The sequence below is a fragment of the Cupressus sempervirens genome, chromosome 1, assembly GCF_028749045.1.
Source record: "Cupressus sempervirens isolate cs-2001-9-10 chromosome 1, ASM2874904v1, whole genome shotgun sequence".
In the NCBI taxonomy this organism is placed as follows: Eukaryota; Viridiplantae; Streptophyta; class Pinopsida; order Cupressales; family Cupressaceae; genus Cupressus; species Cupressus sempervirens.
In genome coordinates this window covers 37,401,163-37,689,520 of record NC_143118.1, presented here as the reverse complement: position 1 = coordinate 37,689,520, position 288,358 = coordinate 37,401,163, and the positions used below count along the sequence as shown (strand labels likewise).

At 36.3% G+C, this 288,358-nt stretch overlaps 1 protein-coding gene across 5 annotated transcripts; it reads right to left on the bottom strand.

The window, feature by feature from the left end:
* Positions 1–73,065: 73,065 nt before the first annotated feature.
* On the bottom strand, positions 73,066–268,587 carry SPO11-2 (sporulation 11-2). Of its 5 annotated transcripts, none has more exons than XM_089816177.1 (11): positions 268,247–268,587; positions 189,448–189,531; positions 138,173–138,302; positions 137,901–138,038; positions 137,720–137,808; positions 137,463–137,591; positions 137,248–137,342; positions 73,962–74,024; positions 73,807–73,883; positions 73,584–73,690; positions 73,066–73,472 (listed from the first exon to the last, which is right to left on the bottom strand). In XM_089816177.1, exons 1-11 carry the CDS (start codon positions 268,319–268,321, stop codon positions 73,332–73,334), a joined length of 1,128 nt encoding a protein of 375 aa, XP_089672303.1. In that variant the 5' UTR covers positions 268,322–268,587; the 3' UTR covers positions 73,066–73,331. The 5 variants fall into 5 exon arrangements, with proteins under 5 accessions (XP_089672303.1, XP_089672302.1, XP_089672304.1 ...); XM_089816176.1 differs by having other exon boundaries at positions 73,584–73,711; positions 268,247–268,504; XM_089816178.1 differs by lacking the exon at positions 73,962–74,024 and having other exon boundaries at positions 73,584–73,711; positions 268,247–268,446.
* Between the last annotated feature and the right edge of the window lie 19,771 nt (positions 268,588–288,358).

Here is a 288,358-nt window from a genome sequence, read left to right as displayed (position 1 = left end):
GTAGTCTAGGTTGTGATCTATCAACTAGAGGAGTAGAAAGAGATCTAGTAGGTGTGTGTGCTACTTCTGAACTCATAACTAGTGATACAGAGAATCTATTTCACTTTATTCTAGCATTTGAAAATGAAAGATCATGAAACTAAAAAATATCTCTAGAAGATGCCCTCATTTGAACCTTGGGCATGAATTATAGAAATTCTGGTCTAGAAACCAAGATGTAGAGATGGAGTCACCAAGTCCTTGAATGTGAGCCTTCTAAAGGCTGAAATACTAAGAGCAACACTATTTTCTCAACATAGAAGTTGAAGTCCTTTCTTGACACCAGAAAACCAGTAGAATTCTTAGTAAGCTTGAATTTTGTCCCATTAGGCATGCCAAAAACTATTGTCACAAAAGTTTGCACCCTTGCCTGAACTTTGACCTAAAGGAAACCTTGTGAAATATGTAAACAATCTCCAAGTTGTGGGACTTGAACAATGATATTGAGTCTCCAGAGAAGGTCAAATTACTCACTATCAAGATGAACCTAACAACTTCTTTGAAGAAAAAGGGAGAATGAAATGCATGAAATCAAACTACCTAGTCTAATCTAGAGGGGGTGATACACCAAATAGTATGTTTAGTCTTATCTCTGCCTAGAACTGCACAATTCATCAATATAATCCCAAAGTATGCAAATTAAGTATTTTCTTTAACTCAACAATCACATACAGATCAAAAATCAATGGAATGTTATAAAGAAGGAACTTCACTCTATACCATTCAAAGGAAAAATAGATATAGCATACAACTTGAAGAATGAAAGCAATACATTAATAGAAGGCAAGAAGGTTTTGCACATGTATTAATGGAAGAAAGAGGTACAAAAAAGAAAGATATTCACTCAAAGGAAAAGGGAATTACAGTAGTAGAGTATATAATACAACTTCTGTAGAATCAAAGAAGAGACTGACCCTTTGAAAGAGTTACAAAATCTTTCTTTATAGCTTAGGAATTGTAAGGAAACTCAGGTGCAAAAACAGCTTCCTACAATAATCTCATAAGGAAAGTATGATGCAAATCCTATTAAAATCTTCTGCACTTATAGATTCAATATCATGTAAACAACAATATTGCAGCCAAACATGTATACAGAAAATAGACAGAGAAAGGAACACATAACACAAGGATTTGCTGGTGGGGAAAAACCTTTCGATAAAACAACCCCACCCCTTTAGAACTTGCACAATGTATTATCTTCAACACGAGGTTACAATACACTTGTAATGCAAGTTCAACATCAACAACAGAAAACTCTAGTAGCTACTCGCAGTACCAACAATACACCTTTTTCGCATCACATCTCTTCGCAACCCTAAAAAATGCTTATAACATGCGCTTCACTTTAGGGCTACTCCCAAAGGTAAATCGTATTAGGGTTTTACCATTCTTCGAGAAAATAGGAACCCCAAAAATTTTTCCTAGCATAGCTCTTATGTGTCATAGGAATCTGTCATAACCGTTTTAATCATGATCTCCTTACACACAATTCAAGATATTGACACATAACCATTATTTGCAAGAAATACATTTTACAAAACAAATAATAAGAATAGGAATTATACAAGGTTGAGACACCTTATTCCTAAAATTCTCCCACTTGTCGAACACCTTGTGAGAGCAACAGGTACATAACAAGAACTAACCGCTATAGGCTGAAAGGCCCATAGACTCCGAACACCATCTGAACTTTTTAGTGCCCACTAGTTTCGTTAATGCATCTGCAACATTCTTCACAGTATCTACCTTCTCCAAATTTACCTTTCCATCTTCCACCATATCTCTCACAAAGTGATACTGCACATCAATGTGCTTCGTTCTGGCATGGAAAGTTGGATTCTTTGCAAGGCAAATAGCACTCTGACTGTCACACCAAATAGTAATCTGTTCTGCATCAACACCAACATCAGAACACAATCTCTTAAGCCAAATGGCTTCCTTACAAGCATGAGTAGCAGCCATGTACTCAGCTTCTATAGTGGACAAAGCAACCACAGGTTGTTGCTTGCTCATCCAACTGATGGCACCACCAAACATAGTGAACACATAAGCACTGGTGGATCTCCTACAGTCAATATCACCTGCCCAATCTAAATCCACAAACCCATGAATACAAACTGAATGTGGAGATCCAGAAGAGTTACCATGATAACATATGGAGTAATCTGATGTACCCCTCAAATATCTAAATACTCGCTTAATTGCATCCCAATGTATCCGTCCAGGATTAGCCATAAATCAACTCAGGACTCCCACTGCTTGGGCAATGTCTGGTCTAGTACAGACCATAGCATACATAAGACTGCCAACTGCACTACCATAAGGTACTCTACTCATGTCCTCCACCTCACTAGGAGATTTTGGACAATCATCTACAGATAACTGTGTTCCCACAAGAATAGGAACACATAGTGGTCTACAATTTGGCATGCTGAACCTGTCCAACATAGACTTCACATACTTACTTTGACTCAACCAAAGTTTTTTGTTAGACCTGTCTCTACTGATTTCCATACCCAAGATGTACCTAGCTGCCCCAAGATCTTTCATCTCAAACTATGCTAACAACTAAGATTTAAAATCAAAAACCATACCCTTACCCTTCCCAAACAACAACATATCATCAACATATAATGCAACAATAAGAAGGTGATCATTTTCAATTATGAAATAAACACAATGATCTGATTTTGATCTTGCAAATCCAATTGACAACACAAAGGCATCAAACTTAAGGTACCACATCCTAGGAGATTGCTTCAAACCATATAGAGATTTCTTTAATCTGCAAACTAAGGATTCTTTACCTTTAACAATGTAGTGCTTAGGCTATGACATATAAATCTCTTCCTCCAAATCACCATGAAGGAAAGTTGTCTTCACATCCATCTGTTCTATCTCTAAATCATATGATACAACAAGAGATAATAGAAATCTAATGGATGTCAACTTTGCAACAGGAGAGAATATTTCACCATAATCTATTCCCTCTACCTGTGAATACCCCTTTGCAACCAATCTAGCTTTGTACCTTTCAACACTGCCATTTGCACAAAATTTCTTCTTGAACACCCATTTACAGCCAACAAATTTTCTCCCTTTAGGAAAAGGTACAAGGTCCCAAGTTTTTTTTTTCTCTAAAGAAGCCATCTCATCATCCATAGCCTCAACCCAGGAACCTGCATCTTCCATGCCCAAAGCCTCTTTCATAGATCTAGGCTCATCAGTGTTAGTAATCAAAGCAAAAGCACAACTAGAATCTAACATAGAATAACCAAACCTTTCTGGTTGCTTTCTTTCTCTCGTGGATCTCCTCAAGGGCTGAGGTTGAGGTTGTTCTTCCTCTTCTTCTGAACTATCAGAGTTGCAAGAGCTCTCCTCATCATTAGACCCAACATGGTCTCTCTGTTCAGTCTTCTCAGGGGTAGGAGGCAACTGAACAACATCTTTTTCCTTTTCTTTTTCATTTGGTTGTAGCACAATAGGAGAAGATGTTAGCTCTCTAAAAATAACATTTCTACTATACAACACCTTACTAGTCACAGGATCCCAAAGCTTGTATCCTTTCACACTAGCATTGTACCCGATGAAAATACATTTAACAGCTTTGTTTTCCAACTTAGATCTTTTCTCCATTGGAACATGTGCATAAGCTTCACAACCAAGAACACAAATATGTCTAATTGAAGGCTTCTTACCAGACCACACCTCCATGGGTGTCTTACCAACAAGGGCTGATGTAGGAGATCTGTTAACCAGATAGCAAGCAGTGGCCATAGCTTCGGCCCAAAACCTTTGTTCTAAACTAACTCCACTAAGCATACTCCTAGCCTTCTCCATCAGTGTCCTGTTCATTCTCTCTACAACTCCATTTTGCTGTGGGGTATATGGAATTGTCTTATGCCTCTCGATACCTTGTTCTTTACAGAACTATTAAACTCTACTGAGCAAAACTCACCACCATTGTCAGTTCTCACACACTTAATCTTCTTACTAGTCTGATTCTCTACAAGGGCTTTAAATTCCTTGAATCGACTAAAGACTTGTGTCTTACTTTTAAGGAAATAAATCCATGTCCTTCTACTATAATCATTTATGAAAGATACAAAAAATATAGACTTGGAGATTGAAGGAACTTTTACAGGACCAAATACATCAGAATGAATATGATCATAAACATCAAAAAATTTGTGAGAACTAGAGTAAAACTTTTTTACCATATACACAGTGTTCACAGAAGTCAAACTCGAGATTGCAATCATTTAACTCCTCAACAAGATTTTTATTTTTTAGGGTTCTGAGACCCTTCTCACCAATGTGGCCAAATCTCATATGCCACAACATTATCTTTTCTGCAAGAAGCTTTCCTTCCAAAGTGTTTGCACCCTTAGGTACACTTGTTGCACTACCATCAAAACCACTAACCATAAACTTCTTTACTGCTCGTTCAGATGGTGGGGATGAAGTGATAACTGCTCTCTTCTTTGAAATAGAAGAACTATTACACTGAGAAATGTGTGCATCAAGTTGAAACAAAGTACCTCTCCTAGTACCCTTAGCAAGCACCATAGCTCCTCTCATCATCTTACATCCATCTTTAGAAAAAACAACTTGCACACCTGCATTATTCAACATACTTATAGATAATAGGTTTCGTGCCAAACTTGGAATGTGCATAACTCCATTGATTCCCTTTACTCGTCCATTAGGAAATTTGATAGTGACCCTTACATGTCCAACTATCTTTAGGTGAGAATCATCACCCAAGTACACCTTTCCACCATCGAACTCTTCATATTTTGAGAACCAGTTTCGATGAGAGGTCATGTGAAAAGATGTACCTGAGTCAACCAACCACACATCATTAGATGCATGGGCTTCCAAAGCTATGATGAATGCATTGCCATCTTCTTGAGATTTTTTAGAACCAGAATCTAAGGCTTTCTTCTTCTTCTTAGGCTCTTTACAATCTTTACGGAAGTACCCAATCTTATCACAGTTCCAACATTTTACCTTGGACTTATTGGAAGTCTTTGACTTCCCACGGGATTTGGATCTACCCTTATTGTCATTTTTCTTTCCTCTTTCCGTGGATCTCCCACGAACAACAAGGGCTTCTTTTTTTGAAATGGAAGCCTTTCTCCGCATCTCCTCTGATAGCAGTGAAGACACCACATCATCCATTTTGAAGGTGACTAATGTGCTTCCGAGAACCATCACAAGATGGTCCCATGAATTCGATAAAGAATACAAAAGTGTGTAGCAACAATCCTCCTCCTCTAACTTGACACCAGCTGATGTCAACTGTGCAGCCAGTAGATTACATGCATTTAAATGATCCGTTAAGGATCCACCTTCCTCCATTCACAGAGAATACAACTTCTTCCTTAGGAACAACTTGTTCACCAAAGATTTGGCCTGATACATGGCCCCAAGTCTCTCCCACAAACTATACGTGGTTTTCTCATCTAGAACATTCAGAAGGACTGCATCGGTTAAACAGAGTCTTATGAGACCCTTAGCTTTATGATCTTTGATATCCCAATATGCTTGAGCTATAGTTGCTGGTCTTGTAGCGCTTGTAGTCACTTCCCATAGGTCACAATCTTCCAACATGTCTTCCATCTTGAGTTTCCACAACTCAAAATTAGTGCCATTAAATTTCTCCACCTCCATTCTTCCATATGATGAACTCGCCATCTCAATCTGCAAATAAGATTCAGGATGCTCTACACAAGACTCCCACTCAACTTGAGATTAGCTCAAAAAGCCCTACCCAACAACTAGGATCAAAAGTTGATCAAGCTCTGATACCACTTGTAAGGAAACTCAGGTGCGGAAATAGCTTTCTACACTAATCTCATAAGGAAAGTATGATGCAATCCTATTAAAATCTTCTACACTTACATATTCAATATCACGTAAACAACAATATTGCAGCCAAACATGCATACAAAAAATAGACAGAGAAAGGAACACATAACACAAGGATTTGCTGGTGCGGATAAACCTTTCGGTAAAACAACCCCACCCCTTCAGAACCTGCACAATGTATTATCTTCAACACGAGGTTACAATACACTTGCAATGCAAGTTCAACATCAACAACAGAAGACTCCAGTAGCTACTCGCAGTACCAACAATACACCTTTTTCGCATCACATCTCTTCGTAACCCTAAAAAATGCTTATAACATGCGCTTCACTTTAGGGCTACTCCCAAAGGTAAATCATATTAGGGTTTTACCATTCTCTGAGAAAATAGGAACCCCAAATTTTTTTCCTAACATAGCTCTTACATGTCATAGGAATCCGTCATAACCATTTTAGTCATGATCTCCTTACACACAATTCAAGATGTTGACACATCAACATTATTTTCAAGAAATACATTTTACAAAACAAATAATAAGAATAGGAATTATACAAGGTTGAGACACCTTATTCCTAACAGGCATAACTGAGAAGACTTCAATTGAAACCCTAAAACTCAATCACTATCTTCAAGTTGTAGAGAACAATAACTACTGATCTGAGGAAGATTTGATTGGATGCACATCCATATGTAGGAAATCTAATCTTTATGTGAAAACTTGAGCCTTGAAGAGACATAAACGACAACCATAACTACTTTGATCAGTAGATGGATAGCCATGGTAGTGAAGGAATGCAATTTATAGTTATCGAGCATTGAGAACACCAAAAGGTGGTTGCAAATGATCAAAGGATTTGTTATCCATCAATGAGTCACCTGATAGTGTTCACAATAGTGCTAGGTCAGCTATTTCATCATTCAAAAATCAACCTCACCACATGGCTTTATATCTTTGAAGCGTTCTACTAGATCATCTCATTTTTCTAACTGCCATGTTAACTCTACGATGATGCCAAAACTTGCAGCGTTCCTCAGTAAATTGGTGTAACAATGCATCTCTTCCAACCGTTCATCATGGAATCAATTTGACTATCCTATTAAATATGGATGGGTGGGTGAACCCTAGTGACACCCTTTTTTTGATCATGGTGTCTCTACAACATTCACATTTACCATGCACTGAAGTGTCCCTAAGGTACACCAAGCACATTTTAGCTGCCATCTTCTAAGGATTATAACTTAGAGCTTGTGAGGGTATCAAAAAACTATCATATGGTACAAGACCATGTTGTCAAACCCTACATTAACCTATCTCATTTTTGGGAGATTCTAAATGGATTTGATTGGCACACCATTCATACTTGATGCCAAAACTTGTATTGTTCCTCAATGAATTAGTGCAATAGTGTATATCTTTCCAACCATTCATCATGGCATTGCTTTGACTATTTTTTTAGCTCCATAATAGTGGTGAACCCTAGTGACACCCTTTTTTTAATCATGAAGTCTCTAGAACATTCACGAACGCCATGCACCAAAGTGTCCCCAAGGTGTACTAAGCACATTTCAACTACCATCTTCTATGGATCATAATTTGAAGCTCATGAGGGGTATCAAAAAATTGGAAGATGGTACATGATCGTGTTGTCAAACCCTACAATAAGCTATCTCAAGTTTGGGAGATTCCTAATAGATTTGATTTGCTACATCATTCTTTCTTGATTAAAAAACTTGTAGCATTCTTTAGTGAATTGGTGCAATAATGCATATCTTTCCAACTGTTCATTGTGGAATCAATTCAATTATTTCGTTATCTCTAGATGGATGGGTGAACCCACGTGACACTGATGTTTCAGCCATGGAGTCTCTAGAACATTCATGACCACCATGCACCAAAGTGTCCCCAAGGTGCATTGAGCATGTTTCAACTACAATCTTCTAAGGGTCATAACTTGGATCTCATAAGGGGTATTGACAAACTATCAAATGGTACATAACCATTTTTTTGAACCCTATAGTAACTAATCTCATCTCTAAGATATTCCAAATGGATTTTAATCTGGCACAACATTCTCAGTTGATGCCAAAACTAGTAGTGTTCATTGATCTTTGATCTTTCCATCAGACATCAACAAAAGAATGGTAGAACATACAACAACATTTATAGAAACCTGACACTAATGAAAAAACTACATAATCCATTAACATGAAAACTCATAACTACATACTTAAACGCAAATACTTATACATACATTTGTTACAAAAGAAATAAGCTCATGTATAAGTGACAAAAAAATTATGCAAAATTTGGCATCTTTATAGGAACATGTTACATTTTTGCAACTTTTCCATACAAAATTTGGCATCTCAATATGCACATGTTACATTTTTACAACTTTTTCATACAAAATTTGGCATCTAAATATGCACGTGTTACATTTTTACAACTTTTCTACATAAAATTGGGCATCAAAATACACATGTTACATTTCTTCTCAGTTTCTATATACAAAATTTGGCATTTGAATATACACATGATAGAAAAGTTACAATATTTCAAATAAGATATATATAAAATTTTCAAAATTCTTCCACTGCATAATGTAGAATCATTCTTCTTGATGACCCAAAATCAATCAAGACAACCTTCTAGATCAACTCTAACCCTATTTTGTTAAGTATTGCATCATGATCAGATTCATGAACTTTCCACAAAATATTGTTAAGATTTCTACAATGATATTTCATCAAATGAATACTTGTTGCAACAACAAGGTTAAAGTAATGGAGAATATGTCTATGTGTCTCAAAATCCTCAAATAGCTAGGCATCATAATTCTTGATAGGGTACCTTATTTTAATTAAAAATATATAAGTTAATGCCAATATTAATATATGTAGTGTCATAAAATCACTTTTAGCTCAATGTTAATGAAACTAGACACAATACTAGTACTTTCTAAGACAAGCGCATGTAACTAACAAATCCTATTGGGTGCTTGATACCCTCACCATTGGTGACTGCAGTTGCCAATTTCTTTTTGGCCTCAAGACAATGATGCAAAAAGTAATAAATCCCTTCTTCATTATTCTCATCTACAATAACTACATTCAATGTACAAGGATATGTTAACACCAAAAATAATAGTGGAATTTTAGAGAAGTATTAAATTGACAAATTACCTGGCTCAACTAAGTTAGATACATGGTAAAACTTTGTTGATGCCTCAATATGGTTCAATTGTAGTGCTTTAGGGATTTCATATGAATCAAGAGGTTGTAACACTCTATAAGACCAATTGTCAACTCATTGTCTTGATTCACATTCATCCCATACAAAATGCATACATGGGGAGCAACAACACAGAAGTTGTCTAGTATAAATTGCTAGTAATGTTGCATTTGAACTTCCAAACGAATGCATTTCACTTGATCCTTTAAGGGTACAAGAATCTTGCAATTTTTCAGTGTCATGTTCATGTATCAACCAAAACTATCTAGAAATCAAAGGCTTACCTACATTACTTGGTCCCATAGTAGAGTTACACCATTGCACTATTGACTTTGAATCTTCTATCATTGTGCCACCTTCATACTTCTTCCTCTCTGTTAAGTTCTCTTTTAACTCATGCTCCCACACCAACGTGCTTTTCCTTTCCATGCCCTACCTCAATGAAATTCCAAAATTTTTGGAAACCACTTGTCACGTGCATCCTAGTCAACTAGTAGAACATCATTGCATTCTTGAATTATGTCGTGCAATTGTCTGATCAAATTATGTTATTATTGTAGCTAACATCTCTTTCTCTTAAATTTTCATAGAATTTTCTAAAATAACCTTGTAGAAACTCTAATGGATGATTTTGTGCTACTATCTATAACTATTGTTGTCTATTAGTGTCAAACACTTAGTCATATACTAGGCAGAGTTAGTAGGCCATCATTGCGACCAAGCTACTCTATTTAGGCTGAGTCATATAAAGACTTGTAAAAAAAATGCATATAACAAACTTATAGGAGTTGAGAAAGTATTTAGTCACCGATTATTTTCAGTATAAGCCAAGTCTACTATTTATCAAGAAGTTTGAGCATATTGATGTCAAGTTACATAGAAGGTTTCAAACACAGTAGAGACCGAGCATTAGAAGCGTGTATATTGAATGTCAAGTATCAGAGACAATAAGTGTCGAGTAATGCAAAATTAAAATTCAAGTTAGGAATGATACAAACTTTGAGGTAAACTATTTGAAGCTTACATTCACAAGATATTTAATACTTGTAGAGGTTCTTACAGAGGTTATTACATGTTTTATGTCATAGATTAGAGATCTCTATATGTTGTGATTAATCAATTAGATGAAGAGGCAACATAAGGAAGCATTTAGAAAACTCTTTATGAGATCTTTAAATAGAGAAGATCTAAATCTAGTTTATGGTATGGTGATGTGATCAGAAGGAGCGAACAAGCTATTCATGTGATCACAAAGCTTAACAAGTGTGAAAGTGAAAACATTGCAAAGAAGGAAAAAGAGTTAAGTTATGTTATTGCAGAAAAGACCAAGCAACCTTGTCAAAGAAGTGAAGGATAGTAAAGCTATATCAGGCTAGATATCATATCAGATTGAAGAAAGGAGATCCAAAACTAGCTTATTAGAGAAGACTAAGGATCAAGTACTAAATCATTTTTAATAGATTGAGTCAGGGATAATATCTTAACAGAATGGTCTTAACATATCTTTGTAAATCTCTTAACCAAGTCCTTATTTTGTTGTAAGTGTAAAATCCTCTCACAAGGTAAGACCTAACCGTATTAACAACCTTTAATAGGGTAGAACCCAATGGTCAAATATTGTATCCCTAACAGGTTAACTGAATTACTGTAGTAGTGAAGATTTGTGGGTGTCATCCCCACCCTAGTTTTACCTTCACCTTGGAAGTTTTGTAGGTAATCAAATCTTTGTATTATGCGTTTACATTTCATGCATGTGATTGATAGATTAGATCTATATGTTACAACAATTTGATTTTACAAGTTATGTTATGTATACATTGGGCATAAGATGGTAAATGTGGTGAATGTGCTAAATAATTGTTAAAAGCTTTAAGTGTTATAGATCCTGATTCACCCCCATCTTAGTATCTTAGTTTCCCAATTAAGACTTCCAATATTTTCATCATTGCTAATGTATAAGTGATACTCTCTCATAACCTTTCTATCCTCCTTTGTGTAATCATGTTTGTGAATGAATGTTATGTGTACAAAAATTAAGACTTGTGTAGAGTGGTAATATATTTTTGTACTTCATTTTGAGGCTTAAGTGTATAATTTTTCAAAAAAATTAACAAGGGAGATAGCTGTGCCCAAGGAAAAAATGTGTCCTTACACATATTAAATTTCTCATCTAACCATATAGCTCTATGTGTATGACCTATGTACTCATATACTAGTTTCTCTTGAAATTTTTTCATATAAGCAGCTACGAATATATCCTTTTTCACTGACTTGCACCTCTTTAATTTTTTCCATATTTAACACCATACATAACCAACTTGTACTTTCCAAGAGAAACTATTTTCTGACCAATCTCAGGTCTACTATCTACATGTGTACATGTTTGCAAATTTTTTAAACCATCACATTTATCACAAGAACTCTTCAAACACATAGCCTTATAATGAATTATGCCATCATCTTGTGTGCATAAAATACTTGTAATAAATTCTTTCAATGACTTTAGAGGTTCTTTTAGACCACTGCATCATCTTAAAATGGAAGCACTTCTATGTTAAGAGTGTTGATCCCTCCAAGTAAGTGGTATGGGGTCATGTCAAGCACATTGAATAGGTCTTTGCATGGATCTAGCTATTTTCCCCCTATTTTGCTTCTCTCCCTCTATTTCCAGCTTGTTTCTGACAACTTTCTCTATGAAACTGAGAACTTTAACTTTTTGGGTCAAGGATGACTTGAAGGGTCAAGGTCAACCTAAGTCAGGGTCAACCTCATCCCTGATCCAAGGTCCAATTTTCAATTTTAGGAGGTTTCAAGATATTGGGGTTCAAAAAGTTTCATTTCCCACTTCTCGATCGATTATTTTAGGTTTCAAAATGGTACACTCTAAAATTGCATTTGATCTAGGTCCATTTCTAAGGTTTAAAGTTAATTGGGATTTAATTCTCCAATGTCAGCCTTCTTTAGAAGTTTTTGCTCTAGATCTCTATATAAGGAAACCTTCTTCCCTCATTTTGACATCTATCTACTATCCATAAGAACACATGAGAAGATAATATATCAAACAATCTATTATTTCAAGCAAGATCAAGCAAGAATTTCCATCAAGTATTTTCAAGGAAGCATCCAAGTCATTGTCTCCATTCAAGTTTTCCATTGAAGATCAAGGATTCAAGAATTCAATCCTTTGAAGGGATTTGGTTCATGTATTCAAGATTCATTATTCAAGACCATAGATCTAACCATCATGGTGGTGTGGTCTTCCTTCAAGATCCTTTATTCATCTTCTAGATCTATTCATTCTTCTCTCAAAGCAGATTCCAAGCATATAATCATGGAGATGTTGATTTACATTTGTTAGTGTTATTTTCAAGCTTTCATATAAATATACTTGTTTACATTTCAAATACAATTGCATATCTATTGAATATCATAGCTTCATTGTTAGATTTACTTCTACTACTTGCTAACATTCATTATTTCAATTCCACTATTAAGGTTGATTCCAAACCAGGGTTTGACCAAGGAAAACCCCTCATCCAAACAACAATACCATTTTTCTTGTAGGTATAGGTATAGGACATTGAATTAAAATGTAGTTTTGGATACCCTTTTCGTCAAACTTATAGGATCCAAAAACAAACATTTCATCATAGTAGTGAAGTTCAAGGTTGACTTTTTGGGGCACAATTGTGACCCAGGATGAGATTGTGGCCTGCTATCTAGGTCAAGGTTGACCTACCTTCAAAAGGACAAAATTTTATGAGTTTTCTCCATTTTGACATTTCCAGTCCATAACAGGTTACAAAATTTCTCAAAACTGTACATAGACATCAGAAATCAGCATTTTCCAAATTTACCCTTCTTTGAGGTTAGTATTTTTCTTTTATTCATTCAAGGTTTCAAGTACTTACTTTCTATAGTGGATTATATGATTTCTTCCTTTTTTCATATTCTCCATTGTTTGATTCATTTGTGCATTGATCACTTTTTTGTGATTGATCAATTTGGATCATTCCTTTTGAGAATTTGGGTTAAGGATAGACCCTATATTCCCTTCACATCACATTTCTTTCTATCATTCATATTTTCCTCTATTCATTTAGGTGAAAACTTTTTCACCTTATTCATTTTGGTAATGTGTTTGCCAAATGTTGTTAGATTCTTTTATATGACCGTTGTTGCTTTATTGGTGTAAGGTGATAAAAGAATCGAACCTATTGTATTATTCCTCTATATGTATCTCTATTATTCCATATGTTGTTTCATGTTATGTTGTACCTGTGCTATTGTTCATACATGTTTCCTTGTGTAATCTACTTGGATCTGCGACTTGGAAGCACTAATTGTTTTTGGTCTCTAGGTCACGGTTCAAAAAGATTCTTCTTTGTATCTCTTATTTGATCTTTCCTCCTTTGTGATTGTAGTTCTACTTTCTTTGGGGAATGGTGTCAATTCATTTGCAATTATATATATATATATATATATATATATCTTATGATCATACTAACCCCACAATAGGTAGATCCCTTTTGTGTTCTTTGTATGTTTATGTGGTATTTCCCTTGATTTGTCTTAGTCTGGGGGCATCTCGTAGTGGAAATATAATCAATGGATTTTTTTATGATTTTGTTCAAGTCATTGCTCCTGTTGAAGTGTAGCAAAAAATTTAATGTGGGGACATACGCTCTGCTCACTTATTGCACACACACACTTTTTGATATTATATGTATTTTTTCAAGATACTTTTTCTCCCTTTTTGGATTATTGACTAATCCTTAAAACATGGATTTATATTTTAGGATCTCTTGATACCTCCAGTTTCAAATATTTTTTATCCCTTAAGGTCGAAGGTGTCCTTAAGATTGGATCTATTTTGGTTTTTGGTTTTACTCTTATAGAATAGAACATTCTTAAGAGTGGATCCTTGATGGGTTGACTAGCGAGTAGCCACATTCACTAGGCAGTTCAATTCTATCTTTCCAATTGCACAATTTCCATGTGTGGTTCACAATGAGACATAAGTTTTCATTAGGCGAGATAATCACACTCTTTTTTTCTCTTTTTCTAGAGATGTCTCTCTTATTGTGATCTTGGAGTTGACAAAGACTTGAGTCTCTGGGGGCTTGAGGATCCCTTTGTCCCTTTGATTTTAATAAGATTATCTTTTCATTATGATCTACTTTACCAAGAGTTTGCATCAAGTCCATACTCTTGCTAAAGTGGGGGCTTAATGTATCATCTTAAAATGAAAGCACTTCCATGTTAAGAGTGTTTATCCCTCAAAGTAAGTGGTCTAGGGCCATGTCAAGCACCTTGAATAGGTCTTTGCATGGATCTGGTTGTTTATCCTCTATTCTATTTCTCTCTCTTTATTTCCATCTTGTTTCTAACAACTTTCTCTGTGAAACTGATTACTTTGAATTTTGGGTTCAAGGATGATTTGAAGGGTCTAGGTTGACCTTGACCTTGACCTAGGGTAAGGTCAGCCTCATCCCTAACCCCAAGTCCAATTTTCAATTTTTGGAGGTTTTGGGATATTAGGCTTCAAAAATTTTCATTTTCTTGCTTTCGGGTTGGCTGTTTCAGGTTTTGAAATGATACACTCTTAAATTTCATTTAATCTAGGTCCATTTCTAGGGGTTAAGGCTAATTGGGATTTAATATGAAATTTCCAGTCTAGAACAGGTTGCAAAATTTCTCGAAACCATACACAGATATCAGAAATCAACATTTTCTAGATTTACCCTACTTGGAGGATAGTATTTGTCTTTTATCCATTCAAGATTTCAAGTACTTACTTTCTATAGTAGATTATAGGATTTCTTCCTTTCTTCATATTCTCCATCATTTGATTCATTTATGCATCGATCACTTCTTTGTGATTGATCAATTTGGATCATTCCTTTTGAGAATTAGGTTAAGGGTAGATCCTATATTCCCTTTACATCACATTTCTTTCTATCATTCATATTTTCCTCCATTCATTTAGGTGAACACTTTTTCACCTTATTCAATCACATTCCTGCAAAACATTATTAGTGTGCAAGGTACATGAACATATAGAACAATAAATATTATAATACCTTGAAAATTCAACATGGACCCTACAACAACACATAGTGTGTGAATGATTAATCTTATCATTTTCTTCATCTCAAAAAACCTTTGGCTAATTTTAATTTTAGGAAAACTTTGAAGTAAAATTTCATAAAATTGTGTTTGAATCTAAAAAGTGTTTTCGATGTGGGTCACGATTTGTACTCCCAATTCGCCTTTTGACAACATCTTTTTGGTTTGGTGAAATCCTTTTGTTGTCAAGCCAAAACTTTTCAATTAATGTTCTTAGTCCATAAACAACCTTGTCCTTATGTGGGAGTCTACCCAAGAATGACCAAAGATGATAATTACTATTAGGATCCTCAATTTTATCTCGCTTCTCTAAGGCTTTGAGTAATGTTGTTCTACTTATCTTTAATGACTTTCTTTTTTTTCTTAATATGCAAGATTTTTTCATTTCCTTTCCCATTATGGTTGATGTGAGGATGCGTTAGATAACCTTAGCATCTTTAGTGCATTATTTTTAACCATTGACTTGATATGCATCAAAATAGTTTCCCATAGTGGTTCTTTCACTACTATTTTTAGATGTTCTTAACCCCAAAATTTTCACAATCTCTCTAAATTTCAAATTTTTAATAATTTCAACAACTACTTGACATCTTCCACTTACATTCAATTTTTTAAAATAGTTGTTCCATATATTTTTAAAAATTATTCTATAATTTCTTTCAGACATTTTGTCATGCATTGGCCTCAAAATATTTTCACCAATGTCAATTAGAAACTTAGGCTTTCTATACATTATTGTATGAGGTGTAGACAATGTTTCATTGTGTATATTAGGTGCATTGTGAGCACTAGGTGAATTAAGTACACTAGGTGAATTAGGTGCATTATGTGATTATGGTGCATTAGGTGAAATAGGTGTGTGCTCATGAATTTTAATTGGTATGTGCTCTTGAATTACATTTTCTACATGTCATACATTAGGTGAAATAGTTGTTTATTAATTTCAATTGGTGTACAATCTTCAATTTATTCTTCTATATCAGGTGCATTCATCTCTTCAACATCAATTGGTCCATTGTCATCACTCACATTTTGTGTGTTTAATGCTCTAGCTTGACATAATCTCTCATATGCTCCCTTTGTTTTTCCTTCGTTGCCTCTTGTCCCTCAATGATCTTCTCTTATTATTTCACATTGTTGATAATTTACAAAATAACAACAAAATTAAAACATTTTGTTTTGATTAAGTAAAAATAGGTTTTGAAAGGATCTGAAACCTTGTATGCAAAGTAAAGCATAGTATCAATAAAAGTCCAAGAGGAATTGTGCAACAACACCAAAAAAGATAAAAAAGCCAATACATAAAGCCCTAAAATAGAAGGTCGATAAAAAGACAGCAAAAAGATAGAAGAAAGACAACAATGTGATGGCTATAATGTCTTCAGCAAGTCAGCAGCCTGATCAACCAAAATGTTCATGTTCATAGTAGAAGCCCTCAACTCATTGATCTCTTTATCATCTATGACTTCTGTCTTCTTCGAGTTTTCCCTTGTGCATTTACTGGGGCCATGAGCATCCTTCATCTCCTTTGTACCCTAGTTCTTTCTCCCTTTCTCCAACTTATCTAGCAAAATCTTGATATTATCAACAATAGCTTTCAAAATGGAACAACTCTGATTAGCAATATTTTTCAAAACATTCTCAATGCCCTCAACTCTACTATCCAAAATATCAATCTTCTTTTGCATATCCTTCACCATTTGATCAACAACTCTAGTTTTAACTTCAAGAGGTAGGACTCTCTTCATCATATTAGTGACTTGTTCAACATTCCCAATCACATTAGAAAGCCTATCTAAATGCTGACCTAAAGTCTTCTCGCCCCTATTAGTTTTTCTTAGATGCTCGAATTCCGTTTAGAGATCTTGCATTTGCTTCTTTATACTATCAATGTCCCTCCTCATTACATTGAGGTTTACAAAGACATCCTTCATATACTTATGATCTTCTAGGATAGAGCTCTGATTTAGATTATCCTCATCCATGTCTAGATTGTCTTTCTAGGCATCAACATTATAATTATATTTGTCCTTAGCCTCTCCTTGAGGCATATTCTTCTTACCTCTCAAATCCTTCTCATTCAAGGGATCATCATCTGAGGGGTTGTTCATACATCTCTCATTTTTCTTCATTTTATTTATGGTTTTCATTTTGCTACTAATTGTTCCTGTGATAATATTTTTTCCCTTACTCTTCTTCCCTTTTTCCTCCGCAGTCTCCTCCTCGGTGCCAATCTTCGTCTCATAGTCTATCTCTTCCTCGGTGCAAAATTGAAACATTTTATTGTAATTCAAGCTGAAATATATATAATAACATGAACATAAACTAACAAAAACAATTCAATTCAATAATTTCTAAAAATGTGAAGTTGCAATGATTATAAAAATATGAAAAAAAAACCCAAAAACATGAAATTTTAATCGTTTCAAAGAAAGAAGACATAAAAAATGTATACACGTAGCAGAACACCCTATGACATAGTGTTGGGGTTGCAACAAATTGCAATGGTTGTTTAAGGCCATTAGGAAGTTAACATATGCATAATGGACAAAATGTGATCACATTAGGGACACCTAGTTACATAATGTTCTAATTTTCTCTTAACCCAATTGTGTTTTCATTTCATCTAGTTCTATCAAATGTGACCACATTATGAATAACTAAAAGCATTACATATAGTTCTCCATAACCCCATTGGGTTATGCAAAACTAGAAGAAATGAGAGAGATGTTGAGAGTGTGAGAGAGTGATAGAGAGTAAGAGAGATCTAAATGGATAAATGAGAGTGATGGAGAGAAGGGTTTAGGAAGAGAGAGGGGATAGGATGGAGAGATAGAGGGAGGGAGGGAGTGAGGGAGAGAGAGTGATTTAGATAACTTGGGGATAGGAAGAGAGAGGAAATGGGATGGGAGAGAGTGGATAGGATGTAGAAAGATAAGATTAGTGGATAGGATGGAGAGAGATGGGATATGATGGAGAGAGAGATGGATCGAGTGAGAGAGAGTGATGGAGAGAATGGGATAAAATGGATACACACACAGACACACACACAGACACACACACACACAGAGAGAGAGAGAGAGAGAGAGAGAGAGAGAGAGAGAGAGAGAGAGAGAGAGAGAGAGAGAGAGAGAGCATGGAATAGGAGTAAGGGTAGAGGTGTAAAGGATAGGGGAGAGAGATGGTGAGAGGGAGTGATGGAAAGGAGGGAGGGAGGGAGAGAGAGATAACAAAGGGTAGGAGTGAGGGGAAAAGAGTATAGTACAAGGAGAGGGAGTAACAGAGAGAAGGGTATCGAAAGAGAGAAGGAATATGATGGAGAGGTGGAGGAAGGGAGTAATAGAGATAAGCTAATAGGAAGAGAGATAGGTGATAGGATGGGGAGAGGTGTGTGTGTGTGTGTGTGTGTGTGTGTGTGTGTGTGTGTGTGTGTGTGTGTGTGTGTGTGTGTGTGTGTGTGTGTGAGAGAGAGAGAGAGAGAGAGAGAGAGAGAGTAGGGGATAGAAAGAGGGGGAATAGTATATATAGAGAGCTTGTGATGGAGACAAAGAGAGAAAGGGATAGGATGGGGAGAAAGAGTGATGGAGAGCAGGGTATAGGAAGAGAGGGGGGATATGATGGAGAGACATAGGGATTGAGTGAGAGGGACTAATGGGGAGAGAGAGAGAGAGAGAGAGAGAGAGAGAGAGAGAGAGAGAGATATGAATGATTAGGGTAAGGAAGGAGAGAGGGAGAATACATATAGATGATATAAACATATTTTAAGATGTATATATAAATATGTGTATATATCTAGAGGTCCATATTACATATATATTTATATAAGTATATTGATATATATTTATTGATAAACACTATGTATATAGTGTTAATGGGAAGTTATAATTGACTTTAGTTTTACATAGATATAACATGATCTCATTACGACCAAGTGATGACAATTGAGTTTTACTATAAATAATGTGGTCACATTTTTTAAGCATAAAAGTGTGATCATGTTTAGGATTGGTAATAGGCTTGTTAAATTACCCAAAGGCTTGGGTTGATGTTTTCTCTATATTTTGTTGCTTTAGACATTTCTTTCATAGTCTAAGATCAATTCTCGTATTTGACTTCATGAGGTTTGCAAATGGTGACGCAAATATCTCTAAAATTACTGCCATAATATCACACATATTTTTACCTTTCTAACCATATAAATTCTTAATTTTTGGAAAAGATTAGCATTGTGAAGTCAATTTTCTATATTCGTGTCTTGATAGTCTTTTCAAACATGCATCTGCCATTTTTTTAATAACTTTTGATCTATTTAACAAAATGGAAAATAAAGTACATTTTTTTTTTACACTTGATTCTATACACTTTTAAACAAATATTGATTTTAGATTATTTTGATGCAAGTTATGCCCAACGCATGAAGAGGTATCAAAATTTCAAGATGGTGTCACTTCAAAAAATTATAGAAAAAAAAATTTGTTGTCAAAAAATTATGAAAAAATACACAACTTCTAGGTCTCACTCATACTTGTCATCCTAATTGTTTTCAAAATACTAAATATAACTATGTATTTTTTGGAGCGCATAGAAACAACCATGTTATGTTTTTTTAGCAAAAAATAGGAACGATTTTTCATACACATGTGGTTTGTCCCTCTTAATCTTATCTATTTTTTAAAAACCTTAGAAGTTTAGAAACTAGCTTGAGAGTACTGCAAGTTTTTTGTTTGACACATTTTCTCATTTTGAGTGCATTACCCTCAAATGACTCATCCAAAATCAGGTTAACCTAATTTTAAGAAAATGTATCCACTTATACTTTTCGCACACCATCTTGGTGCACTTACCCTTCTAGTTTAATCCATTAGAGACTTCTAGATTATGCATTGATTACTTGTTCAACTACCTAGACAAGGATGTAGATTAGATGTTATTGGGTGATGTTACATGGGACTAATCCCTTTATTCATCCTTTTTGTATAATTGTTTTCTTTAACTTCACAATTTAAAAGTTGTTTTGATATTTATTCTATTGCAGAAATATTGTCAAGTCAATGAAACATCTAAGGAGCTCAGAGTCTACCATTAATGGCGAGTGCACACATTGCAGTGTTTCCGTTTCCACAAGCACGCCCCACAAATCCCATGTTGCAATTCTCAAAGCATATTGGCCTCCCAAGGCGTGCTCATCACTTTCGTTAGTTTCGCCTTCGACCACCACGTAATTCTAAAGGCGGATAAAACGTTGCAAAGTCGGGGCATACGTCTTTGGTTCGAGTCCACTCCTGACCACCTTCCGCCCATAATGGATGTCATTCAGATGTTCTTTACATTTGTAGCAAGGAGAGAGCAAAGCTTGGACAGAATGCAGCCTAGTTTATTAAGGAGGTGGCAAAGTGATGAGAATCATAAACAACTTTTGATTCAAGAGTAACGTCCAACTCTTTCAATGTAAAATGTAACAAAACAGAGGAATACTCATTACACATACCAGAGGAAGACTCATTACACATAACTGGCAATCAAAATTTAATAACTCATAAATGTTAATGTGGGCATAATGGCCTCTTATCTATTAAAAAATATATCAAAATATGATGTATAGTTGCATAGTTGCAGTTGAATGATATTTTTGTGTTGTGTATCTCTATTTATATTTACATTATCAATTTAAAATATAAGAACATTAGATAGAATGTTTCAATTGAATGTGACTTAATTAAGAATAGTTAGTGTTTTAAAGATGTCAAAAGTTTGAAGGGTCAAATATGTTTATTTTCAAATAAATGTTATTATTAAGTACAAAAAAATTATTTAGAAAATCTTTGTCCAAAACAATTTTCAATATGACTAAAGTTTTTAAAAGCATATAGATATCATTAAAATATCATTGCTTTTCAAAATGTATGTGTATCCTAATTTAATTCTCATATGAAAGTATAAATTAGTTTTCACACCTAAAGTAAGTGTAATGGTTACACCAATAGTTACAAATATTACAAAACAAGAAATTTTAAATAGATTAAAAAAAGTACATTTTTTTGGAGTTGTGAAGTATCCAACATGCTTGTTTGAAATTGTGAAGTATTTAATTTTTATTTATTATTATTACCAAATGCCTACTTTAATCTAGTAGACATTCTCTTCACTATAATAAAAATAATTAATTTTAATAAAATTAAACCTTTTCAATACAATTTAACATGCCTAGATCTACATCAAGGAACTTTTTCAAAATGTCCTCTAAGAAAGTTCCTTTTGCTCGCTTAATGGCTCCTTCTAGCTATGTGGTTATTGGTGGTAATGGGATGTTACATGTTGAGTATGGCGTGACATAAGTGGTGTCATGCATGTATGATTAGGTTGTTGGCCTCTCCTACATTTGTGTTGGCATGCAATCTAGTTTATCACATAATGGTTCTTCCTTAAGTGATGTGGGGGTTCCTACTCCCCATAATGCGGTGTTAGGTGTTTCCCTTCACTTAGGGATATTTGGTGGGTAGAAAATGGCCATGATGACCAATAGTGATATTCCTTGCACTAGAAGTGAAGGAGTCTCTAACTTTGGGGCTTTGAAGGACAGGGTTCCCCATCCCTCCAAAATATTCTATTGTTGATGGACAAAGTTATGTCTGAGTTGCCAAATCTACTACCTCTATTCTCATGGAAAAAGGGGAAAGACCACACTATCACCTTTGCCAAGGCCTCCCCTACTATAGTGTGTAATAGATAATTTATATTTCTACCTATTTTAAGGGTTGGTCTATATATTTTCTAGACTTTGGCCTTCTCTTCCAAATTTGCACTACTAGGTAACTAACTCTTGGTAATCCATTATTTCTTGAAACATTGAGCTTTTCCCTCATGTAAGAGGATTCTTTATTGCTTCAATTTATTCCTTTGAAGATTATGATTTGATGTTGAGAAAGTGGTGCTCATGGTTGAGAAAATCCTTGGAAGCAAGTAGTAGATGATGAGGGCTTTCAATTTTGATGTCGATGGTGCTTTTCTATTGGGTATATGACCATTGACTGTTCACTTTTGCATCATAAAGGTGCTCCTACTTAGGAGAAGGATGTAAATGGGGCTTATTTTTGTTGATTACCAAATGCCCTCTTTAAAGATAAGAAGAACCTTTTAACTAAGTGGAAGTTATATGACTCTTCTTATTCATATACTCCTTCAAAAGTGCAAGCTCCTCTTGAATCAAATTATTTCCTCCATGTGGGAAGGAATATGTAGATTTATTCTACGCACTATCATGATTCTATGAGCGAGAACATAAATGTGTCTTTCAAAATTTTCATCACAACATATACCTATGAATGCAATGTAATGTTAGAAAAGGTTTAAGGGCATTCATATTTTTAAATTGACACAATTCATAAAATCAAGCATAAATTATTGCCATGTGTTCAAATATACAAGATTAGACACAGATTATTATATTTTCACACAAGCTTGAGTACATAAGCTAATAAAAAGGTAGAAAATAAGGAATCATAGTTCTTTACAATTGGTTGTGCAAACATTGAGTACAATGAATACATAATGTACATAGATGATGAAAATTCTAATAGGAATTCTCAACATCCATATCCCTTGAGCACATAAAAAACAAGAACAACATTAGAGTGCTTATCCACCCAAGTGCACAATATTTATACTCCTCCATCATGCTTGTTGGTATGAAAAATATTTAAATGATGACAATGATGCCCAGTGATTGTAAATGGGTAGGTGTAACAGAATATATGGGTGACCGCAAGAAGTTGGGTCACAATTCCGCAGAAGTTAGATCCGCAAAATTGTACTTCTCAGCAATGGGTACCCGATTTTTAAAAACTCGGGTACCCATTTCTAAAATTAAGCTTTAGGCACCCAAGCCAAAATTCAAAAATCGAGTACCCGATATTCAAAAGTAGATCAGGTGCCCGAGGTGCTCAAATATCGAGTGCTCGATTGCTTTTAAATATCGGGTACCCGATTTCTCAAAAATTGGGTACCCGATTTGGAAGACTTTATTAAACCCCTTTTTTTGGCATTTTTGAAGTCATTTTCATGACCTCAAAAATGGGAGCCCAATTAGAGACACATACAGGAGCCTGATTTTCAGCCCTACCGACCACCCCCCTACTGCTAGTTTTTGATATACTAGGTATTTTAATATGTTTTGTACTATTTTACTTTATTTTTTTCAATTTTGAATTTTATATGTATGTTAATTTATTATTATTTTTAGTTTTAATATACATAAAATTGTAGATTTACATTGTTAATGAGCAGATGTTTAAATTTTTGTATTTGTTAATTAAAATATAGTTTCGTAAATGTTTATTTAAAAATTAATTATTTTAGATGTTTTGAAATCTATTTAATTTATGTATTTATTACAATTTTGAATGATTAGATTAGATGTAAATTCATTGTTTAAACATGTAATTTTACAAATAAATATAACCTTAACCTAGAACTATATAACCTCGACCTTGTTTAAACTATAACCTCAACCTAAATTCATTGTTTAAACTATAATCTCGACCTAACCATATAGTTAAGTACAATAAAACCCTAAACATATATAACTAAGTACTTAATCACATAATAGCCCGCCAAGGGATCCAAACAAAAAACTTAGTATTTAAAATGATTTTACTTTAATTGTATTCTACTTTGTTTCATGGATTGAAAATAGATGATGTAAACTATTTTATAAATGTATATTCTTTCAGCCTTTCATACCCTGTGACATGTACAGTGTATGATTGTGCATTCCGAATTAATTTGCCAAGTGGCATTCAGAACAAATGTATATATTATTTAAATGGATTGAACTGAAGTAGTTAATATTCTTTCATGTGGATGTGTTATTTATTTTACTTTTAGTACTTATAATTATTTAAAAATGAAATGTAAATGTAGTCATTAAGGAATGCAATCTCTTATTTTTTTTATAAATGTAAATTATTGTATGTATGTTATTGCTTGCTTTGTAAAACTTTTGATTAGTTCTTTGGATCCCTTTGCTAGGTGTCATTTAGGATTAATTATAATGTCAATTTGTATTGAATTTAACTCTAATCATAACCCTTACTATCATCTTAACCTTAATCTTAATTTGCTAAAACCTACACCAAGTAATATATAAATAATTAAATAACTTTCTTATCTTACCTTGAGTACTAATTTTATAAATGTCAAACCCTAAAATTGTAACCTTATTTATGATAAACTAAATTATCCTAGAGGAGCATCATGTCTACATCTACATGTCATGTACATGTGAATCTAAAAACATTTTTACATATCTAATTACATCATTTATTGCATAGGAAGGAATTTAAAATTTTATTATATATATTATCCATGCATATTATATCAAAAGAATCATACAGAGATATTTCATTTACGACATGTCCATCATAGATAATCAAGAAGGGTACTTAGGTAAATTTATATATATATAACACTATATATTATAAGAAAAGAAAAACACCATATATAGGAGCATCTCATGTACATAAACTAAAAAAATTACCATGACACATGTAATGAGATCAAATAATATTTGTAAGATTCATCGCATATAAGTTATCAATGTATAGGGGTGATATAATCAAAATATCAAAAAATGAGTGATATCAAAGCATTATATCTTAATATTTAACACTAAAATAAACTAACCCCTAGGTAACCCTAAACCAAATTGAATATATCAAACTAGATTGAAAGGTAACCTTGGCCCTTAACTAATTAATATTATGCTTATAAACGAAATTGAATTAAACCATGATCATAAACCTAATTATATATCCCAAATTAACAATAGAAACCTTGAATTTAACCTTGAATCCTTTTCCCAACCATTAACCAAATTGAACTGTTACCCTAAGATTGAACCAAGTTAAACATTGACCTTAAGACTAAACCAAATCACCCTAAACTAGAACTCAATAATATATTCAACACTTTAAAACAAAATTCAAACCTAACTTTTTTGAATTCATGTTGGTTTTTAATCTAAAAGCTCTAACTATAATTCTATATCTAAAACCAAATTTAGCACTTTAAAACTTAATTCAATTTATTAACTCTTGTCCTAATTGAAACCTAAGCATGTAAACCTAATCAAATAGTACAAACCAAATTGAACCCTAATCCTAAAACTAATTAAACATTGATATCAAGGTCTCAAAATGATACATCATAAAAAAATTAGAAGAGACTTGAATGAATCAGGCATCTAATTAAGTAACCCTCCCTCACCATCAAGAGGTGGAGGTGTCCACATCAATGTGAGTAGGAGCCCGAACTACACCCTTGGATGCCTAAGAATATATCTAAAGAAGTGAATAACTTGTCTTTCCACTGGATGCCTAATTTTTTTGGTTAGAAGAAAATGATAGTTCAAAATGATTTAGAAGATAGGGATAAAATGATAACCATCATTCCTAGAATGAAGATGCATTGTTTTTTGATAAACCCATTTCTATCATAAATCAGCTCCTCTATCCAAAAAATTAGTAATGAGAAATTCCTACGTCAAGTAACCAATGGAGGGCTCATAAAATCCCTAGGTCAAGTAATCAATGGAGGGCTCATAAAATTGATCCCCAAGGGGAGATAAGAATCTCATTAAAAATTAGAGATAGGACACTCCTAAATACATATCATACAAAATTCTTGCCAAGGTCTTAGCCTCTAGACTAGAAGATATCCTACCGAAGATCATTAACCCTACACAAAAGTGTTTTGTTAAGGATATTTATACATATTGGAGAACTTGATAACCTAGTGGAAGACTTTGGACTGGGAAACATTTCCAGGATAGAGTGTAGGCATGCTCAAGTAATTGATTATGAAAATGTCTACAAAAGGGTGGAATGGAGTTTCACTATGATGAAGTTGTAAGCCTAGGATTCCATCCAATATTATGTCAAATGGTGTCCTCTCTTATGATTGGTGTCACGGTTTTAGTAAAGAAATTAATGGGGTTAGATCATAATTTTTAGGACTCTCTAGATCAATTATGAAAGGGTGTCCTCTTGCATTCTCTTTATTCTTTATTGTTGTTGACTCATTACATTATCTCCTTAGAGATAATCAGTTGTCTCTAAAAGTTAGAGGATCTACTCCCCAAATAATTAATAAGTATCTAACCTATAGTTTTTTTATAATATTTTTATTCTTTTTAAGCTAGAAGAGTGCAACACGAGTCATTTAATGATCAAATTGGACCTCTTTTCTTTGTATCGGGTAGTAAGATTTATGTCTCTACATCTATCTTATTGGGGCTAAATATTGAGTCCCCTACCTTGTGTAGTAAATATGGTATTGGATGGAGATGTCATAATTAAGTTGTTAGGTACCTAGGGATTCCATTTGTAGTAAACCCTAACACATAAATGAAATGTGTCTTTATATCAACAAGAAATCTTTGGAAAACTCAACAACTAGAACTCTAATTATCTCACTTTGGTTGGTAGAATTCAAGTATGTTAAAAGATTCTCTCCTCATATTGAGTGTACTTCTCTTCTTCCTACTTATTTTATTTAAATCAGTTTGGTCTTCTAGATAAATCTATTAGGAACATTTTTTGGTCACATGGAAAAGGAAATATGAAGAATCATGCTACCAAGAGTAGTTCACATAAAGAAAGGAGATTAGTAAGTTGGAATGAAAACTTTAAGAAAGTTCAAGGCATTACTTTGGCAATAAAATGGATAGCCAAAGCTTCATAAGGTAATGAATTATGGATTATGATTAGAATTAGGATTATTATATGGTTAGGGATAGGGTTCACATGTATTAGTTCATTACCTGACATGATCTACACTTATAGTTTGCATTAAAAAGTGGATAATATTTAGGATTCAAACTACAATCATAAATAATTTTTAATCAAATCATAATTCTATCTCTAAGCTTTCATTCTAATTGTAACCTTAACTCTCATCCTAATGCCATCTATTATATATCCTATAAACAATATGACCATAATAAATATCCAAAACCTAAATATAATTCTAACTAAAACCATAATCCTAGGTAAGTTTCCTAACATTAAAGGACCATAATAATTATAATAATCTTAAGCTTAGCCATCATGAAAGCCGTTAACATAATAAATTGTAAACCATAACCTTGTCATAATCTTAACTTTGTTTCATCCTGAGATGAACATATAATCCATAATGAGTTCATATAATCCCCCAATGTCACAAAATAAGTGTACATGAAAGCGAAATTAGCTTGGTGGCTCCTGTTTTAAGAAAAGAAACCTTGAACTAACCTAGATATAGTTTTTTGGAGTATTATTTTATGATTAGACTTAAAATTTTGGTATTTAATGTTTAATTTGATTTAAGTGTTTAACTTTATTTATTTAATTGATATGATTTTAATAAAGATATGTGCATTTATATAGATCTAGTTGATAAATTTTAGATTTAAATTTTATTAAATAGTAATTTTGTCATGTTTTATGTTGTGATGTATTTTTGTCATGTTTTATGTTTTATGTTGTTTAAACATATATATGCATATTATATTTGATGGACCCACCACCACACCCTACCCCTCCCATACCCCCGCCTCCACCCCCTCCATCTCCACCTCCACCTCCACCTCCACCTCCACCTCCACCCACACCTCCACCACCCACCGCAGATGAGTTGTGCAAGCCATGAAGCGTAACCTCACTGACCTCATGCATGATATAGAGGCTATCCGACGTGAGAGGCACCACCCCCCTCGTCACCTACTACATCTTGCAAATAGCATGCAAGGCATGATTGACTCCATCCATCATTTTGATTCAAACATTGATTGATTTAGATCGTGGAGGGAAAGCATGTGTGCCTTCTACTCTAATGGCTTATCATACGAAGAGGTTTATAACCCATATAGGTAAAGGGAATTTTAAACATTATTTTGTAAACCCTAAGATGGGTGAAGAAATTAATGATAAGAAACCTCACATTTTTATTAGGTGGTGTACACATCCACGTATAGCAACGCATTTTTGGGAGTGGTGGTGGATGGTATTTGACCATCCACCACATGCTAACCATGAGGTGCCCATGTACTTCCTTAGGAATTTATGGGCTGAGTTTGAGTTGGGTTTGAAACCCAACTATTTTGATATGAAATAATTTCAAGGGGTTGGTAGAGGGATGCCTTGGGATAGGCCTGGGGCAAAGCTGAGCGATAGAACGAGAAATCGCAGGCAAGCTGAGTCCCTTGTACCTCTTCCTATGCCTATTGTGCCTACTCCTCACCATCGTCGAGTAGTTTCATCTGATTTTACCAATTTGAGTGCCCTTTTGGGAAATTTAGTACAATAGTGGATGCAGGCGGTACATGCTCCTCCACTTGGACATGTTTGTAATAGCTGTGGAGGCATATGCACAGGCCCCCAGAGTGATCTTGATGTAGCACACGATGGCCATTATGCTGAGGGTGCAGATTTTGATGATGATGTATAAGATGCTCATGGTGATGGTAGTGACAAGATAGACGTGTCATCATTTGTTGACCTCATGCAGCAGGGAGAGCTTGGAGAGAGTCAAGAGTAGCAAGTAAAATTCTAATTTGAATATAAATATAAAGTATACGTAATTATTTACTTTCTACATACATGTGTAATTTTATTAACTATAATAATTTGTACTTTTGAAATAATAGAGGATGGATGATACTATTCCTCCTAGGAGGCAATATAGTCTTTTTCTGAGACCTACAGATGTTGGCATCCCTTATACGGTATGCACTTTGAATTACACTATACAAATGTACATTCAAACTCGAATTTAATAACATATTCTCATATGTTCTTTTTATCTGATTTTGTAGGGATTGTCCGCATCTACACAGATTGATGTTAGTACAAATCCTACTCCAATTACCACTGAGGCACAACCTCAAATACATGCGATATGAAATTTTGACTGAAGAAAAATAATTTGTATTATTTTTATGTATGTACATTATTATTAACTTATAATCTGAACAATTTTGACTCACATGTATATATATTTTATGTGTTTTGATTTTACGAATAGGAGCCATATCGTACTCATCCATACAGGCCTCGGTATAGTCTATTTTCAACTCCATCTTATGATTATCGTGCTAGCATACCATGTAGACACATCTGTGACTTTGTAATTATTCATGTATATTTAATTTTGACTAAAAATTTATATATCCATAATTTTAGGACTACATTACCACGAGTGTTGTTGAGAGCACATGACTTAGCCAAATGGAGGTACCTACATCATCATTTGAGGTTAGTATTGTGATTTATGTACATAATGTATAGTTCATTATGCTCTAAAATCAAATTTAAAAAGTGTATGTATTGTAAATTATAGGACCTCACCACTACTGCATTTGGTAGTTTTGACAATGTGCCTCCTCCTGTTACTGAGGGACACCCATCTCATGCGGTATTTATTTTATTATGTAGTGAATATTTAATTTATTTGCAAGCTAGATTTTGAGACCCATTTCAATTAAGCATGTACATGATGAGATTTGCCTCATGTTACACAAGGTGATCCATCTACCTCACAGGGTGTCTTACATGACGAGACGACTCATAATACACATGATGATCCATCTGAGTCCTCTTCGCATGGAGTAAAGAGGACATTCAATTAGATAGATTAGGTCTTGTTGGCACCTGTAGATTGTGTTTTTATGATGTATATTATTTATGATGTATACACTTTGTGTTAGGAAAGTTAAAATTGTATGTTAGACCGTGTATTTTTTCACTTCATAGATCATGTTATGATGTATGTTAGACCATGTACTATTTTTTTATGACTTCTTATCATGCTTGTGTATATAGTATATATTATAATGTTTCACCATGTTTTAAGTATATATTCAAACCATTTTTTTTATTTTGACATATTTTATTCATGAACATATGACACATTTTGTAAGTATATATGCTAGATGAACAATAATTTTAACTATCTATAGAGCATTATTGGATAAATATCACATCAAATTTATGCATTGAGATTCATACAAATAAAATTGACCTACTAGATTAAAAAATGTATTTATAACGTATCTAACAATGTATCATAAGTGATCTTAATGTGTTGTTTGCTAATGTAAGACTCATTATCACCTAATAAGACCTATTATGTGGTAGTAAACATATGAATACTTATCATAACCTATAACAGACATAATGACCTATTAGGACTCCTATGTCCCCTTAAGACACTCATGTATGGATAACATACCTAACAATGTATCATAAGTGATCTTAATGTGTTGTTTGGTAATGTAAGACTCATTATCACCTAATAAGACCTATTATGTGGTAGTAAACATATGAATACCTATCATAACCTATAACAAAAATAATGACCTGTTAGGACTCCTATGTCCCCTTAAGACACATATGTATGGATAAGGTACCTAACAATGTATCATAAGTGATCTTAATGTGTTGTTTCGTAATGTAAGACTCATTATCACCTAATAATACCTATTATGTGCTAGTAAACATATTAAGACTTATTAAAATGTATAAAAATTATTATGACCTATTAGGACTCCTATGTCTCCTTAAGACACTCATGTATGGATAACGTACCTAACAATGTATCATAAGTGATCTTAATGTGTTATTTGGTAATGTAAGTCATTATTACCTAATAAGACCTATTATGTGGTAGTAAACATATGCATAACTATCATAACTTATAAAAGACATAATGACCTATTAGGACTCTTATGTCCCCTTAAGACACACATGTATGGATAACGTACCTAACAATGTATCATAAGTGATCTTAATGTGCTGTTTGGTAATGTAAGACTCATTATCACCTAATAATACCTATTATGTGCTAGTAAACATATTAAGACTTATTAAAATGTATAGAAATTATTATGACCTATTAGGACTCCCATGTGCCCTTAAGACACACATGTATGGATAACGTACCTAACAATGTATCATAAGTGATATTAATGTGTTGTTTGGTAGTGTAAGAGTCATTATTACCTAATAAGACCTATTATGTGGTAGTAAACATATGAATACCTATCATAACCTATAATAGACATAATGACCTATTAGGACTCCTATGTCCCCTTAAGACACACATGTATGGATAACGTACCTAACAATGTATCATAAGTGATCTTAATGTGTTGTTTGGTAATGTAAGACTCATTATCACCTAATAATACCTATAATGTGCTAGTAAACATATTAAGACTTATTAAAATGTATAGAAATTATTATGACCTATTAGGACTCCCATGTCCCCTTAAGACACACATGTATGGATAACGTACCTAACAATGTATCATAAGTGATCTTAATGTGTTGTTTGGTAATGTAAGATATAATCAATACAATGAATACAATGAGTAATGATCTTTAAATTATCATGTACAAGTGACTTGTTTTTAATATTACAATCAATAGTAATTTGAAACTTCAAACAAACATTAATTTAAACATGCTTGAATGTAAAATTAATAGAACAAAATAGGAGGTCATTACTTAAATTGACAATTAATTTATAATTTATCAAGTGCATACCTTTAACTTTCAAATAGAAGTAAACTCTCATTTTTGAATTAGTTTGTACAATATATTTCACAATATATGTAAGACAATGTCAATGATATATTTATAATTCAGTGAACTCAAAACATAAAATTGGTTCAACACATCTCTTCAAATGAGGTCCTGTAAAATAAAATTGTAAAACAAAAACACATGTTAATAAACACATAAATTAATATTCAAGGTATCTTAACTATGTAAATATATGTGTAATTTGTATGTACTTACTATGTGAAATTGCACAAGATGTTGATGTTTGATCCACTTTAACATTTAAATTTACATAAATTGTAATTGAGACCTGAATAAGAGGTATATAAGTTCTCTAAATTGGTATTGACAACACAAACATACATGTAATTAAATTATATAAGTACATATATATAAAAATAATATAATAATGAAAAAACTTACATGTGTTTGATTTAAATGTAGTCATCCCATTGTACCATCTTCATCCTCTCTCTTTTGCAATGCATCTATGATTGTCTCATGCTCGTCCATTGAAATTGTCCATAATACCTTATTGGCGAGTCTCCCCTTGTATCTTTCTAATTTGATATTTGTTGCCACAACCAAATGAGAATAGTGTAAAATCTTCTTTTCGGTTTGATAGTCTTCAAATGTTGGCAAACCATTTCTTCTTGTTAGGTATCTACGTAGCCAGGTGCCAGCTACAATGATAGACCCAATTGGATACTCAAAACCATCATCGTCTACTTGATGACATGTCAATTTTTTCTTAGGTTCCACACGTCTAGCTAGCCAATACTCAGTCTATTCATCATTATCACTAGGTGCAATAACATCATAAACATGTCCTACAAGATAAGATAAATTATAGAAACACTTTAATCACATGAGTGTACATATGAAAATTATATAAATTGAAGCATGAGATCACAAAAAAATCTAATTAAATTGTGCATACCAGGTTCTATGAGGTCTGAAATACGATCATAGTCTTCTAATGCAAAAGTAACATTCTGGCCTTCATTTACTATATCATCTTCAACATGCATGTCAGTAGGTGCTAATGATCTTTGTTGCCAATCTTCAACCCATTATGTATTCTCACATTCTTCTCATTCATCTGCAAGACAAAATTGACAAAAACGAGCAAGCTCCCTAATCCATATAGTCCAAGTGTTAGAATTTGAACTCCTAAATGAATGCCATTTAGCTAACCCACTAATTGTATCATAGTCATATCTTGAAGGGATACTATTTTCTTCAACTAGGTAGAAGAAACATTTGATTGTAGAGTTCTAACTTGATCTTGTGTATAAATATTTGTTACACCATTCGACAATCTCACATGTGTATTTTTGAATTTAGCTTTTTCCTCAAATTTTAATTGCTCTCTACTAAGGGCTCTCTTCACGCATGCACCAACACCATCATGTTCTCTTTTACCATATCCAGCCTCAAAAAAACTCCACACATGTTGGATGTTAGTTTGTATGTGTCCTACTCAACCAATAGAAAATTCTAGCATTCTTGAATTGTCCTGTACAATTATTTGACCATATCCAATGTTGTATCACTTGAATTTGTGTCTCTTTTAAATTATCATAAAAAACCTTGAAACAATATTGGACAAACTCAGATGAATGGAGTTTATTATCACTTATATAAAAATGGTACTCTCTCAATATTTTCGATCCTCCTCTATACTATCAAGTGCATGCCTATAAACTATATAAACATAAATTATTACTTGCACTGAATTGTAATATTGTGGTTGTACCTCTTCTTGCAGTGCAAATGTGTAGTTCTCTGCAAAGTCAACAACTAAAAGTATAGTACCAATTGGAAATGTATTCTTACATATGCGAAATTGTCCATCAAGCCATCTAGAATATTGAGAGTTTTTAGCATATTCTGGTATGATCACACTCTTAAACTCATCCATAAATGCATGACAACTAAATTTATTTGTAACTAGATCAAACCTTCTTCCAATATTCCCATCCTTCAATGGATATTCAATAGTTTTGAATCTTTTTACCTCAACTAATTGTTGTCCAAAAGTAGTCAAAGCATTTTTATGCAAACATTCATCTAACAAAGAAAGATTGTTGTACATATCACATGTACTAGAAAGACATGCATTGAAAAGAAAGTATTGATCATTGGGTGGCTTACAAAACAAACCTGATATGAAATCTTTTATAGTTTGAGGTGGTATTTTTATACCACATTCTTGCAACATTTCTTTACTATGCATGGTACCATGTATAGATCGAAATACATCATAATGGTAACGAAATTGAATATGAGTTTTACAACAATATGTGATTCTTTCCTTGTTAATCCTTACATACCATGGTTTAAACTTTTCAAAAGATCTTTGACTAATGGTAATATTTAATACCTTACCATCTACAAAATTTTTAAACAATTCAGTTTGAGTCATGTTCAAAAGGTGTTTAGGATGTGGATCATGTATTTTTGACCCAATTCTCAATTAAAGAACATCTCTTGAATTAGGTGATACTCTTGTATTATCATGCCAAAAAAATTTAATCAAACCTTTGACTTCACTAGTTAGTTTCATATCACATCTCGGGAGTCTACCATTAGAAGTCCATAAAATATTTGCTGGATCACATTCAAAGTTAACCCTTCTCTTTATAGCTCTTTCTAAAGTCTTATGATTCACATTAAGATATCCACTTATGTTGCTAATCAATCTTTTGTTAGATGTTGATTTGTTAACTAAAGCTGTTGTTATTGCTCGTCGTGCTGCATTCTTATCTTTAGATTGACTTCTCTTTCTGATAACATCAAAGGCACTAGCGATAGTGGATACAACTTGTTTTAAAGACTCATTTTTATTCTTGGGTTTTCCATACATTCGCAACCTTCTCATTACTTTTCGCATTTTAGACATTTTAATTAGTTGCAACATTAGCTGACATTGAAACCCAAATTTCTTATTATAAAAAAAATGCCTATACAATCTATTAGCATGTGTCCTAATTTGTCTCCATGAAACCAATCCCTCAAGATTATCTAACACATCATTACGAATATGAAAATTATGTTTAGACCCTTTACTATCATCCTAACATGTTTGTTCAGTAGTTGGTGTTTCTATGTCTACATTCATGCAATTTTTATTTTCAGACACTTTATTATTTTCACTGTTATTTGGGATTTGAATATCATTTTTGAATTTTCTTGGTATTTCTTTTGGGGCATGTATTTCAATTGGAGTGTTTTGTGCATGATCGTTTGATAATTGCTTCTCATGAAAAAAATCTAAATCGTTTAAATCGTAACCTACTAAAAAATCACCAATTTCATCATGAGAGAAAATTTGAGGGTTTGGAGACACACCTGTATTGAATGCATGATTAGAATGTGCACCTGAATTTTCTTGTATTGGGTTCTCTTCTTTGACCTCTTCATCCATCATGGTATCCTCAATGTCTTTCTCCTTTGAAACATTGTTCAAGTCTCTAATTCTCTATCTTCTCTCTCGTTGACATTGTGCTTCATTATCTTTATTTGTTGCAATCTCCTCATCTGTCAAAAATTTTGCTTTCTTCTTTCTTCATTTTTTTGATCCCATGTTTGCACCAATTTTGAATTTGAATTAGTAGCTTACAAATTGTATAAGAGGACAAGAAAATAGAATAAGCATGACAGAATTCATTGTTGCAGATCGAAACTATTATTCAATCATTTCAATCATTGAAACTCGGTCTGTGGGCCAGCTTTTGGGGCCCAACAGGTACATTAAAATTGGGTACTCGATTTCAAAAAGAATTGGGTACCTAATTTTTAAACAATTGGGTACAATGGTTGAAAGCAATCGGGCACCCGATTTTTGAATTACAAATTGGGTGCCCAATTCTTGAGACACGAGCAGGAATTTGGTATGGCTCTCAACTTTTGCATGAGGTTTTACCTTGGGGAAAGGCATGGCATAGGCTTGGTCCCACCAAGCCATGCCTTTATGATCCTTTTTTTTTCTAAGGCATTTAATCGACAATTTCTGGTATAGTTGTAATTTTTTATAGTCATTCCCATTGAATTTTTTGATGAGACAAAAACCCATTATAGGTCTTACTATTCTGATTCCAAAAATGTAAATTTTATAGTGTTATTAGTTTATTTTCTATTTTTCCATTATTTATTAATCAAAACTATCTCCTAAACGTTAAAAAGTGACATTCATTAAAACTTTAATAACTTTTTTTATTTTATATTTTTTCTTAAATTAATTTATATGTCATCAATCTACATACAATTCTTTTGATGTTAAAAAAAAAATTGAAAAAAGTGAGATTTTGATCAAATTTTGTGGTTCGTACACAAGAGGTTTTAAAATTTACCTTTATAGCCAATTAATAATTAATAATAAAAAATTATTCAATAAAAAATTAAGAAAAAATATTGTCATCAATCTTAAGTGTATTAGGTAACTCCCTTTAGAAGGATTTGTGAAAATTCATTTATTTGTGTCAAATTATAGTGTTCGTACATGAGCGTGGTATGGTCCTAAAATAGGCATTTTGAAAAGTGGTTTTTAAAGATCCATACCAAAAAAATAATCTATCATATGGGTACACAAATAAATTACATATTCAAAAACTATATTTTGAACACTAAAAATTTTATTTCTAGAGTTTTTTTATATTCAATTTCTAAATACCTCAAATTTTGACATCAATTGACAAAAAATTTCAAAAATAGGAAAAAAACTTCCACTTTTTGGCCAAAAGTGAGACCCAACTTCTTGCACTGACCCATATGCAACATGATATTGTTAGAAAGTGAAGTCCATGAACACAACTGGTGGGTTTGGGGGGTGAATTAGTTGTGTGCCAATTATACAATGTAAATCCAAATTATTAAATCCAACTTCAATAACAAAAAAAGTGAGCAATTCCAAGAGATAGACATACACAATGATACAATTATTTGTTAAGTAGGGAAACCCTTGACAAGAGGAAAAATTCTAGTGGGGATGGTACCCACAAAATGATGTACTAGTACAAAAGTTCATTTTGAAAGAATCTGAACCTATTAGGAGTCAGTTACAATACAATCAGTACATTAGGCCATGTTAGGAGAATTTGAACCCTTGTTAGAAGGTTTTAGCCCTGTTAGGAGCATGAAGGAAGATACTTGAACATGTCGTCCAAATTGCTTCAACTATTGTTATACAAACATATCTTTAGGATAACAAATCAAAGTAGTATATTGACCAAGACTGTAACTCAATTTCTAATATAATTGCTTTAAAGTTCCCAAACCATCATCAACTCAATATTCTTCTTTTCTTTGATCAAACTCACATCCACTAACCATGCGATTAGATATCATCACAATTGCACACTTATTAACCAAGGAAAAATTATTTCCTTTATACCTTGTCCTATCAACTAACTAGGTCAGCATTTTGATCTTCCCCAATGTAAAATTATTACATTGTACCTCATTAAGATATTATAATATGTTTCAACGCACTACAATACAATTTACAACTTCCAAAATAATGCCCAATACAAGAGTTAGATGCTAGTGAACATATCACATGTTACACTTTAGCAACCTTCCCAAAATGATTTTCAAGATGTGCTACCATGAACATATCTTTAGCCATGATCTAAGCTCACTCACCTTGATTTCATCTTGCTCATAAGACATAGCCAATTATCTATAATCTATTTTATTACATGCTAGTCACTATTAGTTCACAAAATTATCTGTAACTTATCCAATTCTCCATATAAACATACACACACTCAAATGAAATATTTAAAAATATTATTGAACATGAGTCTAATCTCATATAGCTTAACTTGTCATATCCCAACTTCATTGAACAATCCAACCTCTGCGATATGCAAAATCTCTATTACACTTCAGCAACCTTCCCAAAACGATCTTCAAGATGTGCTATCATGAACATATCTTTAGCCACGATCTAAGCTCACTCACCTTGATTTCATCTCGCTCATAAGACATAGCTAATTATCTATAATCTATTTTATTACATGCTAGTCTACTATCAGTTCACAAAATTATTTGTAACTTATCCAATTCTCCATATAAACATACACACACTCAAATGTAATATTTAAAAATATTATTGAACATGAGTCTAATCTCATATAGCTTAACTTGTCATATCCCAACTTCATTGAACAATCCAACCTCTACGATATGCATAATCTTTGTCTATCATGAACATAAACATATATATGTTGACATGAATGACAAATTGTCACAAATACAACACATAACCAACATATCCTAGTGCCAACCACTTTTGTAATCATAAAAATCTCCCCCTTTGTCATTGATGGTAACATATGATGAAACACCATGAATGCCACCTCTTTTAACTTATGGATTTATGGTTCAATATAGTTCCCTAACAATCTCCCCAAGAATAAACTGATTTGAATATCTTCAACATATTCTCCCCCATAGGCATTACATACTCTCCTTCATATCTTTTCTCTAAGTTACTCACCCCCATTACATATATGTTTTTCATGTGTTACTCTCCCCCATTGGCATCAATGACAAAGGTGTCAATATGCCAATCTAAGAATCTAAAGTGCTCTCATTATTATACCTACATTGGATCTACCCAATCTAAAAGAAGCGCCAAAAAGATGATGGTGTAGGTAAGTTTTGGATTTTTTTTCGAGTTTGGTACCTATTGAACCATCGAAGTAAGATGATGCTTTTTATCTTATAGGGGGCATAACTTGCTCATTTTAGCTATGTTTTTCGATCTAAAAGAAGTGATAGAAATCTCTTCTTGAGCCCTATCCATATTTATTTTCATTAGTATTTCTCAAAGGTACATGTGATAATCAATTGAAGACTTTTTTCTATCTTCTTGTTTATGCATTCCTTCTAGCAACTAGGGTTCAGTTTTTCATATTGTGGGGGATGTTTTGTATTATTGTTTATGTTATTTACATCAGTAAACAATAAAATTTTCAACAACAATTCAACACCTAAAATAATGGCCGAGACCTCTTCTTATCTAGAACTTCTGACCCCTCATAACTATCACACATGGAAGACCTTGATGACACGACTTCTCTAGTCAAAAGGGTTGTGGTCTTGTTTAGATGTAGATTAGCCAGTTTTAAAAAGGCCTTTTGAGGTCATGTGAGATAGGAACAAGATGGATGAGGCTATAGGATTGATTACTTTACAGCTATCCAATAGTCCACAATTTCATCTTGATGGGTGTAATACCCCTCTAGCTATGTCGACCAAGCTTGAAGGCTTGTTTTTTATAGTGAATGAGTTCAGGGCACTTTAGATTGAGGCAAAGCTTACCTCTCTTGTACTAGATTCTTTTTCTTCCATTGAGGACATCTTGATGAAGTTCAATCAACATAGATCTTTATTGCAGGGTTGTAGGAAGACCAAGACTAACACTGAGCACATTTATCTTATTCTTTCTAAGCTTCATGGAAAGTTTCAAAATTTTGCTTCTACTTCTATTCCACCAAAGTAGCTTGACCATCTTTAGGGATGAAGGAGAAGACATAGAAATCTCATTCTACAGAGTCTCAGATTGATTCTAGCACTCATAGTTCATCAAGGCCACCTCGTCCTAAGGGGGGTAAACCAAATCTAGAAAGACCAAAATGTTCTTATTGTAATAAGCCTAATCATTATGAGTCACATTGTTATGAGAAGAAGTTAGATGGGTATGCCAAATAGGTTTTAGATTTGACAACTCTCCCTCAGAAGAGAAACATTGATATTCCTTCTACTTCTCGCAGATCTTCTTCGTCATCATCATTTTAGTCAAACGGTAAAGATATAGGAAAGGATCATGCACTATGTACAACTACTATTCCTCATTCTTCTAGATGGTTACTGGGTTCAAGTGCTTCACACCATATGACATCTTCTTAGGATTTGTTATCTTCTTTTGAAGCTTCTCCTACTCCACACATTTTCATGGGGAACAACATTGTTATGACTGTATGTGGGAAAGGTTCTATTGACATTGATGATGGTACATTTCATGATGTATTTTGTGTTCCATCTTTATCCTCTAACCTTCTCTCTATTTATCAAATTACACATAGTGGGACAGGGAAGACAATTGACTTTACATAAGATTTAGTGCACATCAGAGATAGTGAGACAAATTATTGCTATAGGGATTGTTGATCATGCTTCCCACCTATATTCCTTCTCACATTTTGGTCCACCATCTCCACTATCAAAGACTCATTCTACTTTTTCACAAGATTCTACTGAGGTGAAGTTAGGTTGCTTGAACTTATGTGTTGTTCTTGCGACCAGTGTTGTGACTTCTACATCTCCACCTCTTGTTCAGATTCCATCTCTTGCACATGATTACTCTTCAGCATTGCCTACTATTGTAGCTCCAGTCATCAAGCCACCTACTGCAGTTGTTGAGGATATATTAGAGGACACATATCTCCTCTTAGATGATAGATTTAGCAAACCTGTTATCCCATCTCCATTGGAGATTCTATTTTAGGATTCTCATACTTTCTCCTTTAAGCATCAGCTAGGACTTCCAGCTACACCTTACATACATGGGTATTATCATCCTTGTCCACTACCTTTGTCTCCTTTAGATTGGAGCCACATTGGTATGTTCATCGACACAAGAGTTATGTCCGTCTGGGGGGGTTATGGAGTCTCAAGCTTCTATCATGGGGGCTTTCATTCTCTTGAGATGTTTCATTTGTGCATCCTTTTCTATCTCTTTTTGGAGTAGGGTTTTTCCCACTGGGTTTTCTCTATCTCTCCATTTCATAAAGATTTGATTGTGATTGGATACCTCATTAGGCCTTGTTGTCGAGACCCAAGTTTACTTTCAACATTGTAGTTTCCTTGCATTGTTTGAAGCTGCATTGATTCTCATCTTAAAGGGGATGTTAGAGAAAAAGGTTAATTTAATTTAATTTATTAAATTACTTTTTCTCCCTTCTTTAGATTTCAATTTATGCACCTTGCATTTCCATCTAATAATTAATTAGTTATTATTAAATGACATTTACCTCTTAGGGTTTTGATCTCCTTCATAAGGATTGATCAGTTGTAATTTCATCATTCTGTTTTTGCACAAGAAAATGTAGTCTTCTTGTTTATGGAGCGAACCCTTCTCTCTGCCTTTCTTACTTCCTTGTATCAGGTTATTTGCATGCAGGATATCCAGGGATCTGTGGATTTTTTCATTATCAAATGCTACAAATGAAACCTATAATTACAATAAAATCTCATAAATTATAAGGAAGAAGCCATCTAAATACATTTTGAAGAGAAAGTCTATCACTTGAAGTTCATTATAATGAATATTAGTAATTATTGGTAAACTAATTATAGAATTTAATATTTTTAAAAATTGCATAGTACCAATTGCGTTGGCCTTTCTACAACCATAGTGTATCATCATACATATAATATTTGTAGTATTTTATATGTGATTAGCCACAAATATGTAAACACATTAATGAAAACTTGATTTTTAATTGCTAATAGTAGAATGGAGTATTTATATAGTGATTAAGATTGTGTGACACTGTTAATGATTATTGTCTTTTTCAAGTCAAATGTTCCTATTTTGATGTATCGTGACCTTTTTTTCTAATATTTTAAACAACTGTATAATAAGTAAGTTAAAATATTTATTAAAGATAGAAATAATAATTAAATTTTAAAAAGGATAAATTATTAAATAATAATACTAAAATTAATAAATAATTTAATAAAAATAGTATAATATTTAACTCAAAATTGAAATGAATTAAAATAAAAGAAAAATATTTCTTTAAAATTTATTTATTTGTTAATTGGTAAACGAAAAAACTTAGATTAATTATTATTATTTATTGTAATTAATTATTTTTATGTGTTAAGTGAATTCAAACCCAATACCTCCCACATGAGAGGCTCACACGTTACCATTGTGTTATAGGCTCTTGCCTATATTTCTTTAGGATATTATAATGAATGAGAATGAATTGTTTTCATCAACAATCTTTGAGCTAAAGTTACCATGCTATTTTGAGAACCAAAGCCATCAATCTTACCCTTATAATGCCAAATTGAGAGCTCACAAAGCTACCAATTTGCCATTACCCACCTCCATTGAAGCAGCTTTTGAGCATCTTGAGCATACATCCACATCAAAAGGACACATCTACAGAATCAAGAAAGCATGGAGTGTTTTCTCTTGTGAGGTTTGCACTTTTTGTTTGCTTTTCTTTGTCTAAACATATATGTGAATTTAATTTTGATTTGTGAATGTTTACTTTATTTGTTAATGTTCTTTGCATACTAAATCTTGTTCTACATTTTGGCACGCCCGGTGGGACCCCACTATGGGTCATTTAATCATCAATTTCTATCTATATGTTATTTTTCTAACAATCTAATGCTTCTTCTTGTTTGAGTGAGTTGTAGGGTGTTTTTCTTATTTTTGCAGGTTAAAGAACGCACTTAGGAAGAAGACATACCCTTAAAAAATTTGAAAATAACAAAAAATTGTTAAAAAAAAAATCTGGAAAAAATTTGCGTTTTTCAACTTTTTTTTCGCGCAGTGTCGTCTTCGCAATTTGGCGTCTGCGCCTGCAAATTGTCATCTCCGCCAGCTACTCTGTCATCTCCGCAACCAAATTGTCGTCTGCGCAGTTTGGCGTCTCCGACTGTCGTCTTCGCAGATCAGGGCCTCTGTCGGCTACTTTGTCGTCTCCACAACCTGAACTGTCGTCTCCGCTGTTGCCATCGTCTCGGCAGATTAGCATCTCTGCAGATCAGCGTCTCTGCAGTTTGGCGTCTGCGCTTGATGAACTATCATCTTCGTCTGTCTCTGTCGCACTTCTATTTTAAAATCTTTATTTCTGCACTTTGTAGTTTTTTTTTTTTTTTAAAGTATAAATCAAAATTTGACTTTTAGTGGTTCCGTAGGATTTAGACCATTTTAAGCATTTTTACGCGTAGGAAAAACAACAAAAAAAGTTTAAAAATTTTTTCTCATAGTTAAGCTCTCATTTTTGAAGATTTTGGGTAACTAACTAAATTGCTTTTTTTTGTCTCATTGCAGGTTGGAGCACATATGGAACCACTAACCATGTTTCTTGTAGGTTCTCATGTTGCTAAAAAATGAACTTGAATGCTTAACCATTTGTCTTTGAATGCATGTTGCTAAAAAATGAACTTGAATGTTTAAACACATTTTCCATTGAATAGATGTTGCTCAAAACACACTCGTGAATGCCAAGGATTAAAATCAATTTTTCTTGGAATGCATGCTTAAAACAACAAATCCAATCTTGAATGCCAAGGATCAATTAACCATTGCAATATCAAACACTTCATTTGGAGCTTCTAAAATTGAACAAAACAAATCTCTCTTTGACATGCAATTTAGGTAAAGTTTGATTTTTGGACAATTAAGAAACTTTGTTAAGTTAAATACAAATTTGCAAGAATCAATTTGAGTAGTTCCTTGGACTCACCTCTTTTCTAATCACCCATCAATTCAACCATTGGTTGCAATCTCAGTGCCATTTATGGGGATGGGTCTACTTGAAAAAGGTGTTAAATGTTCCACAATCTAACTAACTCACTTGGTCTTTGAACGTTTGCTTTAACTTTATCAAAATTCTTAAATGACCAAAACTCTAGATTAAATCGATCACACTTCAAGTTTGGGCACTAAAATTGAACAAAAACTGACATGGAGAGCCTCCGAGCGTGCGCTTGAAATCGAATCTCACACACTTTTATTTTGGGCTTAAAACAAACTCACACTCAATCTTGAATGCTTTAAAGAAAATTAATCGATACTTGACGTGGAGGGCCTCCGAGCACGCGAGTTTGCTTTTGTTGACCCTAACTCTTCTTATTGTTTTCATTCTTCGATCAATTTACTTTTTTTGGCACTTCAAGTTGGAATTGAACATTGTCTCTTAAACATGAGTGCTTGCAAAGTCTAGATTAACACACATAAGAGTCAGTTGGTAAAAGAACAAGCGTGTTTTTTAGCCCAAGGTCATCCAAGTCTTCTTTCCCCTTGTCGTCTTTCAAGGCCATCTTGGGTGCATAAGATTAGGATCCAAAATCTTGTTTCTTTTTAGGAGGCCTGCTTGGGAATTTTATCACCCCTTGGACGACCTCAACTCCAGTGTTCTGGCAGAGTATAAGAATCGGGAGGTGAATCGAAAGACACCTCTCTTGGGATCAAGATTTTGTCATTCGGGCTAAGCCTCAAGGAACTTTATACCCTTGAGAAGTGAAAGAGGAGAAGTGGGTTACTGCTCCTCTCGGCTGTGTGACATCTTTTTGGTCTCATCTACAGATTTGGGCCTCACATACCTTGCGTATATCGAGGACTCCCTAGCTAAACCAACTGTCATCCTTGCTGAAAACCATCTAGGATATTAATGTTTTTGAAGTGACTGATCGCAACATTTGTAGAACATACACACTCCTCAGTGCAAGTATCACATTCTGAGAACCACAAACTTCTATCTGGGTGTTCCTATCTATTGCTTGATTTTATTTTACTTGTTGAATGAATGTTTGCCAAACTTGGTCAATCCTAGCTTAGGGGGCACACTTAGCGTAGTCACTGCCTATTTTAGAAGTTGAACAAGTTGAAGCAAAACAACTGAGATCTCTCAAAGCCAAGAAAATTCAGGAATTTATGTCGGAACAACCCAAACCCAAACAGAAGTTTCACAAAGTCAAACTCAAGCCATCTCTGGCATACCAAGAACTTTCAGCCAAGAGAAAAGAAATAACACCAAGCCCGCAAATTGCCAAACTCCACAAAGCAGAGGACAAAGCTACCAACGAAGCACTTCAAGAGGCCTGGTTAGAGCGCACTATCAAATTTAGCCAACATCCAGGAGTTATTCCTACTTATGCCTTACCAACTAGGCATGATTTCTATGATTAGATACCCTTGTTTCTCCACATCTTCTTGGATAAGCTTCACTTTAGAGTCATCTTTGTAGAAAAGCCATCCATCTTAGGTTATCCCCTTAAGCATTATTAGCTCATCCATCTCATTTAGAATCAAACCATCTAGCCAGCAATCCAAAATCTTCACATCCAAGCCTTCAAAATTTGTTGTCACCTTGCAAAAAGTTTGCCATTCCTAAAATCTTCCAAATCCACCAATCTCACCAAGGTTATCCCTTTGACAGAGCTTTGTCTAGGGTAATCTAGCTTTGTCACTTGTTATCCCTCATCACCTTGAGCTAAAGGTTGGGATCCACAAGTGGTCAATCTTGTGTTCTTCCTAAAGGATCATCAGTCTATCCTTAAGTTGACACAATCACCACCAAGCTTGCACATAGGAAAGCAGTCCTTTTGTGCTTTGGCAACATATCTTTGAAGTTAGAATCCCCAACCCAATCCTCCTTAGGTTTTGTCATATAGCTTTGCCTCAACCTAGGAAATCACTTGCATAGAAAAGCCTTCCCCCCTTTTGCATTCACCAGCATTTGTTGCATCTCATCCCTAGGAACATTCTGCATCTTCATGCCACCCGTCACTCGCTTAGCCAAGAAGAAAGAAATAATGGAGCCCTATCATTTGGATCGAACAGCATCACCCCCCTTGAGCACTCAGCCATCCTTCAACCCAAAGAAAGCTATGCCATCACCTACTAACATTGAAGCTTTCATGAACCAACCAGGAAATGTAGTATTGGTAAACGCCACTACAGACAAGAACAAAGAGACAATCATGGCTAATTTTCGAAGGGACAATGTAGGAACCTTTGACTTTGGAAGACCCCCTCCATTATTAGATCCATCTCACCCATTGTTTGGGCAGCTGCCACCACCCATAGGCTCTTATGATCCAAATTATCCTCAATATATGCCAAAAGAAGAGCCTGCAGCCAATCCATATGATCCAATAGACCCAAACATACCATCATCCACCCAAGTTGAAATCTCCATGCCGCAAGCCAACTCAGCCACCACCACTCCATCCTTGGTTCATACCTCTCCACTCCAAACCCCCTTTACCCAAAACACCTGACCATTCACTCCCTTCACTATTGTTGTTGTTGCTCCCCAACCCAGCCTTCCAAATCCACCCATCTCCCAAATCAGTGCTAGCATCTTTGGCCAACCTCAGCAATATACAACAGGGATGCCACCCATGGGGCCAAGTAATCAACCTTTCATCACCCCCAGCTTGTTCACCACAGCCCAAAGCACAATCCCATCATTCCCATTAGGTCTTGGGAGCTCAATACCATCTGCCACAAATCCACAAGCTACTACCTTCACTCCAAAAAGCTATCAAATCCCACAAGCTACTGCCAATTTTTTGCCAAGCTCCCAAGTGGCTCCAGCTCCCGCCACCACTCTACCAAGCTTCCAAATCCAGCCACCAAGCTATCAAACCCCATCAATTCCATTCCCAAGCTTTCAATTCCCACCACCTTCACCACCAACTAATCCATTACCTCCTATTACCAACTACTTTTCAATGCCACTTCTAGGAGGTAATCCACCACCCCAACCAACCACCAATTATTTGCAGATACCATCCCAAATGGGGGCACAACCCACATATATTGGTCAAACCCCACAAGCCCCCCGATCCTTTCCCCAAGCCTCACAACCATCTTATACCTTACCTCCACAAAGAAATCCATTTATCCCACAGCCAGCTTATGTTCCTCAATCCCAACCTCAAATCCTATATCAACAGCAAGCCTCGCAGCACATGCAGCAATATGCGCCACCTCCCCTTTAGCAACTCGTCATCCACCATGCAGCTGTCCAAACAATGTACAATCCCTATCAGAAAATCCCTCACAACCACCCATATTCAGTGGCCCCATCTAGTGCATACCTACCTCAAGGCACTCCTACATTGGGGGCACCCCAGCCATCACCTATATTTTCAAAATGAGAGCAAATGAAGACAGCTCTGAAAGCCATCCAAGAAGGGAATGATCTGAAGACATTCAAGTTTGAAAATGTGTGTCCTTACCCATTTGACAGAGCCATTACCATGAAACCATTTCCCAAACACTTTGAGGTACCCAAATTTGACAAATTTAGAGGAAAAGGAGACCCTGTCACACATATCAAATAATTTTACATGCACTACCAAGACGTGGCATACAATGATGTCTTCCTCTTGCGCCTTTTTCCCAAAAGCTTGGTTGGACCAGCTCTTGAATGGTTTTATAGAATCCCCTATGGCACAATTAAAAGCTTTGCTGAATTATCTGAGGCATTCGTAGCCCAATATGCCCATCTTGTTGAAACAGAGCTATCAATAGTTGATCTTGTCCACACCAAGAAAAACGGTGGAGAAAGCCTTGCCGAATAACTACAAAGATGGAAAACCCTTACCACCCGCATATCCTATACCTTGTCAGAACGCCATGTGGTGAAAATGTTTATTGATAATGCCCCTCCCAGCTTGGCTCACCACATGACCATGAACTGTTTGCAGACCTATAAAGATATCAAAGAGAAAGGAATGATCCTTGAACAAGGACTCATTAAAGATGGTGTGGTCAAGATTTACAAAGAGGCCAACCAAAATCAACCACATTCCAATGACAAGTCTAGGTATTGGAACAAAAACAAGCATGTTGCAACAGATGGGGTTACTGACACTAGACATGTGAATATTGTTGGTCCTTCTCAAAACCAGTCTAACCCACCATATCAACCAAACAACCAACAAGCTATCAACTACCAACAACGGAATAACCAAAGCTATCAAAACCACAATAGAAGACCCAACTTTCAAGGGTCTAACAATCAAGCTAATGCCATCAATGTAGCTGTAGGGAAAAAACCCAGATTCCAACCCGCACCTAAAAACTATACACCCCTTGGTGAGCCATTGGATGTCATTTTTGAGAAATTGGCTAAGGAAAACCTCATCAAATTTCCTCCTACCCAGCAAATTGATCCAAGCCAATCCAAAGCTGCATGGTACAAGGACAATGAGTATTGCAAGTTCCATAGGGTAAACGGTCACACCACCCTTAGATGCATGAAACTGAAGGATTATGTGTAGGACCTCATTGATCGGAAAGAAATCATCGTTGGTGCCCAAACCTCTCCCAATGCAGGCTTACAAATTTATCAAAATGCTTTTCCTCCACACAACAACCAAAATCCTGGAAAAGCACCTATCCAAAACAACACCAACAACTGCCAGCCAAACCAACAGCATGGGAAGAACAATGACCACACTTCATCCTATATAGACTATGGTAGCCTTATAGGTTGTATATCTGAGAAAGAGCCTTCTATCAATGTTATCAATATCTGAGGACCAGATAATGAGTGTGCAGTCACCACTCGAAGAGCGTGATTTAACATCGCAGGCCCACCAGTTTCATCAGCACCATCAGCTCCATCAAAAAGCTGGTACAATATCTTGGAACACCTTGGGAACATGCCAGCCCAAATCTCCATTTTAGACCTTCTCCGCACTAGTCCTGTGTACAAAGACATCCTTGACAGTGCCCTCATAGAATCTCGTGTCCCTTCTGATATCAATGCAGCTAATTTTTGTAATCTTGTTGGACACCTTTCATCCTCATGTGCCCTATCTTTCAAACCCACCAACATACCCATGGTCGAGCCAAATCACACCCTTCCGCTTTGCATAGCCATCATGGTATCCAATTTTGCCATGAAAAGAGTAATGATAGATAATGGATCAGCCTTGACCATTTGCACCCTAAAATTCATAAAACAAGCTAAGTATATCGAGGCAGATATGATGAGTGAGGTTATCACCATCAAAGCTTATGACAACTTGGAAAGAACCACAGAAGGGACTATTTTGCTACCAATCAAGGTTGGGCCGATCATCCAAGAGACAGTTTGCCATGTTGTTGATCTAAACCTACCATTTAACATCCTCCTCGGTCACCCATGGATTCACGCTATGAAGGCCATTCCATCCACCTACCATCAGTGCATCAAATTTTCACATCAGGTCACTGAGGTAACCATCCATGCTGATCCAGAACCCTTTGCTTACTGCAATGCGGTTGAAGCCTCATATACAAATCATTACCCTGGAATAGACATCGGCACAGCCATCGCCAGCTCATCCCACACTTGTAATGACACAGAAACCATCCTCGCCTCCACCCTATCTACCATAAAGATCAACAACAAAGGCTGTGGAGAATATAGTTTGTCAGATGCATTTGCTGTCGGAGCAATCCCACTTGATCGACATACCCATGGACGACTGACATATCACAAAGCTAAGGAGATTCCACCTCCTCAATACAAACAGTTTGGCCCAACAACCTTTGTATCCTAAAAAACCCCTCTTCATGAGGAGCTCACTCCAGATATCAACAATTGGTTACATAAGGATGCACCTCCAAGAAATCAAGCACGCCTTGATCACTTTAGCTAGAAGTATCCCCAAGAACATAAGCTCATCATTGAAAAATGGAACTATTAAGATGGTGGTCTAGGACCAGAAGAAAGGGGCATGCAATGTCCCATCGAAGCACATAAGTGGGAAACGAAGTCAGGTCTTGGCTTTGGCATACCCACAACTGGGAGCACCAACAAGAATGGTCACGCTTTTTCGAACATCTACCACGACCTTGTCGAAATCAAAGACATTCCTGAGGAAGTTGAAAAGAGAGCCTACGACGATATCCCAGACCAAATCTTCCTAGGAGACTCTTTTCTCCAAGAACTATCCATCCATCTCATTGACCTACCACTCACTCATCCACAACTCATAGATTGGGACCAACCAAGCGTCATACACATTGATGAGTTCACATCAGAGGAAGCACTTCTAAGATTCATGGGAGCTGAAACACCTCACAAGAAAATAAAGCTAGATTCTACCTACATCTACAAGCTAGATCCCAAGGGGTATTTTGGAGAAAATCCCCAACCTAGTTCTGATGCACCCAAAACTGGAACTAAGGTGAAACTAGGACTAGCTAAGGCAGCAAAGAGAACCCCTCAGCAAGAAAATCCAGAGCCACAAGTAGAACATGAGGATTTAGTATTGCCTCCTCAAGATAATTGACCAGAGGTATCATCTATTCTAATTGAGGATACTAGAGAAGTCAACGTCGATTCTTCAGAGATCCCTAGACTTGTTCACATTGTTGCATCCCTATCACAAGACCAAGCTGATCTCCTCTTTGAGGTCTTAAGAGAGAACATTGGCCAATTTGCATGGTCATATCAAGACATGCCAGGACTTGATCCAAAGCTTGTAGTTCATCATCTTGCAGTCGATCCAAAGATCAAGCCCATCAGACAAAAGCTTAGAAAAATGCACCCCAAGGTGGCATTACTAGTTAGAGCTGAATTAGAAAGAATGTTAGCAGCTGAGGTTATCCGACCTATCGACTACTCAGAGTGGATCTCCAACATGGTCCCTGTCACTAAGCCTTCTGGTGACATCAGAATCTGCACTGATTTTAGAGATCTAAACAAAGCTTGTCCAAACGATGATTTTCCCTTACCCAACATAGATATGATTGTAGATCTTACAACTGGACATGAAATTCTATCCCTCATGGATGGATTTTTTGGGTATAATCAAATCAAGATTGCAGAAGAGGATCAACATAAGATAGCATTCACTACTCCTTGGGGAACCTTTTGCTATACCATGATGCCTTTTGGCCTAAAGAATGCTGGAGCTACCTATCAAAGAGCTATGACATCCATTTTCCATGATCTTATCCATAGCATTTTGGAGGATTATGTGGATGATATCCTAGTCAAATCTCACACCTTCATGAATCATCTCGCTGACCTGGAGAAAGTCTTTGATAGGTTAGCCCAATATCATCTCATGCTAAATCCCAAGAAGTGTGTCTTTGGGGTCACATCTAGCAAGCTTCTAGGCTTCATAGTTTCTAAACGAGGTATAGAGATCGACCCTCATTTATGTCATCCACTTGCACATCTCTAACATCCCTAATCTAATCCTAAACCCAAACCTAATCCACCCCCTAATGTTGTCACATTCCCTAAACAAGTTTAAGACTTTCCTAAACCAAACCAAAGTCTCCCCTCAAAAATCCCAACCATCAAGTCATGAGTGCTCTTGCAAACCATAAAAGACTCTTACAAGCCCACTCATGACTCTTACATCTATCTTCCACACTCTTCCCTCTTCCATACTCATTCCTCTTACATCTCTCTTACATACTCAACCCCACTCATCATGCCTTTAACCAACCCTTTACCCTACCCTCTCACACTCATCCTCCTTGTGACAAGTGTCACCTTCCCATTGGTGCTAAATAAGCACAATCCATGTCCTCCCCTTTGAGTGCATCTTAGCCCTCCTTAACCATCTCCCCATCCTTGCATCTAAGCCCTGCATCCCTCTACCCCTTGGCCTATAAATTGAATCCCATCCTAAGCCATTTCATCAACAATCTTTGAGCTAAAGTTACCATGCTATTTTGAGAACCAAAGCCATCAATCTTACCCTTATAATGCCAAATTGAGAGCTCACAAAGCTACCAATTTGCCATTACCCACCTCCATTGAAGCATCTTTTGAGCATCTTGAGCATACATCCACATCAAAAGGACACATCTACATAATCAAGAAAGCATGGAGTGTTTTCTCTTGTGAGGTTTGCACTTTTTGTTTGCTTTTCTTTGTCTAAACATATATGTGAATTTAGTTTTGGTTTGTGAATGTTTACTTTATTTGTTAATGTTCTTTGCATACTAAATCTTGTTCTACAAGACTCATTTAACTTTACCATCAATGTTTACTATGTTTGTCAGTTTGTACAACAAAACATATACACTTCACTCAGGAAATTAGATATCATTAATGACTAATTAATCCTTAGCATCACATTGTCTCCTTATGATTACCGATTATTATCATTACACACCCTCAGTCGCATAACTAAGGAATCCAGTGATTTACCAGTATACATTTACTTGAGGTAATCTGTCAAATATCAATGCTTAGTTTTCGTGCTATAATAGTAATACCTCCACGTTGCCTTATTCAAGGAGCTTTTAGTACCAAATGTGTGTTAACTATGAAATTCATTTGACAAGTAGAGTCACTATATTGGTGGTCATTGATCTGCACACTCATTTGATTGCAAAGAATATGTAATATAGCACTGATTTCCTTCTACACTATTCCGCTTACCATTTCTCAATCAAATGTGTTCACTTTTCATCGAAAGTGACATAATACATTGATCATATAATATTCACAACCTAAGCTATGATCCCTTCTAAAGAACTTGCACCATCCTCACTCTAAGATGAACTTTGGTGGGGATATATATGTTCCGCTTCATGATACAGAGACCCGACACACATTTCAAAGTATTGTTGTCAATAAGCAATAGTCAAATTGTACTAACAGTTATGAATTACTCTCGGGAATGTCTTGATTACGCTTGAGCGTTAAATACCACCGCTCAAACTTCAGGACAAGATCCAAGTATATAATCTGTCTGGATCTTTATGCCAAGAGCTGTTCTATACAATCACAACACAAATAGCCATCACAAGAATATGCCAAAAAAGATTCTCCGTCAATAAAAAAGAATTGGGAGCGGTTACAAACTTCCAAATTAAATATTAAAAAAGAATTTTTGAAATAATAGCTGGTCGAAATAATAGGCCTGAAATAATAGGGCCCGAAAAAGTAGGGCCCAAAAAAATACGGACCAAAAAATAGGGCCCAAAAAAATAGGGGCAAAATAATTTCAATATGATTTTTTTTTGTTAAATATAATTTTGCATGCACATTCATGCTTTTTTTTGTGGGGAGTAGGGGAATTTGAAACAAATTCGTGGAATGTGAAGAGACGTCTGTTGGGGGATATGAGGAGGCTCTCAAAAGTTATAAAACCAAGGCTCCTCATTTCATTTTCATTTTATGTTTTTGCAGGAAGGAAGAGGTGGAGGTTATTGGAGGATTAGATTGGAGTTTTTGAATAGGAGTAGATTGAAGTTTTGGAGTAACATTTTTGCAGGTGAGATTTCTATTTTTTGTTTACATTTTCATTTAGATTTAGATGTAGATGTAAATTGAAATTCAAAATTAGTTATAATATTCTACTTTGATTTAGATTTCAATTTCAATTAATTTCATTTAGATTTAGAATTATGTTCATAACTATTTAGGCTTGCATTTAATAGTTTAGTCTTGCATGTTTGGTTTAGATTTAGATTTGTATTCAAAATCTATTTGATTTGTGTATTTTATAATACTTTTCATTTACATATTTTAAAAGTGCATGTTTCAAATTAGTTTTATATTTGCATGTTTCATATTAGTTTTAGATTTTCATATTTCAAAATAGTTTTGGTTTGCATGTTTTAGATTTGAATGTTTCACAATAGTTTTACATTTGCACGTTTCTAATTATTTATATTTTCATGTTTCAAAGCATAATTTTATCATTAATCTGGATGAGAATGCCACCATATCAATACAATTTATATTTTATTAAAGTTAATGATTTATTTAAAGTAGATAAATCATATATTTAGTATATATTTTATCATTATTGAATTATAAAATAAAATAAAATTATCGAAATAATAGCTAGCCAAAATAATGTTAAGCCAATAGGATGCCGAAATAATAGGACCTGAAAAAATAAGGCCAAAAAAATAGAACCCAAGAAAATAGGGCTGAAATAACATAATTAAGATTTTAAATATAAAACATTTTCTTTTTGTTAAATATATTTTTGCATGCACATTTATGCTTTTTTTTTTTTGTGAGTGGGGGAATTTGAAACAAATTCATGGAATGTCAAAAGAAATCTATTGGGGGATATGAGGGTTCTCTCATAAATTATAAAACAAATGCTCCTCATTTCATTTTCATTTTGTATTTTTGCAGGGAGAAAGAGATGGAGATTATTGGAGCAATTAGAGTTTTTGAACAGGAGTAGATTAAAGTTTCATATAGTTTAGCCTTGTATGTTTGATTTAGATTTAGGATTCAAAAACTATTTGATTTAGATATTTGATAATACATTTCTTTTGCAGATTTTTAATGTGCATGTTTCAATTTAGTTTTACATTTCCATGTTTTACATTAGTTTTAGATTTACATATTTCAAAATACTTTTGGTTTCCATGTTTTAGATTTGTATGTTTCATAATAGTTTTATATTTGCATGTTTCAAAATATTTATATTTTTAATGTTTCATAATTAAATTTAATCGTTGATGTGGACAAGAAGGTCACCTTATCAATAAAATTTGTATTTTATTAAAGTTAGCGATTAATTCAAAATAAATGAATCATATATTTAGTTTATATTGTCATTATTTAATTAAATTATATATGTGTTTTATTTAAATATTTTTCATAGTATATATAGATTTTTATTAATATTTATGTTTGTAATGTTTGAAAAGTGGAAGACAATGCCACCATATTTTAAACATTACAATCTAACTATTTCATTTGAAATAGTTTTGATTTTTATTTTGGTTATTTTGAACATTATTCATTTGAAAGAATTTATGTTAACTATTAATATTTTTTCATTATGATTATTTCCATATGTTGATTTTTATTTATAAGTTTGCAGGTTACTACTTGAGTTATGGATATGGATAGCTCAAATAGAGAATCAAACATTATTGGATACTAGAGCCTAACTACTTCAATGATCTCAAATGATTTCTTCGAGATTGAGTTTGAAAATGCCTACAAATAATTAAAGAGGCACACACAACTATAATTAAAGTTGTAGAGAAGTAATATTTCCAATTTACTATGCTGAGGAAATGGAAGAAATGCATATGGCAGATGCATAAAAATTTCTATGTGACACATCTACAAAAGTGGATGGGTTTCCCTCAATGATGAAAGAAGTATTTCACAATCATTGTTTAAATAAAGGTCACAAAAGAATCCTAATCATTGAAGAATGTGACATGTATTGACACCATCATAGATATATTTTTTGTATATAGTTCATTCTTGGATTATGGTTAGGGTTAGAATTAGGGCTAGGAAACCCTAACTCTAATTCTAACCCTAACTTTATTTGTAACCCTAATTCTACCCCTAACCCTAATTGTTACCCTTACCCTAACTCTAGCTCTAACTCAATCTGTAACCCTAATTATATTTGTAACCCTAATTCTAACTCTAACCCTAATTGTAACTCTAATTCTACCCCTAATCCTAACCCGAACCTATATAACCCTAACTCTAATCCTAATTCTAACCCTAACCCCAATTCTAGCTCTAACCCTAACCTAATTCTAACCCTAACAATAAGTCTATTCCTAACTCTAACCCTAACTATAACTCTAACTCTAATTCTTACCCTAACCCTAACTATAACCCTAATTCTAACCCTAACTCTAACTCTAATGCTAATTCTAATCCTAACCCTAATTCTAACCCTGATTCTTACCCTAAATCTAACTCTAACTCTAACTCTAACCCTAACTCCAACTCTAACTTTATCTCTAATTCTAACCCTACCTCTAATTCTAACCCTAACTCTAACTCTAACTCTTTTTGTAACTCTAACCCCAATATTAACCCTAACCCTAACTTTGACTATAAACCTACCCCTAACACTATATATAACTTTAACTCTAACACTAACCCTAATTCTAATTCTAATCCTAGCCCTAACTCTTACCCTAACCCTAAATCTAATCAGGTAACTTTAACCTTAACCCTAATCTAACCCTGATCACAACTCTATCTCTAACTTTAACTCTAACTCTAACTTGAACCCTAACTCTAACTCTAACTCTAACTCTAACTCTAACTCTTATATGAACACTAACACTAACACTACCTCTAATTTTAACTCTAACTCTAATTGTAACCCTAACCCTAATGCTAATCCTAACCATAACCCTAACACTAACCCTAACCCTAACCCTAATGCTAACCCTAACCATTACTCTAACACTAACCATAACCGTAACTCTAACACTAATTCTAATCCTAACCTTAATTCTAACCCTAAATATAACCCTAACTCTAACTCTAACTCTAACTCCAACCCTTATTCGAACTCTATCTCTAACTCTTATTCTAACCCTAACACTAACCCTAACTCTTATTCTAACCCTAACACTAACCCTAACTATATTTGTAACCCTAATTCTAACCCTCACCCTAATTCTTACCCTTACCCTAACCCTAACTCTATCTCTAATCCTAACTATATTTCTAACCCTAATTCTAACCCTAACCCTAATCCCAACTCTAAGTCTAATTTTAAACCTAACCCTAACCCTAACCCTAACTCTAACTCTAACCTTAATTGTAACTCTAACCGTGACCCTAACTCTAGCTCTAATTGTAAACCTGACCCTAACAAGAACCCTAATTCTAATTCAAACCCTATCCCTTACCCTAATTTTCATCCTAATGCTTACCCTAACTCTAACCCTAACCTTAACACTAACCCTAACCTTAATTCTAACCTTAACTCTAACACTAACCCTAACCCTAACTTTAACACTAACCTTAACCATAAACATTAATTTTTCCTTAACTCTAATCCTAAATTTAACTCTACCATAATTGGACTCTAACCATAACCCTAACTGTAACATTAATCTTGGCTCAAAACTTTTCCCTAACCATAACTCTAGAACCTTAACCCTTACTCAAGCCCTAACCCTAACCCTAACCCTAACCCTAACCCTGGCCCTACTATAACCCTAACCCTAACCATAATCATAAATCTAACCCTAACCTTAACCATGAGCATAACTCTAACCCTAAACTTAACCATAACCATAACTCTATCCCTAACTCTAACCCTAAATCTAACTCTACCATAACTAGACTCTAACCCTAACCCTAACCCTAACTTTAATCCTAACTAAAACCCTAACCCTATCCCTACAATAACCCTAACTTGAGCCCTATAATAACCCTAACCCTAACCCTAACCTTAACATGAGCATAACTCTAACCCTAAATCTAACACTACCATAATTGGACTCTAACCCTAACTCTAACCCTTACTTTAATCTTGACTCAAACCCTAACCTTCACTCTAACCTTAACCTTGACTCAAACCCTAACCCTACCCTTACTATAACACTAACCCTAACCATAACCATAACTCTAACCCTAACCTTAACTATGACCATAACTCTAACCATAACCTTAACCATAAACATAACTCTAATCCAAACCTTAACCATAACCATAACTCTAACCCTAACCTTAACCATAAACATAACTCTAACCCAAACCTTGACCATAACTCTAACAATAACCATAACCGTAACTCTAACCCTAACCTTAACCATAACTCAAACCCTAACCCTAACTCTAGCCCTAACCCTAATGTTAACCCTAACCCTTATTCTATCCCTAAGGTTAACATTAACTGTAATGGTAACTTTGTCCCTAACCATATATCTATGTTTGACTATAACATTTTACATTACAATATACCAAAAAGAAAATTACTTTTTTTAAACCATAATCCTACCCCTAACTCTAACCCTAAATATAACCCTAACTGTAAATCTAACTCTACCATAATTAGACTCTAATTCTAACCCTAATCCTTAGTTTAACCTTCACTAAAATCGTAGCCTAACCTTAACTCTAACCTTAACCTTGACTCAAAACTCTAACTCTAACCTTAACCCTTACTTTAATCTAGATGAAAACCATAGCCCTAACCCTAACCCTAACCTTAACCCCAACTCAAACCCTCACCGTAACCTTAACCCTGATGTAACTCTATATACAACCCTAACTCTAAATATAAACCTAACCTTAACCATCACCCTAAAACTAACCCTTTCTCTACCCCTTTCTCTAACTCTAACCATAAATCTAATTTTAACCCTAACCCTAAGCCTAATTATAACCCTAATTTAAACTCTAACTCTAGCCCTTATTTGAGCTCCAATTCTAACTCTACCTCTAACTCAAATCCTAACTCTAATTCTAATCATAACCCTAACTATATGTTTAACCTAAACCCTTATTCTTACCCTCACCCTTTCCTTAACCCTAACCCTAACTCTAATTCTAACCCTAACTATATTTGTAACCCTAATTCTAACCCTAATCCCAACATTAACTCTAACTCTAATTCTAAACCTAACCCTAACTATAACCTTAACAAGATTCATAATCCTAAAAATAACCCTAGCCCTAACCCTAATGCTAATCCTGACTCTAATTGTAACTCTATTCCTAATCGTAACTCTAACCCTATCCATAACTCAAACCCTAAAAATAGCTCCAACCCTAACACTAACCCTAACCCTAACTATAACTCTACTCTTCAATATAACATTTTACGTAACAATATGTTTAAAATAAAACTAAATTAAAGTGATGCAAATAAACACCATATATAGAATTTTTTTTTAAAATATTCAAGAATAATTTTATAGTAAGTTTACACTATTACATTTTTATAGTAAGTTTATACAATTGTATTTAAAAAGAAATAAATAATTCAGCACTAACCTTAAAAAAATAGAAAAAAATTTAAAAATACTTTTCCTGTTGCACCGCAATTGCCACTAGCTTATATATACCTCTATATATATTACGCCGAGAGTAATCATTCTCAAGGCGCCTATTTTCATTTTCATAAATCCCAACTATGATTAAAATAACATTGGGATTGAATGAAAATAGGCACCTCGAGAACGATTACTCTCGGCATAATATATATAGAGGTATATATAAGCTAGTTAAATTGTAAACTTCCAAATTGTAAGTGGATATCCTTAGGGGCATCAATACAAATATTTCATCATCCCAGTATAGTCTTTTGCACAACTCTGCTTTAATAATGTATTGCCACTCTGTTAATATGTCAAAGATAGTATCAATAATGTTGATTATAATCACTTAGACTACCTTCTATTTCCTCGTTTTGAGTTAAATACTATGATCTTTTTACTTCTTCAAATATAATAAGGCATAAGAAAATACAGTTCTCCAACCTACCAATAATTCTCACACCAAGTGAATAATGTATGCCCATATTTTTTATGAATAGACCTTTCCCATTAAATTAAAACTTTAAATTCACAAAAAAGGGGTTGGGGGATACAAAATTACCTTGCAAGTTCATACGGCCCAAGGCTGGAAATCAACTATTCATAAAAAAAAATACACAAACAGAAATATAAAACTTCAGGCTGCAAGAGCAGTGCCAGCCGAAGGAGGGTCTTTGTCATCAGAACCCCAGAAATCTTTGGAGTTAGTGGTTGGGTCAGGGGGAGCCCAACCGTCAATAGCAACATCTTTATCTTTATCTTTATCTTCCTTGGCCCTGGGAGGAGAAATGGCTAAATCCAACCAGGGGAACGCCCACTTGGGGTCACAGTGAGTAGATGGCCAACCCGCATCAACAGTAGTAGGGGGAACCACAAGGGACCAACCCAAGCCTAACCTCTAAGGAGGTGCGGCCTAGCAGTGATGACCACGAAAGCCACCATTGAGAGAGTGACTATGAGGCTGTGACCTCCAACCTCTCCAATAACCTCGAGGACGAGTACAGTCACTGGATAAAGCATCCAGAGGCACTCGACAACCATACAAGGGGCATTTCCCTAGTGAGCAAGTAGCTCCTGCAAGTGAGCCAATTCTAGTGCGACTTTGTCAGTTTGTACTTGAATCTGCATCATGACATTATTACATATACATGCTTTAGAGTACTTGCAACACAAATATTAAGAAAGCTATGAGAGAATAAAACAACTTTGCGATCTTTCAAGATTGTGAATAATAACTCCATTCTAAAAGCATGCCAAATCTGGGCATATCTAAAAGGGAGTTTGGGAGCACCACCCAAAACCACCATATGCCAAGTGAAGGCCTCTGGATGAAAAGGCCTGAAGAAATAAAAAACCCAGAGCCAATAATTATGAGCTCTTTTGCAAAACAAAAAAATATGCAAAAAACTTTCAAATTGGCCACAAAAAGGGCATCTAGGATCAAGAACTCCTAGATGCTGAAGCTGACGACCCAAAAGAAAGCCTTGGAAGAGGAGACACTGAGTAAAGTGAGCAATATTTGGCTCAGTAATAGTATGCTAGACAGTTGCAAATCTAAGACTCCAAGTCTTATGTGAAGAATGCAAATGCCAATGCTAATTGAGGGTATCAGCCATCAAAAGATGGGGCACCTGCCACCGATACCCCAACCTGGGCTTGTAGCTAGTCATTGAAGTGGCAAGGTACCACTTCCAATCTTTCTACCATGGGTGGGATGAGTGAATTCCAAGCTCTTGTAACAAATTGGGAGGAACCACATAAACTAGAAGATCAATTGTTTGTCGATCTGGACGAATAAGCCTAAACGACACCTACAAATCCTCTCATGAGTGAAGGCTCATTATAACCCTAGAGAATAGATCTTTTGGTGTCTTGATACCCCTTTGAAATAAACGCAAAGCATTGGCTCCTAGAATCTGGGCTAAAGGCACCCCTTGAGTGGAAAACAAGGGCGACCACCAAAGGTTTTGTTGATTCATCAAGAGCCCATCTTTGAATCTATTATTGGTCCAACGAAGCCAAGAATTAATGGCTTCCCAAGATTTCCAAATGCTCTTAGCAACAAAAGTGCCCTGAATCTGAATAGGCTCAGAAGTCACAAGAAGGGTTTGAAAACCAATCCACTTCCAGGTTTGATGGTTAATCAGAAAGCCTGAAGAAATGTAGTGACGTAAAAAAAGTTTTCAAGCTTCATCTCCAGTGAGAGCCCATATGACCCATTTGGAACAAAGGGCTATCCCCTACTTGTGGCTGGAAAGCAAGCCAAGACCACCAAAATCCTTGGGTAAACAAAAAAAGTCTCAGGCCACTCTGTGAAAGCCATGATGATAGCATCAGAGGCTTGGAGAAAGTCCCTGAGAAGACATTCAAGCTTAAGGTATGAGGCTTTGGAGGGAGCCCAACAAGAAGAATAATATTTATGAGTAGCAACAAGCATTTTGGAGCACATTTGAAACTTTCCTGCAAGTGAAAGGGGCTTAGTGATCCAATACTCTAGCTTCTTCTCAATTCAAGCAAGCACAACATTCCACAACTCCACAAGAGACGCTTGAAAAGCAAAGGGAATGCCTAAAAATTAAAAAATTTCACCATGTTGGACCCATTTCCATCCATAATGTTGCAACCAATGAGGGCCTGGCAGAAAAGATTGTGTGTAGCAAAGGGTTTTGTGACATTGGATAGTAGACCCTGAAGCAAGGCAAAAAGTATCTAAACACTGCAAAGCATTGGCAATATTCTCCTCATCCTCAATCAAGATGAGGAAAGAATCATCTAGAAAATGACCATTGACTAGCTGAGAAGCCAACTTTGGTAAAGAAATACCACACACCAAACCTCGAGAGATGGCATTGGCTAGCAAATAACCAAAGCCATCGACTGCCAAAACATAGAGAGAAGGTGCAAGAGGAAAACCTTGGCAAATAGATATGAAGATCCCAAAAGTTTTAGATTGAATACCATTAATGATGATGCAACCAGAGGCATCCCCAAATAGAATCTACATCGATTGATAAAAAACTAGGCCAAAACCCAAAGCTTGAAGCATAGCAAGAATAAAGGGTCATTCAATACAGTCATATGTTTTGGCAAAATCAATCTTCAAGAAAAGGGCCTACTATATGGATTGCCTGGCCCATTCCATTCCTTCCCAGACAACAATGATGTTGTCCAAGATATAGCGGGGCTTGATGAAGCCAATTTTTTTAGGTCAAACAATCTGAGGGAGCAAATGCCAAATTTTAAGAGAGGGGGCTTTGGCAATGATCTTTCAGGAGACATTCAACAAAGTGATGGGCCTCCAATTAAAAATCTCTTTAGGATCTCTGACTTTAGGTATGAATTTAATATTCCCTTTGTTGATAATGTTGCCTAATGAATTAGAATTGTAAGCTTTAAGATAAACCTGGAGCAAATCAGGGCCAATGTCATCTCAAAACGTCTTGTAGAACTCACAAGGGAATCCATCACATCTAGGAGCTTTGTCATTAGCCATGGATAAGATCAAGGAGCAAGCCTATTCAGGAGTAAGCCTATTGGGAGTAACATCAAGGCAGGCTTGTAGCACTTGATCATGCACAATAAATGGCCCCTGAGCTATAAAAACTTGCTCATAGTGACACACAAAAGCTTGGATAATATTCGGTAGGTCGGTGAAAACTTGCTGATCTTCTCAGATGCGTTTAATACCCACAGTAGAATGACGAGCCCTCAAAGCACTTAAAATTCCTTGGAATCTTGATCACCAACCTCCAACCAATGGAGACAAGGTTTGATCTGAGCTCCCCTAGTAGAATAACTATCTGTAATTTGCTTCTGGTGCCGAAGGTTTGCAAGCTGAACTTGGAGATCCATATCAAACAGATTCATGGCAAGAGCCTTAGAGGCCATACACAGATCAACAGTAGTGGCTTCATAAGATCGCCTGTGGTACATAGTTGTTTGTCATAAATGCAAAGAAATCTCGTAGTATGAAGGATAACATCATTCCACCATTTAATCCATCCAAGGTGATTGTAGGGTCGAGGCTCAAGATTCTAGACACATAGGATGTGAGCAACAATTGGCGGATGGGACAACTATTGTTGAGGTAAAACTGAGTTTTGTTTCGGCAAGGCCAAGTTGTGTGCCAGGTGATGGAAAAGAGGATGGGGGAGTGCACTGACAACATCACATTAGACAGAGGAATGACAGGTAAGGCATGCTTTTGAGAAAACAAAAAAAAAGGGTTGCGTAGAAATCATAGCCCTATCAAGTCTTTTAAAAACTTTGTCAGATACAACTTGAAAATTGGACCAAGTGTGCTAAATCCCATCAGGGCGAAAATGAGTAACATTAGGATCAAAAAACCCTAATTTATTTCGCATGTAAAATCAAGCCTCTCGTTCACCAGCTGCCCACCTAAAGGGCAGAAGGCTTTCCTTGTCAGAGGCCAACTCAACCATATTGCAGTCCCCATAGAAAACCCATGTCTTAGGTGGCAAATGATACTAACCAACGCTACAGGTGTGAACATTCAACAACATCATTGGGAGCATAAATGTTAACAATACCAAAAGAATGATTATGAAAAGACAAAAAAATCCAAACCAACATGTGCATAGGGTTAGAACCATGTGAAACAACATAGGAAATTAAACGAGGGGAGAGAAGATTAATAACACCACCTTGACCAGCTTCATGCTGAGAAGCAAAAATGACACTATTTGGCCAAATAACATGATAATTGAGATGAGAAGAAACCCAACCACTTTAACTTCCTGTAGGCAAAGCATATCAAGATTAGACCAACATTTGGTATCACACACATAATATTTTCTAGGGAGGTCTGTCAGCCCTTGCACATTCCATGACATGCAATTCATGGTAACCCAAATTGCATGTCATCCTCATCCCCAAGAGAGGAGAAACTATAGTGCAAAAAAGAGGGAAACTCAAAAGAAGGGTCATCAATAGCAATGACCCTTCGAAGTTTCTCCCCATTGTCAAAAAACTCATTGTAGCCATCTGGGCTGCGAGACCGGTGTAGCTTTTGCTGGCCAATCATCGACACTACTTGTGGTGCTTGAGTCCAAAGAGGATGCGGATCTAGGGTATGAACACCCACTACCCCCTAGATTCTAGGGTTTAAAACAGGAGGCAAAGCGAGCAATAGAATTGGGGATTCAGTGGGCATCTAGCTTGAACTAAATTTACCATGATCCACAGGCACAGAGCTCGCCTTAGCCACAGCCGAACCCTTCCCTTTTTCCACCTCCATAGTCTATTCATCTTTCTTGGTGGTCGAAGCGAGCTTGGTTTCCAAAGCAGAGGGATGATTATGGTCCAACAAGGGACAATCCTAATCTTATGCTCAGCTGATTGGCACCGGTAGTAGGTATTCAGAAGGTGGTACCACCTATTTGTATATCCACTATATCTTTGAGGTCCCCAAATAGGTCAACCTCAACAAAAAACCTACGTTGGGGACGAGCATTGAAAAACTTGTCTAGTTCAAGGCAAACAACCTTGCCAACAGTTTGCGCAATAGCACGTAAAAAAGACTAGCATGGAATGGGAAGCACAAGGAACTCCACCCAAACTGGTACCTTAATTTTTTGATCATCAGAAATAGCAAAATCTCACTACCAGCACTAAAAAAATAGGAGGAAGGACCTTATAGTCTAGGGGCCTCGCACAAAAACATGTTTAGCTTGGCCTGCATTGCCAAAGAAAAAAAGTAAAAAAGCCTTTGGTAAGGCTTTGAACGCCTTCAAGGCAAACACCCTGAGGTGTCTAAACCTTGGAAAACCATTCCTGCAACATGCTTATAGAAGGAGTACGACCCACAAAATACCCAATAGGGATTTGTTGTTCTAACCAGGTGCATGCACTATCAAACTCCTTGGCATTCAAAATAATATTAGGAGAAGAATTACCTCGTGGAACACTTTGGGAACAAACTTGTGTAGGCATTTGGTCAATGGAGCCATTATCTCTGGTAGTGGCAGTAACTCCAGCAGCAGCATCAACTGTCGGGTCGGAGAAGGCCGAACTCATTATAAATGAAAATATTTCCACAGTAAATGTGGTATGACAACTAGTGGAAACCAGAAAGGATTTAGAAGGAGGCCGTACAAATCCTAGCAGAGCTCATTCTCGAGGCTAGTAACATCTGAAGTATGTTTATTTATGTATGCCCATATTTGTCCATTTTGTTTCTGAAGTTTCTTAATCAATTTTAATTAAATCTCTTGAATTTGTTGAAATCCTGATTATTTACAAATTTTGTGTGTATATTCTTCATTTTTTTAGAAGAAGGTTTATATTCCTTTTTATACATTGGTAGTGCCCCTTCACCAAGGATCGCCAATCTTGACTCAGTTTAATTATTTAGAATAGTTATCTTTATTATTTTATATATAATTATTATAATGATTATATCAAAATATTATTGTTTAAAATTACTAATACAATAATACATCATTGTAAATTAGATACATAAGTCTCTTGAAGCTAACTTCAAAAGATCAAGTGTGTGTTGCTTGCATCAAGTAGGACTCTGATCGATTTAGAAGATGCTAAAGATTAGACTTCATACCAGTATGACCATAGCATTAATGGAGAATTGTAACACTGACAACATATTATTTTGTCTCCCAATAATGGAAATGATAATTACCATAATTGTTGTTATTGGATCTCACCCACTTGCTATCCTTGGGAGTGAAAAATATCTATGTAGGGGCCAAAATGCACATGACTAGATAATTTGTCTCAATTTATTAATTAAATTAAAAATGACAAATAATTGTTTTGTGAATTTTTATTTATTTAGCAAAACAAACACATAGTCTAATCATGTTCTTTTTGGCACTTGTATAGCTATTTTGATGGGAGTGAGTCTCCCTTGATAAGCTCTAATAGCCTAGACACCTAAGACAACTAGAGGTATAATGTCAGTAGAGTAAGTGTGACAAATACTACTCAACATATTTATCTTAGCTAGAATTGCAAGGGCTAGTTGAGGTGACCTATTCAAACACATCATGATTGCACTAGTGTCACTTTGTGTCAGCACTAATGAAGGAAGCTCTCACTTCCAGGTAGGCATGGTATGATATATTAGAGATATGGAGGAATCAGTTAGAGTATCACCAGGGGTCATAGCATGCTCATAGATTTACACCATGGCCTCAACCAATATATCCACTGTGAATGCCACCACCTCAACACCAACATGTTTCTTCATGTATTGGTTTTTGAGCACATCATACACTCAAGATTGGTAGGACTTCCCTATTCGATCCCTACAAAGTGCCATGAGCACATGTATGCCCTTTGTCATGGGGGTGAGTGGAAGTTTTTCTTCTCACTATTTTAGAGGTACGTCAATGAATGACTTAGATTCTACCATGTGGTGTGGCTACCCTATTAAGGCACGTAGCTAGGACCCACAACTAGGATGCAACTACATTTTATATAACACTGTCAGTTCCTTGTCAATCAAAACAACCACATAATGATTCCTTACTACTAGCACGTTGCATGCACTATTGAGGGCTTGTAGAGATGCTATTGGTGATGGTCCACACCTATGAAAGGTCTTAAAATACCTTTACCCATCCACATGGTAATCCTTGTATGAGACTCACAGATGTAGTGTAGATGGACAAAGGTAGCAATGATAATAACCTACTTCTTCCACTAGACATTGATGATATTAGTGTCACATATGGTTTCTCATTAGTTGCAAGCCATAGGTCTATCTCCAATGTTCCCAACAAATGCTCTTGAACAAGATCCCAAATCTCAAGGATTGGATACAAAGGAGGTTCCCCAACAATAGTATGAGGTAGGAGCAAAGCAACCTTGATGATTGTGATAGGTGTCCTTCCCTACAACAATCCTAGTAATCTCTTTGATCCCACTATCAAATGCACAAACTAGCATGCCCCTAACATCTAGTTTAGCTCATGTGCCATAGATTGAGACAATTCCATTGGCAACAATAAGTACATTATGGGTCTTATCTAACAGGACTGCCCTAGCATATCTTGACTGGTAGACTAGTGATTGACGTGCACTATTGTTTTGATTTTGATTGTGAAGTTTTCGTTTACATGAACATTGATCATATGATGTAGATACTAATAGATGTTCTCCCTTTCTGTTTATAGTGCTTGTAAAAGAGTGGCTCAATCTTATCAATGAAGCATTGTTAGAGACCGGACCAATTGTATAGACATAATGTCTTATCTTGGATGCCTACTATCCATAGCAGATGACAAGAAGGCACAAATCTATTTGTTCAATCCAATGACACAATCCATGACAACCTACAAGGAGACCTGGGCTGAACTAGTCCATAGGGAGGCACAACAAAGAATTATGATAGGGTAGAGGGACCTCAAGAAGGTGGAGCTTTGTATCGTACTTTTTGGGTGAGATCATCGTGTTGAGCAAGCACACAATCCTCTACAAAGTGACATTAGTGAGCTTAGGAAGCAAGTTGAGGTTGTGTGGACTAGCGTCCCATTAGATCTCAAGCACCTAAGAGTCCAACAATTGATGTATGGCATAAGTACAACTAGACAACGAGAGGATGCCTTGCATGATGGTCTAGTTCAATAGACTTGTAATGCCTACCCCTACTTGACTTTTCTAATTTGTTTTGACAGAATTATTTTAGGCATGTTCTGTTATTATGTTTTATGATTAGCGGTTCTGGATTTATCGAAATTGATTAGTTGTATTTCATATTCAGTTGATATATATGTTAAGGTACTTAGTGCCAGTTATTTCAATTATTGAATGATGTTTGTTAGATGAATGATTTTTATGTAGTTTCTATGGATACTTACCCCATACTTGCATGTGTATGGTGTGCATGTATGTTTTCTTTACGTTTGACATTTTTGATGTGGTTGAGGAAGGGAGTCGTAGTCACCTGCTAGTCAAGATCTACACGATGAACCACTTCCTATCATTATTTTTTTAGTTTAGAATATTGTGCTTGTACATGTGTGAATTTTATGCAGATTGTAGGTACCAGGTATCGACTTCCTTGAATTGCCAAGATGAGCATACCCTATCGTAATATTTCAATGGTATAAGTGGGGAGATAACTCTTAGAGTCCAAATCCTAAACCCTAAGCCAATTGTCCTAGAAAATAGGACAACTATCTGAGTTAGTTTACCCATCTGAATTTGTCAAGTGACGTGAATTCGTGATTTTGACTATGGAGTTTGATTATGTCCTGTGTCTTCAATTGAGTTGTCGTATTTGGTTTTGTGGGTTTGTTGTGATTTTTTGTTATAATTAAATCAAATTAAAAGATAATTTTAAAAAAAAATTATAAAGAAATTTGATATTTAATCGTATTTAATTAATTGAGAAATTATTTAAGATTTAAAGATTTTATTAAAGTTCTATTTTTAATGTATTTTTATTTATTTAATTTAATAATAATTACTTAGGAGTTTTATTTTAAATAATAAACTCTAAATAATAAAATAAGTTGAATTAATAAATATATTATTAAAACATCTCATGAATTAATTAAATAAAAGAATTAAATTTTAAAGATTATATTAAAGTTCTATTTTTGATGTATTTATATTTATTTAATTTAATAATTATTATTTATGAGTTTTATTTTAATAATAAACGCTAAATAATATTATTACTTGAATTTATAAATATATTATTAAAACGTCTTGTAATTAACTTGAGAGAGAAAACACAAAATTTATAAAATTTATTTTTATTAAATTGCATAAAGCATATACAAAAAATTTAAAGATAAAGTTATAGTTCTAATTGTGGTGTAGTTATATTTATTTAATTTAATCATAATTATTTAGGAGTTTTATTTTAAACAAAAAACACTAAATAATGTTATTAATTAAGTTAATAAATATATTATTAAAAATGTTGTGAATTTAATTAAATAAAAGAATAAAATTTAAAGATAAAGTTATAGTTCTAATTTTGGCATATTTATAATTATTTAATTTCATAATAATTTATTTAGGAGATTTATTTTAATTAATAATCTCTAAATAATATTATTAGTTAAATTAACAAATATTATATTAGAAATGTCTTATGACTAATTAAAGTGAGAAAGAAAATTAATTTAATAAAGATATTTAAGTTTAAAATGCATAAAGTTGTTGCATGAAAATTGTATATAAAAAATTTAATATTTTATTAATTGAAAAATCAATTAAATAAATAAATTAAATTTAAAAGATTAAATTAAAATTCTAATTTTAGCGTATTTATATTTATTTAATTTAATAATAATTATTTAAGAGTTTTATTTTAATAATAAACTCTAATTATTAGTTGAGTAATAAATATTATTTAATTAAAAGAAAAATATTAAAATATGTGAAGATTTGATTAATTAAAAACTAATTAAATTTATGCTTTAAATAAAAAGTCTAAATTTAGAGAATTGGTTAAAGAAAGATTAGAATATGATGTTATTTAATTAATTAGAAATGAATTAAATATGTACTTCACTTTAAAATATTTATTTTAAGAGTAAGAAGTTGGATAAAAATAGAATTAAAAGATTAAAGATTTAATATTATTTTATTATGACTATTTAATTATTAATTATTAAATTAGAGTTGCATTTAAATAATGAGCTTTAATAATTCTTATTAATTTAAATATTAAACTATACTTTAAATAGTGCGGAGGAAAAGAAAATATAAAAGAATATTTTAAATAAAAAGTTCTTTAAATGTGCATGGAAGAATTAAATTTTAAAGATTTGATTAAAGTTCTAATTTAGACGTATTTATATTTATTTAATTTAATAATAATTTATTTAAGAGTTTTATTTTTAATAAACTCTAAATAATATTATTAGTTAAATTAATAAATATTATATTAAAAACGTCGTATGATTTAATAAGGGAAAGAAAGCTTTAATTTAATAAAGTTTATTAATGTCGATAGGCATTCGACAATGGTAGCATGGGTGGAGTGGTAAGATGTGAGCATGTTAATGTTAACATTTACTTTCTAGGTTAAATTTGACAACCATCTACATGTCAAGATCTTAGTATCTGTTATAAATACGGTATATTATATTTCAAAAGTTTAATAAATGATCCATACAATATTTAAAAAATTATAAATTAAGAGATATAAATAATCATTAAAAAAAAATATTTAAAAAAAACTTAAGTGTGCAAAAAAGAGGGAAAATATATAAAAAATTAAGTGCAAAAAAAAGAATGGAAATAAAAATATTTTTAGATGTAGTAAATTAAATTTTAATCATCCTTATAATGGATATCTATTAGCATTATTTTTAATAAATTCTAAATAATATTATTAGTTAAATAAATAAATATTATATTAAAAATGTTTCATGATTTAATAAAGGAGAGAAAGCTTTAATTTAATAAAGTTTATTTTAATTAAATTGTGTAAAGTGTGTGCATAAAAATTAAAATATAGTAATTAAAGACAAAGAGTTTTCGTATAATTGCATGACCAAAGCCTTGATTTGGGGGAAAAACTCTTTATTAAGAAAACTAGAACTCATTTCTAGATACATAGGTTTGAAGGAGCCAATTTTCGAAAAGAGCATTTTCAAAGAAAATGAAAATTCTTGAGTGTTTATGCGTTCATTGTTTTAGCATCAAATCCAAGTAGGATTTTGTGGGTTTGTGTAGTAATTGCTCGTTATTCGAATTCTTGTCTTCTTCGTGTCTGTTGTGTTTCTGTTTTTAGAATTTCTTTGGATTGAAACCCTTATTTGAAAAAAAAGATTTCCATTATAGAATTGTCAGTGATTTAATATGAAAACTTTTAGTAAATATTGATTTTTAGGATTTTCAAAGCCTGATGAATTATGAAATTTACTAGTGTTGGGGTTTTTAGGTTTTTCTTAGCTTTGGGCAGTCAGGATGTTTACTAGAGGCTTGGGGGTTTGTTCTGTGATGTCATGATGATGTTTCTATAAGATCTTTATACCCAACCATGCTAATGTGTCTTGTATGCTCTATGAGGTGTTTTGATCTATTGATTGTTGTTTTTCAGTATTCTTGTGTGAAACTGAGGTGAATGATGTGACCCATCTAATATAACCTTTGAGTCTTCGATCAATTGTATTTGGGATGCTTTCTAGTTGTAAAGAACTGAGGTGTTATTGTGAATTATCTTTTGATGCTTTCCAATCACTTGTATAGGGTTGAGGTGAAATTTGTGATTCTTTGATTTATAATTTTACTAAACTTAAGATAGATTATCTATATGTCATGTTGGGAAGTGGCTTGCAATAAAGGCCAGAGCCCAAAGTGGCTACCAAGGTAACCCATTCTAAGAAGTTATTTAATAAGTGATAACATTGCATTAAATGGGTTTAAAATGAATTAACAAGATATTGGTACCACATAAAGTCACTAAGGGCCTGGAGGATTAAAAAACTAGCCAGGTAACCTTAGAGTTGACTCATTAGCATGCCTTGTCAGTACGAAAGGATACTAGTGCCGCATAGAGTCACTAGGGGGTCGGAGGATTAAAAGACTAGCCGAGTAACCCTAGAGCCAGTTCGTGTGATAACACTTGCATAGTAGATTTCCTACATGTCATTGTTGCCTTTGGGATTAGTTGGTACTTGTGTTTCGGTGCCCTTTTAGATAGTTTTCTTTCAAAAAATTCCTTGAACCTAGATGTTGGGTTTTGATTTTTGAGCCTATTATTCTGTTTGAGACTTGAGTTTATCTCCTTGGCACAGTGGGAGTGGGCCTTTTTGGGTTCTACAAGGTCGGGTGGTATGCTTTTTCTTATACCATTGAGATCTGATCGTTAGATGTCGTTGTTGGATGTGTTTGTGCAAATATTTCTTTTTATCTATTCATGTATTTCTATGATGGATGGTTATACTTAATGTATAATATTTGATTTCATAAGATCTTAAGAGATGACGTAATTTATTTTACGATGTATATTATTTCAACTTTTCATACCCTAACCTGTACAGCGAATGATTGTGCATTTTGTTTATTGCCAAGTGGCATCATATATAATTGTATATTATTTAAATGAATTCATATTGGTATATTATTATTTGATGTGCATTTATTATATATTAGATTCATTATTAATTAAACTTAAATGTGATTCAACATCATGGGACTCTTAAGAATTGTAATATGTTTTATGGTATGTGTTTATGCGAATGTTAATTGCTTCCACTATGTTATAACTGTTGTTGTTAAGTTATTATCCTTTTAAAAAAGTTTGACAAACTTAGTAAAACTTTAAGTTAACTTCTTTTGGGTCACATGGCGAGGCGTTACAAGACTAAGGAGATAACCTCCTAGCGTGAGAGAAATGCAAAACTAAGAGAATTTCACACATGGAGCATCTTAGTTGCACAATCACAATCAACCATCCTTGGACAACCACCTTATCCCAATTTAGATTCTTAGACAACATGTTCAAAAACTCACATCAAGAGGGTCTTGAATTTATACAAACAGATCACTCTATGTACATAATTTTTTATACAAAAATATTGATGTAGATTGATGTTAAGCATTCTTTTTGTTGCATTTAGTTGTATGTGTATATGTAGACATCGCATCTTTTTGTAGTGATGACAACACATGTACATTGAAACTCTTGTACATATATATACATAAGATTTGAGCTTTGATATATGATTTTGATTTCATGTATGTTAGATGCTTTATGATGTATAATTAGATTAGATGTTGGCGTGATATAATCTAGATACAAATAGAGTAATTAATGAAATGCAATAAAATGCCTAGAACTAAACGTGAACTCAATTCCTAACTAAAGGGATTTGTAGTAGAAATAACAGGTCATATATTTATATGACTTATTTGCTAGTTTTCTTTATTTTCTATCTTATTTATTTGTCTTAGCATATTGGCTTTGAGTTGAAATGTTTTCATATATTATTCTCCTTAATAACATAGGCATTAAGCTTGGGCACTAGTTAATATCTAATCAGCATTAAGTGATCCATATTAATTTTCATATATTTACAAGCCTACTATAGTATAATTTTGTATTATCGCCATCCAGAAATTTGTCACATCAATTTATGTAAAACCTCTCCCATCTCCCTCTCCCTTTCCCACTCTTTTTAGTCACCTCAAGTCTAACAATCTATCTTTTCCTTTCCTTGAGCTTTCTATCATCCTGATGATAGATCAGAGAGTGTGATCCAAAACACTAATACAAAAAACAACCACAATCTTATCCAGAAACAGCAACGAGCAACATTATAAATTATGGAAAACTGATATCTCTGGTTCCATGTCACATGCCAATGTCTTCTAATATCATATAGGTTAATAAACTATCCTACAACGCCCTATGATAACGTACATTTGCCTCCACATCAATTTACACTCCATCCCGCATGCCTTTATTTCCATATCTATCCCAAATGAAATGTCCATCTCATACCTTTACACTCTCCTTGTCATGCCTCCATCCCTTCCCTCTATTCCCATGGTTCCACCCTTCTTAGCCACCTCATTCCATACATCTCCATTATCACTGGATCCTCTGCTCTCTAATGAGCATGACTTGTAAGCTAGAAGGATATAAGGTCCTTAAAGAAAGGGAATTCCTTACTCTAGGATTCAAATTCTCAAGTATTTGCTTTCGAGTCCTGAACTATTGAATTTCTCACCAGCTATTAATAAAAGTTGAATTATGAATGCAAAATACAATCCAAAATATAATATATCTTATGACATCCATAAAATTTCCCCACAGTTATAGGGGTGCTTTCTTCCCTCATAGATTTCATCTCTACTTACATATCCGTTTTCATGAATGTTATCTCCAATACTCCGGAATCTTATCAGAAATAAAATTGAAAAGAGGAATTACTTTCATCTAAATGTCTCGCGTTAAGAGCCCTAATTAGATATTCCATAATCAGATGTAATCAGTTTGAACAATCTTCGTAGCCACATACTGTGCCAAAAAGCCATATCCATGACAATAGAGTGCTTCTATTTCGACCCTGTGTCCAGCTTGAACCATGTATAAGAGCTCTTCCTTGTATTTGATTTGATTCTGATATTTAATCAATGAGGTCAGTCCTTTAGTTCTCTCCAAATTTTATTCTTGGAAAAGAAAATTTAAAAAAATTCAATCAAACAAGGCCATGTATAAAAGCCCAGATACCTGCAACATCTTTGATGAAAGTAAGCTTTTGGCCAATTGATGATCCCGTGGCTTCAGTTTGAGACGTGCATTTTCAGGTGCAAGATGTAGATCGCTCCCTCTTAAACCTAACCACTTAACATCACAAACTAAAGAAAAATCCAGACTCATATACAAGGGACCCATATTTAATTAAATTTCAAATAATGACGATGAAAGTTTTTGAGCTTGGATGTCAAATTACCATATTTAGATGCTTCCAGCCCCATGGCTATACTCCCAAACTTATATGTGCATACAATTGCCAAGCCAGCCGGATTCCTACAATTAAACAACATATTGTGAGTTGACTCAGCCTGACTAGCAAAAACCAGCGAAAATGAATCTGATAAATCCTACCAATCAACCAATGCCAAAATAAGAAGACTGGGAAAACTTCTGCTCAATTGATGGAGGAGAATCCTGTTCCAAATCAAAAAGATTGGCCAAAAATCAAGAAACATAAAAAAGGAACAAAAACCATACAACTTTATCAAATTTCAAATGAACCAAGTTGAAGTAGAGATCCCCATTTAATTAAAAGCCGTAGCATCTTTGAAGTTTCATCACTTAGAAAAATTATCACCCCCCAAACAGAGAACAAAGCCTCAATAAAGGAACACCAATAACAGATAACAATCAATCCATATAGAAACAAGCAATTTGCTGACTAGATACTAGTAATAAAAAGATTCAACATGCTGACTAATGTTGTCAATGGCAAATAATCTTAGACAACGAAGCAACTTGATGGAACCCAAATTTTTGCAACATTTGGGGGCTCCATTTGTGAATGATATTAATTGAAGGAAGTAAGGAGATGGATGTTAGAGATTTTTCAGAACAATATATGTTGAGCATTATCATTGATGTGAAAGGGTTTCATTCCCATATGGACAAGGATAGTATTAATCGAAGGAGACAATTAAAATATATTTGAGTGGATATTTGCTTCGATTATATACTTAAGTAGGAAGCAGCAATGTATCCTTTGGTGAAGATATTTTCATATCCCTGCTCTATCCTACGTAGGAGAATGTTAGGGATAGAATCAAAGATTATTCAAGGCAGAAAAATATGGTAGCCAGCATACATCAATTTAACTCAAATATGTTTACCGATTGAGAGAAGGCATAAGCACAGGTGTGATATATAAGGCAACAATAAAACTAAAAGACAGTACAAAACATATGTATAAGGAGAATGCAGATAATTAATACATAACACAGCAGATCTGCAGACTGCCATTTCTGATCTATAAGTTGTCATTAGAGGTATCCAGTTACTGATGGTTCTATTGAGGAGTTGCTACCAGTAATTCTACCCATATATCCACATGTCTGTTAAAACACTGGGCTTGTTAGAGAGGGTATTGAACGTGAGGCTGCATTCTCAGAATATAAAGTTGAATATACATCAGATTTCTTCCCCACAATATCTTTCAGAAGTTTGGATCTTTCGCTGCCTTAAAAGCAATGGTTGTAGAACTTGAAGAAGATGAAATTGTCGCATCAAATGATTCTCATTCGGACTTTCAGCACTCAGGAATTTGAGTTCACGATCATAAGGATATCGAGAAGAGAAAACTTGTGCACATCTGGTGCTTTCTGAATTCCCAGAAATCTCATGTAACTGCAGATGTACGTATCGCAGGCTCGATAACAATGAAAAGGGATCTAGCAATGGTTCTGGCGAATATGGTGATTGCTTCATAAGTTTTCGATACTATAAAATTCAGTAACATGTCATCACATACAGTCGTTGATGAACACTACAGGATGATTGTCACATCACCGGCCATGGAAAACCCATCAAAGTGCGAAGGATGTATTGCTACGGATGCTTACCACCATGGGCAATGGCATTGAAAAATTCTGAGAAAAGGTGCGATATGGAAGGAAAAGGCCATGCCCGATATAAGTAGATACCATGCCAGAAAAAATTAATGGCAAACAAGTAAAACAGGTCACCACCATCATTGAGCGGTAGCGTTGATGGTCATTCTTTGCATATGAATGATTTACAATGTGCTCACAAACAGTTACAACGTCCTGCAAGTAAGTTTCGGCAATAGCAGAAATGGAGTCGGGCATGTGAATGTTTCCAGATGGCATGCATCAGGATCAGTTTCTGAGCATAGCGATGGAATAGAAGCCATGAGTCGTCTTCATTAATCATAGGCGGATGTTCCCTAGCTACTTGTATCTAACGATGCATTTTGTTTGATGCAGCTCTGTGACGTGCGGAGAGGAAAAGTTATGGTTTTGAAAGAGCGAAATTGAACAATAATACATCTCCCGAAGGTTCATTGATATTCCTCAATTAACCAAAGATTAAAGCGGCAGTTTTGAATTCGGTGGCCTGGCAAATTACACCTTACTGCATCTTATTTTCAATAAGATGATTAATTCTTGTTTTGAAAAGTCACCTAGTTGGCAACCGAATGACTCTATGGCGAAGTATAAATATAAGATTCAAAATCAAACAATAAAGACAATTCATATTCATATACAAATTGTAAAACTTTTACATTCGTTCTTTCATTGGCAAAGAAATGGACTTTTTGAACTAAGCCTTTGCATGTTAGAATATTGAATAAATTTTTTATGCGATTAGATGAATCATCCGTAAGGAGTGTCCTTAGTACACTTTTATTTCTGACATATTTGTAAGCATAATTATTTATTTTAAATTTTAGAGTTGAAATATTATTAAGTTGTGTTCTTTATAATTATTTTAAAATTCCATAAATGATTTATACAATAGATAAGTGGATAGGGTCAATTATAGCATTTAAACTTGATTATCACAAATGTTGTGAAATATTTAATTGTGAAAAATATTTAATTGTTTCCAAATCTGTGTCTGGGTTGTCTCCCTACCATAGGAGTTAGAGAGCATTCCATACTAGTTTAAATTGCGTCTATATATTTGATCCATGGTGTCTTGATTACCAAATTGTTTATGGTTAAGGTGCATATAACTTTATAAAGTTGTATGTAATAACTTGTAATATTGACTCTGTTTGCCCTTTAAATTCTGACATTGGTCTTTATATTATTCACGATCTTACGCTGGCAATTACATCATATCTTTCTTTTGAAGAATTAATATATTCATTCGTTGCAATAATAAATAATATCTATTATTTAATTAAAACGCTCTCACATTTACCTAACCGTTAACTTTTGTTCTTAATTTGTAATTTGCAAATTTAAAGTTTTCTGTAATCCTTGTCACTTGGGGAAACTCTCATTGCATTCATATTCAAATCGATCTGTTATAATTATTTTGGACTCAAGTGATTTGTTTGGGATTAGGTATACCCGCCTTGGCCTTGCAGAGCCCAAAGTGCAAGGAACTCGGATTACGTCATTTAATTCCGTCAAGTTGGCCATAACTGGTTGGATATCCCAGCATCGAGTTGGCAAGGTTCGTAGGATTCCAATTTGCGGTTTTGAGAACCAACACAACTCTTATTTGAATATTGGCTGATAAACATTAATGTTGTGTTATGCACAAACTCTTACAAAGAAAAACACGAGTATTTGATGCCAAAAAGTCAGATCTTATAATTGCTTTAGATATTACAAAGATTGACTCACTTGGAAGGTGTGCTCTTTCTCTCAACAACAAATGATCATTATGTATTAGCATGCTTTCCTTAATATTGTTGCTCTGCATTGTGGAAATCAACAGCCTTTAGCCTTGCTCCTGTGAAGCTCCCATATGGATTTAGCTTCTAGGATTAGTCTACATCATTTTGAAGAGATCTTAGTTATTATTTTAGACATCATTTATTTGGCTAGCAAATCATTTGATTAAAAGTTGTGAGTTGAATTACTAAGCTATCTTAAGTCTTTCATTTAATCAGCGACTGCTTAATGCAGTATTTCTGTAATCTTCTCTTCATATAAATATCAATTGGGATCTCCTAAGATATTCAGGGAGTAACATTCTAAATTGCTTGAACAATTGCATGTTATAATATGTATGTACAAGTAGTATATACAGTGGGTAACATTCTAAATTGCTAGAACATTGGTATGTCATAACATTAATGTATAAGTAATATATATTACAAAACATTTCAGCAATACACCCAAAAATGATGCATTAGAAGACATGGGACTGTTACAAATTTTGATGTGTGCCATTCTCTTGATAGAAACGTATGGTTATCCATCTTCTATCTCCATTCATCTCTTTCTTTCTATCTATATATATATGTATACGGATAATAAGATGATGTTGCAGAAGGGAAAGATTCAAAGAAGTTACGTAAGATAAAATGGTATATCTTTTGTAGGTGACTTTCCTGCTCCTTTCTGTCATGGTTGAGCTACACCAAAATTTAATATTTGGATCTATCCTGCAAGCATTGCACCATCCCTTGCCCCAGCTATGGGAAGCCCTTAAGTCAACCAAGTGTTAGGATTTTGGTGTCATCAACCTTATAAATCCTTGTATTATTTATTTTTCTAATGTTATTTGGGGATTAAATCGATTGACCAAAAGTGACAAAAGAGCTAATGGAAAGATGGAATTACTTTCCCGTTTGGACTTAAGGACAAAAATCCCAGTGACCCCTTCGGAATCCTCCATTTTGGGTTGTTAGGAAACATGTAAGATATTCTAAGAGCATCCATGATCATTATGATAGGCTTCATAAGATTCTATGGCAGAATATTGCTATTTTGGACCCAAGTCGCCCATGCAAGTGAGCTGCCTTATGATAGCTGTAAGAGCATCTGTAAGTGGCTATTTTGGGCTGCATGATGATGGTTTCTAGGTGGAGGGGTTGAGTTTTTCTTATGGGCTACATATCACTTGAAGGACAAATTTGTGCATATAACAGGTAGCTTGGAGAAGTTTTGTTTAGCCTTTGAAGTGCAGGCATCCGGGTGTTTCCGTATTCTACATAGGTTTAAAGATAAGTGTATTGTTGCTTAATCTTCAAGGATAAATAACATACTTTCCTCTCTTTCTCTGGTGGAGTATTTTCCCATGAAGGTTTCTCCGTGTCACTAATATGTTGTGAGATGTTCTTGAGTTGGTGAGTTGTGGTTCCGTGTTGCTTTTTTCTTGTGGTGAAGGAATGTTCATTTCTGTGTTTTTTTATGTTATCTAAGATAGGATAATTAAGCATGTCAAAGTGGTTTGATTGGCATAAAAAAGAAGATTCTCAATGGTTTCTGTAGTAAGACATCATAATTTTCAGGTTTGCATACAATCAAAAAAATTTATTCGCTGCAGTCTAAGTTTGAATCTCATCAATGGCTTTATTGAAAATCAAAGAACTGTTTGATTTGCAGAGTTTTCGCAAAGTGGGTTCTGGTGAAGATGAAAATTTATGAGATTGCTTTTAAGTTTTTTATGTGGATTGTTAAGATTTGGGTGTGTCGTTTTTTTTTTTGGTGAATTTTGGTGGAATACCTTGGTCTGGCCATACCATTCCAGCTACACAAGAAATAATGTTTTTGCGCATTCAAAAAGTTTCTAGCTTATGGGTATTGGTTCCTGGTTTTCCTAGCAGCCTACCAATGCAAAATCATATATCATTTTCCATGTTTGATGCACATTTTATTTTATAAGTGAAAATTGCACCAGTGAAGGTAGTGCCAATCTTGGTATTGGTATGCGGAAGTTTGTTGAGACATATCTGTCTTCCTTGGTCTGCAAAATCATCTTGTTTTGAGGCATCTAGGCTTTCCAAAGAGTTACATAACAGGTTGCGGCCAAGGGAAGTGATTATCATCAATTTATGTGAATCACCGTTCTTGAATTTGATGACCAGGTTTATTGTAGCAGGTTGTCCAGTGGTATTTTCAAAGCTTGAGAAGAACATAATCATTTAAGATTACTCCTCAAGTCTGCAAGTTAATTTGATGTTGAAAGATTGCTAGAGAAGGCTTGAAATACATTCCATATACCATGTTAGGAGCAAGAAATAAACCCCAAGCTCTCATGCGTGTTGCAACTTTCTAGTTACAAATTATCAGTCAAAATTGCATTCTACAGGTCTGCAATATTGATAATTAAACTACTTTTGGTGTTTGTAATATGATTTGATAAGACAATAGACATCATGGTGATTCTATGCACGTGTTCTTTCATTATATTGTGTTAAATGTTTTTCAAATGTCATTGCAATGAGAACTGAATAAGATCTGAGAAAAATAAGAAACAAGCACGTTACTCTTTGCTTGTGATCTTTCAAATCAGCAAACAACTTTCAAAAACAAAATCAGGGGTGTCTACTACATACTGCAAACCTTAAGAACTCAATTTAGCACTATTGTTAACCCTAGAATATTGGCCATTACAGAACACCATAAGAGTCAACTTAATTATACCATGCAAGGTGGACATGGATTCAAATATCATACGTAATTGTTTTAGTCAAACTCTAATTAGAGCTTTGAAGACCTGCAATTTTCTGCAAAATTGTATCAACACACTCATTAGAAGCCTCTCTAGAAATTTACAACATAAATGTACAGATCCAAGAACAATGCATGACACATCTGTACTTTGTAAAAGTGCAAACATCAATTCAAAAAGACAAATTGTGTGCATGTGTTATGTGAAGTTCAAATAAGGTCTTACGGTAGATATTTGAGTGATGAATGCAACAAGCAATGCATTCTCGGCAAACATTGTAATTAACAAAAACGATAAATTATTAAAAAGAGAACATGTTAACATGTGTAGAGGACAAATCTGCCATTAGTAATCAAATGAAAAATGTTGTTGGTTAGACTTGAAAGCGTAATAAAACATTTGTTCGAAGGGTTGTCAATTGCTAATGGTTGGCAGCCTTAACCAACTGTCGGGCACTATTTGTATTCAGATTGGAACAAGTCTTGTTGTTTAATTGTATAGATATGATATGATATGAAAAGATTTATCTAACAAAGTTATGTGAACTTTTTTAGTTCTGAGTTATATTTTATCCATGCTCTATTTTATACCCTTGTTTACTCTGTATGTGAAACAATACACCTGTAGAGAGTAAACATTTTGGTGCCATTGTCAAGCTTGAATCTGGAGGTTTGAGGAAATGCAAATAGTTGGGATGGCGGAATAATGGGCTGCATCTTTGATCAGCAGGTATTGATGACTGACAGCAACACTGAAAACTCCAGGGATGACAGTTGAGAAAACCAGTTGACAGAATCTGGTTCAGGCATGAGAAGTTTTGGTTGACTAGTACATGCAGTGGGAGGCTAAGGAGAGAGAGGTCCCACTGAACATGGTGAACAATCTCATGTACGATCTTCTAGGAAGCCTTCCAAGATTGTTGGCTCACACAATGATTGAACTCTAAGAATGGTGAGAGGCAAGAGGGAGGGTACAGCACAAGCAACAGATACTACAACAGTACGAGAACTAGAATCGAAGGGAAGAGGAGCATGACACAAGTAGACACCATACTTGCTAAAATTCAAATGACCCTTCTGCCAAAGGACAGAAAGTAATGTACTAGGAGAGAGACAAAAGAAGAGAGGGAAGCAGAAACCTCAGTAAGATCTTTGCGGATCCAAGAGAAAACTGAGAGGTGATGACAGTTGCAGAGAATCGTCGAGGGAATCTCTAAGTTCCCCACAAAGAAAGAACTCGAGTGTTAGCCAAAGTTGGATATGCAAGAGGCAAGGGCCTACCAAAAGAGAAGGCTGAACACAGCCTTCAAAGCAAGAGTGGGAGGAAATTGCATGAAACTTGCCACTCCTTGACGAGGTAGAGGACCTTGCCGACTAGGTGAGCAATCCTTTAATATCGGTAGTGATTGATGAGGAGAGTTCAGAATCTGACTCTACATGGAGCACGTTGACTTTATCCTTCGCACAAGAATAGGTGGATGAGGAAAGAAACATTCACAAGGAAGTAGTATAACTATTTAGAAAGACCCTATTGGGCTTTAAGAACCTGGTCATATCTGGGATACCACGGATAGAGGGCTAGAACGAAAAACTTCGAGGAGAAGGGAGCACTAGTATGAAAGGGACCAAGTGTGAACGATGCCACTACAAAAATTGAGTGCTCACACATGACCAAAGCTGCAAGTACGCAAAGAAAGAGTTGATCCACTCGAGCCCAATACACACACTATGGACTGGGTGAGAAAAATGTACACACCTCAGAGAAGAAGAAGCTACCTAAATTCGTGGGGGGTGGATCAAAGGACCCTACTCACCACTGCAAAACATGTGTGACCATATGGGAGGCTAATGGCGAAGAAAACAATGACTATTGGTTAAAGGCATTCCTTGCCACCTTACATGGAGTCGTCATTGACTAGTACATAGATCTACTAAGAACATGGAATGAATTGAGGATAGTGTTTGAGAAAGAACTCAAACTGCTATATGATGACAATAAGGTAGTAGCAAAGATCTACAACATGAGAAAAGTGAAGAATGAGACCGTATGGGCTTACAACCATGGGCTAAGATAACTCCTTGGTAAATTGGAAAACTAGCAGGTACACAAACTGAAAAAGAGGTGGTTAATTGAAGGATTGATTGTAGCCTTACAAAAAAAATAAAAATGAAAGTGGTACCTCTTTCCTACACAAACGCCTATAACTACACAATAGATATTGAGAGTGAGAACAAGACATCATGAGGGATGTCAAAAGCTAGTGATGCAATGAGTGGGGCCACTTTGCATAAGACTATCAAAGTGGGCATGGAGGTGCAAGAATGTTGTGCAAATGATGTGGTCTAGGCAACCATGGGGACACCGACTATCCTAAGCAAAAAGGGGTGAACATGCTAGACATCACAAACCAAGAGGAGGTGTTGGATATCACTAGGCTCCAGGCCAAGAAGGCAACATACCCTAATCCCTATACAAAGAAGGAAATGTTGAGGGAGGCAAAGGCTGATATTGTACAAGAAATGGAACAAAGAATGCCACATGACATCAGCAGTCCCTTGTCATCAAAATCAGAAAGGAGCAATATAGAGTAGGCATTGCAAGCCATCGTGCCTATATAGGTGGTCGACCTTCTGGAAACCATGCCACAATTTATGGTGGCCATTATCAATGTAGTTGGTAACAAAACAAGCAACCAAGACAATCGCAAGGCAAAAAAGAAACAAAAAGATAGTCCTACCAAAGATCTAATGCTACTATAGTTGGCATTGGGAGGATACTGGTCGTGGTAGAAATGGAAATAATGGGATGGAGACTAATAAACAATGTCATGGATGGAGGATTGGGCATAAATGTATTATTGGAGGAGATATGGAAAGCCCTTGGCAAGATGACACTATGGTCACCAACCTTTCATTTGGTAGGTGCCAACCAACATGGCATCAAACCAATTTCAGCCCTCATGGCCTAGAAGGTAATTATTGGCACTTAACAATTCTTCTTGGACTTTGCAGTCTTTTCATTGGAAGAAAGGATACAATGCCCTTCTAGGAAGAGGTTTGTTGATCATAACAAAGGACAACCACAACGGGAAGAACATACTCTCTATGAAGAGTGATAGGATCTACATAATCAACTTGTAGAACTAGACAATTAGCCAAGAATTGGCATCAAACTCAAAGTTCGAGAAAGGGGAATTTGACATGGGAGGGATGAAAAATTAATGATGAGGGAATGCTCCAACAAGGAGATTTTTTTGAGGTTCCCTCAACGAGTTGTTTCATTGACAAATGGAGGCCTATGAGGTCCATCACCAGGTTGTAATATGTTGGGAATTGAAGAAGTCGGATCGAATAGTAACATTTTCTCCCCAAAGAATTACAAGTACAAGGAAGGCATGGCAAAGGTGGATGATACACCGGCCCATAGGTTTGAAAGGGGCAAGGCAATCAAGTACAAAGAATGAGGGTGGACAAAAAGTAAGAGGGAAGACAAAAGCAGCGACAAAAGTAAAAGGCACAAAAGTACCCAAAAGGTAAGAAAGAAACAAAAAGAATCAAAAGTAAACTTCTATTTCAAAGATATGCAAGGCAAGAGATCAAAATTTGACGAATAAAAGATGGGGAAAATAAATGGCAAAAAGTATTGGCCACTGTATAGGATTTATCTTAAGTCGAACGCCATAAATCTAGGTTGACCACTTTATGGATACCTTTTTGCAATGCAATCGTATAGTCAATGCTCAAGCCTATGATCGTCACTATATGGACAATATATTCTAGTGCAGTAGTCGTTGTACAAACAATACATTCTAGTGCCACTGTATGGATGCGAAAAAGTCTCGTTGTACAACTAGTGCTCATTGTGAGAAAGTTTGGTATTCTTGTCGTATGAAACCAACCATCTAGACATCCTGCCATTGTATGGCTATAGGAAAATCCCATTGTACGGGTACCAACTATGCATGGAAGTGCCAACATATGGACTAGAAAGTATCACCACTATACGAGTGCAAACATTCAAGGAATTCACCACCTATAAATGGTCAACCGTCATCATAAAGGGAGAAGGGCAACTCATGTTTATCGTGGCCATTGACATTTAGGTCACCCCAACACTGTACATGTATCTCCCCTATGTCATACCACCATACAAACCATACAAACTCAGGATCAATCTAGATTCATACCGTACAAAGTCATCTATGTTTTGACATATTTTTACTATATGCATGTTTCTGCCATCTAGATTGTATGAAAGATTTACATTGTGGCACTACTCAACAAGCATAACAAATTTAAAAATAGTGCCTTGTAAGAAACAGATGGTGATTATTGACTTTAGAGACCCAATAATTACGAAAAACAAATACGTTACCAAACAAGAGAAGCATCAGATGGCAAGAGGCAATAGCTCAAATGTGAAAGTATCAAGGCCACAAATACAAAATGAGGAAAGATTACACTTAATGTCTTGACGTGGGAAGGACCAAGCAACAATGAATGTTGCACTTAGTGGAATGAGATAGATGAAAATGATGAGAACAAGAAAGTTCTTGCACATGAAGAGGTGGACAAAACAATACATTGGCTAGTATTCAATATCAAATATTTTGATTAAGTGTTGAGGGAAATGGTGAAACATGATGACAGTAATGCTCACCTAACCACCATTCCTTATAGTGGGAAGCAATCCATTAGTAAATCATTTCACGCAGCCAAGTTTACCAAAGTGATTGGGATATTGTGTAAAGGATGTAATGTCCCCGTTTTGGCTTAACATCATTTTGCGTGCCGGATCAGTCTATCACGGACTCTCGTAGACGGGTGGTTGTGATGAGAGAGTCATTTTGGCATTTATTTGGTGATTGGATGGCTCATTATGCTCTTGGAGATATTATTTATATTTTATCATTACTTCTGATATTGGGCGTACATGTTATAATTCTAAGTTGAGTTGCACTTTTTATTTTATAAAGTTATTTTATTATAAAAGTGCATTATAATGAGATTTTATAATAGATGTTTCTAGAAGTTCTTAGTAACTTCTTAGAAAATGATGCTTTTAGAAGTCCTTAGTAACTTCTTAGAAAAGTAAATAAATAGAGGGCTTGGCCTCTCATTTTGGGGGGACGGGATTTGGTAACTCAACTACATCTTCTATGAGCATTTGTGGAGCTTGATAGTCTGCAAATATTCAGCATAATCCTTGAAAATGATACCTCTCAAAAGATTGAATAATTGAGGAAGTGAAAGACCTTCTGAAGGGTTGCACTTTGGAAGTGGTATTCAACCATTTCAAATTGAGCTTAATTTGTATACTCAGACTACCTGAGGGTTTGAGTTTTTGAAAGCAAATCCAAAAAAGCAGTCTGAAAAAGCAGATCCAAAAAAGCAGTTCGAAAAAGCAAAGCGAAAAAGCAGATCCGAAAAAAGCAAGTGAAAAAAGCAAATCGGAAAAAGCAGAGCAAAAAAGGCAGCATTGGAGAAAATTATTACAGCCATCTACAACCAGGTTCCTTTGTTAGCATTGCATTTTAGGTGTTATAAGTTTCAGCTGTAGGTGTGCATTATACCAACATTATCATTTTTTGTTATCCATGTAAATGCCAAAAGTCTTGGCCATATTTCATGAGCATTGTATTAGAAATTTCATTGCAATTAAGGAGATAATAGTTGCTGGTGTCATTTGAGCAATTCAATATCATTTATTATCAGCTAGTTAGTTTGCATACCAACTGTTTGTAAAAATGTCAATTGGCTGTAGGTTCTCTTTTTGGCATAAATAATGTTATAATTTTGCATCCCAAATGTTTCTCAAAATTACTAGTTGCTATAGCTGCATATTGCAAGTAGTTTCAGTCACATATATGCATTGAATATTGTCAAAATATAAGTTGCACATTCATGTTAGGTCATTGTTTAGTCAATTTAGAGTCTACTTGCAAGCATTCTTATTGATGCTAAGTGAAGAAAAGAGCCATAAAAGAAAACTGAAATTTTATATCAATCATATGACCCTTGTATGCAAAGTGTTTTCTTGAACCTTTATCAGCATTTTGGGATCAGATTTGAGCAGGGTCATTACAGTGGTATCGGAGCTATAAGTCCTACCATCCTGTAGAGGTCTTATTTGGAATAGCCAGATAGAGAGAAAAATGTTTGACAAAATGTATATCAGTCCAGATCAAGAAAATATAATGTTCAAGTTACTGGATACATTAGAGGAGCAAAATAGGCGAATGGATATAATGCAATATGAGTAGAATAGGCGAATGGATATGATGTTGCACCTTATGGCTAGATAGATGGGCATCAATATTGATGATTTGTATGTTGCTCCAATGCAAGAGGTAGTTGATTCCTCAGGTGGGATCAAGACACGTATAGAGCCACCCAGTTATGATGTTGGTGTTTCAGCAGAGTCAATCAATGTGGGTTTATGCTCTAGTATAATTGATTCACAATCTGGCATTGAGTTAGATGTGCAGAGTCAGGAGTCCACATATGAAGCTTTGACAACAGATGATGATGCAACAAGTGGTATTAGGAGAATGTGAGGATACTGTCATATCAGCAGCCACTTCTATGTCAGTTGAACCATCCAATGAGGAGTTTAGTAGTATGCATGCAGTGGTTGATGTGTGTTCTAATGATAGCACACATGTTGATTATGAGATTTCATCAACTCCAAATTCGGTTAAGTTTTCTATTGCAGCTGTTAGTGTTGTTCCTATGTCCATATATTTTGATACGGCTACACCTATTGTTGATACAATTAGCATGAGTGCATATGGTTCGCCTGTAGCTACATCTTTTCCAATGCATGTTGATGATGACCAGGATTCCAATCCAATATATATTATGTGGGTGGATACAGGGAAGAAGAGATTTCTTAGATCTTCTACGGAGTTGCCTTTTGGTGTCATTTTGACTTCTACATCACCTACACAAGTTTTGGGTGCTATGTTATAGGACATGTGGATGGTCTTGATGATGTTGATTTGCAGTTGGTTTAATGTCCACAAGGATGTCACATACTACTACATTTGGGATCCAGGAGGATTGACTGGTTTGTTGTTCGGCCATTGCTTGGGGACAAGCAATTTCAAGAAGGGCGGACTGTAATGTCCCCATTTTGGTTGACATCATTTTGCGTGCCAGATCAGTCTATCACAGACTCTCGTAGATGGGTGGTTGTGATGAGAGTCATTTTGGCGTTTATTTGGTGATTGGATGGCTTATTATGCTCTTGGAGATATTATTTATATTTTATCATTACTTCTGATATTGGGCGTACATGTTATAATTCTAAATTGAGTTGCACTTTTTATTTTATAAAGTTATTTTATTATAAAAGTGCATTATAATGAGATTTTATAATGGATGTTTCTAGAAGTTCTTAGTAACTTCTTAGAAAATGATGCTTCTAGAAGTCCTTAGTAACTTCTTAGAAAAGTAAATAAATAGAGGGCTTGGCCTCTCATTTTGGGGGGACGGGATTCGGTAACTCAACTACATCTTCTATGAGCATTTGTGGAGCTTGATAGTCTGCAAATATTCGGCATAATCCTTGAGAACGATACCTCTCAAGAGATTGCATAATTGAGGAAGTGAAAGACCTTTTGAAGGGTTGCACTTTGGAAGTGGTATTCAACCATTTCAAGTTGAGCTTAATTTGTATACTCAGACTACTTGAGGATTTGAGTTTTTGAAAGCAGATTCGAAAAAGCAGATCCAAAAAAGCAGTCCGAAAAAGCAGATCCAAATAAATAGTTTGAAAAAACAGATTCGAAAACACAGTTCGAAAAAGAAAAGTGAAAAAGTAGATCTGAAAAAAGAAAGTGAAAAAAGCAGATCGGAAAAAGCAAAGTAGAAAAGGCAGCATTGGAGAAAATTATTACAGTCATCTACAACCAAGTTCCTTTGTTAGCATTGCATTTTAGGTGTTATAAGTTTCAGCTGTAGGTGTGCATTATACCAACATTATCATTTTTTGTAATCCATGTAAATGCCAAAAGTCTTGGCCATATTTCATGAGCATTGTATTAGAAATTTCATTGCAATTAAGGAGATAACAGTTGTTGGTGTCATTTGAGCAATTCAATATCATTTATTATCAGCTAGTTAGTTTGCATACCAACTATTTGTAAAAATGTCAATTGGTTGTAGGTTCTCTTTTTGGCATAAATAATGTTATAATTTTGCATCCCAAGTGTTTGTCAAAATTACTAGTTGTTATAGCTGCATATTGCAAGTAGTTTCAGTCACATATATGCATTGAATATTGTCAAAATATAAGTTGCACATTCATGTTAGGTCATTGTTTAGTCAATTTAGAGTCTACTTGCAAGCATTCTTATTGATGCTAAGTGAAGGAAAGAGCCATAAAAGCAAACTGAAATTTTATATCAATCATATGACCCTTGTATGCAAAGTGTTTTCTTGAAACTTTATCAGCATTTTGGGATCAGATTTGAGCAGGGTCATTACAAAGGAGCAGCAATACCAAAGGAGCCCTGCAAGATAATCATACTTGTTGGACTTGGTGTGTAGAAAAGACCTGCCAAAAAAGGATTGGAGCAACATGTGAAATAATAGTAACAGTTAGGGCGTGAAAAAATGTTCCTCTCCACCACAATCGGGAATTGCATTCTTGGTGTGATCAAAAGTCGTCATACACATGCTAGTTGTGCATCAGACATAGCAATATTGAAAGTTAATCTCATGGCAGGGACATGCATAGTATACAATTGGGCGATAGTGTTATTTGACAAAATACTAGATTTTTTTTAGTTGGAGCATAGGGCATTTTACATGTCATACCATGCCATTATCCACTATCTAGTTGCGGTACAAGCACAAGCACCTACAAAGGAATAGGAGATTATGGGCCACTTGATTGAGTGTAGCCTAGCATGTTGTCTATCTTCTATTGGACTCACGTAGACATACTAATAGTAGGTGATTAGCTAGCAAGAAAGTGACCATATCAGGTGTGCCAAAAGGAGTCATTTGATTGTTGCAATGATGAGTACACAAACTCCATTTTAGAGTCTTCTACAAGAGAAAGCGCAACTAAAGCCGCCCTAGCAATAGGGGAGGGAGTTGACATGGATGAGCCTGGAGATATCAGTATTAAATTTCCTACCACATTAGTGGCAGTGTTTTATTTAGCTACATTATCTGTGCAGACATTGACGCTACTACCTCTAAGACCAACAGGGGAGGGTGCACACCCCCAAGCAATATCACGAGGGGCCACCACTTGTAGCCGTACCACCAATTTAGAGTTAGACATTGCAAATAGAAGAGGTCAAGGGACACATTCACGCCACTATAGATAATTGGCTGCACCTATTAGGGGTACTAGTGGAGGCGATGCATGTAGAGTCTTCAAGCCTCTTAAGGATGGGTTCAAAAGGAGTTGAGGGAGTGGTCATGCGGGCTAATGTACAACAGGCCGAGGCATACTATGTGAACAAAGAAGAGCATGCTCCAACCCTAGCATTGCCATCGAGGGAGGAACTAGTAGTGCAATAACAAGATGTGGTGCTCCGACTTGAGAAGCCAAATCCTCATGATCTTGTTAACACCCTTTAGAGATATGATTGTTACCTCAAAGAAATGCCCTTTTCATGTCACAAGTAGGGACAATTACTAGGGAATTAGATATTGGCCAAGACTCCTTGGTTGCTCAGGCAGTAGAGAGGCCCTTGAGATCCATGCAAGGAATTTGTCACCAAGAATTCACTAGATGTTTCATAGCTAGAGGATGGCCACATGTAGAGATAGATGACATGACAACCACCTGGCGTGCTCCTTTTTCTCAAGTGGGTGGTTGTCACGACAATCCTAACCACACTTCGTGTCATAGATACATTCTTCAACGAGCTACCACTACATCACAACCATATAATTGCAACTTTCGATGAGGCAAACACAACCAATGATAAGGCCACCCAGCAGATCAAGCAACAACGTAGGGCATATTCAGAGATGGCAAAGAAGAGTCGAGCACAATTGGCACAAGAACACTCCAAGATGACTATTCCCAAGAGTACAATAGTCCAACTTTAGGGACAAACAGAATGGAGGGACTCATAGTTGAAAGAGAGAGCAATAGAACTGATGAATCTTCAAGAGGGGATTAAGGGAAAACACAACGAACTTGAAAAATTTAGAAGCAAGTGATGGAGGCAGTCAACATGATCCACATAGCTAGATAGCAAGAGATGACAGCCGCTCGGTGCCTCTGTTGCCTGTAACAGAAACCCACGCCTGCAGCTTCTCTAGTTCCAAGGAAGTCTTATTTATCCCCTATGACGACCTGTCATTGATGTCAAAAGTAAATGTGCAAACATTATGGTTATTGATTGAATATCAGACAAAAATAAAACACGTTGATAAAAGAATCAATAATATACATATATAACTTTGGAAAGTGTCAGTTCCTTGTATTGATCAAATACACAATGTGCATTGGAAAAGGTTCAGGTATTTGTAATAACCCTATCTGGTTATAGCTAAATCAAGCATCAATTTCTTTCACATTTCAATGGTTTGACATTTTGTCAAACACTTGGCAAGCAACCCAATTACCACTGAATATATGATGTCTTAAATTTTCAAACACAATATCAAGATGTACAAGAAACTAATCACAGATTTATTTAATTTTGGCCTTATAAGTTTTCCATAAATAAATACCAAATGCCAATAAACAATTTTGAAATGATTCACACCAGCCTCTGAATTCATTCATCAACAAACCATATAGCAATATAATGAAAAGGGAATTTAATTGTTGGCTGATTATAAATCAGAATTTAAAGCCAACCTATTCACTTTCAAACTATGTAAAATAAACTGAATTTTACAAATTAAGAACTTGGTCTTTGCCATAGAATGTAATTGCAAAGTCAAACTAAAAGCCGCTTGGTCCAATTTCAGTCTAGCGTTCACAATCTACCCTTACAAATACTGCCCAAAACGAACTCCAATCTACGAACTAAACCCTCGTCTAGCAACAAAGAAATTATAATATTCAATTGTATAAATGCTCCTTACCCACAATTAATACAGAAAGAGGAGACGATAATAAAACTCAAAAGTCCACAATACTTCAACTATGGATTCTTAGAATTAAATCTACAATACTTCAGTTGTAGATTCCAAACCCTTATACTTCAGCAAGGGCACAAACTTCAGACTCAAAAATGTCACAAAGACAACAAGAGCAAAATAAGATGCTCAAATAATTGGATACTTTACTCATCAAATGGGCTCATATTTATAATCTCCAAATGGCACAAAAATTCCCAAATATAGTAAAATATAGTAAAGTGCCATTATAATCTGATTTATTAATTGCTTTTGGCTTTGAAAATGACCTTTTCCACCATAACTTAAAATTTTGACAAGGCCACTGTTTCTTGTTCCCATGATTTAAAAATTTTCATCCCGGTTCCAACGAGCTATGATACTACGGTGACCAACCAACAACACTATCAAAAATAGCAACCTCAGCGTATTTATATGAATAATAATCATAATTCACCCGTCTTGTGAAAACAACTAAAGAGGCATCAGAATCAAAATCTGACAACACCAAAGTGATCCTGATGATGAAAGATGATGAATGAACCCGATGAGGTGACTTACTATAAATAGATGCTCCTTCCAAGATCCTTGGAACTCAAACTAGAAGCCCAAAATAAAAACTGAGAGCATCCTCCAACTCCTCTAACTCAACAGAGCTCATTAGAACCAACAAATTGACTTACTATAAATAGTAAGTCCCTCAAATAGAGCCAAAACACACCCTAGGCTGCTGGAAAGCCTATAACCACACAACTAAGACTCTCAAATCCCACTGTCCACTCACGAGGGTCGCAATGGTGAATTGACCTAGCCAACTACAGGAACTTGCTAAAAATGGGGACATTACAGTATTGCTATTATCTACAAATGTTATTACACAGATTCATATCTGAGAGAGGTACAAGTCCATTGTTTCTTTGTATATCAACAAAAATGCTAATCTTCGCATGATTAAAGAACACAAATATCAGGTTGAAGGTTGGCTTATATAAAAGACTTAATATATGCTTAGAAGACCTCTTTTACTTCATCGGGTTTCAACACAACTAATAATCATGTTTCAAGATTCCAACGAAGAATACATACACAGGTAATAAATTAAACAAAATTTGTGTATCGGGCATTATAAATCTCATGAGATGTGTATTTTCTTTATGTCTCATACCATGCATACACAGGTATATGGAGATGACGACAAAACACGTTTCTATCATGCAAAAGAGAAGGATGAATTTTGTGAAGTAGTAATAAAAATGAAAGTATAACCATTCTTTTCTAAAACATGCAGAAGACAACAAAAAAGGATGCTCTTGTCACTGGCAATATAAAGAATCAAAGATTAATCCTTGGCCATAGTCTATATGATTTCCAACAAGTGTCTAAAATAAAACTTTCCAAAATGTCGTACCTCATTTCTTTTGACATAAGATCAGTATTAAAAAATGGAAGTTGTTCCAAACTTGGGAAATTAAGTTTTTGTTGACATTATATAAAACAACATCAATAAACACAAACTTGTTTGGTGTAATATTCCCAATGGCACACCTAAGTTTTCCACCACACATCACGTATCACTATAACCAAGGCCAAAGTACCTGAGGGAAAGCACTCAAGGGAAGATACACAAGGGAAAGTACCTGAGACAAAACACCCGAGGGAAAGCACTTGTAGGAAATCACATGACAGATCAAGTATAATGATATGCTCCTGTAGAGTCATAAGGTGATAAGATCAGAGGGCTGATCAGTGATGAGCGTACAAAGTATAGTTTATACGATGTATGGGCAACAGAGAGATCATATGGCATACATGTATGTTTGTTGATGTACAATGGAGAGGTTGAGACAAGTTGTTGCCTTGTATAGAAACAGGGTGCACTATTGAATGGCCAATATAGACATGGAGTGTCGTACGGTCAAAGTAAGATGGTACGGGTGCTTCCTTCCATATAATGGTTTCTAAACCTATGTCTTTAGGTATTGCCGAATGACCCTTGAAAACGTGTTGTTCACCCTCGATGCCTTCAATATGGGAATTATGTTGCTGCATGGAATACAAGTACAAATATTAAATGGTTTCAAATAGACTATAGCAGCAATAAGCACAAGAATGGACCCCAAATAGATGGTCGTCAAGAAGTAAAGGTGCACAAAAGATGATAATACTTTAGATAAAAAGACGAAACACTCAATGGGTGTCGCCAAAGCCAATGACTCAAATATATTTATAGATAATGAATGTACTTCAGATTACAAATGCATCAAACAAGGTCTAAGAGAATATAAATCAAAGCAATAAAAATTGATCTCCAAATGAAACAATCAACAAATATGGTGCACAAGTGAAATATCAAAGTGAGATTTCGAAGAACAAACTAGGGTGGTTGTGAACCACCAAAACTATATTCACCAAATAGGATCTTTCACCTCCAAAATTGAAGACAAGAACTCCAGCTAGAATTCAAAATAGAAAATAAAACCCAAGATGCATACCAAAAACGTCCTACCTGTCGATCATAAATACCCCATTAGAGGAAAACTTTGGAGTTGCACAAGTGGTGACATAGCAACAAAAGACAACGACCAAAATAAAAGATGGGCCCAAGATATACATAAATTAGTCGCAATCCCAAATACAAATATTTTTATTTTATTAATTTGGGCCACCTTATTTATTAATTAAAGTGATTAATTACAAGGCTTTTTATTATATAATTTAAACTTTGGGACCAGCTGATTAATTAATTTAATTTAATTATTACATTAAAATTTGGGAACATCACAAATCCTCATCGTCCAAAGATTGTTTGTCCTCAAGCAATTTTCTATCTGATCAACACCATCAACTCCAGGATCCCAAATCAAATGTGCAAGTAGAACATGTGACTCAACACCAAACCTTTGTTGTAACAAACTGTCATCCGACTTTTGCTGCACCACTCTGATATAAACATTGTCATGCCCTTCACTACAATCCCAACAACACCAATCGATGAAATCCTTCACATCATCATGTTCAACAATCTCTTCGAGTATGACCACAAACATAGACGTTGACATTGACACCAACTTAGCCACGGACAAACCCACAATCACAAATATAGCGATGGACACGGACACAACCTAAATAATAGACAGAGCCTTGGCAATGGACACAACCTCGAGTGCGACAACTACATTGATGGACATAGACATAACCATGACAACAAACACAACCTAAATAACAGACAGAGCCTTGGCGATGGACAGAACCTCGGTAGCGACGGTGACGGTCAAAACCTTAGTGGTGGATAGAATCTCGATAGTATAAAAAGCTTTGACCATGATAGTGAATGATAGAACCTTAGCGGCAAACAAAACCTCGGTGGCAGACAGGGCCTTGGTGGTAGACAAAGCCTCGACAATGGACAGTCTTGGCATGTAATGAGCCTCGCTGGCTCTCATTCAAACTATGTGTAAGAATGGATTTCTTTTGTGTTTTCAAATAAAGTTTTTGCTTTTTTCAGAGTATGAAATATATAACAAAGTACAGAAATTGAAATTAAAAATTCTCTCTTCTATATTTTACTATGCATCATATGCAAAGGTATTGCAAACATATACAATGAGCACACTTGTTTATCGAAATATAATTAACCTGATATAGAAAAATGCAATATTGGTGTCTAGCTGAGACTTAAACACATAAATTCTCCTCCAATGCAAACGCTAGCCCTTCTAGTACCAACATGAGCCCTGAATTTGCAAACGCTTTTGCCTTAAAAGTTTAAAACTAATCGCAGCCCTTCTAGAAACCCACCCTAATATCTTTGAGATTCTTAAAGCTCACAACCATCCAAAAACCTGTAATATAAAAACAAAACATTTAGAAAAGTTAATCCAAACAATAGCAATAGATGGCACAATTCATTGGCAATTGAAAAACGAAAGCGCAAGCAAAGTCTGAAAGAAATCCACAATTTCTTTAGCTCAACCCTGAAACTCCAAATTTTTCTACAAAATGCAAACAAAAGATATCCAAGAATGATTTCATTTGCAACAAGTCATTGTTTTTATAAAAAATAAAACAAATCTTCCTTATCACTCCAACAGTTTGCTTCATGAAGACCCTTTTCACTTAAATGCCCTTTGCTTTATACTTAGGCACATATTTGAATAATATAATTTATTAATTCCCTTTGGCTCCAAAAAAATGACATTTTGTTCAATGTCATGATATTCTAATACACAAGGTTATTGTTTCCTATACCTAGATTTAGAACTTTTCAACCCGGGTCCATCAAGCTATGACACTAAGGTGACCAATATAAAATACTAGCAAAAATAACAACCTTGGCATATTTAAATAAATAATAATCATAATTCACCCGTCTCGCGAAAATGACTAAAGCATCAAAATCAAAATCTGGCAACACATTGATCCCAATGAAGAGAGACAATGAATCTGATAGGGTGACTTACTAAAAATAACCCTTCCTCCAAAATTCTTGGAGCCCAAACCAGAAGCCAAAAATAAAGTGAGAGCATCATTCAACTGCTCTAAGCTCATCGAAACCATCCATTGACTTAATACAAATAGTAAGTCCCACCAAACGGAGCTACAACCCTCAATAGGGTCCATTAATCACCAACATTAGCCTACAAGGACCTAGTAATAGGCTAAATCGATCCATTCTCATGGTCATGCTAGAAAAGCGACATTACACAACAACGACGATGGATAGAACCTTGATGACAGCCAATGCATCGGTGGCAAACTACACCTTGACGACGAACAGATCCTTAACGGATAGAACTTTGGTGGTGAACAAAACCTCAATGGTAGACAAAGCCTCAATAGACAAAACCTTGATGGACAAAACCTCGGTGACAAACAAAGCCTCGCGACGTACAAAGCTTTGGCAGGTAGAGCTTTAGCAGAAAGAGCCTCGATGGACAAAACTGTAATGATTCGTTTCCCTTCCCAACTGATTTAGCCTATCAATTATTTTTCTGATGCACAAATGGAGGCCATACGGTAGCCTCTGGGTGGCATTGCACAATGGAGTGAGGTCATACTACAATGTTGGAGCACCAAGAGGCCGTATAACAAGGAGCATGCAATTAGAAGCCATACGATGTAGGAGCAACTATACGGTGGTCTCTAGGTGACCGTACAGTAGTGGAATGAAGGGTCATACGGTGCCAGGGGAAGAGGTGGCCATATGGTGGAGGTGGAGAGGCAATTGTGTGAGATGGAGATAATGAGGCCGTACAGTAGGATGATAGTGAGTTGTACAAGATGGGTCGTATGGTATGGGCTGCACAGGATGGACCTTACAGAATGGGCCGTACGAGATAGGTTGTACAAGATGGATTGTGTAGGTGTTACTATGAAATGACTGTGTGCCAATCCACAGTCTGTATGTTTGTGTAGTTGTATGGAAGAAGACGTGGGGATAGTAGAAGTGAGTTTGAACAATACAATCATGAACAAGATGAAATCCAAATAATGAAAATTGAATATAGGTATATTCAATTAATATTTGCAGATAGATGGTGCTCCGATTTGCCAAATCCGAGCGAAGTGTTACAAGCGAGGGAATAGGGTGAGGGTTGAATTCCCCTGAAACCGGAGAAATCAAATAGGGAAGGTCTTTCACTTTTGAAATGGAGAACAATAGAGAACTTCAACAAGAATTCACAGTACATAGAAAATAATCCAAAATGCATAGCTACGACTGCCTACAAGCCATGCTTAAATACCCGCCAAGGAAAACCTTTCCGAGGGTGTACAAAGATAGCCAACGGCAACACTTATCAATGGAAACTAAAATAAAATAGGTTCGAGATATATTAAATCAACCAGAACCACAAATACAAATATTAACTTGGGCCCATATTAATTAATTAAAGTAACTAATTAAAGGTCCTTTTATTGTATTCTTTAAATTCTAGGACCAGCTAATTAATTAATTTAATTTAATTATTACATTTAAAATTGGGGACATTACAAATCCTCGCCGGCCAAAGATTGCTTGTCCTCAAGCAATACACAAACTCTAGGACCCCAATCCATGCACGGATGCAGATTGCTATATCTACTAAACACTCCATGCTTCTTCAGGATCACATGTCCATAATTGAATTCAATTGAGATAAGTAGACCATCATTCGGGCTTTGCTGTGCCACTCTGATATAAAAACATTGTTATATCCAAAACCACCAAGATCCCAAGGGAGCCAATCACTAAACAGATCCGTAATCTTCATGTAATCATCAATCTCCTCAAAAACTTCACAACACATGTAGATCTTATTATCTTTATGAGGAAGCACTTCACAAGGAGAAATTGCAATCATGCATGACTTAGGCACAACTGAAGGGTAAACTCCATATTCAACCGACTGTGGTTGCTCCTGCAAGGAATCGTCCGCAGAAAACCCAAATTTTCATCAAGATGATCATTAGGTGCTAGTTTGACAATATTTGTGTAGGTATCTTCCTCCAGAATCCATTCTTCCGTCTTCGTCTCAGGTACCAAATAGATTTTGTCTTTGTAGAAGATGATGTCATTGACTACCTTGTATCTATCGTCCTGAATGTCGCCATCCATCCATTTGCATGCAAAAGTGTTCTTGGAGTACTCGACCAACAAATGTGCCTTCCAATCGGTAGGAGATCATATGGCATCGTTGGGTGCATAGTGTGATCCGAGACTAAACTCTTAATTCTCCCAATAGGCTAGCAAAATCACTAGCTCTAATACTACTGTAATGATCTGTTTCCCTTCCCACCCGCTTTAGCCTATCAATTATTTGTCTAATGCACAAATGGAGGCCATACGATAGTCTTTGGGTGGCATTGCACAATGGAGTGAGGTTGTATTGCAATGTTGGAGCATCAGGAGGCTGTACGGCAGGGAGCATGTGGTTAGAAGCCATACGGTGCATGAACAGGTGATCGTACGGTGGTCTCTGGGTGACTGTATCGTAGTGGATTGAAGGGTCGTACGGTGTCAAGGGAAGAGGTGGCTATACAGTGGAGATGGAGAGGCAATTGTGTGGGATGGAGATAATGAGGCCGTACGGTAGGATGACAGTAAACCGTACAGGATGGACCATACAGGATGGGTCATATGGGATGGACTGTATAGGATGGTCGTACGAAATGGGTTGTACGGGATGGGCCCTCCATAATGAACGATCGAGTGAAATCAGCTAAAGCAAGCATGGGACAAGTGCTCATTGCTTCTTTTAGCTTATCAAAAGTGAGTTGTGCCTTTTCATTCCATTGGAAGGACCCCTTTCTTGTCAGATTTGTTAATGGTATGCTGAGCTGAGAGAACCCTTCTACAAACCTCAGGTAATAATTGCACAATCCAAAAGATCCTCGCAACTTCGTGAGTGATTTTGGGGGAGGCCAATCAAGAATAGCCTGAATCTTCTCCTGATGAACTTGAACACCATATTTACTGACAACATGTCCTAAGTACAATATTTCTGTCATACCAAAATCTCACTTGGATTGCTTGGCGAACAAAGGCTAATCCTTCATGATCCTTAGGACTTCATCCAGATGCTTCAAGTGCTCTTCCCATGTCCTACTATAAATAAGAATATCATCAAAAAATACCAGTAAGTACTTACGCAATTGTTTGGTGAAGATGCGATTCATGCATGATTAGAATGTAGCAGGTGCATTTGTTAATCTAGATGGCATGACCAGGAACTCATAATGCCCGTAGTGACAACAAAAGGTCATCTTTTCTACGTCTTCTTCCCTCATGCGGATCTGGTGGTATCCAGAACGGAAATCTATTTTCAAAAAATAGATTGCACCATGTAATGCATCTAACAACTCATCTATCCTTGGAATGGGATATTATTTTTTATTGTTTTTTTTGTTCACCGCATGATAGTCCACACATACGCATCATCCTGTCCTTTTGACCAATACCACTGATGACGCAAAAGGTCTAGAACTGGGACAGATCCATCCTTTCTCCAACAGTTCTTGAATCATCCTTTCTATCTCATCTTTGAATTTTTTGGGATGAGGATAGGGTGTGGTTATGACTGGCTTGGCTCCTACTTCCGACTTGATAGAGTGTTCAAACCCTCGATGAGGCAGTATACTAGGAGGAATGTCTATAAGAACTTTATCATGATCCCCTAAAATATTCTGGAGATCATCATCTTGGGGAGGTGTCCATTGCCCTTTTATAAGTTCTACCGAAACAAAACAATGTGTAGCCCAAGCAATGTCATCACACCAAAAAATTGCCTCCATTTGATATGCATAAACTTCCTTCGGACCCTCATTTGCCATTCTGCGAAGAACAACCTTCTTTCCATCAGCAACAAAAGTGAAGTCCATCTATTTGAAGCTCTGAGTGTATTCATCAAGTGTCTCCATCTACTGTATGCCTAGAATAAACTCCATGTCATCGAGGTCCACTATGAAGAAATGCTCAATCACCGTGTGATTTTCCATTATGATACTTAGTTGAGGAACAAGGTGTGTGCAAGGCACATGAGTTCCTCTGGCAACCTTGACCTGGAATCTTGCATGCATTTCCGTAGGTAGACCTCTTCACTTCACCAAGGATGAGTTTATGAAGTTCAGAGTGGCTCTGCTATCAAGCATCACCATAACCCTTTGTCCTTGAAGGGTTCCTCGTACACGAAAAACTGTGCACCTCAGGCCACCAGCTAGGGCAATAGTTCCTTCGTGTCATACCAATTGACTAGCCATGTTGGTGTCGTCATGGTGTTGATTGTCTTCGGAGGGTATTTCTTCCTGTTCGTCCTCATCATCGGACACGACCTCAATGTAGTGGATTTTTCCTTTCCCGAGACATTTGTGCCTAGGTTCCCATGGTCCTTTGTAGTTGAAACATAGTTTCTTCCTTCGGAGCTCCTGCCTGGTAGCTTCGTCCAACGAGGACTTTCTCGATGGAGGTTTGATATCTTTGTCCCTCCAATACACTAGCGGTTTGCAATGTAACTTCATGAGGATGATGTTGTTGATGATACCATTCTCCTTGCCTTCTTAATGGCCTCCGATAGGGTGGCAAGATTGAACCCTTTTACCCAAGCCTTCAGTGGTTCTATCAGTCCGTCCATGAAGAGCACTATCCGTCGTCTTTCAGAAATGTCCGTGACCAAACCAGAGAGTTTCTGAAATTCCACAACGTACTGGTCAACCAATCTAGTTTGCCTCATCTATGCCAAATCTTTGAAATTGAGTTCCAAATCTATATCGTTAAATCGATCTATCAATCTCTCAATGAATTCCGCATAGGTATTTATTTGATCATGCCCCAGTGTGATGGTGCCATGATGCCACTATTCATGTACAACTCCCTCCAAGTGTAAGGCCACAAATTTAATTGCTTCTTTTGGCATGGGATTAAGCTAGAAGTATATGTCTTCATTACCCATGCTTGCGTAGATATGGTTCCAGATCCGTTAAATGGTGACAAATTTACTTTACTCAACTTCCTCCTAAGATCATCATTAAAGTATCCTCTGTTTCCACCTCCCAAATATCTCATTCTCAGATCTTTGTAAGATACATCTTCCTCCAAATTCATATTTTTCCAGTCTTCTCTCAGTTGTTCTTGTATTTCTTCAAAGGTTGGTTGCTTCCCTCCAAGCGATGCCTCCGTCTGCGGGGAAAAGACATGGAAGGTCGAGAATATGCTAGATGAGGGTTTGCTTTACCAAACACCGAGTCCGCACTATGACCATTTTGTTTTTCGAATATTTTATTATCTACCAACTTCTTGAGAGTCTCTTCCGTGAGTCGCTGAGTATCATTGATATATGCCTGATTCCTCACAAGTTCTCTCAATAGTGCCACGAGTTCGGCAGCTATAGGTTTCAGTTCGGCAACCATTATATCAACGAAATGGGTTCTTCTTCTCTGCCAACTATAAACTCTCATTCACCATCCATGAGCTAGCAAGATCGAAGCTCTAATACCACTAAAATGATCTGTTTCCCTTCCCACCTGATTTAGCCTATCAATTATTTGTCTGATGCACAAATGGAGGTCGTATGGTAGCCTCTAGGTGGCATTGCACAATGGAGTGAGGTCATATTGCAATGTTAGAGCACCAAGAGGCTATATGACAAGGAGCATGCAGAAACTGTATGGTGCAGGAACAAGTGACCATACGGTGGTCTCTGGGTAATTGTATGGTAGTGGATTGAAGGGTCGTACGGTGACAGGGGAAGAAGTGGCCGTATAGTGGAGGTGGGGAGGCAATTGTGCGGGATGGAGATAATGAAGCTGTATGGTCGGATGACAGTCAGTCGTACAGGATGGGCTGTACAAGATGGGTTGTACGGGGTGGGCTATTACTACAAAATGACTGTCTGCCAATCCACAGTTTGTATGTTCTACGGAAGAAGATGTGGGGGTAGTGGAAGTGAGTTTGAACAATACAACCATGAACAAGATGAAATCCAAATAATGAAAATTGAGCACAAGTATATTCAATTAATATTCACAAATAGATGATGCTCTAATTTGCTAGATCCGAGAGAAGTGTTACAGGTGACGGAATAGGGCGAGGGTTGAATCCCACTGAAGCTAGACAAACCAAATAGGGAAGGTCTTTCACTTCCGAAATGGCGAACAACAGAGAAGTCCAACAGGAATTCACAGAACATAAAAAATAATCCAAAATACATACCTATGACTACCTACAAGCCATGCTTAAATACCCGTTGGGGAAAACTTTTCTAAGGGTGTAAAAAGATAGCTGACGGAAACACTTATTGACGGAAAATAAAATAAAAATAGGTCCGAGATATATTAAATCAATCTGAACCACAAATGCAAATATTAACTTGGGCCCCATATTAATTAATTAAAGTAACTAATTAAAGTTCCTTTGTTGTATTATTTAAATTCTGGGACCAGTTAATTAATTTAATTAATTTAATTATTACATTTAAAATTAGGGACATTACAAAAACCTCGACAGTAAATAGAGCCTCAGCATTCAGTAGAACCTCAGCGGACAGACAAAGCCTTGGCAAACATAGCCTTGACAATAAAGAGAGTCTCAACGACAAGTAAAACCTTAACAAATAGAACCTCAACAAACAGAGCCTCGACAGAGGGCAAAGCCTCAGCATGCAAAGCCTTGTCAGACAAAACCTTAGCAGACAGAGCCTCGAGTGGACAAAATCTCGGCAACAGACAAAATCTTAGTGGCGGGCAGAGCCTTGGTGAACAAAACCTCGATAGCGCTTGTTGTACATAAGGAAGGGCTCCATACTGAACAAACTAAAGGCCAAGCTTATGAAATAGAGCAATAGCAAAGCAACTCATCGATCGACTACTGGCAAAGTACTCTCTGAGTTGCAAAAATTGGTTGAGTTTTCTGGCTTGGCGAGTTTTTCTAACTTTTACAAGCACCAATAACTTCTAGAATTTTTGGCAAAAGCATGTCGAGTACTTGCTGAATTTTTGTTAAAAACTTGGTCATAGTTTTATAACAGCAGTTCAATGCAAAACACGACCCAAATTAGTTTCATTTCTCATTTCTTCACTTGTATTTTGTTGAGAGGAGAAAAGTCTTCCAAACACTTGCAAACTGATTTCGATCGATTTGAAGTGGACTTAAGGTGGGTTTGAAGCACATTTGCAGCGGGTTTGGAATACAGTTTTTGAAGAGGATGACATCAATGATTTGAAGAGGTAGGCTATGGAGGAGGAGGCGGATTTGGATCCACGCTGGATGACATTGAGTTGAATGAGTAGTCACTACTAGTGCCAAGAGAAGCTAGAGGCAAAGCTATATCTAGGATTGAGGACAAGCCACAAACTAAATTAGACATACCGAGCAAGAAGACAATCATGGCCAATGTAGACTTCTAAGATTAGGCCCTCTAGTTCTACCTCTCCCTTAGTTTTTATTAGAACTAAGAAGAGGAAGATGTAATTGGAATGATGTATTTACTTTTAGTTTTACATAAATTAATTACTATTTTGCTTCCAGGCACGAGTCTTACCCAGAAAATTCACTTTGTGTTTAAATATATCTAGACTAAGCTTGTTTGTTTCGTGTTCTCATTTATTGACTCATTGGATGTATCTTCTCATTGAATTTTGCAAAAGAAAAAAGCATTTCTAATTAAATTTATGCAATTTTTTAAGTTGCCAAGTTTTTGCTAAAAACTAGTCGAGTTTTCCCCGAATTTATTTTTTAGACCTTAGAGTTTTTGGCTTTGGTGACCTTGATCTATCCATGTTGTCTTAGCAAGATCCATGCATGCCACCTCTTCGTTTTTAAGGTGTTCTCCACATGTGGGTCCAATAGCAAGATTTAGCAGCTTGTAATCATGCCTTCATCTTCCTCATGTAATGCATCACCCTTATCGCCATTATCTACTTTCTCCAACTTGTGCAAATGAGATATTCATTTTTACTTCACAATGCTTATAATAATTACTGACCAATCTACATGCTTCCATATAAGCGACACATTCTAGATTATGAACAACCCACAACATATGTAACGTCCCCTCTTTACCAATTGTCAGCTATGTTGCCGCTACCCTAGTTTTGCATGGTCATGAAGGCTAACGAGGAGTTCAGAGGGATCTTGGAGTGATTTGGCCTAGTTATTCCTAGTTTGAGGCTAATTAGAGTTTGTTTGTGGGGTCTTAGGACGAAATCATTAGTTATAGTAAGTTGACTGGGCATTAGAGTTGGCATATTTCTAATGATTGGACTTGAAGCTTCATGTCCAGAGCTTTCTGACAAGCTATCACTTGCTTCATTTTGAGTCAAATTGATATATTATTTTAGTGCCTGAAGTTTATTAAAGTAGCATTTAAATTAAATATTAAAATGATAAAGTGATACTTCGATATTATTTATGTTGGGTTGTGTGTTTGAGAGGGGACGCTCAAGGAAGACATAAGATGTTATTTTATTTTTAAACACTTTACCTCACATTGCTGGTGAAAAATGGGTCAACCCTATGAAGTGGAAATCAAAGGAGAGTTGGTGGCCATTGTTCAGGGGGTGGAATATGAGAAGAAAATTGATGTGAGTGCAGATCTATTCTTGGCATTAGAGGACATCTATCCTCTCTTGTGATATTCTAGACGTCATTCCCTTGGGGTTTAACCTTTGGAATCCATTACTATCAGCTCCATTATTAGGAAAATTGGGCATGTTTTTAGCTACAAGTAGATTTAATGTTTTGCTCATATCTTCTTCATTACTCATCCGACGCTTATGCTACTTTGTGGGAATGATTTTATAAAGATATTGGACTGTTTGAGGACAAAGAATATTGAAACAAAACTATTCATGCAGGTATTGTTCATGCAGCTATTCATGCGGCATTATTCATGTCACTGTAGCAGCAGGTTTAAATAACATTTGCTAGAGCATTATCTCAATAATATTGGAGCAATTAGTGAGTTGACAATCTGCCATGTATTTGATTTTATTAATTTCTAAAAATAGCATCTCATCAATAGTAATACAATTTTCAATTTGCATATCATTGTACTTTTTTTTTGTTCATGTTGTGTGATTTTCAATACCATGCAAGAAAACATTATAAACATCCCATTTCCGAAGTCTAAGGGGTTAAATTAGTAAATGGAGGAACAAGCAGTTGGATGCAAATTGTTTGACAAAATTCATATCAGTAGTTGTTTAGTTTTTGGGCATTTAAGGGTGGCCATTACAGCGGTATCAAAGCCTAGTTGTCCTACCATCCTGTGGAGGCATTACAAGAAATTTAAAACAGTAAGGGAGAGGGAAAAGTGCTTGACGATATGTCAAAACACTAAAATTAGGAATAAAACAAGTTAAGAAAGTATGTTTGAGCATGCGACAGGGACCTTATAACTTATGCGATACTAGAGTAAGACAAAATAGGATTTTGGAATTATAGAGTGAATAGTTTAGTTCATCCATGCAAGTTGACATAGAATCCAGTCATATAGACACATAGGAGATATCCTTTGATCAGGACAGCAATATGGAAGACTGAGATGACAAGAATACAAGACTAGGCGGAGGCAGGAATGCCAATCCAGATTAGGGGGAGGTAATGTTTAGACAGTTATTGGATACATTAGAGTAGGGGCAGCATATGCAGCAAGAGCAGAATAGGCAAATGGACAGGATATTGCAGCTTATTGCTAGACAGATGGGCCTTAATGTTAATCTAGGTGATTCCAACAATGGAAACAATAACAATGGCAGAAATGATAATAATAGAGGTTGAGGCAACAACAATGGTCTTGAGAATAACGTTAATAGTAATAATAGTGGACATGGCAACGATGGGAATGAGGCTGATAAGTTTAGACATGTTGCACGCCCACCTCAAACAGCGAGCTTGAGACCTCTTCTACCCACCTTCCCACCTAGAGATCTGGTTCAACTAGTAAACGAACCGCAAATTGCCGAGTTACAAGATCAGTTCATGAGGGACTAGGAGGCTAGTAGACCAGAGTTTCGGGTGGATATTTCCCTCAGAGATTATATGGACATGAGAATGAGACGCATAAAGCAGAGGGAGGAATCAAAACTTTGACCTGAGAAAGATGACTGCCCGAGCTTGGGTGTAGAAGCTAGATACATACTTGCAGCTGAATCCTATGCTCAGGGAGGAGGCTATCAAGTATGCAGCTATTCATTTGGATGGCCCAGCTCATGCCTGTAGCACCATGGAATGGTAACCTAGGGGCATAATCAGATCACATCTTACAAGGAGTTCACTGAGAGGTTCATAGAGAGATTTGATACCAAAGATCCCGAGTCACAGTTTAAGGAGTTGGCACAACTCAAGCAGTAGGGATCAACTGAGACATATATCAGTGAATTTCAGACGTTAGCTATATTGGTCACAGATATTTCAGAGGGGAGATTAGTAGTGTTGTTTATGGATGGACTCTCAGATCCCTTGAGGGGTTGGGTCAAGGGGCATGACCCAGCTACATTATAGGAGGCCACTAAGAAGACTCGTGACTTAGCACCTTCTTCTTTTAGGAGCAGATTTCAGCTTAGGGATTCACATACGAAGAAGGATAAGGAGAAGGACAAAAAACATTTTCACAAGGATGCTCAACTAAAAAGAGATAATACGTTGTATAATGACACCCTGAATGAGTTTAGGAGGAAGAAGCTATGTCATAAGTGCCCTCTCAAGGCTAAGGCAAATCAAATGCAATATTTCTCAATAGAGGAGTCGCAGTCAGAGGAGGATCAACAGTCCAATTCAGATGAGGGTAGCACTATAGAGGAGAGTAGCATTCTTGAGGATGAGAAATCGTTGGCACGTTTAACAAGGGCTCAAAAGGCAATCACATTTAAGGTTAGGAGTACTATCCAAGGGCAGAAAGTGATCTAACTCATTGACATTGGGGCTACACATAATTTCATAGATGAACAATTGGTAGCCAAGAGAGGTTTACAGAGGAGCATGTTGGGTTTAGAGGCATGGTGGCTAACTGTGATAAATTATTATGCACTCAAAAGATATCTAATCTTCACATGATTTTTGGAGATGGCTATGACTTGTAGGATGAGTTCTATGTAGTAGACATAGGAGATTATGATGTCATCCTCAGTATGACATGGATGGCCTCACTAGTTGAGTTCACACTCAACCTAGCAAATGGAGATGAGATTGCAACATGAGGGCAAAACTGTTGTACTTAGAAGACTTTCAAATTGGGGCTGCAAAGTAATCTCCTTGAGGAGAATGTAGAGACTTTTTTGGCATGATGACATAGAATGGGCGACAGAATGTTTCACCATGCCAACTTCACAGGAGTCACAGGTGAAGAGTCATCCACCAGATATCCAAGAGATACTTGACAAACACGCTAAAGTATTTAACGAGATTCCGCATGGGGTTCCTCCTGATAGGGGGATAGAGCATGTTATTGAGCTCAAGGAGGGAGCCAAACCAGTTATAATTAGTCCCTATCGTCATCTTAAGAAACACAAGGATGAGATAGAAAAGGCAATTAAGGAATTGTTGGAGATGGGGCACATTAGGCCTAGCAAAAGCCCTTTTGCTTCAATAGTAGTTTTGGTAAAGAAGAAGGATGGGACAATGCGTGTGTGCATCGATGAGAGGGCGCTGAATAAGAAAACAATTAAAAACAAGCATCCCCTTCCTAGGATTGATGAGTTGATCGATGAGTTGCATGGGGCATACTTCTTCACCAAAATTCATTTACGATTCGGATACCATCAGATCCAGATGAGAGTAGAGCACATTGAGAAGATAGCCTTCCGATGTCACTATGGCCACATTGAGTTTATGTTTATGCCATTTGGGCTAACCAATGTGCCCGCCACATTTCAGAGTTGTATGAAACAGGTATTCAAGAGGCAATTGAGGAGATTAGTCTTGATCTTCTTTGATGACATCTTGGTCTTCAGTAAGACCTAGGAGGAGCACTTACAGCATCTGGAGGGGGTGTCATCTATTCTAGAGAGAGATTCGTCGTATGCCATGACCGAGTTATTTTACCTTGGGCATATCATTAGTGCAGATGGTGTCCGGGTTGATCCCAAAAAGGTTAGAGCTATTGGAGATTGGCCTACTCCAACGAACCACACACAGCTTAAGGGGTTCTTTGGTTTATGTGGTTTTTATAAGAGGTTTGTTAGGGGATACTCAGAGTGCCACACCTTTGACGAATCTCACTAAGAAGGGGGCCTTCACATGGACAAAGGCAACACAGAGATGTTTTGACCACTTCAAATGGGTGGTGTCATCTTGTCCGATTTTAGCTCTACCTAATTTCACGAAACCATTTGAGCTTCAGTGTGATGCTTCAAGATATGGGATAGGGGAAATATTGATGTAGGAGAGACACCCCATTGCATTTGAGATTAGGAAACTCTGAGGAGTTGGGAGGAGCTATTCTATCTACAACAGGGAAATGTTGGCCATAATGCATGCATTGGCCAAATTTCGATCTTATGTGTTAGGTGAGTGTTTTGTGATCAAGACTAATCACAATAGTATTAAATAATTCATGGGTCAACGTGATCTTAATGGAAGGCAGCAGAAATGGGTTGCCAAATTGCAAGCTTATGACTTTGACATAGAGTTTGTCAAAGGTATGAAAAATGTGGTGGCTAGTGCTTTATCTTGGAGACCTCACTTATGTGCTCTGGCAGAAATTTCAAGAGATTGGAGAGATTGGATTGCAACGGAGTATGTAGGAGATGGTTGGGCTTTTGCAATAGTTGCAGGCACCATTCAGGATGACAAGTATGCGGTGTTGGATGGGTTGAACAGATTTGAGGACAAGATTTATTTGATTCCTAAATCAGAGTTTAGAGAGGAGATAATGAGGGCATTTCATAATACGCCTACAACTGGACATCTTGGAGTCTTCAAAACTTATAGGCAGATTTGTGAGAGATTCACCTTGAGGGGACTCAAAGATGACATACGAAGATGTGAGAGAGCGTGTGGTGTGTCAGCAGAATAAGGGAGAGCACACTTTTCCCACAAGGTTGCTTCAGCATTTTCCCATTCTTGACAGGAAATGGGAAGGTACTTTGATGGACTTTATCACTAGGTTACCACAAATGTAGGGGAGAGATTGCATCTATGTGGTGATAGACTGCTTGACAAAGTTCGCTCATTTCTTTGCTATTCCATCCACTTATACAACAACACAGGTGGTAGATCTTTTCTTTAGAGAGATATTAAGGTTACATGGGTGCCTAGATTCATAGTCAATCATCCGGATAGTAAATTTATGAGTGTTTTTTGGCAGGAATTGTTTAAGTTGTGTGGTGTAGATCTTACACTTAGCACTAGTTATCATCCACAGAAAGATGGGCAGACAAAGATTGTGAATAAATGGGTGGAGGGATATTTGAGGAACTATGTGAGTGCACAACAAAGAGCTTGGGTCAAATGGTTGCATATGGGAGAGTACTGTTATAACATCAGTTATCATATGTCCATCAGGATGACTCTTTTCATGGCACTGTATGGTTATGAAGCACCTAGCTTCACAATTTAGTTTTGGGGGGCAACACAGTGCCCAAAGCCAAAGACTTATTGCAAGATAGTTAGGATATCCTGACATTGCTCAAGGAGAACATATGCAGGCTCAGAATCAATAGAAGTTATATGCTGATCAGCGCATAATAGAGAGTAGTTTAAAGGTAGGGGATATGATTTACTTGAGGCTATAGCCATACAGACAGGAATAGCTCAAGAAGAGCGGAGCCGAGAAGCTCAAGCCTAGGTTTTATGGTCCCTATAGAGTGATTCGCAAAGTGGGCGAGGTCGCCCATGAGACTGAGCTTCCGAAGGGCAGTTGAGTGCATAATATATTTCATGTGTCAAGGCTTAAGAAAGCCACTAGTCAAAGAATTCTGCCTTCTGCAGATTTGCCATGATTGGATGAGGGGAAGCTTGGGTTGGTCCCTGAAGCTATTCTGGATACTAGAGAGAGGACACTTGGGAATAGGGTAGTTAAGGAATACTTGTAAAATGGAAAGACCTGCCAGATGAGGATGCTATATGGGAAGGTGAGCAAGTGTTACAGTAGACACGACTGAGATTGCTGGAGGACAAGCAATTTCAAGGGGGGCAGACTGTAATGTCCCTTCTTTAGTAATTGTTAGCTATATTGCCGCTAGCCTAGTTTTGCATGGTCTTTAGGGTTAGTGAGGAGTTCAAAGGGATCTTGGAGTGATTTGGCATAGTCATTCCTAGTTTGAGGCCAACTAAAGCTTGTTTGTGGGGTCTTTGGATGGAGTTACTATCTATAGTAAGATGACTGGGCATCACAGTTGGCATATTTCTAATGATTGCACTTAGAAGCTTCACGTCAAGAGCTTTCCAACAAGCTATCACTTGCTTTATTTCAAGTCCGATTGTTACATTATTTTAATGCTAGAAGTTTATTAAAGTAGCATTTAAAATAAATGTTAAAAAGATAAAGTGTTACTTTAATATTATTTATGTTGGCTTGTGTGTTTAAGAGGGGACGCTCAAGGGAAACATAAGATGTTATTTTATGTTATTTAATTTTAAAACACTTTATCCCACATTGCTTGTGAAAAGTGGGTGAACCCTATGAAGTGGAAATAAAAGGAGAGCTAGTGGCCATTGTTCAGGGGGTGGAATATGAGAAAATTGATGTGTGAGTGCAGATCCATTCTTGGCATTAGAGGACGTCTATCCTCTCTTGTCACATTCTAGATGTCATTCCCTTGGGGTTTGGCCTTTGGAATCTATTGTTATCAGCTTCATTATCAGGTAGATTGGGCGCGTTTCTAGCTACAAGCAAATTTGATGTTTTGCTCATATCTTCTTCATCACTCATCCGACGCTTATGCTACTTTGTGGGAATGATTTTATGAAGATATTGGACTGTTTGAAGACAAAAATACTGTAGCAGCATTGTTCACGCGAGTACTGTTCATGCAGCACTATTCAGGCGGTTACTGTTCATGTGGCACTATTCACGTCTCTGTAGCAGCAAGTTTAAATAACATTTACTGGAGCATTATGTCAATAATATTGGAGCAATTAGTGAGTTAATAATCTGCGATGTATTTGATTTTATTAATTTCTCAAAATAACATCTTATCTTCATATCATTGCACTTTCTTTTTGTTTATGTCATGTGATTTTCAATTCCGTGGAAGGAAACATTATAAACATTCCATTTCCAAAGTCATAAGGGGTTAAATTGGTAAATGAAGGAATAAGGAATTGGATGCAAATTGTTTGATAAAATTTCTATCAGCAGTTATTTAGTTTTTGGGCATTTAAGGGTGCCCATTACAAAATAGATATGATAGGTTGAGATATTCCATCCATCTCTTCAATGCACAAAATCATAAGGCTTTCCATAGCAATCAAAAATTTAGTACCATGATCTTCCTTGATGGTGACCAAGAAGTGATGAAACATATCATGGACCAAGTCTTGCAACTCTAGATCTAAGAGATCACTTACTTAGACATTTGCACAATTTTCCAATATTGTAGAACTTCTACCAAAAGGGTCACCACTGATGTCATCAAGGCTCTGAAAGTTGTCAACGATCAAATGCAACATCTCTGTTATGGTGTTAGCATCATGCGGTGCTCTAGGAGCTGAGATTCTCAAGATCTCATAGAGACGTTGCAGCTACCAACTTCATTTCCTCATTATGATGTCTCAATAGCCTAGGTTGACTTAAGGCAACCTTGATCGGAGAAAGGATCTTCTGTATGAATCTTGAAGGTAATTTGTCCACCTTACACAAACATACTTGCAATATATCAAATGGAAGATCAACACCCTCACTAAGCTCCTTGCCAATCGAAACCCCAAATACATATATTTCTATATTATTAATTTGGGCCCCCATATTGATTAATTGAAGTAATTAATTAAAGGTCCTTTTATTGTATAGTTTAAATTTTGGGCCTAAATTAATTAATTATTTTAATATAATTATTATATTAAAATAAATTGGTAACATCACATTTCGTGTTTATAATACAAGGTTAATATTAAAGCTCTATGTTATTGTTAGAAATGGAAAAAGAAATCTGTAAATAAGCAATACCAGGAAAGAATCTAAGTGAGTAAATGTATGAAAAGATATTACCATAAAATAGGAGAGAGAAAGCTTCAAGCTCCAACACCATGAGACAAGATATTTGGAAAGGGGAAAGCAAAGAAAACCCCTTGTGATATTATGAATGAGGCATCAAAAGCCTAAGAAGGAGGAGAGAGAGAGAGATAGAGAGCAATGCTCATACAATAATTGAGAAGAAGAAGAAACCTCATTGTTGTTGAATGAGAGAGGAGGGTCATCTCTTAAATAGAGATGAGAGAGAGGAGTTAGAATGTAACTCCCATGTCTATGAATGCCACCATTCATAAGTGTGTGATGCCAAGTGTGAGATTCCTCTTAAGGAGGAATAATCTAAAATTAAAAATTACAATACATATTTATCCTCACATATTCCACTAGATGACAAAATAAGATGTAGTGGAAAAAGGACAAAAAAGAAATATATTAGGATACCTTGGCTTATATCCTAATATATTACAACAATAAAGGAAGAAGGTCTAACCTTGGTTTATAAATACACCAAGGAAAGATTACAACTTCTAACACCCCCCTTTAATCTTTACTTGGGGTAATTACATCAAAGGGTAGTAAACCCATAATTTTTACAAAAAACTGCAACTTAATCTTCAATATGAAGTAATTTGACTGTCTTCAAGCCATATGGAACATATGCAGATCCAAGAGAAGTACAGGAGTCCTTTGAATGTGATCAAGTGGAAATAAAGACACATCTTCATATGTGAAAAATTGAGAAGGTTCCTTGATGGATCACCTGAAAAAAGAACAACAAGACAAATATCCACAAGTAGAATGCCATCATATATGCAAATTCGAAATCCTTTTGAATAAGGATAATAAAACTCTCATAGAGAAACAATGAGTAAAATATGTTACCACAAAACAATGGAGATAACCTGATATCAAGATAAAGTATATGCTCAAGAAATTGTCAACAAGGACAAATTGAGTAAAAAGCTTGATCAATGCTCTCATGAAAAGAATATTATACTAATGCACAAATGACCACAGACAAGGCCAACTAATGATACGCGCATCAACATTGCATCAATCATGTGGATATAGACAGTCCACTAAATGAATCATCCCACAGCAAGTTAATGGGCTGCAACACCATAACTTACATGACTCACGATCTAAGCAATGAAGTATGCAAATCATTATCACATTAATATATGAAAATAACATAAAGGAGAGACATGCTGATCAAAATAGAATTATCATGATTTTTGATAGGATAATCAAAAGAATGGATTATGAGGATAGAACAACATATTGCCTTCAAATTGGATCAAATCATCTGAATTTGGAGGAAAAACTCCAATAATAACATCCTCTCCATGGAGGAGCAAAACATGGAGGGAAACTCCATAAAAATATTATCCTATCAAAATGGAATAAATAGGATCAAATGGAGGGAAACTCCATATAAAATGAGTGCATACCAATATAGGATGGAGGGATACTCCATGGGCCAGATAAGGAAACTATGTATCAGTTATACTGAGGGGACCTACATAGTTATCCTTGAAAAAATATTAAGCTCCCTATGCAACTCAAAAGAATATCATATAAATCATGTAGATCAATGGTATAAAACCATAAAGTGCCAAAATGGGCATAGAACAATGCTATAAAAGCATAAAAGTGCAACTATGGGCACATCAAAATATCAAAATGAACGCAAATGTGTAAGATTACTCATAATCCAATAAAATAAAATGATGTAATGAAGATCAACTAAATATAGATATCAGGTATAAAACTCCATTAAGGGTAAACATGGATATGAAAATTATAATAGCTGGTATATTTATCTTGGTATATATGTGTGCACCCATATATACTTGAATAAATATACTTAAAATATCATAGTATGAAATCATACAATTACAATTATTAAATGATAGCTTGATGCTAAAAATGATTTCCCCCTCTTTTTTTAAGAGTAATTACCTTCATGTAAAATTTGTTACAACTAACCCTGCAAAAAGGTTAGTAAATAATGATAGAGTTCAGATCTGGCAGATAAGAGTATACTAAAAAAAGTTTAAAAACTTTTCTAAAAAAAGCTTGAGAGATAGAATATTACACTTGTCTGATAGTGAATGATTACCTGCCAAAAATAGGTTGACAAGAGGCAATAATAAAAATAAATGATGCCTCTGTCAAGAGCTAAAAAAGGAAAAAGAATCTTGCATGAAAAGACAAGAAAAAAGGTTACTAGGAATAGTAGAGATGTCATAGCATACTGACAAAAAGTGAGTGAGCAGGAATTAGTCTGATTCTGCTTTTAAAATTCTCACCATAACAAGCAATCATCTAAAAAAACTTGAAAAAAAAAACTTCCCCAGTGGTATCCAATGGCAGATCCACCATACAGATTTTTGTCAAAAACTAAAAAATATTAAACTCAATTTTTTGTGTTCCCAATATCGAACACATTTAACTCACAATATCAACAAAATTGTCTTGTGATTTATTAACTCCGCTCAAACATTTGCAGGATCTATAAACGGTGATGAGCCAATTTTTTTGACGTTTAATCCCAGAATTAAGAGAGTATTTTGCCCTCAATTTAACAATAAGGGAGTGAAAATAACCGGAGGCCTCGTCCAGAAAACCTTTGAAGGAATTGACGACGCGGGAGAGATTGTCACGGTTGGCTTTGCGCTTAGATGAAGGGGAAAGGTTGCGGATTTTGGAGCGGAACTCTTGGATGCCGATATAATGTAAACGCCAAAGGTTTTCCTCCATTTCTGAGGCCTGGCCAGATGGCGAGGCGAGAAACAGACGTTCGTAGGCATCTCTGAGGCTAATCCGGGCTCCTCTCACGCTAGGATCCAACCATCCTCTGCTCTGCATCAGTTCTGCTAATTTTTTTTCAAGAACTGAGATATTCTTCAATTCCACTTGATTTCGCTGTCGGAATTCCAACTCCGAGCTCCATTGCTCTCCTTGTTGCATTGTTCTAGTAGTGATGCGAAAATGCCCACAGGGCCCAATAGAGCGATTCGAGTTATAGAGAGGGAGTCGAACAAGGACTTGAAAGCTTTGACGACGTCTCGTTACGCCTGACTCCCTGCCCGAATAACGAGTGACCTTTTTTTCGCTCTTGCGTCTCGAGGTGGAATAGAAGAAATAAGTAGTCCATAAAGCTGTACGGAATGCATGCAACATGACTTATTCTAGGTTAATTGATTCAGACAATGCTACCAAAGTACAGTGAATGCACATATGGCAAGCCTGCATAGATCGTATGATGGGTTACATGCTCACCCCCCAAATTACTATCCAAGAGACAAATGGACAGACTCAGTGGCCTAGGAGTAAACTAGTCAGTGTGTCTGAAGGTTGCATTCAATGCTAGATTCAATTCTCTCTCAGAGCTCTTGTTATATATATGGTACCCTGCTCGCTTCGTTCTCAGGCATCTCAGGTCTAAGCACAAATGACCCAAGCGAACTGCAAATTGCAGCAGGGGCAAAACCATCGCGCTGCACACGAATACCTCGAGCGCTTGCCGAACCTCGTAAACAAAACCTTTGCTCCGACTAAGACCAACGATAAATATCTTACCATTCAACGATAAAGAATGATAAAATGGGCTTGCATGCATCAATTAGACGAAAAAATCCAGCATTGTTAAGCGCGTTATAAATAGAGTTAAAGGAGGGGCATCGAACATATACACAAACATTTAGGGTTTATTAATGGCCAGTAGTAGCGAGAAAGCTGCTTTCATTCCAGTTTTCCTGGCGCCATTAACAAGCCCCTTTCATTCCCATGCACACTCCCAATCCCCTGGCTATTCTGCATTGCCAATAACGAGCGAGAGAGGGGGGTCTCCGACAACGAGAGGCACTGAGTTCAAACAAGCAGTGCAGTGTTCTCCCCTGCTGTGGGCAGAAACATGGACGACGGCAATGCCGTCGGGCTTGAGAGTCCACTATTCATGGCTTGAGAGTTCGCTCGATCTCAGAGACAAAATCGGGGGAGCAAGGAAAAACGGGGATCCTTGACAAAATCGGCAACGGCTAGCAAATATTTGCAGACTGTCAATCGTGGAAGTCAGCCAATCCGTTTCATTTAGAAATGCCTTCAGCGTATAAAATATCAAATTAAAGCAAACGATAAGCCTTATCAGAGCACAAAAGCGAAGAATTTTAGGAGAAATCTATAGATCCATAAAATCTCACAAGAAGGTCAAGCTATGGCGGATGTTTACGAGGGCGCCAAGAAAACGTAAATACACAGAAAGAATGGCGGCATAAGGGGAAAAAAATAGGGTGCGAGAGAAACGTGAAATGGCCTGAATATGAAAATAACATGGAGCCTGGAGATACAGAAGAAGCTCAGATGTGGACAGACATTGGGATCTGGACTGTGCCATTGCCAGTCCTTAGAAATTAAGTGTGGAATGGAGTGGAAGCCACCAAAAGAAAGCAACGAAACCCTCAGAATTCGCAATGCCGGGGCCAACATATTGCCGCATGCACGGCTCATTCTGTGAGAAGTACAGAATTTCATCATTGATCACCCATTAACTTGCAATGCAAGGAATCATTTCTCTCATTCCTTTTGCACAATTTGCAAATTTCTGTAATGTTAAAAACAAAACATAACAATGTTAAAAAAAATTTGATATTTAGATAGGAAAACCCTCTGGCGGCAAGCCTTCCAAAGGGGGTTAGATGAAAACTAATAGAAAATAAAAAGTAACCTGCACATATTAGAGCACACAAAAGTTAATCGGGTTTGGCGGTAAACCAGCCAAATCCAAAAAAAAAAAATTCAATTTCTTCCATCTTAAGAAGATTAAAGAAGAAATTAGTGAAATCTTCAAGAGCCTCCTTTGAATCGTACCTTCATGCAAACACTCAAAACAAAGATTAAACTGCTCTGATACCATGTTAGAAATGGAAAAAGAAATCTGTAAATAAGCAATACCAGGAAAGAATCTAAGTGAGTAAATGCATGAAAAGATATTACCATAAAATAGGAGAGAGAAAGCTTCAAGCTCCAACACCATGAGACAAGATATTTGAAAAGGGGAAAGCAAAGAAAACCCCTTGTGATATTATGAATGAGGCATCAAAAGCCTAAGAAGGAGGAGAGAGAGAGAGATAGAGAGCAATGCTCATACAATAATTGAGAAGAAGAAGAAACCTCATTGTTGTTGAATGAGAGAGGAGGGTCATCTCTTAAATAGAGATGAGAGAGAGGAGTTAGAATGTAACTCCCATGTCTATGAATGCCACCATTCATAAGTGTGTGATGCCAAGTGTGAGATTCCTCTTAAGGAGGAATAATCTAAAATTAGAAATTACAATACATATTTATCCTCACATATTCCACTAGATGACAAAATAAGATGTAGTGGAAAAAGGACAAAAAAGAAATATATTAGGATACCTTGGCTTATATCCTAATATATTACAACAATAAAGGAAGAAGGTCTAACCTTGGTTTATAAATACACCGAGGAAAGATTACAACTTCTAACAGTTATCAAACAAATAACTGAAAAACAAGAAGACGACAACAGTTTTTAATCCCAAGTTTATAAATTGGCACGATGGTGTCAGTTTGAAGATGTAGGGAAAAAAAGTCGGCATGAGAAGTTTTTAATGCTATTAAACTTAGAATCAGGTTGTAGTGTGTAGATGATTAATGTGACAGAATGCATTGATAGATGCTGAAGGGTTAATTGTAAGAATTCTGAAGAGAACTTAGTAGAAAAGTATGAGTTAGAAAGACAGAAAATTCGACAAAAAGATTCAGGTATATATATATATGATCTGTTGTAATGTATATTATTCTGAACTAAATCTGATATTCAAATTCAGACAGTTATATTAGTGAATTCAGATTGTGGAGCCTATTCAGTTGTGGTTATAGAAGGAATTTCTCAGTTTATATTGGGATTATCATGAAGAGCACACAATTATACTGAGAGGGGGGGTGAATCAATATAACGAAAACTTTCCCAATTTAAAACTTTTATCTAAATTGTAACTTCAAATGTTGAAATAAACAATTATGCACATGAATACAATAACACAATGATTTACATGGAAACTCAATGCGGGAGAAAACCACAACTAATAAATGCTTTTATATAAACCTATTCTTTTACAAATTGGTTTGTAGGCTCCAACCTACTAGAGGCTATGTAATAATCTCTGATGGTTTGGACATAAGAATAATGAACTTAAAGTAATAGGAATTTTGCCAAACACTAATCATGTAAACAATATCTCAAAATGGGCTTCAGTTATGCTGGTAGATTCAGTAGTGCTAAGGAAAGTTCATCATGAACGTATGAAATAAGCATATATTTATTTACTTTCCAACTGGTGTTCTCAAATTTTCAATGTAGCTACTGAATACAAAATTCAGAATTATCAATAACCCACTGGCTACAATATGCAAGGTCACTCTCGTATATTAGAAAAAAAATACATATATGTGATGAGTATAGTAGGGAACCTAGTGAAAAGGGTTGTGGCAGTAGCTTGGAAATGAGACTCCTTGTGTGCCTGTCTAGTTGACCTAGTGTAACTGACCCACTAGGGAGAATCCGATTGCTCTTACCAACAGACTCTCAGCTTTCTATTCCATGTGCAAACCCATGAGTTCAAAACATGACCAGTGGAGTAGAGGAACTGCTTTGAATGCCAAGAATACACCCGCCTTCCTACATACACTCACAACATCGTCAACCTCACAACCTGTGCTGATGTTTGGTGCCTCTATACTCCTCCCGACCTCCAACTACTGACAGTGGTTTGCGTGAGAGAAAGGTCTTGTTCAAGGACCTGTGTGCCGACCCATAGAATTCAGTCCTATGCCTGGGATTAATCACGCTGGGCTAATGCACTGTCGTGAAGAAACATGTGAAACTTTCCTCCTGTTCGTGTGAGTATAACCAGTCTTAGTCGGCTCAAATCTGCATTCCATTGTCTCTCCTGAATCGACAAAGTCTGAAGTAATCACTCTCCATTCATTGTCCAATAAATTCTCAGAATTTTTTTTAAATAAAGCTGAACTTCAAAGGTAATATAGAAAATCACAAGAAGTCTGGGGCTACGTCCAGCTTCCAATTCCTCAAGGGTTTTCGTCCTTGAGACTACCCAGTCACATTGAAGCAACCAGAATTTCTTGATATTTGAGTTTATCAAATTTCTCGTGTGAATCCCAATGCAAGGTCCCTTCTTTTATAACCTCGAAGTGAGGGAAAAAATTATTGAAATAAGGGATGTGGGATAAAACAACACTTTCGTCTTGTAGTCACTTAAGTCACTTTATAAAGTAAATGACTTTATAACATAAAGTAACTTTATCCACACACTTTAATATAGGAACTAGAGTACTTAAGATAAAATCTCCGACGTGACTGGTAGGCATCCTGATAGTTAATGCCATTAATCCATCGGGATGTGGAGATAGATTAACCTGGCGCCATAATACTAGTGCAGAGAAGAGGACATGACAGTCCTCCCTTCCCAGGATTTGCTTGCCCTCAAGCAATCTCAATGCTGGGTGCTGCAGAATAGACTCGTACCTTCCCAAGTGGCGTCCTTATATGGTAAGTCTTTCCAACGAACTAGGTATTCTTTGACAGTCTTGTTACGCAACTTCCTTTCCTTGATTTCAATCACCTCATTCGGCACCAAAATAAGTTTACCCACCTCATCAAGTGGGGGCAAACTCTCTGAAGGCACAATCTGTTGGCCAACAACCTTCTTGAGGCATGAGACATAAAATATGTTGTGGATTCGGCTATCACCTAGCAAATCCAACTCATAAGAAACCTCTCCCATCCTCATGGTGATGCAGTAAGGTCCGTAAAATAGGGGCTTAAGTTTCTCAGATCCACTTTTCTTCAAGGAGCCCTATCTATACGACTGTAGACAAAGAAAAACCCTATCACCCAACTCAAAACTCCACTCAGTACGATGCCGATCAGCATATAACTTCTACCAGTTCTGAGCTTGTTGAATATTATCCATGAGAGCTTTGAGGATGTCCTGCTGATCCAAAATCCAATCTTTGGCCAAAGGCGCCTTGTTGTCTTGTAAGGCTAAATCAATAAAAGAGAGATGCTCGTAACCATAAAGGGCACGGAAAGGAGTCATCCGAATAGACATATGATAAGTAGAGTTATAGCAATACTCCCCCAAATACAGCCACACGAACCCATGCTCTCTACTGACCTACAATGTAATTTATCGAGTATCCTTCGACCCATTTATTCACTATTTCGGTCTGACCATCCATCTGTGGGTGATAGCTAGTGTTGGGAGTTAATTCTATACCTATCAATCTAGAAATCTCCTGCCAAAAGGTGCTGAGAAACCTACTATTCCTGTCACTCACAATAGTCTTGGGTAATCCATGGAGACGAAAAAACCTCTCAAAAGAACAACTCAGTCACCTGAGAGGCTGACTAATCTGCGGCAATCACGAAGAAGTGTGAAAACTTAGTCAGTCTATCTACCACCACAAAAAAGCAATCTCTTCCGTAGACCCTAAGTAGCCCTGTAATAAAATCCATGGAGATACTCTCCTACCTTTGAGCTGGAATAAGGAGAGGCTGAAGTAAACCTATAGGAAAGCCCTGTTTAGACTTGTTCTGCTAACAAGTCTAGCACTCTTTAACATGCTGCAATACATCATCCTTTAGCCCCTTCCAAGAGAATCTCTCCCTAATCTGCCTGTAAATTTGAAAAAACCTGGGTGCGCTACTGATGATACATCGTGTATGGTGTGCATAATATGCCCCTTTAGTTTAGATTCGGTTACTAGGTAGATTCTGTTTTTGTATTATATAACATCATTCATTACCTTGTACCGCTCATCCTGAAGTATACCATCCATAATTTGACACGCGTGAGCATTTTTAGAATACTCCACTAACAGTGAAGACCTCCAATCTGTTGAAATCTCGGAAATGGCGTAGGACTCTAGCATTGGGGGTCGTCAGGAAAGAGCATCAGCAACTATATTATTTTCCCCCTTGACATACTCAATGTCAAAATCGTAAGCTTGGATCTTGCTGACCCATTTCTGCTGTCTTTCATTCAATTCCTTCTATTCTGAGAAGTAGCATAAGCTATTATGATCGGTCTTCACTGTAAATTTACTTCCCTCCAAGTACTGCCTCAATTTGGCTAAGGCATGCATTATGGCTAGCATCTCCTTATCATAAGTACAATGGAATAATTTTCTGCCCCTAAGTTTCTTGCTTTCAAAAGATATGGGATGATGATCCTACATCAATACTGCCCCTATTCCACTTCCCAAAGCATCATACTCCAAAACAAAAGGTCTAAAAAAATCAGGAAGTGCTAGCACTGGACATGTACTCATTACCTATTTCAATTTATCAAAGGCTGCCTCTGAATCCTCGATCCACCTAAATGCCCCTTTCTGTGTCAGATCGGTAAGGGGTGCTGCTACCTAGGAAAAACATTTCGCGAATCGCCAGTAATAGGAAGAAAGACTAAGGAAACCCTGCAACTCAGATACATCTCTCGGTGGTGGCCAATCCAAGATTGCCTATATCTTTTCCTAATGCACCTTAACCCCCTCAACACCAATCACATGACCCAAATAGAGAATCTCGATTAACCCAAATTCGCACTTAGACTCTTTTGCGAATAAAAAGTGTTCTTCCATGAGGCTAAGGATTTCATTTAAGTGCTGCAAATGTTCCTCCCAAGTCCTGCTAAAGATTAATATATCATCAAAGAAAACCAACACACTCTTCCTTAGTTGTTTTTTTGAAGATATGGTTCATGCATGACTGGAAAGTGGCTGGTGCGTTAGTGAGCCCAAATGGCATCACCAAGAACTCATAGTGTCTGTAGTGGCATCTAAAGGATGTCTTATGCACATCCTCCTTGCAGACTCGTATCTAGTGGTACCTTGATCGAAGATCTATCTTCAAGAAATAAACAGCCCAATGGAGCTCATCCAATAACTCATCAATGTGGGGAATTAGATACCTGTTTTTAATGGTTCTCTTGTTCAGGGCACAGTAATCTATACACATCTGAAGGGTGTCATCCTTCTTCTTAACCATCACCATTGAAGAGGCAAAGGGGCCAGAACTGGGTTTTATATGTCTCATATCTAGAAGTTCCTTGATCGTCTTCTCTATCTCTTCCTTGTAGCGCCTAAAGTGACGATAAGGAGTGGTAATGACGGGTTTGGCACCCTCCTCTAGCTCAATGATATGCTCATACCCTCTATCTGATGGAATACCTTGGGGCAAATCCTCAAACCCTCCTGTGCTTGTGTAGGACTGTCTGAATGTCACAATGGTACTGCTGTCCTATATCCTGCATCTCCTTGGAGGAGATGAAGCACTGTGTTGCCCATTCTATATCATCATGCCTCAAAATGGCTTCCATCCTGTGAGTTGTTATCAACCTAGGTCCACTATCTGATACGGCTTTTAGGACTACTAACCGATTACCCTGTGAGAATTCCAACTGCATAGTATCGTGATCAAAAGTGTACCTGCGGAGAGTCCTTAACCACTGTCTACCCAGAATGGCATCCAACCCATCCAAATCAACAACATAGAAGTCAGTCTCTAAAAGATAATCATCAAGCTATATCTGAAGACTAGGTACCTTCTCTGTGCAATTCAAAACCTCACCACCTACCTTCACTTCAAATTCGGGTATGTCAACTATCTGCAATCCTCTCTTAGATACCATCCGTGTGCTAATGAAATTATGGGATGCTCTTGTATCCAAAAGACAAACAATGTATTGTCCCCTAACCACACCCTTCACTCTAAAAGGATGACATGCTGAATCACTAGAAAGAGTGACTATAACAAGAGGTTGTTCCGTAGTGACCTTCTTTTTGTCTTTAAGGGGCTGCTCCTTGACTTCTTCCTCCTTGCTGTCCTCAACATCACCACCTTCATGTTGCTCTCCCCCATCCTCAAAAAGAACCTCAACATAGTGAATCTTGTCTTTACCAAGGCATTCGTGATCAGGGGTCCAAGGTTCCCTGCAGGTGAAGCACAATTTCTTCCTCCAGAGTTCATTACGAGTCTCATAATCCAATCTGGGAGGATTTGGTTTTTGCTGGCTTTTGTTTCCTTGACTTGATGTAGACCCTCTATAGGGTTTCTTCGAAGGCTGCAATAGTGATGAAGGTGAATCCAAATCATGAGTGATTTTAATCGCATCATCCAGGGTGTTCGGTTTAAGTACCTTAACCAAACCCCTAAATCTGTCCTATAACCCCTTTGTGAATAACATCACCTTGCACTACTCTAACATATTCAACACCATAACTGATATACGCTAAAACTCATCAATGAACATAGCCAAAGACCCACTATGATGTAACTAAGCCAAATCCCTATAATAGACTTCAATATCTTTCTTGTCAAAGCGAGTGATCAGCTTGAAGTTGAAAATCTCGTATGAAGTTATGAGGCCATGATCTTGGGTGACTAATCCATGATGCCACCAATCATACGCAGCTCCCTCAAGGTGCATTGTCGCAAAATCTGATGGCTTCCACTTCAGCCATGGGTCTAAGTGTCAAATAGGTGTCAAGCTTGTGAATCCAAGCTTTAGCGGATGTCTGACCACTACCGTCGAAGGTGGGGAGAGTTAATTTGCTCATAGCATGTTTTAGGTCCCTGATAGGTGCTCTCGGTCTCCAATCCTGCTACTGTCTATAAGTCTCTCTTTTCTGATTTAAATACCAGACAAAGGTCAGATTTTGTTTAATAGGGTCCGGAAACAAATCTCATTCATCAAACACTGTCATAACATTGTCCGATAATAAATTTGGAGCTGCTAGTGATATTGCTTCTTCTTCTACATTAAAATCTAGCATTAAGGGCCTATCAGTGTCATGTGTGGGAGCTCTAGTAGCTCGGGCAGACCCAGTTATACTACCGCCTCCACTGTGATGCTTGGAGCTCTTCTATGGATCGGGGCGAACTGCTGCATAGTACTTGCTAGTTGTTGAAGGGCATTGGCAATGTTGTTTTGCCCATCTCTAATAGCCCGAAATGTTTCCCTTACTTCACATTCCTGTTCTGTCTCATTATGTGCCATTTGAACATTGTTTTCTAGTTCAGCCTATCCCAAATGATCAACCTGTTAAGTAATATCAGTTTGTTCACCTGTTCCAAATGTTATTTCCTCATCCACTATAAAACTGTCTTTGATCTCGATATGATCTGAAGAATCTGCTTGTTCCAGTTGTAGGGGACTGAATTTATGTTGTCTTTTACTCATTCCTGGCTGTCATTTTGGATAAAAATTGGTCTACAAAAATTTCGTTATTTCCCACAAGATGGCAGGTCTTGTGGCTCTGATACCACTGTAATAATCTTTGATGGTTTGGACGTAAGAATAATGAACTTAAAGTAATAGGAATTTCGTCAAACACTTATCATGTAAACAATATCTCAAAATGGGCTTCAATTATGCTGGTAGATTCAGTAATGCTAAGGAAAGTTCATCATGAATGTATGAAATAAGCATATATTTATTTATTTTCCAACTGGTGTCCTTAGATTTTCAATGTAGCTACCGAATACAAAATTCAGAATTATCAATAACCCACTGACTACAATATGCAAGGTCACTCTCATATATCAAAAAAAAACATACATGCATGTGAATGAGTATAGTAGGGAACCTGGCGAAAAGAGTCATGGCTATAGCTTGGAAATGAGATTCCTTGTGTGCCCGTCTAGTCGACCCAGTGTAACTGACCCACGGGAGAATCTAATTGCTATTGCCAGCGAACTCTCAGCCTTCTATTCCATGTGCAAACCCATGAGTTGAAAACGTGACCAGCGGAGTGGAGGAACTGCTCTAAATGCCGAGAATACGCTCGCCTTCCTACATACACTCACAACATCCTCAACCTCACAATCTGTGCAAATGTTTGGTGCCTCTAAACTCCTCCCAACCTACAACTACTAATGCTAGTTTGTGTGAGAGAAAGGTCTTGTTAAAGGCCCTGTGTGCCAACCCATAGACTTCAGTCATATGCCTCATATTAATCACGTTGGGCTAATGCACTATCATGAACAAACCTATGAAACTTTCCTCCTGTCCGTGTGTGTATAACCAGTCTCAGTCGGCTCAAATCTGCATTCCACTGTCTCTCCTGAATCGGCAAAGTCTGAAGTAATCACTCATGAATACTTAGAATTTAAAAAAAAAAACAAGCTGAACTTCAAACCTAATATAGAAAATCACAAGAAGTCTGGGGCCGCATCCAGCTTCTGATTCCTCAAGGGTTTTCGTCCTTGAAACTGCCCAGTCACATTGAAGCAACTAGAATTTCTTGATATTTGAGTTCATCAAATTTCTCATGTGTGAATCCCAATGCAAAGTCCCTTCTTTTATAACCTCGAAGTGAGGGGAAAAAAAATTAAAATAAGGGATGTGGGATAAAACAACACTTTCATCTTGTAGTCACTTAAGTCACTTTATAAAGTAAATGACTATAGCATAAAGTAACTTTATCCACACACTTCAATATAATAACTGGAGTACACAAGATAAAATCTCCGACGTGACTGGTAGGCATCCTGATAGTTAATGTCATTAATCTATCCAAATGTGGAGATAGATTAACCTGGGGCCATAACACTAGTGCGGAGTGATGGAACCCTAATTTTAGTCTCCATTATTATGAAGACTGAGCAAAGATGGGAAGAATCCTTATATGGTAGAAAAGAAATTGAGGAAAAAGCACAATCACACTCGAAATTGATCCTATTATTCAATAATCAAAGATTTTGTACAAAGAGCTTAAAGCCTGAGTGCATTATCAAAACAATTCAAATATTACCAACTCCTTGAGAGTTCAAGCATAGTTTTCTTAATTTATACAATACAATCAATACTCTAAGTATCTCATAGATACTAAATAAAAGATAGAGATGACAACAATGATCAAGCATTGATCATATGCCCAGTATCTAAATAGATATATAATTTTGGTGATGCAGTAGTACAATGATCAGATTTAGATGCAATAATTATAGTTGCAGTATAATCATCTCTTGAGTATTATTGATGAAAAATACTCCTCACAGTCAGAAGAATGCAGTGACCTTTTCTATGCTGAAGTTGCACTATAGCTTTTTCTATTTGCCCAAAATCATCTCTATATATTAATTTGTCAATAAATTAGTGGCAGTCGTCAATGAAGAGAAAGTGTAAAGTTGCAATTAGAATCTCATATCCAGCCGTCCAAGCACTTATCATATATGGAAAATAATAAACTCAACATACATCGATACATTTACTGGCTTGGGTCTAAGGAGATTAATACTCAAGAACACCCGTCAGATTACTTGACAGAAATTTTATGTGTATGGAGATCTGAATTTCAGGTATTTGGAAGAAGCTAACACAAATAAAATATACTGAACCATATGGATGCTACCTACGAAGGCAAGGGCAAGAATATATAGTTGAATGTGCATCCAAGCATTGAAGGCTAGAAAGAATGCTTTCCAATCATTCATTATCAAGGCTCCTCTTGGTGTGCCCGATTAAACACTACCGTAGAAAGGATATTCCTAGATTGGAGCTTTTCAAAATCATAAGAAACCTTCAGTCCAATACAACACTAGCACCACAACAAACTTGCAAAGCATACAAGGTGATAATTAATTATAGACACCCAGTTCGAAACAAATAAGAGGAGCCTTTGGTCATCGCAATATGAGATTCAGAATAAATGCTTTGTGATACCTTATAGCAAGGCTGTGGACGTTGTTATAAGACTAAGCCACCATACGCGTAGAGTAACGACTTCAAGATCTTACGCCCGAAGTTCATATTTGAATGTGATATTGAAAGAAAGAACATACCCAATGGAGAATAAGAGTTCTAGGCCCACGTTGAGGTATTGGTAGGGTGCGATTTATTTTGGCAATGAAAATATTAATTTGAAGACTCTCGACTCATTGCTACAAACAATTAAATTTGTCAACAAAGCCAGTTGATTTTAAAAAACAGAATAGAGAGCAAAGAAAGATATGTTCGGATCACCATCTGTGTGCCTGCGAGAGTAATTTGAAAACAATAGAACAACGCTATATACCTTCACAAATGCAATATATGTGTCGTTACGTATTATGCACTTAGTTGAAGTGAAGTCAGAGACGATTCTGAAAAGCCGCTGGAGCAAGGAGATCTTCATCGATGATTGAGAAGTTTTGATTAATGTTATACATGTCTAATGGTGTTCTGTTTTGATTGCAGGTTTGTGTGCTGTGTGATGAAGGATAAGGATTGAACGAGCTTGGAACGTGAAGACTCAAGGCATATTTCGAATCAATGTAATTTCTAAAATGGGAGATGCATCATCATTATTTCCATCGTAGTATGTAAGGCTATGCAGTTTTCCTCTATAGTTTCGGTTGCCTATTAAATTTATTTAATCCTGAAGCGGTTGGGATTATCTCCTTAGTTTATTAGATGAATAAAATTTGTAATCCTCTAAGATTATATGATTAGGTGCCGAATGGGTGTGTTTGTTCACTCATGCACCTTATCATTGTTTATAAATATATGAGGGAAAATCAAACCAAAATAATTTATGCATTCAACAAAAAACATTTTTCTTTGCATTCCTAAGGCATATAGATTTTTACAACTCCTTTGATAGAAGAAATCATATTTGATCTAAGCTCCAAGACATTGAGATTATTGGGCATATTTTCAATATTCTGTGATATAAAATTGTGTTGAGTCGAGCATTTACAATTGAATGTCTTCAACAAAGATTTTTCCGCAGTATAATCAGTAAGGTTTTTCATTGATTTTAGAGTTAAATGTTATATAGTTTGTCCTTTATGATCTATTCGTTTTTTATTAATAATTTACTATTGGGATAAGTGGATTAAATTGTTTGTTGTTGTTTAGACCTGATAAATACAAATATTGTGGAATATTATAATTGTTTCCTTATTTGTATTTATTTTGTCGTTTTAATGGTTAAAACATTATAGACTAGTTTTAATATGCACAAAATGAAATAATTTGACGCATCCTAGTAATTAAATTTTTCATAGATTTAATATCATAATATCATAAAGTTATATGTGAAAACTTATAAATTTGACTCTATCACCCATTTGAATTTCAGCACTGATCTTTAATTGCTCATTTTTCTCTATCCACTTGCTGGCAATATTTTGATTTTTTTTGTGTTAAGAGTTTAATATCTATTTGTTTTAGTAATTCATTTTTAATCGTATTTCAGCACTCATAACTCTATTAAAGTAATCAAATTTTGAAGAGTAATATTCACCAGTTGCAATCCAAAAGCTTTCCTTAAAAACTTGCCACTTAAGGAAGTTGTTATTTCATTATATCTATTCACTATAAAACATCTTGGATCCAAGTTTTGTCATCTAGAATCAAGTGTACAGGCCTTGGTGTTGCAGAGCCAAAAGCACGGAGGATTTAAATCGAATTGATTGAGCTTGTCAAGTTGGCCAAAACCGATTAGATATCCCAGCATTGAGCAAGCAAGGCTTGTAGGTTTATAATCAACAGTTTTGATAACCAACAAATTGGCGACTCTACTGGGAACAAAGTCACAAGTAAGCTTTGCATACTTACTCCATTAGACCAGTGTAGAGATTCATTTAAGCACGATTTTGTGGTAAGTTTTCAAATTGTCTTTTATAAGCATTTACCAAAATCGTGAACATATTATTAAGTTTACTTTCAGTATTTTCATTTGCTGTTTTTATAATTTTCAGATTCTATAAATTAAGTTTTCTTATCAGCATTTAAGCATAAATCCATAAGATTCTTCCTGAAAGTTGAAAATTCTGATTGTGTCCAAAATCTGAATCTGAAATTTTTATTATTATAATCTATATAAAGCTTTGAAAGCAACTAAGCCTTCAATTTTATTGTTATTTTCAAAAAATCATTCTCAAGTTATTATTGGCATTAACTCTGCTTGATAAACACTTAGACATTTTCTTTTTCTTTTTAAGAAAAAAGTGGCGACTCTATTGTGTTTCATTAATATATTTATTGAAGAGCATTTGTTTGCTTTTGAGGTGTATGTGGGGAAGGTCTGTGAATCTCAAACCTAAAAGGCTTGAGGAGCTAACTTTCGAGAAAAAACCAAGAAAGAAGAAAGTTAAAAATCAAAAATCCAAAATGTTTTACACAGGACACAAAAGTTTTCATGAAAGGACCAACAAGCAAAATGAAAGAGACAACTCAAGTCATAATAGTCTCGAAAAGGATGACAAAAACTGTAATCCATTTTTTCACATTCCTAGGGTAGATGAAGAGCCAGATTGCGAGATAACTCATGTTGAGGATGATGAAGAGCATGAGGAGATAATGCAATGTGATATGATTATAAAAAAAATGGCTGAAACAACAAATGGTAACAGTGCAATATTAGACAAAACATTAAAAATGCAGCCAAATGATATCCTTGAAAAAATAGGGATATCAAAGGATCTTATTGCTTCCCCACTTAGAAAAGCTTGTAATGAAGAAAAGTCAAATAGGTGGAGAGAAGAAAGGTCTGGTCAAATGCAAAATGAAGTAAATATATCATCAAAGTACAATCCATCTCATAGAAAGAATATGGAATCACAATTAGCCACTAGCCATGTTAATCCATTATATGAGAACAAAATGGATAAAAATCTAAATAACAATTTTAATAGGCATTTCAACAATAACCAACGGGCTTGGAATGTCGGACAACATACTAGAGGAGTTCCGCAAAACAATGGAAACATCAAACAACCTTATGGTATTAATCAAAATAATAACAATCAGAACACCCAAGGTTACATGGTTCAAAATCAAGGCATTAGGAATCAAGCAATAAGACAGCCTATGACAATCAAAAGATATAGACAGCTTGATTTCAGTAGGATTAGAGGATATCCAAATCCAATATCTAATGACTTAAGGAATGCTATTCCAAAGTTTTCAGGAAATGGAACAGAATCTGTTGAGCGACATGTGATTAATTTGAAAAATGTAATTGAAGATTTTGAGGAGGATCATGAGGATGTATTCATGAAACTTTTTGTACAATCATTAACCGAGGATGCTGTAGAATGGTATAGAAGTTTGCCAGATGGACCCATTTTTGGATGGTGTGATTTTGCTGATCAGTTTATTGAACAATTTGGTGATCACAATGACACATCTTTTGCATCACATGAATTAACAAGTATTAAGAAGAATACAAACAAATCAGTATCAGAATTTAATAAAAGATTTAACAAAGTTCTCAACGGGATCCCTAGAGATACTAGACCAGTGGATTCATTCTTGATTGATTTCTACTTAAGTGCATTTGATAGTAAAACTCATTATGAGATAAGATCTCAAAGACCACCTTCGCTGCCACAAGCTTTCAAAGTTGCTATAACAATTGAAAATGATAGGAAAGCGGTAGGCAAAATCAACAAAAGGGATGACCCAAAATTATATAACCCCAAAAACCCTAAGAAGGATGAACTAAAGGAGATAATGGATATGCTCAAAGAAATGAAGGTTAAGCAAAATAGAAATGAAGGACCATCATTCCACAAAAATGATAGGATGAGACTACAGGATATGCCTTATGATACGAATTGGAAGGATAGGAAGCCAAAAAGACCAAATTATGTTAAGAACACCCCTGATCCTTTAAGGGAAGTCAACATTGTTGATGATGGGCCACAGTGCGATGTATGTAGGCTACCTCATGATCCTAAATATTGCATTATTGCACAATCTGTTTTTGAGGAGGAAAACCAGGAAGGTGATGAAAAACCTGTCGTTAATGCCATATCATCAGAACCATTATGGGGTGGAGATGAAGCTGATTCTACAGATGAGGACCGAAATTCTGATTATCATTACAAGGGTTTTAATCAGCAACGTTGTGTCCAGCAAGTCCTTTCAGATGAGGAAGATATACCTACTTTGCGGAGATTGACAAAAAAAGAAAGGAAAGCTTATACCATTGCAACTGTAGAACATGCTAAACACACCTATCAAAGAAGAAATAAAGACAACACTGCTGATCAAGGTAATCCTGCTAGTATATTTGTAAAAAATCAGCAACAGGTAGAAACATCTAAAAGATCCGGTAATCAAGCTCAGGCTAAGAAAAAAGAAAGTAATCAGTCTTATAAGCTGACCAAGCATCCAATCACGCACAATAATGGTAAGCAAATATCTGACTGTCGTAATTTAATGAATCATGCATTGTCTTAGTTGAAAATTACTATTCCTCTAATGGAAATGATGAAATTTTATGATTACAAGGATGAAACTTTGAAGATATTATCTAGCATAGAAGATATTAGTAATAAGAATGATGCAAGAAATAACGAACAATCACCTATTGTATATCTAGGGACAGCATTGAATAAAAATTCAAATCAAGTAGACCCATTTTATTTAACATTGTTGATAAATAATACATTGAAAAAGAATCGTATGATTGATTCTAGTCCAATAGTTAATATCATGTTTGCTGATGTAATGAAAGAAATAGGTCTCAAAGTAGATACTCCTTTTGGGAAATGCTATGCTATGGATAAAGATCTATGCCAGTAGTTGGAATTATTAAAAATGTTAAATTTCGTTTTCCATCATTTTCACATATATCATACAGGACTGACATCATTGTAGTTGAGATTTCAGCAAGTTATGGCATGTTGTTATCTAGACAGCAGTCGAATTTGGTTGGTGGTCATGTGCAATTGGATCTGTCTTATGCTACCATACCTGCAGGGGGCAAAGAAATAAGAATTGAGAGGGAACCCCAGTCATATTACCTAGTTGAGGATTATATTCTGGATCCTGAAGTCAACTTTTGTCATTCTAACATGGATAACTTGTAGATAAGTATAACTAAACCTACTTCTAAAATTATTAATCCAATTTCAATACATGCAAAAGAAGATTGTAATAACATTTGGCAAATGTTCTTTGATGGTGCTTGTAGTAAGGAAGGAAATGGGACCGATGTTCTATTTATTTCGCCATCAGGTAAAATTTTTAAATTTTCTTTCCTATTAAATTTTGAGTGTACTAACAATATTGTTGAATACGAGGCTCTGATTATTGGTCTTGATATTGCTAAGATTTATGGGATTAAATTACTCACTATTTTAGGGGACTCGGATTGGATTGTCTCTCAAATTAGGCATAAGTTTTCAACTAGGAAGCCAAGACTAAAACAATAAAGCAATTATGTATGGGATTTGTTAGAATTTTTTGATGCTTTTTCTATAAAATGGGTTGATAGGTCAGCTAATTACTTGGCTGATATAATGGCCAACCTTGCTATTAGACAAATCAATCTTCCATTTGATGAGGTTATTCAAGTAGAAATGAAAAACAGACCTTCAATACCAGATAACGTACAAAATTGTCAGGTCTTTGGAGATGACAAAGATATTATTAGATTTTTAACGTGTGACGAGGATTATGAAAATCAGTTAAATTGATTGGAACGGATGTGTGGAAGAAGAGGATGGCAAGGAAATGCTATTTGGAAAAGAAATAGTGCAATTGAAAACAAACAAAATACCTATGGCTCTAGTAGCCTTAGAAAGGATCTTTGATGAAAGAGAAAGTGCAAAACCTAGCAAATCCACTAAAATCCAAAACGATATTGAGGAAATAAACTTAGGAAGTGAAAATTCTCTCAAAACAGTTAAAATAGGGAACAGTTTATCATCCAAGATTAGGGCTGACCTGATTCTTTGTTAAGGAAGTACAGACATGTTTTTGCTTGGAGTTATGATGAACTTAAAGCTTATAGGGAAGACTTGTTTCAACATGAGATACCTTTAAAACCTGACGCTAAACCTTTTAGACAGAGACAATGCCCAATAAATCCAACTCTAGCCCCAAAAATGAAAGATGAACTCATTAAGTTAAGAGATGTCGGAATCATTAAACCTATTAGGCACTCTACATGGGTTTCAAATTTAGTGCCAATGAGAAAGAAGAATGGTGATATACGATTATGTATAGATTTCAGAAATTTGAACATATCTTCTCTAAAGGATAATTACACATTACCTAATATGGAGCTCTTACTGCAAAATGTAACTGATAATGAACTGTTATCCATGATGGATGGATTTTCAGGCTATAACCAAGTTAAAGTTAAAGAGTCTAAACAGTATAAGATTGCTTTCAAAACTCCTTGGGGTACTTACATGTATGCTAGGATGCCTTTTGGGTTAACAAATGTAGGAGGCACTTTTCAAAGGGCAATGGATGTTTTTGATGGATTAATTGATTTAATTATGGTAGTTTATCAAGATGATCTCACTGCCTATTCTAAGAAAGCAGAAGATCATTGTAAACATTTGGAGAAAATTTTCATAAGAGCTCTTGAATTTGGAATTTCTTTAAAACCTAAAAGACTTGGTATGGTTGAAGTATGAAAAATTTTGTATTCTTTAAATTATTATTAAAATAATTTTTAGCAAGCTATTGACTTTTATGGGCTCCACCATTTGTCTTCATTAATTAAGAGGTGACGATCTCTGAGATAATGAACGCTGTTATAAAAAACATTATGAGAAATGACGATTTTTTAGATAATGTGCTGAACAATAGACATCTATTGTCAAATCTAGATGAGTTCAAGATCACATTGTGATGTAGACATTGTTATGCCTATGAGTCACAATTTGGCTAAAGGAAGAATTTAATCATTCTCTAGAGTTTGTCCTATGAACTGGTAGATCTTTAACTCAAGACCATGTTGTGATATAGGCCTACCAATACCTATGAGTCACAACTTGTATAAAGGAAGAATTTAATCATTCTCTGGATTTTATCCTATATGTTGTATTCCATGCAATACTGTTATCACTATTATAAGTGATACGTCATATCACAAGTATAGTAATATGACATTGTATCATGTGTTCAATGATACCACACAATAAGAAGATTTAGATAGATATAGAGTATTAATCCTTCCTTGTTCATCTTAATTGATGTTGCTAGATATGATATCTCTCAGTATGATCATCAAGTTAAGAGGGAGTGTTAATTCTGTAACTTTAAATCATATTGATCTGATTACAGATCGTACTCATCTGCTCTTGCATTAGATCCCTTCTTAAGTCATTATACAACTGGTTTATGAACTAACTAATCCCCTTTGTTAGTTTAGGTATTAAACTAAATTTTCCTTGGAAAGTCGCCGAGTTTGAGAGATCATTCAAAGCCGACTTTGGAAGGGATGTGTCCTTTGTAAGGACATGCCCCTTGGTTCTATATTTTAAAGGGTGTGGTTGTAGTTAAAGGACACACAAGACGAACATATAGTCTACTCCTTTAAGCAAGTCTGCCCTGTATGAATACTTGTAGAAATAGAACATTTCAGAATAACAAAATATTATTGACATCTCAATATACAAGTTTGTAGAAGGAAGATAATCTTCATCAAGCATATAGAAGGTATTATCTAAGTCTGATTTATAACAAAATTTGTAGAAAATTTACATTATTCATTCATCAAATGCTTTCGTACAAAGTAATAATATTCAATACCAACATGATGCCAATTACACAAGTGTATACTATATTTATAACATCCAACACGGTGCCAATGAAGCAACACCACCGTGCCCATGCCCATAACCGTCTAACTACCCAGTTTGCCGGACAACAGACTGCACTCATATACACATCAAATCCAAGAGACATAATGTAGGTTTTCATACAAACACTCCAAAAGGCACAGTTTGTTCCATCAAAAAGAGGGGCACAATTTGTGGTAAGACCTTCTAAAGCACCCATGGTGACACAGGTCAGACCTACTCTTAGGCTTTTAAACTTTTACAAGAGAGAACCTGCTTTGATACCAATTGAAAATGCAAAATATACTGAGAGGAGGAGGGGGTGAATCGGTATTTTAAACTTTAATACAACAAATTCAAACAAATTGAGACAGAGACATGCAAATTTATCTCGTGGAAACCTTTTTGGGTAAAAATTACAATACGCTAACCACCAAAGAAAATTGGGCTGCCACCCAGTACAATGAAGAGTTGCAACTCTTTTACTCATTCAATTTCAACATAGGCTCCAACTTGGACAACCAGAGGTTACGACCTCAAGAGGGCTCCTACCCAATATAAGTGAATAAGAACATGGTACGACACCCAGCTTAACCTCTGAAAACAAACTCTTCTCTAGAACTCACTCCAATCTGCAAGCACATCAAAGATTCACACTAACATTTGGACTTCTTTTCATCAGTACACACCCCCACGCAAAACTTTAACCACCTTTTATTCCCTACCATACCCGACAACTATTATCTGCTGTTTCATTTTGAAAATGAGATTCATCATCGTTTTCAGAAGAAAACCCATGTTGTGTCAATTGTGTGTTCTAGGCATGATGCAACCATGGTCCATGTATTTCAGAAAAATTCAATTACTTGTCACTTTCCAAAACACTACCCTTTCAGCAAAAACAATCTTTTTCCAAAACAAATAATCATCAACCACAGTTTTACTAGACAAGTGTTTTTCTATTCAGAAATGGTACCAATTTGAAACAACGATCATCATTAGAAGACTGTCAGCCATACACTACTTGAGACGTATACACATCATTATCTATTTGCAAGTAACCGCTATTCTTCACAGCTCAACAAGGAATTCATACATGATTATCTAGTTGCAAGTATCCACTCTGTGCCTAAATGCATGTCGTATTGAAGAAAACAACTCGTGCAGATTACATATCTGCCAAAAATGCCGCACCTGTTTAAAAACAGTCGCCATATCTATTCAGATTCGAAGGACCCACTGCTGTTTGCAGTCAATAGCTAATGACAGTCATTAACTTTGTCTTATATGCAGGGTCTTCTGTAAAGCAGATGTCAAGAAACCTTTTCATTTACACGCAGATATTACTATAGATAAACTTTCTGCAGGTAATGCAGATGTACATGTTACAAAGTAACGCAGATGTCTATGAAAACAGGTAACACAGATGTCTATGAAAACGCTTATAATTTATTTCATCCTGCAACTTGGGCCGTTACAAAGCGGTAGACTGCATGTCCACAGAGCAATTCGCAGAATCAGAACATCTGCTTGAGTGGCCATCGACAGGTGTACGGCTTTTCTTTGCAAATCTTCTGAGAAATTGGTAAATGCAACAAGGCAACGTGGACCAAACTGAACTGCAGGTACAGTTGATCCAGAAGAAGATTAAATGAAACCACGTCATTTACTAGACAAGGCAACAACCACGCTGTTACAAGCTTAGTTGACAACACACGAGCTACTAATGTAGGCATGGCAGGGATATCAATCAAAAATACTAACACAAATAAGGTCTTGTTTCTTAGTATTTGAGCAACCAATGAAACAAGCAATGCATTCTCCCCAAATATTGTAATTAAGAATAAAAACAAATTATTGAAAAAAATATCTGATTAAGAAACCATGTAGATATAAACATGTGAATAAACATGGTAAATGAACAATAGCTCTTCGCTATTCTTACTGGCTCCTAGGCTACAGAACTGACACTAAATAGAAAAGTGCTGTAAATATAAAAACTCAGATTCTAAGGAAATTGCATCATCTATAGAGACAGAAACTATAAGTTTATAATATGCCCACTCATTTTGTTGTTTATAATGCTTCAGATAACCATTCATAATCCATGCAAAGTCTTGCTCAATAATTCACAAACTGTAATAAGGTGTTTGATCAGACAAGCTCAAAACTGTAAAAATCTGCTTCTCAAATTAATAACAAACCGAATAATAACTATATTATACTCTTCGAGGAATAGAGATAGACATTGGGTTGTGGGTGTGGATGCATCCTCAGTATGCCTAGAAAAACTAGAAAAATCAACATTTGAACTTGCAACCAAAGAGTCACACTATCAGCATCTTAACCCAAGAAAAAAGGTTTGACTTAAAGTGTAGCCGTGCATGACTTGAAAACACGCAGTTTGCATATGTTGAACAGAGAATTCTCCAAACAAAATCAATGGCAGGTAATCATATTGTATCCCATAAGATTTTGAAGCTATTTGTGATCACCCAATAATCCCATTGAAGAGGATCTCCCTCTAAGAGGGGGGGTTGAAATGTAGTTGAATATGTCCTATAATCATGCATAGAAAGTTGTGGAAAAGGCACATCTCCAAATGGCATGACCAACCTACTCTCTCCCACATAGAATCTGATGTACCAACATTATGTAGCCATGATTTGACTGCAATACCATTGATGAAGCCTAAGACACACCAAGACATTTTGTCTGAAAGAAGACCTTGCTTTCAAAGATTATCACTTCTTTAACAATGAAACAGTAGCATAATTCTGGGATAAAAGAACTAAAAGCAGACTTTTGGGATCAAAGAAAATATGCTCAAGCAGGGCCCAGAATTACCTACTCGTAAAAAATGAAACTAGTCTACATAGTTGTGCAGACTGCTAAATGAATGTAGTTCAATCACCAAGTTTCTGAGGCAAGATTACCTTGATGCCAAATCTGGGTAGCCTTTAGCAGTGATCATTATACTTGGGATGTAGTTATATAACCGATCTTCAGCCAATCTTTGGAAAATAGCATCCTAAGGTTTCTCAATAGCAGGTACATGCATTAACAAAGTAATTTAAAGGCAATGCATACTTGACTAATCATCTAGAAAAGTTATAGTCTAAGCTGAAAATAAAATTGTAAAGAGATGTACTTTTTCCACCAAAATAACATATCGAGCATCTGACTCAAAGACACATTTTTGTAGCAAGTGCAGATTGCCATTGATGAGATGACCTGCAGGCCCCAGAACAGTACAGTCTACAATATCTCCATTAGGTTCCTAAAGAAGAGCAGGGAAGATTCACAAAAGCATGAGATCACAATTGCAACACAAATAGAGTCTAAAACAGTCTGAGTCTCCAAGCCAATTGCCATTATGCTAACAAAGAAGATGACATGGTACCATACATATATTACTAGTTTCCCAACTACTGCTCCTCGGCTGGAAGCCATAATTCCAAGGCTATGGCGACTACACTGTACCAATGCAACTACATCTGCAGAATGAAAAGAGAGGCTATTTATATTTGTGTCACCACAATGTGCAACTTAGATAGTAATGCAAGCAAATATTGACAGAAATGGGCACCTTGTATTGCACAATTAACTTGAACTTGGCTACTGAAGTATTTTGGAGAGTCAGAAAGCAGCCTATAGAAAACTTCCCGTTGAGTTGCTTGCTTTCCCATAACCAGAAGTTGGAAGCATAGTTCCAAAACTTTCCAAACTGGAACAAAATATAATTTCAAACAGTGTTAGCCATGTGCACACTTAAATCCCTGACAAATTTACAACCTAATCAAAGATGTCACAGTTGTGAAATTTAAATGGACTAAGGAAAAGGAATTAAATAATATTCACCTCTAACAAATGCCATTTGAACATTTTTTTTCATGAATGACCTCATATACATAGAATAAGAAAGGAAGATTGAATCCACATCGCCAAAGCAGCCTTGACGTAGTTTTGTATTATTTGCTGTTCTGCAAACCTGTGTACATTCATAGTTATAGTCATTGTAAAATTGACAGTTAGGTAGCTGTCTAATTTGCAAAGCCTGGTCAGGAATAATTTCAAGTTTCAGCCTTTTAGACCAGAGTCTTTGATAGTCTAAAGTTTGCCAGTACAATATTTTTGGAGGTTTCCAAAACATGAGATATAATTATGATGAGTTGGAATTTACCAATAAATTCAGCTTTGGCAAATTCAATGATCTATATAGAGAACAAGACACAAAAACACACATGAAGGTATGTGTAAAAATGTGTGCATATGAAAGCATATTCACAAAAGTATGGTGTACAATATATTATACAAGGATATACTTCACACATGTATGTGTTTATATGTGTGTATAATTATTCAATTGGTGGTACAAAGCAAAGAGATCAAAAAGAAAGCTATTTCTGATTATTCAATATCAAGAGATTCCAATAAAATATCCGTTTGCCGATTATTTTGCAATGTCATCTGGACCAAGATCTTTTATGTTGATGAACTGATTTATTCTCGCTTTGAAGAGTCAAAGAACGTAAAACATTTCAGAAACTGTTAACTACAAATTATAATAAGTAAAGGTAACTCAATGCCCAAGTCTCAAATGCAATTATCACTTACAAGTTTACAACCTTAACAAATTGGATAGGATATTTCTTGTGTCTATTTGCCAATGTATTTCAAACTATTAAAAAGCTCTGAAATTCAGGACTGACAATATTTGGTGCCAACATTCTCCTGCTGCGAAATTATGTTCAGCTGTCCAAACATTTGAACCAAATATTGAACATATCAACCTTCCTTGGAAAAAACTATACAATTTTTGGTGCAATACTATCGACCTAGTATGAGAAAGTTCTTCAAATTGCACCACTTGTTGGAAGAATTAAGAAGGCTATGTACTTCCGCCAAAAAATATTTTACGGCAGGTTCATCGGTAGGTTTGAGACAACTACATTGTGAAACAAAATTTTGAGTCAGTTTGTGCATTTTCTAAAATAAATGTGAGGGTTCCAACTAATCCCGAATAAGGATTTGAAGTCAGGCAAATATTTGGACCTTAACTGCTCTTCGGGTGGAGATTAACCTATGTTCCACAATGTTTCAAGGATGGGAATAGGGGTGGCTAGGTATGCATTTCAGAGACATTTCCTAAAGAGCCAAAAATAGGGGATGGAAAGGGACGACGGTATAGAAATTTTTTAAATGTGTGTATTTTTCAAAATATATTAAGATACTATAATTATAGAGAAAGAGAGCGAAAGAGAGAAAAATGCCAACAATCAATAACAAGACAATATGCAACTAAGCCACCAATTCATAAGTTACAAAAGTAGTATAACAACACAAATGATGATAGAAACAGTACAGATCGGTATAACAGCATTATAACAATAGTCTCAAACATCAAAACCATGATCTATCTGTATACATATCCAAATAAAAATGTCCCAAACATGTATCCAAAAGTCTTGAAACATCAAAATATAACAGGCTATAAGTGCAGCATATGAAACTAGTGTCATTCTAGCTATCAAAACCCAAAGCCTTAGAATAGTTGTTTTGAGGTTTTCATACCATCCCCCTAAAACTTTTGGGGACCCCCTTTTCTTTGGTTGCCTTAGCAAATTTGGAGTTGTCTAATATTTCAACAGACAACCAGGGCCTCAACCAGTTTATGAGGCTCAAGGATCAACGACGGTGAAACAACAAACTCAAAGGAGCCAAGACTCAATAAATAATAAGGAAATGGTGAAGGTAGAAGAGGTAGTTCAACCGATAGATTTCGGAGTGAAGCCGAAGCAAGTGCATAAGACAGCATAATCCTACCTACATGTTTAACCAACAAATCACATTAATATAACTGAGTTAGTATCCACAGGTGTCTTCTTATGTTCTTCATGGGTATTTACTTTTCAAGAGAGGGATTGAGTGTTTGATATTCCATATCAAGTATTCAATTGCTATATGTTATGTAGTGGTACAAAACTAACATCAACAATAATCTGTCACTATCTCACTCTGGTAGAAGTGGACCATTCAATGGTAGCCCGATCAATCCTGATTGCACCTCCTACATTTAAATTTTATCATCCACAAACACTAATTCAAACCTTTTGGGCACCACACATTGTCGCTTTGGCAAAAATAATTTTAAAACATGGTGTTTTTTTGAATGCCAAAAATTATCCAAATGTACAACAGACACTTTTTTCTTTTGAAGTTGGGTCCCAAACATTTTAGGTATCACCTAGGTGTTTTGAGGACAGCTAGCCATCCCCAAATGTCAAGGGATGTTTCCAGCCATTTCTTGCAGTGTTTTGAAATTGGGGGTTGGGGGGCATCCCATTGTCCTCGAAACGTTTCGGTGATAGAAACAAGTACTCTAGGGACAGGAAATGCATCCCAATATAATATAGAGACTAACTCTTGTTCTGTTTTAACTTTGGAAAATTCATCCATTATAACATATTCATGCATAAATCTTTCTTTGAGCTCCTTGAACTTGGCCAAGCTTTCCTACAAATGCACATCAATTTATTTATCAAGCATCAAACTGAAGAGGGCATCTTGTGAATACTTTCCCAGCAATTTTCCATGCCTTCATGGTGTATTTATAGTTACAACAGTTGGATAACAACATAAATGATTATTATCGAAGATTGTAGCTGCGATAGAGATCTTTATCTCCAATTTTACTAGTGAGAGATCTTTATCTCCAATTTTATTCTACTTTTTTTTATTGTTGTTATCTTTATTTTTGAGCAAAACATTAATATGGTATCAAAGCAAATTTGGTAACAGCAATGAAGGAGGCCTCTTTTCTTTTTTCTCTCTAGCTCGTATATCTAATAGAGTTTGAATAAGTGTTGAAGATTGTAGCTGCGTAAGAGATATTTGAACCTTTGTTTAGCTGCTGAGAGCAATGGTGACTAGGCATCTCTCCATTATCTGTCATACTTTTGTTTAGCTTCCTCTCGCATGTTGTATCCATTGTTGGAACTGAAAGGTCATGCTTCAATTATGTTCTTCTTTGTCTTCCTTCGAAGGTTGTTGGCTCTCTGTATTATCTTATCATTTCATATTCTACTGCTATCAGGTGTCCTTTATAACCATCATTCCTTGGTGTCTTCAGGCATTAGTTTATTTTTTCGTATCATTCAAACTTATTATTCATGCTTGATAGGATTACAATAGCCAATGTAGAATTTGATTAAGCAATGAATGTTTTTTTCTTGGTGGCATTTATTCCCGATTATTGTTTTACCGTCTCTTAAATATATGCAATTCATGCCATATGTAAGTGGTGGTTGGTGCTTGTGATATCCCTATATAAGACTTAAAAATAATAATAAATAAAAAATAATAAGACACTTGTAATTTCAAGATAAATAAATAATGATATTACAATATCGTAAATAAATAGTAGCATTAGAAATATATATAATATAATATAATATAAAGCAACAAGGAATCCTTCATTATAGATTAGTTAAGAATGAAGGAGTTTGATGTAATCCCTACTATATGAAGAAGACACATAATTATTAAACTATATTATATATATAATCTAAAATCTCATACGTATAAGATATAATATCTGATTTATATATTAAATTGAATTATGAAAAATCATGACCAAGAGTCGTGACTCTATCCCTACATAACATATACATAGTTTTACTAATATTAACAAAGGAAGGAGAATAGAGCAATACATCTGTGAATAAGGATATACCTTACACAAGGAAGCAGCTGGGATTACTATCGATGAATAAGAAGACAAAACAAAAAAAAAAACACTTTTGTTTATATCGAAGCATAGCAGAAATGAAACATATATCTGTTTATCTTATGGGTTAAACGAATTAATGCATACAAACGATAGATAAGAACAGCAATACTCCTTTTATTATTCGCATATGTGCCCAAGAGATTACATTATGCTTATGATGATTACAATGATCCCAGAGGGTGTATATATACTTTCCTAAGAACCTTCCCGAAGGGCCGTCGGCTACATAACAAGAACCTTCCCAAAGGGGCCGTCAGCTACACAATATTTACCGACAACATACATCCTGTCGGCTACACAATATTTACCAACAACATCATCCCCCCAAAAAGAATAGTCATCTCTGGACAACAACACAACAAAACTCAAAAACAACTAACAACATAAACATCATGAAGTAGAAGGTTGTGTCTCTGACTGTGTAGATTGGCTGCGTCTTAGCTGATACACTTGTTCCGTCCGGACCTTTAAATCAGCTCTGATCTGGGAGTTCTCCTCTACAACCTCTTTCAGCATCAATATGACCTCATGCCATTCAACTTCTTTATGATCATGTGCTTTCTTTGTTGCTTCCTTCTCCAGTAGCGCTGCTGCAACTTGTTGATCTGCTTCTTGCTTCCCTCGTGCAATTTCCTCGAGTTGTGCTAAAAGTGTTGTCCGCTCTGTTTCCCATGCAATCTGCTGGGTGGCAAGTCGGTTGGCCATCTCCTCCCGAGCCTTTTCTGCAGCCTCCCGAGCTTCTTGCCCAACCTCTGCCCGTCGTCTCTCTGTGAACACCAACTCTGCCAGGCACTTGCTTCTCTCGGTGATGTCACTGAGGCATGAATGGATATCCTTATCCTTTTCCTCCGCTACTGGTATAGGACCTTGCGTCTGGACCCTTCCTTCTGCTTTCTCTGGTGTCGCTACACTCTGATCTCTTGCTTCTAGTGATGTGGGGACCTCGACAACTTTGTTGTTTGACCAAATCGCCTCTAATTGAAGATCCTCTCGCCAAATGTTTACCTTATGGGTTAAACGAATTAATGCATACAAACAATAGATAAAAACAGCAGTACTCCTTTTATTATTCGCATATATGCCCAAGAGATTACATTATGCTTATGATGATTACAATGATCCCAGAGGGTGTATATATATTTTCCTAAGAACCTTCCCGAAAGGGCCGTCAACTACACAGTATTTCCCGACGACATACATCTTGTCGGCTACACAATATTTACCAAGGACAATATCCATAGTTGGAAATTATAAATATGACTACTATCAAGTGACTTAGAAATATAGTTGCAATCAAATCAAAGACCTCTGGTAGCAGAACTAATTATCATTGTGGGAAGATCATCACAAACACTTGCCACCAATGATAGAGGTACAATCTGAAGTTGGAAATCAGGAACAAATACAAGGAGTCATAAAAATGAAGTGGTAAATGCAAAAATAAATACCGGATACATCCTTCATAGACGCTAAGGATAGGATTTTCGTCAAAATAAGCAAAGGTTGGAGATGAACAGGAAGGTGAACAATCATTACCAAGTAGACTCTACAAACAAAACATGGCATGGTGAATCGCTAAAAGAAGGGAGTTCAATAGCGAATAAGAATCCCAAGAATAGAATGATGTACTTGATGCAATCAAAAAAATAGAGAACATCTTCGTGATGGAGAACGTACTCCTTTACTAGCATAGACAGGAGACTCAATCAGAAATGAACTACAGGCACAGGGTATTGAATAGTACACTTACCCGATAAATATAAAGAAGAAACGAAGGAGAGAACAGAGTTAATATAACATCTGTATAAGGAATATCTGAAGCAGGAACCACGATAGCAAAACGAAGTGGGAATAAGGTCATAGATATCTTCCAAAAAGGGGAAGATCATGTAATCAAGAGACGTTGATATAGATGGCGTACAAACAGTGACCCAACCTCGAAAGGCACATTGAGAAGTCGGATGGAATAGTTAGGTGATGAATACTAGTATGACAATGTTTACTTAGCATATTTCAAATGGTTATCGAGATAGCATATAACCTTCCCTTTCGGAGAATAATAGAGATACCAAGAGAAATTCTAGTAAAAAGGTTGAGAACATATTAAAACCAAATTTGATGTATAAGGGAATAGTGCGCGCCGAGCCTCCATACTATACTAGAGAAACTAAGACTTCTTCCCATCAGCTTATACGAGCAATTGCATATCTTGTGATTAGCCACAAGACAAAGAATAGAGGTATGATAACATTTATATTATTAATAATAGATCCATACTACTTTTTTTGAAGTAACTTGAACTTGATAGAGGGCATTCTAAACGAATGTCGAGTTCTTATAGAGAAAACTCAGAGACTAGAGGACATTCGTAATTGAATGTCAAGATTCCAAATTGGAATCATAGAGAGAGAGATTTGTAGAGAATCTCTTAGAGACAATATATATTGTAGTGGTCAAATATATGCATATGTCAGAGATAGAAACTTGGTACAGGTGGGATCTCTACCAAGTAGTGTTATTAGAGATCCCAAAGAGGCCTGAGGGATAAGTTCTTTCCCTGACAATTACCTAATCGAGCCATAGTTCTCACCAGAGGGTTAGGTGATTGGAGAAAGGATCTCTGCCGAAGGATTCGGATGGGTAGCTTGGATAGTATTTAGATTATTATTTACTAAAATCTAATATTGCTAATATGTTTTACGTACAACTTTCGATATTGTACTGACAAATGGTTGTAGGTTACAGCGTTCAAACCTAATCGGAAAGTGGGGACATTACAGTGCTTCTTTAGTATATAACAATTTTTCATCTTATGGAGATAGTGGTGATGCTTTTAGTTTTGTACAAGCAGAACTATGTGTATAGAGAAACATCTGACTATGGAATCATGTACGGTGACTTTCTAAAAACGACACCTTGCTGATTTTTATTGTTTTTGATGGTCATGACTGTTGAGATGGATCATCATTCTTGTAATTGTCATTGGTTGTTAATTATGCTGGATGCGACGTCTTGTGTGTCAACTATCATTTTTGCATTGCTAGGTTGTGGTATAGTGTGCCATGATTATTAATGCTTGCAGTTGTTTACCGCCTATGTGTAAAGGTAATTTAATGCATGCTACTGATAAGGAGTTATAACAAATATAAGTGCAAGGTAACATCAGAGAACTGCCATATCTTCCATTAATCTCAATCAAGGTTGCATCAAGGGATAAGCACAACACCAATGACACCAACGATAATGTTCCCTTTCATCTGAGAGAGTGGACATATAACCCCTGAAGGGGTGTGACGTGAACCGTCGCAATCATAACTACATAACCCTTGGCCATAGTAACAACCAATGACATAATTAACTCTTGATAGCATATTTGATGACACGTGATTATACCCAACAACAGCAATTTCGTCTCTATCATGGCGGCAAGAGTGCCATTATTGAATCCGCTTCTTACATTTCTACTTCAACATTTAGGGTCATTGTGTCTATTCAAACTAGAAGGTCTTTGTTTATTATTACCTATTGGTTCAAATTGTGTGTTTTTCTCTAAATCTCTTATTCATTGTGATCGATGAGATTCTCTTTTCATGTTATATATCGAGCATAAAGCTCTAATCATAATATGACCACTTGAGTCTTGAAGGAAAAGGCCAATATGCGATGATATATGTTTTCTTGCTACATATGTACTTTTGGCAATCTATTTCTTTTAGTCCACTATATTTTATAGATTCATTTTTCAAGTTATTTAGATATTATATCAGGATTTGTGAAACTATGATTAGAAGGATCATTAGGCTTATTGATTGATCATTGTATAGGATCAAATCACAAGCATTGATCTTTTTTTTGAGATTTTACTATTTCTATCCTAATATATTTATGCCTTCCTAGATTTCACGTCAACCATGATTTGGAGTCATCTAGGTTTGGGCCTACATGGAAGTTTATGTGTTTCAAATATAAGGTATAAGCTTCCTTTAGTAGAGCTCACTACCAAAAGATAAGTATTTAATGATAATATCTTCTGTCATTATATCACTAAGAATAGTTATTGCTTTTAGCATTGATCTCTATATTTCTCTTCATGAAAGGTTGATTTTATGATTTTATTATTAATTTCTCTTGACTGCACAACGCATCAAGAAGCAATGAGATGATGAGAGATTCATGAACACGGGGACATTGTTTGCAGTCATAGGACTGAATTGATGATACATATCTTCATTAAAAGAGGAAGATCATTTACAAGAAATGATATTCAGCGGGTGACCTTTCAGCTTCAAAGGGAGATTACGTGACAAAGGGACATGTCTAATTCTTTGCAAGCTTATTTGACAGTATAACAGCTAAAGCTCACTATTCGGTCAAATGGGAATCAGCTATCTTATTATGATGATCAAAGTTGTCACTGCTGAGAGGGATTCTCTATTAAGAAAGAATCTCATCCATTCTTATACATGTTGTTAATGAGTTCTTTTGTGTAACAGAAGTTCGAGGTGAAATCCCTTGTTAATGAGTTCTTCACTATGAGAGAAGTTCGAGGTGAAATCTCTTGTTAATGAGTTCTTCTTTGTGAGAGACGTTTGAGGTGAAATCCCTTGTTGATGAGTTCTTTTGTGATGTTCCTGACCTCTGCACTCTAGTTTAACCCCCAAACATATTTGTACAACATGTAAGATAGGGCTGGCTATATGGTGTTTTATGTACATACAATTGAGGGAGAAAGAGATGTTGCAGAGAGTCGTACATTGGAGATAAACAGGAAGGCCACATGAAGAAAAAGAGCATGTACGGTATGAAATGAAGGCTGTATGGTAGTAGAAGGGGAGGTCGTATGGTGTGGGAGTGGAGGCCGTATGGTAAGGAAGTGGAGGTGGTACGGTAAGGGAGTGGAGGTTGTTGCCGAGTAGAGGGTTGTACAGTGGCAACGTACGACCCTTGGGGTATATGGTTGTGCAAACAAATGGTAGAAGAGAGTGTATGAGTAGTGCATCAATATGCTTGCAAATAGATTTAATGCAAATAAACACAAAATCGTTTCCAAAGATTGAATTGCCCAACACAAGAGAGTTGATCAATTTCAGCACAATTATTTCTCCAATTCGCAATAAGATGGTGCTCCGATTTGCTAGATCCGAGCAAAGTATTACAAGCGATAGAATAGGGTGAGAATTGAATTCCACCGAAACCGCGAGAGCCAAGTAGGGAGGATCTTTCACTTCCGAAATGGAAAACAATCCAGAACTCCAACAGGAATTCGAAGAACAAAGAAAATAATCCAACTCACATACCAAATACTACCTACATGTCGCGCTTAAATACCTGTCGGAGAAACCTTTCCGAGGGTGTACAAAGATAGCTGAGGGCCACACCTACCTATGTAAACAATTAAATAAAAATGGGTCCCAGATATATGTTGCCAAGTTTTAGTCCTACCCTTGTAAAACTTAAAGTTATTGGTATAAAAGTGAGTTGTGTCCAAGTGTGATGTCTAAGTATCCTTTAGATTACTTACTTCTCATCATTCCCAAGACTTCACTTCCTTTGTTTTCCGGATCTCCCTTGCATTGCCTCTATCTAATATTCCTATGTGGGTTTTCTATTTTTCCAATGTGCACGGGGTCTAGATGATCTAGGCATGGTTGGGATGTGTTTTGGCGTCTTCGCGATGAGAAGTAAGTTATTCATGTTTCACAATCTATTATCTTGCCTCAGCATCCTTTTTCCTACAGATTCTGAGCGATCGAGCTGGTTTTCTTAAAATGGTGAACTTAATCAAGTGCGTATCCAAAGAATGAAGCCATGACAATGATTAACAAGCTGTGTATATGTCATGATGGAAAGCCCCATGAGGCTGCAAACCAATGCTAGGAAGAAGCTCATTCATCTTGCAAAGGTAGATTCTACCTTCAGAAGGAAAAGAGCGGATCTATGAGTTTTTCGATGCGCACTAATGGAAGAGAAGGTGTTTTGTTCTGCTTCCGAGGCCACAGTGATTCGGGTGATATCCAAAGCTTTACATACAAGCAGTAAAGGCATGATGTTGAAAGAATTGTTGCGAGCTCTTCATCAATGAGGCATGCTCAAGATCTAGCTTTGCGGCCATCAGATTGAGGTTATGGTTAAAGTGCTGCTAGTTGTACTCCAGTCTGGGAAATGTTGCCGAGAAAGGGGTTCTACGTCTCAAGCTAATGAAAAAGATTACTTATCCTAAGGCTTTGGGAATAGAAACAAAAGCAACTTTAAAGTACAAATATTCTTCGGATATGCTTGAAAGATACTTCTAGAAAAGTCAGTAGTGAGAATGCTACCCCAATATAAAGGAAATGCAATGTTAAATGCTTAAGGCGGAAACTGAAAGAATGAAGTGTGCAAGCTAACAAAGGATCACTCCCCGTGATGTGGTTCCAAATAGAAGGAAAGTGGTTCTACAGAAAAAAGTTTCTCTCTCCCCCACAGAACTTAAGGACTTGTTTTGTTAAGTGATTTTTGGTAATATGACTTTACTCCAAGTAAAGTAATAGAGCTTCCGGGAATTTAAGTTTTTATGTGCAAGAGAACGGAAAGTTCAAATAGCTGTTGATCATGGAATTAAATGTAAATCCTGTCATTATAATTGTTGGCCGAACTTAATTACATTCATGTGGCGCCATCATTCTAATTCCTATACCTCTTTCATCGGAATTGCCTGCAATTGATTTCTTCAAGTGTATTAAAACGGCTATTTATCGAGAACTATATCCTGTGTAGTTATAGCAAATGGAAATCAGAGTTGCTGGTTATGATAAGTTAATAGGCCTGGAGAGTGAATTAAAAGAGCTAATAGACACATCTTTCAAATTCTACAATTTGGGTGATCTTCATAGAAGACTCAATTCTCAACCTATTCACCCAATCACTCAAAAGCTTAAAGAGTGCGGATTTGTTGAGGCAGTTAGCTTTCCAATGGCAGTACATGCACCTGAGCTTGTGAGGGAATGTGTCGAGAGATACGACCCGAAAACAAAGCAAATTATGTTCCCTAACCAATCAATCCTCATCTTGATCAACAAGGCACCGATGCAGTCCACATTTAGCATTCCTGTGAAGAAGCAGTATTGTGATGTTGATTTCGGCTCTTCCGCATCTATGTTCAATGACAAGAAGACCCTTAGACGAGAAGACATGCAGAGGACATAGCTCCAAACTGCTCACTCAAAGAAGAGCAAAATGCCCAAGACCCTGTTCGGCACAAATTTGAAAAGAGAGATAGTGGATATCCTCGCTCTTCTCCACAGAATAAAAGGAAAAGAGGAGATCTTGGAGTTCATCGAGCACCACTTCCAATTTCGTAGATTAATTCTTTATCTCAATAAAATTGCATCAGCAGCCTCTAGTCGTGTTCTCTTCCTAATGCAAGCTATATGTGCTGAGGATATGCAGATTGACTAGGCGTGGATTATCTGCGATGAGCTCGCCTCGTGGTTGAATTCGTTCAGAGGATTTAAGCAATTTACATGTCATCTTATCTAATCTATGCCTTGGCTACTCACCACTTGTGGTCCGACCTCCCTAGCATCCAAAACTATGATGAGCATACTAAAATATATGAGTTCTACCCACATCTGCAGTTGCAAAGAAGTTTTGAGAAGTATGTGGTTGTAAATGATGCCTTCATAATGAGGCTATGTCGGGAATTGCAAGGATGCCCTGGAAGAAGATTTTCATCAGCCAATTCGGATGCTCATTCATCTAGTTTTTGAGTTTCTCTTATTTGCAAATAGGAGCTTATGACGTCTTTTCTAAGAGCCTTCCAAGGTATCCAGAAGACAAGGTGGTTCTAGACGAACTGTGTCGACAGATCCTTGAAGTAAACACCTTGAGTTCTAATGTAACGAGGATAGTCGGGATTCCCTTCCCTATAGTGGTTGGACTGTAATGTCCCTGTTTTTGGCAATTCTACGCAGTTGATGGAATTAGCTCATCATAGCTACTCTCGTGAGCTAACAGGGTGTTTTGCGGGTCCCAACTGTAGATTTACTATTTTTAGTAGGTCTTATTTTAGCAATTGCTAATTTTGGTAGTGCAGTGGGTGGCTTCGATAGTTGGTCGTCACCTGCAGTAAATTAAGTTAATAATTGCATGAGCTCTTATTTATTATTAAGTTACATTATTATAATAATGTTTATATTATAATAATAACAACATTAAGTGATATTTCTAAAAAGTGTGTTGCAAAGTGTTGTGATGTTTTCACACCATCGCACCAAAAAATTTAGGGACCCACTTTTTTCGGTTGCCTTGGCAAATTTTTTCGGAGTTGTCCAAAAGTTTTCAATTTGAAAATTTTACACCTTGGACGCCTTCAAGACCGAAGGGATTTGATGGGATTTGTTTTTTCACTCGATGTTAACTTGATTTTCCAGAACATGTAATTTTATCCTTAGGCCAACCAAATTTCAAAAACAACATTTTTTGATGGTTAGAACAATATTCCGCAGGATAAATTTGCAAATCTTTGGACTTAGAATGATTCTCAAAATTTAAAACAATTGTATAGACTTGAGCATTTTCAAAATGACCTTTTTTTTTAGATTTAGCCGTTTTGGAAAATCTTGAATTTTTTGGTGAAAAATGAAATTTTTGATGGTGAAATTAAAATTAGAAAATCAATTTTGACTGCTAGAGAAATGATTTATTTTGGTTAAAAATTGAAATGGTATTGCAAGGTTAGAATTGGATTAACTTCCAAAATGGCATTAATTTAGTTGAAATATTGCCTAGAAGATTTTTTTTTAATGTTGAAAGATATTGGTAATTTAGAATTAAAAATTGGTTTTAGCTTTTGCTAAATTCAATTTTAATGATATTTTAATTGCTAAAACATTGTTAAATGAAAATTTTGACATCTCCTAAGCTAACCTTGTTTGTATTTTGCAATTTTTTATCAAAACCGGCAATTAAATGAGCTAATTTCACTTTGAGTTAAGTAATTTTAGCATGGCATTTAAATCTATGTCATTAACAAAGAAGCTAATTTAATTTTGTTTTCCTCCAGAGAAAGTCAACCCACTTGGAGAGGCAAGAAAATTTGGTATAAGAGGGGGCTTCCCTCCCCCCCCTTGTTTCCTCCTCCTTGGGTGAGCGATTTCTTCTAGAGGAGCAACTTGCAGATTTGGGCAATTTTTAGGCAGATTTTCTCCTTGCTTGGCGGCATTTTCTTCTTCTATCTTAGGTCAATTTATGCCCTAGGTCAGATTTTGGAGCAAATCTGAATTTCCTCTAGCTTAGGCAAATTTTTTTGGAGGACTGATTTACTTTCCAAAGGCTGCGATTTCTAATTCCAGATTTAGGCGATTTTGCTTGGTGAGGAGGCTATGTGATCCAAGGTTCGATTTTTTGACAAAGATAGATAGATAAATAAAATTTTAACGTCCTCGAGGCTAAAAATAGCCTATGGGACAGCAAGACAACTCAAGCAGACTTAAGTAACAATGTTCGTTGCTTGTGCAAGATGATGATGAGCCCACCCAATTGCTCAATGTACTCTTCGTTGAAAAGGTTATGCCAAGAACTATCACATATAGTGTCCGCAAATTTATCTCTACTACTCTTGTAGGCTTCACATTCTAAAATAAAGTGTTGTTCAGTTTCCACTTTCCCAGAATTGCAGAATCTGCAAATTCTCTCTTCCCAAACCTCCTTTGGCCTCTTCCAACGTCTGGTCTCACAATGATGTTGGTGAGAGTTGGTTCTCAGCTGAGCAATAAGAATTTTAGCCCTCCAAGAAATGTTGGCTCCTATGTATGCTTTTTGGAGTTGATCACAAGCGGGGTTAAACTCATTTATATAATATAATTTCTTCCTTCCGATCTCGCTTCCCCAATTTCTCTTGTAGAATTTCTCCATGACAAAGACCTTTATTTCTTTATTATTTGTGGGGCACATATTGAATTGAATATTCCATTTACTCATCCATTTAATGTTTTGTTGCATCCATGTCCTTTTCCGCTGACATAGTGTGTCACTAAAGACCACTTTAGGCCATCTATCCTCTTCCATTTTTTCGATTCTTTTTAGATAACTTAGAAGGCGAACCATAGCAAGTGCCTCAATAGGAGCAGCCCCCATTTCACTTAGAACTATATCATATGGAACAGTGCTTTTGATTTTAAACTTGCTTGTGATCAAGCGCTTTTGGATTCCCTCGATTTGTTTCCATTGTGCTATAGTAGTGTTGCTGGCCCATAATTCACACCCATAAAGAACAACTGGTAGCACAACAAGACCGAACAAGGTTTGAATAGTTTTCCAATCCCACAACTCTGCTTCACGGCACCTATTCTGAAGAGCATAAAAAGCCTTCCACCCACCTAATATCCTTTTATACCTGCAACTAGACCAGCTTAGTTTTTTGTTGAAATCGATGCCAAGGTATTCATACTCCGTAACTTCTTCAAGAACACTTTCATTGTAATAAAATTCATGTTGGTGTTGTTTTTTATTATTAGAGAAAATCATAACCTTAGTCTTGCTGATATTGACCTGCATCCCCACCATATCGCAAAAGCGCTCAAGAGAAGATAGATGATCTTGCAAACCATAGGCAAATTTGGCAATTAAAATGAGATCGTCCGCATATAGAAGGAGCTTTATAACAAATTCACCTAGCCGAATGCCTTCACCCTTTTGCATGTTTAACCATTCTTCCAGTTTGTCAATATATAAACCAAACAAAGTAGGAGATAAAGGGCAGCCCTGTTTGACCCCGATATCGCTCCTAAAACATTCTGAAATGCCATCTGAAGTTCTGATTTTAACTTTCACCTCTTCGTACATCCTATGAACAGTAGCTCTGAGATGCATAGGAATCCCCAATTCTTCCATCCTAAACCAAAGCTTGTTTCTCGGGACAGTGTCAAAAGCCTTTTTAAAGTCGACAAAGGAACAAAATACCTCTCTTTTTTTCTCCCATTCTTTTTCAATAATGTGTCTCAAAGTGACACAGTGATCCACTGTCGAGTGCTTTGGCCTAAAACCAGCTTGCCCTTTAGCACGTTTATGGTTTTCTTCTGCCCATTTGCTGATCCTAGTTTCTATCACGCTGCCAAAAAGTTTAGCAAAGAGGGGATTGATCATTATAGTCCTGTAGTTGGAGGGATTGTTAACATCACCACTCTTAAAAAGTGGTATTGCAAGGCTGATTGTCCAATCTGTCGAAAACCCTTCTTGGCAAATTTTGTTGAAAATTTCAGTGATGTGCGGTGCAAGAGTTTTCATACCCCACTTCAGATATTCTGCTTGGAGCGCAACAAGGTCTTTTTCTTTACCTCCACCTAACTTCTTAATCCCTGCATCTATCCCTTGCACAGTAAAAAGATTTGTATCATCATTGACCAAAGGTGGCTGTCCCACTCCACCCTCTTGTTCATAAAGTTGCTTAGCATATTCAAACCATTGGGTGGCAGTAATATTATTATTTTTAGTTTGTTTTCTCCTTAGTTGGAGTTCTTTCCAAAAACGTTTGGGGTTATTTCTACCCAAGAAAATTAGCTCCTCTCTCCTTGTGAACATAAAATCAATTTTTTTCTTCTTTAGGATCTGTTTGTAGACCTTAATGTCAAGGTTAGTTTTATTTGACTCCCTTAGGTTTCTCCTAGCCCTCTTGCATTCCTTATCAAACCAAGCATTGGCTGGAAAACAATTAGTTTTAGATTTTCTATTTTTTGCTCTCTTACATTTTGAAAGAGGCTCATGAATCAGATTTGATAAATCATAACTGTTAACACCATGTTTATACATAGGGTGTCCCATACAAAGTTCCTCAAGAGTAGTTCTAAAAGTGTTACTGTTTTCTGAAGTTAACAAAATTCTGCCCTGAGAAGGGGGGTATTGAGGGCCTTGGGTTTTTGCTCCAATCCGCCTATCCTTTGCCCAATACAAATTTACATACAGCCGTCTATGATCTGATTTGAGATCCCAAATGTGTTCTCCAATTTCAACTTCTTCAATATTTTCATACAAATTCTGCGAACAAATTACATAATCTACCACACTTGCCCCGTTGTATGTGTTGCAAGTGAAAGTGCCTGACTTAGCCCATCTAGCCAAAGCATTACAAATTATGAGATCAAATGTGCCACATAGAGTGATCAATTCTTCCCCAAAATGATTGCAGCCTTTAACATCTTCGGATATTCTTTCCCATTGATGATTTCTTTCTTCTGTGAGCCAAATAGGGTTATCATTTACTTTGGAGCTGAAAATACTTGCTTGCCAATTTGCTGTCCTAGCATTGAAATCTACAACGAGAAGAACATCCCCATGCTGCGAAAAAATAGCAACATCTTTCTTTAACACAGCATAGGGGTCATTGTGATCTAAGCCACACTTTTTATAAGTTTTAGATACTTGTGGAGCAAAGTAACAGGCTGCAATCCTGATAAGAGTGTTATTTTCCACAATTTTGAGCCATATAAATTGTTTATTAGAATTAGTCTTTTCCAACTGAATGGCACGACCTTCCCTTTCTTTTACTAGAACCATTATACCTCCATGACCTTTACCATTTTCCACTACCTCATTCCACACTGCCATCTTCCAGTAGCCTTCAAAAAATGGGGTCTTACATCCCTCATGCTCATGTGTCTCTATAAGACAAATAATGTCTTTGCCTTCCGCAATAGGTCCTAACCCAGGCCCACGTCTCCATGGATAACCTCTACAATTCCAACAAACTAAACTTAAGGATGCCTGGGTTAAGTTTGATTGCTATTTGTTTTGATGTGAAAGACTCGAAGTTGAGTTATTATCGCTAAGCGTGATTGCTGATCTTGTTGTATCGCTGCATGCTAATGTGTTTGTTGTCACACCTTTATTGCCTTCTTGCTACCCTTCATTGGAGCGGTGGCCAAAATGAGCAATAATTGCTTTTCCCTTGAACATCCAAGCTCTTTTGCCTTCATTTCTAGCTATTCTGATTTTTTCCATTTCCATTCTTCTTTCTACTTGCTGTCTCATGGTTAAATCCTCCTCTATAATGAAGCGAGAACCCCTCAAGAGCTGTTTTTTGTTAAGTAGATTTTGTTTGTCGCTAATGTTGGGCATGACTACCTTGATTGACCTATTTCTCTCAGCTTGTAGTTTGCCAACCCTCCAAGCTTGACAGATTTGTCCTTGCCACAACAACACATCTTGTAGGAAATCCCTCGTTAAGTCGAGGGTGTGTTCGCCTTCCCCATAATCTTTTATCCCTTTGATAATTATATTGGATGCCCTGCACTGCCTTTCCTTGACCTCTCCGTCTTGTGTGTTCACACGAATCTTTGCCTCTTCTCTTGCCATATCAAGGTGTTTGTTGTTTTTGTCCCAAGTTTTGGTGACTTCTAAAAAACTTCTCCTCTCCTCTTCAACCCCTGCCTTTCCCAACGAATTAGTGTGAAGAATCGGTCTCTCCTTATAATGAGATGACTCAATATTTGTTGTGACCTTGTTTATTTCCAATGTAGCATTCAAGTTTTTCCATTCATCCTTCATGTTCTGCCATTCAAGCTTCCCTGCTAAAAGTGTTTCTTGCAACGTTGAGATTTGAACTTTTAAAATGTTGTTATTATCTGCAAGAGTTTTATTTATTGCAATTAACACCTGCATATTACGATAACTTTCTTGTTCCTTAACCTCTAGGAGTTCCAACCTCCTCTTGGCCCTCAATAGTTCTTGCACATAAAGATCTAGGCACCAAGTGAGAGGTGTGGAGGTAGGGTTGTAAGTGATAGAATCAACAAAGTTGCTACTACCACACAAATGACTGTCACCATCTAAGTGTGGAGGATGGTACATTTTGACAACATCTTTTTGTTTCTTCTCTGGTTTATGCAATCTCTGCCTGTGTTTTTGCTTTTCATGTGACCCTTTCAAGCGAGCAAGCCTATGTTTTAAAATGCCCTTGAACTGTTTAACGTTGACCCAAATATATTTCCCTGTCTTGCTGAGTGATGCCATTTTGACTTGACCTAAATAGTTAGTTTCAAAGTGCACCAGAATTTCTTGACCGTTTTTTACCTAAGTTGCACGGGTACCTCCCCCCCCCCCCTCCGGACCACGTACCGGTTTGAACCGGTTCGTGGTTCTGGTCCGATTCGACCTGGGTTCGTTTTTGGAGGCCTGGTTCGATCTGGTTCGAACCAGGGTTCGAACCCAAGAGAACCACATATAAAATTTTGGACCAAGGTTCGAACCCAGGAGAACCACATATAAATTTTCCACATTACAGCATGTTTTAATTTAATTTATGTTGATACATCTTGGGTCTGGGTTGGTAGGCATTACAATGCCACAATTTTTTAGTGTTGAGTAATCCCTAGCTGTAAAACACTTTCTATTTGAATCAAAATGCTACTAAATTTGAGACACCCACAAGAGAAGATGCTCAACATGTGGCAAACACCATGACCAATTTCGAGGAATTGCAGGGCCTATTTGAGTAGCAATATGAATTTTTCAAACACTAAACAATAAACAACGTTTTATTGAGAAATGTTGCCCTGCAGAAGAAAGTTACGGTCACATGAATATGGTCAGGTGGGGCAGCTACTTACCACATTGTCTATCACTATTTGGCTGATTATTTCTCCTCTAGTTATATTAAAAATTGTATTAAAGAATATTGAATCTGGGATGTCAGACTGTGTTATCCAAAGGCCTCCATGAATGGTCTTTTTCCAGTTTACTGTTGTTGATCAATGCTTGGGAGATTGTGCCCAAAGAGATTGAAGAATATTCAGCTGGTCAAAGGAATTTACCTTATGCAAGCTAGATCTAATTAGTTTTTAACCACGTTCAATCGATTATGTTAATCATAATAAGAGTTTGGTAAATAAATTTATGAAAAAAAGAAATTTTTATTAAAACTTAATGTTGATCTGCATAAACTAATCAGATACAGTTATGAATTTTTTAAATGAAAGGGAAGAGATCTAATCGCTAGGAGTTCCAATGATCGTTGTGGTTTGCTACTATATTGTTTATGCTGTTTTAATGTTTTTTGTTGTTCAAATGTGTTTATGCTACTATGCTACATTCTAATTCTAACTCATGCTTCGTAAAGATGTATATATATATATATATATATATATATATATTTTTTTTTTTTAAAAAATTTTTACATGTTTTTGTACTAACGAACCCAAACGAACCCAAACCCCTCTTCAAAATTTTGTCGAACCAGCGAATCGGTTCTCGAACCCGAAACCGGAACCGAACCGCGAACCGGCAACTTAGTTTTTTTACCAATGATATGGTTTGCTTTCCCAATGCTTGCATATCCACCGTTTGTTTTCCCATTGTTTGTGTATCCACAATTTATTTTTCCATTGATCAAAGGAAAGAAGGACGAAACAAAACTAACAAAAGCAAATATATAAAACAAAAAAAGTCGGAAACCCCTGGCTTAGAAGCCTACCCCTATCTTGCTGTGGGCTGGGCCCACTCGTCATTTTTCCCTTGGAAACGAGCCTGTCTGGTATTGTGTCTGCTGCCTGGTCCCACTGTGATGCTCCGGTGTGAAGTCCTGGTCCCACTGTGTCGTTACCTGCTTAGTGCCCTATCTTTTCTGCCCTTATTTTTTCAAAAAAACACTCCAAAAAACCAACTACCGAGCCAAATTTTCCACCGAGACCAAGAAACATTGCCATTATATGAGACTGAAGGCTATTCACTTCTTAATCAACGGAGACCAAGCAAGACCTTTAGCCCCAACTTGGATCAAGAGTCTTCCTATTCGCCGTTCGCAGCGAAACAACTGAAGAATTCTGGTTTCTTCTTTCGTTCGCTGATATAGAAACAAACGATCTACAGTAACCCCTGCTACACTTCAACCATGATTTATGCTAGGGCATCATTATTTGCAAAGAGGATTGAAATTTCTAAGATCTAATCAAATTTGAAGAGGGTCCGATTATTGGTAAAGGCAGATTTAAGGTAAAATTCTATTCATTTTTAAAGGTGAAGATTGGTTTTAAAGGCGGATTATATTCCTTGTTCTTGCTTGGTTCGTTTCCCTTATTTTCTTCTTGCACTCATCATCCACCACTTCATCATTCCATTAATAGATTTAAGTTTGGAGAGATAAATGTAGATTTCATAATAGGACACTTGGAGAGGCAGAAATAAGCTAGACCACCCTAGGATTGAAGTTGGGAGATATAAGTGTACTCCAACCTAGGGTAACAAAGAGGTAGAAATAACTGGAGCCCCACCCCTAAGTTGAAGGTTGGAGATTGATAAGTGTAGAGATAAGACTTGGAGAGGCAGAAATAAGGTAGATTCCATCGATAGAAAGAAGGCTGAAGATTGATAAGTGTAGTCCATATCATTCAGAAGGAAAGGGCAGAAATAAGTGTTTAGGATGGTAGATGTTAGTGCAAGCAAGAACCCAAAGGGAACGAATACCAAAAAAGACATGATGCCTAAAACCACCTTCTTCTCAGAAGTGAGGCGAATAAGTGATACCAATATCAGCACGATAAACATGGTACAGTTGAAGGACAGATTGAAGGAAGGACAATCTCCCATGGCAAAGAAAATCTACAAGAGCGAAATTGTACACGCGGCAGCTTTTCCTCCTACCTTGCCTTGTTCGGAATTGGTAATGGAGTGTGCATCCCGGTTTGATATTGTTACTAAGTCCATCATTTTTAATCAAGGGAGGAGAGTGTTAGGCAACATTGGCAGACAAGTGGTCGAAGAAGCATTTAATATTCCCCAGTATAAAAGCGTCACAGTGGTAATGATGGATTAAGTGGCTAAGTTATTTCAGAATAATCAGGAGGCTTACTTCATTCACCTAAAGCAAAATTGGTTACAGGAAGGCAAGAAAGGAGTTACCAGGTCATCAAAGCTCACTACGTCAGATTTCAAATCAGAATATGGCGATCTCATTGCATTTCTCAACCAAATCAAGGGCATAGCTCAAGGTATGCAATTCAAGAACTGAATGTACTTCTTTATTGATGAAATTGAGAATGGAAAAAGAAGATTTGATTGGGCTAAGATTATAAGCAAGAATTTAGAGTTGCAACTTAGGACAGTGCAAAATCAAAAATAATTCTATATGGAGTCCTATCTTTTCTATCTGATTGCGAGACTATATGAAAATCCTAGAGTTAAGGCTTTAGGAGTGATTGGCAATGGGCTGGGGCAATATTTGGTGCATAAGTGCTATCCACAGCTTCATTTGCACAACACCAAAGATTATAAGATGTTTTATGACGCCTTTTCCATGAAGACAGTAACGATATTACAAGAGACACCTGCTAAGAGGCTCTCATCAGAAGTAGAAGCAAAAGTTAAGAAGTATGGGAGTTGGTTCATTTAATTTACACAATTTACTTATATTAGAATAGTAGCAAGTACAGTTTGTCCGAAGAGACTTCCAAGGTACCCACCCGACAAATTAGTTTTGATGGAATTGGCTAGGCAACTTGAGCATTATGACAAGATGATGAAACTTAAAGGTGAGATAGGGATTACCTTCTCATTTGGAATTGGCAATAATACTTGCCCAAATCCTGTCGTGGCAATAATACTTGCCCAAATCCTGTCGTCCTTGCAGCTACGGAGAAAGAATTAGAATGGTATCATCTAGGATGGTATACAGCACAACAAGGATTCGATCCTAACGGTCTTATCAAGGCATCTCACGGAAATACATTCAAACATATTCCTACTATAGAAAATTTTTGGGCCAATGCACAGGATGATTTTCATGTGAGGAAGCTAGCTTTCTCAATGTTGTCTGTGAGTTTGATGAGGGTAATCAAATGGAGAGGCCTTGATATTCACGATCAACTGGAAGATGATGAAAATGCGCTAAGAGGAGATTATGATACAATGGATGGAACGGAATTGAGTCCAGTAGATTGGGATAATCATCAAGATCTTTCCTTAGAGGCAGTTACAAGGACAGTTGATCTACACAATGACTCATGGTACAATGAGAAGTTAAGGCAATTACAAAGTTGGAAGGTACACCTTACTTATGAGAAGATGAAAGCAGAGGAGGAAGGTCCAGCGAAGTTAGTCGGATAGAAAGCTGGGGGCAGAAGCCAGCAACAAAGGATAGTTAAGAGCAAGAAAAGAGGTTTGGAGGTTGAGAAAAGTAAAGAACATATGGAACCTCTAGCAAAGAAACAAAATGCAACATTGTCAAGGGAGAGCATAATTGAGGCTAGAAGCCAAGAAGATAATATGAGTGGACAAGGGGCCATGGTAGAGGTGAGCTCTGAATCTAAATCATGTGGTTAGAGTGACATCACCAAGTACTCTCCTCTCTCGGAGAACCAACATGGAGATGATGTGACAGTCACTAGTGAAGAAGAAGATAGGACAATTGATATTGAGGAGGTAAGCCAAGCACCCGAGGCTGTTGGTGATGCTTTGCTAGTCGAACCAAATCCAAATTTTGGGAGATGCACTACACCACTATGGTTAAGGAAAATGCTTATGCCAAAAGGCGAGGTGATGACTATCCGTACAGTTGAAGATATCCAAGGGTTAATTGAAAAGGGTGATAGCAAGAACCAGAAACAAATTGTAAAAATGGTAGCAAAGGTAATCAGGAGCGATAATGATGGTCACCAAAAAGTTCAAATTGCTATTTCAAAAGTCAGCAAAGTAGTGGATGAGATTGTAGCTCAAGAGTATGAGATAGTAGAGCATAACTTGGGGAGAATCACAGATGATATCGAATGTGAAGAGATCGAGGAAGGCATGGCTTCAATTAATGGAAAGTTGAGGAAGGTAAACGATAGGATTTTAAAGATGGAGGCCGAAAATAGATTTTGGAGAGATTGCAAGCCTATCCAACAGTTGAACCAGGCAGCCCTTCCTCAAGATAGCGGGAGCAACACAGAAGAGATATCGGCTTAGTTGCACGAAGTCAAGGATTGGATCCACGATACAATCCAAGATGGGCGAAATTTTCTTGCCTTCCTTTGTCTCGACATTCAGGTCATTAGTGGTTATTAGAGATATATTCAGAACATTTGAAGGTGAGCAGAAGGATTTCCTTCCAGTCGAGGACTTAGCCATTCCCAAGCTATAGGCATTTATCAAGCTACTAGAGAAATATTTGGAAAGGGCCAAGTTGGTAGATGGAGGAATGAGTGGTGGAGTCTCAGTTTGTTGCCTTGACTATCAGAATGAAAATACTTGAGGAGATACAAAACAAGATTGCATAGCACAGCCCAGGCATTGAGACTTCCATTTCAACTAGTATGAGCGATGTTGGGGCTGCACTTAATTTTAACGATATCAAAGAGGAGAATGTCAATGAGACAGGATTTGGATCGAGATTGGATGAGTTGGGGAAGGTTGTTGTCAAGAAGAAACATTTGGGCACCCTTGCCTCTCTCGATGCCTTTGTTGGATATGCAAAAGAATATGAGAAGGATCATGAGAAAACAATGCAAGCAGCAAGCAACATGATGAATTCAGCTGAGCTCAAGATGAAGCACACGTTTTGCCTTCCCATGAAGGAAGTCAACGACAGGCTAGCCAATTTCATTGCCTTGGCTAAAAAGATGAAAGAAAAGGGTAGAACCATATTAGAAGATCATTTGATGTAAGCCCAAGTGTCTGATTCTAACTGGCTACCATTTTGGTGCCTTCTCATTGGTTGCCACTTTTCGTTTTTTCATTGGTCCATTGATGAGGTGGCGCCTTCTCATTGGCCGATGGGGTGGCAACCCTAATTAGGGTTTCTAGGATCCAATCTAGATCGTTGATTTTGCCTCTTAATCTCTACCATTGGTTGTAATTTTGGCCTCTATATAAGGCCAAAAGCTCTAATTTGTAAAGGGTTGAAAAAAATTGTAGTTAAGATAATACCAAAATTGCCTCTATTTATCATTGTGGTGACTTGCATGGTGATTAAGAACATTTGGTGTTATTGCGTGGTTTCTACTTCCAATAGTTAGAATTAGATTTCCTTTGAAGCTTTTTAAAGTAGATTTCATTTCAAGAAAGTTGTTGAGTAAGAGTAAGAGCAGATGGATAGTTGCATGGTGAAATTAGTGGATATTTGATAGGGATTTATAAACCAGGCCACTAGAATCCTAGTGGCTTGTTTAGAAGCCTTGTGTAGTAATCTAGTCTTTTCCCTTTGAATCATTACATCTATGGAGGTAGAGCCGCTAGTAAACTTTCATCAAATTCGATCCCCGTCCATTTGCTAATCTTTCCATTCATAGGAGTAAAATAGCAAGTAGTTGAGTAGTCGAATTTCATTCTAAGAAAGTTGGGAAGGCGTAAGTCATCTGAACACATCCTCCATCATTCTCACCATCAACATTATCTGGCGCTCATACAAAACCATCACCATCACACCAAAAGTCCAAGTTATCCTTGAATGAACAATGTAAGGCCGCCTACATGATTACCAGCAAATCACATCGATATAACTAAGTTAGTATCCACAGGTGTAAGAAACATTGGAGTTTTTCTCATCTCTTCATGAGTATTACTTTTCAAGAGAGGGATTGAGTTTTTGACATTCCATGTCAAGTATTCAATTGCTATATGTTATGTAGTGCTACAAAATTGACATCAACAGAAAGTTTCTAATGTTGAGTTCTTTTGGGAAACTTCCACAATTTCTGAAGTGGAGGCTTTTAGGAAACTCTGGGCCAACGAAAGATGATAAATGAGAGCTCATTTCATGGGGAAAAGCATGCTTGATTATATATTTGATTTTGTGCCTTTGTGGCTTTTCCCTAGGTTCTTAACTATATGCCCTTGTTAATGTATAAGGGTGGAAAATCTTTTTGCAATTTAGCTGCTGAGGTATAGCTAAGTTTGCCCAACTTCTCTACTGTTCATCATTGTATCTGAGAAGTGTTTTCATTCCACTGCTTAAGTATAGTGGATTTGATAGTTGTTGGATTCTCCTACTATGTTCACTATGGCTAAGGAGATGAACATCTTAGAGGTTAATTAATTGTTGTTGTTTGGCAATTAAGGAAATACATGTGGTATTGGGGGGTTTCCGTTTGGACATTACTGAGGTATTGCAAGTGATTGGCAACATTGAAATACGGCTAGCAAGTGGCCAAGTAAATTTTCTGCAATCACGTGGGTAACCCGTGAAATGACATTGACATCAAACGTCCTTTATAATTTTGCTGTTGTTGTAATTGGGATCCGAATTCACCATTCGGATATTGGGCGTGAAGTCTAGTTGCATTTGAAATTAGAGGTGGCAGCTGCCAAATATTGAAGCCACGTGAATGCATTCTAGATGTCCTTGCTAATTGGAGGCAATCACAAACATATTCAGCAAACGGGTTCTTGCAAAATATTGTAATTTGATAATAAGTTTGCTCGTTAAAACTTGTCTTTCCATTTCAATAAATTTAAATAGTTTTGGAGTTGTTTTTTGTAATGGACACCCCTGGATGTCCCAAAAAAAACCAAACCAAATTGCTGAAAGGAATTATGTCAAACAGTTTGCATTCAACTTCTTATTTCTCCGTTTAAATGTTTTAAACCCCTCATAACTCCGGAAATCAAACGTTTATTTGTTTGTCGTGTTTCATGCATGGAATTGGTATCATACAACATAAACAAGAAAGAAACTACAATGATATGCAAAGTAGAAATGAACTGCTGCTAATAAAATGTTATTTTCAGAATTCATAAAACCAAATACATGGCAGATTTATCAACTCACTAATTACTTCAGCAGTATTGACATAATACTCCAACCCATGCTTTCGAACTTGTTGCTACAATACTTTGTCCTTCAATCAGTCCACTACCTTCATAATACCATTCCCTCAAAGCGGCATAAGCGTCGAACAAGTAGTGAAGAAGATATGAGCAAAATACCAAATCTGCCTGTAGCCGAAAATGCAACTAAACTGCCTGATAATGAAGCCAATAACAAAGAATTCCAAAGGCCAAACCCCAAGGGAATGACGTCTAAAATGTTACAAGAGAGGATAGACGTCCTCAAATGCCAAGAACGGAGCTGCAACTCACACACCAATTTCTTCTCATATTCAACCTGCCTAATGAAGCCACAAATGCTTCCTTTTATTCTATTTCCAAGGATCTGCTCAACTCATATGGGCAATGTGGGATAAAAGATGTGTAATATATAAAACATATATTAAAACACCCCTTATGTCTCCCTTGGGTACACATCACCAAAAAATAAATATTAAAGTAACACTTTAATATTTTACAATTAAATTAGACGTTACTTTAATAAAACTTCAGGAATTAAAATGTATTAGCAATCGGACTCCGAATAATGCGAGTGATAGCTCATCGGAAAGCTCTCACCGAGGAGTATCGAATCCAATCACCAAAATTGACCTGCACTGTGTCCTACCGACTTACTAAAAATAGTAAGTATGCCTAAAACTGAGTGAATCAACTTCGTTTTGGCCCAAACTGGAAATGACTGGGTCAAAACACTCCAGGATCCCATTAAACCCTTCGTTAGCCCTCGGGACCATGTAGAACAAGGCTAACGCACACACACTTGGTCAACTACTAAAATGGGGACATTACATTTTTATGGTCATTGTGTTCTCTATTGTGTTAATATGCTATCTAAGGAATTCAAAGAGATATAGTTTATATAAAATTAAACAGTGGAATTAGTTCATTGGCTGTCTAAGATTTGCAGAGGAAGAACCAAGAGTTTTTACATGGACCATATTCGTGTGCTTCCAAATCAATGCTCGGAATCTAGTGAAGAGCTTTGAGAGAAAAATCAAATTGATAGACTGTGAGGTACTCATGCCTCAATATGATCCAGTCAACCTTGTAAGGGATGACTTGAAGTTGGGATATGCACACAAGCATGTTCTAAATATTGAAGACTTTTGGTTCAGGTGTCTCAACGAGTACCAAACTCGGGAAAAGTTTTGGTCACAGTTAACAATTAATGAGATTAAATTGTATAACGATTCTGTTGATGTTTCTGACCTTGCAAATGATAGAGCCTACATGCATCTCACATCCTACGAGAAGATCAAAGGCACACCAATTTTGTCTACCCCACCTGCAGGTCCCGTCATAGATGCTCACAAACTCAGGGAGGAAGCTTTAAATCATCAGACCGCCATACAAAAGGTAGCAGACAAGCTGACAGTGCAATTCGCCCTTCTACAAGAAGTTATTGAAGACTAATGTTGCCACTACTCATGGGATCCTCTAGATGGGCAGGGAGTCATTGTTTCACTGGAAACAATCCTTGGAGTTTGTTATATAAAGCTCTATGAGGTCCACAAATGAGCTCAAGGATGTACATGACCTAGTGCAAAAGGTCATTGAGAAACATAGTAACACGAGGACGCGTCCCCCCGGTTTTTGCCCAACGTCTCAAAGACGTCAATGCATCGGAGACTTGGGGACTCTGTCTCCCTGTCCCCAGTGGCACCACTAGATTCCACCACCTCCACCGAGGATGGGGAACATCCTGATATTCACTATTTGCAGATTCAACTATTTATGTTTAATTTCGATGTCCAATTCAATGCAATGTTCAAGTATTCACTTTTTTACATCTTTATATCCGATATTGCAATACATATTTTCATAACTATCATTTTTAAGTACCATATGCATAGATATATACACCCTCCTTGTCCCTCGTCGTCATCCCCCCACCGTCCCCCTGCTGTCCCGAAATTAAGACCCCTCTGTCCCCCCGTTCCACCGTCCCCCCGTCACCCAGGGTGGTGTAACTATGTTGAGAAATTATTCCAATATTTGAAGATATTTGTTACATCCCAATTTTTGACCTAGCTTGAAATATAGCCGTTGAGGTTCGCATGAAGTCAGTTGGCAATTTAATTTGTTATAATCTAGCGAAATGGAAGCATGTTGAAGGGGTGGAAGCATTGTCAGAAAAGAATTAGGCAGGAGCATCACCATTATTGGGCAGATAGGTAGAAGATCTAGTGACTTGAAATAGGATACATCTCTGGAACCGCATGAGTTATTAATAATTAATTTAATTAAAATAATTGAGTTAAAATGTAAAACATATCTCAAAGGATTTTAATTTATCTTTCATTATATAATTTTAATAAATATTTATCAATGTGCATATAATCATAATTGGAAAAATCACCAAATGCAAAAACTTGCCAAGCCCCCCAAAAGTTTAATCGGGGAAAACTCGGCGATTTAAAAAAAAACTCGGGAAAAACTCCGGAACCTAAAAAACCGCTGAAATTTAATTAAAAATACATTTATTTTGCAAAATTTAATGAGAAGATGCATCTAATAAGTTAATTAAAGACTATACAAAAGAAACAAACAAAGTTTAGATATATATAAATGCATAATGCGTACAAAATTGCATTCTCATGCAGAATGCTCATGGTAGGAAGCAAAATAGTAAATAGTTTCAATCTGTCAAACTAGAAGTAAATACTAAAAGTCTAACTACATCAATACAATGTCAATCACATCTTCCTCTTTCCACTTGCACTAGCAGGAAAGCGAGGGGGTCTAGTCCAAGAAGTGCCCCGCACTGGGATAGGGCGTGAGCTGCGTGACTGTGAACTCTGTGGCTATGCCCCCTCGCCCGACGTCCGTACTGACTGGCTCGGCGTCCTAGAAGAGGATGCATCTCCTCCTGATGGTAATGCCTGATCCTCGCCTGAATCATCATCATCCTCGTCCGCATCCTCAATGTCATCCATAGTGAACTGAAAATCAGTGTTAGCCTCCCCCTCCATGGCTTGCCTCTCCAAATAAGCGATCTCATCTAGTGTAAACAATGGACTTGGCTCCTGTGCTGTCCAATCCGAATAAGGATCTATCTCATCTAGATCAAGTGGACCAACTAGTTCTAAGAGCTGTGCCTTTTTTATGCGCAACTTAAGATTATAGTGCACATAAAGAAGGTCATTAAGCCATTTTTGAGTCATTCTGTTTCTTTTCTTTGTATGGATGCACTCAAATAAGCTCCAATTGCGCTCACAATGGGATGAGCTACAAGGTTGGGATAGGACTCTGAGAACAAATTTCCTTTAAATTGGGGGTATTGCCACCCCAACTTGCCCACCAAGCATCTGCAAAACAAAATTAAAAAAGTTATAAAACAATAAAAAAAAAATCAGAAGCACAACTTATCAATTAGCAAAAGTTTTAAAGTTTGACGCTTTACCTGGTGCTTGAGTAGATCTTGCTCTCTTTGCTAGCATAGAAGAGAACAAAGGACCCCTTGATTCCACATAGATTTGTTGTTCGGTCACAATAAGGTCTCTCTCCCCTTCACTTGATATCAATCTCTCAATGCATTTAGAGAGACCTTCCATGACCTCTCCATTAGGATCTGAGTAGGAATCATCAGCCCTAAAACAAATAGAAAATGATATCAAGTCTTACTACACAACCTTAAAAAGTAGAGTAAAATAAAGACTTATTAAAATCCCAACTTCAAGGACAATCAATTATCATAGTACCTAAATTTGGGATTGAGGAAGTAGCCTGCTGCATGAATAGGTTGGTGGAGCATATTGTTCCACTTCCTATCAATTATTTCCCAAATGAGGTCAAATCTGAGACTGTCCCAGTGATAGTAACTTCTAACAGCCTCTTTCGCCCTATCCATGGCCTCATAAAGACCTCCCATTGGAGATTGCTGCCCATCACATATGCGCAAGACTAGAACTAGGGGCAGAGACATCTACATTTGAAATTTGAAAAATACAAATTAGTTAATAACATAGTAAGTTATGAATTGATAATGAAACTTGAATAAACTAAAAATATAATGAAGTTACCTCCACAATCTCCTTAGCCTTTGCAAAAAAGCTATCATCAAAGACTATTCGTGCCATAGCCTCTCCTTCGGGCTTTTTTGAGTAAGGTGAAGCAACCCAATCAGCACACACAAACATTTGCTTCAAAGCCAATATGTGGTCAAGAATACTTTGCAACGTCAAGAAGACCATTGCAAACCTTGTCATAGCAGGTCTCATCAAATCTTTGCCTTTAGTGGCTTTTCTCATCAAACTGAGAACCCATGGGTGATTATAGATATATTTCGTGACTCGCCTAGCATCTTCCACAACTGGACTCACCCAATTAAGTTTTCCTATGTCCTCCAAAAGAAGGTCAAGAATATGTGTTGCACAAGGTGACCAAAAAAGTGTGGGATGCCTCGAAGGATTCTACCTAAAAGATTAGCAAAAAATCAATAATCAATAACAAACTTTCCATATTTAGTATTTAAAAAATACATCAAATCTAAATTGAATAATACCATAGCATTACATTCATGATTCATATTGATTCAAATATAAAAAATTAAATCTACCTGCTGCCACATATGCTGCTACATTATCTGTGATTATTTGCACCACATTCTCTATTCCCACCTCCATGACAACATTCTCCAACATTAAAGCCAATGTGGCTGCATTTTTCACTTTGTTGGAGGCATCGACAGATTTCCAAAACACCACATCATCTTTGGAAGCAACCAAGAAGTTAATAATGGTTCTACTTCTTCCATCTGTCCACCCATCAGATAAAATGGTGCAGCCATACTTCTTCCACTCTTTCTTTTGGTCTTCTATCAACAATGTTGCCCTACCAACCGCTTTGTCAAGCAACCTACAAAATTTAGGTGTAATATTAAATAAAGTGTAAGTGCTAGTAAAAAATTAGGAAATAAGTTATAACAATTAAGATTTAAAATATAACAACGAACTAAAGTGAATCACAATTATTTACAATTACTAAATAGTAAAATACTAACCTTCTACTCATATCCTTGCGATTAGGCGGCTTGTACCCTTTGCCTGATATTGTCATTGCATTCACCATATTGACCCAATAGGGACTATCAGCGGCATTCATTGAGATATTGTTGAAAAACCAAAAATCAGATGTTGCAATATCAGTTTGCTCATGCACCTCCTTAAACCATGCAGTGCCCTCTAATGATGGTTGTGCTCCAGGTGTGTTCCTAGGCACAACATAACCCCCTATCCCTAATGGGGATCCGGATGGTGATGATGAAGAAGTAGGAGATGTAGAAGAAGTGGAACCAGTAAAAGAGAAATTTTGTTTGCGGATCCGTGGGTCACGAAGAGATCCTAGTATGTTCTCAAGTGCTTCTTCTTCCTCTTGCATATCAAAAGGAGCTCCTTCAGATTCAGCTATGGCTGCCCTCATAGCTAATTTTTCCCTCTCCCTATTCAATTTTTTCTCTTCAGCAGTTGCAAGTAGGGCATTGATGAATCTTTTTTCTTCATCAGTTACCTTGAGACAAGGATTTGAGTCATGTTTCTTTATGCCTACAAGGTGGTATTTGAGGCTGTTTATGCCTCCAGAAATAATTCTCTCACAGGGAATGCATATCACCTTCCCAAAATCATTTGGAGCTTCATAAGCATACCGCCATGCCTTATCTCTTGCATTTTTAGGCCGAGTGCCTATATATCCAGATGGGCATGGTGTTTGTGGCCACTCTTCTTGCGGGTTTGTCATTTTTTTAATGGTTGACCGCTTCCCTACACATAAATATATAGAAAAATGAATAAACAAAGTTAGAACTTAGAAGCTAGGGTTTCAAATGATTCAAACTTCAAACTTCAACCATATCCTTAGCAAACAACAAACTTCAACCATATCCTTAGAAGCTAGGGTTTCAAATGATCCAAAATGATTTTAAATGATTTGAAAACATTTACAAACAACAACAAAAATAAAAGAACATTTGTTATAAAACTATAAAAAGTTTTCAAACTATGATAAGATGAACATACCCGGAAAGAAATTTGTCTTCTAAAATCGGTTAAAATCCTCTACAATCCACTCAAATCCACCTTGAATCACTTGCAATCAGCCAAGAATGCCTGCAAACCTTCTTCTCTTCACTCCTCAAGGCTCTAAACAATGCAAATACAAGAAAGAATGAGAAAAAACACACTCACTACCGCTTTAACCCGTCACAGGCCATGGGCAAAACTTTCACCAGTAAACCGCGAGTTTTTATTAAAAACTCAACGAGTTTTTGCCGATTACTCGACGAGTTTTTACCAAACTGCCGAGTTTTTAAATCAATGAGTTAACTGGTGAAAAACTCGCCAAGCTAGGAAACTCAGCGAGTTTTAAAAACTCGCCGAGTACTCGACGAGTTTTCCATCTATGCATATAATATTAAATGATTTGGCACCATTAAAATTAAATAATTTAATAAAGTGATGTTTATAAGTACATATAAGATTTTAATAATATTCGAATTATAATAACTTTAGAATTATTATAATTCTCGGATTACAACCTTCCAACTTTATTCTTTTCAATTTAATATTCTTTGCTCTTAAATGACAACACTTGGCATAGCTAATGGATTAATATTTTAGCAATTTGAATTGTTTTACAATCTTTCTCCAACCTTTTTATTTTATCTTTTAATTTGAATTTTTGATCTATTCGAATGATCATCTTGGGAATTTGAATAGCTTTCTTTATAACTGAAGGTAGCCGGATAGTCTAGCCGACCATTAAATTAGAGTATTGATGATCGTTTTAGGAATAACTATTTCCTCTCTGCATTTTCATGACCCTTCTAATCACCTGTTATTGCTCTTCAAATAATGCGATTCAGCCTTTCAATACCCATTGGCGCCAAAACCCCAAGTAGCAGAGATCAAAATTCGGAATTATATCTGCCTGAACCTTCATATCACTCTTGCCATGGGTCACAGTTCAAGGAATTATCCAAACACAAGTATTTCAAGTCATTTAGAGAAGTCACGATATCTTCGCGTTATGTGGAAATGCATGATGAACAGGCAAAGCCGGTTATACTTTGTTCTTGTAATGACAACAGTGTGTGACTATATGACCTTCCATCGATCACAGCAAGAGAAGTGCGGGAGATCATTGTTTCCGGCCACAGGGAACAAAACGTTCAGGTCACATTATATCTTTATTTCAATGAATATAACCCTATACTGTAGCCATCATTATATAGACTGAATTAAGATAGGCATTACAAGATATTAGTTCACCGAGTATGTTCATACCATTGATTGTTCTTTAAACATAAATTGTCTCAATATGAAGAATGGAAATGCAATGAAGTTTAGAATCTAAATTCTTCCATTTATACTCAATCCAAAGATGAATATGATATCATGAAAAATCCAACGTACTGGAACTAATATAATCATAGACTTCAACAAGGAATATAAGCCAAAGATACGTTGTGGGTAATGTTTCATTGTAAATGAACTTTTTACATAGCAAGGTATATGTTGTCCCAGCCATTATTAAAAATATAAACACAATGTGTATGTACATTTATTGCTACGTTGATGAATTGTTGATACTATAGATTTGATTTTCTTTCTAATTTTGCCTTGCTTAAGGTAAGTGATAGCCAGGAATCATAGTATGGATCCATAGATCATGATGCCGAAGGCTATTAAAGTTAAACATTCAATTCTGGAATCGTAAAAGAACATTATCATGTAATCACAGAATGTGAAATGATGATTGTATGTAATCTTCTTGAATAATTGATAGAGCCATCTGCTTTGAGAATTCCAAATACCTAGGACTCACCTGGCTGCGTAGCCAAGATGGGTGATGAGGTGTGAGAAAGGAATCTATAATAATATGAATCAGTATCAGTTATTTCATTTTAATATTTATCATTTAATATAAATTAATTAATAGCTCATGCATATTCCTGTTATTGTGATCTCCTGCTGCCAAGTCATAAGTCATGATATATACAATGATGCCCAGTGGATGGCAAGATGTCCCCTGTCAATTCCGAGTAGGGAGGGCCTTTCCCGTTAGAGATCATGTGGGGATATGTTGTGGTTCGAGGTTGGGTGGTTAAGCCCCTAACAATGTTTCACCTCTCTCAAGATGTCAAACATGCGTCAGACAGAGATAAGCCATGCATTCAATTGTTTATCGGAAACAGGTCTTATCATTTTTATTTATGAGCAGGTAAGATTAAATTGAATTATTTCATTGTTACCGTCATTTTACTTTCATATATATGAATAACAAATATAAGTATTTTTTCTAATCTTGAGTTACTGTCACAATTAAGTAATCGGAAGGAAAGGAATCTGGAGTCCTAATTGATTGAGTGGCAGCCGGAACCCTACATGATACAGCGGTAGCGGAAGCCCTAATTGAATTTGTGGTAGCAGAAGCCCTAATTTGAATCAGTGGTAGCGGAAGCCCTAAATTGAATCAGTGGTATTAGAAGCCCTATTTGTAATAGCAGTATCAAAAGCCCTAAATGAACCGATGGTAAACAATGCCCTAATTTATACAATGGTATGTGATGCCCTAATTATTAATTTGGTGGTATTTAATTGTAATTATCATTTGATTTTGAGATAGTGGTTTTTAGATGATAGTAGTCATGTGATATTGTTAAATTGGTATAGTGGACTAACCCGAGTGGTTGTAAAAGCATCCATAGTTTTGATTTCGATCTCAATTTTCTGAGGTATGTGGTTTTAATTTCTATAATAATTTCATTTGATGGTGTTTTTAAGTTTTTAGTTAAGGAAATTTTGTCTAACTGATTTTTTTAACAATAAATCTTATTCACATGAACCTGAATGATATAATTGTTTTGCTATGAAATGAAGTAGTAACTGTATTCTTTAAGTATGTTGGATGTTAATTTAGACCCGGGAAAACTGGATGTTACAATATTGCACATAGAGTCCTCTGTGTCCTCTAATGGAAAGCTTGTGGATATTGAGAGAATGAAGTCAAAGTTCTTGCCATTTGTTGATGAAGCTGTAGATCCACTCAATTTCCAAATGTCAAAGATCTAGGAACTCTCTACAGCAGACTCAATCATAAGAAGAGAATAGGAGAAATTCTAGTCGAGGGTTGCTAAAATAGACGAATTGACTGAGATGCATGACTACTGGATGGTTCGAACTAACAACATTATCAATCCAGATGTCGAAGAACTAGACAAAGTAACTGACGCCATGAAAGCTTATAGAGCCAAAGCGGTTACTCCTAAGAAGACTTGATGTTCTGATGCTTTTGTAGACATCTGTCATTCTCGCTCCTCTTTCTTTTTGTAGCCATTCATGGCATTTTATCAATCTCTGTAACGGACAATGATTCAAGCTTGTCCTATTTTTAGTTTATTTTGTTTAGAGATGCTCTACAAAGCAATCATCCAGCGTAGCCGGCCATTTTGAGAAGGCCTATAAATATAACCTTTTTGAGAAGTTAGTTAGATCAGCAAAATTACTTCTGGGCAAACCCCTGCAGCTAGGACTACTGTGTGCGACTCTGAGTCCATTTCTAGTTTTGTTGTTCATTTAGTTTCAATATAGTGTATGGAATGAATGTGTTATTGTTGAGAATTGAATGAATGTAAATGAACTTGGTTTTGTTTCCTTCGTTCAACAAATTGTATGTCTTACTTTCTTCAACATAAGCATCTCTTTTGTTCTCTCTGTTGTATGCCGTAGTTTTTGTGTTTAGTGTAGTTCATTGTATAAGGAGGCCGAAAACTGGTGGATGGAGTGTCTGAGGGATAGGCAATCCGAGAATTGTCAAAACATTAGCTAATTGTGTAATCCGAGAATTACCTATTTCGCCATCTCTTCCTTTCCTCCTGCTGTCATAGTTGGTTATGCATGTTTCCATTTCTTTCATTTAGGTCAGAATAGATTGCATGTTGTAAGTTAGTCCCCCTTTCAAATACCTAGGTTGTTTGAAGTGTTGAGTAACTTGGTATTTGCCTCTTCTGCTCTCTGGTTAAGATCATACCGCCAAAACCTGAAAAACAAAACTCATTGCAAATCTTGCATGTAAAAGGGAGTTGTACCTTTCAATTCAGGAGTCTTTGATAGATAACTACGACCCATTATGTTGTTAACTTCTTTGTCCTCCATAGACATTGGGCAAGTTAAGAGTCAAGGTATAAACCAAAATTTATTTTATGACGGGAACATTACAGTCCTCCCATCCCAAACTTTGCTTGTTCTCAAGCAAATATAATGTCAAATGCTGCAGAATGTGTTCGCCTTCCCAGGTTGCATCGTCCATCAGCAAGTGTTTCCAACATACTAAGTATTTCTTCAAAGTACGGTTCCGCAAGGTCTTCTCACATACATCAATGATCTTGGCCAGTTCCAATATGAGCTTCCCTTTGTCATTGAGTGGCGGAAGGTCTGCAGTTACCGTGATGTTCTGTCCATAACTTTCTCTAGGTAGGAGACATGAAAAACATTATGAATGCGTCTTCCCTCTAGAAGTTCCACCTCATAGGCAATTTCACTGATGCGGCGAACTGCACAATAAAGGCCATAAAATCGTGGCTTCAGTTTTTCTTTCCCATTTGCCTTCAATGATGACTATCTGTATCACTGGAGCCTGAGATAGACCAAGTCTCCCACTTTGAAACTTCTCTCAATTTGGTGTCTGTCGGCGTACATCTTTTTGTTGATTTTGCGCCCTTTGTAAGTTCTCTTTCAAGCATCTCAGGATGTCTTTCCCTTCCTGAAGCCACTCCCTGGCCCTTGGTGCGTGACTGTCGGCCAGCACCATGTCTACAAATGAAAGGGATTTATACCCATATAGTGCTTTGAAGGGTGCCATCCTGATGGACATGTGGTAAGTGGTGTTGTAATAGTATTCCCTTAGATGCATCCATTTGACCCAAGCCTGTTGTTGTGCTGAAACGTAGTTCGGAAGGTATTCTTCTAGCCACTTGTTCACAATCTCCCTTTGTCCGTCTGTTTGAGGGAGAAAGCTAGTACTTAGTGATAATTTTGTTCCTGCCAACCGAAACAATTTTGTCTAGAAAATACTAATAAATCAACCATCCCGGTCACTAACAATGTTTCGAGGTAACCCGTGTAGACAAAACACTTCTCTGAAAAATAATTCGGCTACCTGTGCGGCCTGAAAATCTAAAGAGATGGCGAAGAAATATGCATACTCCGTCAGTCTGTCGACTACCACAAAGATACAATCCTTTCTGTTCACCTTGGGAAGTATAGTAATGAAGTCCATTGAGATACTTTCCCACTTTTATTCTAGTATAGGCAAAGGTTGCAAAAACCCAGCGGATAGAGTATGTTCGAATTTGTTTTGCTAGCAGACGGCACACTCTCTTACATACTGCAATACATATCCTTTTGGGCCTTTCCATGAAAACCTCTCCTTGAGTTGTCTGTAAGTTTTGAGGAACCTTGGGTGTCTAGCCAAGGGTGAGGCATGTATCTCCTTCAATATTTCCTGCTTCAGTTTGGATTAAGGCATTAAGTATATCCGATTCTTATAGTAAATGATGTCATCCCCCACTTGGTACTAATCATCCTGAGTGTTGTCGTCCATTGGCTCACAAGAAAATGTGTTTTTCGAATATTCCACCAATAAATGTGAGTCCAGTCAGTTGAAATCTAAGTCAATAAACAGAAGGCGAGTTTCTTGGACAAGGTATCTGCAATCACATTGTTCTTTCCCTTCACATATACGATGTCGAAATCAAAAACATGAACCTTGCTTACCTATTTTTGTTGCCTCTCATTCAAGTCCCGTTGCTCAGAAAATATCTCAAGCTATTATGATCAGTGCGGACGACAAACTTGGCACCCACCAGATACAGTTGGAATTTGGTCAGTGCATGTACGATGGCTAACATCTCTTTGTCATAAATGGAATATAGCCTCTTTACTTGTGTAAGCTTATGACTCTCATAGGCTATGGGGTGTTTATCTTGCAGCAATGCCGCGTCAATGCCTTCTCCGGATGCATCACACTCCAGAATGAATGGTTGAGTGAATTCTGGTAAGCCAAGTACGGGGCAAGTGCTCATTACTTCTTTCAACTTATCAAAAGTGTGTTGTGCCTTTTGATTCCACTGGAAGGAACCCATTTTGTCAAATCTGTTAATGGTGCACTGAGCTGAAAGAATCCTTTTACAAACCTCCGATAATAACTGTACAATCTTTAAAAAAATTGCAACTTAGAGCAATTTTGTGGGGGCCAATCATGGATAGCCCAAATCTTCTCCTGATGAACCTGTACTCCATATTTACTGACAACATGCCCCTGGTACAATATTTCTGTCATCCCAAATTCACACTTGGACTGCTTAGTGAACAAGGACTAAGCCTTCATGATCCTTAGGACTTCATCCAGATGCTTCAGGTGTTCTTCCCACGTCTTGCTATAAATAAGGATATCATCAAAAAATACCAATAAGTAATTACGAAATTGTTTGTTAAAGATGCGATTCATGCATGACTGGAACGTAGCAGGTGCATTCGTCAATTGGAACGACATGACCAAGAACACATAATGCCCTTAGTGACAATGAAAAGTTGTCTTCTCTACATCTTCCTCCCTCATGCGGATCTGATGGTATCCAAAACGAAGATCTAATTCTGAAAAATAAACCACACCATGTAATTCATCAATCCTAGGAATCAAATATCTATTTTTTATTGTCTTTTTGTTCAATGCATGGTAGTCCACACACATGCGCATTGTTCTATCCTTTTTAACCAATACTACTGAGGATGCAAAAGGGCTAGAACTGGGACGGATCCATTCTTTCTCCAACAATTCTTGAATCATCTTTTCGATCTCATCTTTGAATTTCTTGGGGTGGCGGTAAGGTGCGGTTAAAACTGGTTTGGCGCATGCTTCCCATTCAATGGTACGCTCAAAGCCATGATGGGGAGGTATGCCAAGAGGAATGTCAGTAAAGACTTTATCATGAGCACTCAAGATATTTTGAAGATCATCATCCTCATGAGGTGTCTGTTGTCTTTTTACAGGTTCTGCCGAAAGAAAACAGTGTAAAGCTCATGCAATGTCATCATGCTGAAAGATTGCCTCCTTCCTCTATACTGAAACTTCCTTCGATCCCTCGTTGGCCATCCCACGGAAAAACAACCTTTTCCCGTAGATAACAAAAATGATGTCCATCTGTTTGACGCTTTGAGTGTATTCATCAAGTGTCTCCATCCACTGTATGCCCAAAATAACCTCCATATCATCTAGGTCCACTATAAAGAAATCCTCTGTCACAGTGTGGTTAGCCATGGTGATACTCAGTTGGGGAACAAGGTGCGTACAAGGCAAAAGTGTCCCTTCAGCGACCTTGACCTAAAACCTTGTGTTCATCTTAGTAGGCAGAACTCTTCTTTTTACCAAAGACGAGTTTATGAAGTTTAGCATGGCTCCGCTATCGAGCATCATGATGACCCTCTGTCCTTGAAAGGCTCCGGGCTCCCGGCTAAGGCAATGGTTCCTCCACGTCATACCAAAGCTACAATTCTCTCTATACGATTCAGGCTAACCATTTTAGTGTCCTCATGGGGATAGCTGTCTTTAGTAGGTAGATTTTCGTGATCGTCATCATCAAATATGACTTCAATGTAATGTATTTTTCCTTTCTCGAGGCATCTGTGCCCAAGCTCCCATGGTCCCTTGCAATTGAAGAATAATTTCTTCCTTCGTAGCTCCTCTCTAGTGGTTTCATCCAACGAAGGTTTCTTTGACAGAGGTTTGTTATCTTTGTCCTTGGGGAAACTGGCAGTTTGGTGTGCGCGTAACCTCGAGAGGATGATGTTGATGATGATGTCCTGCTTCACACCTTTATAGGTTCCGAAAGGGTGGCAAGATCGAAACCTTTTACCCAACCTTTTAGTGGTTCCATCAATCTGTCCATGAAGAGCACTATCCGTCTCCTTTCAGAAATGTCGATGACCAAAATAAAGAGTTTTTGAACTTTCATGATGTACTATTCAATCGATTCAGTTTGCCTTAGTTGTGTCAATTCTTTGAAATTAAGTTTCGGAACTTTACCATCAAATCGATCTATCAACCTTTTAGTGAATTCCGCATAAGTATATATTTGGTCATGCCCCAGTGTGATGGTGTCATGATGCCACCATTCATGCGCCACTCCCTCCAAGTGTAGCGCTACAAATTTGATTGCTTCTTCCTCTTGCATTGGATTAAGTTGAAAGTAGGTATCGGCCTTCATTACCCATGCTTGAGCAAAGATGGACCCAGAATTGTCAAATGGTGATAGATTTACCTTACTCAACTTTCTTCTGAGGTCATCATTAAAATATCCTCAATTTCCACCTCCAAAATATCTCATTCTTAGTTCTGCGTAATCTTTGTCAAATATAACCTCCTCCAAATTTGCATTCTTGCAGTCTTCTCTAAATTGTCCTTGAATTTCCTCAAAGGTTGTCTGTTGTGATACCTCCATTCATAGAGGGAAAGACAGCATGGAAGGTCGAGAGCATGCTGGATGAGAGTTTGCCTTATCCGACGCCAAGTCCGCATTTTGACCATTTTGTTCACCAAATATTTTATTGTCCGTCAATTTCCTGAGAGTTTGTTCCATAAGTCATTGAGCGTCATTGATCTATGCCTAATTCCTCAAAAGATCTCTTAGTAGCACCAAGAGTTCGGCAGCAGTGGGTTCTTGTTCCACCATTCTACCAACCGAATGGGATCTTCTTCTCTTTTGGCTATAAACTCTCATTCACTGTCCACAGGCTGGCAAGATGGTTAGCTCTAATACCACTATGATGTTCTTGACCTCCGCACTATAGTCTTCCCCCAAATAGATATGTACAACATGTAAGATAGGGGTGGATGTACGGTGTTTTATGTTCATATGATGGAGGGAGAAAGAGATGTTGTAGGGAGTCATACGGTGGAGATAAACAAGAAGGCCATACGAAGAAAAAGAGCATATATAGTATGAAGTGAAGGTCGTACAATAGTAGAAGGGGAGGCCGTACGATGGTGGGAGTGGAGGCCATACGGTAGGGAAGTGAAGGTCGTACGATAAGGGAGTGGAGGTTGTACAGTAAGCGAGTGGAGGTCGTTGCCGAGGGTCATACGCTGGCGATGCATGGACCTTGGGGTGTACGCTTGTGCAAACAAACAGTAGAAGCAAGTATACGAGTAGAGCATCAATATGGTTGTAGATAAATTTAATGCAAATAAACACAAAATCATTGCAAAAGATTGAATTGATCAACACAAGAGAATTGATCAATTTAAACACAATTACTTCTACAATTCGCAATATGATGGTGCTCCAATTTGCCAGATCCGAGCACAGTATTACAAGCAACGGAATAGGGTGAAGGTTGAATCTCACTAAAACTGCGAGAGCCAAGCAAAGAAGATCTTTCACTTTCGAGATGGTGAACAATCCAAAACTCCAATAGGAATTCTAAGTACAAAGAAAATAATCCAAATCACATACCAAATACTACCTACATGTCGTGCTTAAATACCCGTCGAGGAAAACCTTTCCGAGGGTGTACAAAGATAGTCGACGACCACACACCTGCCTATGGAAACAATTAAATAAAAATGAGTCCAAGATATACTAAATCAATTGGCCAATTAACAAAAGTTTGATTAATAATTTATTTTATGACGGGAACATTATTCTTCTCTATGAGAGAAGTTAAAGGTGAAATTTCTTGTTAATGAGTTCTTCTCTATGAGAGAAGTTCAAGGTGCAATCTCTTGTTGATGAGTTCTTTGTAAGAGAAGTTCAAGAAAAAATCCATTATTCCACCCTCTTCTAGTAGGGATAGTGGATCATCCTCTGCGAGTAGGCATTGTGGAGGTCATGTGCATGACTCCATGACTTCAATTTTATGTGCTTATGGAGTAACTATGATAAACTATGTTATATTGAGATAACTTGTTTCAATGAGAATCTATTATTGACATCTTTGGTTGTAGTTATGTGTGCCTTCCATACTAAAGATCTCTCTCTTGCTAAGAGGGAGTGTTGAAGATTGTAGCTACGATAGAGATCTTTATCTCCAATTTTTCTATTGAAAAAATACCTCTATATTGTGTCAATAGCTGGAGAAGATAATTATGATAATATTTGAGATAATATTATATGAAAAGACATCTGGCATTTGAAGAGTTGTGCATTTGGAAATATGAAGACACTTGTTTTTGGTAATTGAAGAGACCTTCAGTTGTGATATGAAGAGTCTCTCAATTCTATGTGTGCGTGGGTGTGTGTGTTGTGTGATTTCTCTGTATGTTCATACATATTGTATCAAGTGAACAACATTGTACTTGAACATTTTTATACCAATAAAAGAGATATTTTCTAGTGTGGCTAGGATTTTCCCTTCAAGTTGAAGGGTTTTCCAAAGATAAGTTCTTGTGTGTTTTGTGCCTATTTTATTCTACTTTTTGGTATTGTTGTTATTTTTATTTCTGGGCAAAACATTAACAACTAGCAGCAAGATAAATCAGTATAAAGTTGTAACAATAGTCTCAAACATCAAACCCATGGTTTGTCAATGTAAATATCCAAATCAAAATGTCAACTAGTCTTCTCAAGTCTCTTCCTTATTATCCTTAGTGTCGTCAGTCAGCAATACTTGTTGACCGAAGGTGTGGCCCATTATTCTGCCATCTCGACTATTTGCAATTTCTTGAACATCCAAATTTGAACCTAGCAACACCACCAAAATGTTTACAACCTATGAGATTATTTGTTTTACACACAGAGTAAACAATAAGATCCATGCAATAAAATAAAGAACATAAAATCCAAAATGAACGTCATACACATAATATTAACAGAATGATAAGCTTTTATTCCATGTAATGTCATATCCAAAAGTAACTTTCTTAGAGTACTATGCTGGTTACTTGAACTTACCAATTGTCGGTTCCTACAACCCGAGAACCAATACTAATTACATTGCCATGACTAATCATAACATAAAATATTATTCCTACTAAGCTATGGCTAACGCATTAGAAATAAATAAAAAATATTTTAGGTTTTTGAATCACTATTACATGGCTTATTGTGCCTCACTTTCAAAATAAATTATTGCATATTCCAATGCTAATACTTCTAACATCTGATTTAATTTGATTAAACTATCCCAAACGAATTTTGACCCGATTTTTCTCTCAACATATATTCAGAACTTAAACATAGGCAGATGGATTACGAAACAACAATAGAAACCAGTAGATACTCCAATAGATATTAACCCATTCTTTCTCTCAGAAAGAATATTCAGGATTCAAGCATATGAAAATGTGTTACAAACCAACAGTATAAAACCAATAAACTCTCATAAAATTCCTTAAAACATGTTATTGCATTATACAACAGCAATACAATAACCAGCATTCAAAATCCAATCTTAAACATTATTTTATAGTCAGATTGGAACACTAAGAGAAGAACCTGTAAGTGCATACGAGACACCTGAAGTGATGTCTCCACGGACAATGAGTTTGCATCCACTATCTGTCGACACGAGGGGCTATGTCCGTACACTAGCTGAAAGCTGAAGATTTCTGAGTAACTCTTGCAAGAGAGAAATTGAGATCTGAATCATAAACCAAGCATGCCAAATGAATTGACCTTTTATAATTTAATTCCGCGCTCTCAAAGTCAATTTTAGTATTATATGAATGTCTTTTAACTTTTCTAATGTTCCAAAAAGGGGACATTACAAATCTTCCTTACTCGAGATTGCTTGCCCTCAAGCAATGAGTACTAAGATCCCATATGAATCTGCAGGTAGCCCTGTAGCCCAATCTAAAAACATATCCAGCCACACTACGAAACAAGGTGTCACTCTACAACCCATCCATCAACTGGATCCCTGCATCCCATAAAAATCTATGAAATATCATTGCACCTATAGACTATACAACTCTAATTATCCTCGCATCTAATCTCAAACTAAGTAGAATTGCAAAAAAATCCTCAACAAGCCATAAATACATACTGTCAACACCTAGATCCCAAATCCTGTTGTCATGACCAGCCGATATGATGAGGTAGAAATGTATCAAGGGGCTATGTATAACCCAATAGATGGTGATGACCTGACCTAAATAGATGATGTAAGAAACAAGCTGCTCAAAAGTTGAAACTAACACCACATGCACATTAAAAACCATACCGTCATCATGAATCTGGAGAACCCCCAAGTACATAGGTGCTATGAGTAAGCATGAAGCTGAAAAGTCATTTGCTATGATTGAAACATAACTCTCATCAATACTCCACCAAGTTCTATTCAATGATTGAAATAGGAAATCCATCCAGTTCTTGTATGGGTTGAAATCAGGAACCATATTTGGATTGATCCTATGACAAGCGACAATAGTCAATTCACCACTGCCATCCTGTTACCAAGATTCACTACTAGGAATTGTACTAGGACCCAATATTCTGAAATCAAAATCATCCTCTTCATGGCAATCAAAAGGAGTTCCCTCGTTTATCACAAAAAGGGGATTATCGGAAGTCCAATCAGCATCCATTTCAAACATGGGGTTGTCTATAAGCTGAATGTGATCTGAAATTTTGGTACTTGATCTTTTGGGACAATTGTCCAAGTCATAAGTCTGTTGAATGTTGTCAAGTTCATCAATCACTTCTTGGAAAAACTCTTGTCTCTCTTTACCCTCATATTCTTGAAAATGATTTGTGATCCTAACCTAATTTTTTGTTTCTTGAAGAGAAATCTGAGCATCATCTAATGCCTCATGAGTAAACTTAAGCTCTTTATTTAGCTCCATAATCTCATTCCTTCCTTTATTCAATTGATCACTATGTATTTCAGAAACCTTAAGAATATAATCCATGTCGGATAGCAAACATAAATAATCTGATTTCATAGTTTCAAGAGTTGTTTTGATGACCTGCAAATCAATAACAAGTCACTCTCCTTCCACTTCTCTTTAAGCCTTCCTGGAGAGATCCTCAACCAACTTGTAAGTGCTGTCATAACGTACCAAAGATGTCACAACCATGTCTTCACTAACCTTTAGTTGGTTCTTTAAGGTATCTATTTCATTATTATCATGCTGAAGTAGTTCATCGTCTTGCAATGTCATCTTAGATTGTTCTTCTAATTTCATGATATGGGCATGAGAAATATATGGTTCATCACACCTCTCAAAAACATAGGCATTCCTTCCCCTGTTCTCTTGATTTGTATGCAAAGGCCAAAGTATTGCCATGTTATCATTTGTATATAAAGCCTCATCATACAAGGACCCCAACCTATTATTACCTCGTGTGCAACCGACCTCATCAACTTGCTTGTCAAAGCTAACCTCCAAATCACCAACGTAGAAACTTGCACCCTGTATAATATCTTTTACATGATCATGAGTAGGCTACAAATTCATGATAGGTGACTGCTCTTCTTTTTCAAGAACCTCTATTAGATGATTTTGGTCCGCTGAAAATTCTTCATACACAATTTTGCACTAGTCTTTTGCAAGGAGATCTTGAACCAATTCCAAACACTTCTTCTTTGCCGCATCATTCTTATTTTTTAGCCTAGGATAGAAGTTTACACAGTCAATAAAAGGTAAGTCTTTCTGAACTTTTGGTGGGAATTCGTTATATTCCTTATACATGTCGAGTATTTCTACTCTCATGTCAAGTTCAAAATTTTGGGCTAGTTGCTGTTGTAATTTCATAATACCTTTCAAGTTTGTAATCAAGGCAGTTTGATCTAATTCTTGTGATTACCTTTATATCCAGATAGACCCCAGCTTCTCAAACTGTAATGTCTTAATTTTTCCCAGCATTGGAGTTTTAGGGATTAGCCTATTATTGTAATCCTCATAGGCTAATTATTGTGGATAGAGGGTCTTCTATGGTAGTGGCTTGGCTTGGGAGGGTCTTATCTTTTCCACATCTCAGTAAGCTACAAGTTAGTCTTTGTTTGACTTAGGCCAAACTTCGTTTGGGCTTAGTTTTGTGTACTTACTATTTGTGGTAAGTTGGTGTTAATAGAAATGGACACTTTTTTATTTTTGGAAAGTGCATTTCGTCACATGGAGAAATAATAGTTAGGACTCCTATTTCAGACGGCATATTTAAATGATGAGTATTTTGGGAGTTATAATATTTTTAGTAGCCAAATTATTGTTAATTATTAAATGGCTTATTATAAAGTTATAATCTAACTTTATAATTTCACTTGAATGTTGAGTTATAATTGAAAGTGTCATTTATTAATTAGTTAAGCCAAGTGAGAGAATCTAAAGGAAGCTTCTAATTAATGTTGTGTGGTGAATCTTCTTAATTGAAGCTACATTTTGGCAACAAAAGGGAATTTGGAGGTCATAAATACAAGCCCATTTGTTGAGAAAAGCACGCTCGAATATTTGATATGTTTTTGTTGCCTTCGTGGCTTTTCTAAGTTCTGATATTCTGTGGCCCTTGCTGAAGTATAAAGGTTTTGAAGCTGGGTTGTGCCTTTAATCCATAGCTGAGGTTATTGTAGATTAAAGTTCTGAAATTATTATTAATATCTCTTGCTGTATATACTGCGGTTGGGAGATACTGAGTTTCCTTCTGAGCTTGTCTTGCAATTTGTTGTTGAAGTAAAGTAAATTGTAATTGCTTCTTGGACTGTGACTTTGCCATTTCTCCTACTATTTTCTACTGTGACTAAGGAGAAAATTAGAGTTGTACTTATTGACTGGTTTAAGGGAAATTCGCATGCAAATTGAACAGCAGCATTCAAGTATGGAGAGTTGTTGCTGAAGATCATTCACTAATATTCAAAGGACAAGTAATAATCAATTTTGAAAGTTGTGTTACAATTCAAAGAGATGAATCTAGGCAATTTTCTGATTGTCATCTGCATATGTATATTGGGGCTGAACTTCATTATCACAAGTCTGCTACTAAATTGTGTGACCATTATTTATGTGCTAGAGCTGCAACTAATGTGGGAGACAAGTGTAGCATTATTTCAAATCTGCAAATCATTACAAAATCCTGCATTCACTTCCAGATTTCCCTGGGTATTGAAAGATTTCTCACGCACAACCAGGTTCCACATTGTTTATCATTAATTAATATATTTGTTGATTAATGGCGATCCTGGTATAAATAAATTAGAGTTGTCTTTGAGCAAATAAAGATTATCATTTCTTGAACTTAATACCTTAGCGTTGCACATTTTATTTATTTGCATTCAAAAGGTATTGATATATACAATAGCAATCTATGTTCTAGTTCTTTTTCAGCAGCTATAAGTATGTTTGCCAAGTGTTTGTTTAAATGCCAAATCTCTGATTGACGAAGAAAATTGATGTGGTTTAACCAAGTCAGGGCTTTTACACAAACCTGGTAGTATCTATCCAATTGTAGTCTAGTAGTGACTAAAACACTTAAATGGTATTGCTTGCCTTCATTCCTCTGTCAGTCATTCAAAGCCGTCAACCTTCATTCTGCAACTGAACCACCCTAATGGCCTCTTGTGATGCAACACTACCCACAACTGCTACGACACATTGAATTTTAGAAGCTCCACATTTGCATGCATGTATACAAGAGCATTTGCAGCCACAACATATTTAGTTCTAGCAATTGCATCTATTTGAAAGTTTCGAAGACATTTTGAACAAGCCAATGTATGTTTGAAACATTTCATGTGCCTTGAGTATCATGTTTTGCAAGGATGCTTATATTTTGTTTGAGGGCTCTCATCTTGGTGCAACATGTAAGCAAACTCAAAAGGTGGTGGGATTTAGCTTTAGGAGCACCAAGTGTACTTGCTTTGAAGTTTCTAAAGTCTTTTCATCAATTCCATTTAGCACTCACTAGCCCTTATTTGATTTCTTTCTTCGAGGCGACCTCTCTTCAAGGCATTATGTCAAACAATTCAAGTGCGTTGTCTATAGTTTTAACATTCTCCTTGATGGCCATGAATTTTATTTTCCCTTTTTGATCGAAACTGAAAAGCCAGAGAAACTCTTTCTAGTCTCCATTTTTTCAAACTCAAAAATATTACTTTGTTCTACCTCTGGCAAAGATTGCCAAAGTAGCAATTAATCGTCACTATTTATATATACAGAGTCTACTTTCAGAGGATAGGTTTGTAAATCCCATGTCAAATAGTGGAGACCACTTGTTTGCTAAACCTTTCTTCTATATCCTCGAGTTCCTTCAAACCAATCCTTTTGGATTTCCACAGGGATTTTACAACATTTGATAATTCAAGGTCCAATGATGACTGTGTTGCAACTTTTTCCACTTTCATATCTTGTTCATCTTTTACAGATGGTTCCTAACTATCATTTCTTCTATATGAAACATAAAAGTATCCCGCCCTCAATGCTCTATTTTGGCTAGAACATGTAACACACCTCTTGCAGCCTTATCTTCTGAGCTACTTGGTAAAACCCCACCAACCACAAGTTTGAATGGGGTTTCTTTGTTCTTCTCTGTAAAATCAATATCTTCAAAAGTTTCTTAGTCTTAGACAGTTCTTCCAACTATAAATACTGGCATAGACAAGGTTGTTACTCTAACCCGTCGATGATATGTGAATCGTGCTCCTTGCTTGTGAAAGCTTGATAATACTCCAAACTATTCACTCAACACTTCCCAACAAATTAGTTTCTATTTGCAGTGTTGTTTCCAAGACGCATGGCTATTATCGATTCAAACGTTACATGTACACAATTCTTTTCGTGTCATGTAATGCTCCAGCATTGAATATTCCGGCACATCTTCGATAATGTCCACACCTAGAATACCTTAAGTAAGGTCTCGAATCACTTCCATGTCTTAATGCATGCACGACATGTTGCATCATCCCTAGTATTATTCTCTTGACGAGTCTAGAATTATCCAGTCGTTTAACCATAATTAATAAACATAATCATATGTGCACACATGCAACATTTCTTGACCACCACCAAATATTTGTCGTTACAAATCAGAGGCATTAAATCACGTTATTTGCTAAGGTCAGGAACAATAGCAATTTCTACAGCCTAACACCTAGGCAATCATTTCACTCTTTTCTATCTTGGTCGTGCTTATTAAGACACTTCATCACAACAAAAATTGTTGATTGGGTGCCCGCAGATGTATAAGTAACTCAGGATCACGCCAAAATTTCAAAAGAGCAAACGATAAACTCTCCCACGCTTCCCAATACTTCTCGACCATCCTAGAATATCCTCTAACTTGACGCCATATTCATATGACGAAATGCAGGAGTAGATAATAACTTGTCCCTATTTTCTATGCTATTTGGAGAATATCTAGATTGCAAATCAGCTTCCTAGGATTGTCGAGGATGTTTGTATTTGTTCCCAACTTGCCATAGTGTCTTGTTTTTCATCTACAACTAAATCCATCAATGTTTCTCTAAAATTTCAAGAACCCGTGCACGATGAGTGAAGCGTAGTTGGCTTCCAGAAAAAAAAAAAACAAGTTTGTTTCTTGCTTGCCAATCTCTTGTAGTTGCTATAGCCTTACTTCTGCGAGTTGGAGTTTTAGTGTTTTTTCTTCAACTGTTGTGCAAATTGCTCTTTACAAATTTCATACTACTCTAAGAATTGCTTGAGCTTGTCCCTAAGCATTTCATTTTCTTTGAGCTGTGAGAGTCTTCATCTTTTTGGTTCCTCAAGTTTGATGCTTACATCCTCTGAAATATCCCCAAACAACCACGTTCAAAAAGCCCTTCGCACAGGAATTTGGATCATGGATAGTAGTCGCTTCGTATTCCAGCAAAGATATAAGATTTAAAAGATTAAAGCCCACAACTATCATCATCTCAACAAATGGGAATGTGTAAATAAATTTCCAATCCTTGTACCAAATACTTAGAGAAAAAGACTATGATCTATAGATATTGTATCTCTGCAATTACTTCACACAGTAATACTAGTACCGGTCAATCGCTCCTATTAATGCATAAACTTCAGAATCTAGTTTCAAGATAATCTTTCAAGACTTGCATGGAAACACAAAGAAGATTTCAACACTATTCAGAAAATTGATAATCTTTCTAGCAAACTTGCTTTTTCCCAACAAGATGGTAGGTTCAATAGCTCTAATACCACTAAAATATCCCAAATGGATATTGACCCGATTTTTCTCTCAACATATACTCAAAACTTAAACATAGGCAGATGGATTACAAAACAACAATAGAAACCAATAGATACTCCAATAGATATTAACCCGTTCTTGCTCTCAAAAAGAATATTCAAGATTCAAGCATATGAAAATGTGTTACAAACCAACAATATAAAACAAGTAAACTCTCACAAAATTCCTTAAAACATGTTATTGCATTATACAACAGCAATACAATAACCAGCATTCAAAATTCAATCTTAAACACAATTTTACAGTCAGATTGGAACACTAAGAGAAGAACCTATAAGGGCATACGAGCCACCTTAAGTGACGTCTCCACAGACAATGGGTTTGCATCCACTGTCTGTCAGCACAAGGGGCTACATCCTCACACTGGCTGAAAGCTGAAGCTTTCCGAATAACTCTCGCAAGAGAGAACCTGAGATCTGAATCATAAACCAAGCATGCCAAATGAATGAGTCTCTGCTCCTTTTATTCTCACAGTAGTGACTCTTTGACTCCCTTCCTGGTTTGTTGTCTTATCTCTCCTTGTCATTTTTAGCCCACTTTATAATATTGAATTGACTTTTTATAATTTAATTCAACGCTCTCAAAGTCAATTTTAGTATCGTATGAATATGTCTTTAACTTTTCTAACGTCCCAAAAAGGGGACATTACATTGATACAATAGTAGAAGTGTGTCACAAGCAACTCCAAGGATGTAATAAAGACAGATACCCAAGAATACACCAAAAAAATCAAATTACTAAATAAGAATTACAAAGATGTGATACCCTTCCTAACAAAGTGTCATTTTCATTTATAGAAAATATTGAATTACACTACCATAAATATCAAAAAGATTGAGATATAAGTCCACAACTAAAAAACATGTGAAACCCATTAATTTAACTACAAAAATCAGATTGTAGTCTTAAATCAATTTGGTATGAGACTTAGAAGAATGCTAATCTCATCTACCAAAAAATTGATGGAACCGTCACCAGCACTATGCCCAATTTGATTGCAGAAGAACCAAACTAAGAATCACAAAATTTAAACAGCATTTCATCCAAATTGTTTTTGCACCAACCCATTGCTGAAAAAACCTAAGAAAGAAATTTAATATTAAGTAAATATCATCTAATAACCCTTGGGGAAGTAAAACTGCTCTACTCACAGTCATGTGTCTAGAATGCATTTTCTAGTTCACTTTGAATGTATTTATTATTTGCATATACTATGTGCTCTAGGTCATGATTAGTACATTTAAATCAGGGCTACTGCCAAAAATTAGATATTTTTTACCAAATTCAAAGAAATGCAAAACATCGTCGGCAACACTTATTACAAAGTAATTAATTTGAATGCAAGTTATCACCCAAAAACAAGAGTTTCTGATCACATACCAAAGGAAGATCACTAATTGATGGATCTGGTGATGACAAATATTTCAAGAATCTTAAGACTATGACTTTGATTCTTGCTTGAACCTGCACATGCAAAAACATATTTCTTCAATGAGGTAATTTCCTTGTTGATGATAGGTTTCTTCAATTATGTAAATAATGCAGCTTGTAGAATTATAACTGTGACTAAAGGCATGGGCCATATATAGTGTGCCTCATTATAGACTTTACAATAATAAGAAGGATATTTTAGAGAAAAAATGATTTGATCAATATAAGATCCAGAAAGAAACCCAAATTAAGGGAAGATAGAATAGAGAAATATAACCATTGCATTCTAAAAACACTAACCACAAACATCAAGAAACAATTCAAATATAAAAGCAACAGTTAAATAATAATTACAAAGGCTGGTACAGACCAATTGATATTGAGGTGACAAAATTTTGAATTTGCCCCAACATATTGTATCAAAGTGATATATTTGTGAGTTGGACACCTGTTTGTGTGTAATGACAGCATTGCAAGTAGGCTCAGTACCAATTGGGCAAAATAACTCCTGCCAAAAAGGGCTTTAGAAATCTGCTTCCAATCAGTGGTAATGCTTTCAAGCAACACATGTTGCCTAAACCCCTCTCTGAAAATTAGATCTGCCACCTCCAAAAAGGCTTCTAATAGATTTCATGAACACATTTTCTCCTTGAATGGGGATGGATAGTGGTTGATGTGAATCTATAGGAAAGACATGCTCTCTTTAAACTGATGGTAGGTGGTGCACTCCCTATTGTGCTTGAGATCATTCTCCTTGAAAGCCTTCCATGAGAGTCCCTCTTATTTTCCTGCACATCTTCAAGAATGTAGACTATTCCACCATGAATGCAACTGGCAGAGTTTTCAAAATCGTATATTTAATCTTAGACTTAGGCACTAACAGGATTCTATCCTTAATAAAATGAGACCATTCATCACATCCATATCATTCTTCATGTTTCCATCTAATATGTTAGCAACAACCATACTCTTGGCATATTTTTCCATGATGGAAGCCTTCCAATCACCAAAAATAATGAAAATAAACCATGAGTGGCATTCATGACAAACTATCAACAACTATTTCAAAGGCACAAACGTGGATCTTGTTCTTGTTGCTATTCATACCAATCATGTTGACCAAAGGAGAACTTCAAACTATTATAATTTGCCTCAATCTAACATCTACCACAAACCAAGTGTTGTCAGAGTTTTGCCAAAGCATGCATGATGCAAGGATCTCCTTATTGTAAATAGGGAAACCTTGTTAAGAAACTCAACTTTTTGTGCTCCATTGTTGTGGGGTGATCCTTTTGCACTATAACAGCTCTATTTCTCTCTCTTGAAATGCTATATTCTAAAACAAAAGCTTGTGAAAATATTGGAATAACAATACAAACCATGAGTTGTTTACCACCCCAACCTTATCATCAGCTTCTTGTATTGTATTTATCCATACAAAAGTTCCTTTATTCCTCAAGCTAGTTAATGCTGCAAGTTGAAAAATTCTTAAACAACCTTTTGAGGCAAATGCATAGAACCCAACGTCCTCTCAAATCTCTTAGTGTGTGTGGTATGGGACAACCAGTTCAAAAAGGAAAAAAAAACTCTGTTGATCCTTCTACATGCCTCGAGCACAAGACATATGGCCCAAGCATAAAACTTGTGACCCCAAACCACTCTTAGATTCTTTTATCAATAGAACTCGCTGCACTAGGATTTCAAGTATCAAATCTAAGTGCCTAAATGATATTTGCATATTTTCCTACATATAAAATATCATTGAAAGATGCCAAGATATTTTTTTCTCAACATGTAAATGCTTTAGTCAAACCAAATGGAATGACCAATGACTTGAAGTGTCCAATATGACATTCAAAATTTGTCTTGTCTACACACGCCTCATCAACACAAATCTCGTGACTACTTGGTATCAAATCAAACTTTGAGAACTGAACTTCTCCATGCAACTTACAAATGTATTCACTGATCTTGGGTGTGTGGAACTTGTTTATTGTTGTCTTCCTGTTCACTTTTCTATAGTTAACACACACTCATATGGTGTCATCTGAATCATCATTCTCAAGGACAACTGATAAAGCAAATGGGTGAGAACTAATGTGGTCTATTTTAAGCAATTCCTTGATAACCTTCTCCCCTTCATGAATTGTCATGTTGCAAGGGATGATCATGACAAGCTTAGAGCCAATTTCAGTTTCATGATGGGTTGGAATCCTCTATTAGTTGGCAATCTCGAAGGTGTATTATTGATCACCATACTGCATTGATTCAAAGAAATTTGAAGATCATAACAAAGCATGCTTTGCTTGTTAAAAACTGAAATGGCATGCATGGCTTGACCCTTGCAAGAAATCACATTACCTGTGACTACCTTGGATGATCCATCAGAAATACCTTTATGTTCCACATTTCAAATTTAAATTCTGGCTTCATGGACTTACAACTGTTTGGAAACCCGCCACAAGAATTTAGTTCTTGCACACTCATAACCATTTCAAATTTCATAGCATAGGATTCACCACATGCTTTATGCTCATTTGTGGCTGCACTGAACCACCAGCTTATCTAGGTGTAGGTAGTAACTAATAGGGGATTTATCAAGAACAGTATTATTAAAACCATCAAAATTTTCAGCCTTTGTAATGTCCCCGTTTATTTACCCTTATGGGATAGGGACAATATGCTTGATTTGGAAGAGATTTCTTCGCTAGAAGTCTCAAATAACACTAAAAGGATAATTTAGAATGGTTATTGTTAATAACACTTCTCAAATGATTGTTCTTATATATAATTAATATTGATATAATAGCTATCACTGGTTTAACAGTTTGAAATATGCAAAGATGATTTGAGCATTATATTTGTATTTAATGTATGGAGACAATATTGAGGGTATCTTTATCATCTTTAGTATGATGCTAACAACTGTATAAGAATGATCTTTTGTGGTTCTATAGTATGAAATAACCAATCAGAACCTCTGGCTTGAATATGGAAGTGTGCTTGGAATAGACATTGGAACATTTTAATTATCCTTTCTAGTTACTAGATGTTCATCTTCTGATCTCTTATTTGTATACTAATGCATCCGTTATATGGCTATCACAGTTAAAGCCTATTTCCACGTGTTCAATGATCTCTTATGGAAGTTTAATTTAGGCAAAGTTCTGAAATGTTGTCCAGTCTGATAATGTCGATTAGTTCAATCTGATTGCTGACTCAGACAATTTTTGTTTTCATTCTTCAAACTCCTTACCGCTGACTGTATATTCTTCTTATCCCCTGCAATATTCTTTGTATCCTCCCTTTTATATATCATGAAAAGCTGGGAGAATAAATGGTCGTAACTCTCCACTATTCTTCCAATTGTCGTACCCAAACCTTTGATAATCAATATTTGTACAGCCCCCGCTTAACTATATCAATTTATAAACTGTCTTCTTCCTCCACGTAATACTATTTCAGTGAAGGGGAATTCAAAATTTTGCACAAGCTAGGGAAATGACGTAGTCTTTTTCCAAACACAGTAACATCAACTATCTTATATAGCCCACATTTGGTATTTCGGTGATTACAATGTTAATATTATACTCCCCTATCCTTAATGAATGCTATTTTGAATCTAATATTATATTGTGGTTTAACAGACTATTGATTATCAAGATGTCTAGTATTTACGTTGTCTCCATCGTATTTGATTCTATGGCTTTGAACATACCACATGTTATGCTTTGCTAGATATCCTAGGCTGGCTTCCATCTATTGGTTTTAGACGCTAACCAAGATTTGCATATGGTATTAATAATGATTGATATTAAATATTGATTATTGAATGGTATAAGAATTAATTATTGATTAACATAATTTGAGGGATTAATTATGTTTAGTAAGTTTATACATATGTGTGTGTGCGTCAATCAAACTATAAGTCAGTAAATTATTCTATTATATATTTTAGTATTATTTATCTATAATAGATTACATTGTATCATAATTGTTAAAGCAAGATCTTTTTGTCTTTTTTGTAACTTGTAATAGCACTTATGATTTTCTATGTGTTTCAAGTTACCTTCTCAATGCATATGTATATAATAATAAGAGGCATGTATCTTTAACTCTCATTAGTTATCAATAACAGTTGTTTATTATCATGATTAAGAATGTGATAATAAATAATTTTTTATATATATATAATCTTCAATTGAGTTTTATCTGACTGAAACTAAAAAACTTTAACACTCCCTCTTAGTGAAGAAGGATAAACGCAAAGATATCACACCATTGGTAATATTAGGAATGGAAAATTTGAAGGATATCTTTGATCAGAAGATCTCCCCCATTTGATATCATAAGTATTGGCCTCCTAAATATCAACACATGATATTCACCAAATACTATGAGTAATGGCCTACTGAATATCAACCCATGATATTCACCAAGTACTCAATAATAAGGTAGGGGCCTCCTAAATATCACGTCACATGATATTCACCAAGTACCTATGATATATCTACACAAACAACTCATAGACCATCAATTGAATGACATCTAACAATTAGTTGTTGTTTTACAAGATATAATCTATCATGGTTTGTCTAAACATTATATAAAATGTATATCATGATAGAAAGATTTAAGTTATTGTAAGATTGTCATCTTTCAATAACTTTTGCAAATACAAGTGATAATCATTTGGAAGTCATCACTTCTGAATGATGTACACAAGGGGCAAGCCCATAAACACATGACATAAAAAGTTTACATGAAATCATCACGGATACTATCATGTGTGGTTGTCATGATATCCACCATGAACCATATCAAAGAATAAGGTTTTCACCTCAAACTTATCTCTCATAGAGATGTATTATGAGGGATTGCACTTGGAGCTTCTTCGCAAAGAAATACTAACCTTTGACCTCCTTGTCAAAGTTACTTCTAATGAAGTGTCAAAACTCCCTTCGAGTATGATATCAACTTTTTTGACCTCTTAGTACAAGGTTGTCTTGGATGAAGTGTCAAATTCCCTATTAATCTGATATCATCCTTCTGACTTCCTGGCAGCAAGTCATATCATGCTCCTTGGTTTAACAAGTATCCATCTATCTAGGAATGTTATAGTCTAGATATCCATACAAGGCCTTCTCGCCTACATACATGGAACTTCATCCCATGAATCATAGTCCTTTAACTGCTATTGTTGTCTGATGAGTAGAGGAACCATCTCAACATAGTCTACTCCTTCTAAACCAATATGACCAAGATTTTCATAAGTCAACTAAACCATATCCTCTGGCTTCTTTTCTTTCCAATGTTACCTCTAATGAAATGTTAGGCTACCTCTTGATATAGAAGGATACTCATAATTTCAATCCTCAAGGATATTCACTTTAAGAGCTTCACTTTATCTAGCATGAACATCATATGACTAATGAATCCTAGATCAAAACTTCTTGGGAGCTACTGTCATAAAATTGAGACATGCGCAATATTTGGTAGCATGTCCAATGTACCAATCTTCTTTTCATGCAAGAACATCTCCAGAGACAAAGGAAAAGATCAAAGTAAAGAGCTCTTATAACATGTATAGAAAGAAAAATTAAAGAGAGCCTACATTATTAATGTAATACTCAGACTTAGTTACCCAGTTTTCCCCTTGGCCCTTCGAACCAAGCAAATTTTGAACCAGTTATTGGTCCAGGTCTTGGTTCCCTTTTGAGTTCCACTTGGGTTTGAACTCGAGCAGGTTGTTTTCTCCAAGTCAAATAATGACCGAACCAAGGCAGAGCTCGGTAGATCGAGTGTGAACCATGGCAGACCTCGGTAGACCAAGTGCAAACTAGGTACAATTCTATTGGGGACATTCTATAATTTAGTGTAGAAAACAATTATTACAGAAAATGAATAAAGATTTTTAACATTACAAAACAAAATTTGCTGAAGTTCAAATATTTATTACATCAAATTAAACTAGCCCTTAAGATTTCTTCCAGTGAATTTTTTATATCCAATTACTGATAATGACCCTTGTCCAAATAATTGGAAGCTTTGTATAGCGATAAATCAACTGTCTCTTTATCTCCTATACAATCAAGTAGATTTCACTCCTTTTACTGAGTTATATCTTCCTCCATACTCAACATTGTATCTTTTCCCATTATAATATTATATTATACCTGCAAAGTTAAAGAATTATAACGATCAAGTATATATTCAATGTATATCCAAATAATATCCTTTGATATCTTGATCTCCTTATCCAGCTTATTAAATTTTCTTTGCAACTCTTTAACATAATAAGGATATCATTGTTCCTGATACCACTGTATACTTGTGCAAATGATCTTCTTCGGCCTAATTGTTTATCTAGTATAATTCTTATGAAATGGAAATTGTTAATAATTGCTCTTACTACTCTATAGCAACCTTATGCTAGGATAAAATAAGAAGCCCCATATGTCATGATAGAGTGGATTTTCATGCTCAACAGTTATTCAAGGCGATCTCTCAAACATCACATAGACACACAATATAAAGATCACGTGCTGAAAATATTTTGAGCTGCAACTATTAATGTGTTGGACGTCCATAGGAGTTTATTAGTAAAGTTGAAATCTTAACATGTAAGCTACATTTTGATAATAGTCTAAATATTTCTCCAAATATCTAATTGCCTAATAGAGTGCAAGATCCATGTTAATCAATCTTTCAACTCCCGTTAAAAGCATGCATATAATTATCATAACCAAAGCTTGATAAGTAATATTTATTTGAAGCAATAATCATTGCTTGAATTAGTCGCTGCATTTTTTTTTAAATGACAGACTTAAATGCTACCAAGAACTTGTAAAAACCCCTAGCCGGTTATAGATCAGCAATTACGCCTTAACACATCAATTACCTTAACTAATCAGAAGTTTGACATTTTGTCAAACAGTTGGCAAGCAATTCAGTTATCATAATATTTTATCACAATTGAAAATACTGAAATTTTGTAATATCTCTTTCCGGATATTTTACCAAAAACCGTGATATATATTTGCAGATTTAAATCCGAACAGTAAACCAATATTTGATACAAATTCTAGAACCTTAATCCGACTTGTAACCTGCAGATTTGCATAAAAGGAAACTCAGAAAACTTTGTTTTATTTCACCAATATTCAAAAAGTACATATATAAACTAGGAATTAACACAAATGCGTTACTATATTATACAACAGCAATACAATAACGTGCAACAATTCAAGTAATCCAATCTTATAAACAAAAATGACAGTCTGATTGGCACTGTAGATGAAACCTGTAAGAAGGCTAAGTTTGTGTCCAACCTTCAAAAGCTTCAGGAGTTTGTGTCCTCGAAGAAATAACCAGCAACTGTTTCCAACTTCCAGATTAATATTTTTTTTAAATATTATATCTTCATAACTTCCCATGTGGAGCCTATTGTATCTTTATTACTTTTCCCAGTGTGATGCACACTCTTTTAAGCAATGTGGGATATAAAGCACCTTTTTGTCCTTTAGTCACTTAAGTGAACATAGTACGTTTTTAAAATAAAGTGACAAGTTAAATGAACTCTAAAAGTCACTTAGCCAGTAAACCATATAATCGTTAAGCATTAAAATAACTGACCAAACGAACTCGGATAAGCACGTACAATAGCTCATTAGAAAGCTCTCAACGAGACGCTTCCAAACCAACACTAAGATATCAAGAATACTGAGCTCTGTTTACTTACTAAAAATAGTAAGCATCTGGACAACCTGCCAAAACTGCTCTGATGGGTCTGAAACTGAAAATGTCTAGGTCAAATCTCAAATGAAACCCCGTAAAGAACCTTCTCGCCCCCGAAACCTAGGCGAAGTGAGTTAGCAACACTGAATTATAATGTCCCAAAAAAAGGGGACATTACAAAGCCTCCCTTCTCAAAGATTGCTTGCCCTCAAGCAATCCACTCATACCTGTAGAAATCAAATGCTAGGATCCCATACTCGCCTTGAGAATGAGGTTCTACTCCTCAGTCAATGTACCCCGGCATGCATCTTCCCAAACTCAAAATGGTGAAATAGTACAATAGGAATCAATGTGACAAATAACTGAATGCCAGGATCCCAAGTCTCACCATAAAGGGACACCAACTGCTATGTGTTGCTTCCCTGTGTGCCAATACCCTCAATCAGGCTGAAAGCCTCACTCCATGAGTGACCCTATGAGTCTCTACTGTCAAGTGAAGATGGGAGCCCAACAATATACCCACACCCACTTCAAGAAGATAGCAACCAAACTCTTCATCTAGCTCCCCAATAAAAAGCAATACCTAGGGATGCTCCATCTAGATCCCAAGTGAGGACTCGTGCACTGTTTGAGATACCACTGACCAATTCCTGTAATATCTATACCACTATATCACTGTACCATTCTTATAATGTCTGTTCTAATGTCAATGATAGATTCGGCCAAACTGACTCCACCACCATATCACTCGGGTGGAAAAAGAGTAATCCTAGTCTCTGGAACTTTGATATGTCAGAAAGCTGAAACACACAGATCATAATCATGTGACTGTGTAACAACACAACATAATCCATCAGATATAAGATAATATTAACACATGGATCCCCGACTACCCAATCAACATGATCCTGGGTAAATGAAAGATTGGTTGGTGAATCACCAACATCATGAGTGATAACACTGTCTTCAATACCCTGCTAAATAAAAAAATGTAGACGCCTCATGTGGAACGTAGGGTAATGTGTGATCTCCCCACTCACCCGTAAATAACTCGTCAACCCTGGAAAGCCAAATGGAATCAGTGAATATATTACCAACATACACAGGCCAATCACTGATAGTGGGAATATACCAACAAGAAAAATCACCAATCAACAAGTAGGCCGTGGCCATCTCGTAAGAGCTAGGTGATAAATCTCTAGGTAAGCTGAAAAATTCCTCAAGGCATGCGAAGGATAAATCTGAACTTCCTACCCACCATAAGTACTCTCGGTTATGTCTAAGTCTTCGTAAGAGGATGGTTCACCATTAATTGAAATCTCTGAATTATCCTCACTTGTTATATCACTAACCATGTGCTTATGTGAAGATGTACAGCTGCAGTCATAAAAATCAGAATTTTCAGACTCATCAACTTGCTGATTCATAGAATTTTTCTCATCATAGAAAGTCTCAGACGGGGAACACGTGATTGAATTACATTTTTTGCTTTCACATCTACCCGCTTTATGAATTTCTTCAATGATTTGTGTGATTTCTTGTGCCCTTGAACCACTGATATCTTTTTCATAAGTGGCTGCCCCACTCGTTTGATTTTCAGCTTTCTGGATAGAATAATTTGTTAAGCTCAATTGAAGTCATAGCTCATCTACTTCACTCTCCTTGTCCCTTCCAAATTTTATTGCTAGATCTCTATCCATTAATAATTGCAAGTACTCATATTTTATCATTTTCAAAATTTCAAAAATAGTATGTAAAAAAGGACTTGTGATACCACATACATTCTCGTGCCTCTCTTCTATCACAATCTTCCACATGAGATCCTCAATCAAATTGGAAGAATCATCCATCCTTGTCAACACTTGGAAAATCTTGTCCTTTTTGACCAAAAGCATATCCAATTGTTGGAGTTGAGGAAAGTCAACTCTGAAGACGCCCAAGATCACCTGCATGCGAGAACCTATCAAAGAGAAGCCATGAAGAGGAAGAGCATGGAGCAAGGGAAAAACCCTAAACGGACATGAGAGCAATATGTGCAAACACAATGAAAATGTATTTACAATGAGAATGCCTTATGTGATATGTTGAAAATACAAAGAGGGAGCCCGCTTATAAAGAGCTCATGGAAGCTTGTAGAACAAGCTAGAAGGTGGTAGAAGATAAGGATGACAACTCAGCACATATCCACAAAAAGGTGGAACATGCTAGAAGGGAACAAACTCCTGTGTTGTCATCAACTAACCACAACATGCATTAAATACTAAATATTAAATAAATGCATTAACCTAAGTAAGCTTAAGTAATAGAATAAATAATTAATAAATTAATTATTTACTCTAACACCCCCCCTTAAGTGCAACTTAGGGAAATGCCTTAAGCTCACAAAACTAAGATGAATGCAAAATGGGTCTCGGCAACGAGGCCATTTTAGGTACCCAAGTACAATGCAAGAAAAGATACAACCTCTGAAAGCGGGGAAAGAGAGAAAACCACGTGGGAAAAACCCTTCCCCAAAAAGAGGTAAGAACCTAGTGAGGAACTGAAGAAGTCTCCAACTAGGGAAATTGTCCCCTAAAACAGGAACAAGAAGTGATCATGTAAAGCAGCATCACTGAAGCAAGAAGAAGCCGCAATTCTGCCAAACTGCTGATCTGAAGAACCTCCATGGAAGAAGAAGGCACGAACCGAGCATGTCTATATGGTAGATGATCCATCTCACCGAAATGCATAGGTAGTCAGCCCTGCCATCGCCTTGTATATAGGATCAACCACTGAATACATAATTCACACTATCGAACCATCGAACCATGGATGCATTAGAACAACAGCATAACCCCCCCTTAATGCAGACGAGGTGTGATGACAGGCAACTGAGAAGGTGGGCCAAAATCTCCTGCAAACGAATCAAGAACGAGGAGAGAGGAAAAGAGATACAGACATCGATAAAGACACGGTCAAACTGACTCTGCATGGGGCTAATGTCGTGGAAGGGACACTCACTTGACAAAGGGAGAATGCCTAAAACAGAAAACAATAATCCCCCCCATGGTGCTTTATGAAAATAGTGCATGTACAACTAACTCAAAACAACGTTCATGATTCCCAGAATGCAAAAGTGACACTTTATCTCAGTGCGAAACAAAAAAGTGCTTCAAAATGATAGCTACAATGATCAGAACTGAAAAAGAGCTGCAACAAAGGAAAGTACAGCCGAAAACAAAGCAAACCATGCCAGGAAAACGATCCTCGGGCCTAAAACACTCAAAATATCCACCATAGAGCAAAAACGCCAAAACTATGATAGAAAGAGTAGAGGCCAAAAACTAAGGACAAGGACTACATTTCTGAAAAGGTGACAGAACCAGCCCTCCAAAAATATAAAGTTTTCAAAAAATTGACATGGGACGCAAAAGATATGCATGCCAGAGTCAAAAACAGGACTTCGGACTTCAACAGAAAAACGAGCAATGAAAAAGCATCAAAACTTAAAAATACCTGCACCAAAATCTCTGTCTCGGAACCAGCTTTTCGGCGCTTCTTTCGGATCGAAAAAATGCCTCCGTATGTAAAAGTTATGGCCAAAAAACCACAAGTAGGTTCAAAATGAAATCAGGAGAGGTGCAAGGCAGGTTGATGACACAGCGCTGACGTCAGCAAGTCATGTGATTAAATTTGATGGCTTAGAGGCCGTCACCGCAAAAAAGAGTGCCACGTGGCATGTATAGATGACGTGGCAGGGGCCACGTGGCATTGTGCCATGTGGAAAACCTGCCACGTGTCAGTTTGAAAAACTGTTGACTGTGCAGTATTGACCACGCGAGCGCTGTCCTATCAAAAACGCTGACTGGGTGAACACCTGTCGAGGGGACACGAGCGGTGGAGGAGTCGTCCGGAGGCGGAGCAGACGGCGCAGAGGGAGGCGCCGCCCAGCCGCGGCGGCCGGTGGGTGGCCCGCCGGCGGCGGCCGCCGGGGAGGAGAAAACAGGAGGCGCCGCTGGATGAGCAGACCGCAGGCGGCCCCGCGGTGGCGCGCGAGCGCTGCTGCGGTGGTGCGGCCCGAAAATATATATTTTTTATTTTTTTGAATGAAAATCGTCCGTACGACCGTACGGCAAGGCTTGCAACCAAAAAAATTTTGCCTTCCGAAGCTCTGTCTCCAAAAATGACAACTTTTATATGAATCCTGACTGCAAACGGCGTTCCGGATCCAATGGTGATGTCCGTTTGGGCTGAAAGTGCTCCAAAAATTTGCTGATCCTCTGATTTGAAGAAAAAATGCACAAACAAACTAGGGTTTGTGACTTCAAATCACGACTTCAAAATTCTTCAACGAAGCAGCAACAGGAAGGCTCTGATACCATGTTGGAGTTGAGGAAAGCCAACTCCGAAGACGCCCAAGATCACCTGCATGCGAGAACCTGTCAAAGAGAAGCCATGAAGAGGAAGAGCATGGAGCAAGGGAAAAACCCTGAACGGACATGAGAGCAATATGTGCAAACACAATGAAAATGTATTTACAATGAGAATGCCTTATGTGATATGTTGAAAATACAAAGAGAGAGCCCGCTTATAAAGAGCTCATGGAAGCTTGTAGAACAAGCTAGAAGGTGGTAGAAGATAAGGATGACAACTCAGCACATATCCACAAAAAGGTGGAACATGCTAGAAGGGAACAAACTCCCGTGTTGTTATCAACTAACCACAACATGCATTAAATACTAAATATTAAATAAATGCATTAACCTAAGTAAGCTTAAGTAATAGAATAAATAATTAATAAATTAATTATTTACTCTAACACCAATAAGTCAATGAGTGATAATGGTTTTGACCATTTCCTTCGAACACAAGTGGGCTGCTCTCCATAAAATTTTCTGATTTTGCATCACTTAGTGGAACAACATTTTCAGATATGTGCGCTAGATCATCTATCCTACCAACATTACGGTCCATTTGCTCCTCCTCAAAATTTGACATCATTTCCAGCCTAGTATTACCATAAAATTTATCCAAGTTAATTTCCAAGTCACCAATTAAGATGCCAGTGTTTTCCATGTCTAAACAAGATGGGGAGTTGCCAACATTGGCAGTTCGGTTAACCTTTCTACCTAGGCCATCAATATGCTCATCAAGAGGGCTAGTGTAAACACCTTCATAAGTTACTTCTATCTCCCAATTACGCAATAGTATACTTGTGCCATCATTAGTACTACTATTAGGTTGATTGATATCTTCCTTATGCAAATCTCTGTAACTGCCCTCTATAAGGAGATCTCGAGCCACTTCATAGTATTTGTTTCTTATCATATCCGTCTTGTTTTGCAGCTCTAGCTGAAAGTCCACATAATTAATAAACGAAAATTCTTTTTGAAGCTTTGACGGGAACAAGTTATAATCACCGTACAGTCTCCTTACTTCAATTTTAATATCGAGTTGGAAGTCTCTTCCTACTTTCTCTACCATGTAGCTTTTCATGTGCCTAAGAAGGACCCAATCCTGTTTCATAAGTTCTACTTGTTGTGCATACGCATGAACATGTGTATAGATGATAAACCAAAATGCAGACGTCTAGTATTGTATCAAACCAATTCCAGATATTGAGTACTAATTGCTTGTATGCAGTACTGGTAACTGATAACATTTATTACAAATTGGCAAACCAATATTTTATGAATGAGACACACCACCAATAAGAACTTTACCAAGGGAACAAAGATGCTTAATGCAAACATGCACGACTGTCAGGAAAGAATAGCGAACTATTATTTGCTTCAAGTCTCGTTCCAATTCTTCAACAAAATTTTGAGGGGGTCTTCGAAAAAAAGGGAGGATTGTATCAACTACAAAAAGAATACTCTGAAGCAGCTGTGCAACATCTCGATTATCAGCTTGGATCTTCAAATATGGGGAAGAGCCCAAATTTATGATTCTTCACTATTTGTTTCTTCTGCCTACAAAATCCATTCTATTAAACACTGGCACATCAATTCACAACGTTTCCAAACAATGGCCTGTTGAACTGCATTTGTACCAATACCTTTTTGTAGATCCTCTTGCTGGTTGGACAATGTACCCAGTCAAATGCTTGATTAATTAATCCATTATCATGCAATTCACAAAATATTCCAAGTAAATCAAAGTCACAAAGACAGAGAAAAGTGTCCATGCACAAATTTTGTTGGGGTTCTTCTCATGCTTCATTGAAGATTAATGCCAACTTCCTCAAAGCCCCAAATCGCAATGCTTCAGAATGTGTAGTTGGATAATGGCGAAGTAAATTTCCTAAGGCCAAGAATGCATTAGAGCATACATAAGCACTTTCATGCAAAAGAAGGGCAACTAATTTCTAAACTCCCCGAACATCTATGAGCTTGTCTCTAAATTCTTCAGCATGTTTTGACCCCCCTGCAGTAGAAAGAGCAAGAAAATATGAAGCTCCAGCCAAAGCTCGACAACTGACTTCATTTGATGTCAGGATATGAAGAACCCGTGTACAAATTCATTCATCATAAAGTGTTGAAAGCTCGTTTTCACTGTTACAAGCTCCTGACTTGTCCTAGATGTGTCGTCACCACGTCCAGACACTTAGTTAGCCCTCCCTGATAACTATTGTTACACTCACTAGGGTAGGATTAACACGGCTATAGACCTTAGTGGTTCTCCTCAATCTTTTAACTTATCGCCAACACACCATGCCTCCACCCAAACATAGACCAAATAATATAAAACACCAATGCTTAGCTGTTATAATTTTGTCCATGTATTGCCCGACTTCAATATATACGTGGCTCCCAAATCTCCTATCTCTGGTCCTGAGCCCGTTACTGCCACCTACCTATAGAGTTTTCCGGTCCTTGTGAATGGTGAGGATAATTCCCAAACCGCAGCTAATCTACAACGCTGAATACCCTTCATACTAGTGGATTACTACTTGCGTGACTTCCTGCTAGTGAATATATCAGACGTCTGACTGTGGTTTTTTGTCTTCCTCCAATCTCTGTAACCCGTGACGTTCAAGCTTAAAACTTGCCCCCTAGCACGTGAGTATGGCTTCCACGGGACTCTTAGCAATGCTGTTCAAACACCAATTGAGGGGAATACCGTACGGATAGTAATGTGTGGAAAGCCTACCCTTTTTCCAACGTCTTCAAGCTGCAAATATGGAACTCATGGTGTTAGCCTTATTGAATCTTCTAACTCTGCCTTTTGCTTAGACGTCTATCACTCATATTTAAATTTGATAATGAACTCTACAATTGTTGCTGAAAATTTCGATTTCTCAATCTAGCTGCATTTTATATCCATAATCCACGTCTACTATATGAGACTCTTCATGCGGTTTCCTGAGCTGTAGTGCTTCTGTGGGTACTTCAAGGTCTAATTCTGGGACCCGTGGGTTATGGGCCCTCGTTACTTATAAAATCTTCAAATATTTCAGCTATAGCAAATTTTGAGAGGCACTGTTGTAAATATTCCAAATCTTCAAAAAAATTAAAATTATCAGGTTCCCAACACTCTGCAAAGTCTCTGATAAAATCTTTTTTAATAAATAATATTCGGTTCTGTGGAAAACTCTTATGAAACTTCTCCAATTTGTTTTCAATAAACTTCACAGTATGGCAGGATTTCTAGCTTTGATACCACTGTAATAACCCTTTCCAGATATTTTACCAAAAAACCGTGATATATATTTGCAGATTTAAATCCGAACAGTAAACCAATATTTGATACAAATTCCAGAACCTTAATCCGACTTGTAACCCATAGATTTGCATGCAAGGAAACTCAGAAAACTTTGTTTTATTTCACCAATATTCAAAAAGTGCATATATAAACTAGGAATTAACACAAGTAACCACAAATGCGTTACTGTATTATACAACAACAATACAATAACATGCAACAATTCAAGTAATCCAATCTTATAAACAGAAATGACAGTCAGATTGGTAATGTAGATGAAACCTGTAAGAAGGCTAGGTTTGCGTCCAACCTTCAAAAGCTTCTTCAAGGGTTTGCGTCCTCAAAGAAATAATCAGCAACTGTTTCCAGCTTCGAGATTAATATTTGTTTTAAATATTATATTTTCATAACTTCCCATGTGGAGCCTGTTGTACCTTTATCACTTTTCCCAATGTGATGCATGCTCTTTTAAGCAATGTGGAATAAAGCACCTTTTTGTCCTTTAGTCACTTAAGTGAACATAGTGCCTTTTTAAAATAAAGTAACAAGTTAAATGAACTTTAAAAGTCACTTAGCCAATAAACCATATAATCGTCAGGCATTAAAATAACTAACCGAACAAACTTGGATAAGCGTGTGCAATAGCTAGTTGGAAAGCTCTCCGCGAGACACTTCCAAATCAATACTGAGATATCAAGAATATTGAGCTCTGTTTACTTACTAAAAATAGTAAGCATCCAGACAACCTGCCAAAACTGCTCTGATGGGTCTAAAACTGGAAATGTCTAAGTCAAATCTCGAACAAAACCCCGTAAAGAACCTTCTAGCCCACAAAACCTAGGCGAAGTAAGCCGGCAACACTGAATTATAATGTCCCAGAAAAAGGTGACATTACAAATTTTCAATAATAACAATATCGAATCTCTTTCCTTTATTTTTTAAAACAATTGCCACTCATAAGCTAAATTCTGATATATGAACCAACTTACAATTTATTGCTGCAACAATAACTAATATTTAGATTAAGAGGAACTTGGTAATACACCACAAATCACAGCATTGGAAAGTACAAATCCATAATCCAAAATTGACGCCAAGATTGGTATTAAATTGCTGCAGAAAATACTGGCTAATGCTATGTAGGAGCAAACCCTCCAATATCAGCCCGACTAGTTTGCAAACTACACTCCCAGACTAGTGAATAGATACCAGCAAATTGATGCTTTTGTCCCCAAAACCATAAACGGCAGATCTACAACAATTTGTTATAAACTTCTTGTGATTGCCGATCAAATCCCCAAGCCAACAGCAACTCCTTGACCAATTTGGTAGCCTTTGTTATTAAACCACAACAAGAATACTAACTACAGGTGGTTAATGGTGTCTCATCTGCCTCCTTCAATCCTTGGATCGCCACACGCAATGGACTAGATGGAGTACATGACCTAGGGATGTCTCTACACAGCTCAACAATTCAATCATGTGCCCCCCAGTATTCGGCCACAATGTCCAGAATATGAAATGGCAAGTGTATATTGTAAACACAAGTTAAGTAATGGCAGATATTTTCCCCAATTGAAATTCGAAGGGTCTCTTGTAAATCTCAGGCTTTATTCTCACAACTTCACTTCCAACTTTTGACTCCTTGCAATGTCAATGACTCCTACAGATCTTCAGCAATAGCATAACTATCCTTCATTTGCTTAGTCTATAATCTCAAAACTAAATCTCTCTTAGACACAATAATTCAGTAGGACGAATTAGAATAAATTGCATATTTTCTTCAGCACAACTTGCAATGAAATTACCAAAAACTCAGAATTTTCAAAATTATAAATCCAATCTCCTAGTCACAGAAAATCATAGTAAGGAGATTTAGTCGATGAAATCACTATACATCAGTAGTGACTCCAGACAATCTTCAAAAACTTAGAAACCCTTTATACTTCAGCAAGGGCACAAAATTCAGAACTTAGAAAAAGCCACAATGGCAACAAAAGCAAATAAATATTCATGTGTATCTTTCTCAATGAAATGAGCTCTCATTTATAAGCTTTCGTTGGTAAAAGTTTCTATAAAACTCCACTTTAGAAAATGTGTAAGTTTCCCAAAAGAACTTAACACTAGAAACTTTCCAACTTGCTTTTTCGAAATATCTCTAAAAGTCATTATTATAATAATATAAACATTATTATAATAATGCAACTCAATGAATGATAAATAAATAAGAGCTCATGCAATTATTAGCCTAATCAACCACAGGTGATGACCAATTGCCAAGCCACCCACTACACTGCCAAAAATAGCAACTACTAAAAATAGTGTAGGAATTGGTTTGCTAGATAGATGCAAAACCCAACTCACAGGAGCCACAACGATCACCTGCAAGCAAAAAACCTATTACATGGAAGAATGAAGCAAAAAAGAGAAGAGTGGCTCTCAAGATGAAAAAGTATTCAAGAGAGGAACAAAATGAATATTGAGTGTTCACAAATGTTCACATAATCAAATGTTATTCAAGTGTTACAAAATACAGAGAGTGATATCCTTATAAAGGAAATCATCCTCTTTGAGAGACTTGCTAAGCAAATCACCTCTTTAGAAACTTGCTAAGCAAGTTACCACTTTAGGAAACCCTAAAGTTGACCTAACCCTAAAGGGATAATGTGACATTTAATAAAAGAAAACTTTTATTAAATGTCACCCACATGATTCAAGCTTCAATAGTGACTGAATAGTGATCCACAATAGTGAAAACTTAAGTGTAGATAAAGGTAATTAACCTTTAACACCCCGCTTAAGATGAGCGACAATGCAGCTAAGAACAATGCAGAAAAAGAAAGGAAACTACAATGCAAACTTGTGTCCCGACAATAAGGCCTGATTAGGTACCTAATCATCACCAAATCTCTATAAAGTGGAGAAATAGAGAAAACCTCATGGGAAAAACTCTACTCCAAAAAGAGATAGCTGAAAAAAGGTAGTGAAGGACTACAGAAGCCTCCAACTAGAGGATTGCTCCACAAAATAGTAACAAAGAGCGATCATGAAGAAACATCATTGAAGCATGAAGAAGTCACAAACTCCTATCAAAAAGAAACTGCTGATGTGAAGATCCTCCATGGCAATAAAACTTGACTAGATAGAGAAGACTGTAATCTGTATGAGTGCTTTCTGATGACACTACTCAAATCAGGAGGCACAAAAAGGCAAACAACTGAACTTGAAAATACAGATGGCATAAAACACCAAAGCCTGAAGAGCTGATCAATAGGACATTGAAGGCAGCATCCAAAATAGGAACGAAAAGAAGAGTGTCCATATGTAAGTGTTCCATCTCACCGGAGTCCATAAGTACCCAACCACTACAACCACTTAGTACATAGGAACAAGTACTAAATGCATGGTTCACTCCATCGAACCAAGGAAGCATTAGAAACCAACAGTGAAATCCCCCCCGAATTTTGACAAGGGTGAGGTAACAAGCAACAGAGAAAGTGGGCCAATATTTCCTACAAAAAGGAAGAACCAAGAACATCAAGAGTGAGGAAGATGTACAAACACCTATAAAGGCACGTTTCATCGACACATCATGAGACTAAAGTAATGGAAGGGAGACTCACTTGACAAAGGAAGAGGGCATAAAAAGGCAACCAACTATCCCCCCATGGCACTTTATAAAGTAGTGCAAGTACAAGACGTCACAATGATGAGCAAGATCCCAAAACGCTAGGAGTGACACTTTATCTCAATGCATTTGCATAGAAGTGCTTACAAATGACATCAACAATGATCAAAAAGGGCAGAGCGCTGTTACGACAAATAGTACAGCCCAAAAGAAGAAATCTCATGCCACGAAAACGATCCCCAGACTTGAAACACTCAAGATATCCACCACAATGCAATAATGCAAAAACATTAATAGAAAGATCTTAGAGCAAAATCTAGAAGAAAAACTAGCATTTCTGGAAAGAAAACTAAATGAGCTTTTCAGAAATATAACGTTTTCGAAAAACAGAGTTGGGATGCTCAAGATATGCCCTCCAGAGTGACAAATAAAACATTTTGCTTTGACTGCTCGAATAGGCAACCAAACTACATCAAAACCCAAAAGTTCTTGCACCAAAAGAATAGCCTTGGAACTAGCTTTCCGACAATATTTCGCTTTCCAAAAACGAAGTCCGTATACGCAAGATACGACCAAAAAACCAACAGCTGCTCTGAAAGGGCCAAAAGGGCATGAAGGGGATGATGCAGTGCATCACCACCTTAAATTTGACGGCCTGGGGGTCATCTCAGCAAAAAAAGACTACCACCTCAGCACTGACATGGCAGTGCCACGTGGCATGTTGTTGTGGCAATGGGGGCTCGGTCGCTAATGTGTTGACGTGGCGTCAGTGCCACATGGCAAGCGCTGACAGAGCCATGTAGGTTGCTGCAACAGGTGGAGGGGCAGTGGTTGAAGGCAGCGGCGCTGCTCAGACAGCGGAGCAGAGGTGGCGCAAATAGTGGCAGTGGGTCACAGTGGCACCGCAGTGGGCGACGCATGGACCACCACTGTCGGCGGTGTTGGGCCGCGGTGGGGCCATGGGCGGCAACTGCAATTGGGTCGCGGGGCCTAGCAGCGCTATCGTTGGGGCTGTTGACAGCGACGGCTCTGCTAGCCAACCGCAGGTTGCCACGTGGCGACCTGCAAGCTCCTCTTTTTTTTTTTTTAAGAAAATTTCTTACCTCGTATAGCATGCCCATGCATCCAAATGCCAGCGGTGTCCAAACGGGATGACTTTTATATGGAAATGGGGATTTTTGGGCACTCTGAATCCAATGGTGTAATCCGTTTGGGCTCAAAGTGCATTGAAAAATCAACCCTCCCCAGTTTCACAAAAAACACACAAAACGAAGCCAAAAAAATGCCTCCAATAGCAACTTTGTCCAAAATGGACAAACTTTATATGAAAATGGGGATTTTTGAGCCTTCTGAATCCAACGGTGAGGTCCGTTTGGACTCAAAGCGCCCCCTTCAAAACCCAAAAAAAGGATATCTGAAACCCTTCAATTTGAAAGCTTCAAAGAATAACTTCAAACACGAACAAGAAGCTACAAGAAGGCTCTGATACCATGTAGGAGTTGGTGTGCAAGATAGATGCAAAACCCAACTCACAGGAGCCACAATGATCACCTACAAGCAAAAAACCTATTGCATGGAAGAATGAAGCAAAGAAGAGAAGAGTAGCTCTCAAGATGAAAAAGTATTCAAGAGAGGAACAAAATGGTTATTGAGTGTTCACAAATGTTCACATAATCAATGTTATTCAAGTGTTACAAAATACAAGGAGTGATATCCTTATAAAGGAAATCATCCTCTTTGAGAGACTTGCTAATCAAGTGACCTTCTTCGAAACTTGCTAAGCAAGTTACCACTTTAGGAAACCCTAAAGGGATAATGTGACATTTAATAAAAAGAAACTTTTATTAAAAGTCGCCCATATGATTCACTTTGCATGTCATCCACATTAAGCGACAAAAGTCAAGCTTCAATAGTGACTAAATAGTGATCTGCAATAGTGAAATCTTAAGTGTAGATAAAGGTAATTAGCCTAATCAACCACAAGTGACGACCAACTGCCAAGCAACCCACTGCACTGCCAAAAATAGCAAGTACTAAAAATAGTAAATCCATAACTGCGACCCCCGAAACGTCTTGTCAGCTCACAAGGGTTGCTATGATGAGCTAACTCTATCAACCGCACAGACTGGCCAAAAACGGAGACATTACAAAACTCGACACAATACTATTAAAGATATCTCGCGCAGAGGTGCCAGGTCATCAACATCACCACCTAAAAAACATACCATAATATTCCATTATAACAACAATGTGTTTGGAACTGCGACATTCACAATCTACAATTGATTTTTTATATATCCTTTACAATGAATCCTTTATCTCTATTGAAGTGATTTCTAGTGTCTTCTTGTGCGGTGTATTTTAAATGATGAGTTATAAATATTCGTCATCAATTTCATTCCTTATATGCACCACATAAAATCATTACTATCCCTAATGAGATTAAGGGTCATACGTTTTAATCATCACAATAATATATCTCCATATCTGAAACATAATGGATATCGACTTTTATCGTTTTCTTCTTTCAACAGTAGCACTTCTGTTTTTTTTGTGTTTCAAGTTACCTTCTCAATGCATATGTATATAATATTAAGAGGCGGGTCTTCATAGAGACATGTCTCTTTAACTCTCATTAGTTATCAATAACATTTGCTTATTATCATGATTAAGAATGTGATAATAAATAATAATATATATATATATATATATCATATATCTAATATATGTATATTTTAAATAAGTATATATCTCATATATATACGAAATATATATATTTATCTTCAAATGAGTTTTATCTAATTGAAACTACAAAACTTTAACAATAATATTATTATGTTCATATTATATTGTACTATATCAGTTGTATTCTATCATTATTATATTTAATTATAAATTATGTTATAATTTATTATTATTTATTTGTTTATCTTTATTATTTATTATTGAATCCTATTTAAGAATGGGGACATTACAGCCTTTGTATGCCTCACAATTTCCTCTATTTGGAATTTTGGAGCCTTTTGGTTAGCTGCCAAAATCCCGCACAATCATGTACAAGCAACTCTAAGACTTGAGAAGGACCCTTGTGCCATTTCTAGGTGACACTACCCTCTATGTTTTCATCACGGCTAGAACTTAGAATGCTTCTCAAAATGACATAAACTGCATAATAATATCAAGAGGGACTAATGTAGCCAAACTTTCGCTATTATTATCCTTCTTATTTTTAGAGTTGTAATCAAAAGGATAATCAAGCTTTTCACCTTCTATTCTGATTTGACATGCATGATCTAAGTTGCCAGTTCGGATTCTGGTTTGGATGCGGGTTCAACATTAGGGCTCGAAATTCATTCAAATTCTTTTGGGGTTGGATTTGGGTTTGTTTTGGGTTTGTCCGTACAAGATGTTTACATCTATATATATGTGTGTGTATGTTTATTTTTAATCATACATATTTTTTTATTTTTTTTTAAATTTATATATATATACATATATACATATATCTACATACACACACACACACACACACACATATATAAACACTCATATATGTACATGCTACTTGTAGAGTATTCCCGTAGCTGTAACCTTTGTTTGTTGAGTATAGACAGTGCCTATAGAGTTGGAGACTATCAAAAATAGATTGCAGAATGCCTACCATAGATTTCCACAGAATGAAATGAAAACTGCATCCCATGGATCATGGATGCCTTGCGATGAACGGTTCAAATTTCTTATTCTCAACTATAGATTATACTAAACATTCGTGAAATGTCCATTTGGATTTCTCATTCTGGTTATCATAACTGATTATATGGTGAACAGTAAACGTTAAGTTTTAACTAATTGATCGGATTTCTCATATTCTCTATAAATTTGGTTCAAATTCCGCCCAAGCTCTGCTGACATCTAACAAAGTCGCTACAAATTCCCCCAAAATTGACTAGGGTCTGAAATAGTGAATCTACACAGAATTTTGCAGGCATTGGGCGAATTTGAACAAAATTCAAACTGACTACAAATCTCAACAAATCGAATGTCGAATTTGAGGATATCTGAGCGAATACAGCAACTTAGTGCATGATAGATATGCAGCAATACAACCATTTCAAAATGACTATTAGTAATAGAACAAGAGTCTACTAAAGCATCCTTTAGAGATTAATGCTAATCAATATGGTTACCTTGTAGGTCATTCTCACATGACAATGATTCCATCTTTCCAATGCTTGACATCATAACAAGGTTTTTCTTTGACATTTTCTGAAACCTCTCAAACAAACTTTTCAGTGATTGAATCTTCAAACTCAAGATGCAACATCGATTTCTCAATAACTTAAGCCAAGCACTTTCCTTTATGTGAGACATTACTAGAAACCATTGGAATACTCTTCTCGATTGAGGATTATTTACCCTCAACATCCATTGCGGATTTTTCTATCCTACTACATCCCTTCCTTATGACCCTATTATTTTATAACCAAACTAACTAATTTCTATGAAATGTGACTATGGTACTGAAATGGCTTTCAGTGAAATTATGTTATGTGAATTTTTTAATGAGAATAGAAATCTTAATTCTAATAGTTTTAGTTATGTGGATTCTCATGTATATTCTATTATGGAAGAAATTACATTTTTCTAATACGAAAAATAGGAAATGAATTCTTGATGTAAAATTACAATTAGTTTGATAATAGAGTTTATTTCAATAACATGGATATCTAATCCACTTGTGTCAGTGGATGCAGGCAGAGAATCATCCCGCAAGTAGAGAAAGAGTATCATCAACGTAGGAGGGCATGAGTAAAGGTTGAAGTCAAGAATACCAACTGAGCTAAAGCCACAACATTATCAGCTCTTTATGTAATGTTCCCGTTTTTCCCAACATTGGAGTTTTAGGGATTAGCCTATTATTATTATGATCCTTATAGGCTAATTATTGTGGATAGAGGGTCTTCTGTGGCAATGGCGTCGCTTGGGAGTGTCTCATCTTCTCCACAATTCAATAAGCTATAAGTTGATCTTCGTTTGGCTCAGATTGGACTTCAATTGGGCTTAGTTTTGTGTACTTACTATTTGTGGCAAGTCGAGTGTTGATTGAGATTTTGTGTCAAGTCAAGTGCCGATTGAGATGGCCCCTTTCAATTTTTGGAAAGTGCATTTGGTCACATGGAGAAATAATAAGTATGACTCCTATTTCAAACGACATATTTAAATGAGTATTTTAGGAGTTATTATATTTTTAGTGGTCAAATTATTATTATATTATTAAATGGCTTATTATAAGATTATAATATTTTTTCTTTCCACTTGAGTGTTGAGTTATCATTGGAAAGAGCCATTTATTAATTAGTTACGCCAAGTCAAGTGAAAGAATCTAATGGAAGCTTCCAGTTAATGTTGTGTGGTGAAGCTTCTTGAGTGAAGTTACATTTTGGCAACAAAAGGGGCATCTAGAGGTTATAAATACAAGCTCATTTGTTGAGAAGAGCATGATTAAATATTTTATTTGTTTTTGATGCCTTTGTGACTTCTTCTGAGTTCTGATTTGTGTGCCCTTTCTGAAGTATAAGGGTCTGAATTTTGAGTTGTTCCATTGGATCTACAGTTGAAGTATTGTATATTTGAATTTGAGATTTTGGTCTGGGTTTTCTTTGCAAATAGTTGTTGTGGTAAAACTATTCGCTAATTCTCCTACTATTTAATCTATGTCTAAGGAGATTGGTTGGTAGAGGTATCTTGTGGATCTATGAAAGAGGGATTTTTGTGAACTGCTGTAGAAATTAATAGAGTTCAAAATTGGATCTGTGAGACTGGTGTAGACACCTAAATCCGATTATATCACTTAAGTAATCCTATTTAGTCATCTCCTAAGGCATCATTAATTAAGTATTTAATATTTAATTACTCTATTGTCATCCCCTAGTTAATTAATTAATTAACTATAGTCCAATTGATAAAATCAAATGATAACCCTAAATCAATTTATCAATTAAATCCCTATTCCTCTATTAAATTAAATAAATCCTCAAATCTATTTAATTTAATCTCACATCCCCCATTTTATTAAATAAATCATTTAATAAATTATCCAAACCCCTAAACATCCTTAAACCCTACCTTTACCCCTAATCCAACCCATCCACCCATACTAACCTCACTTAGCCACCTAACCCATCCCATCAAATCTAAACCACTTGCCGCCTAATCCCTTTCTAATCCAAGCCTAATCTAACCATGTGCATGACCTTAATCCTAGATTAAGAATTCCTAACCCAAGCCAAAGTCAAGACTTCCACCCACCTCCCATTTTAATATTCAAACAAAGACTTCATCCTCCATTTTAAAGTCAAAACTTCCACCCACCTCCCATTTTAATATTCAAACAAAGACTTCACCCCCCATTTTAATATTCAAACAAAGACTTTGTCCCCCATTTTAATATTCAAATAAAGACTTAACATCCTCTTTTAATATATTCAAATAAAGACTTAACCTACCTCATTAAATCCCAAACCACTTGCCTCTTAATCTCATCCTAGGCTAAGCCTAATCCCTTCCTTAAAGCATGTGCACAACTTTAACAAAGGGTTAAGAAAGTCTTAAACCAAACCAAAGTCAAAGTTCTATCCTTAAAGTCTTGCATTCTTATCCAAGAGCCTTAAAAGCTCTTATATGACTTAAAGGCTCTTTAAAGACTTTTTACACCTGTCTTCCACACTCATCCTCCCTTTTCTTCCCTCATAACTCCCTTTGGCCACTATCTTGACCCTCTTCCCTATCCAATCCCCTTATAACACTTGTCACAAGGCTAGAGCTTTTGAAGAACCACAATTCATGTGCTCTCTTCTCCTTGCATCTTAGCCCTCCTTAAACAATTCCCCTTCTTTGCATCCTGACCCTCCATCTCACTACCCCTTGGCTTATAAATGAAACCCTCTCACTTCACAAATATCATCCACTTCTATGCTAATGTTATAACGCTATTTTAAGAGCCTAAGGACTATCAAAATACCATCATAATGGCAAAATCCATCCACAAATCCATTTTGAATCATATCCTCCATTGAAGATTGAGTAACGTCATTGAGCACACATCCCATCTTTCGCACACCTCTACGCATCAAAGGGAAGATTGCTTGGTTTAAGAGTTTTGCACGTTCTTAGGTTACTTTGGTACTTTAATTCTCTTTCGTCCAATCATATATGTGAATTAAGTCTATTGTTTTGAATGTTTTGGTGATTCATTGTATTCCTTTAAGCACTAGTTTTACTGCTCTACAACTTGCACTGGAATTATTGCTGCAATTTGAGTATGATTGGGAATTTCAGGTCTCATATTGTTTACCGCATAGATTAATTAAGTAATGCACACACACACAAGTAATGAACAAGAACAGCAATCGCAGTACTCCTTTATTCGCATAAGCCAAGAGATTACATACAGAACATAAGATGATTTACAATGATCTTCCGGAGGGGGTATAAATACTAATTGAAGAACCTTCTCGAAGGACTCTGTCGGCTACATACAATGTGTGGTACAAACTATTTACTGACGATGTCGACTACAAAGTACAAAATATCCGACGACAACCAAGTCGGCTAACATCATCCCCCCCAAAAAGAAAAGTCGTCTCCTGACGACTAACAAAAGAGGAGACAACCCACATACAACAAAACAAAAAAATACTAGAGAGAAAGTGGTGCCTATGAAGAATGTTGTTGTCGATGCAACTCATAGACCTGCTCCGTTTGGATGCTCAAATCCTTTTGTATCCGTGAATTAACCTCAACGGCCTCCTTCAGAAGAAGCGCTGCATCCATAGCTTGCGTCCTGGCTAACTGCAACTCCTAATCTGTTGCATCCTTATCCCGCACAGCCGCTTCCTTATCCCTCAACAAAGCTGCCCGCTCAACTACCCATGTCGCCTGCTGGCTGGCCAAATCCGCCACTAACTTCTCTCTAGCTTCCCTCTCAACTGCCAGAGATCTCTTGGCTGCAAACTATTTACCGACGACGTCAGCTACAAAGTACAAAATCTCCAACGACAACCAAGTCAACTGACACATATTACTTGTTAAGACTCTTGTGTAAGTTTATTAAAATCATATGAATAAGATTGCACTTGAATTTCATTTCAGAACTGGCTACTATTTACTCTATGTGCAGAATTGTCATAATGTAGTTAGCAAAAATTGATGACAAGCAAAAAAGATGTATAAAATCTGAAATCTATCAGCATATCCAATGGTAATAAGTTTGTTTGCCAAGTGTTTGACATTATGTCAAACGACTGAATAGTGAAGAAAATTGTAAAAACCCCAGCTGGCTATATCCTTAACAATCAGCAATTTTCCTTTGCTAATCAATAGTCTAACATTTCATCAAACATTTGGCAATCTTTACTGTTATTGTTGCAAATTTGATAATCTGATTTTCAAAATTACAATAGAGAATGCAATTGGGCACTTACAATTTCAGATCAATTTAATACTAAGAAGTTGGTATGAATGTCAACATTAATTCATAATTCTGCCCTACGAACTGTGCAATTATATAATTATAAAAGACAAAGGATTTGCTCCAACTTTAATTCATTACCAACAATGTTTCAAACAAATAATAGCAACAATAATATTTAAAATGCCAAGAACCTGAAAATATAGATTGTCTTTGACTTTTAATTTGCAGTTCAATGTGAGTCTACAGCATCCCCAATAATATATATTGCAAGCCATATAAATTGAACGCAGCTCTTGAAAATTGTAACACAGCCTCTCAAAAATGTCACACAAACCCTCCTTAGGTGAACATGACCCTGCAATTGATAAACTGCTGCCCTATAGTGAAACGGCAGCCTTGTAACATTCGGATTGAACTCCCTACTAGGACATAGAAGCATAAAATTAATAATTCAGCCTTCAATTCGCTCTCTAGAGTCCACTCTTTAACACTTGTTCAATCAACATCTCAATAACAATAGATACAGTAGAGAAGCAATTACAATTTGTTATACCTCAATAGCAAATTGCAAGATAAACTCAGAATCTAACCCTTATACTTTAGCAAGGGCACAAAACCACAGAGTCAAAATTGTCACAATAACAACAAAGCAAAGAGATAAACAAATAATCGGATGCTTTACTCATCAAATGGGCTCATATTTATAATCTCCAAATGGCACAAAATATCCCAAATGAACTTCACTTAAGAAGCATCCCACACACAACATTAAAATATAATAGAGTTTCATTATAATCTGATTTATTAATTGCTTTTGGCTCTGAAAATGACCTTTTCCACCATAACTTAAAATTTTGACACATAAGGCCACTGTTTCTTGTTTCTATGATTTAAAACTTTTCATTCTAGTTCCAACAAGCTATGATACTGAGGTGACCAACCAACAACACTATCAAAAATAGCAACTTCTGTGTATTTATATGAATAATAATAATAATTCACCCGTCTTGTGAAAACAACTAAAGAGGCATCAGAATCAAAATCTGACAACACCAAAGTGATCCTGATGATGAAAGATGATGAATAAACCTAACGGGGTGACTTACTATAAATAGACACTCCCTCCAAGATTCTTGGAGCTCAAACCGGAAGCCCAAAATAAAAATTGAGAGCATCCTCCACCTCCTCTAACTCAACTGAGCTCATTGGAACCAATAGATTGACTTACTATTAATAGTAAGTCCCTCAAACAGAGCCAAAACACACCCTAAGCTGCTAGAAAGCCTATAACCACACAATTGAGACCCTCAAATCCCACTGTTAGCTCACGAGGGTCGCCTAACCTGGCCAACTACAAGAACCTGCTAAAAATGGGGACATTACGAAAATCATAATTATTCTAGTCATAACCGGCAGGGGTTATTACACTTTAGGAGGGGTTAGTGATAGTTAAGTGTCTAGGAGATTAAGTAGTCCTAGACATTTGGTTGCCTTATTGATTTAAATAACCTTACTAATTTATTAACTATCCTTACATTTCATATTTATTATCCTTCTGGTTGTATATTATATGTATTTAGATATATACACAAATTTATGTAATAACAGATACAAGTATATATATGTATATATAAATATAAGCATGTTATTTTGATGTTTTTTTGTTTCTCATTGCATTCATGAATATATAAATACAAATAGATAGATAGATAGATGTATTTATTTTAATTTATTGTTCTCATGAAGTTAATTCAATTATATGTTATCGGAAATTATGCTTTGGTTTTGATTTATTTTTTGTGGAGACTCAAATCTGTCGATTAGAACAGATTTAAAATAGGTCACACCTCAGCAAGCAACACAACAATTATCAAAAAATCCAACATGCTACAACTAACCTCAATGCCAACAATTATGATGAATATGTTATGAAAAGTTGCTAAGACAAAATTGAAACCACGCACTACATAAAGGATCAATCCACCAAAATGTTGTGTGGTAGCACCGAGGCATGAAATGATAATCACTTAATGCAAAGCCAACAGTGAGCACAAAGACTAATACATAGGCTATCAATGAAAGATAAGCAATATGTGACCAACCAATACACCAAACAATCAATACGGCTACCAACACCAGAGGTTGAGATTAACATGTTGACATCAATGACCACAATCAACCTCACATAAATCTCCCCCTCTGTCATTGATGGCAACATTCATCAATAAGAAAGCACATTAAAACTAACTCCAAAAAACTCTAAAAATCTCCCCCTTTGGCAAAAATGACAAAGGGCAAGGAAACAAACACTGCTCCCTCTCAGAGGAAGCCTGCCAGCACTAATCCAAAAAGAAAATGATGTGCAAACCAACGGACCAGTGAACACACCAGTGCATTCTAACGAATGCAAGGAAGGGGCAAAATGTACAACTTCCCCTTGAGATACTCAAAAGTATCCTTGCACAGAGGTTTTGTGAATATCATATTCCAATTTAACTTCTCGTCTCAACTTTGTCTGCGATAAAATGATATCTAATATCAATATGTTTTGTTCTGCATTGCATTACTGGATTCCTTGACATGCTTATAGCATTGGTATTATCACATAGGAGAGGACCCGTTTCAGAGAAACTAATTCTTATAATTTCAATCTCTACTTCATCCATAATACATGTGTACAACACAAAGATGCTGCAATATATTCTGATTCAGCAGTTGAAAGTGTTATGAAATCTTGTTTCTTGCTTGACCAAGCATCTAACTAAGAGCGAAGAAAGAACGCTCCCCTACTAGTATTCTTTCAATCATCCAAAGATCCTATCCAATCAGCGTTTGTGTATGTTGTCAGCGTGAAATCTGATCCTTATGGTTATCATGAGCCATAATCTTCAGTTCCTTTCAAGTATCTGAAGATCCTTTATATAGCCATAACATGATCTTTTTTCAATTCTTGTTGAAATCTAGCTACCAAGCATAATGCATAAATGATATCTGATCTAGACGCGGTCAAGAACAACAATCCTCTAATCATTGATCTATACTTACTCAAATCTACTTTCAGTGAGTCATCCTCCTTAGTCAACTTGCAATCGGTAACAATGAGAGTGCTTACTGGCTAAGAGTTTTCTATCCCAAACTTCTTCAATTATTCCTTCATGTGCTTGGATTCAAAGATAAAATACCTTACTATTCTGATTTACTTGAAATCCAAGAAAATGTTCAATTTACCAATCAGAGACATCTCAAACTGCCTGCATTTCTTCAGCAAACTTCTTGCATAGATCATCTTTGCCTCCATAGATGATATCATCCATGTATACCACAATAATCAAAATTACGTTGATATCTACTTTGAAGTACAAATTGTTGTCTGCCCAACCTTTCTTGAATCCTTGACAGATCAAATATTTATCCAACTTACTATACCAAGGTCTAAGTGCATGTTTTAATCCATGTAATGCCTTCTTCAATTTAAAAAATTGCATATGAATCTGCTTCAAATATAAATACTTCTAGTTTCTCAATGTAAACTTCTTTCAGCTCATCATTCAAGAACGTTGACTTGACATCCATTTGATAAACCTTGAATTTTACGAAAGCTACAAGAGTAAAGAACATCCGAGCAACAAGTGCATATTTATCATCAAAACCATTTCCTTTAATCTAAGAGTAACCCTTGCATACAAGTCCATCTTTGTTTCTTACAACTTTACAATTCTCGTCCAACTTGTTTTTGAAAACCCATTTTGTACCAATCACATTCTTTCCTATTAGTCTCCGAACAAGCTCCTAGGTTTGATTCTTCTCAATCTGATTTAGCTGTTCTTTCATTACCTTGATCCAACTCTGATCATTACAAGCTTCTATCACAAATTTATGTTCAACTTCTTAAAGTAGACAATATAAAGCTTGTTCTCTCATTGCCTTACTTATGGTAACAACTCCCTTGATCTTATTGTCGATAATCTGATTTTCAAAATGATCTTGCACGTACCTTGGAGTTTTACCAATAGAAGTAGATGTCAATCTCGATTCTTCTACTTCCTTGTTATCATTTTGTTTCTTTTCCTCTTTATTAGATTCATAATCAACAATATTTTTTGTTTTCTTCTGAAAATCTTCATCAACCATCACAATCGCACTTTTCACAACTTTGTTTAGCATTTTGTTATAAAACTGATATGTTGTGCTTTTGGTAGAGTATCGCAAAAAAATTCCTTTGTGAAATCTGCTATCAAACTTGTCCAAATTGTCTTCATCTCTTTGAATATAGCATTTACTTCCAAAGATTTTGAAATATTTCACAGTAGATGTCCTTTAATGCCAGAGTTTGTATAAATTTTTACGTCTCTTTCGGTACAAAACTCTGTTCAAAGTGTACACAGCAGTATGCACAACTTCTTTTCAATAACTTCTAGTAGATTTGCTTCCTTGATCATAGTCCTTGTTGCCTCCTAATTCGCTAGTCATTCTTTCCACAACACAATTTTGCTATGGTGTTCGGGCTGCAGATACTCGTCTTATTATTCCATGTTTCTCACATTATCTTTCAAACTCATCAGAGCCAAATTCTCCATCTCTGTCGGATCTCAAACACTTGATCCTTTTACCACATTCATTTTCAACTCTAGCCTTAAATTTATTGAATTTCTTAAATGCTTATGGTTTTTCTCTTAAAAAATGCAACTAGTTATATCTAGAGTAATCATCAATGAATAGTACAAAGCATCTCTCACCTAGAAAGCCTCCTATTTTGTTGTTAGTGTGCACAAGATCTAGTAAATCGATAAATAAGTGATATTTTTCCTTAAATGTTTTGTTTCTTTTTTTTCCCTCTTGATGTCCTTTGCATATCAAATTCTCTGGTTTCGGTAACTCTCTAACAGCTTGGGACAAACTTATTGTTACCAAATTTTTAATTTATGTTTGGCACATCCTCCAGTGATAGAGCCAATTGTCATCAACACAGGTTATAAAGCATCCTTTTGTATCTCTCAGTGCTCCACGTGGACACGTCCCCTATGATTTTGGGGTCATACCCGTCCTGGGGAGAAAATGGGATCACAAGGATGGATTTTCACCATCCCCAGAGCTGTCCCCAAAATGGTAAAAACAAATTTCACAGGAAACTTGAGGACAGCCACTAGTACCGCAGCCGGCTTTGTCATCCCCTAGTCATCCCCGAAACTTTTGGCCATCCCCTCCAATCGTCCCCAAAACTACTGGTCATCTCATTTTTTCCAGCAAGTTGGGTAAAGGTAAAACACCCCCAAGTTTTAATTTTATTTTTACTTTTGTTGTTTGTGCAGGCCCCTAGCCATCTTAAAGACATAATAAAAATAGGCAAACCATATTTAGTCCATTGAAACACTAACTCTTCTACTCATTTTTAGATTTGACATACTTGCTAAGAGAAAGAAAAAAAATCCATAGAGCAGCAGCAGCAGTGAGGAGAGACTGCATTTAGTATTTACTACTTATTATTTTAGTTGGACTTCTCTTTATTTAATTCTGATTTCATGCATGATACCTGAAACCTTTACAGATTTTGATTTTTGTTATACATGTATGTGATATTGTTATAACGAAAGTACTTAGTATTTGTCATTTGATAATTTTCCATCTATTGATCTTCTAAAATGTCTGTGGTGAATGTTTTATCAATGTTATGACATGTATATTTGTATTTTGTCTCTATATAAAAAAAATCCCCTATGTTTTTAAAAGTCGTCTCCTGAGATCCCATCCCCTAAATTTTGACTTTGACCCGCCCTCATCCCCTAAAATGTCCCCATCTCGGAAACTCTTTGGAGCATAGGTATCTCCTTCTAGCTGGTATAGGTTTCTGCCAATTCTCTTGCCAACTGCAATCAATGCTCTTGACCTTTTCCTAATTTCACAACCTTCATCCTTGAATATAACATCATATCCATTTTCACACATTTGTCCAACACTGAACAAATTATGATACAAACCCTTCACATAATAAACATTGTCAGTGTAATTATTTCCATCAAAGGTAATATATCCTTTTTTACCAATATATATTGCCTTGTCAACACCAAATCTAATAGGACCACCATCATACCTATCAAGTGAAACAAATTTGGTTTTATCTCTATCCATATGATGAGAACAACCACTATCAATTAAGCTATAATATTCCCACGGAATTCATCAAAAAGGAGTGGTATAAATACATTCATAGATCAGTAAGTTGTCTCAATTCCAATCAATAGCGAAGTCCGAATTTCTCAAATTGTTGAGATCATTGTCGGGCAAGTTGCAAGTGCGACGACTGCAATTTAGGAAAAAGTGAGTAACTCAAACCCCTATCTATTTGTTCTCTATAATTTTAGTTCGTTCTTATTTAGTAGATACAAGTTACACTGTTAGTGGTCAATTATCACCTGGGACCAGTGACCAGTACCACTGAGTCATGTAGTAACTAGGGAGGCCTAGGACATCTATATTTTATAGTGTAGGTTGTACAACCATTGAATACTATTTAGACAAAAATATGTAATAGACTATAGTCGACTATCACTTTTTAAACTTGAATTGGCAGCCTATATTTCTTGGTAGATGTCGAAATGAACAAGGGTTAAAGTCCTACACGTGGTGGAAGCCAAGAAAGGCCACCCAAATGCACTCACAGAACCTTGTCATCATATTTTAGTGGCCAAAATCAGGAAGCTACAACATCACAAGTACATTTACAAGATTCTCAACCACTATCACTACCAGTACCACTAGTACGTATTGAAGAAATTGACTAACCCGATATCTCGGATCACGATGAGCTTGAAAAAGGTATTCAAGTAAATACCCAGAGTAAACAAGATCTTTAGGTCAATACCCACAGTAGCCAGAATAATATTATGGACTTGGATGAGAATTCCAAAGATGGTGATGATGCACCACCAAGAAAAGAAAAAAGGAAATACAATACAAAAGTTGATGTGAAATCCAAAAAAGATCAAAATTGGGATCTATCGATCAGGGATTTTTAAATAGAATGGGCCTCAAAGTATCCATTCATTGAACCTGTACGCAATCCAAAAGAAGGTGAGACTCTGGTAGAGTGCAGATGTACAATATGCACAAGGATAAATAAAAATGAAAAGAGATTACAGCTAAAAATTGACACCATAGAAAAACATATTGGTAAAGTTTATGAGAAGAAAATCATAGATGGAGTGGAAAATTCAATGACAAGATGAAAAACCAAGGAGGAATGTGAACGTGTTAAGAATGTAGAAATCTTAGAACCTCAGGAGAAAATATAGAAGAAGCCTGTTGAAGTAAAAGGCTCCACTAAATCTCTTCTTGGAAAAGCAATGGAAGTTGAAAAAATGGGTAAAGTTCTTCAGTTAAATGTTGTCTTCTATATTTTGAGCAAAGGGCGTGCCATGACAGACTACCCATCATTGAGTGGTTTATTACACTTTCTAAATATTCATTATTATTTAAGGAGTCACTGGTCAGTAAACAGCGGATGGGAATGGGTACAGCGGATGGGAATGGGCAAGTTGTCTTGCTAAGGTTGAAAAGGAAAATATCAAAGTAAAAATTAAAGAGTCAAATTTGATTGCATTATCTTTAGATGAGGTGACAGTGATAGACAATACTTCCTGGGTATGCATGCATGCCTATAATGTACACAATTTTGTCTACCAACCCAATCTACTAATTGTTGTTAAAATGAAGGATGATTCAACAGCAAAAAACATATTTGAACTAGTAAAGAGTTCTCTAATTGAATATGGAGGTATCGATGAAATGACAATTGCCCAAAAGTTCGTGTGTGTTGGAGCAAATGGAGCTTCAGTAATGCAAGGCCACAAGAATGATCTTGTCACAAAGTTAAAAGATTTTCTTGCACCTTACGTTGTTGGCATTCACTGCATGGCCCATAGAATGAATCTAACTTTTGGAATTGCCCGCAACTCTTTAGAAATATGCAAAGTTGAAGTTTTAATTAAAGAGATCTATAGGCACTTTTTTCGGAGTCCTAAACGATTTAGGGAATTCCAACAATATGCCAAGGGACTAACTAATGGGAGAAAGCTTCTTAAGGATAATGATACCAGATGGATCTCTTTGGATGGACTAGCTCATCGAGTTTTTCCTGAATATCCATCGTTGATTGGTACAATGGAGTCAACTCGCGACAATCAGGGTGCTCAACAAAAATATGATGAGCTACTTGAAAAGTTAAATAATGTAGAGACACTCTTAACGTTAGCAGTCATTCTCGCCACGCTAGAGCAAATGAGAAATATAATGAAGACGATCCAGCAAAGATTGATGTATATTGCAGTATATAATATGGTGCATAAAATGACATGCCCGACCCTTGATAATCTCTATAGAAATCCAGATTCATTTTTTGTGGATGAAAAACTTTGAGGGTGGATGAGAATCACAGATTTAGATAATCCTAATAACTTTGTAAAGATTGATGCAAAGGGAGAGTTATGTGCCAATATACGAGGTGTTGAGATACCAATGCACTACTATAGAAGGCCCATGTCCGCAAAAAGAGGAAAGAAATACACGCAACCATAATTAATTGTTACAAAGGAAGTGTTTAAACAAATTGTTGAGTTTGTAATGGATTCTGTGAAGGAAATTTCTTATAAACTTTCCTCAAATATTAGAGAAAGATTGCCTCGACACGAATTACTTGAATCAATGTGTATTGTGTTTCCCCATTATTGGAGTTTAAGAAGTACTAAAGATTTTAGAGATAAGTTATTGGTTATGATAGATCAATTTTGCAAACGCAAAGAAATCAATGGGGTAACTGTAATGTAGTTTTAGATGAATCTCGTTTGAGAGAGCAGCCTCGTCATTTTTCCATTACAATGAAGGAACAATATGATCTTATGTGGAACCCCAGAGAAGAAGGATTGGTAACCAAACTAAGGAGAAATCTAGCTCAAAGCTAAGTGTTGCGGGATTCAATATCAAAAATTTTCAAGCTTGTTTAATTATTTTTTACCATGATATTGGGGTCTGTGGAGGATGAGAGAGTTTTCAGTGCGTTGGGGTTCCTAAAGTCAAAGGTAAGAAATAAACTAGACAAGAATTTAGAAAATTGTCTAATTGTTGTATACATCTAGATATGAAGTCAATAATTTTCCTTACGAAAGGGCACTGAAAGTGCGGAGGAAGAAATGTCAAAAAAGAGGTTTGGGCAACATTTCAAACAATGAGATCACTAACTCAAGTAGTGGTACTGGTATTGGTAGCATTGATGTTGAAGTTGAGGATCAAGCAAGCGAAGGTATGCAAACTAGAAAAAACATAGAGCATAATGAAGGACTATTTGAACTTGATAGCGAGGAATCTGAAAATTTGGATGATAAGATATTGTGGCAAATTTATTAGTAATGGTATGATACATCAACTCTGAATTTATTACTTATTAGTAATTACTATAGTCTACATTCTGGATTCTAGACAGTATTCTATAAATCTCATCATGATTCATCTATCATGCATAATAAGTTATATCATTTTCTAAATGTCTAATGCCAAACAAACATGTACATTTTATGTTAGATGATGTCGTCAATCAAGATCCATTCAAATTTTTTTACCATTACTACTTTTTTTATTTGCATTATTATGCTCATAAGATACATTGTTATGGTACAATCCTTGGTGATTTTTATGAAAATATAGCTATTCAAATGATAAAATTCATATTCATTCTCATTACTTTTTTTACACATGATAATTGATACAATTCAATGAATTCATGTTGCAAAAGTTAAATTTGAATACCCAATTTGATAATCATGAGCTATAAGCACTAAATTTACAATCATTACATTTAGCAAATGACCTTGAATTCCCTTTTATAGAAATATAGAAATAAGGGAGCAACAACAACTTCAGGTCGTTTTGCCTCATGGGAAGAGTCTTAGAGTAGCATCAAATTCAATAGCAAAAACCTTTTTTTCCTTTGCGTTTGACAGGCCCATTCAGCAAAATAGCATTTGAATTTTGCTATGTTTATCCTATTCAAGAAACAAAGTTTAAACTTTAAACTCATAACAAATCATTACAAATAGAAATAAAGTAAACAATACAAAGATGATTAAAATCACTTTCCAAGTTTCACATACTCTAATTGATGTATTATGAGTTGATTGAAGTTTCAGTCAACATTTTTAGAATGTTGAATTTCACTTCGTTTGGAGCTTGAACATTTGTTATGTTATAGTAAATGACCTACAACTTTGTCAGACATCCATATTTGGAAGATTTACTTGAAAGCAATGCTACATCCAATAGTGCATTCACATTTGTCAATGGTTTGATGCAATTCAAAATGTCTTCAGGAGTTGTATCCTGAGGAAACTTGACTACTTAAGACATCATTTTGGCCTCCAACTCTTTTTGGTAAGCTTCCCTTCCTGTAATATCCCCAATTTAACAAGTTCCTGGATTTTTGATTTGTCAGCTCATCGACGCAATCCCCATGAGTTGATGTTGGGTTTTAGGGGTCTTTAATATGGATATGCTATTTTTGGACTTACTATTTTTAGTAAGTCACTTTTGGCCAATTCCTATTTAGGTCCAGGTAGTTCTGACATTGTTGGTTGCTTATCATTTTGTTTTGGGCTTTGGGTGCATTGATCTGGTGAAGTCATATTTATTACAATTATTTTGAGACTTAATGATTATTTAATGCTTTGGTGATTAATTATGATGCTTATGTTATATAGTAATTGAACTTTATATTACAAAGGTATGTTTAATGAGAAGCGTCAAGATGAAGACAAGTTGCACAAAGTTTTATAAATATGACTCCATTTGAAGGCAAAAGTATCTTGATTAATATTTTTTCTCATTTGATTATCTGGCTATAGATTTTTGAGAATTCCTAAGAATTTATCTGTGAAGTTGCTGCAAATCGTTATTGAGGTATGACGATCTGTGCTTCTCCTACTGTTCATACGATGACTTGGAGATTGCCTTGGAATCATTGTTCGAATTGTGAAGAGGAATGAATTATTCGGTCATGCTGGTGATTGAAAGATTGAAAAAATCTAAGTTATGTCTTTGAAAGACTACAGATTTGAGTTTGGAGATAGCATTTCATCCAAGAATTACTTCTAGGAGAGTTCTGAGCCGAGATTATATTCAAGAGGGTTGTGCGGCATTCATTAGTGGATCTGCGATATACTATCAGCCACGTGAGAACCCCATCTTCAGCCACATGAGCAAATCAGAAGCCTGCGATCAATTTAAATGAATTTCTTGATGTCGCCAAGGATGTGTGACATGTTGAAAATGAGTCAGATTTGCATTTATATTTCCTACGATTATTCCTTGAAGGATCGTTTTGCATAGTCGGCATTATTGTGGGTTGTTACTGGATTGTCTTCGACGTGTTGGGAAATCAACTTGACATTTTGGGCCTTAAGGACATGTTCAAACAATGAAATATTGCACCACTCTATCAAACCAGGTTCATTTGATATTGCTTTCTTCTTGATTGTGCAAGCAATAAATTAAATCATTTAATGTTTCAATTTCCTATGGAGTGAATTACAAATAGATGTTTGTTATTTTGTTTTAAAAGCAATTTGCTTACTCTAAAATCCCAAAAAAAACATTATAATCCCAAAAAATAAACAATTCCACTTCAACATCACAATCAAAGGCTAGTTCGGGTCTTTACAGTGCTATCAGAGCGGTTTCCTACCAGCTTGCAGAAATTGGACTCAGAAATTATCAGAAGCATATTTCTTTGTTTCTACTTCCTTACGTATGGATGGTGATCGAAGGTTTGTGCCTGGAATGCACTACACCCGACAAGATCAGAATTTACCTCCCAGAGAGGGAGAGCCGAAGATTCTGTTTGGCACAGTGGGTAGTCCGGGTGGTTCTAGTGGTTCCGAACAACGTGCTACGAAAGCTCAAGTTGACAGAGATGCCTTGCAAGCATTTCGAAATATCGCAGCCACGCAACAACAAATGATAGATGTACTCCAGCAGTTGTCTAACACCTTGCAGCAATTAGTTGTGCCTCGAGATCGAGGTAGAGAGAGAGACCGAGATTTCCGTTGGTTCCTATAGGACACGTGTAAATGTAGGGCCCAAGGCTAATGACAAGCACAGGACCAAGGATCATGTCAGGATGGATGATAGGGTAGAGAGGAAAGGTTATATTGGTGCTCAAGACAAGCCACAAAGACCCACTTTTCTGAGACCTGAATCAAATATAATTAGCACTACTTCTAACGTTGCTCTGTTTGTTGATGATGTGCTGACTCATTTTCATGAGTGGGATGCTCTTCCTCAGGCATTAAAGGATAACTTGAGTTTTGACAAATATTTGACATAGAAGCATGAGCATTCCAAGGGTAGGCCTGCTACTGACAGACAGCAACCCAAGTATACTGAGCTCCAACAGGCAACTGGTAAGATGACATTGGCTCATTTTGATGGGAGCAGTAGAGTGACTACTAGAGCTTCGGTCCACAAGCTTGACACCTATCTTGCTTTGCATCCTATGACTAAGGAGAATGCCATTAGGTTTGTTGTGTTACACCTTGATGGGGTTGCGCACAATTGGTGGTATCATGGTTTGGTATCTCTACATCATGATCAGATCATTTCATATCAAGAGTTTGTTGATAGATTGATAGAACGTTTTCACAAGGACCATGAGGTTTATTTTAGAGAATTGGCTGAGTTATGACAAGCTGCTAGTTTGGAGGTATTCATCAGTGAGTTCCAAAGGTTGTCAGTGAGGGTATATGACATATCTGAGCAAAGGAGTGTTATTCTTTTCATTGAGGGCCTTGCTGAGCCACTCAGAAGGTGGGTTAAGTCATTAGATCCCCTATCATTACAGGAGGCAATGAAAAAGGCCTGTAATTTAGAAGCCTCTACACCTAGAGGCAAGTCTGCCACAAAGCCTTCTACGTCCTATTATAGGACACCTCCCCGGAGAGAGGAGAAGACTAAGGGTAAGCGTCCTACTGCAGCACCCTTGGACCGGGAAACAATTAATGATTTGAGGAGGAAGTTATGTTTCTATTGCATGGGTCCCTATGATGTCAACCATGACTGTCCCATGAAACCTAAGGGGAAAAATAGGATGATGGAGTGGTTCTACAATGACGATGATAGTACTGATTTTCAGGAGCCGTTCGCGGCTAGTGATCAGGATCAGCATAGTAGTGATGACATTGATGATGAGGTGGATGACTCCAACCTCAAGGTAGCTTACTTATCTGGTATGAGGAAGGAAGGAGCTTTCCAGATGCGTGGGCTCATAGCTGGACAAAGTATTGTTGCTCTATTGGTAGCTGATGGTTACACCCTGAAGTTTAACAAGATGATTACAGATCTTCTTGTGAAGCTTAATACATATACTTTTATTGCAGATTTTTATGTGGTGGACATGGGGGGTACAGATATAGTTCTTGGTATGGCATGGTTACACACACTTAAGGATATCTACTTGAGCACTGAGAATAGGAGATAAGGTTCATTAAGGACGGGCGGCCCCAAGTTCTTAAAGCAATCCGTAATGATGAGCTGAAGCAGATTTCAGTTCGGCGAATGCAGCACTTGGTTTGTCATGAGGATATTGTTGACAGGGCAGTAGAGTGCAGAATCATGCCAACACAAAAGACTATTGAGGAGGTAGAATATCATCTTGATATCCACCAATTGAGGATTAAACACTCTAGAGGTATGCCCGGCAAAGAGTTATGCCCGGCAGGGGTTCCAAACCTTAGGCTATCTTCCCACCCTGCATAGCCCCTAAAATTATATGGCCAAACTTAGAACCCCAAACAAACCCACCTGGCCCCTCTTACCTCTATAGTCAACATGTTACGTATATAACCTCGAGATCCTCCCGCCGTGCCGGGGGTAGGGCGATAGTTGCTGCCTTAGAAATATAGGGGTCGATAGCCTAGGGTCCCTTCATGCCCATAGAATTTGAGGGGGCCTCCGGTAGCAAGTGTTTAATGATTTACCTCCTGGTAGGCCACCAGATCGTGGGATTGAGCATATTATTGAGCTAGAGGAAGGCACTAAGCCTATTATGATTACTCCTTACTGCCATCCGAAGAGGGTCAAAGATGAAAATGAAAAAACCATTCAAGAGCTACTTGATCAGGGGCATATGAGGCCAAGTAAATCCCCATTCAATTCTTCAGTTGTTCTGTAAAGAAGAAGGATGGTACCCTTCGGATGTGCATTGATTACTGAATGCTAAATAAGAGGACCATTAAAAACCGGTATCCCATTCCACGGATTGATGAGCTCATTGATGAATTGCATGGGGAAAAATATTTTTTGAAGATTGATCTAAGGTCTAGCTACCATCAAATCCAGGTTAGAGAGCAGGACATTGAGAAGACAGAATTCAGGTATCACTGTGGGCACTTTGAATTCTTGGTCATGCCCTTTGGTCTCACCAATGCTCCTGCCACTTTTCAGTCTACAATGAACAGGGTGTTCCACAGTCAGCTTTGCAGGTTTGTGTTGGTCTTCTTTGACGACATTCTGATTTATAGTAAGGCCTGGGATGATCATGTGGTTCATCTGGATGCAGTTTTGGGTATTTTGGATCAGGCCTCCTTGTATGCCAAAGAGTCTAAGTGTGCTCTTCGTATGACAGAGTTACTTTATTTGGGACATATTATTAGTTCTGATGGGGTTCGTATGGACCTAGATAAAATCCGTGCTATTGTAGAGTGGCCTACACCAGAGACCCTTACTCAATTAAGAGGATTTATTGGTCTTTGTGCCTTTTATTGGAGGTTTGTGGTTAGTTTCTCACGACTGTTGCACCTCTTATAGATTTGACCCATAAGGGTGCTTTCCAGTGGTCAGCGCACAAACAGGAATGTTTTGAGAAGATTAAGACTATTATGTCTTCATGTCCAATGTTGGCTTTGCCTGATTTCTCTAGGCCTTTTGATTTGCATTGTGATGCTTCCAGAGAGGGTATTGGTGTCATTTTATACCAGGATTGACATCCCATCATTTTTTTAAGTAGCAAATTGCGGGGTCCTAAGAGCACTTTCAGTGTTTATGATAAAGAAATGTTAGCTATCATGCACGCTTTGGCTAAATTCAAGCAATATTTGGTGGGCAGCAAGTTCTGCATTAAAATTGATCATAATAGCTTGAGACATTTCTTGGGACAGAGAGATTTTAATGAAAGGCAGCAGAAATGGGTCAGCAAACTATAATCTTATGATTTTGATATCTCCTATATCAAGGGGACTCAAAATGTAGTTGTAGATGCTCTTTCAAGGAGACCTCAACTTTATGTAGTGTCTAATATTTCAGAGGATTGGAGGCATTTAATTGTAGCTAAATACGTCAAGGATCAGTGAGCGATAGGTATTGTGGATGGTAGTATTCAGGATGACAGATATTCATTTTCAAGTGAGTTAATTATCTACAAGGGGCGGATTTATCTGACACCAGAGTCAGTGGTGCGTAAGAATATTTTACATGCATTCCATGATTCTCCTATGGCTGGTCATCCAGGGGTTTTCAAGACTTATAGACAAGTTCGAGAGAGATTTACATGGAAAGGGTTAAAGGATGATGTTCATTACTATGTCTGAGAATGTTCGGTTTGTCAGTAGAACAAACACGAACACACATCCTGATGGTTTATCACAGCCACTTCCTGTTCCTGAAGGGAAGTGGGAGGGGATCTCCATGGACTTCATTGTGGGCTTGCTTAAAGCCCAAAGGCGGGATTGTACATATGTGGTGGTAGATAGACTCACAAAGTATGCTTATTTCTTCCCTATCACCACTACCTATTCAACTGTGCAGTTGACTGAATTATTTTTCAGAGAGATCTTCAGATTGCATGGTTTACCTAAAACCATTGTGAGTGACCGTGACAGTAGATTTATGAGCCATTTTTGGTAGGAGATTTTTAGATTGTGTAGGACTAAGTTGACTCCTAGCACCAGCTACCATCCGCAGACTAATGGCCAGACAGAAATCCGCAAACTGATGGCCAGATAGAAATAATGAACAAGTGGGTTGAGGGTTATCTGCAGAATTATGTCTCTTCTCAATAGAAGGCGTGGGTAAAATGGATTCACTTATGTGAATATTGTTACAATTCCACTCATCACATGACTATACAGATGTTGCCTTTTAGAGCTCTATATGGTTATGATCCGCCTAGTTTTGTGGATTTGTTATGTGGTGATAGCAGACAACTGAATGCAGGAGAGTTGCTACAGGACAGCCAGGATGTAGTAAGGACCTTGAAAGATAATATACAGAGGGTATAGAATTAGAAAAAGCAATATGCTGATCAGAGGAGAACAACACAAACTTATCAGGTGGGGGACATTGTCTACTTGATGTTGCTGCCGTATCAGCAGTCTTCGATCAAGAAGAGTGGAGCTGAGAAACTTAAGCCTTGTTATTATGGACCCTTTCGGGTTGTGCGGCAAATTGGTGAGGTAGCAAATGAGTTGCAGTTGCCCAATGACAACAAAGTTCATAATGCGTTTCATGTTTCATGCCTCAAAGGGGCTTTGGGTCATCATGCAATACATTCTCCTATATTACCTAGATTGGATGATGAAGGAAGATTGGAGTTGATTCCAGAAGCAATACTTGATACCAAAGAAAGATAGTTGCGACGGAGGACCATTCGTGAGTTTCTGGTTAAGTGGCAGAACCTTCCAGATGAAGATGCCACTTGGGAGCCTGAAGATATCTTACAGCATTCCGGATTGCGATTGCATGAGGATAAGCAATCTGTGTGGGGAGGATTGTAATATCCCCGATTTAGCAAGTTCCTAGATTTTTTATTTGTCAGCTCATCAATGCAATCCCCATGAGTTGATGTTCAGTTTTGGGGCTCTTTGATATGGATGTGCTATTTTTGGACTTACTATTTTTAGTAAGTCACTTTTGGCCAATTCCTTTTTGGGTCCAGGCAGTTTTGACATTGTTGGTTGCTTATCATTTTGTTTTGAGTTCTGGGTGCATTGATCTGGTGAAGTCATATTTATTACGATATTATGAGACTTAATGATTATTTAATGCTTTGGTGATTAATTATGGTGCTTATATTATAAAGTAATTGAACTTTATATTATAAAGGGATGTTTAAGTGAGAAGTGTCAAGGTGAAGACAGATTGCACAAAGTCTTATAAATATGACTCCATTTGAAGGAAAAAGTATCCTGATTAATATTTTTTCTCATTTGATTATATGGCTAAGAGTTTTTGAGAATTCCTAAGAATTTTTCTGTGAGGTTGTTGCAAATCGTTGCTGAGGTATAACGATCTGCAATTTTCCTACTATTCATACTGTGACTTGGAGATTGTCTTGGAATCAATGTTCGAATTGTGAAGAGGAATGAATTATTCAGTCATACTGGTGATTGAAAAATTGAAAAAATCTGAATTGTGGATTTGAGAGACTGCGGATTTGAGTTTGGAGATAGCGTTTCATCTAAGAATTACTTCTAGGAGAGTTTTGAGCCGAGATTATATTCAGGAGGGCTATGCGGCATTCATTAGTGGATCTGCGATATAATATCAGCCACGTGAGCAAATCAAAAGCCTGCGATCAATTTAAATCAATTTCTTGATGTCGTCAGGGATGTGTGATATGTTGAAAATGAGTCGGATTTGCATTTAGATTTCCTACGATTATTCCTTGGAGGATCGTTTTGCACAGTCGGCATTATTGTGGGCTGTTGTTGGATGTCTTCAGCGAGTTGGGAAATTGGCTTGACATTTTGGGCCTTAAGGATATGTTCAAACAATGAAATATTGCACCACTCTATCAAACTGGGTTCATTTGATATTGCTTTCTTCTTGATTGTGCAAGCAATTAATCAAATCATTTAATGTTTCAATTTCCTATGGAGTGAATTACAGATAGATGTTTGTTATTTTGTTTTTTAAGCAATTTGCTTACTCTAAAATCCCAAAAAAAAATTAAAAACATTATAATCCAAAAAAATAAACAATTCCACTTCAGCATCACAGTCAAAAGCTAGTTTGGGTCTTTACATTTCCAACAATTTTTGACGATGAGTTATTAGGGCAAGGATTAGGAAAACCAAGACTTATCATTAATTTATCTGCCATCCATCTTGGTGAGCTTTCTCCCAAATGAGTTCAAATATTCCTTTCATTCCCTTATACTCTGGCATTTTTGAATGATAGATGATGACTTTATCAATGCACTAACGCGGTCATGAATTCATTGTTGGCCAAATACCTGTCACTATTTGTGTTGATTACATGTATAATCTGTCGTGCAGTCTTCTCTAGCTTAAAAAGGTCTTTGTTCTTTTCAATCTGCTCTTTGATACTCCCACAAACAGCTGAAAGATCCCTGATGGATCTCTGCTGCAAATCTGCTGTAGATTTATTTTGTTTTTTTGTTTTTTCCTGTTTATTAAAGTTTTCTTGTAGAACTAGACAGAAATGCAGAAGAGTTTGTTTGTTTTTGTGTTTTTGATGATTATTCCACATAGAAATGAGAAGTAGCAAATGGCAAGAAAAGAGTCTGAAAATAAATAACAATATGCAGTAAAGTCAGAGTTGATACAAATCGTACCAGGCAAATCTCTGAATTATAGAGCCAAATAAAAGATCCAGTACATTTCCTCTAACAATGACGCCACAACTGGCTAATGAAAATGGGCTGATAAGATGCAAGAATCTGCTGCTAAGTCATCGATTTTTCTATGTATCCAAGTGCTGCAAATGACAGAGTACGGCTGCAAGAAATGGCAGTGTACAGCTGCTAGAATTCACCTCCCATACGCCAAAGAACATGCCCAACAAAACAACTGTAGGCCCAAGCTAAAGTGGCGTCTACCTTCCTCCTGAATACTGTTGAAACTACTGACAAACCAATACCCAATGCTGCTGAGGGTTACGTCCCAGCCAGCAATTACCCTGGGGTTTGCGTCCCAGAATGCAAATCACTCGAGCAGAGCAAATCTAAAAAGAATGTTTGAAAAATATGCATAATCATGAGAAATGGCGCCCATCTCCTTATAACCCCTTGCAAAGCAATTCGAACCCTAAAGTGACCCCCAATTGGCGTTGGCTATAAAAAAATGAATTAAATCTTATTTTAAAGTGACCATGTCACTAGAAAATGACCTTTTCCACCATAGTAATAAATCCGTTCACCGAATTGCCCTGAGACCAAAGAGGAAGATTTAGAGAATTTCAAGACCTTTCCAACGAGCTATCATAACATGGGATACGCATCCAAATGAGGCCAAAATTCCCTTATTACTCCAAAATGGCTATTAACTTAGCCTTATTTAAATATTAAACGCTAACTTAGGAAATATTAAAAATATAACCCAAATAGCCACAAACTGCCCAACTGACATCACAAACCATAAAATCATCCTGTCACCTGTCTGTGACTGAAGTCGAAAATCAAGGATCCACTAGCAGTCTCATCCCTAAAATCTAGGGATGCTCCTAAAATTTAGGAAACAAGCCCTATCCCTCTGAAATTGAACCCCAAGGGTCATCTCATGGAAACCCAGCCTGGGCATGATCATACCTCCTAAAAAGTAGGAATGAACCCCATAAATGTAGGAACTACCTTCTAAAAACAAGGAACGTCACCCAACTGATCAATACCCACCAGAAAACCAAGTCCCCAACACTGAATAACCATACTGGGTCTCTATCCAACCCTGTCAGCCTACAAGACCCCATAATAAGCTGACTCACATGTCTCTGTTAGACTGAGCTAGAGTGGGGACATGACAACAGCTCAAACAATGTGATGCAATTCAAACCAGTCACACAACCTATCAACATTCGCCATAATTCCCCCCACATTTTTTCTTTAATTTGCTTGACTGGATTTTTTATTGTCTTTTGACTCAATTAAGTTGTTTTTGTAGGTTGTGATTGTTTTATTTGCCTTTTTTATATCTTGCACCATTTACTGACAACTGATTTTCACTTTGTTTCTTTGTTTCCTCTGCTTTCTCTTCCCACTATTTTTATTTTTCCCTCTCATTGTCCAATACCTTACTTAAGTTACTGATTGTATATCCACTAGACTCCAACTTTTTGAAAATATCTACTACCGATGCTCTTTCTTGCAATTTGTCCCTGAGTTCTTTGAATTTTACATCTGCGTCCATATTAACATGATTCAAACTATCCCTAAGTTTTTTATTGATTTCTTCCAATTGTTCCTTCAATTTCTTGATTTCTGCTTCTCTCCACATTCACATCCCTTAGCTTTTTGTTGTTTTCTTCCAATTTTTCCTTCAGAATTTTCATTTCTGCCTCCATATTTCTTGGCTTTGCAGTTGCTTCTTGAGACGAAGCACTCGGTATCCTTTTCTCTATTTATTTGCACCTATTATATACTGCCTTCTCCTTTGCCTTTGCATTTTCCAGGTCTACTTTTAACATTTCAATTGCCTTCTCCAACCCTTTTTTCTCTCTCCATCTTGAACAGTGAACTATGGACCACAAAGTTGGTTTTTTTTGCCACACTAACTTTGTCCACACTTTTTACTTTGGAACAATCCCTTGATAGGGTGCTAACAAAAAATCTAGTGGATTTATCTCACTCACTGGTGGATTATTATGTAGTTGTGGGGATGAGACAATCATGAACTCCATCATTTCTTTATTTGGGTTATATGTTAAAAATATCATATTCGATACAGGTTCTTCAGAATGAGCCACATCAAGTACATCCTTCTTGAATGGCTTATTATTTTTTCTATTCATTTTTTTGGTTTCTTCAAAATGTGATACAAAATTATTGAATTCAAAATCTAGGTCTATTAACACAATACGATGGTTAAAAGGAAAAAGAGCACTTGCAATATTGTACTTGTCTCCACTAATGCTCGAGGTTGTAATAATTGCATTTTGAGGATTACCAAGGACATTACCCCTTCCTAATCCTGCCCCACTACCACTAACAAGTGGAGTCTTTGGACTATTTAGAGGGTTTTGTCCTAAGGGAATTATAACTAGCATTGTATCAATATGAGTATGCATAACATTTTGTTTCTTTTCCCATTCAGCTACAATGTTCTGGTCAAGGTGCACTCGTAATGTCCTTTTCGAAGATGTACCACCTATGGGAGTTGGAATTTCAGCCGGGATGAACAATTTCATGGGTTCACCTTTTTTTGATGAACCTAATGGGTCATGTGACTCATCTCCAATGACTGGTTTATGACCAGGTTTCGGTGGCTCTACTAGGGGGAGTGGATACCAAGGTCCTTGACCTATTGGGCCCAACCCACCATCACCTTAATAACCCATTGTTTCTATCATCTTTGCCCCTATGCCATACTTTTCCCGTGTCTATTGATTGAGTACAATATATTGTCTAGTTGAATCAAATGTAATAGTAGTAGTAGTTTGGGGAGTGGATTCAATGGAACCAGTGGTGGTGCCTCTGGTGATGGATGTAAGATCCTGAGAAACCTCATACTCATTGTCTTCATCCTCAACATCATTTTGTTCTGCTACTGCATCTAGATGTTCAATATCCCATTATTTATTAAATGTTTCATCCTCAGGCAAGTCTTCAAAATTTGCAGAGGTTTTAGGGTCCCCGAGATTCTTCCTCATTTCCCAAAAAGTGTTAATTTTTTATCGACACCAATGTCCAGCTACACAATCGTTATTTATGGTATCTGGAAGAGATTTTTTACTTGGATGATCCACTTTCAGGTAGAAATTGTAAGATGTCACAGGTTGCACTTTTTCTTTCTAGTTATCCAATTCTTTCATTTGTGCTGACAAATCCTCTATTAAAATATTGTTTTCACTAATGCATTTCTCCATCTCTATTTTGACCGCTTCCCAAGAGTCCATGTTTTTAAATTATTCAACCAATGGAATACTTTCATGCTGACATTTGCTTGCGGAGTTCCCATTTTGTACAAGCTTTGTAACAATTATGTTTAGTGGATCATACTGCTAGTGCCTAACAACATCAAATTTTAAAACTATAAAAAATTCATGTGCCACCTTGGATGCTCTTCTCTCAAATGTGAACCCTTTGCATGCAACAGACAAGGAAATATGGTTTTCTTTTGCTAACCATAGAGTACATCTATACTTTCCATCTGTCGTACATATTCCAATACAAATAACCTCTCTATCACATGTATTGGAAGTTTGTAGGGTTCTACCACTGAACCATAAAACCTTAATACAGTTCAGTCTTCCATAAAGTACCAGGAGACCAATTGAATTTGACTTCCCAATTGAATTAATTGTTTACAAGACACAAGCAATCTAGGCATTGAAGTGCCTATAATTTTTTAAGATATGGGGTGCCAAAAAGAAGTCTACAAAGTCTTTGTAGTCCCCTTGGGGATCACTCATCCTAATCACCGGTGTCCATTCAAATATTTATTTACCAAAATTAAGTTGAAGCTTGTTTATTTCAAATATTTGACGATGCTTTGATAACAGAAGATAGCACAAGTAGGTTGTGTATCTAAATGTCTACTATCACTGTGATTGGGAACTTGTTTTAATCATTAACAATTGTTCTTGCATGCCATGAACAATGTGCTCAATATAATTATATCTTACTGGATCTCATAGACAATGAATATTGAAAAACATTTCCAGAATATTGGCACCCACTTCGTGGTTACTTTCCAAACCCAAACACATTGATAGCAAGGATATAGTATCATGAACCCATCACGAAAAAATATCCAATTCATAAGGCGGTTTATGATCACGAGGCAGATAGATCCGTCTACTAATCCTCTGATATACGAATGTTTTCTATTTGGTCATAAGTTCTCATATGTTTCTGCTAGTGTTTCTAGGTTAATGTGGGTAGGGTTTTGTGCTTCATATCATAGATCCAATAAACTAGCAAATTCACTCTGTGTTATCGACAGAATTATCTCCTCTGTATTTTGATTGATAATTGTCTTTCTTTTTTCATCATAGTTTTCAGCACAAACCATTACAAATTCTTGACAAGGGAATACTGGAGGAAACACCAAGCGGCTTGTTCCCGCAATCCATGTTGCAAATTTATTTACAGTGGGCCCTATCATTTTGTTGTCTTTAATATATTTTGACTCCTTTTGTGAATCATTCCACTTATTTTGAATTGCATGTCTGCTTGACATCATACTCCTTCCATAGATAACAAGATCACAAATATCATGGAATTCAACAGTAAAACCTAGCGTTTTAACTAGTTTGTGCAAGTCAAAAAATGGTTTCCCAATCCCTTGTATTTCATTTTGGGTTGCACTTCCACCATTAGTGCTAGTGCCAGTGCCACTACTCTTGTATGCTTTCATCATCATTGAAAATTTTACAGAACTATACACAGTCACAAATTACAATTTACAAATTACAGGCACGATCAACATTAAAACCCTAAATTGTTATTCTAATATTTTACTTTGCAAGTTACCTAGCTGCTAGAATGTAAACAATTTAGGCTTACAATGCATAATAAATTCAAATGTAAACCCTAAATTCTATGACGGATACTACACTTACAGTGAAAATTTTAAAAATGTAGTATGAAAAATGTGTTCAGGATCTTACCCAAAAAGTTGAAACTCAAATTTATAACTGTAGTCTATGAGATGTCTTAGAAGATTGGGACTGCATTGCAACTTGCAAATCGTTAGTTCGTAACACCTTTATGATCAGTGATGCTCCAATGCTTTTGCAAAGATCTTGGTAGTTTGTGCAAAGATCAAAGATTGAACAATGAAAACAAAACCTTATGGTCCAGAGTCCAGACTCAACACAAAAAAAAATTCTACAAATTGTAGAAGTGGGAGAGTCGAGATAGGGTTTGTAATGTCCCAACTATTAGGGTTAGTTTGGGACAAGTACAACCTGCAAAATAATGGTTAGAATCACAACAATAACAAGACTAACTATATTATTCTACCCTATAATTTAACCCCAATCTTAAGGATGTCTCTAGATCAGGCTTCCTAACTCATAGCTACCTTGTCGTCTTCTTAGGAGTACACCCCTTAAGATTCTTCTTGGATGGGTAATCCTCTATCCAAAGCCAATCACATGCATATGTTGACATCATCAGAATATTCTGGCACGTGTAGATTATCCATTAATTCTGGGCCATGGTGGTCAAATGGAGATCTTAACATCTCACATACCCTATGCTTCGAGTCTCATTAATCTCCATGTTGTTAACCCCATGAGCTAACACAATCTTACCCACAAGTATGATTCATTAATATAAATAAATTTATAAACATAATTAAACAAATATAATCCATAAACATACCTTTCTTATTTTCTTTTCTTGGTCCATGTGGCTCTATCCTTAGTCGGCCCTTCAATGAATTATTCTTTCTAGATTATCTCAACCCTATATTTACTTTCTAAAATTCTTCCTTTTCTAATTATAAGGAAAGGATAAAATATATCTTTTTGTTTCATCTTTTCCTAGAGTCACAACCTTTCATAATACAAATCCTTTGAAAAGTCACAACACTTCATAGTTATAATCCTTTCAAAAAGTCACAACACTTCATAACTAAATCTGTTGGAAAAGTCTCAATACTTTAAAATCACAACATTTTTGAAGAGTCGCGCCTATTCATAATTATGACCCTTTTGAAGGTTCACATCTTTTCAATATCATTGATACCTTTTCAGAAAGTCACTTTCTTATTTTCTTCATATTACTTTCCTCTCCCATTTTTCCTTTTTGAACTCCTACCTCTCCTCTTATTCCGCCCCTCTAAAATAAACTCTCCTCCCTTTTATATCTTAACTTTAAGGAGCCATGTCTATTTGTTAAGCATCTCTTGACTTTTCATTGTATTTAGTTAATTTATATTATTCCATGTTATATTATTTATTTACTTACTTACTTGTGTTTATTATTATTTGTTATTAAACTCTACTTAGAAAGTTAACATACTTCCTACAATATTGTCTCTTGTATTCAATTTTATTTCTTTATTTACTCATTGAAATATTATTATTATTTCTAATTATTTAAAATATCATACTAAATATTATTTTATTGATAATAATATAATATAGATTAAATAATTAACATTTCCTATTTTTTTAATTTTAGTATTAGTTTTAATATAACTTTATTATCATTATTTATTTAATAACATTGTATTATCTAATTATTATTAAAAATCTATCTTAAAATGGGGATACATTGTACAATGTAAAGATGGTATAATAATAATTATAATTTATTATGAAACGTGCGACGTTGCAGTATAAATCAGGATTAACTTTACTGATTATTGCTAATTTGTGTCTCTGAAGAGTCGGAGACTTCTTTCGAAAGACTTCTTTTCTGGGGAAATTTTGAAAAAACGATTAGTGTAGCCAAAATCGGCCTAAAATACATCTCCAAACACTGATCTTTAATGATCCAACAATGGTCGGCGCATCAACCATCGCCTCTTTAGAGGTCGCATCAACGCACAACAGCATAATCATTTCTCATTTGATATGTGTATGCCACGTGTCTTCTTTCCAAGAAAATTTTGAAAAGATGACTATTATAGCCAAAATTGGCCCGAAGTACATCTCCAACTATTGATCTTCGATGATCCAATAGTGGTCAACACATCAACCATTGCCTCTTAAGAGGTCCCGTCAACGCACAACATCATACTCATTTCTCACTTGATATGTGTATGTCATGTGTCTTCTTTCAGGGCACATTTGAGAAAACGAGTCGATTGTTGCCAAAATCAGCCCAAAATAAATCTAGTCACTGATCTTTGTAGATCGAACGGTGGTCGACGTGTCCCCTTTGGGCCCTTTCTGGTACAATATAAATGATGTCAACGATGTGTCGCCGCATGTCACTATGTTATTTACTACGTCTAAATGAATAAACTCTAGAGATTAGTCAAATGTGGTACATGTATGCCACGTGTCTTCTCTCCGGGGTCATTTGGGAAGACAAGTTGAGTGCTGCCCAAATTGGTCCGAAATACATCTCAACTTGTTGATCTTTGTTCATCCAACGGTAGTCGAGGCATCCCCTTTATTATATAAACACTTTTGAGATTATATTAAATTATAATTATTATATTAATTATTATTATATTATAATAAGAAAGAAATCATATTAACTTGTCCAAAGCGATCTAAAGTACATCCAAGATTTAAATTTTAGATTTATATAAGATATTTTATAATAATACAAGTGCCATGTAGTGGCTTTTATTTGTCGTAACTTGTAATAATTTAATTAAGGAAAGTAAAACATTTTATTCATATTTTTTTTAATCGGTAAACAGCCTAAGCCTTTGAAATTATATTAATAAAATAGTTAAAAATACATGATTCTTCGTTCAAACGGGCACTGGTAGGAAAGAACGGAAAAGAAAACCTCCAGTCTTGCTCAAGACCTAAGTCCTTTCAAATTACATAAATGGAAGGGGCATAACCCAGTTTTAAATCTTATTGAAAATGTATCTCTTTTAACTTTTATTCCTTCAATCTATATCAGTTACTGTAACTTAAGAGGTGTCTCCGGGTGACATTATTTCCCTTCTAATGGTTATAATGATATCATTACTCAAAACAGTGATAAAACATCGACTCGTTCAATAGTTAGGATTGCAGCTTCTTTCCCATTCAAATATAAACTTGATTGTCTATATTTGTTGTTCCAAATCAATATTCTGTAATTCAAAACACTTCAATACATCTTTAAATGTTAGTCTTTAAAAAACAGAGGATGATCTAAAATCCATGGCAGCTAGCTGGCTACTAGATAAGTTAATACATATTTCCTGATTATTAATTCATTTTAATGTGAGAATGTACCAAATGAAGATTAAAAATGGTCAAGATGTTAAGTTAACAGTAAAAATTAATAATGAAATTTTAATCTTACAGGGCTGAATCTCTTTTCCTGTCTTTACTTGAAAATTTCAGTTAGGATTAAATATTTAAACTACAAACAATGGAGATTCGACCTCCTAGTTCAAATAGCTAGGATGACACCAATCTAAAAAATCGATTAATTTGGACATAAAACTAATTTAAATTAAACATCAGAATGATCAAAGCCAAAATTGTAAAATGAGAAGCAAAAATAAGATTGCCATTAGTTCTAGAAAGACAGATACAAGATGGCATTGCACATCATATCTAAAACAGTAACCTTATATTAGTGATCTGCATATGTACATGTATTTCAAAACATACTTAGAACATAGTCAAAGAAGATCAGAGAATGCTGCTAAACCCATCGAACAAAGAAAACCTAACAAGGTAAGTCGAAACCGGACAAAACATTCAAAGATAAAGACAAAACCGAATGCATCCAAACCCTTGAGGAAACTAAACAGAGAAAGCAAAACCCAGAGACAGGAAAAGGAAACAACCATCCAACCAACCAACCAAACTATGAAAGAAAATAAGCCCAACCCAGAGCCATCGGTGAGAAAACAGAGAGAACCAAAAAACCATCTCAAAATAGGGCATCCTCCCCAAAACCTACCCAAAATATTTAAGGGACACGCATCCTCACCTTTCTTCCAACAAACCATAATAATATCGGGTGCTTTCTCCAAATCATCCGCCCTAGATCTTGGTGGGAGTACAAAAGCCAGTTGCTCTCTGCTTGACTTGAACAAATTTGGTAGTGAGAACTCCAATTTGTTGAAATCGTCAAAATCCACCCCTTGTTCGATCTAGACATTGAAAATCTGTAGATATTGAAATAACCAATTCTTGTTTTGTTCTTCTCTAATTCCCCTCCATCAAAGCAAAAAAATAATACTAGCTTCCATCTTTGGCCATACCTTGAAGAATTGAATGTTGTCATGACTATATAGAGTTGGCTGCCTTGATACATTAGCTAACCCTTGTTTACCGCATAGATTAATAAAGAAATGCACACAAATAATAAGCACGAACAGCAGAACTCCTTAGATTTTTCGCATATGCTAGAACATTACATTATGCTTCATAAGATAAGATGATTTACAATGTACCCAAACGAGATATAAATACTATCCGCCAAACCTTCCCGAAGGAGTCCGTCGGCCACAAACATTATGTCCGCTACAAACTATTTACCCGTCGGCTACAAAATCTTTACCGACGACATCGGCTACAGAATACAAAAACACCAATGACATCAACCCATTGGCTACACAATATTTATCGACGACAACCCTAGACTACCAGGGGGATGAGACATATGCATTTCGGGCAAAGGAATCTTCAATTTCTGATCAATGTTGAGAACTGCATTCTCAAGACCCTCTAACCAGATGAGATCAAAGATGTTTAGACATAGAAGAATAATCTTCCACTTCGCAACATTTGCCCTAGCTAAACAACCTATGAAGGAGCCTATGACAGAGCTATTAGTATGCCAAGAGAAATCATAATTGAAGGCCTTCTCACCTATAACCCAACTGAAAATGACCCTTGTCATGTAGCCTACCAGATGCAGAATTCTATTCCATCTCTCTGGTTTGACAAACCCCTGAAAATCCACAGTGCAGGCTTCCAGGGCATGATACAAGGAAATTGCCAACTCCATGATGATCTAAAAAATGCTAAAAGCTAACACCAAGTTGTATACACCCGAAAGCGACGGGAGTATACACTAAGGTCCAGATTAAATAGAATCCAAAAACCAAGGATCTACGCGAAAGATCTAGAGAGGAGAGCAGTATTCACGTTGCACTCATCAATCATTAATTGTCATGCTTTATACCTAGTATGAAACATGATTGTTGAATCACTTGTGATCTTGAGCTTCTAATAAAGCTCAAGTTATTGGGGCTAAGATAACCACCAATAAATTTACTTAACATTTTAAAATTAAGTTTTAGACTTAGATGGGATGAAACTAAAAAATAAAAATAAAAAGGAGAGGGTAAAACAGAAAACTAAGGAGAAGGGAAGAAATGAGAAATCTATCCCTAGGGCAATTCTTGAGGCAATACTGGTGCTTGAAGAATAAAATCCTCTCCTACTCCTTTATTTGCTAAAGAATTTGCTCCTGTGTCACATTCTCGATATATGTGTTTAAACCTTTATTCTTCGAACTTGTCAATTAAACTTATAACACTTTCAAGTTTTGAGTTCATCACCTAATTTGGAGTTTTTCATTTTCTAATGGTGTTTAAAATGATTTGGGAGTCCCCTTCGATGATAATTCTTTTTATCCTCATTTTTAAGCTTAGTGCAAGCCCCTTGATGAGAGCTTCTAATTCCGCAATATTGTTTGTAGTGAAGTATATTGGTTTCGCTCTTTTAATAATCCATTCTCCAAAGTCTGACCTAATTATACAACCTATTCCTGCTTTGCCTGGGTTACCTCTTGATGCTCTGCCAAAGTTAAGTTTCATCCATCCTTTTGGTGGTGGTTCCCATCTGCACTCTTTTCTTGTTTTTTGATCTTTTTTCTCATAGACTAATGGTGGGTTGATTAGGAAGGTCGGCTTCCTTTTTACTTCTTCGTCCCATTCTGTAAAGGTTCCTTCGATTTTGACTAATTTTCTTAAGTAGTTATTCATAACTTTTGTTATGATTGCTTCTACTTTGTAAAGAAAAGAGGGAATACTTAGTTTTGTGTTGCTAAATATTCGCCTATTCCTTTCTTTCCATATTTTTCACATTAGTATGGCAAGAGATATGTTCCATAGTTTACCATATATACTATAATTATCTTATTTATGTCATCCCAATAGATGACTATTAAGACCCTTAGGAAGAAGGGAAGTCCAACTTAACTTTTGTCGGAGTCAATACCAACTTTCTTTAGCATAGGAGCAATTATAGAGTAAATGATCCACTGTCTCGGTATTTTCCTTACAAAGATTGCATCTTGATGGGCCTTCGAACCCCATCTTTGTGAACCTATCAACTGTTAATGTTCTTTTTGTGTTGCTGCCCATAAGAAGATTCCTACCTTTGGTAGACATGTTGGCTCCTAACATAGCTTAAGAGGAATGTTTATGTTTTCGCATCTTTGTGAGTTAATAATTAGATGGTATCCTATCTTAACTCTGTATGATCCATCTTTGGAAGCTCCCCAGATAAGTTTGTCTCTCCTATCTTTATGCTTTACCTGTCGTTGTTTGAGGATACTTTCTAGGCTCTCTTTATCTTCAGGTGTTAAGTCTACAATTTCCAGAGCTTTCCATGCCCAGATGTCTTCCCCACTTCCCCTTCTGATATGTTTCTAATCAGCTACCTTTGTCCCCCATAAATTTACAAGTACATTTTTGACATTTAAGGGAATATTAGAGCTATCTAATGGAGGCAATTCGTCTTAGGAGTCCTCCCAGAATAATACTTCATCACCTCTTCCTATGTCCGAAGTGGTGTATCTACTAATCATTGATCAACATTTTATCATGAAATTCCAAGCTCTTGACCCTTTGGGTGGATTCCTAATTCTAAATAGTGATGTTGGGCTTTCCGCATTCAAATATTTACTATATAAAATTTCAGCCCATTTACTTTCGCTTTCTTGGTACATTCGCCATACTAGTTTTTGCTCCCAATGCTTCATTTTGCCAACTGAAATTCTTAATGCCTAATCCACCTTGTTCCTTTGGTCGGCATATCTTCTCCCATTTGATTAATGCTGATTTCTTTTTAGCTTTTGTTCCGCTCCAAAAGAAGTTTCTGAGTTTTCCTTCTATTTTTTTGTTGATATTTTTAGATAAAGGAAGACACGAAATTTGATAAGTAGGTATAGATGAAAGAATAGCTTTGATTTTCATGGCTCTACCAGCATTAGTTAACCATTTCCCTTTCCAGGTTTTCGTCTGTCTATCAATTTTGTCTAAAATATTGTCCCATCCTTTATTCTTCCTTGCTCTTTTTTTCTAAATGAATCCCAAGGTACTTACATTGGAAAGAACTCTTTTTGTATCCCATCTTGTTACATATATCATCTTCCAATTCTATTGGTGTATTAAGAAAAGAATTTCAGATTTTTCAGCGTTCACATTTTGTCCTAATGCTTCTATATATTCATGTATAATCTGTTTGAAATTTTGGGCTTCTTCCTTGGTGTTGATTCCTAGTAGAATAGTGTCATCAGCAAATTATTGGTGGGTACTATTAGGGATGTTTTATGTTACAGTAATTCCTCTTATTTTACCTTCTTCTTGAGCTTTCTTTATTGATCTCCCAAATGCTTCAGCCATAATAATGAATAAGAAAGGTGAGATCAGGTCACCGTGACGAACCCCTCTAGATATACTGAAAAAACCTTCTAGTGTTCCATTTATGAGGTGTGAGATCTTTGTTGTTGAAATACAATTGAATATTATGTTGATCCATTGGTGTGAAAACCCGAAAGCTTATAAAGTTTTACATAAAAATCTCCAATCCACTACGTCATATGCTTTCCGAATATCTAGTTTCATGAACATACAAGCTTCCTTGTTAGTAGATGCTGAATGAATAGTTTCCTAAATTATCGATATCCCATCTAGAATGGATCTTCCAAGCACAAAACCAGTTTGTTCTTCTAAAATGATTTTAGGTAGGATTGCTTTTACCCGGTTTGCTAATGCTTTAGATAATATTTTGTATATTGTGTTACATAATGCAATTGGTCTAAAATCTCCTGGTGTTTCTGTGGCAGTTTTTTTGGTATTAAGGCTAAGAATGTATGGTTGATTTCAATTAATATTGAGCCTCCATTCTTGATGCTTCTATTGCCTTCCATAGGTCCTCCCCTATGATTTGCCAACATTTCTGAAAAAAGAATGCTTGGAACCCGTTCGATCCTGGTGATTTTTCAGGGTTGAGGTTAAAGAGGGTCATCTTAATTTCCTCTATAGAAAATGGTTTATTGAGGGGTATATTATCTACTGTTGTGACCAATCTTGGGATTGCTTTTAGCAGTTTTTCTTGAGCTATTCGATCTGAGAATTCAAAGTTCTTGAGGATGATTTTATAGTAAGGAATTCATGGACTGGAACATGTGTTTCTGTAGCATCTAATGGATGGAAAGATGCAAGAAATCGCCCTTCGATCAATGTTATTGCAATGCCCACGAGAGGTACAATGTTCTTTAGAGCAATGGACTGTGAAGAGCAAGTGAAGTCCCTTTCTTGCAAACAATCTTTTCCGAGCCATTGAGTAATTTGGTGCTCGAAATGTTGTTTATTTGACAACAAACAATTACAAAATTTGCAAGGTTGTTGGATTACTGGTTAAGGAATGCTATGATCACATTTTTCGGACACCTTGTGCTATCCACTCACTCAACTTTATGCTGCAAAAATTTGGTAACAAAGTTGAGTGGAGAAAGCAAATGTATGTTGATGCCCAAGAGATTCAAACATTCATCACAAACCACCATATTTTGCAAGGCAGTGTTAGACAATTCTTTAGATTGGAGCTCTTTGGAGGTAAGTTAAATTATCTAAAATTTAAATATACATTTTAATTTATTAAACTTTCTAAGTATTTTATTTTAATTTTGATTTTAAATTAGATTTTGAAATAGGTTGTTGATATTATGAAGTAATTGGTAAAATACTTGCTTGTTATTAATAGAGACCAAGAGGTCATTATATACAAATGAATAGAACGATGTTTCCTTAAGAAACGATCATAAAGAATAAAAAAATTCTATTCTAGCTAAAAGAAAGCTAAAAAAGCTAATAGATAACTACAGCTAACTAAATATTAGAAACATTCTAATATTTACAATATATTACAAATAGATTATCATTAACTAATAATAGACATTTATCTATTATCGTAATACCCTTCCTTAATGGTTACTCTATCCATAATACCAAGTTGTCCTCTAAATTTGACAAACTTATTAGGACCAAGAGGCTTAGTGAGAATATCTACAGTCTAATATATGGCAGGAACATACTACAAGTCTATTGTCCCATCTTCAATCAGTTGTCGTATGTAGTGACAATGAACATCCACATGCTTGGTTCGTTCAAGGAAGACTGGATTTTGTGCTAACGTGATAACACCTTCATTATCAACAATTAGAGTAATTGGTCGTACTAATGACATCTACATATCCCCAAGCATCTGATGAATCCAAACAGATTCACATCTTGCCTTAACAGTCCCTCTATATTCGACCTCTATAGAGGAGAAAGAAATTGCCTGCTACTTCTTACTGGTCTGTGTGACTGCACTGGATCCCAAACTGAACACATCCAGAAGTTGACTTTTTATCATCAACAAAGCCTACAAAATCTAAATCTATAAACCCACTAAATCTAGGATTAGAACTTCGAGAGTAAAAAAGTCCATACTCTGAAGTGCTCTTCACATAACAAAGCACACGCTTTGTGGCCATCCAATGATCAGCCTTAGGAGCTGTCATAAAGTGTGAGATATATCTAACTGCGAAGTTGATATCAGACCTAGTAGCAGAGAAGTAGATGAGGTTGCCTCTAGTTGCATGTATGTAGAATCATCAATGGGAGGAGAATCAAACTTGGTCAATAACTTGAGACTTTTCTCCATGGTGTAGATGCAAGCTTGCAATCTTGCATATGAAATTTTTCTAACAGAGCCCTAGCATTTTTGGACTGAGAGATGAATATACCAGAAGACTGTCGCCAAACTTCAACACCTAGGCAATAATGCATGAGCCTAAGGTCAGTCATATCAAAAGACTGGCATAAATTATGTCTAATTCCCTCTATCAAAGATGTTGAACTACCAGTGATGATCAAATCATCCACATAAATGACCAGAAGAATGATGTCACTGTCACTAGTCTTGATGTTCAAATTTGAGTTTGAAGAACTCCTCTTGAAGCCTTGATCACTAAGGTACTTATCAATTTTTATGTACCATACCCGATTTTGTGTATCATGCCTGAAGGGCCTGCTTCAAGCCATAGAGAGCTTTTACCAATTTGAGAACCCGATAGCCTTTACTAGCAACCTTGAAACCAAGAGGTTGCATCATGGAGATCACCATTCAAGAAAGCATTCTTGACATCCATCTAATGGACCTTCCAACCAAACTGTACTGCCATGACTAGGACTAATTTGATGGTGCTCATCTTTATAGTAAGAGCAAAGGTCTCCTCATAATCAATGCCCTAATGTTGAGAAAAGCCCTTCGCAACTAAACGAGCTTTGTACTTATCCAAAGTACCATCTGATTTGTATTTGATTTTCTAAACCCATTTGCAACCAATGGGTCACTTCCCTGGTGGAAGATCAAAAAAGGACCCAGGTGTTATTCTTCAACAGGCTCTGGTGTTTAGATGTCATGGCCTGTTGCCACTCTGGAATTCATTTTGCCTCAATATATGTTTGAGGTTCAAACACACTATGAATGTTGGCCATGAAAGAAAAGCTAACAGACTCTGTACGTTTGCTATTTTTCCGAGCAGTTCTCCCATCAATGAGATTATCATCACGAAGATCAACAAGTGTCTTAGCCCACCACTTACGCCGGAGAGGAGAATGACCAACATTAGTATCAGGAGATGTTTGATAATCAGGTTCCACATTAGAAGAGTCCGGATCAAACTTGGGTGAAGTATCGACAAATCGAGGTGATCTTGTAGGAGAAGCTGGAGGTGTCTGTAAAAGGATCATTGGTATAACTGGAACTGTAGGAGCTACTAGAGCCCTCCCATCAAGTGGACCTAATGAAAGCCTAACTCCCAAATCATGAGCCTTCATAGGCTGGTCTACTGGATCAGCACAAGTGAAACATGCATGAAAGGTCCTCGTTGCTTATCAAAGTATCAGATGTGATATCAAAACCTTTTGAGTACTTGGTGAATATCATTTGTTGATATTTTGGAAGACTAATACTCATGATATCGAATGAGATATCTACATCAAGACTATAGATAAAAAGAGATGTCTCAGTGTCGATCAAGCGATAGGCTTCGTGAAGACTACTATATCCAGCAAGCAAGAGTTTCTAACACTAGGCATCCAACTTGGTGCGTGACGCATCAAGGATCCAAACAAAAGCAAGGGAGCCAAAAACCTTTAAATGACTGATTTTGGGCTTGCGACCTGACCAGGCCTCTTCCGGAGTTTTACCTTTGACTGCCAATGTGCGTAACTAGTTCAAAAGATAAATTGCAGTGTTGACTGCTTTGCCTAAAACTTCTTCAAAACATGTTTGTGTTCGAGCATGGATTGAGCCATCTTGGTGATTGTTTTGTTTTGTCGTTCAACTACATTGTTCTGTTATGGTGTGTGGGGTGTGGTTAACTAACGTTTGATGCTGAGTATTCAAAAAGCTAGAAAAATCATTACAATAAAATTCCCCCCCATTGTCTGATCTAAGAGTAATAATAGATTTCCCAAACTCTTTTTCAACTAATGGTTTAAACTTCTGAAATACAGGAAATGCATCTGATTTCTTTTTGAGGCAATACACCCACATTTTTGACTAAAATCAACAAATAACAGAAAATACCTAGACCCAAGAACAAAAGGAGTGGCCATAAGGACGCAAATATCGGCGTGAACAAGCTGAAGTACTTGGGAAGCTCGTCATGAATCGCCACTTGTGAAAGGTGTACGATGTTGCTTCCTAGCCTAGCATGCATCACAATCTCCAAGCTGCTGAGTCAAAATCTCTAGCAATCCAAGGACAAGCTCATCCCGAGCAAGCTAAGAGAGATAATGCACACTTAAGTGCCCATAGCGTTAATGCCAAAGTGTGCTAATAGAAGATTGCCAAGCAGCCATAGCTAAGTCTCGAGAAACACCAAAATCAGTAAGTCGAAAAAGACCATGATCCTCAAGACCCACTGCAACAATAGACTGAGTCGTCCAATCAGTGATGGTACAATGATGTGAATTGAAGGTGACATCCAAATGTAGAGAATGTCACAGTAACTAACTGACTAAGAGTAGATTTAATTCCATACCTGGAACATAGTACACATCAAGGAAATGAGATTCCTCCCAACAAACTGAGTCTGAATGTTGCCTTTGCCGACAACGGTGTACTCTTCTCCACCACCAAAAATAACAAAATCTAAATAAGGCTAGTAGTCAATAAACTAGTCTCTATAGTGAGTGAAATGACGAGAGGCACCTGAATCAATATACTAGGCAAACAACTTGTAAAAACCCCATTCTGGTCTTATATTTATTTGCTGATTAGAAATGAAAAATGTTTTTGATTTTTGTGTTTCTCTTTCAGATTTTAGGATTTTTGAATATATACATTTTTGAACCTTTTGAATATGGATATAAGCCTCAAATATGAAATTACTTTAACTACTGAATCACAATAACTGCAATTTGAAAATCAAATTGATTGCACTCTAATTACATAAAATTTTGAAACTAGTTAATGATCACTAGAACTTGATTTGCACCAACAGCATTATCGAATTCTTTTAAATTAATTGGCAATGGTCTCCCAGTCTAATACTCGATTTAGTCCCAATTTGAGTGATTCAATCTAAGGAAAGTATATGCTGGTCACCACATAATTGTTGAATGATCCACGATATCCAAAGGTGGTAGTTGATAGGCTAGTCCCCACGTAATTGGCTAATTAATGCAGACCCGATATGTGACTGTCATCCAGACCAAGGGTAATGGTATCGACTCAGGATGCACCCAGTTTGATCACCAAAAACAAAAGCGCTGCTCCCAGCTATCAGTCGGCATCTTCCAAATTCCCAATGTCAATTTCCTTTACTGGATTGCAAGAGAATTTTACTAGCCATCCACAATCTTGCCCTCTTATCAGTCAATGTTAGCTCTTCATTGCCAGTCTACTACTGCTGATATTCGTTGCCCTCCAACAATAAATCACACTCCTTCCAATCACCAATTAGAAGCCCGAAAATGGGAAAATGCAGGACGGCCACAAATGAGGATGCTTAGTGCTAATGTGTGGTTTTTTAAATATGTTTTTATGAGTGTCAATTCAGCTTTCAAGAGGCAAAAGAATGGACGCGGGTCATAATGACAATTGTCTCCAGACCCAAGATGAAACGCTGCCCACAGTATGGCACAATTCCAAGCCCCTTAAAATGCTGCCAACAAAATACAATCTTCAGAAATAAAATCGTCCTCCACAATCAGAAATTCATAAAAGCGAGTCGATCTCTGATCACCGTAGTTGGAGACGACCATAGGCAATATCTTCTTAGCCACAAGAATACAGTAGGAGAATGTTGGCCAATTGTATACTTCGGCAAAATTGCCAAGAACTTCTTAGACTTAACCCTTATACTTCAACAAGGGCATACAATTCAGAACTCAGGAAAAAGACACAAAGGCAACAAAAGAAAATATGTATTCAAGCATGCTATTCCCAATGAAATGAGCACTCATTTATAATCTTTCGTTGGCCAAAGTTTTTTTTAAAACTCCACTTCAGAAATTGTGGAAGTTTCCCAAAAGAATTCAACACTTGAAACTTCCCAACATACTTTTTAAAAATATCACTTAATGTCATTATTATAATAATATAAATATCATTATAGTAATGCAACTTGATAATTATTGAATAAATAAGAGCTCATGCGATTATTAACCTTATTTACTACAGGTGATGACCAACTACCAAAGCCACCCATTACACTGCCAAAAATAGCAATTGCCAAAAATAGAATTACTAAAAATAGTAAGTCCACAACTGCGAGCCCCAAAACACCCTGTCAACACTATGATAAGCTAACTCTATCAACTACATAGACTTGCCAAAAACGGGGACATTACAGTCCTCCCTCCCTAAAATTGCTTGTCGTCAAGCAATCCGGCATCATACAGAAACCTCCATCGGGATCCCATAAGAAGCAAGTGATGTCTTTGTCCTCACAAAACCAACTGAATGCCAATACCATCATTAGAACCAATAACATGACTTGCAATATAGCGCCAAGTACCTGTGTTGGTGATGTAAAAGTCAGAACATCACTAACAGACAAATTCATAGGAGATCTCAACACACTCTCCTTCATTATACCTATCCAATCATCCTATAGACAATCCAGCTTAGGCTCAGACCAACTCTATACCTAATGCAAATCTTGAACATGTGAGTCAAATACCAAACTATAAATACTCATCACAGTATAAACTCTATCATCAGTATGATCATCTTCATCGACATCCTCATGCTGTTGTGATGACTCATCCTCAATCACATCAGTATAAACCCACATATCACGATTTGTCGCTCCCTTCAGCCTCAACACACAAGTATGACCTTTAGAGAAAGGCCCCTTGCACCAATAGCAAAGCTGACGCCTCCTCAAATTATCTCTAGAAGTATCACTAGACCTCCCCACTAACTTTCCCTTGTCCTCAACAACTGGTGGGGACTCATCATTAGGCGGAAGAGCAAAAGATTTCAAAGCAACCTTGCTTCGAGAAGAGGACTCCAAGTCACATGCCTTCCTCATCGCTACCTATAGAGAAGATGGGTCCAAAGACTTCACCCATCCACAGAGTAACTTATTCAATCCCTCTATAAATAACATAACCCGTATGCTCTCTGAAATATCATAAACCATGATTGAAAACCTCTGGAACTCACAGATGTAACTCTCCAATCCACAAGGCTGCTTCATCTGGGCCAACTCACGAAAGTACACCTCTGGATCCTTCCTATCAAACCTCTCAATCAAGCAATCCACGAACTCCTGATAACAAGTGATCCGATCATGTTACAGAGAAACTAACCCATGGTACCACCAGTCATGGGAAGCTCCATCCAGATGTAGCACTCCAAATCTAATAGCGTCCTCTGACATAGAACGCAAAGCCAAATATGTGTTGAGCTTATGAATTCAAGCTCAAGTTGTAACTCTCCCAATACCATCAAAGTGCCCCAATGTCATCTTACTAGTAATTTGTTGTAACTCGGTCTATTGAGGTCGTTGTCTCTCAGGTGCCGACCTCACTCTGGAATGCTCCCGTTTCTAAGTCAAGAACCTATCAAAATTCAAATGATCTTTAATAGCCTATGGTAAAGCGTCCCACTCCATAAAGTGTGCCAGCACGTCATCAACAAAAGGATTGGTCTCAAACTCAATACAAACCACATCCACCTCAAGTCTCAAAAATGTGGGCCTCTGCGGCCTATCATGAGTGCCAATAGGTATGTCAACTTTGTCAACTAATCCACCACGATCCTCAACTCGAACCCCATCTGCATCTCTGTACCTATCACCATTTGGGGTTCTATCCTCGACTCGAGATCTATGAGAACCAACAGAAATATCTCGAGCTCTCTCCCTACTCTATCCTGGAGGAAGTGTTATCTGCTACAGAGTATTAGACAACTGCTGCAGTACACCTATCATTTGTTGTTGTCCGGCTATCAGGTTCCTAAATGTTTGCATAGCTTCTCTGTCAACATCAGCATCTCTAACTCTGGACCTGCTTGAACCACCCGAACTCTCAACAAAACCAAATTGATCTCAGGTTCACTTTCCGTAGGTCGAGAAGTACGTCCTCTTTGGGTGTAGTGTATACCCGGCATAAATCTCCTATCATTAGCCATGATACGGAATAGACAAAATGGATCAAATACCGACTGCAATTCTAATCAAGCACTGACCACTATCATTTGATTCAAACCCCAATTCCTGCAGGCTAGCAGGAAACCACTCTAATATCACTGTAAAAACCTCCTTGTGGTCTTATATTTATTTTCTGATTGAAAATGAAAAATGCTTTTGATTTTTGTGTTTCTCTTTCAGATTTTAGGATTTTTTAATACATATACGTTTTTGAACCTTTTGAATATGGATATAAGCCTCAAATATGAAATGAATTTAATTACTGAATCACAATAACTACAATTTGAAAATCAAGTTGATTGCACTCTAATTACATAAAATTCTGAAACCAATTAATGATCACTAGAACCTGATTTGCACCAACAGCATTATCGAATCCTTTTGAATTAATTGGCAATGCTCTCCCCATCTGATGCTCGATTCAGTCCTAATTTGAGTGATTTGATCTCAGGAAAGTATATGCTGGTCACCACATAATTGTTGAATGATCCACGATGTCCAAAGGTGGTAGTTGATAGACTAGTCCCCACGTGATTGGCTAATTAATGCAGACACGATATGTGACTGTCGTCCAAACCAAGGGTAATGGTATCGGATCAGGATGCACCCAGTTTGATCACCAAAAAACAAAAATGCTGCTCCCAGCTATCAATCAGCAGCTTCCAAATTCCCAATGCTGATTTCCTTTACTGGATTGCAAGAGAATTTGACTGGTTGTCCACAATCTTGCCTTCTTATCAGTCAACATTGGCTCTTCATTGCCAGTCTGCTACTACTGATATTTGTTGCCCTCCAACAATAAATCACACTCCCTCCAGTCACCAATTAGAAGCCCAAAAATGGGAAAATGCAAGTCAGCTGCAAATGAGGATGCTCAGTGCTAACGCATGGCTCTTTAAATATGCTGTCATGAGTGTCAATTCAGCTTTCAGGAGGCAGAAGAATGGATGCAGGTCATAATGATAGTCGCCTGCAGACCCAAGATGAAATGCTGCCCACAGTATGGCACAATTCCAAGACCCTTAAAATGCTGCCAGCAAAATGCAAAGACAAGATTTTTTGGTCAAATTCACAATCTAATTTCCATGAGTTTTATCATCAAAGAACCCAATTGCTGTAACCAATCGCAGCCACAGAATGCATCAATGGTGGCTCCAAACACAATGTCAGCAACCTCCAACTTCAAATGTAATTCCTAAGCTCCAATAGTTCGATGATGAGCAGCCAATTCCGACTCCAAAGAAAACTAGCAAGTAAAATGTCGGACGTCTGAAGTCGATCAAATATTGCAAGATGCTCACGTGAATTGTTGAATGTGTGTGTCATATCCTTGCTAGCCGTGTGTTGATGCCCACATGATGGTGACATTATGAGTTGACCAAACTGTAACCAATTGCCACACATGGTTTCCAGAATTACAATCGTATCTAGCAATTAAACCAATCAAATACTCTCCAATTTCACCAACCGCAGGCTATTAATTTCAGAATGTCATATGATACAATTCCGCCTAGCACATATATCTCTAGCAATTCAATTAAACCCCACAGCCTTGATGTCAAGCTGATGGGTATCTAAAACACAAAACCTCAGTAGTGAAACATTAGTCACCAAATTCTTTAAAATTAATCAATTGATTGCCAGTATGCATCATAATACAATTGGTTTCTTCAGAAGATCAATCTTCGTAGCCACAGTGAATACAGTTGGAGAAAACGACTGATCCACTATACTTCAGCAATGGAATGAAAACACTTCTCAGCTGTAGTGATGAACAGTGGAGAAGTTAGGCGATCTTAGCTATACCTCAGCAGCTAAATTGCAAGTGCAATTCTCAGAATTTCCAACCCTTATACAACAGCAAGGGCATACAGTTAAGAACCTAGGAAAAAGCCACAAAGGCACAAAAAGCAAATATTTTCAAGCATGTCTTTCCCAATGAAATGAGCTCTCATTTATAAGCTTTCGTTGGCAAAAGTTTCCATAAAGCTCCACTTCAAAAAACATGGAAGTTTCCCAAAAGAACTCAACACTAGAAACTTTTCAACTTTCTTTTTGGAAAATATCTATATAAATATTATTATAATAATGCAACTCAATGAATAATAAATAAATCAAAGCTCGTGCAATTATAACCTGGTTAACCGAAGGTGATGACCAACTGCAAAGCCACCCACTACACTGCCAAAAACAGCAATTACTAAAAATAGTAAATCCATAACTAAGACCCCAAAAACACCCTGTCAGCTCACGAGAGTCGCTATGATGAGCTAACTCTATCAACCGCACAAACTGGCCAAAAACAAGAACATTACATAATGCCTAGAAAGATGTGACAATGGACTGCACAAATAATACAAATATTTTGAAGCTTTTTAGAATAACACACAAATATGAACAAAGCTTCATCCATAATATAATGGTACTTTGTTGATCATTAAATATATGCTTCTACAATATGTTGAAGCTTAAGAAATACAAAACTTGCTACAAATACCGATATATATGCATGGTAAAAAACTAAAAGCAAATGCTGAAGTGTAATAGAACCTCTATGTGAGATTGTCCTTGGGAATCCAAAAGGATTTCATAGTATAATCTCTAGAATCCAAGGATTTTCATCCTTGATCCTTTAGCTGAACATGAAGGTCAACCAATAACAAAAAACTAAATAAACTGCTAGATATCTTAAATGTAACCAAGAAGCTCAATATATAGCACAAATTTCAATGCCCCATTTTCCCTCTCAACACTAGCAGCTAATATGTAATGAGTCATTTCCCTAAAAATAACCCCCACTTTCTCATTACTACCAACTTATAAATCCTCATTAATAAACTGTAATAGAAATCTATCATGAGTAAGTTGCCAAGCGTCCTATGATTTACAACAACACACTTCTAGTATCTCACACCCCACTAAGTCTTTTTCAATTATAATTATTTTTTCAACTCCAAATTTTTTATGTCTACAAGCCCCATTATTAAAATAGTTTGATATCCTTGTTTAGGAAATATGGAATGGACCTACATAACCTGAATTATTTAGAAAGGGATCATTGCATACAATGACTATCAAACAAGGATTAGAAATCGCATACGTGCATGAACATCATGATTAATGACTTGCTTTTCCTATTTATGTAAACAAAATCTGGAAAGCATCTCATCTTTACAAGATAACAAATTCCAACCATTGTATATATTTAAGAGTGTTAGTGCACATTACTAAGTTTACGACCACCAAGATAATTTATGTTTTTTTCTTGAATAGGTTGTAGGAACCTTTATATCCACTATATCTCTTCGTCTTAACCATAAAAGGTAAAAGGCGACATTTGGTAGAACAAGGCTCCTAGTAGAAGGGGTAATGCATAGTAAACAATTAAGTCCGAAAATGGTTAAGTGTAATTTTACCTAGAAACAAATCTTTGGAGATTTTAGGGTGTTCTCTACGACACCCTAAATGAAACATTCCCCATCCTCCTTCATGCCCACACCCAAAGATGTCTATTATTTTTTTCATCCCAAAGGCAACCTTCAGATGTCCAAAAGTTCCTCGATCATCCTGGGGATGGTGAGCATCAATGAGTTTAAGACCAACAAAGAAAATCATGTCAGCTCTTGGATTGGTTGTAGAAACCCATATATCCATCACATCTCTTCATCTAAACCCTTAAAGGGAAAAGGAGCCATTAAGTTACAAAAGGTTCGTTGCAGAAGGGTAATGCCTACTAAACAATCAACTCCTAAAGATAGTTAAGCATCGTGTGTCCTGGGAAAATATCCCTAGGGAATTTAGTCACTACCCACAACATCATTGATAAAACGTCCTCACATAGTCCCTAGCAACTAGAGCTCCTATAAGGGACCATCCCTAAGGCGCCTCTACATAGCAGCAACATCTCTAAGCAGTTTGGGTACATTTTTATTACAAGAATTGTGCGTGGATGAAAATTTTGCCTAGCTAAATCTAATATGGAGATAAAGAAATAGTTTTTGGCATATATGAAGTGCATGCCTATTTAAACTTATAGTGCACTAGAAAAAACATGTCAAATGTCATCTTGTAATTGCTGAAAATGATAATTTCTTCAAACTTCTCATCGTGCGCTCATCTATCTTGGGGCCTAGAAATAGGAAATCTATTGATTTTCTTTTTTGTTTATCTCGAAAGGTGGAATGGAGTTTCTTTAAAGCAACTTGAGTTGGATATTTAGTAACAGCTTTGGTCTTTTTAATTCTTTAATAGAATATTTCCAGGCTTTAGAGGTTGCATAAAATGAGAGTAATTTTGTATATGATTTAGAAGTCAAAGAAAGCAAGGAAACATTCTTTTCCTGCAAGCCAAGTAAAGCAGCTGGCCTCTATATATGTAAAATTGCTGAAGCAAACTTGTGTTGCAGTGTGCAGAGTAAGTTTGTTGTTAGGTTCAGGTTTTTCCCCACACTAGGGTTTCCTGGGTATATTTGTGCTATTGTCTTTTTGTGATTGTCTCCTATTATTCTTTTTGCTTCCGCTATTATTTGTTGTTATTTACCCCATAGGTATTGATTGTTAAAAATTAGATAGAGTTTCTACTATGTGAATTTATTGCGCAATTAATCTATGGTCCGGCTATGAGAAATTTACATGGTATCGAAGCTCTAGACTCTAAATACAAAGCCAAGATTTATGATGCTGATTTTAGAAAGAAAAAAATCCAATTTTTGTCTCTTGGTTCTTTTGTAGCTATGGCAACCAGTGTTCCATATGAGGGTGGGCTTGAGGGTGCGTCTAACATCTTACAGTGGAATTTTCAAATTACATATGTTCTCAAGGAGAACGGGTTGTAGATCTATGCTAATAGACTAATGACACCACCAGTAAATGCTCTTGTTGCTTTGGATTTGCATGAAGTCAAGGAGGCCAAGGCTCAGAGAATCATTCTTGATGGAGTAAGAGACCATTTAATTCCTCATCTATCGAGGAAAGACACCACCAAGGAAATGTGGGATACGCTCACAAGACTTTATCAGAGCGACTACCAAAGTCGTAAGATGATACTCAAGGACAATTTGTATAATACCAAGATTCCCAAAGGCAAGAGTGTGACCTCTTACATGTCCAAGATGACACAAGTCAGCGATGAGTTGGTTGTTGTTGGAGAGTAATTGTGCCTTGAATGGGTTTTCGAAGCTCTGTGAAGCTTTTGTCAGAGTGCATTGTCGACAAAGATTTGCTACCTGATTGGGCATGGCTTTAGGATGATTTTGTTCAAGATGAAATTTGTGAAGGTGTTCATCGAGGAGACCAAACAAGGAAGGGTCAAGAAGAATAAAATCTTGCTCTTGCAAACAAGGGTAAGAAGATGTCTAATAAAGGACAAATAGAAGGTTCTTCCAAGAGTGGGTAGAAAAAATATCTAAGCAAGATAAAAATGTTTTTGCTGCCATCATATGGGTCACTATGTCAATCAACTTATGAATAAGAATAAGAAAATAAGAACAATTAGAAGAAGCAAGTTGTTGTTATAGTCAAGGTGGACGAATTTGCATCACGATTGAGAGTGAGTTTTCACTCATTGCCTGTCTCTCAAGCTTAGTTACCAACAAGGTTTTAGTATATTGACAATGGGGCTTCATGCCAAATTACAAGAGCCAAAGATTGTTTCACCTAGTTGGAGAAGTTGGATTTCTATATTGAGCTCGATGACAATGTTAGATATAGGAAATATTAAGGGGGCAGGGGGGGGTGGGTGGTGTGTGGAGGTGAATCAGTATTTCACAAACTTTTGCCCAATTATGGATATCTTTAACAACCTTAAAAACATGCACGTGTGATTAAACTAAAAAGTAAACATAGCAGCAACACAATGCAACTGATAACACCATTATTTGTTAACTAGGAAAACCCTAGCCAAGGGAAAGCCCAGGTGGGGATGGTAGTCACAAAATGATCCACTAATCAAAAGTATCTTGTGAAAGATATTGACCCTGTTAGGAGTCTATTACATCTATATAGTTTCTCAGTCCTTGTTAGAGGACTAGGCCTTGTTAGAAGCCTCAACCCTGTTAGAAGTTGGTAATACAATTACAAAAGATATGTAAGATGAGTCCAGTGCTCAAACATGCAATTACAATGATATATTCTGCACACAAAAGGAATAGCTACAAAAACCTTTTAACAATGTTGATATTTGCAATATCTTGTTTGTCCTTTGTAGCTTTATGTACACAACTTCGCATATATTGTCCTTTCTCTACTCTAACATAAAGTTTACATCATATAGCAAGTACATTTCAATGTCCAAAGACATCATACGACTTCGTATAACCAAATCTTTCCTTTATACCTTGTTGTTTTGTCTTGTCGGCCTTTATGTCTTCACACATGTCCTAAAATACAAAATTAACTTTTGCTAAGTTAGGCTTAACATCTAGGATGTTGTCCCTAATTAGTTAAGTAATTATTTTGGTTTACATAACACAAAATACCATTTCCTTCACTTTGTCGTGTTCTACTTGTACATGAATGCAACTGTTAAATCATTAATATCCTTGTCAGTATAGCTCATAATGACTTGCACTCTGACATAAAAGATCATCATACCATGTTCTATCTTCACTCAAGTGCCCACGTGCCAATTTGTTGTTTGTGAACTTCGCAAACCAAAAAGGTGTCTCTGCTGATAGTTAATCTTTACAACACTTAAGATAATTTTCTAAATCTTCAAACCAAAACTTTGTCATTACAACTTCTTGTCTTAATGTAGATAATATGTTGCCATAAATGACAACCTCAATATATTTCCATGCTCGCCTCTTAACCACATAGCCAACAAACAATGCCAAGCACGAAGCAACCGGTATGACACTGTCAAGCTTCAAAGGGAGTCCGAAAAACCCTTGTTGGTGGAAGATGTATTGTATGCCCTTGGCATGACAAAGAATTTAATCTCGGATTCTGCTTTGGAAGACAAGGGTTACATCGTAACTTTTGAAGGGAGGGAAGTCCATATTCAACCCGAGGATTCCAAAGTTACAAAAGTGATTGGAATCAGGCATGGCAACTTGTTTCATTTACAATTTGAGCTAGCACATGCATTGGTAAGCAGTTGTAGAGGGCAAGGAGAATTGTAGCACAAGAGGATGGCTCATCTTCACCATGAAGCACTTAATGTGCTCAAGTGCATACTGATGGGGCTGCCTGAGATGAAGATAGAAAAGCATGAGGTGTGCAAGGATTGTGCTCTTGGGAAATATGTTGACTAATTTTCCAAGTAGTGATAGTAGATTTGAAGGAATTTTGGATCTCGTACGCTCAGATGTGTGTGGGCCTATGTCAACAGGATCCCTAAATGGGTACAAGTATTGTGTTACTTTTGTTGATGATTTCTCCAAGAAGATATGTATATATTTTATGAAGAACAACGATGAGGTCTTTATTAGGTTCAAAAAGTTTAAGGTTCTTGTGGAGAACCAAACTGGATGAAAGATCAAGATACTAAGGTCTAATGATGGAGGTGAGTATACCTTGAATGGCTTCAAAGATTTTTGTGCTCAAGAAGGTATCAAGAAAGAGCTGACAATTACATAGAAACCTCAACAGAATGTGGTTGTTGAGTGGAAGAACAGCAATATAGTTAGAGCAGCCAAGGCTATGCTTCCCGATCAAGACCTACCTTGGTTCTTATGAGAAAAAGCTTGCAATACAACTGTGTATTTGCTGAATATGATCCCTTACGAAGTGTTGGGCAAATTGACTCCAAAAGAGGCATTCCAAAGTTAAAAACCAGATTTGGGGCACATTCGCATCTTTGAATGCCTTGTGTATTGTTGCATTCCTGTGGAGAAAAGAACCAAGTTAGAACCAACTGCAAAGAAGGGTGTCCTTGTTGGGTATAGTGAAGATTTTAAGGCTTATCAAGTTTACATCCTTCCCTCAAGAAAAGAATTGTTTGTAGAGATGTGAAGTTCGAGGAGGAGACAGCTCTTCAGAAGCCTAGCAGCTTGATGAATGAGAAGGAGCAATCATCCATAATTGAGGTAGCACAATTTCCCCAAACTTTAGTCGCACAAGTGGGAGAGCAAGGCAAGAAAGTCGAATAGGGTGATAAGGAGGAACAAAGAATTCCTCAACCTCATGTTCCTATTACAAAGAAGAGGAAAAATAGGACAGTTGAGCAGACTTTGAGAGAGGCCCAAGAATATGTCAGTGATCCACAAGATTCGGTCAAACAAATAAAGGCTCCCAAACATTATTCTGATTATATGGCACGTGTGAGTGAATCAATTGAAGCAAAGCCTTCTAGCATTCAAGAGGCGTCCAAGCATCAAGTACGGAAGTACACTATGGTGGAAGAGTATTCTTCCATCATGAAGAATAGTGTATAGAAGGTAGTACCATGACCAAAAGATAAGTTTTTGATGGGCTCCAGACGGATGTATAAGATTAAACATGCTGCAAATGGTAGTGTGGAAAAGTTCAAATCTCATTTTGTGGCTAAGGGGTTTTCTCAAAAGGAAGGAATTGACTATGATGAGACTTTTGTTCCAATAGCTAGGTACTATTCCATAAGAGCTATAATTTATGTGGCTACACAAATGAGTTGGAAGATTCACCAAATGGATGTTAAAACGTTTCTCAATGGAGCGATTGAGAAAGAGATTTACGTACAAAAGCCTGAAAGATTTGAACTACATGAAAGGGATTCTCATGTTTTCAGGTGGAAAAGACTACTATATGGACTCAAACAGACTCCTACGGCATGGCATTCACGTATTAACAGTTGCTTGTAGAGTGTGTGCTTCATCAAGAGAGAAGGAGACTCAAACTTGTACTATGTTCAGGTGAAGGTTAAACTTCTCATACTACTGTTGTATGTTGATGGCTTATTTCTCACTAGGTCAAAGGAACTCATAACAAACTACAAGCGGGATCTCAAAGGAGAGTTTGAGATGAAGGATTTGGGATTGATGCACTACTTTCTAGTATTAGAGTTGTGGCAAAAAGAGGGAGAGATCTTCCTTGGACAAGCAAAATACTTAAATGATATCTTGAAGTAATTCAGGATGGAGAATTGTAAGCCCATGACCACACCACTTGCAACCAACTAGAAGAAGAATGATGCTTCCAAATAAGAGCTAGTGAACCATAACTTATACAGACGATTGATATGCCCTCTTATGTATCTGATCAACACTAGGCCAGACATTTGTTTTACAATGAACTCTCTCAGACAGTTTGTGGTGGAACCTAAACATGTGCACTAGATAGTTGCAAAGCATGTTTTGAGGTATCTCTGAGGTGCAATTGATTATGGGCATAAGTATGTTCAGCAGGATGAAGTGAAGCTTGAGGGGTTTATTGATGCAGATTGGTAAGGCAATACAATTGACAAGAAAAGTACTTCAAGGTGCAGTTTCAGTTTATCATCAAGGGTTGTCTCTTGGTACAACAGGAAATAGAAATCAGTTGCATACAGTTTTGCAAAGGTTGAGTATATGGCAGCCAGCATGACTACGTGTGAGGCTATTTAGCTTCAAAAACTTTTAGCTGGGCTCTTTAATCATAAGCTAGATTCTACAGTCATTTACTTTGATAATCAAAGTTGCATCAAACTCTGTGGCAATCCAATATTTCATGACAATTCAAAGCACATTGAGATCAAGTACCACTTCATCATAAGATTGTGTGGAGAAGGGGATAGTGAAACTTCGATTCATTCCTACAAACAAACTAAGAGCAAACATCTTGACAAAGGCTTTGATGAAGAATAATATTGTATTCATCGGGGATAAGTTGGGTGTTGTGCTGAACTCTTTCCTTGCTAAGAGGAAGTGTTGATTTTATTTTTGTTTACCTTGGAAGGTGGAGTGGAGTTGCTTTAAAGAAACTTAAGTTGGATATTTAGCAACATCTCTGTTGTTTTTATTCTTTAATAGAATATTTCTAATTTTGTGAGGTTGCATAAAATCAAAGTCATTTAATATATGATTTAAAAGCCAAAGAAAGCAAGAAAAGATTATTTTCTTGCAAGTTAAGTAAAGTAGTTGGGCTCTATATATGTAAGATTGTTGGAGCAAACTTGTATTTTATTGTGAAGAGTAAGTTTGTTGTTAGACTGAATAGAAGATCTAACATGTGCAAGCAATTCCCGAAACTGAGGTTTATTTGTTGTCATTTAACCCAGAGTATTGATTGTTTAAATCAGATAGAGTTTCTATTATGTGAATTTATTGTGCAATTAATTTGTGGCTAGTTTATAAGAAATCAACAAAATCTAGATCAGAGACGCTCTGGATAATATTCTTGTAAGCTGGTTGGCCACCATAATCCATGAAGAGTTTTAAAACAAAGTCTTTCTTGAGGTATAAGAATGAAAAGGATTTCAACTCGATCAATTTTACAAATTTGAACTTAATTAAAATTTAGGTTTTAGAAAGTTGAGCCAAATAAGGCAAGGAGTTGCCTAGCGATGGCACTTCTCGTTCGACTTTGAGAGATGAAATTGTTTTCCAGCCAAGAACCCAAAAAAGGTAAAAGTTTATCTTACGTGTATGGCAATGATGCTTCACTTTTTCAAATCGTTTACACTTAAAGCAACGACAATTTTTTTCTTGAGAAATTCCCCCTGAGAAAAAAATTATCGTTAGCATCGAAAAGGTTTTCAAAACAAAATATATGTTAAAGAAAAAAATTCCTGTTAGAAAACGATACAGAAAATTAGAGTCTCTCCAAATATTTTCTTAATAATAAGTTAAGAAAAGGAAGCTGCAATTTAGCATCAAGCTCTCCAAAATATCCCAACATAAAATAGTAAAAGAAGCCAGGATGATGACGATAAATGCAAAAGTAAAGATCCGTATTCATCTTTGGAAGTAGGAATAGTTAAAGAATCTATAATCAAAATAAATCCTCTTAAAAATAGATCGAATTACAAAGTTTCCTTAAAAAAGGCATGGATTGCTATTTTTTCTTTAAAATGGCCAAAATAGCTAAATTTGAAGCAAACTACCAATCTACGATAAATGCCAGGATGATGACGATAAATGCAAAAGTAAAGATCCGTATTCATCTTTGGAAGTAGGAATAGTTAAAGAATCTATAATCAAAATAAATCCTCTTAAAAATAGATCAAATTACAAAGTTTCCTTAAAAAGGCATGGATTGCTATTTTTTCTTTAAAATGGCCAAAATAGCTAAATTTGAAGGAAACTACCAATCTACGATAAATGCCAGGATGATGACGATAAATGCAAAAGTAAAGATCCGTATTCATCTTTGGAAGTAGGAATAGTTAAAGAATCTATAATCAAAATAAATCATCTTAAAAATAGATCGAATTACAAAGTTTCCTTAAAAAGGCATGGATTGCTATTTTTTCTAAAAAATGGCCAAAATAGCTAAATTTGAAGCAAACTACCAATCTACAAACGAATTTTGGAAACTTCCCGCTGAAAGCTATTTTAACTCCTTCATCAAATCAGTCGTCGCTAAAAAAGAGTAAATATAACGGAATTATTTTTCACCAAAAATTAAAGCTTAAGTCAGTCGAACTAAATATTTACTCTAAAATTTACAGGGAGAACAAAAATGGCGCCCTCGCATTAAGGTTTCAGCTACATGTTTCTGGCTTCAAAAACAAGCATAATTCTTTTTCCACAACGATTTCGATAGATAGAAAGCTGGAAAAAATAATCTGAAATAATAAATTATCATGCCTGCTCAGGCGTTAAAATTTCTGCATAACAATGTTGTTGATCGGAGTGGAAGAGCGTGGCTGTTTGTTCCGTCATGAGAAATGTCCTCGCATAAAAATGTCTTCAGCCTCTTGCTCGGGCAATTTAATGTACTCGGTAATTCTCTCCAAGTTTGTTCGAATCCTTTTATAGAGGTGTAACGATTCAAAAACAACTTGTAAAAAAAAAATTCGAGAGAAAGCCTCAAACAAGCGAAACTTGTTATTCGGAATGAATTTTCCGTTTTAGATGTAAGGTCCACTCCTTTCCCTCTCAATTGCAATATTTTTTATAACCCAAAAAAAATATAAGTAAAGACATTTATAATTTTAAAATACTTTTAAACTATTTATCACTACTATTCTTGATTTAAAATTTGAGATGCTGTTAAAGAGATTTTTTTAAGAAATGATAGACGTTTAGCTTTCAAATGTTTATTTAAAAAACAAAGTCTGATTTAAATATTTCTTATTTCTTATAATATTATAAATCAAGGATTTTTTTATATAGATATATTTTTTCAATATTTGTTATGAATAATGAAAATATAAATCAAAATAAGATAGAAATCATACATTGTAAGGTTCAAACTTACAATTTACATTATTACAAAATGAAGTCTAAAACCTATGCATATATATCAAATGAGAAACAGGGATATCATAATAGAGACCGTTGAAGATTTTATTATAGCTTGAGACACATGTTTGAATGCTTGATAAATATTTACTCTCAATTTGTGTAGCATGGCTTTCATGGTTTTGATATTTGATAATAGATGATTGATAGTGATAGTGTTAGCTCTTGATAATGATAATGTTGATGAAGTGATGACTATAATATAGGTGCTCAAAGTTCTAAGGAAAAAATGAGTAAATGTGGATATTATTTAGATACCTCACATAGCATTTAATCAATGACATAAACTAATTAAAATGGTTAATGAATAAGAAAAATTGAGAAAGAGTGTGACCTGAAATGCACATGAATTAATAAGTTGGATTGATGAGGAAATGTGTAAATATATATAGAAAAAGTAAATAGGACCTAGAAGAGTAGTTCAACCATTCAACTCCATTTTGTGAGCCTGTGCTCACAAACTTCTTACCCAGTGTATCTAATGTAGGAGCATTTGAGTTTATTTGTATCTTGCATCGTTAAAAAAAATGCAATTCCATTTCCAATTTTGATGTACATATTTTAGTCTGTTATGGTTCTTTAAGCATTTGTAGCATTAGGAATGCTTCAATATGTTATAATTTGCAAACTTGAAGTTTCTATTGGATTGTAGTTTTAATGTGTCACGAATAATTTTGCAGAATTAGTCATTGATAAGTAGGTAGTTTTAGAGAGTTGTTCATTTTTCAAAATATTTCAAAGATGGCTAAAAATCCACTTAGGAGTAAATTCTTGATTCTATTTCATCAAATGTGCAAAAAAATCACTATTAAACTCTTCGATGATAAGGACATTGTAACCTTCGAACTTTTTGTTATGAAATTTAATTTCTATGGTTTCATAATTGTTAGAAAAATATCCTTTTATGAAAATCATTATAGGATCATGCTAACCATATTTACAAGTTCACACAGAAAATAAGCATCTAAGTGAAAATTATGAAAATGGTGAGTTTCTATGAGTGTTAAACTTTTTTAGGGTTTCAACTATTGAATGTCAAGTTTTTAAGAGTACAATGGGCTCTAAATCATCTAAAGGCTAGTGATTATTGTGGATATGTGTGAATAAATGTATTAAAGGCCATACATGTATGTCCTTAAACAAATTTGAATGGGTTTGTATAGTCTTGTCATATTAAACATGAATTAAGAGAATAGTTTATAAATGTCAAAGAATGTTGTAAATGTTATAAATCTTTAAGTAGTAATTTACTTTTTGCATCAATATTTATATATCATAACTCTAGGATATTAAGTATTTTCTATGTCTAATGTTTGTTGTTTGATTAATTTGTGTATGGAAACATTCTTCTATATTTTTATGATTCATTGAATTTCTCCTTTCTTGTAAACTAAATTTGTTACTATTTGAGTAAGCATCGGTATCATGTATAGAAACTCTCCCTTCTACAACCAATACCTCAAAAATAAAAATACAAGACCTAATAACTCTCTTTCAATTGAATATCTTAAAATAAATTTAGAATTTATTCTAATTAATATGTAATAGATGTAAACTCATGAACGCCGTGCAAAAATCAACAAATCTCATTTTTTTTCAAAAAACCTAAAAAAGAGAGCTACAACATCTCAAATCTAGTTTGTTCTCTTCAACTTGCTCCTCAAACTCTTAACTTTGCAGCTAGATTAGTTTTGCTCTTGCCTTGGGGGGGTGATCATGTAGGTCCCATAGGCTACTTTAGCCTCGTGGACGTCATTAAAATCTACCATATCATATCATATCATGGTTTTCTCTAATCCTAGTTTATAGAGATGTAGTGGAGGGACAATGACTACCAAAACCATGAGTTAGAAATCAGCTCCAAATCTTATTCTAAGATAAAGAGGTTGCCCATAAACTTAGAAAAATGTATTAATTGATCCAATTGAAATGTACATGGCCACCTCCATCTTAACCAATCGAGATAGATATTCATGTAACTTTTCTAAGATTAAAAATAGGTAAATGTACTCAGATGCCCAATTTTCAATAAAAACAAGTTTCAACATGAAGGATCAAGAAAGGAAATTTTCTTTCTACTCCCATATTGGACACCAAATTGGAATATCATGAACATGTTATGTATTCTAGATGATAATGATGTGCCCATTCATCAATAAACTTGAAACCTTAGTACTTTGGACCAAAAAAAAAATTATTATGTAGGCATATTGTACATATTATGTTCACCTAACAAAATTTAAAATTTAATTATTAAAAAAATGGATTAAAGATTGGTCTTACACACCTACATGCTCTTACATTAGACAATTGGGTAGGAAATTTTTGTGAGCTTGGGCTCACAAATTGGAGTGAATGGTAGAGACGTCTATTTGGATTATAAACAATCTTTAGTAACCTCCATCACTTCGAAATAGTATTCCTTATTTTTCATACAATTAGTCAAGCCAAAAAGATCATTGATGCTTTCTAAGAATTTCCAAGGATTGTTTATCCTCCTTAAATTTCATAAATTATAATCAAGTTAAATTCCAACCATGTTTAAGGATTTTTTGAGTATAAACTAATTTTATTTTCTTAATTATTTTTAGTAAATTAATATTTTAATTCTCAAATATTGATATAATTTAACTCTTATAGTATATTATTATATGATTACAAAAAACATTTTTCATTTCTCAACCACCTACATACTCCATATCCATAAGAATCAAGATACTTGATAACCAACGGTGCAAAAAATGTAATTCTAAAGTTTGTGTAGTTGTATGAGTGGGTATGAAACCCTTCATTGTGTTTTTCTAAATAGTTCGAGCTACTCACACTCAAGTGAAATATGCACAAAACCTAAGGGAATGTCTACTTTCAAACAACTAAAAGGGTGTTTGACATAAAGTTTTGAATTTTAATGTTTGTAATTTACATAGAAAGTTTCTTTTTAAAAAAATTATTTCAAAATTTTACTAATATTGAATATTAGGTATCATACTCAATAGCTAAGAAACAACTTAAATTAGACTAACAATGTCATTACTTTCTAACATATTCAATCAAACCAAACTATTGACATAGTGTATATTCTCAATCAAATATTTTCTATTAAATATAAGTCAAGTCAAATTACTACAATAACTTGAAAGTCATAACAATATACCAGACCAAGTACACAAACTAAAGACATTATTAAATGGATCTGGGCCTGTTTAGATAAGCATGATTAAACATTAGGCCATCAAAATATTCAAAAAGTAGCAATTGAAGACATTATTCTTTCATCCATATTATACATAGCATGTATCCATCATACCATCTGAGACATACATCATTATCCCTAATAACATTATGGGGGTTATTGAGAAATATCATCATTGGAATAGCATGGGGCCAAGGGACTACACTGATAGAAATAATAGGATGTCTCTCAACTATGATTTTAGCATTATTTTGGCCAAAAATGATTGCATTCTCAACACCATTATTGGGAATAATTATGTTTATAACTTCTCCCATGGTTATATTGTTATTAATCTTATTACCAGTCTCTCTAATATTCTACCTTGGTACAGATTGTTTGGAAACTACACTTATATAGGGGTGACTTGATCAATAGGGGTAGGTTGAACATTATTCCTAATCCACTTGGAGTGTCATTTACTGTGGTTGTAAATTCTACATTTCTTTTCTTTTTGACAATCTGATCTAACATTTCTTTCATCATACACTCAACATCAAATTCTTTACTCTCCTTAGACTAGATCTCAAACGGTGGTCCTTATATCTCAAGAATGTCAACACATTCCTTAACCACTTTGTGAAACTATTGCTCTTTGACTTGGAAGCAAATGGAAACCTGCATACAAACATACTTCATTATGAGTCTCCAAAGAGACCAGTAAGAACCCTATGTCTACCTTTGAATAAATCTCATTTCTAAGAATCCACAAATGCCAAACCAAGAAAAAAGAGAAGTTTTCCCAAAAGATATTAGAGTTCTTGGAAAAGTCAGGAATGAATCTAGAGATTACATGGAAAAGAGAGATATGATGGTCAATGATGACACCAAACTTGAGCTCCAAACCCCTTCAGAAAAGTGACAATAAGATAATATATGGGTCAATGATTCTAGTAATTGACAAATCGATGATAAGTATGGATTACCATTAGATTTAACATTAGGGAGCCTGTGAAGCAAGATTTTTCATATAAAATATTTCATTTTGGGTTACACTGGTCTATGCCATATAGAGTACAAGCATTTGGTCTAGAATGGATGATCATAGGCATCATTCTATTCATTGTTGAGGTGATTGAAAATAACATCAAAATTAGAAAGCAGACTATATATGCACTTAGCTTTGGTTGAGGCTAGGGGGGTTCCATCCATTCATCTCAGTAAGGGTATCTTGTTAATGGTGTCTCCACAAGAAAAAGGAATCTTACAATGCAACCAAACCTCCTTTAGAATAGAATAGGTTCTCTTTTGGGTGAGTGGCAACTTGAATTTAAGGAAGAACTCTTCCCAAGGAATCAATCCACCATTACACACAAGCTTACTAAACTTGGAGATGCCTAGTCTACACCATAACCTTTTCGAACAACCTTATAATAGAGCCAAAGGCTTGCCATTTCTCTCTAGTTTCCACTAAGGGGACCTCTCACCACAAAGTTAAAGCAATCATCAATTAGGTTTTCTCCAAAAACCCATTGTGTAGCCTACTCTCATCCCTTCTATATGGCCTTGAAAACTTTAGAGCCTTCTACTCTAATTTTTCACTTACTAGATAGGAGGTCATGGATATATAGGCACTTCCAAGTCTTCCTTGATTAAAGCACCCTCTGGCTATGTTGATCCTAATCAATATTTTCCAAGGTTCCTCCCAAAGCATTGATTTGGTCACCCATTTAACTGCTAATGCAATGCATTTCCAACTATGGTCCTTTAAACCCAAACCACTAATCTCGTTTTGCCTTACACACCAATCCCATTTGACAACATGCCTTTTCATGTTTCATTTACCTCTAGACCACAAGAAAGTACTTATGATCTTTTGTACATAATTAATTTGAGCCTAGTTAAAAAGCCAAGTCTAAGAGTCGTAAACAGTGCATGTTGACATAATCTTTTAACAAACTTGGATTCTGCCACCTAGGGACAGATTGATATTGTTTCACTTCTAGAGTTTAGAATATCATAAACACTTATTTTCTTCAACCACAACATTTAATATATCATAAAAACTTTTACCATACTAACCCTCAATAAAAATTGTGTTTTTCTTCTTTTCTACAACCACACTAATTTGTTTGTAATCCACATTACTTTTAATATAAAGAGTTAAACAATGAAGTTAATATTTCACACTTAAAAAATTCTCATTAAAACTAACCAAATATAATAATATATAACCAAAATCAAACAAGAAATACAAATGAAAGCAACTTTATATATCATATTTATAAACATGTATTTTATAATCTAGAATTAGATAAATATTCAATTATCCTACTTTAATCACCAAGATCCCTATAAATCCCTATTGATGAGATGGAAGCATTTGAAACTAATCTTAATTTATAATTTAAATTCATTAAACTAGTATATGAATCATTATTGAAGTATCTAAGCACAACTATAAATATTATTCTTTTATGATGCTACTTAGATCCATTAAAAAAATGAAGTTGTAGAATAGAGGATTGCATAAACTCTGGAAAAGAATTTGAATGATTGAAAGAATAACATGTGTGACTTAATGGCTAAGTACTTGTCTTTAGTAGAAGCTATAGTTGAAGTAATAACTATCAGGAAATGAATGATTATCTCATGCGTCCTATTTCTTTGGAAGAGCTGGAGGAGGTGGTCTTTGGCATGCCTAAGGGGAAGGCTCCTGGTCCTGATGGTTTTCCAGTTGAATTCTTTCAGGAATTTTGGGACATCATTAATCATGATTTGTTGGAGGTGGTTAAAGAATCCTATGCTAGCAAGCAGATGCTTCGAGCTTTGAACTCTACATTCTTGACTCTTATTCCTAAGAGAGAGGGTGCTAATCAATTGGAGTTTTTTAGACCAATTGCCTTATGTAATGTGGTTTACAAAGTTATTACTAAGTTGATTGATGAGAGATTGAAAAGGTGGCTTCCCATTATTATCTCAGAAGAACAAGGTGGTTTTGTTGTTGGCAGACAAATTTTGGATGGGGTGGTTATTGCTACTGAGGCTATTCACTCTATGGCTACTTCAAGGGAGAGAGCCATGTTTGTTAAGCTGGATATGGCTAAGGCCTATGATAGAGTTAAATGGAGCTTCCTAAGGAGTATTCTTCTTTCTTTTGGATTTAGCTCTGACTGGGTGAGTTAGATTATGAGTTGTGTTACTTCTGCCTCTTTTTCTGTTCTTATTAATGGTCAACCTTCTCAACTATTTGGTGCTTCTAGAGGCCTCTGCCAGGGTGACCCTCTCTCCCCATATCTATTCATCATCATGGCTGAAGGCTTGGGCAGATTCATTAAGCATCAGGTGTCCCAGAATTCTATTCAAGGCTGGCGGTGGGGTAATGGCTTACCTTCTCTTTCCCATCTTCAATTTTTTGATGATTCTACTCTTGTTGGTCTTGCTAGGATCAAGGAAGCTAAAGCCTTTCGACATGCTTTGGACGTTTATTTGGCAGCTTCAAGCCAAAAAGTTAATGAGCACAAATCTTCCATTTACTTTTTTAACACTCCTGATTCTATTCAGCACAAGATTGTTGGTATCCTACGGTTTCAGATAGGATCACTTCCTTTGACTTATCTTGGCATCCCTATTGTTGTTTCCAGGCAGCCACGTCTCTTCTGGCAAAATTTGATTACCAAGCTTCAGGATAAGGTAAATCATTGGACTCATAGATGGCTTTCTACTGCTGCCCGGGTTACTCTTCTTCAAGTTGTTATCCAAGCTCTTCCTACTTATCGAAGCATGGTTCACACTGCACCTATTTACTTTCTCAAGGAGTTTGATGCTCTTTCTCGACAATTCCTTTGGAGTGGTAATTTGCGTAGTACTAAATGGAGCTTGGTTAATTGGGCAACTGTTTGTAGGCCTAAAAAGGAGGGTGGTCTTGGTCTTCGATCTGCTCTATTGAGTAGTCAAGCTTTGGTTGCTAAACTTTATTGGCGATGGTGCTCTAGACAACATCAACTTTGGGCTCGTATTATCACTCATAAATATTTTCATGGTGCTGATCCTTGCTCTATTTTTGCACTTCCTCTTGAAGGTTGTGGCTCAATGGTTTGGCATACTTTGAAGATAGGTGCGATGTTGGTAAAGAGGGGTCTGTTTTGGATATGTAAAGGAAGTTCTCAGGCTTTGTTTTGGTCTAATGCTTGGGATGGATTCCCTTCCATTTTATCCATATACCCTCATCTTCAGCCTCTTTGTGACTCTTTTATTGCTACTGGATGGGATAAAGTGGCTCATTACAAGACTCCTTATCAATTGGGACCTGTTGTTGGTTACAGATGGAAGCATTCTTCTGATTGGCCTCCTGGAGGTACAAACATGGATCGTCAGGAGCTTTCTCAAATTCTGGCCTCTAGAGAGTGTTCTTCTTTGCTTGGTCTAGATGTTTTGGCTTGGGGCAGTACCTTGTCTGGTAAATATCATGTCTCTGCTAGGTATCAGGAGATAACTAGACAATTATTTGGGGATGCTGAGGTCCCTTGGTGGAAGCAAGTTTGGAATAAAGTTTCTTGGTCCAAGTGCAATTTTTTCATGTGGCTAGTGGCTCACAACCGTTGTCTTACCTGGGATAATCTTTGTAAACGTGGATTTCAGGGCCCCTCTTATTGTGTTTTGTGTGGTAATGGAGAGGAGTCTGTCTCCCATCTGTTCTTCCATTGCTCCTATTCTACTCAGCTATGGCACCTTTGGTGGAGCGCTTGGGGTTGTTCTTGTCGGCATGCTTCCTCTTTGCCTGAGTTCTGGGCCCACTTGGGTACTGCTCCCTCCGAGTCTTCTTTTCTCCATGCTGCTTGGATTGCTGGCCCATCTTTCATGCTTTGGCATATCTGGTTGGAGAGGAATCATCGCATATTCCAAGATGTTCGGCTTGGTGTTTTGCATCTTTGGTGGAAAATATCACATTCTCTTCAGGAAACTATTCTTGTGAAGTGTGAGCTTGATGGGGGTATGGATCCGGTTGATCTTGCTATCTGTAATCGCCTCAATTTTCATCTGCAGGATGGGGCTGCAGCTCATAGGTTTCCTTCTATGTCCAGGCAACTTCACCATCAAAGGAAGGGTCGGGTTAACCGGGATGGCACTGGACCCCTCCTCCCTGTGGAGTTCTGAAAATTAACACTGATGGTTCTTCCCGTGGGAATCCTGGTCCGGCTGGTATTGGCGGAGTGGCTCGTTGTAGTTCTGGGGATGTTAAATTTTTCTTCTCAGTTCATAAGGGTGATTATACTAACAATCTCATGGAAGCTCAGGCTATTTTATATGCTGTGGAACAGTGTTGTTTGCGAGGATGGAGTAAGATTATCTGTGAGTCTGATTCCCAGGTGGTGGTGAACATGCTTTCTTCGCAAGAGCTTGAGGATGTTAGTTGGCAGCTAGCCACTGTTGTTAAGCAGATTCTTTTCTTCTCTTCCTCTTTTTAGTTCATTAGGTTCACGTATAGTCCTCGTGAATGGAATAGAACTACTGATTGTTTAGCCAAATGGGCATCTAGTCATGATCCGGGTTGGAATATTAGGGATAGGAGGCAACTATCCTTTGAGATGGTGCAAGAATTTGATGATCTTGTTGCTCAGGATCGAGCTCCTTGTTGAGCTCTCCTTGTTGTATTCCTTTCTGTCTTAATAAATTTTTACCCCTCTTTTTGCATAAAATTTAATATTTTATTATAATAATATTTTAAAATAAATTTAATATTTTGTAAGAAATAAAAAAATTAATTTTGATAATATCTTTCTAGCATAAATATTTTTTAATAAATAATTTAAATATAATATAATTGAAAAGAAAATATATAGATATAATTTGAAAAGAAATAACTTAGAAATATAAATAAGAGTAAATATATAAATATATAATATGTTATTTGCTCTAATATAATGTTTTGTAAAAAAAAAGAACTGATAGAATATAATTTTTAAAGTTATAACTAATACAAAGTTATTAAAAAAATATTACCATTTCGTCCAGTGAATTTGATAGAATATGGAGAAATAATAAATGGTGTATATTTTGAGAATTTGGCATATAAGACTCAAACAAATTTGACCAATCAAATATTTCAAATATATTTTTAAAAAAAATAAACTTAAAAAATTAGCATATATATTATAGAAAGTATATAAGTTATATCAAAATATAAAATATGGTGAATCATAGTTGGTTCAAAGTAGTTATTTTAATCATTAGTTAATACTTAGAATTCATAAAATATTGCAATAGTACTTAGTTTATCAAAAAATACTTATGTCATTTGCTTTAAGTTAGATAATAGTTTACTTTTGTTAGTATTGAGTAATCATTTTGAGGATGAAGTCTTTATGACATATATATATATATATATATATATATATATATATATATATATATATATATATATATATATATATATATATATATATGATGAATAGTCCTTTTCTATTAATAAATAATATACTAAGATTACAATTCATAAAAAAGGGTCAGGGGATATGTTAGCTAGGGTTTTGGAACCCTAAATATTTCCCCTCTTAACTCAACAACATGAGAAATTAGAAACCCTTAAAATTTACAAATTATTTTGCATTTATATTATTTATTTAATTCTTTAATGAATTAAATATATTCAAGTTAAATGCAAAGTCATTAATTATTAAACCATTACTCTAATTTCTCATATGATTAATTCTATAATGAATTAATTATAATATGAGGGTGAAAGTAGAAGAATTATATTGGGAAAAGAATGGTTTAAAATAATTAATTCTTTTTTAAAGGAATTAATTATTATTATTGTAATTAGTATCGGTAGGGTAAATTAGAAAGAAATTTAAAAATGATTAATTCTTTAAAGAATTAATTATTAATGTAATAGGGGGTTTTATGGAAAAGTTGTACGGGATTGGAAAATGGATTTTAAAAGAAAGGGAGCTAGGGTAGTTAAGAAATGGCTTGGGTAGGATTTCTTTAAAAATAGGAAATTCTATTGTAAATGGGTTCCTCCCATTTTTGAAGAGGTCTGCACTTCTGAAGAAAGGGGAAGAGAATTTAAGTTTTCAATGTTGTATCAGAAAAAGTTCATCTCTCCATAGAATACTGAGTCAGAACTATTTTTGCCTAAGTATTCTATGCTTTAAAACTTTTAATATATTTTCTGAAGTTGTGGCAAAGTATATAAAATTCTATAGTTTTATATATTATGTTAAACTTTCTAGAGTAGATACTATTGTTTACTCTATTGTGATTCATGTTCTTGTGGATATTAATTGCATGTGAAAGTTTAGCTTTCCTTTGTTGCATATTGGAAACGTATTTTGGAGTTTAAAAGTTATGAGGGAGGAAGTTAAAATTGTCCATCTTTTTCTTATTTTAATATTCAGTCATGTTGATGAATGGATGTTAGTATTCCTTCATTGCCTTCTAGGTTAAAGGCGTAACCGGAAAGTCATTTATTGTAAATCAAAAGGAGGGAGTTGTACCTTCATTTCAAAATTCATAGAGCACTTGACAAGATAATTGCAAGTGACTCTATTGTTAGTTTCAAAGTTTGTCTTTCTTTTGGGTATTCAAGAGTTAATTGTAAAGGTATTTTTGGAGAGGACAAATCTATTTACTAACAAGATACAAGATCTCACAAAAGTTCACACAGCCACAGTCGAAATCAAACACTATTCATCAAAAAAAGACATAAATAGTAACCTCAGGCAGCCAAAGCAATGCCTATTGAGGGTGGCAGTTCATCACAATCATGAAAACCCCAATCATATTTTGGATTGGGGGGTGGGATGGGGACAGTCTAGCCATCATCAGCAGTAGCAACAGTAGGATCAGTGATAGTCTCTTCATCTTTTATCTCTAGCTGTAAAGGAGAAATCATTAGATCTAAGCGAGGCCATTTCCTAAAAAGCACCTGCCGAGCACCAGGAGGAGGAGTCGGGACTAGCCAGAGCCACCACGGAGTGAGGAAGCTAACTAGCGCCTCCATCCACCATCGCCACTACTAAGAGAGCAGTGGTGGGAAGCCTAGGAGCGTGGGGTGTGTGAGTGACGACCTGAGGAATGGGGCCATGGATGGCAGTTGTGAGGCATCGAGGTATCAGTTGAAGCATCAAGAGGAACTCTGGCAATAGTGCGATTGCCTCAGTGGTTTAGTATCTCTTGCAGGTGAGCCACCTCCAAGGTCACTTTGTTAGCTTGAACTTGAATCTGCATAGTTACATTATTACAAATGCATGCCTTAGTGTACATAGAAATATTAATATCAAGAAAACTATGAGTGAAAAGAACAACATTCCTATCTTTCCACAGAGTGAAAAAAATCTCCATCTTGAAGGTATGCCAAATCTAGGTGAATTTCTAGGGGATTATGGAGGAATCACCCAATATAACCATGTGCCAAGAAAAGGGTTCAAGCCTAAACAACTTGAAGAAGTCACAAATCCAATGCCAATAATTTTGAGCACACCTACACAACTAGAAAATATGCATGAAAGACTTTGGTTATCCACAAAAAGGGCATCTAGGATCTGGAACCCCAATATGCTCAAGCTAAGGCCCAAGGGGAAGACCTTGAAAGGCTAGACACTAAGCAAAATGGGCAATCTTGGGCTCTATAATAGCACTCCAAATAGTGTCAAAGCATTTTCTCCATTGAGAAAGAGAAGATTCCAAATGCCATCTCTAATTGAGCATATCCACCATCAACAAACGGGGAGAAAGCCATCTATAACCCAGACTTGGCTTGTAATTTGAAAAATCAATGGCAAGATACCACTTCCAATCATGCCACCAAGGTCTAACAGACTAAATACCCACTTTATCAATTAAGTGAACTAGAATTGAAGAAAGCAATAAGTCAAAAGTCAGTTGATCTGAACGAATAAGACAGTATTGTACTTACATATCGTCCTAGGATCTGAAACTCATGGAACCTCTAGAGAAAAGATCTTTGAGAGTTCTGATGCCTCACTTGAAAAAAGGCAGAGCACTAGCACCTTGAGTCTTGGCAAGGGGAGTACCCTGAATGGCAAACAAGAGAGACCACCAAATATTATGTTGGTTCAAGGAGAGGCCATTGTAAAATTCATCACTAGACCAGTGAAGCTAAGGCTTGATAGCTTCCCAAGCCTTCCATATGCTCTTGATAACAAAAAAACCCTATATGATCATTGGCTTACACATGATGAGAAGGGTGTGGAAACCAATCCCTTTCCAAGCATGCCTGTTGACGAGAAAGCCAAAAGAGATGTAATGTTGAACCAAAATCTTCCAGGCTTCATCTCCAATGATAGCATAAATAATCCATTCGGCACAAAGAGCAAGGCCTTGTTTCTGTGTGGAAAGCAGGCCAAGGCCACCAGATTCTTTTGGGAGACAACAAAATTCCCAAGCAACTCTATGAAAGCCATGATGATCGAAACCTGAGGCCCAAAGAAAATCCCTGAGCAGTCTTTCCAATTTTTGGTAAAATGATTTAGAGGGATCCCAACAAGAAGAATAATAGACATGAGTGGCTGCAAGAACTTTCAAACAAATCTAGAATTTGCCTGCAAGGGAGAGTGGTTTCGCAAGTTAATAATCAAGCTTCTTGGTGATCTTGGCAAGCACAACATTCCATAGTTCAATAAGTGAAGCTTAAAAAGTGAAAAGAATGCCAAGAAAGCAAAAAATCTTCCCGTGAGTGACCCATTTCCATTCAAACTAGCTAAGCCAAGGTGGAGCTGGAAAGAATAGTTGTTGGTAGCAGAGCATTTTATGCCATTGAATAGTAGATCCAAAGGCTTGACAAAAAGTTTTTAGGAAAATTAAGGCATTTTTGATGTTTTCTTCATCCTCCAAAAGAGTGAGGAAGGAATCATTAGTGAAATAACCATTGACTAGTTGGGAGGATGATTCTGACAAGGAAATGCCACAAACCAGTCTAGAGGACACATAGTGAGCTAGCAAATAGCCAAATCCTTCAGCAACAAGGACATAAAGAGCCAGTGTCAAAAGGCAACCTTGCTTGATGGAATGAAAAAGACCAAAAGCCTTAGAATGAGAATTATTGATGGTAATGCAAGCATTAGCATCACCAAAGAGCATTTCCATACACTATAGGAAATTGGGACCAAAACTAAGAGCCTGGAGCATAGCCAAGATAAAAGGTCATTCAATGTGATCATAGGCTTTAGCAAAATCAATCTTCAAAAAAATAGTTGTTTGTTTGGACTTGCGAACCCACTCCATTCCCTCCTAGACAACAATAATGTTGTCAAGAATATGTCTGGACTTAATAAAGCTAGTTTTCTCAAGGTGCACAATTAAAGGGAACAAGGTGCCAGATTTTGAGAGAAATTGCATTAGTAATAATCTTATAAGACACGTTCAGAAGGGTAATGGGCCTCCAGTTGTAAATATCCCCCAGGATCTCTGGTTTTAAGTATGAATTTAATATTTCCTTTATTTATAATGGCTCCTAAGCTTTTAGTATGATAGGCTTCAAGATAAACTTTGTGTAAATTAGGACCTATATGCTCCTAGAAGTGTTTATAAAATTCACAGGGAAACCCATCACACCCAAGGGATTTATCATCAGCCATGGAGTAAACTACCTCCTTAAGGTCTCGGGGGGTAAGAAGTTGCTCACAGAAAGCACGTTGCTCAATTGCTAAGCGGTTTGGAGTAATAGAGATACAATTTCTGAGGGCTTCCTCCTGAGCAACCAAATTTCCCTGTGAAGCAAAAATGTTCTCATAGCGATGAACAAATGCTTGGAGGATGTTAGGGAGACTAGAGAGAACATAACTGCCTTGTTTGATTTTTTTTAGTTCCAATATTGGAATGACGGGCTCAAAGAGCCTAGAAGAACTCCTTTGAAGCCTTATTGCCAACCTCCAACCAATGGGGATGAGCTTTGATTTTGGCTCCTTGAGTAGCATAGTTATCAGCAACTTGTTTATCATGGTGAAGTTTGGCAAGCTAGATTTGAAAATCCACATCAAAGGGATTAAGGGTGAGAACCTCAGAGGCTTTTTTGAGTGGAAAAGTAGTGGCTTCATAAGATTGCCTCCTAAAAACTGTCAACTGTCACCCATAGATGTGCAAAAAGTGGGCAATTCTGGAAATGACATCATTCCACCATTGGATCCACCCTGTCTAAGAATGCGGACGTGGCTCCAGATTCCAAACATGTAGGATATACATAATGGTGGAAGATATTTTCCATGAAATGACAAAATAAATGGGATAGTGGTTAGATAACATCACATCTGGCAGGGGAATGACAGGTAAATCACAATCCTTAGAAAAGGAGAAAAAATATTGTGCAGTAATCATGGCACAATTGAGGCACTTTATAATGCAGTCAGAGCTAGCTCAAAAGTTGGATCAAGTGTGCCAAACCCCACTATGCTGGCGGCGGTTAATATTGGGATAAAAAAGGCCCAATTTATTGCACATGTAGTACCAAGCTTCCCTTTCTCCAACTATCCAGCAGGAGGGAAAATTTTCATCTTTTTCAGAGGCCACTTCAACCATATTGAATTCACCACACATAACCCAAGTAGCTAGAGGCAAATTGTCAACCAACCAGCCCCACATCTAAGATCTTTCCATAGCAGCATTGGAAGAATAAACATTAATGATTCCAAAAGAATGATTGTTAATGAAAACAACAGTGAAATAATTCTATGCATGGGGTCAAAACCATGTGAAATAATAATAGAATGAAGATGAGGTGACAAGAGAGTAACTACACCACCTCTACCAGCTTTGTGCTGAGAGGAAAACATAATGCCATCTTGCCATATGATGCGACATGCAGAAGAAAGCATGAAACCAAAAATCTTAACTTCTTGCATACAAAGAAAATCTAAATTACCAAGTCTATGGCAGGTGTCTAGACATAATACTTTTTGGAGAGGTCTATAAGACCTTGTACATTCCATGATAAAAAATTCATGAAAATTCTTCCATATCTTCCTTGTCCTCAAGAGAGGAGTAGTTATTTTGCAAGAAGGTAGAAACCTAGTTAAAGTTGAAAGGAAAATATTTTGGACTTATAGCCTATCATTTCAGCTTTGGTTTCTCAGCACGTCTAGGAGGACTGTGAGAATGCCACACCACTTGTGGCACTATGGAAGAAGTAGCAAGAGGTGTGTGAGCCATAGTCAAGGTGGGAGCCCTAACGGCCGCTTTAATCCCCTGTGAACTAGCAAGGTTTGAAACCTGCAAGACACCTGGAATAGGTTCTAAGGAAACTACTTGATCCCTAAATTGGTTGGGATTTATGCTCCTATTAGAATAGGAGGAACCACAATGACTACTGCATATGACTGTTTAGGAGCCAAAGTAGTCAAGGAAACCTTGCCCTTGCAACCAACAATAACCCATTCTTCTTTTTTCCTTTAGTTGGCTTGGTAGGAGCTTCTTTAGGCAGAGGTTTAACCCCAGGCATAGCCAAAGGGCAATCCCTAATCTTGTGTTCCTCTGACTGGCACCTATAGCAGGTGTTGCGAAGGTTCAAATAGAGCACCTTCTTAAACAATGTTTGAGCCCCAATTTGGATTTCCACAAAATCCTTAAGATCCTTGGAAAGATCAACCTCGACGCAAACGCATCTCTTTGGGCGAGCGTTGAAAAATTTCTCATGCTCCTTTGTGATAACTTTGCCAAGCATATTGGAAATGGACTCAATAAAAGGCCAACATAGCAAGGGTAAACCTAGGAACTTGACCCACACAAGAACCCTAAGCCTTTTATCGTCAAAGACTATGAAGTCTTGAATCCATTTTTGAAAAACAAGCAGAGACAAATGCACAGACTAGGGGCCATTGTTAAAAACTGCATCTGCTTGCAATAAGGACAATATCAAGATTACCTCATGAAAAACCTTCGGGACGAATTTGCAAGGGCATTTGTTCTAAGGAGGCACCATGGCAATCAGAAGTAGCAGCATAAACACCAGTAACAACTAGGTCACCATTGTCTAGGGCCATTATAACCTAGCCTAAAAGCTCCCACAGTAAATGCAGTGTGACAAATGGAAGCAACAAAAGGAAAGCTCAGACAAAGAGCCATACGCAAGAAAACTAAAAGTTCACATGAAACCGTAGCAGAGCCCAAAACTCTAAATCCTCCACCTTTATGATATATTTGACTATTCATGTTGGTTAAAAAAATTGTATTTGAGTTTGCATATAAAAATATAAGATTTTAAACTAAATCTAAAATCAATAGAATAGTATAATAGATATTCTTTTTCAAATAGTGAACTATATATATGTTATAAAAAAATATGAGATGGTATTTTAATTTGAATTTTTTTCTTATTAAAATTTGATGTTTGTCATACTATTTTATTGACTACAACTTAATTATTAATCAATTAATTTACAAATGTGTTTCCATAACACATAGTATTAATTTTTTTGTTTTTAAATTTAGATTGTGTGTATCTTTTTGAGTCAACATTTCAAGTCACATTTCATGAATCATAATTTATCATCTCCTATTTGCTCTCTTGTCCCAATGATGGTTCATGGAGTGTGACACGAAACATTGGCTCAAAAAGCTACACACAATTTGAATCCAAAAACAAAAATAAAATAAAATAATTTTTCAACAATCACAAGTTTTTGTTAATATATTTAAAATAAATTTAATTAAAAATTATCATTATAAAATTTACATTTATATGTAAAATATCAAAATTAGTGTCAATGAACTACGAAATGTGCTCTACTAGGGTTTGTACAATTTTCATCTGAACCCTTTCTATCACGCCACTTGTCATTCTGCATTAAGTATGGGAACTCCTTTTAGGTTATAATGGCCTCGACCCTCTCTGGCCCAACAGTTGGAGCACTGGTGCTAGAGTTGTTGTTGCCTACGAGAATGGCCCCACTGAACAAACACCCGTGCAAGTTTTTCCCCAAGGTGTTCCATGAGGTAATTCCTCTCCCAACCTAGTTTTGAATATCTTTGTTTTTGAAACTGCTTACCATTGGCTAGAGACCCAAACTCTTATTGGGTATTTTGTGGGTTGCACTCCATTTGAAAGCATGCTGCGTGAATGGGTTTCCAAGGCCTAGACCCCCCAAGGGATTCACCTTGCACGGATTCAAAGCCTCACTAAGGGATTTTTTCTATTTCATTTTTTTAACCCCTCATAGGCCAAGAGCATTTTTAGCCATGGGTCGTGGACAATTCGCTCGTCTCTGCTAGTCTTTCAGAGATGGTCTCAAGACTTTTGTGTCTCATATGACTAAAAATTTAGGGTTCTAGTTTGGGTAGAGTTCCTTGGGTTGCCTATCCCTTGCTGGTCTTTCCTCCCAGAAATTGCCTAGACTATGGGAAAAGTCATTTGTGTGGAACTGGACAAACTTTTTAATGCCTACCCCTAGTGGAGGGTTTGTGTTGAGGTCGACCTATCTAGAGAACTTAAAGAATTAGTAGAAATTTAGATTGGTGCTACCACCTTTACCCAAAAGGTGCTATATCTGAACCTCCCAAATACTTTTTATCATTGCCAATCTACTAGCCATAAGATAAAGGATTATCCTCTAGTTGAGCGCAATCGCTCTACAGTCCAGGAAACCAAGTCAATTCTAGCTATTAAAAAAGATGAATGGATGATGGTCATTAAGAAAGGAAAGGGTATTGTTAAACCAAGCCCTGTTTCTCAATAACCTAATTTTCTTAGCTCCAGTGTGGCTCCTCTTGCTCCTACGGCTCTTGAGGTTCCCATGGTCATGTCACTACCTATTTCAAACCCTGTGTCACATGGGACAGAACAACCAAAGGATCAAGTTGCTTGGGTTTATGTGCCTCAAGCAATTTCTATGATTTCCTCTTAGTCTCTTCATCACTTTCGTAGTCCTGAAGGTCAGAATGTTATCTCTATCAATGGGGACAAATGAAGAGTCATCTCTTTGGGTGACCCTTCATTTGAATCATCCGCTTTCTTGCATAATAACTTCTCCTCTCTTGGGGACAAGGAGGACATGCAAGTTGGTTTATAATGAACTTTCTCTCATGGAATGTGAGAGGGCTAATAGACCTCCCTAAAAAATATTATGTTCACAATACCAAGTGTAGGCTTGGCAATATTGATGTATTATGCCTGCAAGAAGTCAAAGTTTATGGGTTTCTTCTCAACTTAGCTTGTCGTGTTATATAGTCGAATAGTGTTAGTTTTGCGTCTCAGCATGAAGCTAGTTGAGGTGGTGTAGTCACTCTTCTCTCCCCTCAACTTTTTCCTTTTGTTATTTCTCATGGTTATGACCCCATGCAGAGAATTATTTGTATTTTGTTATCTTTTCAAAATTATTCTTTTGGCATTGTCAATGTTTATGCTCCTAATGATGCAATTGAGCATTCACACCTGTGGAGGTGGTTAGTTGATCATCTGTCACTTGCCACTTGGATATTCTATGGAGATTTCAATATGGTTGAGTTGGCTATTGATAAAGTGAGCCTTTTACCTTTTCGATGGTTAGTTGGAGAGAGGGAAGCTAGTTTTACATGCAAAACAAGCTGGGTCTTTTTGATCCCAATGTTAACCGCCGCCAACTTGATGGAATCTGGTACACTTAGTCCAACTTTTGAGAGGGATCTGATAGGGTTCTTAAAAGGTTGGACCATGCTATGATTTCTGCTTAGTCCTTTTTTTCATTTTCTCACACAAGTATGCTACCTGTTAATCCTCTTTCTGATGTGACTCTTTCTGACCATTTTTCCATTCATTTCTCCATTAGCTGGCATTCTACCCCTCCTCATAATTGTAAAACTCAGTTTTACCTTAATACCTTCTTATTGTCACATCTGCCCACTACCTCTCATATTTTACAAACTTGGAATCATAAACCTAGGCCTCAATCCACTTCTAGGTGGATTCAGTGGTGGAATGATGCCATCACCTGTACTGTGAGGTTTCTTCACATTTATGGGAGATAGTTGGCCACTTATGGTAGGAGATCATATGAGGCCACTACCAAAGATCTTTGTACAACCACTAAAGCTCTTTCCACGAATCCATTTGACATGGATGTCTAGGTTTGGCTTGCCAACCTCCACCACAAGAAGTAGGTTGCAGACAACTATACTACCTGGGGAGCTCAACTCAAAGGCCACCTACATTGGTTGGAGGTTGAGATCAAGCTTCTAAGGAATTTTTTAATGTGTTGAGGGCTTGGTATTCTTTGGTTGGGATCAAACACATTTGGGAGGGCCAACACTCCTTTTGTGAGCTTCCTGACATCCTCTAAGATTTTGTTCAC

Coding starts and splice junctions, on each gene's coding strand:
- SPO11-2 (XM_089816176.1), bottom strand. CDS start 268,321: ATGACGGAACAAACAGCCACGCTCTTCCACTCCGATCAACAACATTGT. Junction 137,343..137,462: donor ATGTTATTTTGGTGGAAAAA/GTACATCTCTTT, acceptor GAGAAACCTTAG/GATGCTATTTTCCAAAGATT. Junction 73,473..73,583: donor TTTCATCAAAGATGTTGCAG/GTATCTGGGCTT, acceptor ATTAAATATCAG/AATCAAATCAAATACAAGGA.